At 52.4% G+C, this 243,793-nt stretch overlaps 8 protein-coding genes, 2 non-coding genes and 2 pseudogenes across 21 annotated transcripts in view; 7 read left to right on the top strand and 5 right to left on the bottom strand.

Moving 5' to 3' along the window:
- Positions 1-5,278: 5,278 nt before the first annotated feature.
- On the top strand, positions 5,279-39,304 carry Egln1 (egl-9 family hypoxia inducible factor 1). 3 transcript variants are annotated; one of them, XM_047520766.1, is made up of 5 exons: positions 5,285-6,282; positions 33,010-33,129; positions 34,852-34,988; positions 37,424-37,491; positions 38,768-39,304. In XM_047520766.1, exons 1-5 carry the CDS (start codon positions 5,428-5,430, stop codon positions 38,827-38,829), a joined length of 1,242 nt encoding a protein of 413 aa, XP_047376722.1. In that variant the 5' UTR covers positions 5,285-5,427; the 3' UTR covers positions 38,830-39,304. The 3 variants fall into 3 exon arrangements, with proteins under 3 accessions (XP_047376723.1, XP_047376724.1, XP_047376722.1); XM_047520767.1 differs by lacking the exon at positions 33,010-33,129 and having other exon boundaries at positions 5,279-6,282; XM_047520768.1 differs by lacking the exon at positions 37,424-37,491 and having other exon boundaries at positions 5,282-6,282.
- LOC124961784 (60S acidic ribosomal protein P0-like) lies at positions 25,984-30,939 on the top strand (annotated as a pseudogene).
- Positions 39,305-45,212: 5,908 nt separating the features above from the next.
- On the bottom strand, positions 45,213-55,150 carry Sprtn (SprT-like N-terminal domain). The gene is made up of 5 exons (XM_047520765.1): positions 54,609-55,150; positions 53,792-53,891; positions 49,886-50,014; positions 48,510-48,777; positions 45,213-47,711 (listed from the first exon to the last, which is right to left on the bottom strand). Exons 1-5 carry the CDS (start codon positions 54,827-54,829, stop codon positions 46,960-46,962), a joined length of 1,470 nt encoding a protein of 489 aa, XP_047376721.1. The 5' UTR covers positions 54,830-55,150; the 3' UTR covers positions 45,213-46,959.
- Positions 54,617-60,350, top strand: Exoc8 (exocyst complex component 8). The gene is given in 4 exon segments (XM_047520764.1): positions 54,617-55,709; positions 55,711-57,309; positions 57,311-57,359; positions 57,362-60,350. Coding segments are annotated over 4 exon segments (2,418 nt in total). The 5' UTR covers positions 54,617-55,076; the 3' UTR covers positions 57,499-60,350.
- Positions 60,351-61,592: 1,242 nt separating this feature from the next.
- On the bottom strand, positions 61,593-61,665 carry Trnaa-ugc (transfer RNA alanine (anticodon UGC)). Its single transcript has one exon. It is a non-coding gene; the product is annotated as a tRNA-Ala (tRNA).
- A 5,679-nt stretch (positions 61,666-67,344) lies between these two features.
- Positions 67,345-96,142, bottom strand: Gnpat (glyceronephosphate O-acyltransferase). Its single transcript, XM_047520511.1, is given in 17 exon segments — positions 67,345-67,561; positions 67,880-67,973; positions 68,049-68,148; positions 69,112-69,252; positions 70,206-70,285; positions 71,378-71,620; positions 73,972-74,195; positions 76,018-76,148; positions 76,267-76,418; positions 76,664-76,739; positions 77,108-77,235; positions 79,761-79,890; positions 82,120-82,296; positions 86,775-86,957; positions 95,788-95,820; positions 95,823-95,860; positions 95,863-96,142. Coding segments are annotated over 17 exon segments (2,208 nt in total). The 5' UTR covers positions 96,128-96,142; the 3' UTR covers positions 67,345-67,548.
- C12H1orf131 (chromosome 12 C1orf131 homolog) lies at positions 95,638-109,648 on the top strand. Its single transcript, XM_047520512.1, is given in 8 exon segments — positions 95,638-96,500; positions 98,101-98,405; positions 98,407-98,451; positions 106,931-106,987; positions 107,628-107,723; positions 107,844-107,930; positions 108,292-108,344; positions 109,166-109,648. Coding segments are annotated over 7 exon segments (714 nt in total). The 5' UTR covers positions 95,638-96,500; positions 98,101-98,165; the 3' UTR covers positions 109,302-109,648.
- A 1,830-nt stretch (positions 109,649-111,478) lies between these two features.
- Positions 111,479-151,504, bottom strand: Trim67 (tripartite motif containing 67). 2 transcript variants are annotated; one of them, XM_047520916.1, is made up of 10 exons: positions 149,606-151,504; positions 127,616-127,711; positions 125,953-126,075; positions 125,023-125,133; positions 123,849-124,008; positions 121,840-121,985; positions 120,083-120,221; positions 119,324-119,627; positions 117,487-117,649; positions 111,479-116,709 (listed from the first exon to the last, which is right to left on the bottom strand). In XM_047520916.1, exons 1-10 carry the CDS (start codon positions 150,614-150,616, stop codon positions 116,644-116,646), a joined length of 2,319 nt encoding a protein of 772 aa, XP_047376872.1. In that variant the 5' UTR covers positions 150,617-151,504; the 3' UTR covers positions 111,479-116,643. The 2 variants fall into 2 exon arrangements, with proteins under 2 accessions (XP_047376872.1, XP_047376873.1); XM_047520917.1 differs by having other exon boundaries at positions 123,855-124,008; positions 149,606-151,503.
- An 11,901-nt stretch (positions 151,505-163,405) lies between these two features.
- LOC124962029 (BLOC-1-related complex subunit 7-like) lies at positions 163,406-164,220 on the top strand (annotated as a pseudogene).
- A 53,247-nt stretch (positions 164,221-217,467) lies between these two features.
- Positions 217,468-229,488, top strand: Fam89a (family with sequence similarity 89 member A). Its single transcript, XM_047521197.1, has 2 exons — positions 217,468-217,775; positions 228,505-229,488. The coding sequence occupies exons 1-2, from the start codon at positions 217,506-217,508 to the stop codon at positions 228,754-228,756; spliced, it is 522 nt and encodes a 173-aa protein (XP_047377153.1). The 5' UTR covers positions 217,468-217,505; the 3' UTR covers positions 228,757-229,488.
- Positions 229,489-240,605: 11,117 nt separating this feature from the next.
- On the bottom strand, positions 240,606-240,679 carry Trnav-uac (transfer RNA valine (anticodon UAC)). The gene has a single exon. It is a non-coding gene; the product is annotated as a tRNA-Val (tRNA).
- Positions 240,680-243,089: 2,410 nt separating this feature from the next.
- Positions 243,090-243,793, top strand: part of Ttc13 (tetratricopeptide repeat domain 13) — a 56,068-nt gene continuing 55,364 nt past the window's right edge. For 5 of the 9 annotated variants that reach the window (XM_047520334.1, XM_047520333.1, XM_047520330.1 and 2 more), the window contains exon 1: positions 243,092-243,656. In XM_047520334.1, coding sequence (XP_047376290.1) covers positions 243,176-243,656 — 481 coding nt within the window. In that variant the 5' untranslated portion in view covers positions 243,092-243,175. Of the gene's footprint in view, positions 243,657-243,793 lie in introns of all 9 variants that reach the window. The other 4 variants (XM_047520328.1, XM_047520331.1, XM_047520327.1 and 1 more) reach the window with 3 other exon arrangements.

The following is a 243,793-nucleotide window of genomic DNA, read 5'->3' as shown; positions in this document are numbered from 1 at the left end:
GAACCATAAATCAGGAAGACATAAGGATAGTAAATATTTATGCCCCAAACAATGGTGCATCCCTGTAACATCAAACAAATCCTTCTCAATTTCAGGAATCACATAGACCACAACACAATAATTCTGGGTGACTTTAACACACCGCTGTCACCACTAGATAGATCTTCCAAACAAAAACCAAACAAAGACCATAGAACTCAATAACACAATCGATAACCTAGACTTAATAGACATATATAGAATATTCCATCCATCAATGAGCGGATTCACTTTCTTCTCAGCAGTACATGGAAACTTCTCGAAAATAGACCATATGTTATGCCACAAAGCAGCCCTTAGGAAATGCAAAAATAAAAAATAGAGATACTGCCTTGTGTTCTATCAGATCATAATGGACTGAGAGTAGAAATCATGACAAATAAAAAACAGAAATTACTCCAACACCTGGAGACTAAATAATATGCTATTGAATGAAACATGGATAACAGAAAACACCAGGGAGGAGATAAAAAAATTCTTAAAGGTCAATGAGAACGACAATACAACACATCAAAATCTCTGGGACACTATGAAAGTGGAACTAAGAGGAAAATTCATTGCATGGAGCACATTCAAGAAAAGAATGAAAAGTCAACAGCTAAATGACCTAACATTACAACTCAAAGCCCTAGAAAAAGAAGAACAGAATAACAGCAAAAGTAGTAGAAGACAGGAAATAATTAAAATCAGAGCTGAAATCAATGAAATTGAAACAAAAGAAACAATTCAAAAAATCGACAAAACAAAAAGTTGGTTCTTTGAGAAAGCAAACAAAATAGACAAACCCTTAGCCACACTAACAAAGAGAAGGAGAGAGAAAACTCAAATTACTAAAATTTGTGATGAAACAGGAAATATCACGACAGACACCACTGAGATACAGAACATAATGAGAAGCTACTTTGAAAATCTGTATTCCAACAATATAGAAATTACCGAAGACATTGACAAATTTCTAGAGACATATGCTCCTCCCAAAACTGAATCAGGAGGACATACACAATTTAAACAGATCAATATCAAGCAATGAAATAGAAGAAGCCATTAAAAACCTACCATCCAAGAAAAGCCCAGGACCAGACGGATTCTCAGCCGAGTTCTACAAGAACTTCAAAGAACTCATTCCAATACATCTCAAAGTATTCCAGGAAATAGAAAAGGAGGGTACCCTACCAAACTCATTCTATGAAGGTGATATCACCCTCATTCCCAAACCAGGCAAAGACACATCAAGGAAAGAAAATTTTAGACCAATATCCTTGATGAATATAGATGCAAAGATCCTTAACAAAATATTGGCAAACCGTATCCAAAACCATATTAAGAAAATTGTGCACCATGATCAAGTGGGGTTCATCCCTGGAATGCAAGGATGGTTTAACATCCATAAATCAATAAACATAATCCATCATGTCAATAGACTTAAGGATAAGAATCACGTTTATTTCAATTGACGCAGAAAAGGCGTTCAACAAAATACAACACCTCTTCATGCTCAAAACACTAGAAAAAATAGGGATAGTAGGAACATACCTGAACATTGTAAAGGCTATTTATGCTAAGCCCATGGTGAACATCATTCTTAATGGAGAACTGAAATCATTCCCTTTAGAAACAGGAACAAGACAGGGATGTCCTCTTTCACCACTTCTATTCAACATTGTCCTTGAAACTCTAGCTGAGCAATTAGACAGACCAAAGACATTAAAGGAATACGAGTAGGAAAAGAGGAACTTAAGCTGTCACTATTTGCTGATGACAAAATTCTATATTTAGAGGATCCAAAAAAACTCCTCCAGAAAACTTCTAGACCTCATCAATGAATTCAGCAAAATAGCGGGCTATAAAATCAACATGCATAAATCTAAAGCATTTTTATACGCAAGCGACAAAACAGCTGAAAGGGAAATGAGGAAAACAGCTCTATTTGCAATAGCCTCAAAAAAAAATACTTGGGAATCAATCTAACCAAAGAGGTAAAATATCTCTACAATGAAAACTACAAAACATTGAAGAAAGAAATTGAGGAAGACCTTAGAAGATGGAAAGATCTCCCATGTTCTTGGATAGGCAGAATTAATATTGTCAAAATGGCCATACTACCAAAAGTGCTATACAGATTCAATGCAATTCCAATTAGAATCACAATGATGTGCCTGACAGAAATAGAGCAAGCAATCATGAAATTCATCTGGAAGAATAAGAAACCCAGAATAGCTAAAGCAATCCTTAGCAGGAAGAATGAAACAGGGGGTATCGCAATACCAGAACTTCCACTATACTACAAAGCAATAGTAACAAAAATACGATGGTATTGGTACCAAAATAGGTAGATCAATGGTACAGAATAGAGGACACGAACATAAATCCAAATAAATACAATTTTCTCATACTAGACAAAGGTGCCAAAAATATGCAATGGAGAAAAGATAGCCTCTTCAACAAATGGTGCTGGGAAAACTGGAAATCCATATGCAACAGAATGAAAATAAACCCCTATCTCTCAACCTGCACAAAAATCAACTCACAATGGATCAAGGATCTTGAAATCAGATCAGAGACCCTGCATATTATAGAAGAAAAAGTAGGTCCAAATCTTCAACATGTCGGTTTAGGATCAGACTTCCTTAACAAGAGTCCCATAGCACAAGAAATAAAAGCAAGAATCAATAACTGGGACAGATTCAAACTAAATAGCTTTCTCTTAACAAAGGAAACTATAAGCAATGAGAAGAGAGAGCCTACAGAGTGGGAGAATATCTTTGCCACTCATACTTAAGATAGAGCACTAATTTCCAGAATATATAAAGAACTCAAAAAACTCTACAAGAAGAATACAAATAACCCAATTAACAAATGGGCTAAGGAAATGAACAGATGCTTCACAGAAGAAGATCTACAAGCAATCAACAAACATATGAAAAAATGTTCACCATCTTTAGTAATAAGAGAAATGCAAATCAAAACTACCCTAAGATTCCATCTCACCCCAATTAGAATGGCGATTATTAAGAATACAAGCAACAATAGGTGTTGGCAAGGATGTGGGGAAAAAGGTACACTCATACATTGCTGGTGGGGCTGCAAATTAGTGCAGCCCCTCTAGAAAGCAGTGTGGAGATTCCTTAGAAAACTTGGAATGGACCCACCATTTGACCCAGCTATCCCACTCCTCGGTCTATACCCAAAGGACTTAAAATCAGCATACTACAGAGATACAGGCACATCAATGTTCATAGCTGCTCAATTCATAATAGCCAGACTGTGGAACCAACCTAGATGCCCTTCGATTGATGAATGGATAAAGAAATTGTGGCATATATATATATATTCCATTGTATATATATATACAATGGAATATTACTCAGTTATAAAGAATAATAAAATTATGGCATTTGCAGGCAAATGGATGAAATTGGAGAATATCATGCTAAGTGAGATAAGCCAATCTCAAAAATCTAAAGGACAAATGATGTCACTGATAAGCGGATTATGACACATAATGGGAGGTGGGAGGGGGGCAAGAATGGAGGAAGGAGGGACTGTGTAGTGGGAAAAGAGGGGTGGGAGGGTTGGAGAGGAAGGAAAAAATAACAGAATGAATCAAACATCATTAACCTATGTAAATGTATGATTATGCAAATGGTATGCTGTTACTCCATGTACAAACATAAACAACATGTATCCCATTTGTTTACAATAAAAATAAATTTAAAAAAAAGCACCTTTTCAGTTTTAGATATTTCTGAGTTAGTTTCTTGGAATCTGTCAACTGTAAAGGGCAGTTAACAATTTTCTACGTCTCTAAGCTACCGTAATGGTCCCTCTCCTGGGGCGGTTTAAACTCTGGGTCATCACCACTTATTTATTTTTTGGGGAGGATGCCATTTTTTGAATGTCAGTCCCCTGCACTGGATCCTGTGACCGTGTGACAAGACGGATTCCCGAGTGTGGCCCCTCACGTGCACTCAATACACTTACTGAGAGAGGGATTGGTAATGCATTAAATGACACATGACTGAATCTCCTAACGCTCTGGGGAAGGTGGATACACATCTGAGCTAGACCCAGGTCTCAAGAGTCTTCAGAGCAGGCTGGATTTTTAGTTTGGTCTGGAACTTGAAGCTGTGCATTTAATTATTTCCTCAGTTTCCCAAAGGACCAGCAAATTGGAGTTATCGTCCTTTTTCCAGACTGGATCCTGAGGATGCCACTCATGCACATAGCAGAATTTAATAAGCCTTACATTATGTGCAGTGGAAGAAGAGTTCTTACACTTCAGGACCGAAGCTGGATTTTCTTTCCCCTTTTAGAAATTTGTTCTGCAAAGTGGTTGATCACCATTCCTCATACTCTTGTGTCTTGGGGTGGGGGTGCACACTGCAGCTCTTGGAAGTCAGTATTGTAAGGGCTGCGGTTGTGACTTGCAGTCCATTTAGACCACCTGCAAGACTAGCCTGGGGTTTCCCGCACTGGTCGCACTGGTGGGCGCTCAGTCAGCCTCTAAAAATCCGATTGACAGGCCGTTTTATTTTTAAGGCAGATGCAGGTGGAAAGCAGAAGCCCTGGTTCGTTTCTGGGAAGGTTTTTACCTTGTGCAAAACAAAGAACTGTACTCCATGAAATGCGAACAGTGGCAATGCCACAGGCCCCATAGCCCCCAGCCCGCCTCGCGAGTCCGCGCTGGAACCGAGCGCCCGAACGTGGACTCAGAAGCCAGCACGGTCACCTCGTCGAGCCCGGGGCCACGGTGCCTTCCTGGGGCTCCGACCCCGCAGATGTCACAGGGTTTAAGGAAGGCAAGAAGCGGGCAGCCGGGCCCCCACCGCCCCGCGGCCCCCGCGGCCGGCCCGCGCTCTTTGTTCCTGGCGCCCGGCAGCGCTGGGCGAGGCCGCGCGGGGTCCCGCGGGCGCAGGGGGCGGGCGGCCCGGCTCGGGAGGCGGCGACCCGGCGAGCGCCGCGCCGCCGCGGCTTCCGCTTCCTCCCGTGCCCCGCCCGGAGCGCGCCCCGCGGCCCCGCCGAGCCGCGCGCCCGCCCGGCAGGTGTCGCCGCCCGCCCGCGCGCAGGCCCGGCGCGTCCGGGCGGGGCGGCGGGGGCGGGGGCGCGCGAGCCCGCCCGCCGAGCGCGCCGCGTGTGCGCCCGCCCCGCCCGCAGGGCCGCGGGCCGTGGTGTACGTGCAGCGCGCGCGGAGCGAGTGGCGCCGCGGCCCGCGCCCTGCCCGCCCGCTCCCCGCGGCCGCCCCGGCCGCGCCCCGAGGCCGCGCCCGCCGCCCCGGCCGCCATGCGGCGCTGAGGCGGGCTGCGCGCGGCTCCGCGGTGGGCGGCGGTGCTCGGCGCCCTGACGGCCCCGCCGCCGCCCCGCGCCCGGCCCCGGGCCGACCCCGCCGCCATGGCCAGTGACAGCGGCGGGCCCGGCGGGCCGAGCGCGAGCGAGCGAGACCGGCAGTACTGCGAGCTGTGCGGGAAGATGGAGAACCTGCTGCGCTGCGGCCGCTGCCGCAGCTCCTTCTACTGCTGCAAGGAACACCAGCGCCAGGACTGGAAGAAGCACAAGCTCGTGTGCCAGGGCGGCGACCCCGCCGGCCCCGCCGCCGGCCCGCGCGCGCAGCCCGGCCCCGCGCCGCCCGCCGCCGCGCCTCCGCCCCGGGCCGGGGCCGCCTCCGGGACCCCCGGGGCGCGGACCGGGAAGGCGGCGGGGCAGCGCCGGGGCAGCGCCGAGGCCGCGCGCGCGCCGGCCCCCGGGGACGCGGCCCAGGCCCGGGGCCCCCGAGGCGCGGCCGAGCGCGGCCAGGAGGAGCCGCCCTCCCGGCGGTCGCCGTGTCCCGAGCGGGCCAGCCTGTGCCCGGCGGGTAGCTCGCCCGGAGAGGCGCTGAGCCCCGGAGGCGGCCTGCGGCCCAACGGGCAGACCAAGCCGCTGCCCGCGCTGAAGCTGGCGCTGGAGTACATCGTGCCGTGCATGAACAAGCACGGCATCTGCGTGGTGGACGACTTTCTGGGCAGGGAGACCGGGCAGCAGATCGGCGACGAGGTGCGCGCACTGCACGACACCGGCAAGTTCACGGACGGGCAGCTCGTCAGCCAGAAGAGCGACTCGTCTAAGGACATCCGGGGCGACAAGATCACCTGGATCGAGGGCAAGGAGCCGGGCTGCGAGACCATCGGGTTGCTCATGAGCAGCATGGACGACCTGATCCGCCACTGCAACGGCAAGCTGGGCAACTATAAGATCAACGGCCGGACGAAAGTAAGTGACTGGGCGGGCGCCGGGGAGGGACGGCCTGTCCGGCCCGCGAGCGCCGCGGCGCGGGCGCAGGGCCTGGACCCGGCCCGCGCCGGCCGAGTGGGCAGGGCGCCCTGCCCCACGGTGCGCCGCTGTCACGCCGCAGCCTTTCCCGCAGGCCCGGCCCTGCACGGCTCGCCACCCACCGCACTAGTGCGAGCTGGGCCGCGGACCTGAGAAAGGCACGGCTCAGGCCTGCGGTCGCCGGACTCTGTGTTCAGGAAGAGCTGCGCCGCCGCCCTCCCCCTGCGGCCCGGCTACGTCCCTGCTGTGTTCAAACCCTCTGCGAGCGGGGAAAGAGGTATTTCCGTTTTCGGGCAGTCAGCACAGGCAGGTCCCATCCCAGCATAGGTTTCCTCTGTTTGCTTTGTTGATATGATCCCTCTGTTGAAAACGAGCAGTTTTGTAGCTTCCTGGAACATCAACAACCGCAACCCCGCTTTGGAACGGGAGGCCCCTGAACCGTCCGGTTCCATTCGTGGGGTCCTTTTGTTTTCTCTTGGCTGTGCAGTGTCGCCAGCGGGTTCTTGGGCGTCTTCCTGGTGGGCCCCTCTCCCCTCCTGAAATGGGCAGGAGACCCCCGCAGCTCCTTTTCCTGTAGTCCATACCCAGTCTTCTTTGCGTCCAGCTCTGCTGGGCCACCCTGCTCTACCCTGCTGTCAGCTTGTCAGCTGTGTTTTGGGATTGTGCTGGGAAATTGTCACAGGTGTGTTTGTACACGTGAGCTCTTCTGTGTGTGTGTCACTGTCCGTTTTGACAGTCATCACGTGTCACTCTGAAGCTGCCCAAAGGCTGGGCACAGCATTGGGAAGTTTCCAGACGTGAGCTTTGTGGGGAACATAGGGCAGTGCTCATTCACGTCTGTGGGTTCTTGTGGGAAGGCACGTGTCCTGTTAGAAAAGAAGAGCAGCGGCTTAAAATGAGCTGGTAGGGAAAGGGTTAGGGTGAACCTGGGCCTTGCTCTTCACAAGGTTTTCATTTATACTAAGCACGGATACATTGTTGGGGTCAAATCTGAATGTGGAGCAGGAGAGGATCTGGCCTGGGACTGGGTGGTGGAGTCAGGGGAAGGGATGTCCTAGATCTTCCTTGATCTGCTTTCCTAGCCAAGCTGAGACCTCTTCTCCCGGACTGCCCTTCTCAGGGAAGGGGCAGCAGGTAGCCTGGCTTTTAGAGCAGTTGTTTCTGAGGGACAGTTCTTAGGAAACAGTCACCTTCTTCCCCGGGGGTCCTGGGGACTGAAGGAAACTGGTTCAAGTCTCTTGACCGACCCTGTTAAGGTGTGATGAGGGACTGACTGATGGACGAGGGAATTGGGCCGTCCCTGGATCTGATCTTGTGCTTTCGTTAGTTTCAGAATCTGTGAATGATCTTAGGAATTCCTTTCATTATCCTGCCTGGCTGAAAGAGTTTGGTACTCGTGTTTGAACATGTAATTTGAGTATTCCTAAAACAACAACAGCAGCAGCAACAAGATAAAAACCCCACAAGGGTGCTTGCTTGGGGAGTACAAAGGCAGTCAAAATACCACCAGACACTGAGTGACCCAAGTGTGCTGGGCCCCAGACAAGACTCCGCACAGCACGGCCACCGCAGTCCTAATCCTGCCGCGTGGGTGACCTTCAGGATTTACACTTGAGGAAGTTTCGGCTGGGACATGGCCAAGGCCTTGCACTTAGGAAAACCTGACTGACATGGAGCCCTGCTTTTCCTGCCCCGCTGGAGGCAGGTGGGACCTCAGGACCATGGTGTCCATTGCGTGGCGTATCACTGGAGGTAGAGTTTGGTGGACATTTCCTTGACAGTGGCAGACAGCACCGATGTTGTGTGCATGAATAAATTCCATGGTGGGCTCTGTAAATGTCCCCCAGGTGACAGTGTGGCTTCGAAGCCAGGAGTGTTGACTGCCTGAATCGTACTTGTTTAAGCACCGCTCTTCAGAGGCACCGGACACGGTCACGGTGTGTGGTTGTGGGGTGGGGGTCTTCAATAAAGAATTTTATCACCCTTCTTAAGTTGTGTGGTTCTGGCAGGTCCTCCTCCTACTTCCGTGTTCCCAGCCGCAGGGCAGTTCTGCATTCCCTGCTCCAGGTGAGGAAGCCGTTTGGAACCCTGCAGAACTCCAGATCTTGGTTCAGGCCTCCTGCGGAGCGTCTCGGTTCTGTGTTGCTGACACCGTGTGTGCCCCGTACTTGTGCATGGGGCAGGCCTGGCAGTCAGGTGGCTTCCCAGCCTCCCAAGGGCTTCTCTGGCCACTGTCTATCCAGCTACTGGGACCGCGGGACCACAGGGAAGGAGGAAGTAGTACAGGAGAGAAAGAAGCCACTGAAGTCACACCTCCGCTTTCCCCCTCCTCGGTCTTCTCTTTGGGGTTCCCTTTCCCCTAAGCTGCCTGTACACCTTCTCACATTCTTCCATCCAGCAGGACGTCTTGAAGTGACATCCACCAGGAAGGACCTTCAGCCTGCCGCTGGGTGCAGAGCAGTGTGCTGTGAGCTGTCAGAAGCCACAGGGGCCTTGAGAGGCCGTGGGAGAAGAGGAGCCCTGGGTCTTCCTGTGGCGTTTCTCTGAAGGGAGACATTTGCCCATTAAATTAAAACTTCTGGGTCGTATTCAGAACACGTTTGCAGTTCCAGTGAAAGCTTAAGTAAGGAGAGGGAGTAGTGAGGTATACTGAGAGAGTATCAGAGTGTCAGACTGTGCTACTAAGGTTTTTCATTGGTTCTGCACAGCGCTGGCAGATTATGGCTTTCAGAGCAGAGAATAGGGTAAGGGAAGTCCTGATGCTTTATTTTCACTACACAGAGATGTGGTGACAGTCCTCTCCTGTTAAAAACCAAACCGGTCCTGAGCGCCCCCGGGGAGATGCCTCGCAGGCTGGGGAGAAAGCCCTCCCCAGAATCCCGCCCTGCTGGCACCTGGGCTCAGGCCTCCATCCAGCCTCCAGAACTGTGGGGCCTGACCTGATGCTTGAGCCTGGGCGAACAGGAAGTGCCAGGCTGGAACCCAGCAAGACTTGCTTCCCTCTCTGCGTCTGCCCCTCCTCTGTCCTCGTGGAATCTTGGATGTACATAGTGAAGTAGCTTGTTGACAGTTACTAGCTGCATCTGAGTTCAAGATCACAGTCGTTTCTCCAGGGTGCAGACAGGCTGGAAATCCTGCACAGGCGTTGCGTCCAGCTGCTGGGGAGATGGACTCAGAGGTTTGCTAGGTGGCAGGGGAGCCAGATGCACCTGGGGGAAGCACTTGTCTCATGAGTTGGTTTACATGTAAACAAACACCTTTGATTCTAAATGAAGTTTATTTTAAATTAAAAGACTTTTTGCACATTTATACTTTTACCCACTAGCTAATAAGCTGAGTGCTTTTGGAGACACTGAGGCGGGCGGAGGACCGTCTCGATGTAGAGGGAGGATGCCCTTGTCAGATGTGGCGTGGGTGCTCTTCTGCTGCTGTGACCGCCCTTGGCCCGTTGTGTAATCTCCCCGAGCCTGAGTATTTCCATTTGTGAAGTGGTGTTTGATGACACCTGTCCTCTCAGCGTTGCTATGAGGAGGACACGTAGTCCAGTTTGGAAAGCACCTGCTAAGCTGTGCCCAACTGCTGGTAACTGCTACTCTCGTCCCTTGGATTTTTTCTGTGCCTCCGATCTTTTTAAGAGTTCTCTGCTTTCCCTGTCTCTCCCACTCTCAGAAACTGGAGGGAAAAAATAGGCTTAGAACCATTTTTTACCAGACCACTTCCCACACATGCACACTGTTTTTTAAAACAGGAAATAGGCCCCAGAGAGGTTGGGCGAGTTGTTTAAGGACGTGGAGCTGGTCAGGAGCACCGGCAGGCCTTGGATCCGCTCCTCTTGTGTCCCTCTGCCCCCGTGGAACTGCGTACCCGCCTGACGGGCTGGGTCTGTGTTCTCCAGGATGAGATGGACACTCGCCTCCCTTTCCTGCCTGCTCCACCTGGCCCTTCTGCGCTGGGGCATTCCCAGTGCTGCAATCCGACTCTCCTCCTGGATGGTCCCTGTCGCCTCTTTCCTCTGCTGTTGTCTCTGAGGCCAGCCTCCCTTTCCTTCCTTGGAGGAACTGCTTCCAGCAGTTTCTGATTGGTGCGTGCACTCCTGGCTCCTTCCTCCCCTTGCCTCGAAGGGCTCGCAGTCTGTCTTGGTTCTGCCATGTTTTCTGGTGCCTTGCTGGTATGCCTCCGGATGGATGTTACCACTTCGTTGTTTTTATTCAGTTTCTGCCCGACGGCTTTAGCGTGACACCAGCTCTCTGCCCCGCTTTTGTTCCAAGTTCTCGGCCGTCCCGTAGCTGTTTTTCTGTTTCTCTGCCAAGTGAGCGTCCCACCGCCTTCCCGCACAGTGGCTCTCGTGTACGGAGCCATCGCCACAGCTTGTCTCTGACTCCAGTTCCAGCAAGACGCTTCTGTCCTGCGAGGCAGACTTTGCCGGAGGCTCAGCCAGCGCTCTCCTTGGCTGCAGGGCGGCTCCTGGCATGTTTCCTGGTCACCCTGGGCTCCTCTGCCACCCTCGCAGCAACCTCCTATGTCACCATCACCTTTTCCCATGACCAGCTCCCAGCGGGTTTTATTCTGAGGTGCTGGGACAGCATCTGCAGGCTCCTTGTGCTCGCCGAAGTCACCGTAAAGATTTCCTGGTCTGGGATTCTCGTGGTCCTTATTCGCTGTCTTAGATCCCCTTTCTTTTCTTCTCTTTTTCGGTACTGGGGATTGAACCCAAGGGTGCTTTACCACTGAGCCACTTCCCCAGCCCTTTTTATTTTTATTTTGAGACAGGGTCTCACTAAGTTGCTTAGGGCCTTACTAAATTGCTGAGGCTGTCCTCAATCTCACAATCCTCTTGCCTCGGCCTCCCGAGTCTCTAGGATTATAGGCACGTGCCCCTGCGCCTGGCCTAGATCCCATGTCTTTACGGAGTGTGTGCTCTAGGCTCCTTGTTCTGTTTTGACAGTCTTTTCATTCAACAAGTGGTAAGTGGGTGCTGTCTGTGCAGAGACACTGCCCGAGGAGTCGGGGTGTCCGAAGAGCCTCAACAGTGTTTGTTCTCACAGAGCCGACACTCCCCTGGCGAGGGCAGGGCGGGACGGCAGTGGACAGGGACAGGAACACAGGATGTACTGGGTTGAACACCTTCAGACAGACGAGCAAGGTGAGGACAGAGCTGGGGACAAGGTCTCAGTGCAGACTCGTGGACGGGGCAGGGCTACTACTCGTTAGCAGAGGCACCCCAGGTGGACTGCGCCTGGCGTGTGGGAATGGCAAGGAGCGCTGTGGTTCTGGCGAGCCAGGAGCCGCGGACAGCGGAGCCCTGGGAAGGGAAGCCAGGGCTGCTGGTGTAGGGTTGGGACCCAGGTTTATTGTGGGTGACCAGGACCCATCAGAGTCTGTGAGTTGGGCATGCGCCATGTGCTGCTGCCCCAGCTACTTGGGGGACTGAGGCAGGAGGATGGCTTGAGCCAGGAGCTCAAGGCCAGCCTGGGCGGCACAGCGAGACCCCTCTCTTTAGAAGGAAAGTTCTCGGGCTGCTGTGAGGGCAGACGTGGGCAGGAGATGAGCAGGGACAGGAGAGAGACGCTCCTGTTGTGGCCCTGGCCTGGGCGAGGGGTGTCCAGCAGGCGCTGCGGGGTGGCAGGAAGGCTGAGCCCGGGCTTCTGTAAGGAGATCTCGAGACTTGCCGGGCCGATTGGAAGTCAGGTGAGAGAGGAAGGAAGAGCCAGGGAGGCTCTGGTTTTGGCTTCAGTGCTGGAGAGAGATGATTGCTTTTTTGTCTTGCCCTAACTCTTCCCCTGTCTTCTCTTGCCCCGTTTTCTAGTTTCCATTTAGAGCCGCTTGCCGGCACCTATTTCCAGCCAAAGCCACAGGAAGAAAGTTCTGTGCTCTCGGCTGGCCCTCCCTCGGGCAGCTGCGCTGGCTGCTGCTCTTGACCCCCAGTCTGCCCTCTCCTCCCCAGGGCCACACATGCCCTTGCCAGCTCCACCCTGGCTGTCTTCTCCAGCCGCCTGGTGTGGTCCATGTGCACATCTGTGCTCTCTCAGGAATAGCTGGCTCAAGATGGCTTGGAAATTCATGTAAAAAGAAATGCCCAGATTCTAGACCTGTAGAAACCCTGGAGGAGATTGGTTCAGCGTGCAGCAAGCATAGATTTAGATTCAAAGCCAAAATAAAGTCAGAAATGTAACGCTTCATTTAAATGTGCTATTGAAAATCAAACCCCTACAGAAACTCCAGAAGGGGTAGAATGACCACAACATATGGAGAACTGTCCCAGTGAATTCTGGCCACAAGTGACCCTGTGGTAGGAATGGGAGGGTCACCCAGGGCCCATACTGAGGACCTGGAGGACAGTGGCAGTGTGTGGGCGTCGATCCCCTGGATGTAGCCAGAACCTGGTGCAGGAGCCACAAAGTCCCGGCTTCCAGAGGCTGATAAAGTGAGAACAGAGAACCAGGGAATCTTAAGCATTCGGAAGCTTACTCTTGATGCCCAGGGAGGCTGGGTGTGGAAGTATGGCGCACATTGGGTCATTGCGAGTGAGACGTTTCAGACATGAGCTCCGGAACCCAGAAGCCTGTAATCCCACCTTAGTTCAACCAACTTCCATTTCCGGCTAGTTTTTGTATCATTAAACCCAAAGAGGCCGCGCAGCATCTAATCAGCAAGTCACAGGGACGCCGTGCAGGAGCCCAGCGCCGGCCGCCCGTCTGCCTTTCTCTCTGGGGGACACTCGCCTCTCCTCCCCGAGCACCAGGCCCTGAGCACCTGTCTCCTTTCTCTGGCCGCTTCACCTCCTTTGGGTTGCCTCTGGGCTTTGTTGGCAGTACTCCTCTGAAAAGGGCTCTTGTGTTGCTTTTTGGGTAGAAAATGCAGCCGGTTCCCCTCTGGCCAGGCCTCGTTGCCTGCGAGCCTGTTCCCACCCGCCCTTGCTGGGGCTCCTCTGCCGCCCTGGTCCCGGCCCTCGGTCACCTTTCCTCCTGCAGCTAGTCGGTACTTGCTGTTCCCTCCACGTCTAGTGGTGGCTTTCTCCTAAGGCTCGGTTCTTGGCTCTGCCCTCTGCCAGGAGCCAGAGGAGGGAGAACGTGAACCCTCTCTGTTTCCAGACTTCTTGGTAGCCCGTATCAGCTGCAGATTGCTGCGGGATGGATCCCCTGAGGTTTAGTGGCTCAAAGTGGCACCCACGTCCTGTGTCTTGGGCGCTGGGGTGGCCCTGGGTGCGGGCTGCTCTGCTCACAGCCCCACAGCCTGCACTCAGGCCCTGGGCCTGGGTGGAGGGGGCTGCTTCCCGGCCAGGGCCCCGTTCCTCGCAGTGTTCAGGCCCCAGGCTGCCTTCTGTTCCTCGCCACGTGGCCACCAGCGAGGCGGCTTCCTTCCACAGTATGGAGAGGCCCAGCCAGTGGGCGACTGCTGCGCCTGCCCCAGCCGTGAGGTGCCCTCCCGTCTCCTGTCCCTGGGCTTTGGCCCCTTCCCCTGTCCCCCGCTCTTCCTGGTTCAGGGAGGGAGCCTGAGGGCAAGTGTGGTTCTCCCTGGCGTCTGTGCCCCTTGAATGGTGCTGTCCTTTGCGGCTGGGTCTGTCCTCTGGCCCCAGCCTGCTTTCTCTCCCAGCTGATCTCAGGCACAGGTTCCTGAGTTAGTTGCCCATTTCCAGGGCAGATTCTCCTGACCCTGTCAGCACAGGTGTTCAGAGTAGTGCCCACGCCTGAGGTGTGGGAGGGCGGGAGGCCCTGGGAGGGAGGGTCTGCACTCAGGCCTGGCTCCTCGACTCGAGGGCTGGTGTGTCTTACCTTGTGCAGGGTTGAGCTGCAACCCTGCATCTTTCTGGGAGTCTTGCAGAGCCAGCATGATGTGGACCGTGGGCATCCTGTGTCTGAGGGATGAGAGCTGGACTCATCCCATCTGTGGACACCACAGATTACTCAGCAGTTGTTCACAGTGCCCGGTGTGCTGTGCAGAGGTCGCATGGCCCTCCGCCCTCTGGGGTCTCATGTCCAGGGAAGGCAGCGCTGGTCTGTGGTCTAGGTCTGCTGGGTGCCAACGGGAGGGGCAGGATCCTGGGGCAGCCCCTGGGCACCTGATGGTCCGGGGGCCAGGAGGGCTGTCCTGGAAGAGGTGGTTATTGAGACTGGACTGGAAGCCCCGGTGACGTCCCTGGAGTCTGCGTCTGGAGGAAGGCTGCTGCTCCAGGCGTGTCCTCCCGTCAGCAGGACAGCCTGCACCGTCTCCGTCTGCCCCTGTCCCTCACTGCCACTCACACTTCCTGCTGAAACCGTCCTCTCCCCTGCCTGGATGTTACAGAAGCCTCACTAGTTTTGTGTCTTCCCTTCCTGGTCCATCCTGTCCTTTGCTGCCTTTTCAAAAGAACATTGTGCGTCCTGCCACGAGCTGGCCGCAGGCCTGCGCATGGTCCCCCAGCTCTGTCTGCGTGGAAAGTGGGGCGGGGCTCTTGGCTCTGCTCCATGCCCATCCCTCTGAGCAGAACGGGGTGCTGTCCTGCTGTGGGTGTGGCCCTCAGGGCCAGGCAAGGCTTGGTGCCCAGGGGCGGCCTCCAGGGGAGCCAGGAGAGCTCCTTCCTCCAGTGGCCTTAACCACCTGCAGGGGGCCTCTCGGCCTCCCTGGTGGAGGCTCGTCACTTGGTGTCAGTGTTGTTGCACAATACAGTTGTTTCCTTGGCTTGTCCTCCCTCCTCCCCACGCCCTGGCCACATCCCTCCGCATGAGCTTCCCGCACTGCACAGACCCGGCTCAGGAGCCTGGGAGGCGTGTGGAGGGAGCTGCTGGCCAGTGCTGGCTGGGCAGTGGAGGGAGCCTCCTCACCGCCCCGCTGGCACGCCCGCAGCGCCCCTCCTCCTTCCCGCAGTCCACTGCCAGGCTGCCTGCCACTCAGACCTCTCACACCTCTGGGTCTCTCCCACCCCCAGCCCACCCGTGACCTCTTTCCTCTGGGTCTGGGTGTGCTTTGTGCCAGGAGGTCCTGCTGTGCTCCATTACCTCCGGTGACCTGCGGTGACCTGCCTCCGCTGTCCCCTGCGCCCCTCCCAGTTCTGCATCTGCAGGAGATGGTTCTGAAGCCAAGGTTTTGTCCTATTGTGGGCAAGTCCTTTCTGTGCTTACTCTGCTGTTTCTAGCCCCTAACTTTCCAGATAAAAATAGTTGGGGCCAGAGTGGCCTTGAACTATTTTTGACTCCGCACACTGGGAGAAAGGCCTCTGAAGGTGGAGTGAAGGTTTGTGCTGTTCCTCTCAGAGCCAGGGTTGGGTTGCGACGGCGAGGAGCCCTCCAGCATCCCTGAGTCCCCAGGGACAAGCCCAGGGGTCTCACTGCCTGGCCCGGTGCCTGAGAGTCCCCAGGAAACACATCACTTGGGCACAGCGCAGCATGGTGGACGTGAGGCCGAAGGTCGTGCAGGTCCACCCTCCTCTGACCTAGGGGAGGAGCTGTGCCTGGCACACAGACACAGGTGGCACCCGCCCACACAGACGACGGGCAAGGCAGAACCTTAAGCTTCTAAAATTACCCTGGTTCTGACTGGGCCTTAGATCTGTCAGTCAGGATTTCAGCAGGGTTTAAGGGTCACGTTTAACAAGAGGGCTTGGCTTAAGCAAGAAGAGAAATATTTCTCTCATAATCAGAAAACCTTCCGGTGTTAAGCATGTTTCTAGACCAGACCTCTCATGAGCTTGGGGAAGGCAGTGGCCAGGTGAGTGCAGGTGTCAGGAAGCAGTGTGTCCCTGTTGCCTCCACTGGTCTTGAAACCGGGGGTGCCGGGTATTGAACCCAGGAGTGCTTTCCCACAGAGCCACATCCCCAGCCATGCCTCGCCCACTTTAAAATTTTATCTAGAAACAGGATCTCACTGAGTTGCTTAGGGCCCCGTTGCTAAATTGCTGAGGCTGGCCTTGAACTTGATCCTCCTGCCTCAGCATCCCTACTGGGGATCACAGGCTGTGCCACTGTGTTGAGTGTTCACCTGTTTTCATCCACTGACAAGCCCCGCCTGCCAGTTTTGCTTGGTTTCGACACTTTAGAGGCGCATGTTCATTCCCCTGGTGTGGAGTTTCGAAGGCAGTAGCCTGGATTCATTCGTACCGTGCATAATTGATGCGTAAGAAATGGTTATTTTGGGTGGTTACAACCCAGGGTATTCTGGAGTACAGTTTCTTGAATAAAGACATTTTTGGCTAGAAATCCCACGTGATAATGGAACGGTGCCCCGGCCCAGCTGTCTGCCAAGCGTTCCAAGGCCCTTAAGCTAGTGTTTCATAGCCTGGCTTGGCTTGTGGGCCCCTAGGGATCTCCTGGAAGCCGCCACCTTCTCAACCTGGAATGAACACGCACGCGAAGTTTGAAGTTAGACTGTGACAATGGCGTTCAGAGAGCCCAGGCTAAACTGAAGGACCACGAGCGCGTCGTGTCAGGGCCGACAGGAGGTTTCTGTCTCAGAACTGTACCTGGAGTTTCCCCACCAGAGTGTCAGCCAAGTGACAGACCCAGAGCGAGGAGCAGCAGTCACACCTGTGACCAGGGCCGTGTGCGTGCAGAGCTCTGAAGGGTGTCCTGCCTGGTCCTGTTGGGGAAGGACGCGAAGGTGGCTGGTGTGTGCAGCGGGAAGCCAGGACCCGCCCTTTCCCTGGGACCAGCCCAGGGCTGGGACACTTTCTTTTCTCCCTGGTCCCTCTGGCTCCGTCCACTCCTCATCTGCCCCCCGCCCCCTGCAGGTGGGCTTCGCTTTTGCTTTTGCTTTTTAAGCATGAACGCCTCGGTAGTGGTTGTGGCCGGGCAGAGGTGAGGCTGGAATGCACGCAGGTCGCTTTGCCCCTGTTCACGGTGCTCCTGAATTGCCCGCTCGCGCCGTCCCTGTGCCCCAGGTGTGTGCGAGGCTCGCTCAGAGGAGCCCCGCAGCCGTCCCTGCTGTGGTGTGGGGAGGAAGGTGAGTGTGCCAGAGCCAGGGAGCCAGGCGAGGAGGGGGCTGCTTGGTGCCCTCTCCTGGCTCTCCCTGCACGGGGGCGGCCCTGTCCGTCCATCGTGAGCAGGAGTGGTGTGGACCCGGGTAACGGAAGAGCTGTCGTGGGCTGGGGCTGGGCTCAGCGGTAGGCGCTTGCCTGGCATGTGTGAGGCTCTGGGTTCCACACTCAGCACCACACGTAATAAATAAAAGATCCACTGACAACTAAAAAGAAAGAAAGAAAGAAAGAAAGAGATCCTGACTTGCTTTCCCTGAGCCGTCAGACTTGCTGCTCAGTGACTTCTGCACCCTTGGGGCTCCCCTTGGCAGAAAGAGTCTGAGGCAATAGGTATCTTATTTATATTCATGAATTTAATTATTTAAGCTGTATTTGCAAAAGCAGTCCCTTAGACGTTAATTAGTTTTAAAAGCTGGTCGTGTATGCAGATGAGCTAGAAGGAGTGAATGGAATCTCACACAAACAGGTTTGTTCTTATTTCTTAGTTCTCACCAAGGTAGGCCTAGATTTGATTGTTCTATAACTTGTATTACTTAGCATTTTTTTTAGCCATGTAGTCTATAATTTAATAGGACACTTTAAAAACAAAATCCTAAAAGCCATTTCTTTTTTCCTTAAGGTAGTGCAGGGTCTTGGGGCTCTGCCTGATTTTCAGTCAGCCTTTATGGCTTCTTTTCCCGTAGCCGTGACTTCTACCGGCTGTTGTCACCTCTGTGGAGTTGCTTGCATCTGTGGCCGGATTTGCCCTGCTGGACCTGTGCTGAGAGCAGACGTGCCTTTCAGGAAGCCTGCTGCTCTCCCAAGAAGTTGCCTGTAGGTTGCACACGTTTCTAAAGTTGACCGTTCTTAGCACTGTTAGCAGTGGAAATGTGAAACCTTAGGGTGGGATCTACTTCTGGTTATTAGGGGCCATGGCTTTTTTAACTTGATGCTGAATAAAATGGTTTTATCTACTTACAAAATGGTAGAGCTTTTTATTGGAAAACGAGGAGACAGTGGGAAGTGAAGCCAGACGACATGTGCTCACGGACATATTTTTCTTGAATATGTACCATGTAGGGTCTGCGTAGAAGAGTGAATGACGTGAATCACGTAACACTGAATAATGTAATCGAGCTTGCGCGGTTTTTGATCGAAACACTTGCTCTCTTTTGAGTTTGCGAACTGCATGTTTATTCTGACTGAAAATCTCGTGTGTCATGGAAAGAAGGTTGCTGCTGTGCTTGTGACTTTATATGCTTTCTGATGGTAAAAGTACTAGAATGCTCCAGAATGACACACTGACAGAATCGGGAGAAGCGGTTGACAAATTGGTGATTGTAGCCACTGGAGATTCCGACAGCTTTCTTGGTAATGGCTGGAACCAGGAGATGGGGGATCCTGGGAACGTAGACGCATCCAGTGCTGCCTCAGCTGGACCTCCCCGGTGTCTGCAGGACGTCCCTCCATGGCGGCACTCACGTGTCCCTGGCCAGCTGGTCAGGGTGCGCACTGACCTGCAGCACACGCTGGACCATGGGACGCGTCTCGAGAAACCTGGACCGAAATCGGGTGGAGTGTGGGTGTTCTTCAGCCAGGGGAGTTAAGTCAGCAAGCAGGAGTGGAGAGCAGGCCAGGTGGCCCTGGGCCGGAGACGTGCCCAGCATGGGGAGGAAAGAGAAGGAAAAGAAACCGTGAGAATTCCCATGTGGGAACCAACCCGCGGGTCAGAGGAGAAATGGCTCCAACTCGCGGGAGCAGGATCCCGAGTTTGGAAGTCAACGCCCACTCAGGAGATCCACTCCTGCGGACCAGAGCCAGGACCTCGCTCCCGGACAGCAAGCACTCTTCCACGGGCCCAAACCCCAGCCTTGGTTTCCTTTTCTAATAAAGAGGACAAGGCGGTTCAACGCAGGATGTGGTTCTTTTCAAAAAACAGTGGTGGACTGCTTATGGCAATAATAGGCCTTGAGCGTTTCATTATATACCACATAAAACCAATTCAGAATGGACCGTTGGCCTAGATGTATGAACCCTTAAAACTTCAAAAGAAAAGAGCAGGCCCTCCTAAAAAGGACGGGGGACATAGCTCAGAGAGAAAGTACCCATGGGCTCAGTCCCCAGTAAAAAAAGAAAAGAGGGGATCCTTGTGACGGAGAGAGAGATGAAGATCTCCTAGGACACAGAAAAGATGAGCCGCCGTGAGGGCGCCACAAAATGCCACCCCACGTCACACCGGGGAGGCCGAGACCAGAGAGGGAGGACGGGGGCGACCCAGGCTGTGGGCAGTGCCTGCGCTGCTGCTGGTGCACAGCTGGGCAGTCGGATGAGGGCCCGTTCACATGTGGGTCCCACGGGGCTGGCGAGGGACGTGGAAGCCCCCGCTCCGTGTCTCATGCCCTCCAGGCCCACCACCTGTGAGTTGGAAGGGGAGGGCCACGTTTTCCTGATGGACACCCGTTGCCTCTCCCGAGGGGCTTAGGAGCTTGTGCCCTCTGCCCGTAGGCCTCAATCGCTCAGCCTCCAGGAGGCTGCCCGGCAGGCAGATCGGAAACCGATGGAAGCTTCTGGAGACCTTGTGCCTACAGGAGGGTCTGCTTCCCCTCGCCCCTGTCCTCCTTGCTCCGTCTGTCTTTCAGCCCTTGACCAGGAGCGTGTGGGGTCCAGGCTGGGAATGGACGACTCGGCCAGGCTGGAGGGGTTCAAACCCCAGCCCTGCATTTGGGGGCTTGCGGTGCCGCGCGCGGGTCGTGGGCCCCACCTCTGGCTGGCTTGATGGGCAGCAGTGCCGTGCCTTGGCTGCCGAGGTCCCCGGAGCCCAGTGCCCGTGCTAAGTGCAGACCCAGGTTTCTGGTCTGTCACAGGAGCCGTTCCTTCACTGCGGGGTCTCGGCAGCAGAGGTGGTGCTGTCTGGCGCGCTGGGTGCTGGTGTGGGAGCCGTGCCCCTGCTCCCGTTCTCGCTCTCCAGCACACCCCTCTGCACCTTCGGGCACCAGCGCTGCTCGGTGGGTTCTCCACCCCGCCCTGCAGCGGCTCACCTTCCTGCTCTGTTAAGGTGTCCCCAGTCTGCCATCGAACGTCGTCTGTGTCTTCTTCCTGGCACTTGGAGTGTTCACGGCTTTTCAAGCGGGTCCTCCGTCATCTCCCTCTGCAGCCTGCTCCTTCCTGTGTCCCTCATTGGCTCCCGTCCTCTCCCGCGGCATGTTGGGAAGTCTCTAGCAGCCAGGTGGTGGAGCTGGGGGTTAGAGGGTGGCTGGCATCAGATTTTAGTTTCAGCAAGTTGGCTTGAGTGGAGTGTGGAGGGGCACGGTGGCCCTGGAGGAAGGGGCCAGTGAGCAGTTGGTCAAGAAGCACACACCTGGGTCAGGACCCATGCTGAGACGGAGGTGGTGGCTGGGGAGGTCCACGGGAGGTCTGTTGAGGACCTTTGAGTGGCTCTGCTGTTGGATGAGGGGAGGGGAAGGGTGTTAGGGACCACCGCTCGGGGGAACTGGTTGAGCAAGGGTGCTGTCCTTGAAGGACGGGCTGTCTGAAGAGGGCAGAGCAGTGGGGGGCCTCTGGGTTGCTCTTGGGCTGCTCTGCCTGTGCACCTGCAGGCAATGCTTGCTGGTAGGTCTGAGGCTCTGGAGGATGGCCCGGCCACGCAAGTCAGCAAGGCAGCCTGTGCTGTGCCCTGAGCAGAGGCTGGTGGAGAGGGCGCCCGGAGGAGGAGGAGGAGAGCCAGAGGACAGCAGTGAGGGAGAGGCAGGGAGATGGAGCTTCTCCAGGAGGGTCCCCATGCGGCAGAGGACCTTACTAGGGCGGTGTCTGGAGAAGGCGCTGACATGGTTTGGGATTCGGCAGGGATACTGCCCCCGGAGTTGCAGAAGCAGTGAGCCGTCGTGGCGGAAGGTGTGGGCTGGTGACAGGGACCCTGCACTGAGCGTCTGCCTGGAGCCTACGTTCCTGTGTCCGAGGGTCACTTGGAGATCGAGCCTGGGTCTGGCTAGATCCTGGTGCATGTCCAGCAAGCTCCTAAGCAGAGCGCTGCGCCACTCTGAGGACAGCCCCACCCCGCTTCTGAGTCTTGCATCCACACGGCAGCCCACCCACACGGGTGCCCAGGAGCGTCTCAGGTTTCAGAGGAAGCGCACCGGCACTGCCAGATCGGCGCACCCTTCCTGGTGATCCGGCTCTGTGAAGCAGGGTCTTTAGCACCTGCTCTGATGCGAGGCAAGTCCTGCTGTGGAGCAGGGCTGGGCTGCCAGCCTGCAGTCTGGCCTCCGGGTTTGGAAACCCGTGCACCAGGTTGCTTGGTCTCAAACGCTTCTGAGTGCTGAGGCCCTTACTGCTCAGTGAAGATGAGCCTAGGGTGCCGTGAAAACATTAGTGAGATGCTAAAGAAAGTTTGGGAACCAGTGACAGACTGTCCCCCGCAGAAGCTGCCGAGGGGCCGAGCAGCTCTGGAAGGTTGGACAGCAATAAGAGTGGAGCGAAGAAGGACTTGGGTCAGGCACGCAGGCAGGCGCGCGGTGCTGGAGAAGGGAGCGGCTGATGGAGGCGCAGGGGCACCGCAGCCTGGGGCAGGCAGGCGGGTGAGCGAGACCCTGCCTCTGACACGCCCTCAGGCCAGCAGCAGGGCGTGTTGGAAGCCATGCAGAGCCTGTGCCCACTGCAGACCCACCCGGAACTGCTGCTTCTGGTGCGCTGTGTGCACACCACCACGCGGGAGGGGACGCCATGCTGCTGCCCGTCTGTTCCAGCGCCTTTCGAACCTCTGTGGCAGCCATCCTGACTGGGTGCGAGGTGAGGAGGGTCATAGATCTGGGCACCGTTAGCCTTAGGCACATTTTAGCCTGTGGCCCAGGTGAACAGAAGCACCACCTGGTGAATCAGGCGGCGAACTGCAATAGCAGCAGGGACAGGGGAGTCGGAGCAGCTGAAAGGGCCACCTGGAGGGATGCCGAGAGGCCCTGAGGTCCCCGAGCTCGGAGCCTGCTTGGTTGCCACTGCACGGTTGTGACTTCCAGGGGTGCCAAGTGACCGGGTCAGGAGCCACGAAGATGGGACTCACGTCAGGCTGTTTGCAGCCTGAGGTGGAGGACAATCTGGCTGGCAGCAACGGCCCTGGATGCCAGGGGCGGAGCAGGGAGCCCCCGGCAGGGCCCCGTCTCCTGGAGCCCATGGAGAGGCCTCCACCCTGAAGCTGGAGTGGCCAGCCCTGGCTCCACCACCAGGGGGAGGAAAGCTTTCCTGTCAGGCTGCAGCTGTCGCGTGGGACCGTGTGATGGCTTGACGGTTTCACCCGAGGACAACTGCTAGGGCTGTGGATTCAGACCGCAGGGAATGGTGTGAGTCGACAGGGAACCACCTCCAGGGCGGCGCTGTGGAGGCCGGGTAAGGTGAGACCCTGAGTACCTGATTGCAGTGGGGACAGTAGGTGAAACACAGGCATGGACCCGGAGGTCAGGCGTGAGACTGGCTGGGGATCAGCAGTGTGGTCTCAGCCTGCGAGTGCAGGGTCCTTTCCTCAGCAGGCAGAAGAGCAAGCCGTGAGCACACACTGGCCTACCCCTCATGGCTCGTCAGGTCCTTGAGGTGGGCATCACCCCCGGCCACAGGGCAGGAAGTAGCTTTGGGCAAATACCGCAGTCACGCAGCCAGTTGTTGCTAGAACCGGATCAGGAACCAATCTCTCTGACTGGGTTGGCTTGTTCCTCGGAGCTGGGGACCTCCCGCCAGCCGGGCCAGAGTGTGCCACTGCGCCACCCCAGCCCTGGGCTGTGTGCTGTGTGCATCTCTAGAGAACCGAACGTTGTGTGGATCTTTGACCTCCGTAACAGTGTTCAAATCTCACCAAGCATGTCTGTGAGGCTTTTTTTAAAGGACCTGATTCTCAAGGGTTTATCTCCTGAGTCCTGTGCTCCGAGATGGTCCTGCCAGAATCGCAGTCACGGAGAAGCTGGCGTCCTCCTGTCCCTGAGGCCGTGTTCTGTGGGACTCCACCGGTTCCGCAGACGTGGGTCCACTCGCGCAGTCTGGGGTGCCAGCTGTGTTCCTCTTACTTCTGCGTCGACTGCCTGCTTGGTGTGGTGTCAAGGAAGCCATGTGGGACTGGACGCCCGGAGCCCCCCTGGGTGGGGGTCGGACCTCCTGGCCTCCGCCTGGGAACACGGTCCTGGGCTGGACAGGAAGCTCAGGCAATCCAGGTGCCTGGCTCCAGGGACAAAGACCATCCTGGAGGACCCGGTCGAGGTCTCACCCACGGGGTGTGGACAGAGTAGGCTGGGGACTTCCTGCCTCGAGGGGGCCAGGACGCGGGCAGCCAGTGTCCCTTCGTTCGGCTAAAGCAGCGTTTTTTTTTTTTTTTTTTTTGTGTGTGTGTTTTTTTTTGCGGTACTGGGGATCGAACTCAGGGCCTTGTGCTTGCAAAGCAAGCACTCTACCAGCTGAGCTATCTCCCCAGCCCCTAAAGCAGCGTTTGTCGAGCACTTCACTGGGCGTGCGCTTAGCCACAGAGACGTGCGGACACCGAGAACAGAGCCACAGCCGTTAGAGAACCCGCAGCCTGTTCACGGCCCGGCGACGGCCAGCCGAGTGGCTGCAGGTCGCCCGCTCGAGCCCTCCCCCTTCCCTCTGGAAGGAGGGACATGGGGCGGCCTTCCTCGCCAGCCAGCCTGGGGACAGAATGGGATAATGAGGAGCACACTGACCACAGTGCCTGGCACAGGGTGGGCACCCCGATCTGAGGACAAAGAAAGGCGTCGAGATTCACGGGGCACCTGGCTCTTCTTCCAAGTGATGCGTCCCCAAGGTGCAGGGCTCCTCAGGTCTGTGGCCATCAGCACAGCTGGGCGCACCAGCTCTGCCCGGCACTTCCTGCTGGTTCGCTCGCGCTGCGATCCTCACCTCACAGGCGAGGGGATCTGAGCACAGAGAGGTTAGAGAACTTGCCCCGAGTGACTCAGCCAGTGATGGCAGTAGGCCGAGCCGCGGAGCCGCGTTCCTATCTGTGCTCTTCCCGTCACCCGCGCTGCCTTCCGTGGAGGTGAGGGTTTTGTCAGCCAGGAAGCGCACCTGGGTTGTCCTGTTGGTCTGACTGGCCCCTCTGAGCGCAGCCTGTCGGGTGCGTCCTCTCCCAGCCTCCGCCTCCTGGGCCTCCTGCCTTCCTGCTGGCCTGGCCCGACCCGGCCGGCCCGCACCTATCGTTTTTAAATACTTAGTACCTTCCTCTAATGCAGCCCAGAAAAGCATACAGGCTTCAGATCTGGTCCGAGCACTGCAGACTCTGGCGAAGTGTTTAATATCCCTTCAAAGTCAATTTGAAGTTCTTAAACTTACTTTTCATAAACTAACGTGTTTCTGCCAACTGTTGGCAGAAGGTGTAAAACTCAGCTCTCTCTTTTTTTCTGCGGTGCTGGGGATGGAACCCAGGCCTTGTGCTTGCGAGGCAGGCGCTCTACCACTGAGCTGCCTCCCAGCCCTCAGCTCTTTTTAAATCGCATTAAAGATGTCCATGCCAGGTGTGGTGGCACACACCGATACCAGCCCCTCGGGAGGCAGAGGCAGGAGGGCCAAGAGTTTAAGGCCCACCTCAGCAACTTAATGAGACTGTCTCAAAATGAAGTCATAACATCGAAAAGGACTGGGGATGCAGTTCAGTGACAAAGCACCGCTGGCTCAGTCCCCAGCACAAGTCACACAAGTCCACGTCGCTCCGTCACGGTTCCATCTCCGGTCTCGGGTAGACCGCTGATCGAGTCAGTCAACAGATGCCTGAGTGCTGGTGTTTGGTACTAGGAATACAAAGATGAATAGGATCCAGTTCATGACCTATGACTCTGCCATCTGGTCTGGAAGTCCTGAAAATAAGTATCATCAGGGTGTCTGGACACGGACTTCACAACAGTCAGGCAGGTTTCTAAGAATGACATGAAAAAGAAAAGGACGTTCAGTTCATTCACAGTGATAAAAGTGGAATGGAGGTTCGTGTCATTTGAAACAGGATCCCCATTTTTAAAATGTCCTTCTCTTTAGACGTACACGGAGGAGTGTGGTTGGCGTGCCCTGCGTGCGAGGAGTGTGGCTTGCTCCAGCCAGGATCCCAGCTCGTGGTTGTCCGCGACGTGGCGCTCACGGTCGTGTTCCTGTGTGCACACAGGAAGGTTCTGACCCCTCAGTCCACGGTCCTCCGCTCCCTCTGCTCCCTCCCCTCCCTTCCCCGTGTCTAATCCACTGAACTTCTGGTCGTCCCTCCCATTATCTTCTAAGACCAGAGCTGGTCCTTCCGCTAATCATGCCCCAGGGCGGCTCCAGGGCTCGGGCACTTAAGCAGGGCCTGCAGAGACCTCTTGTCCAGCGGGGGCTCCGCTGCCTGCCTCCGGGTGCCCTGCCTGTGGTCAGTGAGAACTCCACAGCAGACCTGTGCTCGGCGGTCATGGCTGGCCCGGCCGTCCTGCCTCCAGGCCCTGCAGAGGAGCTGGCTCTGCTGCCGCCTGTGGGGGCCTCGGCTCCCTGCTGTTGGGATTCCCCTGCTCATGGGTCTGGCTTCCAGGTTTCTTGCCGAGGACTCTGTGGCTCCTTGTTACCCACGCGGGAAAGCTCGGTTGGTCCTGGCGTGGCAGGTGGGCCAGAAGGGCCTCCTCTGTCACCTGCTCTGTGTGGCTCGTGGCGCCCACGGGCGCTCCCCGAGCTGCTGCGGGGCCTCGGCCTGGCCTTCCTTCTGGAGCGTCCTGCCCGGCCCTCCTCTTGCTGGCTGGCTGGAGCTCAGCCTCCAGGGCCGCCTTCGGGCAGCCCTCCTGAGCCTGCTTCTGGTGGTGCGTGTCCACCCCGTGCTCCTGGAAGCAGCCGGCTGTCACGGTGGCTGGGCTGACCGTCCACGCTGAGCTCCTGCCCCATGTGGCTGCCCCTCCGCCTCCTCGTCATTTGTGGTCGTTGCCTTTCCTGGCCACCCCGTGTCTTGTGCCGTGCCCTGCGAGCACACACGCCTCAGCCTCACGTTCCCTCGGCCCCCACGCAAGCCCCAGTGTCCGGCGGCCACTCTCCCTCCTCATCTGGACGGGCTCCCTGCCCGGGCCCTGCTGCAGTGAGTTCCTTGTGGGCAGTTGCCTGTTTTTCCGTTCGTGATCACATCCCAGCACCTAGGGTGGTGCTGGATGCTGGTGCTCAGTCACACCCGCCGAACGCTCCAGCACCTACGAGAGGCGCTGCAGAGGGCGGGGTGGGCGTGGCCGGGAGCTCCACCACCAGCTGACCCCAGCCCTTTTCATTCCTTATTTTGAGATGGGGGTCTCGCCGGCTGGTCCAGGCTGGCCTCAAACGTGAGCTGCTTCTGCCTCGGCTCCGAGCCTCTGGGGTGACGTCTGCGGGCCGCTGCTCCTGCTGCCCTGGACATTGACAAGGCTTCGTTTTCACGCACACATGCCGGGCACGCCCCCACACCTGAGCTGCACCCCCGGCCTTTTTTCTTTGTTTTGAGACAGGGTCTCCCTGAGCTGTCCGGGTGGCCTCGTTGCTGGGAGCCACACCTGGCCAGTCCTGCGTTCTTCCTGGTGCTGTCCCACCCTCCCCGTGCCCGTGCCACGTACTCCAGCTTCCTCTCGCTGGTGTCCTGACCTCTGTTCCACGTCATCTCCACGAGTAGCTTGAGCGACCTTTGTGAAATCGAGATATGATTTCATCTTGTTACAGGACAGGTTTCAGGCCTCGTCCTGTACCTTGACCTAGGATTCCAGGTGGAGTCGCAGGCGTGGGGTCGCAGTGCCGAAGTGCCGACCACAGGCAGCAGCCCTGGAGGTGGACTCCTGGGTGAGTCCTGACACCTCGAGCTGCGGCCGAGGTGCTTCGCCTGTTTCCTTTGCAGTTTCCTGGGGCCCCGTGTGGCCCCGTAGTGTAGCACCTCCCTCTCTGCTTGGAGTCCGCCCCGTCTGGCAGACTTACGTATACCCTCCGGGACTCCTGAAGTCCTTCCTGGTGCCTTCGCACCTGGGCGTGACCTTGTCCCGCTGGCCTGGTGCCGGCCCACGTGTCCCCGGGACCGGCCCTTCCGAGCTGCCGCTGCCGTCTTCACTTGAAGCGGGCCCTGCTCCTCCGCACGTCACTCTGAGGGCGCACCGGCTGAGTCTGAGTGCTGTGGGCGGGTGAGGCCCCTCTGCTCCCACAGGGCCTGGCGAGCACCTTCTGTGGGGGGTTATTCAAGGCAGAGATGCTGCTCGGCCTTTGATCCGGCTCATCAGGTAGCATCCCCAGAACCAGCGGGGGACCCCCGTAGGAGCAGGGCCGGGGACCATGTCTGGGCAAAGCACTCTTGCTGATGCTGCAGTGGCTTCTGACCCCACCTGCCCATCAGGACTCCCTGGCTTGGGGACAGCGGGACACTGGTCTTGCTGGCACACTTGCACGTGCGTGCACTTCTGCACGAACCGTGGAGCGCGCATGGCTGCATTCTGCCTTCCTGCTGGAGAAGTACCCCGTACTGAAGCACTCGCAGGAGCCAGGGAGGAGGCTGTGCGTCTGCAGCCGGGAGCAAGAGCTCTGAACCTGGTGGAGGAGGGCGGGCGGGAGAGGCTGAGGGCGGGACCCTGGAGCAGGTGGCTGAGAACCAGGAAAAGGGCTTTCTTTTGCAAATGTAAGATGTAATCAAAACATTGAAAAGACAAACTTTTACTTATGGAATCAAGCAGTTTCTTAAAGAATAAAGCTTTGAGCCTGTGCTGACAGCAGTAGGCAGCTGTGGCCTGGCAGAGAGCCAGCGGGCAGGTGGGCAGGAGGAGCCCCCGGGAGCACGTGGGCAGGAAGTTCTGACTGCACCGCTGGTCGATCGGTGTCAGGAGAACACCAAGGTGTTCGTAAGGACAAACGTCAGTGCAGCGTTAGCGCAGGACTGAAGGGTTCACGTGTTCTGTCACTTACAGTGATTAAAAAGCAGTCAGCCATCAGTGGCCGCCTGTTCCTGTGGCCGGGAGGCCCCCAGCTCAGGGCGCGCTTCCCCTCAGCCGTTTCTCCTGGGAGTCCGCCCTGTGCCCTGTCACACCCCCACCACCGCCCTGGGTCCGCATGTCCAGCTGGGGCCCTTGGAGCTGCAGATTTGCGTCCCCAGCCACCCTCGGAGGAACCCGGCCTGCGAGGTCCGCTCGGCAGGTCCCCAGCTGGGCTCCTCACCCGACCCGCGTTCCCTGCAGACCTGCGCTCACACAGCCCCTCTGCGCCTCTTGGCTGCTGCAGGCTCCTTCTTACGCTCTGCCGGCTCGGGCCCCGCCCGCCTTTCCCAGGGTGGTCTCTGGTGTCTCCCCCATCCCCACGGCTCTGTTCCGACTGGTCTTTCCTGTGTCATTCTCCCCCACGTCCATCGTGGGCTGTGCTGTGTTTTTGCAGCACAGTTCTGACCACATCGCCCCCTGCCCCCAGAATGAGGGCTTCCCTGTGCATGTTGAACGAATGATGTGCTCCTTAAGAAGGCATTTAGGGCCGGTGCTGTAACCCCAGCAGCTAGGGAGGCTGAGGCAGGAGGATGGCAAGTTCGAGGCCAGCCTCGGCAACCTAGTGAGACCTTGTCTTAAAAATAAAAAGGGCCTTCTCTCGCCAGGCGTCCTTGTGAGAGTGACATCGACTTTAAACCCTGCATGGCTGTCCCTGACGCACCGCCGTGATGCCCAGGGAAGGCAGGGCGACCTGGAAGTCCAGCTGCTTCCTCAAGATCATCCAGCTTTTGGATGACTGTCCAGCTGCTGCATGTGGGAGCAGACAAGGTGGGCTCAAGCGGATGCAGCAAATCCGCAGGTCCTCGAGGGAAGGCTGCGGTGCCGACGGGCGAGAACACATTCCAGGGCATCTGGAACACAGCCCGGCTCCGGAGGAACTGTCGCCTCACGTCAGGGGGAACGTGGGCTTTGTGTTCACCGAGGGGGACCTCGCTGAGGTCAGGGACACGCTGCTGGCCAGCAAGGTCCCAGCTGCTGCCCGTGCTGGTGCCGTTGCCCCATGTGACGTCACTGTACCAGCCAGAACCCTGGCCTGCGGCCCCAGGAGACTTCCTTCTTCCAGGCTTTAGGCATCACCATTAAAATCTCCAGGGCACCTTGGGAATCCTGAGTGGCCTGCAGCTGATGAAGGGTGGGAGCCAGCGAGGCTGCCCTGCGGAACGTGCCCGCACCTCCCCTTCTCCTCTGGGCGGATCACTCAGCAGGCGTGTGGCGATGGCGGCTCCTGCAGCCCTGAAGTGCTCGGCCTCACGGGGCAGACCGCACGCGCGCTTCCTGAGGGCGTCCGCAGCGTGCTGGTGTTTGTCTGCAGACTGGTTATCCAGCTGCTGCGCCAGTGCCATTCTGTCATCCGCGGGTACCAGAGGGTCCTGGCCTTGTCCGTGGAGACGGAGCACGCCTTCCCACCTGCTGGGAAGTCCAGGCCCTCCTGGCTGATCCACCTGCACTTGTGGCTGCTGCTCCTGCTGCTGCTGCTGCTGCTGCGGCCCCAGCCAAGGGTGGAGCCAAGGAAGAGTCGGAAGACTCGGACGAGGATATGGGATTTGGTCTCTTCGACTGATCACCAAAAAGCAGTAACTCGTCAGCTTCATATGCAAAACAAAAAAATAAAGGCTTACTTCTTAAAAATAAGTAAATAAATAAAAATAAAAAGGGCTGGGGATGTAGCCCTGTGGTACAGAGCCCCTGGGTTCAGTCCACACAAAGATAAAACAGAGGCACTTTGGAGTCTGTCCACAACCCCCCGCACCCCAGCCTGTCCCTCCAGGGCTGTGCCAGCATCTGGGCACGTCACCGCACCTTCCCTGTCTTCGTGCCCCTAAGCCTTTGCTTTTGAACCCTCTTGGCAGTGGCCTCTGCCTATGCTGTGTGGGCCATCTCAGCTGGGACCTGCGCTGCCTCCTTCCTGGGCTGGGCCGTGACCAGAGCTCACTCACACCATGTCCTCCTCTCTCCACGGCAGATTTGAAGGACCCTGAGTTTATTTGTGGCGCACTCTGTTGTTTATAGCATTGTAGCTTATTTAGCAAATAAGGAATTTAGAACTTTTAAAAATCCATGCAGCCTGTCCTTCCCCCTGAGCCCACTTCATATGCTGCCTGACACCAAGAACAAGCACTTAACTTCCAGTGGTGTTTTTAATTGTGTATTTTACCAAATGAGATTCACCTACACTGAGTGAGTACAGAACCCCGTTTTAAAGTTGGAGGGCTCTTAGGGCGCCCCTCGCCTCCGTCAGCTCTCCTGATGACCTTCCGGTCCGGAGCCATTTCTGCAGCCCTCCTGCTCATGCTGGTGGGTGTGCTTCCCAGGTGGGGAGCCGTCCACAGCCCGGCCGCGGAGGGGGATGCAGCTTGGCACATCTTTAGCAGGGCTGGGCCCCTTCTGTGGCCAGGCCGGCTGCACTGCCGTCCACCCCAGCCGTGAGGTCCGCCCCGGCCATGCAGGCCTCGGAGGAGCTGGGGGGAAATCTTGCCCAGGTCCCTGTCCCACCTCTGCCCTTTCGACCTAGCAAATCTCTCTCTGGGCATCTCTGAACTGGGCTCCCAGGGTGGCCATGAGGACCAGGGAGGAAGGCCCGGCACTGGTGCCCAGGCGGTGTGTGTGAACAGGATCATCTGAACCTTTCCCCTCGTTCAGGGAAATGGCTTGATGACCAGAGGCCAGTCCACTTCGCTCTCTGTTTCTGTTTTTAAACAATTCACTCTGGAGAAGGGAAGAAAGCCCCAAACCAGAGCAGCAGCAGAACCAGGGACGTGTCCCCGCGGAGCTGCTGTTGGTGCTGTCAGCGCCGCGCAGGGCTGCACACCGCCTGCCTGCGTTCTCAGCGGGGAGCAGGTTCCTGGGCCTCTGCTCTTAAGAACACCCTCCACCCTGTGTTTCCGGGTAAAGGAGGAGAAAGGCAGCGTTCCTTTCGCATGTTTAAGTGGGTTTTCCCCACGGGAGGCTGGAGAAGTCCAGGCTGGTGTCTCTGGGGATACCGGGTGAGGAACGTGACCTCAGAACCGCACGGGGATCGTGTTGCTTCTTTTCAGGTTTCCAGGCATGTGGTGTTCCACTGTGTCCATTTTGTCCTTGACAGAGCCATGGACGGCTGCCTTTCCTAGCTGGCGTTGGAAGTTCGTTGAGTTGGCAGGTTACGTGCAGCCCAGTGGTGCCCCATCCCCTCTGCTGTTTCGTTCTCAGTGTCCCCAGAGCAGAGGACAGGGACCTTGGTGGTGGTGGCCACTCTGAGAAGCATGCATAGGGACAGGTGACCGGCTACGTCAGGGACTGGAGAACTTGATGTGCCTTAGAAATCTGAGACTTTCCTTGCTTCTTTTCGAAGTCTCACCTGGAGTTCAGGGTCGAGGTCGGCAGGACCTCCCCTGGCCTCTCCTGTTCCCTGGGGTGGCCCCAGTCCCCACCTGGCACTCCATGCTGGGCACAATCCTCATGTCTTCTGAGGTGTCGGGCTCCTCCTGGCTGCTGCTGAGCTGCTCCTGCTCACCTGGGCCGCCCACCCTCTCCTGCCCAGAGTCCTCCTGGCTGCTCTCCGCCTGGATCCTGTCGGGTCCCACGCTTTTGCCTTCAGAAGGTCCCTCTTGGCCTCTCACTCAGGGCTCGGCTTCCTTGGTGCCTCACCCCAAGGAACACGCGCCCTTGGTCTTGGTGCTCCCGGCCCTGCGTCTGCGGTGTTTGGCGTGTGGCTCCAGCGCTGGTGCGGACGGAGGGAGGGCTTTCCTTTCTTCCTTGGCGAGAGGCGCAGGGCGGGGGTCTGAATCGACTCTGAGAGGAGGTCACTGTACAGAAGGCCTGGGCTCCTGTTCCTGAGTCGCCAGGGCACCCAGACTGACCTCGCTGTCACACCAGTGCCCTCCGGTCATTGTCGTTGGAGATCCGCGCAAGCTTTGCTCTGGCGGCTGGTGATGCCGAGCAATGTGGCTCATTGCTCCCGCGCATTCTTGAGCCTGCTGGGTCCCCTGCCATCTCCAGTGCTGCCAGCCTCCAGTGCCCAGGAGGGGCTTGTCATGCCTGCGTCAGGGAGAGCAGAGGTGTGACGTGGGGTGACCAGCAAGTGCCGACAGGAGCAGCGGGTCAGGGGTCCAGGGAAGTGGGTTTTAAAGGCTCCTTGGAGATGCTACCACCAAGTCACTGTGTGGCCGGGCAGTCGAACGTCTTAAATGTCACAGTCGAGTCATTTAACGTTCGGAAGCTTTACACTGATCTGACTATAACACACCGAGGAAGGGCTTCAGGGGTGACCAGTAACCCTGAACGTCGTTTTGTCTTCCTGATGATTCCTGGGAGCCAAGAAACGGTCTTCCCATCTAAAGAGGGCCCGATGCACACCAATGGGTTCCCTCTCTTTTCAATAACTGACATTAGATGGGCAGATGGGCTGGACACCTGGAGTGACTGTCCGAATCGTGCCCACCCCAGCCGGTGCCCCCAGAGCGTTGGGGCGTTTGGGATGGTCCACCCACCTGATGAATGGGTGTTCTGAGGCAATTCAGGGAGGACTCCCCGAGGGGCAGGACAGCTTGCCTGGCCTTGATCCTGTACACAGGAGGTCCGGACGTGGGCGCTGAGCCCTCTCACCATGCCGCTCTGTCGGGACCGCCATGGGGCACGAGGGTTCTGTCCACCACAGCGCGGCTGTCCTGCGTTCTATGTCCGTGGTAGCCAGGCTTTCCTCTGCGCGGCGACAAAGTGTGACTTGAGCAGAAGTGTCTGCGCCTGAGGAGCGGTTTCACATCCCTTCTGTTCATCCACGGACTTTAAATCATTTCCTTATTGCAGGCCATGGTTGCTTGTTACCCTGGCAACGGGACTGGTTACGTTCGGCACGTTGATAACCCAAACGGAGATGGAAGATGTGTGACGTGCATATACTATCTGAATAAGGACTGGGACGCCAAGGTATGCAGCCCAACGGAGCATCTGCTCTCACCGGTATTGACATCCACACTTCCCCTGGGCGAGACTGTCCAACAGGTGGGACAACTGGGTCTCCCTTCAGTTTGTCCCGGTAGAGCGTGCTCTCGGGGCTGCAGTTGCTCCCATGACGTTCTGACGCTCCTGGGACAAGTTCAGGGTGGAGGGAAGTTTCCTGCTAAGCAGATCCTGCGGCGTATGTCAGCAGGCGTGGTCTCTGCCCAGGCCTTCAGAAGTGCATGTGGTAACTCATCTCAAGCCCAGGGCACCAAACAAGTGGGCCTGGCCTTAGGCAAAACCCCAAGATTGACGTTCTGGTTAGATTTTGTGAATAACCGGAAAGCTAGAGACGTGTTGATCAGCACCTACTTCTGGATCTTGGTAGGTGCTCAGGCTAATCTTTTAATCTCACATGACCTGGTTAAGGCCGTTCTGGTTTTAAATGATGCACAGGCAGGAAGCAGCCTGTGGTATTTTTGTAAGTGGAGCAGACCACACCTTGTGAGCAGGCGCTGAGGTGGAGAGGGTGCAGCCATGGTCCTGGGAGCTGGATCGAGCACCTTTGGAGGGCACATAGTGCAGCAGAGGGACTGGCACAGCGGGTGAAGGGGAGGTCCCGAGGAAGAGCAGAAGCGTCAGCCACCACTCTTAGGCATTCTTGCTGGGCACCTGCCACATGCCCTGCAACTTCGCTCAGAGGGAAGCGTCCTGGAAAGAGGAGGCATTCCCAGTCCCAGTCTGGAGCTTCTTTAGAGGCTCGCGAGACGCCTAGGGACTCAGCAACAGAGGACCCGAGGGAAGCAGGCCAGGGTCACAAGAGCTGGCACCTCGTCACCTGGGGACCAGCCAGGTGGGACGCATCCTCGCTGGGAGCACGTTCTCCCGGGGCGCTGCTGTGCTCAGCGTCGTGTGTCTGCACGGGTGGTGCAGTTCCCTCCTGCCGTGGAAGTTCCCCTGCCGGGGCTCAGGCCTTGGGGGTTTGCTCCCTGGGGGGTGCGTTTTGCTGGATGAAGCACAGGGGCAGGCCTGTCTGCCTTGCCCCCTGCTCTCTACCCGGGCCACACGGCTCCCAGAGCAGCTGGCGCTCAGTGAACACTGGGGTCAATAGAGGAGTCCACTTGATTGCTGACCAGCGTGGTGTGTTCAGGTGAATAAGAGTAGTCCCTTGGGTGGCCTTGAGGGCGGTCATCACGTGCCATCTGGCCTGGACGGGGAGCCAGTAGCCTGATTGTGGCAGTGAGCAGAGCCACCTCTGCCTGTGTGTGCATTTCCCTAGGGGGCTCTAAGTGTGTGACTGTTCCAGCAAGTGTCCTTGGACTTTGTAATAGTGTTTATGTGAGAGAGGGCGCCCTGGGTGGGTGGTGACCAGCCATCGGTGTCTTGACAGGTCTTCACGTTGAGGGTACGTTGAGCGGGTCGTGAGCACACGCCGTAGGACGAGCTCGCTGCCTCTACTCTCAGGAGTCCTTTCAGGGCTTTTGAATTCAGAGGCCTTTGTGGGTGTCGGCAGTCTGCACAGACTCCCCGACGGCGGCTTTTCTCACCGCGTCCCTGAGTACCCGGAAGCCGCGCTCACCTTTGCACCGTGCTGGTGGGGGCGTATCCACGAGTGGTCCGTTCCGCGCTCGGCCTGTGAGGTCGCCGTTCCCCTCCAGGCGCAGTCTGGAGCCCCTCTGCTGCTTCACTCACGTGTGGCTCTTTTCCTAGGTAAGTGGAGGCATACTTCGGATTTTCCCAGAAGGCAAAGCCCAGTTTGCTGACATTGAACCCAAATTTGATAGACTGCTGTTTTTCTGGTCTGACCGCCGCAACCCTCATGAAGTACAACCAGCATATGCTACAAGGTAGTATTCCATCACGAAAGCGCGCTCAGGGTGTGGTGGGCGGGAGGGGACGGCAGGGTGGACGCGGGACTTCCTGCAGAGTCCCTCTGGCTCCCAGGGCCTCCTTCACATCAGACATCTCGTGCGAGGTTCCTCCCGGTTGGCACTGCGCAGACCCTGTGCCGCTGCGAGGTTCCTCCCGGTTGGCACTGCGCAGACTCTGTGCCGGTGCGAGGTTCCTCCCGGTTGGCACTGCGCAGACTCTGTGCCGGTGCGAGGTTCCTCCCGGTTAGCACTGCGCAGACTCTGTGCCAGCTGCTCTCTGTGGGCAGGACAGGAAGCACAGGCCTCCCTGGCTGCTGCTGCATGTGCCTGCTAACTTCTCTCCGTGCCTTGATCTGAGAAAATTTCACTTGGGCATAGAAAGGTAGGGACGTAAAAGGCAGGTTTCCAAGGGAGGTAAAGAGACGAAAAAGAGGAACCATGTGGAGAAATGGACAGAATAGAAAAATCAGGTGACTGTGGGAGTGGGAGGAAAGGGGACGCAGGGCCAGGCGCGGGCGTGGCGGCTGTCGCAGTGCGAGCACTCCATGTTTGCACTGATCACATTTAGTGCATTCTTACGAACGTCTGTTCTTACCTTGTTTGCTTCACTCGGGATGTTCAGATGGTGAACAGAGAGGGTTCTGCAGACATTCTCGTCCGTATTTGTAGAAGACAGTCCTGTTTGCTGGACACCCCTCCTGCTGGCGCACTCCGGTTAAACTGCCGCCCCCAGCTGTGGCCCCGCGGGAGGTGGGCGTGGGGAGCTGCCCCTGGCAGTGCGGTAGCGAGCGGGTGGTGTGTGGCCGGGGGGCATCCTGTCTGAAGACCAATGAGGGCCAGGCTGTATGCCTGGCCTTGGCTGAACCCAGCCTCCACCCCGTCCTGACCCAGGATCTGCCAGTAGGCCTTCCTTTCTATGGAGTCTGAGTTTGGCTGGCTCGTGTCCCACCTGGATGAAGAAATGACAGGCATTTTGGGTGGTGAACAAATGCCAGGTGGCGTGGAGGACCCTGCCCAGGAGTAGCCAGGAGGGAGGGCCACAGGGAGCCGGGTGGAGGAGGCAGGCGGCCCGCTGCAGACCTGGGCCTGGGCGGGCAGCCCAGGAGAAGGCTCAGGACTCCCAAAGCCACTGCAGGGGAGATGGGCCAGAAGGCACCAGGACAGGTGGCAGTGCACAGAGTTTGCTGGTAGGCACGGGCTCCCGGGGAGGCGACCAGGTACCAGGACTCCAGCCATGAGGTGGTAGACAGCATCGCACACCTGAAGCCCTGCTGGTTATCAGGGCTGCCTGCGAGGCAGGAGTGCCAGCAGGAAGGAGGGAGAGGGAGCCCTGGCAGGGCACAGGGCTCAGCTTTCTCGCTGCTGTGGCCAGCACCACTGTAGAGGAGGAAAGTTCATTAGAGGGCTCAGGGTTCAGAGGTCGTAGTCCACAGAAGGCCGGCTCCATTCCTCAGGCTTGAGGTGAGGCAGAACGTCATGGCCTGAGTGTGGCAGAGGGAAGTAGCTTGCATCATGGCGATCAGGAAGCGGAGAGCCAGAGAGACCACCCTCCAGATACATGTGCCCACCTCCCCCAGCCACACCCTTCCACTTCAGTTACCACTCGGTTAATCAGGGATTGATTCACTGACTGGGTTGAGACTCTCACAACCAACTTCTCCTCTGAACCTTCTGCACTGTCTCACGCAAGCTTCTGGGGACACCACATCCAAACCATAGCACTGGGTCTCACCTGTGCCCTTGGCCACCGACAGACCTGTGCTCCGTAGCGAGCTGGAGGGGCTGGTGGCTCTGCTGTGCATGCATGCCTCTGACTGCGTGGCCGACACACTTGGCTGCTCTTCTTTTGGCCTGTGTTGCTCCCCGTGAACACTGGCCAGGAACCGCAGGTCATTTCAGCCCATGGCTGTGTCCTCCCGGGGAAGGGGACGTGCAGCATGTTTTGCTTCCTGGACACGTCCCGTTGTGTTCCCAGCAGGTGTGACTGTGCTTTGGGTGACTTGATAAGCCAGGTGCGTGTCATTCTGGTGTGAAATAAGTCCAGATAACTTCTTCAGAAAAATGGAGTTCAGCCAACTCCAGGCATCAGCTGCAATGTGATGAGACCCCAAAACTTGTCAGCACTGTGAGGACCCCAGCCACTGCCCTGGGTTGCCTGTTAGCGTGGCCATGCAGGCCCGCATCACCCCTCTGTCCTGTGGCGCCTGCTTCTGGCCACGGGGGGCTGAGAGAGGCAGGAACCCCCACTCTGCCGTCCCCAGCTCTGGGCTGCTGGTGAGGCACCATGTGGCGCGAGCGCCTTGTGCCATCCAGGCAGGCCCGGCAGTGGCGTGGCCAGTCTTGACCTCCCGTCGGGCCACATGCTGTCCTCCACTGTGACCATTCTTATCCTATTCTGAATTTTCTTTTAGGTACGCAATAACTGTTTGGTATTTTGATGCAGATGAGCGAGCAAGAGCTAAAGTAAAATATCTAACAGGTAACGTCATTTGGGCCCGGGAGCGCTGGTGCAGACACCTGTGGCCAGGGCCGTGTTGGGAAAGCCCAGGCGTGGCTTTGCTCCCTCGAGGAGCTTCCGGGGACACCACACCCAAACCACAGCACTGGTCTCAGCCGTGCCCTTGGCCACCGACAGACCCGTGCACTGCAGCGTCCCAGAGGGGCTGGTGGCTCTGCCGTGCATGCCGTCAGTTGAAGCCGACTCTGTGTGTGTGCTAGCATGTGTGCCTAGGCCTGCGTGCTCGCGTGCGTGCGGTGCTGGGGATTCGACTTAGGCCTTGCATGTGCCAGGGAGCGCTGACCCCGAGCTGCCCTAAGAAAGGATTCGAGCCATGCCCATGGCTCTTTCTGCGGTCCTAGGGATTGGGCCCAGGAGTGCTGGACACCGAGCCCCACCCCCACCCCACCCCTTTTTATCTTGTATAATTTGAATCCAGGTCTCAGTTGCCCAGGCTGGCTTCAAACTTGCAGTCCTCCTGCCTCAGCCTCCCAGTTGCTGGGATTACGGGCCTGTGCCAGCATGCCTGGCTGCACTGTTCCCTTACCCAACAGAACTGTCCAAACTTAGGAGACTGGGGCAGAGAGGCCTGAGGAAGTCACCCAGACACAAGCCGAGTTCTCTGCGACTGTCCTCTTCAGTGCCAGGCCCTGGGCTTCCTCTCATTCTCCACTTGGCAGGGAGTGAACATCTCTCCTTTTGACGCACACGCTCTGAAGAGCCCCAGAAAGTGAGCACAGAGGCGGTGGAGTGAGATGCCCATCTGAGGTCAGGCGCATGGGGCCGCTGCTCGAGGCTGGGTCAGCTCGCTGACTCCGCACTGCGCCCCTGGGGTGTTGCCGCCACCACAGGACCCCTGCTGAGTAGCAGGTCCTAGTGCCAGGCGGCCGTCTGGTCTCTGGCCCTCTCCACTGGTGGGCTCAGAGTGGACATCACGATCAGTGTCTTCATGGGCCATTGGTAACCCAACTTCAGCCTTTTATCAGAACGTAGAAATTCAACATTCACACACTTTGTGTATTTTTAAAGCCATTATTTGCTTCCTATTTTAAAGTAGTCTAAATGGCTTTCCAAGCTGGAGGAGAGTCATCCCTCTGTGTAGAGGGTGCTTCCACCCTCAGAGGTCTGCCACCAAGTGTGTGCTTGTCCCCACGGACCCCCGGGCAGAGCCAGGGCAGCTGAGGCGCTGGCCTAGGTCAGGCCTGGGTGGGAAGCAGCAGCAGGCGCCGCGAGCTAAGCGTGCCTCTTTTCCTTCTAGGTGAAAAAGGCGTGCGGGTGGAGCTCAACAAGCCCTCTGACTCTGTCGGCAAGGACGTCTAGGCGACCTTGACCAGCAGCACCCTCGTCGCCCCGTGACTCTGGCTGCTGTTAACTTGCGAAGACAAACGGAAGGGAAGGAACGTGGACACGCGGTGGGCGTCACACAAGGAACCAGCAGCTCTCTGTGCTTCGTGGAGCAGAAGGCTCTGCTGTGACTCTGACCTGCAAGAGCGGCGGAGCCGGCCGCTGCGGCGCCCAGAGGAGGCGCTCTCAAGGAAGACGGCTTTCCATCCGGACGAGAATAAGTGCCCTACGTGGAATTTTTCATTCTTATATTTTGCCAGATCTATCATCTAGCTGAGTTCATTTCATCTCTCTCTTTTTTATATCAAGTTTGAATTTGGGATAATTTTTGTATGACTAGGTACAATTTATCAAAACTGAAATGAGAAAAAATTACAGTATTATTCCTCAAAATAACATCAATCTATTTTTGTAAACCTCTCCGTACTATTAAATATTGCCCTAAAAGATCTCTCACGATGATTGTCCAGTGACTGAGAGTCGATTTCTTTTGGCTGGAAACAAGGGAAGGAGCACTTTAGTCGCAGCCGGAAGCCCAGACTGCCTTCTTGTCCCGTCTTACACTAATCTGAACTCTTACGGATCGCTGCTGTTGTGCTTTGACATTGTCGCTGTGAAACCTAACAGTAAGGCAGTTGCCACTGACTACCAAGTAACCTGCAGTCCATGTCTCACGAGAAAAAATGCACAGTAGGAAGGTTTATCTTTTCACTTGATTTTTTTCAGAAACAAAAGTGACTGGCACTAAAGGACGCGAGGTGTCCCGAGCTTCGGGTTCCTAAGATAAAGGGCTCTCTTCTGCTTTCAGGCGTGTCCTCTAGTCCTAACGGTGCAATCCCACTCCTCCCCGGGCTCTCCTCGAATTGACTGTCCTTCTAAGTTTACTGTTGTGTTTCTCCCTGGCACCAGGGTCCATCTGACCTGCAGGGGAGAACCCGGTTCTGCTGAAGAGCATCAAGCGGGTGAAGGATGCGTCCAGGTGGACAGGTGTGCTGCAGACTCTACCCACTGGCCGCTCTGCCGACTGAGGCGGTCCCCAAACATGACGCGGCCTTCTTCCCAGTACTGAAAGATGTACGCTTAGCTTAGAAAAACAAAGAACACAAGATCAGATATTTTTATGTTTCATGGATTTTCTTTTTTACTTTTTAGAGAAAGAGGGAATATTGCAAGATCACAAGGCCTCCCCAACCTCTTAAAGACTGAGTTGGGATGCGTGCCACCGGCGTCCCTGCCCTGGTCTTCAGCAAAGCCCACAGGATGGTGTCCCTGTTTTGCATGATTAGGTGTGAGACCGTGCCCCTTGGGTTTTCTATCTCTGTCCTTGATCTTCTTTGCCAAAATGTGAGTATACAGAAATATTTCTGTATATTTCAACTCTGACAATTTTAGCATCTGTATAGTTTGTATTCAATTAGAGACCTTTTCTATGGAAAGCTGAGTAATTTTTATTAAAAGATTGCTATTGTTCATGTAAAACATGAAAAAAAATGGAGAGAAACTGACAGTGTAAACTCGGAGGACTAGATGCCCAGAGCTGTGACCTCGGGCAGGGGGCTCGAGGGAAAAGGTGCTTTCCTCCCCAGGGCTCTGTTCTGTCCCGCCCTCCTCCACCCCAGACCCTCAGCGCGCCTCTCCAGCAAGGGCCCGCGCTGGCCTGGGCGCGAGTCTTGGCACCGGCCCCAGCTCATGGGCACTGTGGTGCAGCATTGGCAGGACTGTTCCGTGTTGGTGGAAGGCTTGCTGGATCCTCAAGATGTACAGCAACAGCCTTTTAATTTGGGAGCCCATCTGTCATTCAGATGTGTACCTCTGCAGGTGTAGAGTATCAGATTCTGCTGTCTGTGGGTTGTGCTTGCCAGACAGGTCTTAAATTGTATATTTTTTCGGAGAAGCTTATATACTTTCTTGGAGATACATTGTGAAAAGATCAAGAAATCAGGATAGCCATTTCTTTAATATCCATTTATAATCTATTCATTTCATGTTAGTGGGACTGTTAACTTGTCACCAAGCAGGACTCTATTTAAAACAAAATTTAAAAAATTCTTTGTGGCCTATATGTGTTCATTCTGGTTAAAGATAAAGCTTCATAATGCTGTTTTTATTCAACACATTAACCAGCTGTAAAACACAGACGTTTAGCAATAGCAGGCAAAGACTTCAGGATAGACTGAAATCATGTAATCTGGAAAGCAGTGTTGGTTATGAAAGAATGCTCCAGCTGCTTGTAAAGCTAATCTAATTAAAAAGACGTGTAAATGTTCTTGAAAAAGATCTCAGTTGTCACTCGCCGGTCTTTGTTTCTGAACCCGTTCCGCACGTTGCCCCTGTTCGCAGTGGGCCTTGGTCTGGCGGCATCTTCCTGGGCACAGCCCTCCAGCGGAGCACAGGACGCTCTGTAGACGGCAGCTGGGGAGAGAAGATGGCGGTGGGAACGGAGTCCAGCAGCCTTAGGAGCGCCCTCGCTCGGCCCCGGCCCGTCCTGTTGTGCTCGGCACTGTTGAGCATCTGTGTCTCACCTGGCTGCTGAGGAAGGGGTGTCAGGTGCCGCCTGCCGCCGTAGGGGAGCTGCTGAGTGTGTAGCAGAGTGTGACCCGTGTGACCACGTGCGGAAACGGGCTGTTGTCACGCAAGATCACCGTGTCTGCTCGTGTGTCTCTTCATCGCCTTGTTGGTGTGTCTGGCCCAGCTTGGGGCATGTGGAGAACGGTGCCAAGATATGTAGCTGGGTGGACTGGTGGAGAGGGCAGAGGAGTTATTAGCGACAAAGGCTGGCTCACTTAGGTGGTGTAGTAACGAGGCAGTGTGACCGACAGATCTGCTTAGTTCTGGCTCAGCCACTGAACTGTGTGCCCTTCTGATTCTTTTGTAATCTGAAAACAAGCAGACTTGAAGAGGTTTGTGAGACCTGAACGGAAGTGTGCAGAGTACCTACCTGCTGGCCCCCTCGGCCTGGGACGAGTGTCCCTCCCCTCCCCACAAACATCATGGCTGCACAGAGCAGGGGAAGAGCACCGGGTCGGCGGGCTCTGGAGGCTGTCAGCCTACCGGTGTTCCTTGTCAGTGACAGGCTTTGCAGGTCGACCGTAAACACTGGAGCGGAGCACGTGCTCTTACTTCCCGGGTGCTGTGGCCTGAGAAGGAGCCGGAGACTGCGCCGCCTGTATTCACACCTCGCATCTCACCACAGCTGCACCTGGCTTTCTGATGCTCATTTGTACCCAGCCTCCATCTGCGGCCCTCGGTCACAAATGCAGCCCAGATTGTTGTGCCCGTGACATCAAGTGTTTCACCTGCACACAGCACCGCTCACTACCCGTTGGCTGGCAAGCAGTGCAGAGGGCACGCGTGGGAGCCGGAAGGCTTTAGTGAGCAGAACCACAGGGTGTGGTGCAGGGGTGGGAGAGCCCAGGGGCTGTAGGTGGCCACAGCGCCCTCTATATAGAGTGGGTCAAGGCCACCAGAGGACAGGAGGGCCAGTCACTGCCCGAGGCCCTCCCCTCACAGGTTGGGACGGTGTCTGCTGGAGGCGCTGCCTTCCTCTTTGTTCTACCAAATACTGTACACTTTTGTCCTTAGAGCACAAACTGGGCACAGGACCTGGACGTGGCGGCTTTTGCGGCTGGGAGAGGTGGACAGCTGGGACTGGAAGCTGGTCACTCTGTAGGTTTGCTCTCAGGGTCGAGGAAAGCAGCGACCCTCACTCTTGGAAGAAGACGAGTTCTGGCGCTCGGGTGGTCCTCTGGACCCTCGCCCTGTCGTCTCAGGGACGACACTGTATCGCTGTCCTGGCCTTCCAGGTCTAGGCCTTGCTTGCCGGGGTGCTACCAGGACCCTGAGAGTGCAGGCCTCTTCGGCGCTCGTCCCCTGTGGACGCACTGGAGGAGGCTGGCCCTGCCGCCTGGGGTCGAGTCCATGGAGCCCGTGCTGGCGTGCTGCCCAGCGAGAGGGACAGGTGCCCTGCGGTTCTTATTTTCCTCCTGGAGGACAGCCGTCTTGGCACCGTCCTCTCCATGTCCCTGGGTTCTGGAGAGAGCGTGTGGTTGGCAACACCGCTGGCCATGTCTCCCTGGCCACGACACCGGATGGGAAACTTGTCCTCAAGTCCGAGGGCGCCGCCGTGCGGTCGTTCCCCGGGGGACACTGAGCCGCCCGAGGCCACGCTGGTTCCTGAGTTCGTGGAATGTGCTGTCCTCGGCCCCTGCATGGCTGGCTGGGGTGTTCTCCTAGGTCGTTCATCATCTCCCCTCTCTGCACTCCTGCTTTCTAGCAATGGGGCGGCAAGCTGGCCAGGTCCAACCTGCCGCTCCTGCTCGTCACTGTCCGCTCCTCTGTGGCGCCCGTTTTCCAGTGCTTGGGTGCCTGCTCCACGTCTGCTGACGGGTGGGAATTGTGGAGAGCTCTTTTGTTCTGCTTCTTAGCCTCTGCGCCCTTCCTTCCTGCGGGACACGCGTTCCACCCTGCAGGCCACTTGTCCTTGCTCGTTTGTGGACGGTGCTTGTGTTCACAGGCCTCTGGTTTTCCAGGGGAGTCTGGCTGCTTCCTCAGCCTGGACCACATTGCACAGAAGGGGTGGCCGCCCCTGCCTGCATCACCACTGTGGAACTCAGAAGAGAACCAGCCTGAGCGTCAGCAGAGAAGCGGCAGCGGCAGCCCAGGCTGGGCCCCCAGGCTGCTGTGGCTCTGTGCATTTCCTGAGCACACCTAACCGTTCACCAGGGCAAAGGGTGACCTTGGGACCTGAGAGAGACCTGGCCATTTCGTTCGTGAACACTGGGAACCGCCCAGGCAGCTGTTGCCCTGTTAGGTCTGAGGAAAGGGCAGTGTAGGCTCTATGTCCAGCACATCTTGGACTACACGGGTGGGCCAGAGGCAAGCGTCAGGCCTGGTCAGAGGAAGAGGACCGCAGCTCACTGCACTGTGCAGCGCCCTTGTTGGGAGCTCTGTGGTGTGCAGCAGTGTCCCGTTCTATCGGGGACCCCATTGCCTTCTTCGAGACTGTGATGCTGGAGTGCAGTGACGGGGAACGTCTGGAAGCGAGTGTGCAGAGGAAGTGCCTGTGGCCAGCCCTCGTGTGTCAACAGGCCTGCTCTCATCCTGTTCCCCTCACGGGACTTGGGGTCCTGGCCAGTTCCTTTCGCCCTGAGCTGGCAGTTACAGTCCACTTGCCTGCAGGTTTCTCAGGTCAGTTTCTCAGAAATGTAACCTGCACCACCTCCTGTTCAGTCTTGGCCCTGTTGGACTGCAGTGACACAATGCTTGTCCCCTAGGGAGCTCAGGACTTTCACTATCCACTTAGGGAGGAGCGAGGAGAAAGCAGGTCATCCGTGGTGAAGCGCAAGAAGTCCGCTCTCTCCACGGTGGACCCTCTCCTGCTACCTTCAGCTTCTAGAACTCTGCCGTGACCGCTGTATTCGGAGTTCAGTTCATCTGCTGGATATGCTGGTGCTCGATGACAACGACGTGTTAAGGACAAAGATGTTGACAACGGGAACGAAAAGAAACCAGGGCTCACGCCCCAGGTGCTCCACCAGCAGAGCCCCGGGTGACGCCCCAGGTGCTCCACCAGCAGAGCCCCGGGTGACGCCCCAGGTGCTCCACCAGCAGAGCCACGGCTGCGGGCGTCTCCTAGGAGATGCAGCAGTAACTGCTTTACTTGGGAACATTCTGATTTACTTAAAAATCTATACGCTTTGGAAAAAAAAATCCCCGAGCTTTGGGACAATGGGACAGATGAGGTTCTGTCAGTTTCCCGCCCACCCTGGAATTTTCAGTCAGGGTGTGCCTTGTCTACAAAAGCAGGCCGAAGTTTCTAGAGTTCATCTAGCTGGACGGTGTGGGACACTGACTTAAGAACACACAGTTTTTGTAGAACTAAAACCATGCCTGTCTCCCCGGTGAGGGCGGCAGCATGCAGAGGCCGAGCCAGAATGGCCAGCTCTACTAGTGAGGACGCCAGCTTGCTTTAGAAAGGGAAAAGCAGAGGAAACGAGGGACTCAGGTCTGGGGGAGCTGCCTCCAAAGGAGCAGCAGCTGCCGTTGCCTCAGGTTTCACACCACTCAGTACAGGCTCCACCTCAGACCAACGCCTCATGCTAGGGAGCTCAGCAGGACTCCCGACAGCCCAGCCCTGCCACCAACCTGGCATGAGCCGCCCTGTCCCTGTCCCCTTGCCTCTGCCTTTCCTCCACCCAGGCTTCTCAGCCTGCCCCTGGCTGAGGCACAGCCTTCCCAGGCCCAGCTGGTCACAGGACCAGAATACAGGACGGCATGAGGAGCAGTCCCTGCCCTGGTGCTGCTCCTTCTCCTGCCACTCTGCCCCGCCCTCCTACCCCACTGCGTCAAGCTTGCAGGCCCTTCCCACCCTGCTCCAATCAGCTGTGCTGACTCGGGTACCACCTGGGTACCATCTGCTCCGGACACGCCCCTGAAGTCCCGGGTCCACTCACTACTCCCAAGGTCTTCCCACCATGCCGGGCAGAAACTTGTCCCAGCGCTTACCAAAGGGTGTGAAAGCTCCTCTGCTTATCTTGGTCCCCATGGAGGCTGCAGGGCTCCTTTAAGACATGGACTCCCTTATTTAGCTCAGCCTCAGAACTTGAGTAATTTTGCTCAAAAAGTATTTTATCGTATATAACCTGTTAAACCGATATAAGCATAGCAGTGTCGATACACAGACTTTAACAGCATTCATAAATATTTATTAAATATCGCTTGACTTCATACCTTAAGAAACACCAACACTTGTGAACATTCAATGGGACAGGCCAGAAGAGTCGAGAATACTGAGCTGCTGGAGGAGCGCAAACCAGCAGTGTTCACCAGAGCCACAGATGCCTGCAGCCCGCAGGCCACCCGGTGTGCACACTGGACAGAAGCAGCAATGTGCACAGCAGACTATTCACAACGCCCCAGACCGAGACCACTACAGTGTGGGAACGGGCGGGAAACCCTCACACGTGCACAGGAACACGAGAGCAGGAAAAGGGCCCCTGCGCACAGCAACCAAAGCACCTCTTCATGGAGATGGAGATCTCTGGGGACCGCAGGGTGGTGGGTGTGACAGGGAACACGCACCATGGAAAGCAGCCTCCTGGGGACGGGAATGGTAAACTGGCGAGTGCTACGGAAACGTCACCCAGAGTGCGACCGAGGCTGGGGCAAAGTCAACCCGCAGAGGCACCCTGGACAAGCGCAGACCCACAGGGAGGTTGTCTCTGGGCCCAAGCAGGAACGAGGAAAAGGAAAAACAGGTGCACAAACGGCACCTTTTATCAACAGTTTCAAGTACCCTCAGGCCACGTGGGCCAGTTGCTTCCCACCGCTGACTTGTAACCATTCCCTTTACTGAATTTTGAGAAGCTAACTTGATATAAAATCTGTGCTATAAAATTAGAAGCTATTACAAGTAATATTCCAAAATAAATTAATAATATTCTTTACTAAAAACCTGCCACCTTTTAGTAAAGATGGAACAGATAAAAGATTCTTTAAAATATCAAAAATTTATTTCCTATTAAGATTTTTAAAAAAGATAAAGACTCCAAACATGAGTACCCTGCCATCACCAAACGCCGCACCTTTAGGTTATCTAGGTTTTGGCATGTCTAGCACTATAGAGATTAACATCGGTTCAGGGAATGAGTTTTAATTTCATTAATAAAGGAATATTCAACTTAACCAAATACCCGACAGGATTCCTGAGACATGTACTTTGAGAAGAGTATATAAATATTAAGAGATTTTAAAACCTTTAAGAGCAAGAAAGAACAAAAAATACCTAAAACTGCACAGGCACAACAAACTGGGCTGGTGTAGGTAAGGCGGAGTAAACCCAGCACCTTGAGACGTGAACCTTTTTTTCAAGATGGTGGTCTCAAATTCATGAGCTCAAAGCCACCCTTACACCTCAGCTTCCTGAGTAGCTGGGACTACAGGTACAGATTCAAATACCAACTCTCCTCTACTGGAGTGAACAGAACACTGCTGGCTGTGTGAGCCAGACTAACCACAGACTGAGTGTTGACCAGAGCCCCCCACGGCTGACCGTGGTTCCTGAAGTCATAGGCAGCTTGTGAGACTCCAACCCTTTACAGAGGCTTCTCAGCTTCTGGCTCCGAGGCCATCACCTTCTAGGCACCAGTCCAAGTGCTCATTGATCTGCGACTCCAGAACTTCATTCTGACAAACTGGACAGCTGACCAGCTGGCTCTGAGCACAGGAGCTGCTGGAACTCAGACCTGCCGCCGCAGGGTACAAGCTGCTCTTCAGATCACTGCCACCACTCTGCATTTGCTCTTTCTTGATAAAAAAGTTGTCAAGAACAGTCTTGTCTTCCAGCCTAGGCCGCTTGCTTGGCGACCTCTCTTTGGACCCACTCCCTCCCGGGGCTGCAGCTGCCGATGCCGATGCCTTCGATCTGGAGGAATTTCTCAGGGATATCTTAGAAGCCGGAACCCTTCTCTGAGAACCAGAAGAGACAGCATGCTTAGCAACACTGCCAATGGTCCCACTTGCTATTGGAGATCCACTCCCACTTCTGAAAGCCTTTTGATTGGCAACTGAGACTCTGGGAAAGTAGCTGCTTAGGACGCTTTGGTGACTGGTACTGACAACAGGTGAGACGAGATGAGATAATTTTTTACTTAAGCCATTTTGTTCAAATTTCACCTCAATGTTGGAATCAGATCTTAGGGCATCTGCTGAATGGCCTTGATTAAAAAGATCTTTGGTTTCGTTGATGGTGTGCGAGGTAATGGCTTTCTCAGGCACAGGTGAACCGCTCCTCTTTCCAAGAACATACCCTTTCCCACTGAAAGGGACCAACGGCTGAGCCTCACCTCTACTGGGTTTATCTGCAAAAGAAAAAAAGACTTTCCTCAACATTAATGCAGTAATCAACACTAAACTAATGGGCAAACCAACTTAGATCCATGTAGTAATTACCTACTAATGGGAAAAGAACAATCTTTGGAAGGTAGAACTCTGGTATTGAGAAAACAGAAAGGATAAAAAAACTGACACTTTTTTTTTATTTAAAGAACCCTATCATGCCACAGAACCACAACTGAGGAGCACTTAGCTTGATAAGAACTTGGTTTCCTCTCTGTGCAGCTCCAGAAGGGAAAGCCTGCTACCTTGGTGTGTTTCCTTCCACTCAGCAAATCCTCCCACCGCCTATGCTCCTGGGCCCTAATGCAACTAGCTGATAGCTTCCCGAGGGAGGGAGCCCAACTTCAGCAGGAGCCTTCAGAACAGGGCCCAACACACACCTCAGGTTCCTTTCCCATTCTGCCCAGTGATCACGCATGTCAGAAGTGACCTGACAGAATCCAACTGATGGGAGGGGAGTGATTAGGACTTATACTCCAAGCACTGTTCTTTGATTATTTTTACTTGACAATCTTTTTGCCTTCTGTTTCCTAACAGCTCAGTGCTGAGACAGGAAAGAGACTCTACCTCAAATATTGTCAGTGGAATCTATTTTACTTTACTCACTTAAATGCAGAGCAAAGTATATTTTCCTACCACCATTTCTTAGACAGCGCAAGTTTTCCTTAGTGCATGTGAAAATGTCTCGGTGAGGAAGGACCCCAGGCTTATCCTGCATGGCTGTGGCCTGCAGCACAGTGCAGGGAGCTTTCATAAGGTACCTGCACCCTCCGCTGCTGACGCTGGCTGCCTGCTGGGTTTGGCCTTCCCTCTGCCTTTTTTTGAGTAGTTCTCTGGCTCCTTGATCTTGATGTAGGTGCCTCCACAGGTTTTCTGGTGCTCGGCCCACCAGAAGTCGTGAGCAGAGGGGGCCCTGTTGGTGGCGCGTCTGACATAGCCGTAGTATGGCTGTCTGTGCTGGCAAGGCCCGTTGCAGCGCCACCAGTGCCGCCGATACTCATCCACCTCGTCGTGGAAGGTGTGGTACACCTGGGCAGAGAGGACCTGACACTCAGAAAGCAAGCTGACAATTTTAGGGGAATTCTTTATAGAAGCAGTGTTTTTTTTAAACTTTCCTTTTCCCAGAGATTTTTGAGAAGTTCTATTTTGGAAAAGACAAGCTACTATATTTAGTTTCTTTTGAAAAGTCCATTTTAGGGCTGGGGCTCTAGCTCAGTGGCAGCACACTTGGCTTAGCATGTGTGAGGTACTGGGTTCAATCCTTAGCACCATATAAAAATAAATAAATAAAATAAAGGAATACTGTCCATCTACGACTATAAAAAATTTTTTTAAAAAGTCCATTTTAATGGGAAACAGCAGTTAATTTAAAGCTTCCTGAACTGTGTAAAGATTACACTGACATTAGAAAAAAAGTTTTGGGAAAAAAAAAAAAACAAAAACACCTCTACAAATGCGAATGTTTAGAAACCATCCCCACACACTCACATATGTGCACAGAGAGAAGTAAAAACCACCCAGTGTGCAGAGGAAGAAAGCAGAAGGACGACCAGGAAGGCCTGACACACTACCACCACCTAGTGCTCAGTCTGGGCCAGTGGTTTCACATGTGCCTTCTCTTTTGAGCCTCTCTCCTCCTGAGGGTAGAACAGCGACGTGTTGCTATGGCCCCCACTGGCACGTGAGTAACATGAGGCAGAGAAGTTAGGCAGGCTCATGGATAACGATGGGGGAGCTAGGCACCTGAACCCAGGTCCCTGACCCCACCTCCCACAAGACTGTGCAGAGATGAGAATCAAAAGGGACACAGAAGTGGCAGCAGAACACAGGACGGACTTCCAAGGAGGGGCCTGTCACAAGGAACAAAGTCAAGATCCTCACAAGAGTCCAGAGTCCCATGGCCTCACAGACTGCCCAAACTGTTACCCATAGGAATTCAGAGGCCACAGCCAGCTCTGCGGTCACTCCATTATGTGGGCCTAGAAAACTCAATCAGCTACTACAGGCCTCCTGTCCACTGCTGAAAAGTCCTCAGCGATACGACTTACTTCTACCTAGTTCTCTCTGTTTAATTAAGTCCCAGGAGTTACTGAATAAAAAAACACTAAAAATCATAAGTGTGTATGACTTTGTGTACCGTTATATTGGCTCCAGTCAGGCTGTTGATACGATGCATATGTTTGCAAAACTCTGGACCATGTCCTTCCCGGTCTTTATCATTATTCGTGACAAATAAATAAGCATGTATCATTTCATGCAAGAGAGTCTGAAATGGAAAACAATTAATTTGTTAAGGCACCTCTGAAAATAGAATGCATTTTCTTCCTCATCCTGGGGTCTGAACTTCTTATGCAACGCTCACAAAACTTTCATACACATCCAAAGCTCTGTCTGTACACACTAAAATCCAGAAGGAAAGATCAATGAATTCAACTTCATAAAAACCTCTAAAATCCTCAGAGAAAAAACCACTATAAGTGAAATGATAAATTCAGACAACTCCATGTGCGAGACAGACCACAGGCAGTTAGTTCTGACCAGAGCTCCAGGTGTCGGCAGGGAAATGACCACAGTCCAGTTTTAAAGTGGGCAAAAAGGAGGTGCAACAGTGTGCACCTGTAATGCCAGCTACTAAGCAGGCTGAGCAGGAAGACTGCCTGGGCCAGGTGTTCAGGGGCAGCCTGGGCAACAGAGATTCCCTGTCTCTTACAAAGAAACAAAATGACCGCTCTTGGAGTTCACAGAAAAACAGGTGTAAATGACCCATAAACATTTGAAAAATGCTCAATCTCATTTATAAAAAGAGAAGTGCAAATTAATACTATATTAGAATGCTCTTTTTTGCTTCAAGATTGGTGAGATTCCTAATGAGTGACACTGTTAAAAGGGCTGAGGGAAAACAGACACTTCTGTATACTGCTGGCAGAAGTGCGAAACGGTTCAACCCACTGGGAGGGATCTGAGGGCACCCAGCAAAAGCACCAGCGCGCCTGTCCTTCACACCAGCGCGCCTGTCCTTCACACCAGCGCGCCTGTCCTTCACACCAGCGCGCCTGTCCTTCACACCAGCAATACCGAGACCTGCAGGAATGGCTCACGTGGGGCGTGTCCACACAGCACTGTGTGCAAAGGCAGATCAGACCTGACTTGGGAGCCTGGTTGAGTACACGTCCACCTGGTGGAGTTCTGTGCGGCAGGAGGAGAGTGGCGAAGATCCCCGAAAGGATCTGGGGAAGACTAGAGTGCAAAAAAAGACCAAGTACAGCAGGGTGCACACAGCATGCTTTTTAAAGAAACGTGACAAAAAAGGGAAATTAAAGACAGACCATTGTAAAACAGAACAATGAGAGAATAAGAAACTAATAATAGTAGGTGGACAGTTAAAGATAGAGAAGGACAGGCAGAGGACAAGATTTCAATGTAGGTAGCTTGTTTCAGTTTTACAATTTCAAATTACGTAAAATTTTAAGACAAACAATAAAACCTACTGCTCACTCCATACTGAGAGCAGTTTATGTGCAAAATTAAATGCATAAAGTTGCTGGAGCTTTTTGTTTAAAAGCATGAATTTTCCATAATCCTCAGTTTTTTATAAAAGATTTTCCAGGGCTGAGGATTTCTCTCAGTGGTAGAGCACTTGCCTTGCATGTGTGAGGCCTTGGGTTCAATCCCCAGCACAGCAACAAAGAAAAGAGAGAAAGAAAGAAGATGAAGAATTTCCACCAGAAGAACAAGACTTGCATTAATCAATTTTACCTTTTTTTTGGTGGGTATCTGGGATTGAACTCAGAGGCACTCAACCTCTGAACCACATCCCCAGCCCTATTTTGTATTTTATTTAGAGACAGTGTCTCACTGAGTTGCTTAGTACCTTGCTTTTGCTGAGGCTGGCTTTGAACTTGTGGATCCTCCTGCCTCAGCATCCTGAGCCACTGGGATTATAGGTGTGCACCACCACGACCTGCTGAATTTTAGTCTTTTTTTTTTTTTAATATTTTTTTTTAGTTGTTGATGGACCTTTATGTATTTATATGTGGTGTTGAGACTCGAACCTCACACATGCTAGGCAAGTGCTGTACCACTGAGCCACAACTCCAGCTAAATTTTAGTCTTATAAAACTATAAACAAAAAGAGAATCAAACATTTTCACGTGGTCATTATGAACATATCCCTTATACTTATCAACTGTACTTTTCAAGTAAATATCACTCTATTCAGAAGAGTTTACTCAAGAAAGATTGTGCTACATTTCAGAAGTTTCTCAATATTCTGAAATAACGATAAACACACACCTTCACAAAAGAGGAACAATTTCCAAGATGTCCAATTTAATTAAACATCTTCATCTTAACTTCTAGGTTGAGGCCAGGTTCAAGCTCTCGACAGCACACCTGCTTCTGTTACTGCTCAATCTGGTTAAAAGCCACTACTCTGGGTCCAGAACATGCCACACTTTCTGCCTTGCCTTGGTTCACATGATTCCCATTCCTCCTGTCAAGAGGAAGCTCCTCTTTTGTTTCCTCTCACCAAACGTCCAGCAGGTCCTTTAGGGCTCGACTGGCAGGAGTTATAGTAGCTATAGCAGGAGCTATAGTCTCTTGTTGATTTCAGGTGTACTTTTTCTATTTCTTCATGGAGTCACTAAGAGGGCTGGTTAATGTCTGCAACTATGAGAGTATTCTATTTATTTAGCTTTTGCCAATTTATGCCCTACATACTTCAAAGTTATGTTATTACTTTTAGAGTCACTATGTATTTTTGTCTAATGTTATTTTATTGTTATAAAATGCCACATAAGATTTACTTCCTTGAAGTCTTTAGTCTAATATAGTCACGGTAGCTTTTTCTTCTTTGGTACCAGGGTTGAACCAATAAACCACTGGACTACATCTTTAGCCCTATTTTTATTTTGAGACAGGGTCTCACTAAGTTGCTGAAGCTAGCCTTGAACTTGAGATTCTCCTGTCTCAGCCTCTCAAGCTGCAGGGATTACAGGCGTGCATCACCATGCCTGGCTAGCCATGGTAGCCTTATCATGTTAACTATTCAGATGACAAGCTTCTCCTTCCCTCCAAATTTAATGTGTGCATGTCCTTCCTGCAAGCATGTCACTTCTATTCTTCGACGTCATCCTGTGTCTGATGGGAGCCCTGAGACCACCTCACTCAGCATGACCACTGATAAAGCACTTAGGGCTACTTTCCATGTCAGGTGGGTGTGGTTCTTTATGCCTTTTCTTTATCACTGACCAAATATTTCTATTGTACCATTTAATATTTAGTAGTGATTTATATTTCTTTAAACTGTGGTTTAAAAAATGTAAAATTTACCATCTTAACCACTTTTATGTGTACGGTTCAGGAGTATTAAATCAAGTAGTCACTGTTGTGAAACCTGTCATCTTTTACTGTCCTTAAAAATTCCATCTGTCTCAAGGACGTTTTAATCTATTTCCCATCTCATGCAGACAACCTCTAGCACCCCTATGCTATTTTGTGCAGATTTCTCAAAAGACAACTGGGGGATGACAAATCACACTAGGTGCATCCTGAGAAATTTCAGGCATCTACTAAATCCAACCTAAAGTAAACTGGGAATTGCTTCTGGTCCAGTGTGCCACAAGGAGTGACTACAATATGAATGTGCCCCCAGGCCAGTAGTGCAGCCAGCTCAGCTAGATATCAACAGAGGGCGGCAGCATGATGGTCAAACAGGAGAACTGAAATCCAGCTCAACCGGAAGAACTGGGATCTTGTTTTTCTCTGCTTCTAAACATATAATTCAACTTCTTTGAATTCTAATTTTCTTACGTGTAAAAACGAAGATAACACACATTGAACATAAGTTGGGCTGTTGTAAAGATCAAATAGGATAATACACCTGACAACCTTAATTAACTATAAAGCACTATAAAAATGTTTCATAATTATTTGCCATAAAAATTTGGGTTTGCAGAGTAAAAAGTACCTTTTTCATAGCAGACTAAATCAATGGTAAATACTGTAAATTAAGGAACTAAGAAGCAGCTTATGTAAAGAATACCTCCACAAGATCCTTTCTTGGTCTCAGCTTTAAAAGAGGTTCACTGAGACGGATGGAACACATTCCACCCCTCCCTTCATAGCTGCAAATCCCAGCACACCTGGAAAGAATCACAACACATTACATTTACCAAATACACAAAGAAAGGGGAGGAGTTGAAAGGGCAAATCCTTACCCATTCTCAGGCACTTCACTAAGAGAACCCTGCTGCAGAGGGCTTTCTTAATTGCGCACCACCTTAGGAGCTGATGCTTGACTGACGGTCTCAGTGGACAGTGATGGCTGCCCTCACCCTAACACACAGCAATGCTCAAAGTGGGGAGAAGGCGGTGGGGGCGGGGTCCTGGGGACAAGGGGTCCATCCTGAGGATCCTTGGGACCTGCGCGCCCTGGGGATAAGGGGGGTTGTGCTGGGGTTAGGGCGTCCATCCCGAAGGCCCCTGGGACCCGCGCACCTGGGCGGGGGCGAGGAGGCAGACCTAGGGTCGAGGCGTCCATTCCGAAGGTCCCTGGGACCCGCGCGCCTGGGGGTGGGGGGCAGACCTGGGGTCAGGGGGTGGGGGACAGACCTGTGGTCAGGGCGTCCATCCCAAAGGTCCCTGGGACCCGCGAACCCTGGAGGGGGTCAGGGTTCCTGCGGTTGGGGCGTCCATCCCGAAGGCGCCTGGAAGGGGGGGGGGGTGGGCTGGGGTCCGGGCCTCCATCCCTAAGGCCCCTGAGTCCCCCCGGGGGCCTGGCGGCCCGACCCTGGCCTCCCCCGCGCGGCTGGGCGTCAACGACAGCCCCGAGGGCCGTTCGCGGCCGCGCGGGCACTCACAGCGTCATGCGCACGCTCCACTTGACCTCCACGGCCTCCAGCCGGCCCCAGAAGAAGCGGTCGTTGAACTGCACGAACAGGGCCTGCAGGTCCGGCGTGGGGTCCGCCAGCTCCCAGGACGCGTCCACCAGCGAGGGCTGCTCCCGCGCCGCTGCGCGCTGGGCGGCCCGCGCGTCCCACTCCTCCTGCAGCCGCAGCGCCACCACCAGGTCCTCGTCCATCGCGCTGCTCGCCTCCAGGACGCCGCTCGCTCGACGAAGCCGGCTCGGACGCGCGCGCGCCGGTCTCGCGAGAGCTCAAGGCAGGTCGCGGCGCGAGCGCGGACCCGCTCGGACGCCGGGGCCAAGACGCTGGGTTTGGCTGCCGAGGGCCGCACGCCGCCCCACGCACGCACGCTTGGGATCCCCGGGCTAGGCCCCAGGAAGGCTTCGGGAGGCGGGGTGCCGCCTGTATGCCGCCGGGGACCACATGCCCCCCGCCACGCCCAGCCCCCGAACTGTTCTCGGCCGCGTCTCACTTCCGCAGTGGCTAGCTCGCGCAGGCGCGCGCTCCGCCCTCGCCGGCGCCAGGCGCAATGTGCGACGCTCGGCCCCCGCGCAGGCGCAATGCAGGGCGCTCGACTCGGCGCAGGCGCCCTCTGCTCGCCCCCGCCCCTCTCTCGGCTGCAAGGCTCGGCCCAGCTCGGGTGGGGTCCGGCGGCGGCCAGTGGCAGAGACTGCGGGTGACCGGCGCGGGAGGGCAACGACCATGTCCGACAGCGGGGCTAGCCGCCTGCGGCGGCAGCTGGAGTCAGGGGGCTTCGAGGCGCGGCTGTACGTGAAGCAGCTGTCGCAGCAGTCAGACGGCGACCGCGACCTGCAGGAGCACCGGCAGCGCGTCCAGGCGCTGGCGGAGGAGACGGCGCAGAACCTGAAGCGCAACGTCTACCAGAACTACCGGCAGTTCATCGAGACGGCGCGCGAGATCTCCTACCTGGAGAGCGAGATGTACCAGCTCAGCCACCTGCTGACGGAGCAGAAGAGCAGCCTGGAGAGCATCCCGCTCGCGCTGCTGCCCGCCGCCGCCGCGGGCGCCGCCGCCGCCGAGGACCCGGCGGGCGCGGGGGTCCCGGGACCGCCGGCGCGGCCAGGCCGGCTTTCTGCCGGGGCCCGCGGGCGCCTCGCGCGAAGGCGCGGGCGAGGAGGGCAAGCAGCGCACGCTCACCACGCTCCTGGAGAAGGTGGAGGGCTGCAGGCACCTGCTGGAGGCGGGGCAGTACCTGGTGTACAACGGGGACCTGGTGGAGTACGAGGCGGACCACATGGCTCAGCTGCAGCGCGTGCACGGCTTCCTCATGAACGACTGTCTGCTGGTGGCCACCTGGCTGCCACAGCGGCGCGGCATGTACCGCTACAACGCGCTGTACCCGCTGGACGGCCTGGCCGTGGTCAACGTCAAGGACAACCCTCCCATGAAGGACATGTTCAAGCTACTCATGTTCCCCGAGAGCCGCATCTTTCAGGCAGAAAATGCCAAGATCAAACGGGAGTGGCTGGAAGTGCTGGAGGAAACCAAAAGGGCCCTCAGCGAGAAGAGGCGACGAGAGCAGGAGGAGGCGGCCGCCCCGAGAGCGCCGCCGCAGGTGACTTCCAAGGCCAGCAACCCGTTCGAGGAGGACGACGACGACGAACCCGCGCTTCCTGAGGTGGAGGAGGAGAAGGTGGACCTCTCAATGGAGTGGATCCAGGAGCTGCCCGAAGACCTGGATGTTTGTATTGCCCAGAGGGACTTTGAGGGCGCCGTGGACCTGCTGGACAAATTGAACCACTATCTGGAAGATAAGCCCAGCCCACCTCCTGTGAAGGAACTCAGGGCCAAGGTGGATGAGCGGGTGCGACAGCTCACCGAGGTGCTGGTATTTGAGCTCTCTCCAGATCGCTCCCTGAGGGGCGGCCCCAAGGCCACTCGCAGGGCAGTTTCTCAGCTGATCCGCCTTGGCCAGTGCACCAAAGCTTGTGAGCTGTTTCTGAGGAACAGGGCAGCGGCTGTGCACACTGCCATTCGCCAGCTTCGCATTGAAGGAGCCACTCTGCTGTATATTCACAAGCTGTGCCATGTCTTCTTTACCAGCCTTCTTGAGACGGCAAAGGAGTTCGAAACAGACTTTGCAGGAACTGACAGTGGCTGCTACTCTGCCTTTGTGGTCTGGGCAAGGTCGGCCATGGGCATGTTTGTAGATGCTTTTAGTAAGCAGGTGTTTGACAGTAAGGAGAGCCTCTCAACAGCTGCTGAGTGTGTGAAGGTGGCCAAGGAGCACTGCCAGCAGCTGGGGGACATTGGGCTGGACCTCACCTTCATTATCCATGCCCTGCTGGTGAGAGACATCCAGGGGGCCTTACACAGCTACAAGGAGATCATCATTGAAGCCACCAAGCATCGCAACTCCGAGGAGATGTGGAGGAGGATGAACCTCATGACCCCCGAGGCCCTGGGGAAGCTTAAGGAGGAGATGCGAAGCTGTGGGGTCAGTAACTTCGAGCAGTACACGGGCGATGACTGCTGGGTGAACCTGAGCTACACCGTGGTGGCCTTCACTAAGCAGACCATGGGCTTCCTGGAGGAGGCCCTGAAGCTGTACTTCCCGGAACTGCACATGGTCCTCCTGGAGAGCCTGGTGGAGGTCATTCTGGTCGCGGTTCAGCATGTGGATTACAGTCTGCGGCTGTGAGCAGGACCCAGAGAAGAAGGCATTCATCAGACAGAACGCGTCCTTCTGTACGAGACGGTGCTCCCAGTGGTGGAGAAGAGGTTTGAAGAAGGGGTGGGGAAACCCGCCAAGCAGCTCCAGGACCTGAGGAGCGCTTCCAGGCTCATCCGCGTGAATCCCGAGAGCACCACTTCCGTGGTCTGAGGCTGTTCTGCTGCGGGATGCTTCCGTGTGGCTTATGTGCCACTCATGTTTATGTTACGTGAACGTATTCCTATAGTCTCAGTGTAAAAACGAAAGGTACCTCTTAGGCCAAATCAAAAGAAGAAAGAAAATACACTAATTGAAGCCCAAATGACAAAAACACTAGAATTAATTAAAACATACCATGGTTTCCTTTTAAATTATGCTACTTCCTTAATGAATGTATGGTTATTGTAGACTTCAGCTTATCTTTTGAATCAAAACAGCGTACATTATGCAGCATGGAGAAATGACGTCTATAAAGACAGTTTAAGGATGTTGTAAAGGGTCCCAGTTCGCCAAAATGTCAGGTTTCTTAAAGGTACAGTGCCACATAAGACACCCTGCCTCAGGTACTTTCTCCCTTTAAGCTGTAATGAACAATTAGGGGGAAAGAGAGGAGTTGGGAAATTGTTTTTAGAGTAGATTTTAGTCAAAAGACTCCTTTCTTGGAACTAGCTCGTGTGTGGATGTCTGTCAGACACTTCATCTGTACAGGGTTCCAGAGCAGCTTCATAGCAACATTTGGACATTCCAAGGTTTTGTGATTTGAACAGCTGATTATTTGGAGTTGCTGATTAGCAGCTTCATGGCATTTTGTTCGGGAGCATTTACTTGGGAATCTAACAGACCATGATAAGGTTTTTTTCAAACACATTTGAATTGTGTGAATTTCCAGCTGAAGCTTTTTGTCTTTGTCATATTAAATAAAGTACTAATAAAAAACCAGCACACAGGAGCCTGCCAGCAGTCAGTGACTTGAGACTTCCCACTCCTTCAGCGTAGCTTGTAGAGTGGCTGAGTCTTCAGGCAATGGAAAAAGTTTCTGCTGAGATATTTATTTAGCCAGGTGCTAGTAGCACAAACCTATAATCCCAGTGACTTGGGAGGCTGAGACAGGAGGATTCCAAGTACAAGGCCAACCCGGGCAACTTAGTGAGACCTAGCTTAAAAAATAAAAAGTACTGGGTATGTGGGTCCACGGTAAAGTACCCCTGGGTTCAATCCCCTGTACCAAAAGAAAAAAAAAAACAGATTTGTTTTTGATTCTGTTTTGATATGCCCAAAACTCAGGGAAAAGAGATCCTGTGTAACTCTCAGAATGATCCATGCCACATTTTCTTGTTGTTTTTATTTTTCTGACATTTTTGTTTCCAAAGGCCCTGAGATTCACCCCTGCCCCACTCTCTGTCTATATAACCCAGAGATACTTAACCACTGAGCTACATCACCAGCCCATTTTACTTTTAGATAGGGCCTCACTAAGTTGCTGAGGCTGGCCTTGAACTTGGGATCCTGCCTCATCCTCCAAGACTGGGATTACAGGTGTGCACCACCACACCCAGCTAAAGGACCTCAGATTGTAATGGTTACTTCAGATTGTTTAGTGAAACAAACTAAAGAAAGGCTTCTGTGGTGTACTGGTCATATAACATTCCTCCTATTGCAGAGAAATTGTGTTTGCTGAGATTCATTTTTTTTTCCTCAGCTTCTAATTGTGATTTTTGTCTCAAAGTGATGTTTCTCATGCCTGTGACTTCCAAAGGTCATTCTTTTATCGGGATAAATAGTGGTATTGAGGCTGAAGATTAGTCAAACCTAACCACAATCTGAATAGTGGCTCAAGAGCTGTAACACTCCTTGACTTAATAGCTCAGAGGCCAAAACAGCATGGTTTTCTTTTTAGCTATCCATATTCAACAGACTGAAAAGTATCAGAGTTTTGGATTGTCTCACATTGGTGTTTTTCACATAACTTGGGATTTTCTAGATAATCAGTTGAATAGGCAGTTATAATGACTTTTCTTAAGATCACTGGAAATTTGAGAATTTTATAAAATTTTGTGTTTATTATTATTCTGTCATTTAGTTTCTGACATGTACAAAACATACTATGTAAATATGTGTCATTGGGTCTGTAGAATACTTTCGAAATGGAATTCTGTCTGGCAGTATGGATTGTGAATGTGCATTCTCCTATGTAAGTGGTTGCTTCTTCATAGAACTCTGCTTTTTAAAGCTGGAAGTACAGAATTTTCTTGTGTAAAAACCCGTGTGCTCCTTGATCAGCGTGGTAGCTGGAGGAGTATGTGTGAATCAGTTGGTGGGAAGTGGACTAAAGCCACCAGTCTGGGAATGCAGCTGTGGGCACACAGAACAGCGCAGGCTGTATTCTTCCAAGTGCAGCCAGAGCACCCCTGTTGGTTTCATTAGATTTCAAAATAAGTTCTAAAAATTGAACGCCTTTAGAGATTGTCTGGACACATGGCAGACATGAAATGCACTGCTGTGGACTACCTTCTCTGTGCTTGGAGCACACCTGTCACTGAGCTTGGGATCACAGACCGATTGAATTAATTAGTGTCGGGGAAAAAGACACCCTTGGAATTAAGTCTCTTTTGATTAAAGCCTCTTTTCATGTAGGTGTTAAAAACTCACTTATTTTTGTACAGAATACTACCTATACTTTAATTATCAGTAGATGCATCTTCAACTTGGCATCTTACCTAGGATTGGAAATTTGGGACTTATACATGTAGTATAAAATCAGTATGTGCATTTGTTTTTGATATACTGTGATATTAGAAAATCTTAAATGTTTTATGAAATAAAGCTTAAATGTTCCTACACTGGATAAAATTGATAATATAATGTTATATGTATTTTTCTTTAATCAGGACTTAATATGGTCTTTTTACTATTCTTTGTTGTTTTTTGTTTTATTTATGTGGGGAGGACTGAAAGCTGTTAGCTAATTTAAATAAACGTTCTGCTGTCAGAGTTTGAATAAATTGGATCTAAATGTTTTAGGATTCTCTGGAGTGAGAAGTTTCAGATGTACAAAATGTGAGTTCATTCTAAAACAGTTAAAGTTTTGGGACTGGGGATATAGCTCAGTGGGTAGAGTGCTTTTGCAAGCACGAGGCCCTGGGTTCAATCCCCAGCACCAAAAAAAAAAAAAAAAAGTTAAGTTTTTTGCTATCTGCACATTCCTAAATGAAGAAAGTATAGCATAGGCTGCAAGACCTAGGAACTAAATTATAAGGTTCTAACTGTAAGTAAAATGCAAGCTGGATGAAGTGGCACATACCTGTCATCCTAGCCACCTGGGGAGCTGAGATGCGAGGATGGCAAGTTCAAGGGCAGCCTCAGCAACTGTCTCAAATAAAAAGGGCTCAGGATGTAGCTCCATGGTACGGTGCTCCTGGGTTCAATTCCCAGTACCGGAAAAATAAAAAACAAGTAATGTGCAGGCAGTGAGGACACTCAGGTTGACTGATGGGAGGACAGAGAGGACAAAATAAGTGAAGCATGCTTCCTCTTCAGGGGCCTAAAGATTGGAAAAGGTTAAAAGCAGAATAATCAGGTGCTGAGCCTCTGCGGGGCTGAGTGCTGTGGCCAGAGAGAGCAGTGTCATTCTGAGCGGAAAGTCCTCATGGGTCCCAGCATCCCAGCTGATCCTTGGAGAATGAAGGGGAGGTGGACAAGCAAAGGAAAAGGTGGCAGGAGAGAAGCCCTCGGCAACACGAGTGTCCAGGAGGAAAGCTGCTCCACAGGACTACTGAGGTGTGGTGAGGACTCAGCCTGCCCCTCCAGAAACCCCATCCCAAGAGGGACCTTGGTGAGGGTTTCACAGGAGTTTTCCCTGAAATCGGGTCATGCTACACGTGCAGTTGTGCAGTTCAGCATCTTGCTTCCATTCACCTAACAATTCACGTTTGTTTTCTGGTACTGGGGATCAAACCCAGAGCCACTCACTACTGAGCTACCTCCCAGCCCTTTTGAGACAGGGCCCTGCCAAGTTGCCCAGGTTGGTCTTGAAGTTGCCATCCTCCTGGCTCAGCTGCCGAGTTGCTGGATCACAGGCATGTACCAACATGCCCGGCTACAATTAAGTAGTTTGGTGGAGAGGGAGGTACTGGGGCTCTTAAACCACTGAGCCACATCCCCAGCCCCTTTTCATGTTTTATTCAGAGATAGGGTCTCACTGAGTTACTTAGGACCTTGCTAAGTTGCTGAGGCTGGTTTTTATTTTATTTTATTTTTTTTCTTTTTGGCAGTGCTGGGGATTGAACCCAGGGCCTTGTGCTTGCAAGGCAAGCACTCTACCAATTGAGCTACATCCCCAGGCCTAATTCACTATTTTTAAGACAGTATCTCATATCAATACTATAGCTTTACCTTACTGGAGGGTTTTGTTTTCCTGTGACGGGCTGGGCTCCAACCACGGTGAATGGACAGGCTATGATTTTGCATTTTCCAGTTACTTTGGAACAGTCCACTGATCAGCTGTGCAGCATGAGGCCCTGCTGCAGCCAGGATCTCCCTCAGATGTCTGCTCCTTGCAGGTTCAGCTGAGCCTTGGCACAAAGCACTGCTCTTTCCCCTGCTTCCCTTCCTCCTCCCACCAGAGAATGGGATCATCCAGTGTGAGGCAGAAAGTGATTTAATGTCGCCTTCAACTCTGATCATCTTTTTTTTTTCTAAGTTATCTAACTCTGGCAGACGTGTGAATGTCAAACACGGTTTCCTAGAGGCCACGTGGGGCTGCCTGCTCTAGGTATGCGGCAGAGTTCAAACTGGAATTTCCTTTCCTGTTACTTGGACAGTTCTGATTTTTTCTGCTAAGGCTCCCCCTTTGGACACCATCTCTTTCCACTGGCTTACCATTTTAGTGAGGCCCATCTTCCAGATGTGGGGAAAACTGATATTTTGGGCCTTGAATGTTTAAAAATATTTTTCAGGGCAGGGGATGTAGCTCCAGTTGGTAGAGTGCTTGCCTCGCAAGCACAAGGCCCTGGGTTCAATCCCCAGCACTGCAAAAAATAGATAAATAAAAAATAAAGGTATTTTTCTACTCTTATGGTTGTCCCATAGTTTAGCTGGGTATAGAATTCTAGGTTGGAAATAACTTTCCTTTGAGATTTTGAAAAGCATTACTCCATTGTCTTCTAGTTTCTCAAGTTGTTCTCAAGTCAAAATCATTGTTTCTGTACACCATTTGCTTTCTTGAAAAGTGTTTAGCATCTCATCTGTGTAAGTTCTGAAGTTTCAGGTGGAGTGCTTTGCATTGGTCTTCAGTTCTCATGCTGGATCAACAGTAAACCTTTCAATAGGTGTGTAAACCCTTCAGTGCCAGGTATTCTGACATTGCTTCCTTTTTTGTGTGGCCTGGTCTTCAGTGGTTCTCAAACATATGACTTTTATTATTGGTCTCCAGTCTTCTGGAAGGAGAGGAGCAGCTACCTGGGTGGGTGTTATGGTCTGGATCCTAAGCAGTCCCTGAAAACCCATGTGGTGAAGGTCTGGTCCCTGGCCTGTGGTGTAGTGGCAGGTGGAGCCTTTGCAGGGAGGCCTGGTTAGGCTACGGGGGAGGAAGTTAGGCTACTGGGGATGTGCCCTTGAAGGAACTGTTGGGACCTCAGGCCCTCTTCTGCTTCCTGGCTACCACCTGGCAAGCAGCTTCCTCTGCCACACATTCCTACCATGGTGTACCGTGCCACCAAAGTCCAGAGACAATGGAGTCGAGCAACATGGACAGAAACTGCTGAAACCATGAGCCTAAATAAACCTCTCCCCCTTAAAAGTTATCCAGGTATTCTGTCATGATAACAGGAAACTAACACAGTGGGTGAAGGGCATCTCTTTCAGATGTTGCCATCAGCTGCTTCTTCCATGGACTCAGTACTAAAGTGGCATTTCAAACCAGCAGGGAAAACAATGATTCAACATTATGACAACTTGCTAATTATTTGTATGAAAATGGAAACCTGACATCAGGGGTTTTGGTGTTTTTTTTTTTTTTTTTTTTTTTTTTTTTTGCTTTGTACTAGGGATTGAACCCAAGGACATTTTTTATTTTTTTACTTTGAGACAGGACCTCACTACATTGCTGAGGCCGGCCTGGAACTTGTGATCCTCCTCCCTAGTTGCCTGAATAGGTGGGATTACAGGCATACACTACTGTGCCCCCTGTGAGTAGGTCTCGCAGAACACACGAGGCTACTACACACAGTATCCATCTCTGGATTGTCTCCCTTTTTACTCTGGGTGGGTGGTACTGTCTTTGACCTTCCATCTTTTCCAAGCTAGGCTGTGCAGTGGTACCCTCTCGAGATGCGGGTGTGTACTGCTCGGCAGCCCCCTGGTCTCCTGCAGGGACACACTGCAGGCCCTGTGCTGCTGAGCTGTTCGGCGGATTGGGCGCCTTCAGTGAGCTCTCAGGTTGGGATGTTTTCAATGTGACATTGTAGGTGGAGCTTCTATCCATGGCTGAGTTGGTTCAACTCCAGATGCTGCTTTCTGATGACCACACCGTATCGTGTATGAGTGGAAGATGATCTTGGAAAGCCAGGTGCTTTGGGCCTTTCTTTAACTTACTTCAAAGCAGTGGCAGCTCCAGAATGTACAGCCAGGAGAGGGGCTTGGGGTCAGTTCTGGGGTTGGCTGTGAGTATGTGCAGGCACACGTGTGGTGCTGGAAGCTGCTCATCTTTGGGAAGGGTTTTACTTGGAGTGTCTTGTGCTGGATGAAGACAGGCCTTCAGGCCATCTACTGGAGTTCAAAGTCCCATCTTCACTGTAAGTCCTGACCCCTCCCATGTGACTGCTTGCCTGCTTCCAATGCCAAAGCTCACCCAGGAGACAAATCTAGCTACTTGCACCCAAGACTCAAGGCTTCAACCAAACCCGACTTGTGTCACAAAGTGGCCTAAAAGGAAGCAAAGATCATCTTAGCCTTCAGGACGCACCTGGACAGCAAGTGTCATGGAAAAGAAAGGTAGCAGTACAATTTGGTGTCTGGGGATTTTTTCTACTGCACATCTACAGCAGGCACGGCCGGAGCCCGTCTTCCCACAGCCCTGGACTCCACGGGCCGCCCTGGAGGCGGCAGCTTCCTGCCACCTAGCACTGCACCAGGAAGTCATCGGCCAGGCACTTCTCTGCTGGCTCTGCTCTCTGCTGCCTCCACACAAAGGGTCTGCTCAGCTACCAGTGCCTGGCCTGGCAAAGGGCCCTCCAGTCTGAGCACGCGGACGCAGCCTGGTGGAATTTGGAAGGGAGCACGGACATGTTCTGAGCTTCCCAGTGGCTTCCCCTGACTTGGATCCAATCCAGCGTCTCACAGGAGTTGACCTGCTGCTATTGATGAAGACTGTCCCCAACTTTGCATGTTGAAGCTCAGACCAAGGTGCCTGTACAGGGAGGCAGTTAAGGGCAGATGTGGGCAGGAGGCTGGGGCCCTCATGGCGGCATTAGCAAGCTAATTAGAAACGGACATTCGAACACAGGGAGATGGCGACTACTCTAAGCTGAGGGGCCTCGGACGGACCTGCACTGCTGGCTCCTTGACTTTGGACTTCAGCCTGCACAACTGCAAGAAATGTCTGTGTAGAAGCCACCCAGTCCGTGAACCCCAGTTCCGGCAGCCTGAGCTGACAAAGCACCCACCTTTCTCTTTAATTTCCCTACTGGGGACTCATTCCAGCCATCTTATCTTTCAGGTCCTCCAGAACCTACCCCAGGACTATCCATCACTATGCTCTCTGCACATCCTACTCCACTCTCCCTTGGTCTGTCGCTCAAACCCACCCCAGTGAGCTGACTCCTGCTCAACACCTGGATTTACAGGTGGCTTCCAGAGCGGCTGACGGCAGCATTCAGCCGTGTTACTGCGAGCTTTGGCATGTGGTACCTCTTAGTTGCGTGCACTTTCAACTAATGCATTTTGTTCATGAAGGCTTTGGGCAGCAAAGGCTGCAGTAAGCTCGCTGCTTCACTCTCTACCTCTGTGAACGCTGTACTTGTTTGAGGCAACTTTAATCAGAGCACAGAGGTAAGGCGCAGGTGGAGTGTCCCTTAACAATAATGCTTGGAACCAGAAGCGTTTTGGATCTGGGCTACTCCTAACGAACGTCATGCAGACTGACCCCAGGCTCACCGAGAAGCTGCCGTTGTTTTGTATGTACCTGACACCCTCTGCCGGGGCAGTTTCACCGTGTTTTCAGTGTTGCCTGGTTTGGCTGCAGCTCCTCACACAAGGCCAGGTGTGGAATTCTCTCCCTGGTGTTGTGTTGGTGCTCAAGAAGCTTGAGATTCCTGGACTAAGGATGTCCACTCACACCCCTCCTCACGGTTTTGTTCCCCAAGCCAGAGCCTTGGTGGTGGTCTGGTACTTTACTCAGAAAGCAATGTAAAGTACACATTGGGGACTGAGGAGTGACTGTGACACAGAAGCTGAGCTTTGCTTTCCCAAACATGTTTCAAAAGACTGCTTTATTTTAAACACACACAGAGTTGGATGCAAACGCCTTTTGACCGTCTGTGGCGGGGAGATTTACACTGACTGCTTACACTGATCATTTCTTCCTCTCCATGGAGTCCACAGTCGTGAAGTCTTGTGGAGCATGAGGTGTGTCTTCCTTTACATCCCTGTTTGCAGTAGTCCTTTATGACAGTAATTAGGTGGCCAAGTTCTTCATATCCGTCTGGTGATTATTAAAGCCTTGCAGCTGTTGGTTTTCCTATTGGTGTCTTACAACCTAACACAAACAAAGAGCTCATGAAGCCATGCTGAAGTTGCCTGTCCTCCTCCTCCTGTTTCTTAAGCTACTTCCCAAGAGATGCCAGCACTGTGCAGAGCCGTGCAGGCCTATGGGCACCGTGGGCATGCCGGGCCCTCTGCGGAGGTGCGGCCAGTGCTGCAGGGTCGGGGCAGGGCCAGACCAGGGCGGGCACTGCAGTGCTCCAGGACCTGAAGTCCGGTGCATCCTGGTTCACACTACCCCACACCTACTCCCCCTAGCAACAAACTGGCCATCCCTCTTGCAGATGAGGGATTAGAAGTGCTTTGGTTCGACCCCCTCCTGACCACATTTGAAAATGAATTTCAAGGTGACCTATTCTGTGAACAGAAGGGGGCTGGCGCTTGTCACCGCCCTCTGAGAGGTCTCACAGCCCCTCCGCCCTCAGTCCTTTCCTCCACACACCCAGTCCTGGTTTGCCTGGCCGTAAGCAGATGCCACACAGGGCCTTCAATGCAACTCTGACCAATGTCCTGAGCTAGGCATAGGTACAAAAATGCCACTGGTAAGAACAGCCGCTCAATGACACAGTGCTTATTCACATAATCAACAGGTCATTATTCCTTAAATGCTGACACCCTGCTTTGTTTAAAAAAAAGTTTGTAGTCCATAGAGGGACAGCATGCCTTGTTTCCTTTCCATGGGTGCCGAGGCTCCAACCCAGTGCCTCACACAGCCTAGGCACGTGCTCTACCACTGAGCCACCGTCCACGGCTGCCCCACCCCCAATATCATCCCTGGTCCCTGTAAGAAGGGTTCTCCATTCACATCTAACTCTCAATGCTTACAGAACCAGAAACAGGGGCCTGCATTTCTGGGCTACACCGTGTCTCTTCTCTCTCTTGCGGTCCTGGGAATTGGAACCCAGGGCCTGACACATGCCAGGCAAGCGCTCTACGCTTGAGCTGTGCCCCATGCCTTTGTGAAGTCTCACTTGAGACAAGAATCTGCTCACTGCAGAGGCTGGCCATCAGCATGCGACTCTCCCGCCCCAGCCTCCCGATCCCTGGGAGATCCCTGGATCACAGGCACGTCTGCCACTGTGCCCAAGGTCTGTGCACGATTCCTTATTGTAAAAGGCACTGGGCTGGGATTTAGCCCAGGGGCATAAACAACTTTTCCGTATGCATGGGGAGGCAGGTCCTGGGTTCTGCTCCAGCAGGGGAACACTGACAAGCAGTGCGGGGAGTGGTGTGTCGTTATCAAACCGTACTTACTGAGCATGCGTCCTGTAATTTGTTGTGGCAGGTTCTTCACACTAAATATTTTTTCATTGTTTCTAAAGAAAGGAACAAGCTTTGTCACTGCATACATCAGGTGACGGCCTCCAAGCAGTGCTCCTCCGGCCAGTGCAGGGTCGTGGGAAGGCCTCTGCCCGTCCTCCCTCCTGGCTTCACATGACATACACGACCACCAGGCCTGGAGCTTCAGCACTGCCACCTTTGTTCCACAGGCGAACGTCTCCGTCTCCCACCATCCGTCCACACGCCACCCCCACGCCCTTCTCCAGAAAGCTTCCTTGCCACTGGTCTCCACCTGGAGGGTCTGGTCAAGTGCAGAGTGGCCTACCCCGCCTCCCTCCTTGGCCCCAGGGGCACTTTCACTCAACCACGAGGGTGCCCCGGGAACGCCTGCGGACTCCACTGCGAGCGGTGGGTGAGTGAAGGGCACTCCTACACCCTCCTGCACCTGGGTACTTGCTCGGTGACACTGTGACCTGGTCCCTTTAGCGCCCACGGGTCCGTGCACAGTACTTACATCTTCTTTTTCTCTACCACACCGAGTCTCACAAAAGCTGCTAAGGCGTTTTTCTGCACGTCGGAAGATAACACATCATAACACTGAGAGGCACCTGGGTGAAAGAGGAAGAGCTGGTGGACCCCTGCTCTCCAGTAATAAGAGCCCCCTCCCTGCAAGGGTGACTGACCTTGATCGAGAAGCTGACCTGTAAACTTCCTCACTGCAGCCAGGTATTGCTTCTCAGTAAAGCGCTCTTCTTCTTCACATAGGAGGTACTTGCAAATTATCTGATTTTAACAGGGACAATTAGGACCAGAGAGAAAAAGGGCCCAAGAGATATGGGAGGGTCTTTAGGGCATCTCTTCTAAGCTTCTGCTCATTTTGACAATTAGAATACAATGGTGTGAAATACTGATATTTATTAAACATCACTCTGCCATTTCAGAGGGCTGCAAATTAACTACTACCAGCTTTGCATTTCATGCTCCTGGAAAGAGAGGAGTCAGATGTTTATAATGTTGTCTTTCTCGCTAAATGCACCCAACAAAGGGCTAAGTCATAAAACACTGAATGATTTCTACTGTAGAAAAGAGATTAAGGGTAGAAGCAACACTGATCAGGTACCAAGTGTGAGGCTTTGTCCAAGGAGGCTGGCGATGTCATCTCAAGTGCCACAGCACCCCTGTGCCAGGAAGCAGGTTGGGTGCCTGCAGGCACTGCACACACAAAACCCAGCCCCAAGTCTTTTCTCTCAATAGGCATGGCCCCTGTGGTTTGCATTCCCAACTCCCTCTCTCCTCAGTCCTGAGGGGTCCTGCTGGGTGTACCACCCACCTCTGTATCCACTGAGCTCTGGCAAGCTCCTCGGATACTTGCACTTGAACTTTTCCTTCCCCTTCCAACATTAGCATGGAGTGACATACACGACTGACTCTACGTATCCTTCAGGTCTTGTATTCACTAAGTGCGTATTACATATCAAACACTTTGCAACACACTAAGAACAAGAGACACAAGCACAGCATGACAACAGTGTTTGGGTAAAACCGAGGTTACAGGAAGACTGTGCTAGGCCTCACGAAACTGTCATTCTCTTGGTTCTGTGATGGACGAGGCCTCCTCTAGCCACCTGGGAGGTGATATCATTCACTGGGGAAGATTCCAGCCCATCAGAGCAGAAATAAGTGCAGTGTGGAAAACTCTTGATTTGACATGGGGGCCATAGAGAAGAACTTGCCAAATTTACATACCTGGTAACATTCCACAAAAGGTTTAAAAAGTCCTACTAGAAATTCTAACACAGCATTTCCTTTCTCTGTAACAAGGATGTCCCTTAAAGTCATCTGAATGGTCTCACTTTTGCAAAGCAGGTAACAGCCTTCTTCAAAGTCCTGGAAGGGAAAAGGGAAAGCCAGAATGTACCCGGGAATTCAGGTTCATGGGCGCATGCTAATCTCCAAGCACAGCATGTGCCCTCAGTTGAGACACCAGCTAGTCACAGCCTTCCCAGGACTACCTGGATGCTCCACAGCAGCACAAGAAACATTCTGCTCATGTTCAAAATGCTGAACCCCAGACACAGCAGACAGAAAACCCTGGGTGATGGACTTTCTTTCTTTAATGTTTTTTTTTTTTAAGTTTTCAATGGACTCTTATTTTATTTATTTACATGCAGCACTGAGAATTGAACCCAGCACCCCAAACATGCCAGCAAGCGCTCTACCACTGAGCCACGACCCCAGCCCCTATGGACTTTCTTTCACTGTGCACAGCCACACTCCTTAGATCTGGCTAGCAAGTATGTACAAAAAGTCCTAAAGATGTGGCTCATGCTCAAAGCTCTCTGGCATTCCTGCCCTCATGCCCCACAGAATAAAACGAAGCCCGTTCACCTGAGCACGGCACACAAAAGCCTACACCACCTTCGTCTATTCTGCCACTGCCTCCCCAAGCTAACCAGTAGTCCAACTCGGGAGCTTGACCAGGCTCAGCTGTCCACACGGCCACGCAAGACCACCCACTGCTCCTCTCCTGGCTGAGGCACCTGCCTGCCAGACACACTGCAACCCACTGTCAGCAGAAAAGCCAGTGTCAACTTACAAACATCTACGAACAACTCATGCACAGGAGCAGCACTAGAGGCTCCAGGAGGGACCCTCCGAACAAAGACTCCCTCAGTCACTCATTCTCATCATCACCCGCTGCACAGCTCTGGAAAACACAGCAAGGCTGGAGCTGGGTCTGCTGAACTGAGCACCAGAATTTCTCGCTGTGCTGACTGAGAATGCACCTGCTGCTTCTAGAACTCATGCCGTGCCCGCCTGATCTCCTTCTGTGGACTCACCCTCAGTGTGCTTCCCGGAAGGAAGATGAACTCATCTGAAAACACGTCACGGAGGAAGCGGAAGCAGCTGTAGACATCCTCTGCAAATAAATTTGTTCCATAAGATCACCACACTGCTTTTTAAACTTTCAGGGAATACCAGGAAGTCTGTGAAGCCCCAAAATGCAGTCCTTCAAAGGTGCATTTTATTCATGTAACAGGACAAGAATTAAGTCCCCTACAGGAAGCCAGAATCAACCAGAACTTCACCTGCAGAGTAAACTAGTCTAGCATAATGTTAATGATTAGAACTAAATTACAAGCAAGCTTCTAATAAGTCAGTCTGGTAACAAGTCTGGTAACAAGGAAGACACCACATTCCTTAGAAGCCTGGGACACCGCTTTCCCCTATGCCAAGGTTCCCAGGGCAGGAGAGGAACTGACTTCCTAGCTCCCCTTCACATTCACATTCCTGCATCTTCACCATGCCTCTAGTACTCTTCCCTGTGAAGTTCCAAGAAAAAAAAATAGAAAATCACCAAAGGAGCCCTGACTCTGGGCCTACTGAGTGAGGCTCTGGTGGGGCTCCGCAGGCATCCTCAGGCGGACCTGGTGAACACCCTGGCCTGGACTACAAGCCCCTGTCAACCAGAAGTGTGCTCCTCTCACGGCCCCGTCCTCGGTGCAAGCAGCACGCTGCTGTGCGGGTGTTCTGCTGGAGGCTCCCATAGCTGCCCTTGCTGGGTGAAGGGCCTCACAGCAGGAACAGCTCAGACAGGAGGCGGGCAAGCGTGCTCACATGCACAGCATTCTCTGAGCGATTATGCAACTCTGTTGGCCTAACTCTCCTCTTATAAAAGGAGAGGTTTAGGTTGGGCAATTTCTAGGTCCTTCCAATCTTCCAATTCTGTTTCTTTTTTTTTTTTTTTTTTTTTGAGGGAGGGTCTTGCTACATTGCCCAGGTGGACCTTAGCCTCCTGAGCAGCTGGGACTACGGACGGGTACATGCCACCGTGCCCTCCAAGTCTAGGACTCTACGACAGACGGCCATGGGTTTAAGAAGCCACGCTAAGTTCCGAGGGTAGAGGCCGGGGGCCTGCAGGTGAGTGGCCTTGCTGTGCACTACTGCTCCCTGCATGGGACTGCAAGGCTGGGCCTCTTCTGAAGTTCAAGATCATGTTCCTGGAAGTTACCTTTCCTGAACCCAGGTGTCATCTGCAAGGCTACAGCTACTAAGGAAGGACGGACAAAAATGTTGAGCAACTGGTTCCTATAAGCCGAGCACATAAGCAGAGTGATGTGCTGGAAAATGAGTCCATCGACCACTTCTGAGTCTCCGGAGTCCACGTTCAGAATCACCTGGTCTCTAACAAGGCTGGCGAGGTTGGAATGCAGAAGAATGCTGGACTGGACAACTTCCTCAGCAGGTTCATTATCTGCACACAAAGATAAAATGTGTAGATGAGACAGGGTCTGTTGGAGTGGCCTGGCCTGAAAGGAGAGTAACTTCAAGTGGCAGACGCTAGGTTAGTTTCTTACCAGCTGAGGTCATGATACAAGGACATTTTGGAAGAAGCATTTTGTGTATCGAATCTTTCAAGACATGCACATAACATCATCTACCCAAGTCTGTCAGTCATTCTGAAATACACATCCATTCCCAACCTAAAAATTAGCACATTCTGTCTCTCTCAGGAACCAAGGGCATCCACACATTTGCAAGAGCAAGTTACATGACTGGAAAATCACACACATGGATTTAACAATACCAAGACAGAAAGGTCTGTGATTAGTGCCTGAGTACCTTAAAACATACTTCTCACACACACACACACACACCCACACCCCCACAGCAAGCTTGCTTAGATGCCCCCCACCCCAGGTGACAAGCATATCACTCTGCATGCAGACCAAACGGCAGCCACAGTCCTAGCACCAGGTCTCTGAGAGCACGGGACACTGCGATCTCTTTCCTGCATCTAGGACCATTAGAGAAGCAGAACCGTGATGGTTCCTGTAGCTCATCATCTGACACTACCTTGGCCTGGACATCGCCAAACAGTAGTCACAGAAGCAGAATGAAGAGATAGTGATATTTAACAAATACTCTCAGCAAGGGCAATCATTTTATTATACTATGAACCCCAGCCAAAGAGCTGGGTGTCAGGTTCTGCTGATGATGCAGGAGAGGGAAAAGGGAGGGGCGAGGCTTGTATTTAGGGACCAAACGCAAGGTCTCATAGTGAAGCCCATTCCTGGCTGGTGTGTGGCTGCCTGTCACCAGGCTTTGAACCCATTCGCTTCGGCAGCCTCAATCACACTCGATCAGCCTGCCCTCAGCATGCTCAGGATCATGACATCTATGAAAATATGGGAAAGGCTCTAGAGGGCTGGAGACGCAGCTCAGGGGCACAGTGCCTGCCTGGCACGGGAGAGGCCCTGGGCTCACTTCCCAGCATTTGAAAAAAGGGTTCCAGACATGAGGATGCTTAGGAATGTGGGATCACGTAAGTGAAAAAGAACAAAGGAACTGAATACACGCTCTACATCAGGAATCACAACTGCTCAGCCCACACTGTCACTTGTCCCATGAACCGAATGTGATAACCAGGTGGCGTGGGGTTGTTCAGCCACAGGTACTCTGATCCTAGCTTCAAAAAGCAAACCACCTTAAAAAGACGGGTGCCCATGTCTTCACGCTCCTGGGGCAGAGTTATGGGTTCAGCATTCTAGCTGGCCATCCGTGACACCTAATACTCACTACCTTGTGTCATAATTCACACGCCCCTCGACTCCTACCAGACCATCACAATGCTGAGAGAGACGTCACCTCCCTCTCTTCCCTCACTGGTGACAGGTACTGGACTGCCTGGCTCTTGTTAGGAATTCCTCCTGGATTCCTTCGCTGGGGCTTGGGTGGCCTCACTTCTCAGTTGGGACCTTAAGCCTGTGAGGCCTAAGCCCTCTAGCTGCCACCCGCAGCCCTTTCTTCTCCTTGCCCCACCCAGCAACATGGCTTCGGGTGGCCCTTGCCCTGACGCAGCCTCTCCGCCATGCACTTCCCATCCTGTGTGAGCAGCTCTACTCTCCGAGGAGCTCCTTTCCTGTTGAGACGGGTGCAAAGCCACTCCGTGCCATCTCCCCTCACCCTTGCTATTCTCGAAAATCCTCAGAGTGGGTCCGCAGCCTCACTGATCCCACTGCTTGCTCATGCACTTGATGTCAGCATGATGAATGAACACAGGTGCTTCACCAGAGGGCTACCTGAGTTTGAAGGCACTGCCTTTTCAACTGTCATCTGTATGATCTTAAATCCAAGAGACGGAAAACAACTCAAGCTCACTATTGTTGCATGCACCCCAGATTCCCAGCACAGCATTCAAACCTGGACGAGGTTTTCACAAAGCTGTTATATCTGAGAAATATATAAAGGCCAACAAGGCCAGTCCTTCAGTGTGTGCCACCCACAAGGCAAACGGGCTGCAAACACGAGGGCTCCAGAGGAGGAAGGACGGACTCCTGTCACTACTCTCCACTCTGCTGTGTGCAAGGGGATAGTGTTCTAGTCCTTGGGTGTTCAGGGTCTTGGGGGGAACATGACATGCAAATGTTTATGCTCAAGGGCCAACATGCTGGGATTCATGTTCTTGAGGGACGAAAACAGACAAGGGTCCTTCTTCTCCAACGGATGTTTAGCTCAGCATCTTATGTAGGTTTCCCACATCTAGAACTCATTCCCAAGTTAAGATGAAAAGGCAATTCTCCACACTCACATCCCACTACGTACCAGGCCACAGGAGGAACCCTCCAAATGCCTGAGCCAAGCCCTTCAGCCACAGAGTCTTTTCCACCAGAGCATCAAAGTCCATAGATGGCCGGTTCTGAAGTAGCACTGCAACTGCCAAGCTCCACGGGCTCAGAACTAGGTTCTCAATTTGCAGAAGCTGCATTTTGTAGGCAACTTCAGTGACAAAAGCGTGCATGTCCTCAGACTGTTTCTGCGGGATATATCTAAAAGGAAGGGCACAGAACACGTTGGGATTTTGCAATCTGCACTTGCGGGGTGGGAAGACCCTTCGGAAGGCTTCTCATGTTCCTCCCAACCAACTTCCTTAGGCCACCTCCAAGTGTAATCTGCACACGTCTCCAGGACATGCTCTTGAAACACGATAAGAAATACTCATTTTTGTTTTTGGTACTGGAGACTTAATCCAGAGGTGCTTAACCATTGAGCACATCTCCAGCCGTTTTTTATATTTTATTTTGAGACAGGGTCTTGATGAGTTGCTTAGGCCTTGCTAAGTTGCTGAGGCTGTCTTTAAACTTCCAAACCTCATGCCTCAGCCTCCTGAGCTGCTGAGATTACAGGCGTGTGCCACTGCACCTGGCAAGAAATACTCTTAATTCCCAATTCCAGGGGGAGACTTCTGCTTTTTAAATAGATCATACCACTTCTGTGAAAACCGACATCTCCCAGTAGAACAAATGACCATTTCTGCAGAATCCTAGCACCAGGAAAATCTCTACTGAACTGGACAGACTGCTCCATCAGAGAGCTTCAGGACCTGGCAAGGACCCTATCCTCATCTGGGAGCTCTGACATGTGGATCATTACACATGTACATGAGGCCTGAAAGTACTGTGCGGAGCAGGGACATGCAGGGCCTCACTGCAGTCACACAGGGGCTTGATGAAAACCTCATCAGGGCTGCTGAGCCAGGTGAGGTCTAGAGAGCCGGTGGCAGCAGGAAGTTCACGTGTGCATCTGAGAAGACAGCGGGGCTGCTGGAGAGGCTCTGCCCTGCTGGGGAACTCTGCCTCCTGCAAAGACGTGACAGACTTTCTTGGGAACGGGGACTCAGTCCCATGTGTGGCTGCCACACACTCCTTTCTGGGATCAAAACTGTATTCAGGACACATGCCATGACACTTCAGTGAGTTCAACGGTTCCTGCATGTGCATTTGTTCACAATGGCACTATTTCTTCCTAAGGTCAAGTGGTTCCCCTAGGAAGGCGATCATGTTTTGTACGTCTGACACAGGCAACTTGCAACTAATCAACTGCTAGCTGGTGAGAACAGATCGTCTTCACTAAAGTTTTCCAATGACAAAAACAAAATGATGGGAATGAGACTGATTAGACTACCATCATGCCTGTACCAATGTGGCATGATGAATCCTGTCACATGTAGAACTATAATGCACCAATAAAAATCATGCTGAATACGTTAGTAACAGGATCTGCATTAGTACGATACAGAGTGAAAAGCAGATATAGACATCACATTTTTAGTAGAAAATTAATTACGTGGAATGCCAGATTTTGGAGTCAAGAGGCGACAGCTGAAGCCATGAGGGTCTGCCAGGGGAGGGAGGAGAAGGACGTACTCAAGGCTGGCTGCTTCCTGGCAAGGGGGCTGATGAAGAGCCGGAGTCAGGTTCCCCAAGAAACATCAAGTGGAAGGTGAGATTTAGATCTGGGCACATGTCTTTCTGAAAATGTCTTATTCACCCTTAGGATACAAATTAAAGGGACTGAGAATAAAAGTCTAGATTTTGACTAATGTATGAGTTTGGGACTGTCTGAATTTTTTTTTAATTTATATAAATAAACATACATTACCTTTGAAAAAATTATGCTAATTAAATAAATAAAAAGGTTTTAATAAAAGAAGAAGAAAGAAAATGAAGCGGCACAGCTTCCCTGGCAACATGCTGTGTGCTCTGGGGTAAACCACAGCTCAGGCTTAGAGGTGGTCGACCCAGGGTGAGGACTCACACTGTTAGGTTTTAACCCCCATTTCTGCATCAGGTATCAAAACAGGCCTTGCACCTTGGAACCAAGTTATATGGGCTCCGACTCATCCTTCCAGCTGCCAGAGAGCGAAGCGATACAGGGTCTCCGAAGTACACGTGGATGCTTCCAAAGTTTTCAGAGAGGATCTTTCTGGCTTTCAACAACCCCTAGCAGTGTCACAACAGGGAAAGAAAACAAACAGGAGTGTACTTGTGAATTAGCAGGTGTACAAGTCAGGATATTCTCTACACTTGAGGAAAATCAAGTCTGGCCATCCTCACGTACAGTTGTAGATTCTTTTGGCTTTGGAACTCCTAGAAGTTCATACGCATAAAGAGTTTCTTCCAATATCTTATCATAACTGATGCTAATTGGGACAAGGTAGGTATCAAAAACTTCTCTTTTAAAAAACGGTTCCATCACAATATTCAGGAGACCTGTAAACATAGGGAAAAATGTTTTCTCATTCATGCTGGGGAGTAGAGCACAGAGGGCATATAAATAGGAAGATAGCAAAAGTGTACACATATCCTAAGCCCACAAATAGAAACAGTTACACTTATAAAGAAGTGGTTATCTTGTTAAAAAGTTTAAAAAGTGTCAAGTTCTGTTTAGCAGTGACCCTAAAGTCACACTTAAACCCTGGGGCCTATACTTTCTTTCTAATCTGTAAGTGACCTACCAAATTTAGGAGTCAGTGTCTTGGCAGAGCGGCTCCTGGTCCCTTCGAGGAAAAATTCAACAGGAGCATAACCATTCTTTAAAGAGAAAACAAACAAACAAACAAGACACAAAACCCATTGCCTACTCTCAAAATGACATGATTTTTCTTTGGTACTGGGGACAGAACCCAGGGCCTTGGCGCATGCTAGACACACGCTCCACCACTGAGCGACATCCCCAGCCCCATAGGTGCTTCTTTTGATCCCTTTCCCCATGCCCTCCCAACCCTCTAAACAAATGCTGTTCGCAGTGACACTTAAGCAAGAATCACAGACTGCTGAGGCTTGGAACATTCCTTGAGGGGAAAAAATAGCTAAGTGGTCTATTTAGAAAGCATAATTTGTAAAAGCAAACATGGAAAGAAATCAGAACTTGAAAAAACTTGGTACTCATATGCATTTACCCGTAACATGGTTTTTACATATTCAGAGAACACAGCCCAGTAGAGTCTGTTGCCACCAAAGGTACGTCGCATGAAAAAGGCACCCGACATCCTCAGCAGCTCCCCAACCACTCTCATTCCCAGGAAGTCTGAAAAACAAAGAAAGTTTTCTCAAGCCCTGAAGTCAGAGGCCATTAGATTTCACAAGAGACACGAACAATGACACTGAGATTGATTAACAAGAGGACGTCTCAGAACCACGGAGGAGAAGGGACCCTGCAGCCAGAAGCCACAGGAGGCTGGGTGCACTGTGCTAATACCAGCTGGCCAAGATGGGCAACAGCGGGGTGGCAGCAGCGTCACCCAGCGGGGTCCTTGGCCCTGCTCTGAACTAGGTGACAGGCCAACCTCTGTCCTCATATCTGGACAGCCAGGTCAACCTGTTTGCACCCCTGCCCAGCAGGAACAAATATCAAACCACGTTCAGGAGGACAGATTGAATAAAGCAAGTCTACAAAGAGAGGCAGGTCTACCAGCAGTTTTCAGACAGGTTTTCTCTTATTTTTCCTTAATTTTCAAGTATCTTCCTCATATCTCTCTATTCAGATGAAAATGCTCTGAAAGTGTTTGAGTCCCAGCAGTTTCCACCTTACAGTTTTCTACACTTATTACCAAAGGTGTACACTTAAATCCCAGCTTTCCTGGTGGCCTTAAAAAGAAGCCGAGAGAGAACATATCTGCCTTAGCAGTCCTACTTTTAAGAGTCAATCCTACAGAAATAAAAGTACTGCTATAAAGTTGTATTGCAACACTATAATAACAATCCTGTTAAATTATACACCTGTGATATTGAATATTATACAGTATCAAAAGCAACGAAGACAGGAGATGGACTCTTACCTTATGTCATACACAGAAATTAACTCAGTGGCTCAAAGACCTAAAGGCAAAGCCTAAAGTGTAAGACTCCCGAGGAAAACAGGGAAAGTCTTCGTGGCACAGAATTTAGCAATGATGTCTTGCACAGGACACCAAAAGCAAAGGGAACAGAAGAAAAATAAACTGGACTGTATCAAAATGCAAACATCTGTGTATCCAAGGATACAATCAAGATCAAAAGGTAACCCAGGAAACGGGAAGCACCACTTACAAATCACCCATCTGGTGAAGGTTTGCAGAAAATGTAAAGAACCTCTACAACTCAACAACCTAAATCAATTGAATTAAAAAATGTATGAACTTGAATAGACACTTTTCCAAAGAAGATACACAAATGGCCAAATGGCACAGGAAAGCATGCTCCGCCTCACTGCTCACTAGGAAACGCAGCGTCGCACCATTTCATGCCCACTGCAACAGGCATTACTGAAAACAATAACCCACAGAGCAACAAGGACAGGCAAGGACGGGAGAAACCTGAACCACCCTGTGGGGCAGCGCAGAAGCTCCTCAAGAGTCAGTGAGGTTACCAGGTGACCCAGCAGTTCTACTCCTTGGGATATGTCTAAAACAAATTGAGAGCAGGGTCTTTTTCTTTCTCTTTTTTTTCTTAATGTTTTGGTTCTGGGGATTGAACCCAGGGGTGCTTTGCCACTGGGCTACATCCCCAGCTTTTTTTTTTTTTTTTGGAGACAGGGTGGTCTGACTGAGGTGCTCAAGGCCCCACTAAGTTGCTGAGGTTGGCCACAAACTTGCACTCTTCCTGCCTCGGTCTCCCAAGTTGCTGGGGTTACAAGTGTGTGCCACTATACCCAATCTGTACGGTCTTCTTAAATTTCTTTCTTTCTTTCTTTCTTTTTTTTGTTGTGTGTGGGGGTACTAGAGGTTGAACCCAGGGGAATTCTATCACTGAACTGTACCCTAGCCCTTTTTATTTTGAAACAAGGTCTCATTAAGCTGCTAAGGCTCTTCACTGGCAACCCGCCTGCCATAGGTGCTTGGGTTGCAGGTGTGGCTACCCATGTCCACAGCAGTGTCATCTGCAATAGCCAGAAGGGAAAAGCAACCCAAGGGCCCACTGAGGGGTGAAGGGGTAAACGACTGCACCTACTCAGGGAACATTACTCAACCTTAAAAAGGAGGGGGATTCTGACCGCGCTACGTGGATGAGCCTTGAAGGCACATGCCAGCAAACTCACCAGCACAGCACTATGGGGGAGACCCTGATGCTTCCACCAATGGGCAGGTGCTGGGCTGGGGATGGAAGGATGGACAGGTGCTGCTTTGTGGGTACAGCTTCGATTCTGCAAGGACGGGAGGTGTGGTGGCTGCGGGACAGTGGTGCCCTTACCCCCACCGTATGGGTGCTGAACGTGGGCATGATGGTGAATTTCATGTTATGTGTATTTCTTCAAAAAAATACATTCTAAAAGTCAGACCTGTTCATTTACCTAGAGTATTACTAAATACAAAAGCCAAAAGGCAGAAACTACACGTGGGTACTACAGTCACATTTTCCAAACTGAAACCAAAGAACCCTGTGTGCATGTACGCCTGTCTGCATCTGCCCAGTACAGGAGGCAAAGACAGAAGGACCCACGCCAGGCTGTCGCACTCTGGGTCCTAGAAGAAGGCTGGGTTTAACATTGCCTTCAGTACGCCAGCAGGGGTAGAATCATCCTGTGAACATTTTAATCTATAAAGTTAAAAAAAAGTGTAGAAAATCAATACATACCCATTCCTGCGGCTATAACAGGCACAGGCAAGTCGTAGTTGTACAAAAGAAACGAGAGCATCAGAAAGTCAATGTAACTCCGGTGACTAGGCAGCAGGACAACAGGGTGCTCCTGGATAGCTCGTTGAAGCTTAAAAAAATGTTACATTTGGAATAATTTCAGTTGTCATGTTATTAAAATCATAGCTCAAATAAAAAAAACAGGAGGACAAGTCTCTGCTCAAAGGTAATGCTTACCATGTTTTCTGCCTTTGCTCCCTACATACAAACTTAACTTACTCTGACCAGATTATTATTTTAGAGTTCTAGTTAAACAATTCCACGCAATACAAGAATATTAAATATGTAAATTTTATGGATCAGAATGATGATGATCACTAGCATGTTTTAGTAGGGCATTTTATACACCAGTCATCTGACATGGATTATTTACTAACACGTATGTGTAAGTATGGTCCAAGCCTTTCTTCCCTATTTGTAACATGGGCATGCACCTTATGAATGGTGGGGCTGAGGAGGAAACCCATGTCAGTCTGCCTTAAAAAACCTACCTGAGTCAGCAGGATTGCAAGTTTGAGGTCGGCCTCAGCAACTTAGCAAGGCCCTAAGCAACTTAGTGAGACCCTGTATCAAAATAAAAAATAGGACTGGAGATGTGCTCAGCAGTTAGGCACCCCGAGTTCAATCCCTAGGACTGAAAAAAGAGTCAAGCTGAAATGTTGCCGTGGCCAGGGTGCTTACCACAGCAGACAACAAAGCTTCTCTGGGAAACAGCAAAAAGAATTTATAGGGTTTATTATTGTTTTTGTTGCATTTTGTTGCAGTACTGGGCTTTTAACTCATGGGTGTTCTGCCACTGAGCTTCACCTTCATGCCTTTTTATTTATTTTGAGATAGGGTCTCAGTTGCTGAGGCTAGCCTTGAACTTGCAATCCTCCTGCCTCGGTCTTTCGAGTTGCTGGGATTACAGGCGTGCCCACCTCACTCATCAAGATTTATAAATAACTGGGACAAAACAAGAGGAATGTTTCTCTATGTGTTGGACTGCGTGGAGAATGCACATGTCACACAGCTGGGAGATACATGATATCCCAGATACAGTCAAGTAACAGACTCCAACAGTGTCACTGGTGTCAATGTGCTGTACCTGTTTTTCTGAAATCTAAACACAATGAACCAAAGTGGATAATTTGTGATTGGTTAAGACACAGCTTGCCAATATGCCCTGGCCCCAAACCCTACACCAAACGTTGTTTGACAGACCCAGAGAGTAAGTCAGAAAAGAATCATGACAGATAGAAATACTTGACAGGAAAGTAGATGATCAAACAGAGGCAGAACATCAAAAGGCATGAGGAAGAAGCAAACGAAGGTTAAGAGCTTTCCTGGGAGAAAACAAGCACTAAAAGACAAATGATAGCAGGCTGGGTTGTGGCTCAGTGGTGGAGCACTTGCCTGGCACGTGTGAGGCCCTGGCTTCGATCCTCAGCACCACATATAAATAAATAAAAGATCTATTTACAACTCTAAAAAAATTTTTTTAAATAGAAAAAAAAAACAGATGAGTAAATGTAACATTCACCTGGAAAGCTCTTCCTTATAGGAAAAAGCAAGCTAACCAATAAGGGAAGAACCACTCGTCTTCAAAGTAATACTAATTAAGTAAAAACTAGTAGTGGTTGCAAAACTAGTGGGGAAAGCCTACCAAAAACAGGACATGTAACTAAGCTCAGTTCTCCTGAAGATACTTTTATGCACATGTGCAGTGGAGAAACTCGGGGGACACGGCCTGGCGAGGAACGCTATAGCTGTACCACGGAGAATGTTCCTGCCCAAAGTGCACCCCGTGCCCAGCATGGAGTTGCACGATTACATCTAACTCAAGGGAGGCTGAAATAACCAACCTGCTACTAGAAATAGCCTAATACTAGAGACACAAACAGACAAAGAAGCCATTCTAGATCCTAGGACTTGAAGGAGAGAGGGAGGAGGAGGCTGGATGTGGCATGCGCCCTAGGACTTCCAGGCTACGCAGGACATGAGCGAGACGAGTACCACGACAGCTGTGAGGTCCACATTCCTAGTGCCACGTCCAGGTTGATTCTTGTTGGTGACCACACCACAAGAGTGACTTTATTTACAGGAAAAACACACCAGTATTTGGCAAAAAGGATAAAGGAAATACTGGAGGGGAGTCTGGGTGAAATACAGACAAAATTCTTAGCATCACATTTCTGACTTCTGTGAACAAGGGGCACCTTGGTCTGTCAGTCGAACTTGACTACAAGCCCGGGAGAGGCAACCCGCCTGCACCTCGGGAGGCGCCAGAGTGCCAAGGGCTGGTTCTGCCGATACTCACTTTCTGGATGCCTTCTTCATTCACACACACCTTCGAGAAAATCTGTTTAAATATTTTGCTCAAGGCGAAGGCGAAAAACCGAATGACTCCCAAACGCAGCTTATGGCTCATTTCATCCAGGATCTCACAGGCTTCCTCGCGGAGGACATCAACAGACTGGAGGGACTCCCTAGAGAGCTGGAAGGACAGGGACGCAGAGGTAAGATAGAACTCTGTTCCAACCAGCATGGCTAGCTCCACATGGACCAGTATTACACAACTCCAAGAGGGTGTGTTTTCTTCTTGTTTTAAGTTGATTTGATGTATCTTCCAACACAGTAGATAAATGGTCTTATTTTTTCCCTTTTTGGAAGAAAATCACTTTAATTAACTCACGAAGAATAACATCAAAACAGCTGGTTTCAGGAGGGCACACAAACGTGTCAACTCGGGGAACTTATGAAGAGCTGGAGCGCCCTCTTCCACCACCGTTCAGAAACAAGGGTGCTATGAAGTGAGGTTCTACCTCTCACACTGCCACTTCCAGTGACATTTTAATGCTAAAGTAACTGGGCCATCAGAGCCAACTTTCCATTTCTTTGACCTGAACTTCCTGATTAGAAGACTCCATCTGCAGTTTCCATCTCAGCTCCTCACTGAAACTCTCATAGGGCTTAACGTCACCCTGGTTCTGGGCACACTTCAAAAATTGTTTTATCTCATAAAAGAAGGGCCACCAAGCTACTGCTGCTGGGCTGGCTGGTTCCCTGAGGCTCCTGGTAAGTGTGCCTGACGACAGAGCCACAGTCACGCCAGCTGCAGCAGCAGGCGAGCCGCTGCAGATGGTGGGGCTGCTGCTGGTATCGGCCTGGGCGCAGCCCTTAGCCCAGGGCCCAGGCTGGCTGGGGGGCCGCGTGCCCAGTGTGGCTCTGGCTTTCATGCCACATGCTAAGTGTGTAGCAGCTCTGTGTGCAGGGTGCAAAGCTGAATGGTCTCACGTAGGTAAGTTTAAAGGCCAGAAACTGGAAGAGGAATTGCATTCCAGAGAGAGGCCAGGCAGGAGATGATGCCTACAAGATGTCTGCCATTCACAGCCTCTGACCCCAGGAGAGGAAGGTCTGTGAAGCCACCAAAGTCACCCCACTGCACGGTGCCTCCCTCTCCTCTGCAGACTGACACTGGCTGTGTTTTACCACCATTTGGTGAAGAGGAGAAATGAATGTCTGGAATCCAAGGGCCTTAAAGCTTGACCCCTGGCTTAAGTTCTCCCCAGGAGTGCACATCAGACCTCGCCCTTCTTCTCTTTGTTATGGGGACTATTTGGAGCCAGTCCAGGTTCTTCTGAACCCAGGGAAGTTTGAATTCTGCAACTCTGTGGTACCAACAAGGCAGGGATATTTGGTACAGAGAAACCTGGCTGGTTTGGGAGGTCTGAACTGTGACTGGCCTAAGACTGCAAAGTGCTAATTCTTTCTCAGGTCCCCTGGAGAGGTTCTGGCTGACTTGGCTATTTACAGCTATGAAGTGACTTGTAATGCACTGTGGCCTGTGCGTCTGAAAGCACACCCTGATGGCAGCTCGAGGTGTCCTGCTGGTTGGCTGTTTATGGCCATTAACTTGATAAAGGAGAAACTGGTTTAATGTAATTGTTTTAAGAGTTCTTTTAGTTTGATTTTTTTGTGTTTGATTGGTTTTAAAGAACTTGGAAAAAAAATCTGATGGCGGGGGCTGGAACTGTAGCTCAGTGGTAGAGAGCTTGACCAGCATGTGTGAGGCACTGGGTTCCATCCTCAGCATCACACAAAAATAAACAAATAAAATAAAGGTATTGTGTCCATCTACAACTAAAAAACTTTTTAAAAATCTGATGGCTATAGCAATAGTCTTATTAAAAATTTATAAATCTTGCTATGTGTGATGGTGCATGGCAGTAAATGCAGCAACATGGGAGACTGAGGCAGGAATACAAGTTCAAGGCCAGTCTGGGCAACTCAGCAAGACACTGTCTCAAAAAAAAAAAAAAAGAAAAGGAAAGGGCTGGGAATGTGACTCAGTGGTAGAGCACCCTGAGTTAAATCCCCAGCAACGCCCCCCAACAAAATAATAACAAAAGATGTATCTACATGAGGTTCCCCATGTCTAGTAACAGTAAGGTCACAATGGAGCCAAGAGATGCCCACGCCTGTTGACACTGTAGCTGTCCTGATGTCCTAGCACAATGCACTGCTGCTGGTCTGTGGTGATGCTGAAGAACAGCGACTGAAGCCAGACATCCAAGAGCACGGCACCTCTAGTTAGTTCCCTACAGGGCGTGATTCTTAACGATAATGCCTCTGTCGCTGGTTTATGTACTTACTATGCTACACTTTCTATTGTTATTGTAGAGTGTATTTCTTCACTTGTTTGGAAAAAAAAAAAAAAAAAAAACTACTGTAAAATAGCACACGTGGGGCTGAGGTGAGGCTCAGGGTGAGCACTTGCCCAGAACCTGCAAGGCCCAGATTCCGTCCCAGCCCCACACACCAAGGAGGCGGCACGCTGCCTTGCTCCTCGCATTCCATCAGAGCTCCCAGCTAGGTCGCTTCCTGCGCTAGACTTGGTGTTCACCACGGGCCCAGAAGCAACACTCCACCACACACGTTTCCCATCGAGTCCAGCTGTGGAGGAGACTGTGCTGTCGAGGTCTGAGAGTACCCTGTACAACGCTCCTTACAAGAGTGGAACTGCCCAACAACACACCTCTCCAAACCAAGCATTGTCCTTAAGTGAGGCACAAAGGTGGCTAACTTTTTGCAGAAGTTCTCCTGGTGACTCTAAGAAGAGCCAATTCTGAGACACACTACCCACAAGGGTTTTTACTGATGAATAAGTCTGGCTTCATTTGTGAAATAGGCCTAGCCAGAGAAAACTGGTAGCTTCTCTGTTACGTAAGGACAATCAAAACAAAGGGATTAGGAGCACAGGTCAATGTCCAAGCCAAAAGAAATCAGACGGTGGCAATACCTTTCCCCAGGCCGTGACCCAGCTTAAAGTGAATGTAAAAGTCAAGAAGCAAGACCTCTACAGCTCGGGCTCCGGAACAGGAGCCAACTCGGGAAGCTGAAAGAGCCGCAGCCAAGGCCAGGAGGCTGGAAGGGAAGCGCAGGACGAGTGTGCCCCAACCTCCCACTCCGAGCACCACCCGAAAGGCAGGCGCCTCTGCGAGGCACTAGAGTGACCAGTGAGGCCAGGGAGAGGGTCGGCACAGTGGAGCCAGTGCTGTGTGGGGAGCCAGCGCAAGGCAGCGGTCAAGCGAGAACTCGTGTTTCTGAAGGTGCTCCCTTCCCTTCTCTACAGAACACGTTAGTTGCATGCGCTTCCTTGAGGACATTACAGAGGACCAGAATACGCAAGACAAGGACAGGGGCATGTGTACTTCCCAGAGGAGCCTGTTAGGAAAGAGTATGTTCTCCTCTGACTCGAAAGAAAATGGAGCCATGGAGCAGAGGAGGCACGAAAGGCCAGGCCTTCTGCACCATTCCTACAGCTACGGTCCTGAGGATCGGGTGGGACGGACACAGGCAAGCAATAGTGGCAAGGACATTAGTCTGTCACCACAGACTTGGGCCTCGTGAGTGCCTGGCAAGTGTCCCAACCTGTCTACAGAACACCTTCCTTCTGAGTCTTCAAATCACACATCCAAAGCAAACTTTGCTTTCTTCCCAATCCTGTTCTCTGGTCTAAGTTCCTTTCCCACTGAAGAGCTCTAGCATGTCCTTCATTCTTTCCTTCCTTCCCGTACCCACACAGCCACCAAAAAAGATCAACTTCACGTCTCAAACCTCTGAAGCCTGTCCATTCCTAATCCTGCAGCTGTACCCCAGTCCAGGCAGGGACGGTGGCACAGGGGGTCTATGGCAAGCGCATCAAGATGCACTTCCTGCTTTTGGTGTTAGAATAAGGGCACTCCAGAGCACATCTCACTCCATCTCGAGGGCTTTCTACGGCTTCACACTGCACACGGAACATCCAAATTTTCCATGAGGCTAACAAAGCCCTTCCCGACAGGCCCCCACTCACCACTCCAGGCTAAAAGCATGTCGTCACCCATCTTTGTTCCCTGCTCTGGACATACTGAGCTACTTTCCAGTCCTTGAATCTCCCTGGCAGCTCCCAAACTCTGCTACTCTCTGGAGTCACTCTGCAGCAGGCTCCCTCGCGCTGATGTTTCAATGAACTGGCCCAGACCCAGGCACCGATGTCCTTCAGAGCTCCCTGGTACTCCGCTTGGAGGTTGAAGCCATAACGCTCTGCTCCACCAGGAACTTCACTGGAGAAACCTGAATCATTTTTCAGTTCTCATTAAAAGTAAAATCACTTCCCTGACTCCACACCAAATTAGCAGTCCTATAGCATTTAGTTATAGGGCCTTGGCTCTTGAGTCACTGCTAGTGTGCCCTGCACTGGATGTCACTGTACTGTGTGACTGCCATTGTCCCTGCCAGCCCAGACACTGTGCGAGTGCGGGCAGCAGGGCTCCAGTGCCCAGGAAAGAGGCAAACATGCCACAGGGATGCCGGTGTTTGGTGAATACGCTGAATACAGCTAACCCTAAAAGAAAACTTTCAAAGTTAATTCAGAGAAACAAGACAGACCTGGTGAGAACGCACAAGTCTGGCTGTGGCTGGAGGACTCACCTGCTTAATGACATAATGAATCTCTTCAGAACTGAGAACACTGTGTTTAATATCGCTCGGCTTGCAAGGAGTAATTCCCTTATAGACAGGAGGTGTGTAGCACTTCATCGCAAACTTCAGGTCACTGACATGTCTCCTCTCCTCCAAAATATCTTCAAAATCATCCCAGTTTTTAAGCTCTTTCTGTGAATAAAGCAAATCAAAGAAAGTCGTGAGCACGTGTGAAATGAGTGGGACAGCTCAGGGACGACAATGGCAAGGCTCCACCTTTCCCAAGACCCCATTCTGGGCGTCTGGACGAGAGTCAAGTGTTCTGGGGTTAGGTTTTCAGACACTAAGAGAAAGAGGCGTAACCGTGATTAGGATCAATACACCAGTACTTCATTCTTAGCACATTTTTGGTTGCTATTTTTGTAAGACCAGTATCCCTTTGGGAAAATTAACAAAAACAGCAGAGACAAGATACTAAGTAAGCTCTAGAATAATCTGATCAGTTTTGCAAGGTTTCTTCTAACACACTGACAGGCTTTCGTGTGCCTTTACTTAGCTTTAAAAATTAAATCAAAATATGTTAAAAGACCACATTTGATATATGTGGGCTTATGTCAAATAAAACAAGGCCATACGGGTGCAAACAAAATGAAATCTCTTTCAAGAAGCAAGCTCTCACATAGGCTCCTACAGAGCACCTATGCCCGCTGTGGCCAGGGTCTGCCCAACTACCACATAAAAATGAGTAAATAAAATGAAGGTGTTGTGTCCATCTAGAACTAAAAAAAAATTTTAATTTATAACATACAAGCACAAAGAAAAAATATTAAAATCACCCATAGCGCCATGATCCAGAGACCACCTCTAAACACACAGATGGACACATTCTCTCCTTGCCACATACACACTGCGGACTTGCAATGTGTTTTTTTTTTTTTCACTTAATGTCATTAAATACTGCTCCATGTCATTTAAATTCCTTCCTTTCTTCTTTGGGGATCAAATCCAGAAGCCTGTGCACGCTGGGGAAGCACCTTATTACTAAGCTAGAGCCAAGGTCCATCTTCCATTATTTTCTTATCACACTGTTATTATTATTATTATTATGGTAATGGGAATTGAACACAGTGGTGCTTTATCCCTGAGCTACAGCCCCAGTCCTATTTATTTATTTAGACACAGGGCTTTGCTAAGTTGCTGAGGCTGGCCTCAAACTTGTGATCCTTCTGCCTCAGTCTCCCAAGTGGCTGAGATTACAGGTGTGTGCCACCATGCCCAGCAATGTTAGCACTTTTAATGTTAAAAAGTTATATAATCCTTCATTCTCTGCTATATACAGAGATGCACATTCTTAAACACAATGACCCTGTACATACTTCTTTCAATGCAATCCTTCAATCCTGGCCTCTTTCCAGCCCTCATTCTCCCAGCCTCCTCTACCATGTGATAGCATTTTCTAATGCTCCCTTCTCCCTGCCCACCTCAATCTTTCCTGAAATTTCCCTGCTTTGGTTTTTAACTCATGACTTTCTTGTCTCAGTAGAAAAATCCACCTGGTTTCTCTAATCCAGTGATTCTTGACGTGCGGGAAGTTTCCCCCTCAAAACTACAAACAGATGTTCTTTGCTCCCACTTCCCTCAGTAGGTCTCCTTCTCCAGTCCTCTATCCGTCCTCCAGCTGTGCTGGGCATGGTCACCTACTCCGTTGGCTTACAACACTAATCACACAGGCCTCCCAACCTTCTGCCAGCTTCTCCGACCTCTCCACTTACACACTTGGCTGCCACACTTCACATCTGGCCTTCCCGAAACAGAGCCCGCTTCTCTGCATGTCCTCCAACTCCCTCATGTTCCTGAGATCTCAGTCTGGCCCCTGGCGTCAGCAGCCTTTTGCTTCGCTCTAGATGGCTCCTCCCTCGCCCTTTCCATCCAGTCCTAACCTGCTCTGAGCAGGCACAGTGTCCACTTGGCACCCCACCACCCTGCCCCATTGGGCTCCAGTCCTTCCCTTCAACAGCCCCTCTGCTGAGCTCACCAAGTCCTCCACTCTGCCCCTGTGCTCGTCTCCAGAGAGTCCTGACCCAGTGACGCCTTGCCTAAAACACTTCAATGACCCACCCAACACCCCCACGCACGGCACTCACCACCTACTCCTGCGAGAGGGAACCGCACTGCCCGGCAAGCTTCCTTACACCTCTGCTGGAATGCCCGTTCCTCTGTCACCCTGCAAGGCAACCCTCCTCTGTGAGGTTCTCCCTGAGTTACACGTGGCACGACTGACACCTCCTCGTCTGGACTTCACCCACAATCCATGTCTATTAGAGTATGTAGCCCACACGCTGTGACCGCATGTCTGTGTCACTACTAGAGCACAATTATCTTGAAGATAAGATGGCCTACTTCTTTATCTTTCCAGCATCTGACCACGTTGCTGGAATTCTGGTGTAAGACTGCAGTCACTGTAGCATATCACACACTCCTGCTTATAATGCCAGACAACATTCTCAAATTTCCCATTTCCCTTTAATAAAGTAACATACAGCTATCTCAGCTCACTTAGGCTGTAACAAACTATCACCATGTTATTTGAGGGTCCAAAGGGATCTTGAAACTTTCTATTTAGTGGTCCTGGGAGTAAAAGGAAAAAAGGATCGGGATCAACGGAATATATGGAGGGCAGAGGGCTCACAACACCAAAAGCAGCAGAAATGGGCACTTTAAGAAAGCCTTCGAAAGAGGATCAGCAGCAACTGCTGCTTAGTTCTATTACTGCAGTCCTACCTCTTGCCCTACACCCCCAGCTCTTAGGACCCCTACCACTTCCCCTCTTCCAACAGTCTTGCTGGGGACATGCAATTCCCTCAACAAGTTCGCTACTTCAGAGCCTTCCTACCTCTGTTCAGGTTGTCACCTCTGCGGAAGAGCATCCATGCTTACATATTTAAGCACAACTGCAAGCATGGTTTGTGGTTTGTGTTGGGGACACAATGGTGATCAAAACACAGTCTCTCTTATGAGCAACCAGTGCACGATGGAACCAGCGACTAAGGGAGAGGCGTGAGTTTTCAAGATGGTGTCTCCAACATTTCATTCGACCTGTACCTGGTGCCTCCTGTACAAAACTGGGAGCTTCTCATCAAGGCAGGTAGAGTGTTCTATAGTTCTGACCTTACTATTAGCAGCAGGAACTTAGTCATCATAGAATGAATAAGACAGGTACTTCCTGAATCCTGTTGCTGATGGTTCCCTAACAGTCATGGGATAAAGCTCCAAACTCCCCAGCCTCACTCTAACCCAACATCAAACCCAGAGGTTTTTAACCCAAGTTGCACATTAAAAAAACTGGGGAAACTTTTAAAATACTGATGCCCAGGCCCCACCACTAGAGATGCTTGGTTAACTAGGTCTGTGAGCAGTGAGCCTGGGTATCAAAATTTTTGAAAGTACACCAAATGGCTCCTACCTACAGGTAGGGCTGAGTTAACTGCTTATCAACTGGCCTTCCCTCATGCGTGCTGGAGAAGTATTTCCTATCAATAAGTAAACATATTTGCATGGCCACTCGTCCAGGAATATAAAACAAAGGGGAGCTAAGTAAGAGGTGAGGCTGAACACTGCCCGTCTCAGTCTGCAGGGCAGGCTCTCCCTCCCGGTTAACGGCTGAATAATCCCCTCCTGGAGCCTCACTTTTGGCTGCTCTGGAGCAGTCATTCACTCAGAAGAAGGTCACTGAGTGCCCGCAGCAGCGTACCAGGCACTGTTCTACGTGCCTTCAGCTACACGCTTCCCAGTGCGTAGCACAAACAATGCAAGCAAGCGACCAAGAGACGAGCACTAATGCCCTTAAGGAAAGACAAACAACAAGTAAAGGTCAGTTAGCATAGAGAAACCACCAGCAGTGCGTTGGTCGGTGCTCGGCCATCTGACAAATGCCATGGGAGAGCCCTGACTTACAGCCCTTGCCATTGTGAGCTACCAGCTTGACCTCAACAGGGGAAGATGTACAGTAGCACGTGTTCCGGGAGCTCCTCCTTCCAGCAAGACACACACACAACCTCCAGAACACAGCAAGATTCAGAAAGATAACTAGGAAATGCTAAGTTTTGAGTATTGCCATTGTTTTAAATAGACTTTAGTTGTAAATGTATATAATTTACTTATTTAAAAATATTTTTTAGTTGTCAATGAAACTTTATTTATATGTGGTGCCAAGAATTGAACCGAGTGCCTCACACATGCCAGGCAAGCGCTCTACCACTGAGCCCCAGCCCATATTCTTTTGTTTTTAATAATGACTGCATTTTAACATACAACATTCATGCACACTCGGAAAATATTTAACTGGCATCTGTGGCAAGCCAGTATAAAGGAAATAGAGACCTGATGAGGAAGTGACTGGAGAGCTACTTTAGGCTGCATAGTTGCTGAAGGCCTCTCTGAGGAAATGACACCTGAGTTGGAATACCAATACCAAAAAGTCAGCAACACAACGTTGTAGAAACAGCACAAGCACGAGGCGGCCAATGCACGCGGCCAATGCATGAGCACTCTGAGCAGAGAGCATGCTTCTGGTTAAGTCTGAGAAACAGAAGACCAGGCGGCTGCATACTGGTAGGCAAGATTGGGGAAGTTAGAGCAGTAGCCATTGCCAGACCACACGGAGTCGTATGGGACACGCAAGGTGATCATGTCAGAGTCCCAGGACTTTTTCATTTTTCATCCCAGAATCTCACTGAAAGACCACAGACCCCTGCCTTTGAATACAACCCACTTGCTGATGACCGCCAGATGGTATATTAGTGCAGACCTACCTCTTCTGCTCTGGAACCATATTTCCAGCTCTACTTGGATGTCTCTCAAGTGATTATGTTGTTTTTTTGTTTCTGGTACATAACATGATAATCAACAAGCTAAATATCTCTTATCTCAAGCTGAACACATTCCAAACTGAATACTGCCTGTCAAAATATTTTTTTGTCTCCTGTATGTCCTATCAAGAGGCATCATCAGCTGCTCTGTTGCCAAGTCACAGAAACCCAACAGTCAATGTCAGATCACTCACCTCCCCTTAGCCAACTGGTTCCAAGGGCTAAAAATTTACTGTCCTAAGTATCACAGAAATTCACAACCTTCCTCCAACCTCAGCGCACTGCCCTACTCCAGGCCTCCTCACTCCTCTGGATTCTTGCAATAGTGTCCTGATCATCTCTATGCTTATGCATCAGATTCCCTCCCAATCCCAATTCCCTTCCTACACTCTCTCCTTAAGTAAAGGAGTTTACCCACAGATAGTTGTGCCAGAAACCAGTAGTCTTCTTAGACTGTGTTGAGTATAAATGGCCTCCCAAAAAGCCAAGACTGTTATTCCTAAGTATGCAGACATGATACCCATGCTTGTCAGGAAATGTCCTTTGCCTGCTTCTTCTGTTCCCTTTGTCCCTAGCCTTGCCTAACTGGTTGGCTCCCCACACATGCAAGGCAATCAGTGCCTAGGACGGTCTTCCTCTCCCTCATCCACCACCCACACTTCAAAACTCAGTTCAGGTGTCACTTTTTCTAGGAAGCCTTGCAGAGTCCCCAACAACCAGATGTCCCTCCTTTTTACTATCAAAAATATGCTGCGCCCTTCAATCTTTGTCCTTAGCCCACTTAATTATAAATATTTGTTTACTTTTATGACTTCCCATGACCTTAAAGGCAAGGGTTGGATCTGTAAATATACATCTTAGACGTTGAGAATAATGACTATGATATTGTAGGTAATTCTAATGTTTGCTTTAATCTTAAATACCTCTAAAGTACCACTTTCAGATAAACAGAAAGTATTGCACAATAAAAGTGGAGCTGAGGAAATGAGGACAGTCTGAAGGAGTAAGAAATTCAGGTTATGGAAGTAAGGCTATGCAATCCCAAGGAGTAGCCAGAATTACTCATAAGAGGGCTGGTGTCCAGCATTCAGAAGTAGAGACTGTTCACAGGCCTTGGTCTTTCATGTGAAAAAGTCAATAAGTCCTCGGGTGAAAAAAATCACTGATGAAGGAGGAAGTAAGAAGACAACAGCCAGGCCCCATAGGAACCCTGGCCGGACTGACTGAGCCCCATCTCCAGGATCCCTCATTCCGACTAATCACTCCCTGCCTCTGGGGCCCTCACATCGACTGATTGCTCCCTGCCGCCAGGACCCCCAGACCAACTGACTGTGCCCTATCACCGGGACCCCAGACCGACTGATTGCACCCGGCCTCCAGGAACCCACAACCACACCAAACACACCCCACCTCCAGGACCCCTGCCTGACCAACCGCATCCCGCATCCAGGACCTCCTGCTGACCACGGCCACACCCTGAGCTGCAGCTCCCCATTTGCCAACACATTTCAAAGCCAGAGCGGCCATCTTGGATAATTCTGGAAGCCATAGCTCTGATCTTTAGATGGGGCAAATCCCATCCTGAGACACCTGCTGGATACTTGAAGCTCATTGTCAGGTACCTCTCATGCATCAGGCTACTGAACTCTGGGAAGTTTCATTACTATATGACTGTTATACTGTAGATTTTCTTTTTTCTCCTTATTGAAAAAATTTAAGTTTTTATTTCTTTACTTTTCTTGCTCTCTTTCCTTTTGTTTACCTGTTCCCTCAGAGTCTCTTTCTCCCTTTTTTGCATGCTAACATCCAATTTCTTTTGATTACACTCTCACCCTTTCTATTATCTAGAACTTCTGTATATTCTTTTCTTATCCCATTAACAGCCACATTCTACATCCCTCTGCATCCTCTTTGTCTTCCATTTGAAACTGCAGACCTTATTGCAAATCTGTTTGTTTTACTGACAATAATATTTGAACTCATTCTGTTTATTATGACAATTTTGTTATTGTACTCATAGGGGCTATTTGGTCTAGGATTGCATATGTCTGAATTGGGCACTGCTAATATTGATCTCCTCTTAAAGAAAGGGTTTTGGAAACCTATAGGGCCACTATAAGACTATAGGGGGAAATCTGCAATACCCCAGATCTGCACTGCTAGAGGGGAAGATACATGAACAACATGAAAAAACAAGGGAAGAAGATGATCCAAACAAATCTAGATTCTATATTAATAGAATCCAATGACCATATGGTAGAAGAAATGTCAGAAAAGGACTTCAGATTATACATAATTAAGATGATTCGTGAAGCAAAGGATGAGATAAGAGAGCAAATGCAGGCAATGAATGATAATACCAATAAGCTGAAAGAGCACCTGCAAGAAGCAAAAGATCATTTCAACAAAGAGATAGAGATTAGAAGCAAAGGATGAGATAAGAGAGCAAATGCAGGCAATGAATGATAATACCAATAAGCTGAAAGAGCACCTGCAGGAAGCAAAAGATCATTTCAACAAAGAAATAGAGATTCTAAAAAAAAAAAAAACCAAAGGGAAATCCTTGAAATGAAGGAAACAATAAACCAAATAAAAAACTCAATGGAAAGCATCACCAAAAGACTAGACCACTTGGAAGACAGAACCTCAGAAAATGAAGACAAAATATTTAATCTTGAAAATAAAGTCGCCCAAACAGAGAAGATGGTAAGAAATCAGGAACAGAATCTCCAAGAACTATGGGATATCATGAAAAGACCAAATTTAAGATGTATTGGGATTGAGGAAGGCACAGAGATACAAACCAAAGGAATGAACAACCTATTCAATGAAATAATATCAGAAAATTTCCCAAACCTGAAGAATGAAATGGAAAATCAAATACAACAGGCTTACAGAACACTAAATGCACAAAATCACAACAGGTCCACACTAAGGTACATTATAATGAAAATGCCTAACATTCAAAATAAAGGTAGGATTTTGAAGGCTGCGAGAGAAAAGCATCAGATTACATACAGGGGGAGACCAATACAGATAGCAGCCGACTTCTCAACCCAGACTCTAAATCCTAGGAGGAGGAAGTAAAACACCAACTCCTCTCTTTAACACAAGGAAAATTCCAGTCAATTTGTGAACCAGTTTAAGGCAAAAAAAAAAAAACCCCAAAACTTCCTGTATGTTGGATTTGCACAACCCTGTTCCCCACATGCCTGTTCTGTAGTACCAGAGTCAGAAAGCAAAGATGAAATATTTCCACCAAAGAACAGTGGGCTGACAAGGTCAGTGAGGACAGAGGTTAAGGTGATTAAGCTTGAGGGAAATAGGCAGGTAACAGCAATCATAAACCAACAGCTCCTCACAAAGCACGCAGGAACTTTTACACATTACAAAGAAGACTGTCCCAATCTGAAGATGGTCACATTTCTTAGAAAACTGGGGATTTTGTTTATGTTGCTTTTTTGTGTCTTCCTTGTGCCGACCTTCCTGCACAAAATTAACACTACAACTGTACCTAAATCAGAAAGTGACACTAACTGCCAGGACATGGAATTATGTCTTCAAAATGCAGTATTTTCTTTCTCCTAAAGTAGATAAAAATTAATTAGTAACTAAAGTAACAAAAACCCGATCAGATGCCCCAGGATTGTGCAATCCCAACTGCTAAAGGGCTCCCACCCTGCAGTTGCTTTATGAAAATTGTGAGTACCCAACATTCTGGTGGAAACAAAAAACAAACAAAAAGCCCACCAGTCAAAAGCCAGATCAAAAACCAGAAGAGGAAGAGGGGGTAGCCAAGTAGAAGAGCCGCTCGGCGACAGGCTGGGTGGCAAAGGCTGTCCTCCAAAGTGGCCTGGAACAAGCGCAAGGACAAGACCAGACACACCAGGCGGCTGGGTTCCAGGGAGCCCCGCCAGCAGGGCGGCTGGCGGCCCGCGGCCAGGCCGGGGCCAGGGCCGGGCCGGGTCTGGGCCCGCGGCGGGAGCGGCGGGCCCGGGCCGCGGGGAACCGCCCGGCGCGCGCGCAGTCCGAGGCGCGCGGCCGACGCCGTTGCCGTGGGAACCGCGCCGGCACCCGCGCCGCGGCGGCGGGCCTCGGCAGCTCGGGCCGGGCCGGGCGGAGCCCTGCCGCGGGCCGCGATCTCGGGCGCCTACCGCGTGGAGGAGCACGACAGCGCCGGAACTGGAGACGAGCCGACCGAGAAGTAGGAGCTGGAGGAGCCGGAGCGTCCATGGCGCGGCTGCCGTCCCGGGCGGGCTGGGCTCCTGCTACGCGGCGGTGGTGCAGCCGCTGGGGGCGGTTCTTCCGCGCGGGGCGGCCCGACCTCGCCCAGGCCGGCGGCACCCTCTGCGGCCGCCGCACGGGACCCCGGGCGCCGCCATCTTGCCCAGGACGGAAGCCTGGCGGAGGCCCCGCGGCGCACCGCGCAGCCGCTGGCGCCGGAAGCGGGAAGCGGAAGCGCGACTGCCGGCCGGGGACCCGCGCGCACACCATGGCGCCGGCGTCGGGCTCCGCTGCGCCCGCTGGGCTCCGAGTCGCGCCTGGACGCCCTGCTGCAGACCTCTACGACCTGTGTGGAGGTGCAGCTCGCGCGGGGCGCGTCGGTGCTCGGTTGCCCCTTGTCCGGGGAGCGCTGGCTGCCCGCGAGCCTCGCTCTGGGGGCGAACCTCAGCAGGGCCTTCCCGTGTTCACCAGGTGACCGACCCTTCGCTCTCCTGGCTTCTCTTACGGGGTTAAAATGAAAATAAAAATCCTCATTATTGAAGATTGGCCACTGCCTGGCACTTCGGGGAAGACCTGCAGGGCTGACATCCTTGGGGTGGCTGGCGCAGATGTCCACCAGGGACAGCTCCGAGTTCAAGCAAAGGTCTGTTTGACAGAGTCTGCCAGGGAAACACTTCTCAACTACATAGTCGTGTCCAGTGGAGGAGTTTAAAAACAACCGGTCTGGCCCTGTGACTGTTACTTGACATCTTTGCTGTGGTTTCCTTACGGGGTGGGCCTACTGGCAAGGTCATGCCTAAGTGGGCACGTGCTGATTTTCACAATGGAGTTACTTTGACCTAAGGACCTAACATTCCGGCTTTTTGTCTTATAATGATGAGGGGCCATCATGGTTCTTCTGACCTTCTTCAAGCTGAACAGGGGCAGCGAAGAAGGGTTTAGGCCCAAACTTCAGGGAGGGGGCTATATTGGCTGATAATGGGCTGGTTTACAGTCTGATTAGTGAGTGCCTTTGCTCGATCTAGTAAATTTTCCAGGGAGATGACTGCTGCTGTTCCCACCAGAGACAGAGAGAGACAGAGACAGAGACAGAGAGAGAGTGTTTTCAGGGCTACCATAGTAGAGCCCTGAGAACCCACCGCCAGTAGTGGGAAGGCGGTGGAGAGTCGGATTCCGTGGTGGCCCATGCTCGGCACGAGGCAGAAACACCCTATTGTGACATTGGCCAGGGATGAGGGGGCATGGTTAAGGTGGCTCAAGGCAGCTCAGATCCCCGTGAGGGGAGAGCCAGCAGGCAATGACCTTCAGGCCCCCTCCTAGTTTCGGCACCAAAATGTTAGAGTACTGATGCAAGTATCCAGAGAGACAACCACTCTGAGTTCAAGCAAAGGTTTATTGACAGAGAGTCTGCCAGGCTGCTCCTCTGCAAGGTGCAGAACCTCCTGGAAACACTTCTTAACTACGTAGTCATGTTCAGTGGAGAATTAAACAATAACGAGTCTAACCCTGGGACTGTTACTTGACATCTTTGCTGTGGTTCCAGGAGTTAGGGACTCTCGGGGTGGGCCTCCCGGGAGGTCATGCCTGGGTGGGCAGGTGCTGATTTTCACAGTGGAGTTACTTTGGCCTAAGGACCTAATAGACATGGTGTACCGCCTTTTGGTACCAAAAGCCTGTCTTAAAAAGTTTATGGTGATTAAGGCAAAGACTGCTTTGTTCTTGCTATGGAGCAGTTGCTACTCACCCTCATAGCCTAAAAGCCTGGCAAGTTCATGTGTGACTTGCTTTTCACGCACACCATTTCATTCTACAGCCTAGTGGTTGCTGATCCTGTCGATGCATCACTGATCCCATTGTTAGGAATGGAGACACGCACAGGAGGGTACAGACCTTGCTGAAGGTTACCCAACTGGTTATTTGCAGAGCCCAATAGAAAAGAAAAGCACTGACCACAGTGTGGACACAGTAGCACCACGTCTGAGCCAGTTGAGATTCCCAGTACTGGGCACTATCACGGTACTGGTGCTTGGAGTAAAGACCAGAGTCCTTGTTTAAATATGGCCACCAAGGACATGAGGGCTTCATTTTGGATTCTATAAATTATGAGAGTGTGCCGTGAAGAAAAATAGTTGATTCAGGGTGCGCTTCCGGTGCTTGACAGTTGGGGCAGATGCACAGTGCTTTCATGTGCTTGATGTTAGTGATGCTAGAGAATGTTTGCTTCCTTTTGTGTTTGAACCCAGGAGAGACAGAAGATGAAGCAGAACAGAAGAGGGTTCGAAAGAAGAGAGAAGGCAAGAAGGGAGACATGGGGGCTACAGCAGCCAGGCCAGTGGGGCCCCTGTCCCTGCCTACTCCACTTGAAAGAGACCAGAGGAAGAGTGCTTCCAGCTTTTTCAAGGAACTCAGAGAAGAGATGCATGGTACTTCTGATGTCACCCCCCAGGGCCCTCCCACAGGACCAAGAAGTCCCTGCTGCTGCTGCTGGCTGCTGCCTGCTGCAGTATCACCCTTCCCCCAGATAGAAGTGGTCAAATTCCACAGCAGGAAAAAAAAAAAGAAAACTGCAACCAGATCAAGATGAGCATGCAGAGGTGAGATGTTGATGGTTTTTATGTATATGGGAGACCCCCTGTATGGTGGCATTAAGTCACTGTCTTTATAGATTGTGTGGGGGCTCCCAAGGCCACCCCCACGTAGTTATTTGCTCATTCATAGGATTCAGAATAACATTTTATCTGCCATGTAGACATATAGACTGACCGTAGTTATCAAACTCTCACCCTCCAGAGTTAAGCAGGTGTTCATTGTAAACTTCATGGCAGGTGTAAAGCACTTAGCAAACTTGGGGCTTAAGTTATGCAGAATAATTCTGAGAAGCAGAATATTCTGGTTACTTAGTGCTCAGGAACTGGCCAGCAGCTAGTCAAGAGAACAGAACTGACTTGGGAATTGTGGGATTTGATAAGCCCAGACATGCTCAGTGAACTCCTTCCATTCATAAGCACTCTGCTTGTTAGTGATCAGAGAAAAACTCAATTGTTCATCTCTCTGATATTCCTACTGTCAGCCTCTGTTCTAGGCCTGAATATAGCAGCAAAAGAACAGCAGTCTTTGCTCTTGAGGAACTTACATTCTGGTGGAAGAGCAGGTTGATTACTGAACAGCAGTTTCTTTCAACCTGAACCTCTAAAGCTGACCCAAAATTCAGTCCATGAACGAGATGTGGTTACCCTCCAAATGTTTTTTCCCCCACAAAGATATGTCCTACTAACTTTTGTCTATCAGAAGAGGAAATGAGGATTTCCTCTGTAACAGATGACCACAAAAATTAGTGACTTAAACAAAACTAATTGTCTTGTAGTTCTGGAAGACAATGAAGTCCAAAATCAAGATGTTGGCAGGACTTTGCTTCTTCTGAGGGCTCTCAGGGAGAGCCCTTCCTGTATCTTTGGCCGGAGGTGGTTCTGGGCATCTCTTGACCTGGAGCTGCGTAACTGCAGTCTACCTCATCTTTTCATGACTGGCAGACTCACATTTCCCTCTGACTCCACAAGGACACCTGTCGTTGGGTTTAGGGGTCATCCTAAAATGCAGGATGACCTCATCTTGAGATCCTTGTGCTCCGAAGCTCCTTTTTCCAGATGTCTCATGGACATATCTTGGGGGACGGGGAGCACAGTCCCACCCACCACTGAGACAGTCTGGCTTGCTTTGTTCTTTTGGATGCAGCACATTCTTATACAACTAGCGTGATAGAGCCAGTGTTTGCTGTGTCTTCACTCTGAAAACAACAAAGGCAAGCGCTCACTGTCAGCTTACTGACATCTCTCCCTTGAGGATTGTCAGAACACTCCCATTATCTCTACCTTTACTTTAGAATTCTAGATCGGCTTCCCAACTCTGATGCTCCAGAGACTGGGTACTGTGGTCTATTAGGGTTGGGCCAAGAAATGGCCCTTTGCAGCCGAAACCTTCAAGCTGGTCCTCTGTTACCCAGAGCACCCTTCAGATATTAGTATTACGTGGGCATGCTCTGCTGTGAGAGAACTGGGGGGCCCTCCTCTGCTGTGCAGTTCTGGGCTGCAGAGTTCAGCCAGGATAAAGTGTCTCGGTTCTCCCAGCCCCTCCACATTTCCAGTGTCTTAGGCTTCCCTTTCCTCCTAGACTCACCCGTGCTCTCCTTTCTGGAATGGAAAGTTTTCTTCATAAAAAGGGTGAAAAGGTTGGCACTGAGTGAACATACCAGTCCCTGTCTCTTAATAGACTGTCCGTCAGTCTCTCACATGGTCCTTTCTTCCTGTTCCGAGTGAGCCCTTTTCATTGTGGTTGAATTTTCCAGGGAAACTTGACTCTGTTCAGTTTGAATTTACTGAGTCTAATGAAATTTTCCATTTGTCCTTGATGTTCTCTCCTTCTTTTCAAAAATATTTGCATCCTTTGAAAATATGAGTTGTGTCTGGTTAAGGAAACTGAATGTGGACAAACAGTGAAAACATGTAAAGATTTAGAATCTTGTCATTGCTGCATGAATGTGACTTGGTTGCTGTGGTATGTCTTGGGTTGGGGCTCGTGAGGTGCAGAAGCTGTGCTGGGAGCCTGTGAAGTAGGGGAAAGTGTGGTTGCCCTAGGGACGGGTAAATGGCAGCTCCCATGGGGAATGAATGAATAAGTGATCTTGTACACCACTGCCCTTGTTCTCTGAAAGCACGTACACCATCGGAGCACAAGTCCAGACAGACGTGAGGTTGGCAGGAATCCTCTAGAGAACAGCCAAGGTATCAGACGTTCATCTTCAGCAAGAACTTGAGGAAGGGGAAGTGGTTGGGAGCTGCACAGCGCTCCAGCTGCCTGGCCTGCCTGAACCCAGGCCTGAGGCCTGAGCCGCACGTTACCTTGTAACCAGCTGTCCTCAGCTTGTCTGGGAACTGGGCACTGTTGTGTTGCATTTTACCTGTTGTCCCAGATACCTGCAGGTGAACATCCTGGTCCTGTGCTATTTCTAACAAACAGGAAAGATCACTTACCCATTTGTTCATTTATTTCCACAAATTGATTGCCTGGTATTTGCCAGTCCCTGGGGCAGTGAACAGGTGTAGTTCTTTGTCCTCATGGAATGTAATGTGCTGTCTACTGGGAAGGCAAGCAGAACCTCAGATAAATTAACATACCTCGAAAGAACTGCAAATGCTCTGAAGGATACATAGGGTCCCGGGTGCAACAGCTGGAACCTCCTAGGTAGAGCGATCAGAGAAAACTGAGGAGGGATGTCGGGGCTGCCAGCGAGGGAGCAGCCTCGCCCTCACCCCAGGGTGCAGAAGGTCCCGATAGGTCACAGAGCTGGATGGCCAGCACCAGGTCCCGAAGGCAGTGGTGGGCCTCTAACTCCAAAGTCCCTGGGAAGCCACTGAAGAATTTTAAGGGAGGGCAGGAGGTGGTCTGGTGTATCTTTTAAGAACTGAGTTGTCGGCAAGCAGCAGCAAGTAGCCCCAGGTGCTGAGTGAGGGTGTGCTGCGGCCGACCCAGCTTGAAACAGGATGGCCTGCACTAGGGACTTGTGGGGTGTGTGAGGGAATCCACTGTTCAATAGGTGCAGAGGATCCTGAGAGGATCGAAACTCTTTAGGGCCAGCAATGAGTCAGGTGTAGCTGGAAACTGGCGGGTTCTGCCTTGCCTGGGGCTGTGTGTCAGTGCCGCGTCTCTGTCTTCAGTGTTGCTCCATCCCAGCAAGCCCAGTCCTGCCCTGCCCTGCTTTAGGAACCCTGGGCACCTTCATTGCCTAGAGGAAGTGGGATCACAGGGGCTCCTGCCTCCTGGGACCTGGACCAGTGCACACTGCTGCTGCCCACTGTGTGCTGGGAGTGATTGTTCATGTCCATTGCTCACGCATCGACACTGTGCCCATGGCACCTAGGGCCTGTCTTCGTCTCACAGGGAGGCTACTTGCCTGCAGTTAAGAACTGCCCTGCAGCACGGTCTGCACTGAAAACACCCAGAGCTCTGCACACCACAGCTGGGTGGTTTTGGCCTCAGCCTGCATATCTCATCTATTTAGGATGATGAACAGTTACACGCTCCTGAGAGAAAAAAGAGGTCACATCTCACTGGTTTTGGGACCATATCCAAATGTTTTGTTTTGTTTCTTATGCAATGTTTTTAGCAGAAAAACCTGAAGAGGCATTTTAAAAATCACTTTTGTTTATCCCATTTGGTGTGAGTATTCATAAATACTGCTACAGAAATATTTATGGTACTGAAAATATTTCTGTACTGGAAATGGTACGTTATTTTCATTATATTTACGTACAGTCTTTCCAGTGCATAAAGATGTCTGAATTTCACAGCTGGAACCAGACCCTGGACATTCCAGAGAAAGGATTGTGAATCTGGGGTTGAGTGTCACAGGCATGTTCCAACTGCAGGCCTTCTGTTTTCAAGGTCGTTACGTAGTGCTACACAGGAGATGGCGTGTGGGTGAGATCAGGGCTTTATCTCTTGAGTAACTCAAGTGCATGGAGTCAGAACACTCAGCAAACATGAGGACCCGTCCCCGCATCATGGTCAGACAGCAGAGCCATGCCTTCTGCTTACTGCCCTCCTGCTTCTCTACAGAATCTGGCTCTGCATGGCACCCAGCACCTCCCTCACTTCCTGTTCTCAGGCGCGTCCGACAGCAGGTAGGAGTTAGGAAGAAAGTGATCTAGTTGAAGCAGCGTACACTTATTCCCAGGATTGCCTGTTTTGAGGATGTTTATTTACCTAGCCACTCTCTGATTAGAGACAGGTTGGACATTGTTAACCAGTGGACTTTTTTTTCCCCCCCACTAAATGATGCATGGCTCTTGAGTGTCCATGGGGAAGAAGCATAGGACCCTCTGCTCACCTTTCTTTGGTCAGAGAAAGCCATGTGGGCTGCCTGTCAAGTAGGCAGCAAAATGCTCTCCTGAGTCTCTGGAGATAGAGCAGGGCCTGTACCGCCTGAGGCAGCGGTGCCTCCTGCCCTGAGGACAGTGTTTCTCGAGGCAGGGGACATCAAGGGCAGAGTATTGAGGTGATTCTAGAGTGGTAAGAAAATAAAAGACAGGAATAGGGCCCTGCTGATGGGCACAGCATCGTGAAGTAAGTAGCCAAGACATTTTTTTCTCAGGAAAATGTTTGCATTTGTTATGTACTAGGATCTGGACCTCAGATCCTTTCTCAGAAATACGTTGCCAGCTGCAGAACTTTCTGGTGGAATGGAGATACAAGGCATCTGTGTCCGGGCCAGATCTGTTCACGGCCTCACCCTGCCCTTGAGAGCCTCACAGTGCTGGTTTGTCCACAGCCAGGTTGACTGACCTGAGGAGCAGGGACCGGGTGCCTTGGGACTCTGCTGGGTAGCAGGGACTGTCAGAGGCTGGCACTGCCCTTTCCCCTCATGCCACTGACCTCCAGGACACAGGAATTTCAGCCTCACAGTAGCTGTCGCACAGGCGGCTGAGAGTTTTATTTTGGTGGCGAAGTTCTTTCTAGATTGCTTCATTCCTGTTCCATGCTCATGGTGACAATCAGCCAAGAATGTCGGTGACATAAAGCATTGCTGGATAGGCAGCACGCATGAAGGAATGTGGCTCCAATGTAGCTGGTCAGTCTCTGGAGCTCTTGAACAGTATGTAAGACATTGTTTTGGTTTGGTTTTTGTTTGTTAAATTTGTGTTTGAGGGTTGGGATATGGTCCCAAAACCAGTGAGATGAGACCTCTTTTTTCTCTCAGGAGTGTGTAACTGTTTATCATCCTAAATAGATGAGATATGCAGGCTGATGGCAAAAGACACACCAACTCAGGTAGAGGTGTGGATTTTTGTTTTTGTTTTTGTTTTTCAGTCACAGAATAGTCAGTAAGACTTTCTGGGTAGATAAAATGGAAGTACCCACACTCCTCCCTGCTCTGCCAAGGGCCTGGAAAAAGACATCTGATGCCCTTATCCAAGAGGAAGTAGGTGGCTGGGGGATAGAGTGGTCTGGAAGCTGTTGGTAGCACAGAGCAAGGCCACGTGCCTGGACCCGGACAGTCATCTCCACTGCGCTGTTGGTACTGGGTCCATCCAGAGTCACCTGGATGTTGCTGATTGTCGTCAGCAGGTGTATTGCTGACAAGAGCATCAGCTGAGTCGCCCTGTCCCTGGATGCTGGGCCTCACATTTATCCCACTTTCCTGTTTCGCCATGACGCCTGCCCCCCTCCTGTGACCTCAAGGTAAATGCAGGGTCATGGTCATCTCAGCAGTTGAGCATAGTAGGTGGAGACCGTCATCCCCAGCACTCACTGATGGGCCCACGCAGTGAGATTCAGAGGGCGGGTGGCACAAGCTGAAGTAGGATGCATAGATCTGCTGTTGCTGTGGCACCTCCCAGCAGTGCAGGGTCAGAGCGTGGACCACATCCTGCAGAGCCCAAACAGCAGGACACCCCCAGGCAAGAAGCCCCTGGCCTCCAGGCTGACCAGCTCCTCCACCACTGTCCTCAAAAGAGACATGCCTTTTTTGGAGACTGCACAGCCTCCAAACTTCTACAACCCACTTTCTGTTGGACAGACTTTGGGACTGGGTTCAAGTGGGGGCTGCTGCTGTTGGCACATGGAGGATGCCTTTGACAGTAGGTTCCTTAAAAACTCAAGCTTTGGTCAGTTCCATGGCATGTGACTATGGCCAGGGATGTGTCTGGATTCTGTGGTGTATACCAACTAGGGATGTGTTGGGGTGGACTCTGGCATGTGACCAGGGCCAAGGTTATGTCAGGGTGAGTTTCATAGTGTGTGGCGGGATTTCAGTGTCGAGAGACAGGACACCGAGGCACCCCGAAGGAAGCAGTTTATTAGGGCATCCAGCGAGAAGCAGTGTTTATTAGGGGCATCCTGCAGGAAGCAGTGTTTATGAGGGCATCCTGCAGGAAGCAGTGTTTATTAGGGGCATCCTGCAGGAAGCGGGGTTTATGAGGGCATCCTGCAGGAAGCAGTGTTTATTAAGGCATCCTGCTGGAAGCAGTGTTTATGAGGGCATCCTGCAGGAAGCAGTGTTTATGAGGACATCCTGCAGGAAGCAGTGTTTATTAGGGCATCCTGCAGGAAGCAGTGTTTATTAGGGCATCTTGCAGGAAGCAGTGTTTATTAAGGCATCCTGCTGGAAGCAGTGTTTATGAGGGCATCCTGCAGGAAGCAGTGTTTATTAGGGGCATCCTGCAGGAAGCGGTGTTTATGAGGACATCCTGCAGGAAGCAGTGTTTATTAGGGCATCCTGCAGGAAGCAGTGTTTATTAGGGCATCCTGCAGGAAGCGGTATTTATTAGGACATCCTGCAGGAAGCGGTGTTTGTTAGGGCATCCTGCAGGAAGCAGTGTTTATTAGGGGCATCCTGCAGGAAGCAGTGTTTATTAGGGGCATCCTGCAGGAAGCAGTGTTTATTAGGGGCATCCTGCAGGAAGCGGTGTTTATTAGGGGCATCCTGCAGGAAGCAGTGTTTATTAGGGCATCCTGCAGGAAGCGGTATTTATTAGGACATCCTGCAGGAAGCGGTGTTTGTTAGGGCATCCTGCAGGAAGCGGTGTTTATTAGGGCATCCTGCGGGAAGCGGTGTTTATTAGGGGCATCCTGCGGGAAGCGGTGTTTGTTAGGGCATCCTGCAGGAAGCGGTGTTTATGAGGACATCCTGCAGGAAGCGGTGTTTATTAGGGCATCCTGCAGGAAGCAGTGTTTATGAGGGCATCCTGCAGGAAGCAGTGTTTATTAGAGCTGTCACTGCCCCAGCAGATTCCCATCCAAAGGCTGAGCCTGAGCACAGCGGAGCTTACATGTTAGCTCCTTTGTCTTCCCTTTATGGGAATCGACATTTTGATTAGGTGTCCTGTGTGGAATTACAAGCGAGTTGCAGCATGGTTCCGACAGAGTTGCGCATGTGCACCTAGTGTGCCGTTGCCTCCGCTTTGTTGTGGGAGCGCATGCGCACACATGGCTGCTGGTGCATCATGCACTCTGTCTGGGAGAGCTCTTACCCAGTGTGACCATGGCCAGGCATGTATTGGGGTGAGAAGTCATGCATTTCGAAGGCATGTGCAGTATCACTACCTCCCATTAAGACAAAAAACAAACCACCACAATGACTAGAAATCTGGTATTTCTGAAAGAAATGTTCAAACCAAGCAAGTTTTGTTGGACATCATGTCAATGTCTCCAAGGGAAGAAAAAGAGGAAAGGATTAATTAAAGGTGGCATTTGGCACCTTCTAAACTCGACTCTGATGTGGTCCATTTCTGACCCCGTTACCCAGCAGAACTTTCTATCTGGTCCAAGAGATACATGTGTTGGTCTCTCTCAACAGCTTTGCTGTTTTCCTTAGTTTTCTCATTCCTTTCTTAAGCCTTGAAGACCTTAAAAAATATTTCATTCCTGTTCCATCTGTTAGCGTTAATTGGGATTTGGAGTGACATGCTTATATCATTGTTTGATATTTAGACATCCTAACCGGTTTCGAGGCTTCTTTTTTTCCTCCTTTTAAATTTTTATTATTTTTATTTATTTATTTTTTTGGTTCTGGGGATTTGAGCTAGGGACTCGTGCATGCTGGGCAAGCTATCACTGAGCTATTTTCCCTAGCCCAGAATTTCTTTCGTTAAAGGCTGAGTATTACTCCACTGAATGGATATACCACATTTTTTAGCCATTCATCTGTTGATGGCCTTTCGAATTGCCTTCCTGTTTTAGCTGCTGTGAACGTAGGTGTGCAGATCCTGGCAGAACTTTGCCTTTGGTAGGATGTGAAGCTGCCCGTTGTTGGTCTTTCTGTTTTTAGGGTCTGAGGAACTGCCGCAGTTCTCCACAGCAGCCATACCATTTTACTATCCTGCCAGTGGAACACAGGGTTCAGATTCCCCCATGTACCTGCCACATTTGTTATTTTCTTTTATCACGATGGTAGCCAATCTAATGGGTGTGAGGTAGGTAGCCTGGTGGAGGCTTTGAAAACTGTTGGTGATCCATACTGTCGTGATACAGTACTTATGCAGTAACAGATGATTTTAGTAAGAATATTTTTCTTTGCAGAGTAAAACTAGTGTCCTTGAAAAAAATGTGGATGTTCAAGAATTTAACTTGGAAAAGGTATGTACTTTAAAGTTGTTTGGTTATTAGTAATTGATTTTGCTTATTTTAAGTTCATTATACTTATGTAAATTTATCATACATTTGAAATTGCTAATAAATTAACACTTTTATTTATGGTGGCACAAAATGAGTATTTTGCATGTCTAATGGTTAGGGAACTGGTCCCGCAGATCCCACTAGTCCACTCGATTGCATGCTGTGTGCTTGCAAGACACCAGATGGTCTTAGGACAGGGACCGTGACCGCGGTAAGCTAAAAACCAGGGACATGTGCTTGTTGGGATCTGAACAGATTTTTTAAATGCCTGAGGAAAGGAGGGAAGAAGCCATGCAGCGTCCCCGAGTGGGTGTGGCAGCTGCTGTAGTTGGTGGCCTTGTGTCTCAGCTCATCTGTGAGCAGCCTGAAGTATCGCAGGGCTCCGCCTCTGTCCTACCTCTCACTTGTGTGTGAAGATGACTCTTTCTTCAGTGGTCAAATGTGAGATGACAGTGACCGCAAGGAGAGCCTCCTGGAGCTCCTTTGCCACACCGGCAGGACCACAGTACTGTACCTCTGCTGTCGGAGCTGCAGGAAGCAGTGGGGAGGTTTCTCCTAGGAGCTTCACGCATGCACTGGTTGGATTCTGTTTCCTCCGCAGGCTCGTTTGGAAGTGCACCGGTTCGGGATCATGGGCTATGGGAAGGGAAAGGAAAGAGTTCTGGAACAGGAGCGTGCCATCATGCTGGGTGCTGAGGTGAGGGGCCATCTTCCATTGGCAGTAGGGTGCAGAAATAGTGTCCCTAGGAGTGCAGGGGACACTAGGACATTTTGCAAAATAAAAGCTGATGACACATGTCTTGTTCTTTGATTTCAGCCTCCCAAAAATAGTTATGTGAATTACAAGGTTTTACAGGAACAAATCAAAGAAAAGAAGGCAGCGAAGGAAGAAGCGAAGAGAGCGGTAGGTGTGATGTGGTCTGCCTTAACGCTGCAAAACAACAGAAAGGTGGGGGCCACAGCCGGCCAGAAGTAGTCAGACACCACAGACGAAGGTCGGTTCCCTCCAGTCTGTGCCAGCCAAGGGACTGGCTGCCCTTGATCATCTGGTGGGTTATATGTCATGAAGCATGTAAGGCCCTTTGCAGAGCCTTAAGAGAAGGTGGATGCTCAGGTCTTTCCAAGGGCTTCAGATTGAGACTTTGAAACAGTCATGGTTAATACGCCCACTTGAAAAAATTAAAAATAATTGGTATCTTGGTGGCTTTGGGTCACAAACCTCTTGCCCATTTTGATCCACATCTTATCTTAAATTCTGAAATCAGGCACAGGATGCAGATATTTTCAAGAAAAAGAAGAAGAAGGTGCAGGAAGATAGGTGAGTGTGTCAGTGGGGCAGGGCCTGCGGCGCAGTGAGCTTTGACAGTGACTGCAGTGACTGCAGCGCCTGCAGCGGGCGCCGCCCCAGCCTTCAGGTTGCTTCTCTGGCACTGTCCGGAGGGAAAGGAGGGTTTCAGTAAGTTTTCTGGGACCAAGGCGCTGCCTTGGGACTGAACCTGGAGCCCTTTGCAGCTTCCACTTTTCAAAGACCAGACACTTCTGGGACCAGCGAGGCAGCTGGGGGGAGCAGCACAGCGGTCCACGTGCCCAGGTCTGGGCCACAGCCTGCATGGGAGCCCACGTGGGGGCTCTGACCGCCCCTGCGTCCTTCTTTCACTCTCCCAGGTCGTTTCCCAGTGGACTTTATGTCTCAGCCTTTCCCTGGACACCTAGTGTGCTGGAACATGCCGTAAAATGGTCTTTTGTTCTGCCACAGCTGTCCATTGCGTGCCTACTGTGCACCAGGACACGGGGTCAGGCACGGGTGTTGGTCCCCAGGCGTGACCACACTGAAGGGGTCCCTGTCCCCCAGGACTTGCGCTCTAGGCGGGGAAGGCCCCAGACACACATGCTGTTAGGCAAGGTGCCGTCACGTGCTGGCCAGTCCTATGAGGGGCTGCAGCAGCAGCAGGGCGAGAGAAACTCAGAAGCTGGGCAGTCACTGGAGAGTGGCGGCATCCATGTGCAGAACTGAGCAAAGGGAGTGTCAGCCTAGAAAGGCCCTGAGGAGGGGCTGCAGCGGGTGGGTCTGCAGGGAGACTAGCCAGCAGTGCTTCCTGCACCTGACTGCATTGGTGCCTTTTCTCACCTTGAATGTAGAAAATCCAAAAAGAAGTCAGCTCCCACTCTTTTGTCAAGTGGACGAATTGGACAGGTTGGAAAATTCAGAAATGGGACATTGATTCTGAGCCCAGTTGATATCAAGAGAATAAACTCTTCCAGAGTGGCTAAATGAAGAACTTCGTCAGCTCACAAGAGGAGTAGGAACAAGCGCCCTGCTGGCCACGCCCTGCCAGCACTGGCTGACTGCTGACTGAGGGGTGGGTGCAGCAGCGCCCCTCCACTTCCTGCCACGTGCTTGGTGTGCTTGCTTGCGACACGATTTTTCATAATCACTCTTTGCTCTGAAACCTAGTAATTAACGATAATTGCCTTTTAACATTTTTAATGACTTTACCTAAGAAAGAACTCAGAATGTGATGCCTTGTCAGTTTTGTGGAAAGTTTTAGTTTTTCAGCCTACTTTGTATATAAATTCTACTTTGTAACAAGTTATATAATAAAATAGTTGTTGTAGTTTGTATTGACTGCTAAATAACAAAAGATGGTTTTAACATATCTTAGTGCTCACACACCAGTGGATATTGTTTTGCAGAAACTAGAACTTATATGCCACACACATTTTAATAATGTCGCCCTTACTGAGGGTGTCAACAGCTTCTCAAAGCTTGTGGCACATTAAAGAAGATGCTGGTAACAATCATGACTTTTTAATTGCCAAAAAAATTCAGATCCCAGCCTAGCAAGTAATAAAGTTTTGGTCAAAAACCCTAGGGGTAGGGGCCAGGGTTGTGGCTCAGTGGTAGAGCATTTGCCTAGCACATGTGAGGCACTGGTTTCGATCCTCAGCATCACATATAAATAAATACATACCTACATACATAAGAAGGTGTTGTGTCTGTCTACAACTAAAAATTTAAAAAAAAAAAACCCTGGGGATGTCAGTGACTGACTCCCGTGGCTTTCAGTGGCTCTGAGGGCATTGCCATGGGGGGAACTCAGACTGAGCGGAGCCTGCAGAGGTGCAGAAGATGGTGAACATTACAGATTAGAAATGGGGCACTGTCTTTCCAGCAGAGAACCCCGGGAAAGGGGGGTCCACCTCCAGTGAGCCGTGGCAGCAATCAAGCTGGACTAGAATCCCCACCTCGTCCATTTGGAAAAGCATGCGAATTCCAAGTATAAATTACCATACCCCCTTTGGTTTCCACGTTTTAATTCACTGCATAGGTATTTGAAGAGCAGTTTTGGGGCCGGTGGGCATTCTGGAAGCACTTTGAGGTGTAGGGGCAGAAATGATAAACACGCGCAAAGCAACCTGGGACCAGACTTAGGCCGGTGCTCTTTATTGCCTGTTGACAAGGCACCTTCAAGGTCAGCAGCAGAGAGAAGTGACCATGGAGGTCATGATTGAGGTCTCCTGTGACTGACTGGGTGCCCAGAGCAAGCGTGCCCTTGCTGCGTCCACGAGCCGTCACCTCCTTGGTGAGGGCTTCCTGGTGCTGCACATTCAGTGTGCCAGCTATGCAGGACCCTTGTGTGGCAGGTGGCTGGCTCAAAGGAGGTGGAGAGCCTGGACAGGTGGTCTCAGGATAAGCTGAGCCTACCAGGAAGGGTCTGCAGAACTCAGCTCCAGAGCTGTGGAAATGCCTGACCATTTGTACCTCACAAGGTGCGAGGAGGCATTTGGTTATGGAACCAGCCTGAGAGGAAAGATGCAGCCGCCTCACCCTTGCTACACTGTATCTTGGTGCTCAGCGCTGCCCACCCCTCTGCACCCAAGCTGGAGACCTGCACTCACACCTTCATCCTGTACCTGGGGGACTCCTTGACCAGCTGACTTCTCCGACACTCTGGTGGCCTGCACTCGCTGCCCTCGAGCAAGTGTGCCGGCCCCTAAAAGTGCCTCCACCATGACCTTTCTGACCACCAGTTGCAAGTCGGAGGTCATGCCAGGAGTGATAAACAGCGTCTCCGCCCTCCAGGGTGCATGGCCAGCATGTGGTGACACGGACATATGCAGGGGGGCATAAGCAGCCCTGGATGAGATCGAGCCCAGCTGAGGTCTGAACAGGCCTCCTGTGGGGGAGCCCCCTGGGTGAAGGGCTCCCACCTGTGCTAGGAGCCGTATAGACAATGAGCAGGACCGGGGGTAACTGGGACCTGGGAGGATGCACGGCCCAGGGTGCATGGGGAAGAACAGCCGGGAGCAGCGTGTGTCCAGAGGAGAGGACTTGTCCCTCGACTGCCAGGAGCTGAGAGCAGTTGGCCCCTACAAGGATCGCCCCCTTCCCAGGGTGACCACGGTCAGTGGACTATGGTGGCTGGTGCAAAGCGCAGGCTTCACTGCAGCCTAGAACTCTGGAGCAGAGCCAGCCAAGACCCTGGTGGTCTGGCTGCCTCCCTCGGCCTGAGCCTGCCTTCTTCCCTGGACTGCTCATAGCTCCAGCCTTGTTACCTCTGGCAAAGATGAATACTGTGACCTGTGACGACAAGAATGCCTGGGCCCACAAAGCAGAATCCCCTGACCTGGTCTGTCCTGTAGGAGGGCAGAAGCTGCCTCTGGCTGTAGACCACATCTGTCTTCTTGTTGGCAGTGTCAAAAGAATTTATTTCAAATCTGCTTAAGACTGTGGTAAAACTCAAGTTTTCCAAAAGGTAATACAGAAAGTTCAACCAACCCCCAAAGACCAGAAAACACAGTGTTTGCAATTCAAAAAATACAAACGCTTGTGGATACCAATACAAAAACTAGAAAAAAGTACTTTTCCTGCCAATGCCCACCCCTCCGTGTTTTCAGGAACGTGAACAGCCACAGGACCAAGAGCTGCCACCAAACACCAACCACTGGGGACAAAGTGATGTGAAGTGGAGGAGCAGGGAGGGGGGGTCAAAGACAGGTGGGAAAATGGAAGTTCTGTCAACAGCCAAACAAGACATACAGCTTTTTGCTTCTTGTTAAATTCCTTTCCCAAAGTTAAACAAACACCTCTCATGCGCAACAGACAGTGTGACGGCAGCGATTCTACATCATGCATTTATGGTTCTGCTTCGCCGGCTCCCTCCTCAGTGCTGGGCAAGCGGGGCTCAGAGTCCAGGCATGGGTAGGGTGCTGGGAAGGCAGGCCTGCGCTGGCCTCACGCATCCCCTTCCACAGCCACCAGCAGCCCCCTTTCCACCCTGAAGTTTGCTTCTGGCCTCTCCTCAGGGCCTGGCCTGGCACCCAGTGCCCACCTTGCTGCCACAAGTTCCTGGGCCTTCCCCAGCACTAGGTTGGCAGCCATGCCCTCCATGAGCTGCGCCCCTTGACGGAAGAGTATCACGTTCAGATGAGACTTTCCTGGAGTCAACATCATTCATTGAAAAGTTGGCCACCTCCCTGTCCCCCACTTAATAATGCAGCTTGGGCCAGTGCAGTCATAGCCACCTGCGGGGGTCTGAACACTACTGTGTCCAGTCAGCCCTTCACCTCTTAACCCAACAGCCTACCGGGTCCTGGTTCAGCTGCATCTCATCACATCCCCACTGAGATTCCAGACCCATTCTGCAGAGTGCTGGGGACAGGAGACATGGCTGGGGCCCCCTTCAAACAAGACCTGGAGGCCTCCTGCCCATGTGCCATGTCCCTTCCCTGTGCCTCCCCTGCAGCACTACCCAGAGGCTGCTGCCAGGGACCCTGCTCACCACCGTGAGCAGAGAACCACTAACTGATCTGGTCACGGGAAACCTGTCCCACATGCCTCCTACCCTCTCCAGGTCAGGTGGCTGCATGACCAATACTTAACCCGTCTCCAGGAGGCCTAGCTGGAAGACGCTGTAGCCGGAGGATGCCAGAAAACCTCCACCCAGGTTTGTTGGGTCCATCGCGTGTGAGCCTTTAGCCGAGGCTGCAGAAGTGGGAGCGCACGCTCCTTAGAAAGTGCTCTTCCATCATCCTCAACACGGCAGGGGAGGCGGGCAGGCAGGGAACCGAGGCACAGAAGACAAGAGATTTGCCCCACCCATGCCACAAACTAGTATCCAAGTCGGGCCAAGAGAGATGAGCATCTGAGGTCTGCAGTTTGTGTCCGACCCATGAATCCTGCCTGGCCCATCTCTGCAGCCCGCTGACCTAAGCTGCCAGGAGGACCTGCTGAGGAAGACCATTGGTAACAGCAGTTGCAGGCCCAGCTGCGAAAGAAAAGGTCTGAGATTTCCCAGGATCTGCACAGACTCGAACATCTATTAGATTTTTTTTTAAAGCCACAGACCCATTAAGAAGGCCCTGTTGCTTACGGTAACATGTGACCAAGGAAAAAGGAAGAGCTTTTCTTCTAGACTTGAAGGTGGGGCTGGCGAGCATCTAGGGTGAGCAAAACTGAGACCAGCTAGGTTGGCTGCTGTCTGTGGCTCTCCACTCCCCACCAGCCCCACGGAAGACCAATGGTGATTCCCAGTCAGCAGGTTTGAGATGTAGGCATTCTGTGACATAGCATAGCCTAGTCGTTCTCAGCTTGGGACAGTCCCCAGGGGACACTTGGCAGCATCTCTAGGGAGTCGAGGTTGTCAGCTACCTGGAGCTTGCTGCTGGCATCTAGTGGGAGACCCCAGGGATGCTGCTCAGCATGCCACAGCAGGAAGCCCTGCCCCCAAATGTCCAGAGTGAGACGCCCTGGCATCGCCCCACAGCCTGGTGATGGTGATGTGTTCAGCAGCCCTGTGTGGAGACCCTAGAGGCTTTCATCACCCTCCTGACCTGGCTGCTGGTGGCCATGGAGTCAGCCCTGTGTGTGAGCCCTCACCACCTTCACCGAAGCCTCCTGTGCAGGAGGTGCAAGCCTTGACTTGCAATTAGAATTAAGGCTTCAATGCACATGTCCCTGTAGGAAGCACAACAGGGCCTGAGGGCCTGATGGGACGGGGGACCACAGTGAGAGTGGGGATGGCCTGCCCCGCCTCTAGGGGAGCCCCATGGTGTTTCCGAGGCTTATTCTGGAAAGCATGACCCTCCCCAACTTTGGGGGGCCATAGGGCACCTAAGGGTATTATTGCAACTACAAAGTCCACGCAGGCTGGAGATGCAGCCTGAAAATACAGTTATACAGTGCTTAGGGCAGGAAGGAAGGCCGGGGGAGAAAGGTGGGGTGGTGGATACGGTCTTCCCCTGCCTTGAAGCAGGAGCCAGCATGCTCTATGTAAGCAGAGGTGCCGATGGCCACCTCTGGGAGGAAAGGCCTACGGACCGGACTGCCTTCTTCCACATCTTAGTCTGCTTGACAGGTCAGCTGCCAGCCAAGCCTCGTCTTGATGTCATTCACATATGGGAATGTCACCACATTGCAAAATGGTAGAGAATTCAATGGAAGATGAGAATCCTACCACCCGTCCTTTCCCCCGAATGCCAGGCCTTCCCATCTTGATGAGTCCATAAGTTCCTTCTTCATTTCTCTGATCCCTCAAAAAAAAGTGTGGGCAGCCTCCCTTCTCTTCTGGGTCCATTCTAGTCCCTGAAAGGTGCTTTGTGCTGTAGACAGGAGAGTTGGCTGCAAGGGCTGCCTGGCACCAGCTGTATTGCTTCTGGGCTCCCAGGCAAGTAAAAGGGAGGCTCCCCAGCCCTCACATCACTGGGGACAGAGGTCCTGGCTGCTTCCGTGATTTCAGGAAATTTCTTCTTAAAGAGGCCACCCGGAGGCCTGGGGTATAGCTCAGTAGCAGTGCTCTTGACTAGCACGCTCCAGGCCCTGGGTTTGATCCCGCGCAGGAGAGGGGCAGGCCCCCTGCAGGTGTGGACATGCCATTCTGCAGTCCCACATCTCCCCTGACCTGGCTGCAGGCTCCCCTGAGGTGTTAGGCCCAGGAAGGCTGCGCTTCTCTGCATTCTTCAGTCTCTAGGCATCTGCCCCAAGCTCGGTGCCGGGACCACCAGTGTTGTCTACAGCTACAGCCAGAGCTGAAGGAAAGTGGAGGCTGATGAGGCAGCTGAGCAGCCATGGACCTGGAGCCCGGGTCTTGTTGCATTGCTTGAGGGCTCTGGATGGGGCTCTGGGACGGGAGAAGCAGAGGCAGGAAGCGCTCCAGGAAAAGGGAGTGAGGCGGCCGAGCCTCCACAAAGAAGGGCTGCAGGCCACGTGGAGGCTGAAACAGCACCAAGCAGCTCCTGAGGGCGCCACGCGCAGGGCCTCACCAGCCACATCACAGAGGCCCATGAGCAAGAGCTTTGAGGTAGGACTGTCGGATCCGCACAGCCCGGCAATGGGTGCTCAGGAAGCAGGTGCAGGGTCTGCACACGAAGGCAGACAGGAAAGCACAGTTGGTGCCGGTGTGTGGACGAGTGTCATGAAAATCCAACCCAGCAAGTGGATAGGTCACTCCTCAACGTCAAAACAAAATGCTTGACAAAATAAATTCTTTAAAAAGGAGAGAGCAAGGTGACCACCAGCTGGGGACTGGAGACGGCAGGAGAGAGGAAAGAAGGGGTACAGATTCTGTGGGTACAGGACCCTGGAGCACGCCCTGGCTCATGGCTCCTGTGGGAGGAGCAAGGTGCAGGCTTAGCCCCCTGTCCCGGCCTTCTTGGAGGCCGCTGCACAGCAGAGCCACCCCTGCCTGCCATCGGGCCCCTTCCTGTCTCGGTGACTCTTCAGTGATGGCGGTGGGTTGGATCTCGAAGCAAAGGGTAGATGACCAGGAGGCCTTACCAGGCCTCCAGTTTCTGTGCTTACCAGTCTGAGTGGCCAGCTCAGAAGAGCAGTTTGGACACATTTCCAGTTACTTCTTGAGAAGCCAATTCCAAAAAAAGAGCCACCACAAGGTGAAGACAGGTCAGTCATTAAAATTCTAGAACCAAGAACTGAGTGAATGAAATCCAGCAGACTGTTGCTCACGTTTGTGTGTGTGCCAGGTGTGTGGTCGGTGTGGGTGTGAGAAAGAGAGCACACAGCCTGTCGCTCAGTAGAGGCCAGGGAAACCTTTCCAAAGTCCTCAGCAGTTCAGTGAGACAGGCAGAAATCAAGCGTTAAGGATCGGTGTCCCTGTCGGTCAGTCCCGAATCAGGTCTGTAAAACTCTAGAACCAAATGCTAAACTGCTCCCAAGAGGTGAGCACCTGCCAGAGCTGGACTCGGGCAGGAGCAGAGGCAGCACCGAGGCCCAGGGTGACATGGTGGCTCCCTGGCTCCTCTCAGAACACCAGTCTCAAAGTCAGCCTTCCTCCTTCCCTTCAGAACAAGGCCAGTGCTGCAAGCAGATGGCAGGAAACATACACATGGACCCTGAAGGCCTCCCTCCTCGGGGAAGTTCTGGGCGGAGAATCCAGCTGAGCGGATGAAGGGGAAGCACAGCCTGTCTACCACTGACGGTGGCCACGGTGTGGCCCGCAGACCAATCCCATCCCCTGAAGAAGCCATCTCCAGACGTCCCGGCTGCTGGCTGCACCCAGGGCTTGCTCATTGTGCGCGCCAGGCTGTGTTGGCTTGGTGGGGATGGCATGGCACTTGGTCTGCAGATGTCTCGGCACAGCTGCTGGATGGGAGCTGCCAGGCTAGTTGCCTGACAGCTTTGGCCGCCCCAGGTTGGTTGGCACTTCCAGTCCCGTGTGCAAGGTGACCTGGAAAGGAAGAGATAGCTGAATGGCTGCCACTGATGCCGAGTGCTGCCCCAGCCCAGGGCCGCAGGCTGCCCTCTGTTGCTGGAAGATGGCATGAGCCATCTGGTGGCTCTGCCTGGTGGACTTCGTTGTGTGTTGGCTACTCAACTTTGCCGGGTGAGGCTCCCCTTGGCTTGGCCTCTTTCCTCAGTAGGAGCCACGTGCTGGCGGACCAAGCTCCCGTGTTGTCAGCTGTGGTGACGCCTGCTGACGGGTGTTCAGCTCTCGTGGCTGTGCACTCGTGCCCACTACCTTCCCATTGCCTGCCCTCCGCCCCTGACTCCTGTGACTGTGCTGTCCCCCCACCCCTGTAGACTAAGAGCCCACCTTCAGCTCACCTCAAGTCCCTTCTTAAACTGCCGTGAACCCCGCTACAGGCACAAGGCAGATCCACCCCCTGCCCAGCCAGAGGACTCTGCTGGAGGCTAAGGATGGCGCACCACAGCCTCCCATAAAGTTCTCTCCCCGCCCTTCCCCTGCCGCTGGTGGCGCCTCTATTCCAGGCCTCCCCACCCCAGCACCTGCTCAGCCCCTGAGCTCCGCTCCTCCACAGACTGCCGCCACCAGAGTCCCTGCTCTTTCCAAGTGAACACCTTGCCGTGGATCCTGCATGAAGACCACCTCCAGGCAGGCCACCTGGCCAGGCACTGCAGTCCACTTGGCTCAAGCGTGTGGCAGTGGCGGTGGGCGGGCACAGGGAGTGGCCCAGCCAACTGTGGCCAGGAGGGGCTGAGGTACCTGCACATTGCGGTTGAGGCTGAGGGCCGGCATGAAGACTCCCTCCATGTGGCTGAAGGCCGTGGGCCCCTGCTGCTGCCCATTGATGAAGAAGGTCAGGGTGTGCTTATTCAGGTCCAGCAGCACACCCACCGTGGCCCCCTTGCACACGCCACCTTCTGTCCTGAGAAGAGAAGTCCCAGGAAGACCCATCACCTCGCCAGCCCAGGGTGTGGATGGCAACTAGGAGAAGTGCTGAAAGCAGGCTGGGAACAGCCCGACCTCGAACTCGCCCGGGCAGGGTGCATCCTGCTGGCGTGTGGGCCTTCTCTTGCAGTGCTCGCACCCAAAGACCAGCCACACGACAGACTACCCTGGGGCCCATCTGCTCAACCCTTCTTTCCAACAGTGTCTGACACCTGCATCCCAGGGAAGGGGTTCCATCTGAAACTGGAGGTGGGGTGGGTACAGAAGTCACCTGCACCTGCCAAGGAAAAGAATTCACTTGGTCTAGCCTAGTGAGGCTCCTAGGCCTGATGGACATGCAGACACCCAGCCTCAGCTGTCCTCCCCAGAACCACCCTGGGGACCCTTGAGGAGCAGCATGTGGCAAGGGCGGGCAACAAATAGGGAGTCAAGCCCTTTGGTCCCCATACTGCGGTGGCAGTGACAGCCAGGGACAATGTCAGCAGCCCTGGGCCTCCCAGTGTCCATGGGCTGCACTCTGAGCTAGAGAGAAGCAGCGCGCACCCTCTGGGTGGGGAGGGATGTTAAAAGAGGATTGCTCCTAGGCCCTGGCTGACCTCGCTTGTCCTCAGGGGCTGAGCTGTGCCCCTGTCAGCTACAGGCAGCCTGGACAGGGACCTGAGCAGTGAGAAGGGTTCCAGACAGGACGCCTCCTGGTTCCTGGAGGGCTGGGCTTAGCGCTGTGGCCCTAGCTCACACCCAGAAGGTGGGCATCACAACTGGGCTGTTGGTGCTGTTCGCACGCTGCCCCCCAGTGGCAGTGGCGGGGATTCCCAGGGATTCTGAGGGCGGCAGCAGGCTTCCTCTGGGACGGTGCTCTCCTCCCCTGCTCCATGCCCAAGGCCGTGGATGATTCCCCCATGCTGTCCTCTAGTCCCACTACGGAGGCACCAGAGGCTGCCAAGGGTAGTGAAAGGCCCATTGGGCAGGGTGCGCCTGAGCCACCCTGAGCAGCAGCTGGGCTCCTCGGTGTGGGCCCGGTGGCTGGGCCAGTGTCTGACCTTCCCGAGCCATCTCAGTCTGCGAAATGGCCATGGTAACTACCTCGTAGGGCTGAAGGAGGTCGTCACTCCTAGCAAACTCTCCCGGGGCCGGTTTGGCTTAAGCAAGCACCAATGGGCTGGTGAGTTTGGATCTGGCCCCAGTGTGGGCCAGGGGCGGAGGGTGGGGCACACACAGAGGGACAGAGCTCCCAGAGTTTGAGGCCAAGGGCACTACCAGTGAGAGGCAGTGGGCAGGCATCCTGGAGGCCTCGGGTCCATTCTGGGACAGACCAGGCCTGGCTTCCTACTGCAGAGAAGGTGCCTGGGAGCTGTTAGCAGGTGCTGGGGGGCCCAGAGCACAGTGGGAGCTGGGGCCCAGGGAGTCTGAGGTTCCTCACAGGTCGGGGCAGTAACAGGGTCACTGGCGGCAGCAGGCCAGCAATGGCAATGACATGCTCCCTCTGCAATGCCCCACAGGAACACAAGCTTGACTGGATGGTCGTAAAGTGGGGCAGAACCAGAAAGAAAGCCACAGCTAGGTACCCATCGCATGGCTGCCTGCTGGGCAGCAGGAGTCCTGGTACAGGACCCCATCCCCAACCTGTGTGCTGGGCAGCCGGGCCTCGCACCTGTTGGTGTGGGAGTTGCAGTGCATGAACCAGCTGCGGTGGTTGTCCACGTACATGGCCCAGGCCCTGTCATCCTTGCCCAGCATCATGTCCTTGGCCACGGTGGCCCTGGCGACCCCAAAAGCGGGGTCTGGGTGGTTGTCATAGCGGTCCACGTGCAGCTCCCAGTAGTGCACGCCCTTGGAGAACGCAGCCGTGCCCAGAACCACCCGGTCATCATAGCTGCTGCAGGTGGCCGTCTGGTTGTCATTGGATAAAATGATGTCCCGGTGCCCAGAGTTGGGGTCAAATGTGAACCAAGCCACTGGAAAGGAAGGAGGCAGGAGAAGCAGGGTCAGGCCATGGAATGCCCTGGCAGGCTCTACTGTGCTTAGAGACAGACGCACCGATCCACGGCCACACCCAGTGGTCTCTGCGTGGGAAGCACGCACACTCACACTCCCTGCTCTGAGTTCTCCCAGTCCGTCCTTCAGCCTTGCTAAGAACAGACAGCAGGCCTTCTAGTCCCAACCGAGGGCGCTTCCGGGAGTCCTGGTTTCCAGCACCCTTCCCAACACTCAGATGCTGTTAGGTGTGAAGGAGGAGGCCAGCAGCTCACGGGTGAGGCATCAAGACCCAGAGAGGCAAAGCAATGGGCCCAGGTCACAAAGCTCCGTCCTGCTTTGCAGCCCATCCATGGCACCCTCCTGCTCACCAAACCCCCGGTCATGAGTTGTGGCCCACCGGCAGGATGCGAAACCACCCCAGCCCAGTGCTCACCATCCGAGGTCTGCAGGACCACGGTCTTACTGTAGGGCCCGACGCCAGCAGCGCTGAACGCCTTCACTCTGGCATTGTAGGTGCTGTTGAAGTGCAGCCCATCGATGGTGCACAGGGTCTCCTTGCCCACGTACACTTCCTGGGAGAGGGAGACCACTCTTCACCCTCTGCGTTTAGAAGAGCCCTCACAGACAGTGCCTGGGCACACATGGCTTTTGCCCCAACAAAAGTTACTCCTTTTGCTTATTTGGGCAGCACTAGGAATTGAACCCAGGGTGCTCTACCACCGAGCTGCACCCCAGCCTTTTTTATTTTTTTATTTTGAAATAGGGTCTTAAGTTGCCCAGGTTGGCCTTGAACTTGTGATCCTCCTGTCCCAGCCTCCTGAGTTGCTGGGATGACAGGTGTGGCTACCCTGCCCAGACCCAACAGAAGTTCTTAAATAAGGGATATTATAACCACTTGTAGCCCGGTCCCAGAAGTCTTCCTCCTCCTGGCCTCCTGGCCCCTGTGCCTGCAGGCTGCCAGGCATGTGGGGGTTCTGGGGAAGCAGGTCTGCAGGTCTGCAGCCAGCTAGGATACTGCCCAAGGATGCCTGCCTCTGCTGAAGTGACCCTGTCAGAAGATTCTGGAGCCCTGAGGGACACTGGCTCCCACATCCCCTCCTGCCCCAGGTCTTCCCAGAGGATGAGACACTTCTGAGTCAAACCCAAGCGTCTTTTTCTAGGGCTTCCTTTCTTCCCCATTCACTTCCGAGTTACAATGGTCCTATTGACCTGCCGGCCACACAGCCTTCTGGGTCTCCTGTCACTGTGTGCTGCTTGGTGTGTCCATGGCTCCTTCCCTGCTTTCCTTTCTGGGGGCTCCCTATTCACTTGCTATTCCAAATTCTTGACAGTAACCTCTGGGCCAGTTGTGAAGGTCTCTTAAGTTTCACACAACTTGGGGACTTCGTGATTTTGTTTTTTATTGTACACACAAGGAGACCCGGGGAAGGTCAGGAGCTGGCCCGGGATTGCAGCTAGTCTACTGAGGGGCCACAATTCAATGCAGGCCTGCTCACTGGGTAGCTTCCTGGGGAGGATCGCAGGAGACCCAGTGCTTGCCGACCGGTGGGCTCAGCGGGCAAGGAGGCAGAGGCAGAGGTGAGGGCAGTACCCCCCACTCACGTGCCCCTGGGCCTGGCCACGTGGAGCTCGGGGGACAGTCCTGCAGGGGTCTGACCCAGGGTTGGCAGCGTGCAGGGGAGGAGATGCACTCAGACTCACTAAGAACCCTTGCTGTCCCCACGTCAGTCCACCGAGGGGCCATGAGGGCAGTATGTCACCCCAAACCAACAGTCATTTTTGAAGTGTTTCTACATACCCGGCACCTTGCCAGGTACTTGAGGCATAGGAAAAGCCTCCTCCTCTGCAGAATGTGACCCTGAGGCCAGCCTGTCCCCTGAATGTCAGCCAGACGGACCAGACGGGGTGTGATAAAGCCTGCCCTGCAGAGGCCGGAGTTGCCACGTGAGGTGGTGAGGCCGGGGAGGGTGGGCAAGGAGGTGTGTGCGGGCAGAGCTGCCTGAATGGCGCCCGCCTCGTGCCAGGTCAGGCCCTGCAGGGAAGTCACCCCGTACTCCTGCGACACACACTGCCGCCTGCAGCAGGGAAGCCAGCCAGCTCCTTGTCCTATGTCCTCTTCTCAGGGTGGCATCGGCCATCCACTCACAGCCTGCACGTCAGGAAGCCCCCACGCCCAGCAGCAGGCCTCACCCGGAACTGCCCCCCGTCCCCGTCGTCCAGCTCCAGGACGTAGCCGTCCACAGGGCTGTGGGTGAAGGGCGGTGTCCTCCAAGCCAGGGTGACACTGTTGTTCCGAGTGCAGCATGTCTCCAGTTGCAGCAGGGGGACGGGTGGCACTGTGACAGGGACCATGGGTTAGCTCAGTGCCCCTGCCTCAGGCCCAGCCCACCCCAGGGAACAATTAGCCGAATTCCCTCCCTGGCCACCTGGGCCACGCCCAGGGCCCAGGAGGGCTGGGGACCGGGACGTGCAGGTCTTGTGTCCTTCCTAACCCACAGCATGTCCTGATCTCAGGGCTGGGGTTGTGGCCCACCCTCAAGTCTGTCACCCGCCCACCGAGAACGGTGACAGTGACGCTCAGGCTTGTGAGGAGCACTAGAGGTAGCTCGGCAGAGTCCACCTTGCACAGGCCTGGCGAGCTCTCTGGCAGGGCTCAGCACCAGGCAAGAGTCAGCCTTACGCCAGGGCTGGGAAGAGGGACTCTACGGTTTACCTTCAGTGTCCCCAGAGGCTCTGTGTTCAAGGACTGGTCCCCAGTGCTGTGCCGCTGGGAGGCGGGAGCCCTTGGGAGGTGGGGCGGGGGCCCCCTTCTCTGGGGCCGTGCCCTCGGAGGGGACCCAGCCCCTTCCTCTGCCTCTCCTTCACTTCCTGGTCGTGAGACAAGAGGTGTTGCTCGGCTTCACCGTGATCTGATGCCTCACCACGTGTCACTGTCCATCGACTAGGGACTAAAGCCTCCCAGGCTGTGAGCCGAGGGGACCTTGGCTCCAGGCAGATTGCCTCAGGCGTTGACACGGTCCTGGAGCACTGACCAGCACAGCGGGGCCTGGGCGGGAGGAGCTCCCTAGGGGTTGGGACCGCCTCGGAAGGAGGGTGCACAGCTCGTTAAACCACGAGGGGGAGGACTGTCGTGTGTTCTGGCTCTTTGGGCTCAAGAGATTTTAGAAATTGATAGAATCCCCTCTGACCTTTTTAGAAAGGGAAAATGGCAAGATTGGTATTTCAGTTGTAAGAATGGGGTCACCATTTTCCAGATGTTGGCTGAAGGTCCAGCTGGTTGAAATCAGTTGACGACAGGGTGCTTCTAGTGCCCGAGCACAACCTGACTCCCGCCCGTGGTGGGTTGTAAGAGTCCCCTCCCGTCCCCTCGGCTCGGGCTCTGCACCCTGTGGCTCCCCGCTGCAGGAGCAACTGGGGGAGCGACCAAGCCTCCTCACTGCGCCCACGTCTGGGGTCCCTCCCCCGCCGTCTGCTCCTTGGCACTGCATCTCATTCACGCCCAGGCAGGTGGCTTTTCCCAACCTCCTGTCGTGTCCTGGGGGTGCAAAGTGGGAGGGAGCCTGGGGTGTCGAGAGCCCTGCTTTTCCACACTCTGAAGGTCGGGACCCTCGGGTCCTCTCCCGAGCACCTTAGGGCAGGACTCTGTTCTGGCTGTCCCTTGCTGCCTTTGCAACTGGCCAAGTTGTGTGGGCACGACCCTGACCACATACCCCCTGGGCTACTGCCATGCTCTGCCTGCTCCTCTGGAGCCAGGAAACTCACTCCCGCCTCCCAGCCTCGGTGCCTGCTCTCTGCTCCTCCCCTGGGCTGCCCCCTCCCCTGGAGAAGCAGCCCACCCCCTGCTGCCCCTGCTCTGCCTCCTGTTGGCACTGGCTGCCACGACCAGGCATCAGGCATGGCGCCTCTCCTGTCCATGCGCCGTCCCCTCCCTTCTCTAGAACAGAAGCTCCGTCTTTGGAGGGAGTTTGCTGGCACAGCCTGGCGCAGGGTGGACACTCCGTGGGTCATTGTGAGTGAACACAAAGGGGACACTCAGACGGAGGACTGCCCGCCCAGCTCCAGTCAGGCCTGCCACTCGGGTCCCTGCCCTTCCACCCTGGTGTGGCCGAGTGCATCAGGGCTCCCAGCACCCAGCTGCCCCTCAGACCGGTGCCTCTTTGGAAGAAGCACAGGCTGAACGAGGGCCAACCGTGGCTCACCCCTACATTTCATCTGAATGAAGTCCAGCTGGTGGATGGCCTGCAGCAGCGGCTCGCTATCCAAGGTCAGGTCAAACTCTGCAGACACTTTCGGCTCCAGGGCACCTTTGACCCACTGCTCCTGGGACACCTGGACGCGCTTGATCAGGGCGTCGGAGATCTAAAGGGAGCACAGGATGAGGGTAGCGTTTGCAGGGGAGAGCACAGGGAGGGAGCCGAGGGTTTGGTCTCTGTGGGCCCAGGGAATGGAAGGGCTGTGCTGGGCACATGTCCTCAAGCCAGGGCCGGATGAAGCCACCCCTGCCGCACAGCAGTCATGGGTAGACTCACTGTCATGTCTGACTCGCGGTTCAGCAGCACGATTATGTCAAACGCACAGAAGCACTAGCTATTCAGAGAAATTGGGTCAAACCCTTTCGTGAAGTAAAGACACTTTGCAAAAAATATGCAGAACCATGCTTGATCACACCTGCCATGCCAGCTCTCATGGCATGTGAAACTCTAGTCAAGTGAAACTTCAGCCAAGTGAAACTCTAGTCTCTGTCCCAGGGCCCGAGGAGAGCATGCCAGGGCCTCTGTGCTCAGAAGCCACTCCCCAGTGCATCTCCTCTTGTGGCTCCAAGGCTTTTGCACCAAACCAGCGGCATCGTGCCTACAGCTCTTCCCTGGCTGGGAAGTTCTGCTCATCAGACACTTGCACACCTCCCGCAGAGTCAGGCCCCTGCACACCTCCTGGGGAGTTACCAAGAGGGTCTGCCATTTTCCCCAGACAGAGGCTGAATCACTGCTGTGTCCCCGAGAGACATGCACAACCCAAGAGGGCCAAACTGAGGGCAGGCAGCCGGTCACTGACCAGGCCTGCAGGAGCAGCCTGAGGGAAGGCTGCGTGGCTCCTCCCTGTGCAGTCCGTCCGCTTCATCTGCAGACTGCCTTTCCCCCGTGTGGGGGAGATGTTGAAGTGCGGCCTTTGGCCCTGGAGATGATGCTCGCTCACCTCTTGTTTTATGGGTGCTGCAAAACTGGGGTGGGAGTGGCCGAGGGCTGCATCGAGGGGGTGCTGGACCCCTGCACTCCAAGCACTGTGTCAGAGTCTGCACAGTGCCGAGCTGTGGCAGGACAGTGCCCGACACCGGGGCTGGAGGACACCCTGGCCGTCCTGGCGTGGCAGGCTCACCTGTAGGAACCCAGAGGGGTCGTTCTCCTTGGTCACCTCCAGGCAGTACTCCATCAGCCCCGTGGACTGGCGCAGCTTCAGCGTGCAGTGGTTGATCTGGTCCCAAACCATCTGCAACAGGCACTCCTCTTAGCAAAGCAACTGTCTTCCAGAGGAAGAGCAGCCAGGCCCCGAGGGTCAGCCAGATAGCGCGGGTGCCTGGGGAGGGCCTCCTGGCCTGGCCAGCCTCCTGCCCACTCCTCCACTCTGCTCCTGGCTACAGGGGAATAGATGAGACCTATTCCCTCAGCAGACTTTGGAACTCTGGAGCAATGTGGGGAAAGGGCAGGGCTTGAGTTCTGCCTGCTGCTGGTGGCCACCCCTGGCCACGCTCCCACTGACCAGCAGGCAGGGGTGGCTCGAGGGATGGCTACATCACCTGGACACATGGCTTCCTCCGACACTCCCTCCTCCTCTCCTTGAAAGTGACACTTCCTGCTCTGTTAGGAAACGTCCCCAAGGCCACCTGCAGTGCCCTGGTGACAGCCCCTCCTTAGTTCAGAGCGCCCTGGGCACCAGCCCGACGGGGTGCAGTGTGGAGGCAGGGTGCTGGCCATCCCGGGCAGAGAAGGCCGTATGCATCACTGCTGACTGTCGGCGTGAGACATCAGAGGGAACTGAAGAAGGGGACGGGCCAGGGACAAGCGGAGCAGGGCCCTGCCATTGCGAGGGCCACTCCCACTCTGAGAAGAGGGCAGGAGTCCCCGAGACAGCAGGTTGCCCCAGGAGGTGGGAGGTGGCGGCTGGACAAGCGGGCTGCCCCTGCTCTGCAGGGAGCACGGGTAGTGACTGTTCCCTGAACGCCACCCTCCTCGCCACATCCTGCCTTCCCAGGCCGCTCGACCAGGGTCCGCCCAGGGCCCCTGCCTGCCCGGCCTGCCCGCTGCCTACCTTCAACTTGTGCTCTCGCTCCTTGGTCACCTTGGTGAGAAGCTTGGCCTTCTGCCGCGTCAGCGCCTCCACCAGGGCATCGCACTGGGCCACCAGGCAGGCCTCATAGTCCAGCCCGTTCTCCTGGGGAGCAGAGAGCTTGAGGGAGGGCCGCTGCACACGGGGAGCGAGCTCAGAAGCACCTGGGAGAAGCCCCGCACCGCGAGCGCCCAGGTGACCCAGGGCGGGGCCGGGAGTCCTCAGCAGACCTGCCCCCGAAAGTTCTCCGGCACCCTGGGAGGTGCTCTCCCGAGACTCTGGGCAAGGGCAGAGGCAGGGCGCGGGCCCCGCCTGGCACAGTGCCACAGCTGGAGGGTGCGGCCCAGGTGGCGGAGCAGCCTGCCAAGGGCCACAGCGGCACCGGCCTGCGCGCTGGGGAACTCTTCTTAGCTCGATTTTTCTTACTTTCTAAAATTTCTATGCCACAGACTTTTGCTTTTTATAACCAGAAAAAGGTGAAGCAAACAAAAAAATACTGCTTTCGCTCCAGGTCTGTCTCTCAGCTCCAGGGAAGAATCCTCTGAACCACTAGGGTCGGCGTGGGTTCACACCTCTGCTTCGGTACCCCCCAAATCATGGTGAAGTCCTAAGCCCAGGACCTTGGAATGTGACCGTGTAGGGACGGGGCCTTTGAAGAGCAACTGAGATATAATGAGGTCATCAGGGCAGATCGCTATCCAATCTGACGGAGTCCTTATAAGAGAAGGAGACTAGGACGCAGACGCACAGAGAGCACAGGGACTCAGGAGCAGACCGCATCTGCAAGCCAAGGAGAGGCCTCAGAAGGGACCAGCCTGTTCATGGCTGGCACTTGCAGCCTTCCAGACCGAGAGTAAATTTCCTCTGTGCAAGCCACCCTGTTCTGTGGTAAGAGTCTAGAAAGACTAACACACCTGTGTCTGTGAAATGCTGGGGACTCCTGACTTCAGGCGCCCCATGGCTGTCGCGGGAGGTCAGCTTATGAGGGATGGGTTTTGCTGCAGTTGGATCTTAAGAGCCTGCAAAGGTCCTGCAGTGGGACTGGCAGGTGGTGGAGCTTTGCAGGGAGGCCTGGTTAGGCTACGGGGGAGGAAGTTAGGCTACTGGGGATGTGCCCTTGAAGGAACTGTTGGGACCTCAGCCCCTCTTCTGCTTCCTGGCCACCACTTGGCAAACAGCTTCCTCTGCCACACATTCCCACCATGGTGTACCGTGCCACCAAAGTCCAGAGACAATGGAGTAGAGCAACATGGACAGAAACTGCTGAAACCATGAGCCTAAATAAACCTCTCTTCTGTATATGCCAACTGTCTCAGGCATTTTGTCACAGTAACAGAAGACTCACTAAGAGTTCTCATGGGCTAAGACTCTAAGGACCTTCAGCCTCTTCTGCAGTCAGCTCTGCAGATGCTTTACAGGTTCCTCCCCTGTGTGCACAGACCTGTGGGGCACTCTCTCCCTCCACAGAGGGATCCCTGAAGCAATACTGGCTGATCTTAGGACGCTTGTCAGGTTTGTTGGGCACAGCGTAGGTGCTCAGTGAACACTTGGGATGTGGGGATTTATGTTTTGGTGCAGGGATTACATGGGCCTGTCTGGCACAAAGCACCACTGTCCTTGCTAAGTACACCCGGACCACGCTTACCTGGATCTGCTGCAGGATGTTCTTGAGCTGGACCAGAAACTCCTTCGCCTCTTTGGCCTTATCTGAAACCCCATTTAAGGCCTGAGATAGCTGGGCCTGGAAAAGACACGACATGGTCAAAGGGGACGTCAAGAGCACACAGCTGCACCTCGGCATGGAAGCCCGCATTCGTGCAGGGTGCAAGGCTGTCCTATCTATGAGGGGACCATGACTGAGGCACGGCCCCAGAGCACACGGCTTTGCCCTCTGACCCTGGCCTGGAAGAGGCAAGGACTGCTGCCCTAGCTAGGGAATCCAGCAGGCCGGCCCCTGGTGTCTGCAGCTCAGGGCAAGAGGACAGGGGAGCCCGAGGCCTGGCCCAGGGCCTGCTCCTCTGTGGCAGGTCCGTCTCTCATCAGTAGATGCTGTGAGCATCCTGGATCCCAAGTCGAACCCACTCACCCCATTCCTGCAGTCACCTTTCAACCTGGGGGCACACCCAGAGGAGAAGCAGAGAGCACGTGGCTCTAGAGGTGAGCTGGTCCTAAGGCACCCTCTAGAAGCTTCTAGTGTCTGTCCTTTTGGAAGTGACCAGCAGAGCCCCAGAGGGGACTTCTGAACCCAGGACCAGCTGCTGCAAAACAGGATATGTGGGAAGTGGGCTGTGCCCTGCCCTAGTGACTCCATGGTGTGCAGAACAGCAGCTCTCAGGCTGTGCCCGCCCTGAGACTCCATGGTGTGCAGAACAGCAGCTCTCAGGCTGTGCCTGCCCTGGTGACTCCATGGTGTGCAGAACAGCAGCTCTCAGGCTGAGCCTGCCCTAGTGACTCCATGGTGTGTAGGACAGCAGCTCTCAGGCTGTGCCTGCCCAGTGACTCCATGGTGTAGAACAGCAGCTCTCAGGCTGTGCCCGCCCTGAGACTCCATGGTGTGCAGGACAGCAGCTCCCAGGCTGTGCCTGCCCTGAGTGGCTTCATGGTGAACAGGACAGTAGCTCTCAGGCTGTGCCTGCCCTAGTGACTCCATGGTATGTAGAACAGCAGTTCTCAGGCTGTGCCTGCCCTAGTGACTCCATTGTGTGCAGAACAGCAGCTCTCAGGCTGTACGTGTCCTGAGTGACTCCATGGTGTACAACAGCAGCTCTCAGGCTGTGCCTGCCCTGGTGACTCCATGGTGTGCAGAACAGCAGCTCTCAGGCTGTGCGTGTCCTGAGTGACTCCATGGTGTGCACAACAGCAGTTCTCAGGCTGTGCCTGCCCTAGTGGCTCCATGGTGTGCAGAACAGCAGCTCTCAGGCTGTGCCTGCCCTAGTGGCTCCATGGTGTGCAGAACAGCAGCTCTCAGGCTGTGCCTGCCCTGAGTGACTCCATGGTGTAGAACAGCAGCTCTCAGGCTGTGCCTGCCCTGGTGACTCCATGGTGTAGAACAGCAGCTCTCAGGCTGTGCCTGCCCTAGTGGCTCCATGGTGTGCAGAACAGCAGCTCTCAGGCTGTGCCTGCCCTGGTGACTCCATGGTGTAGAACAGCAGCTCTCAGGCTGTGCCTGCCCTAGTGGCTCCATGGTGTGCAGAACAGCAGCTCTCAGGCTGTGCCTGCCCTGAGTGGCTCCATGGTGTACAGAACAGCAGCTCTCAGGCTATGCCTGCCCTGAGTGACTCCATGGTGTACACAACAGCAGTTCTCAGGTTGTGCCTGCCCTGAGACTCCATGGTGTGCAGGACAGCAGCTCCCAGGCTGTGCCTGCCCTGAGTGACTTCATGGTGAACAGGACAGTAGCTCTCAGGCTGTGCCTGCCCTAGTGACTCCATGGTATGTAGAACAGCAGTTCTCAGGTTGTACCTGCCCTGGGTGACTCCATTTGTACAGCATAGTTTGCTCTGAGTCACTCTATATTGAGCACAGGTTTCAAGGTAGAAGGACTCTACACTTCCTTTGAATAAACACCATCTGCCTGACACCACCATAAGGCACAAATTGACAGGTAATTTACATGTGCCAACTTAGCAAACTAAATCAGAAGCACCTGGACATATGGACTTTCCAAATCTTATCAGGAACACCAGCCATGGGAGCTTATCAACCTCACCAGACAGAAGCCTGCTCATGTAAGGCCCATAAAAGGAGAAGCCTCCTGATGCTGGTCATGGTGGTCCCTGGATCCTGTCACCTGGTCACTTCTCACAGCCTGCCCAGGAAAATCACCGCAGCAGTCGATCTACCCTTCTGTTCCAGGGCTTCAGCCGAAAGGGTTTTCTCCTGGCCCCCTCCAAGGTGACACCCCGATCTGATACTTCAAACTCATGCTCTGAAACGGAAACTGTTACCCACCAGGATCCTCTGCCTGGGCAACTCTGTGGGAAAGGTCCGTTAAATCCGCCTCTGACCGCCCACAAGGACTCTTTGGCTCTGTGTGCATATCTGCCTCCTCCTGTGCTCCTGGCCCAGCGACCTACCCCTGTGGCCACCTTATCCTGTCTCGGTCTTTCTGTTCCTTACACATAAGTCTGGTGTGTGCCTTGAGCGTTACGGACACTAGAAGTCGAGGTTGGGATGGAAGGAAAGGACTTGTGATGGCCCGGCTGCTGTCCGGTGCCCACAGGCTTCAGTGAATCACAACTGCTCGTGTGGCGTAGCTGTGAGCCCGCTGTGACTCGGCCAACGCTAACACCGTGGGGACAGGCGGGTTCCATCTGCCATGGCCGGCTTGCTCTCCACACATGGCCACACTGTCCAGTTTGACTCTCCAACCTGGCTATGGACCAGTGGATGACCCGGCTTTTAACAGAGTCACATTTCTCAAATTTAAAGACTGAGAACGGAGCAGGACAGGACTGGAGAGGCCAGGGTCCCCCGCCCACACCCTCCTGTTCTTCAGGTGTCCCTCACCTGTGGCGATCCCATAGGCAGCCCTGCTCCCTCTCTGTCTCTTGACATTCATCGCACACACCTGGAGGCTTGCCTTCTGTCTGTCTCTCCCTGGGACGCCAGCCACCCAGACAGGAACTTCCCGGTTGTCCCAGCCACATTCTAGCACTGGCCACGCAGCACGATGTCCCTAGCTGTGGCATTAACAGAGTCCATGAATGGGACTCTTTAGACCGCAGCAGTGGTGCTCAGAGCGGAGTCCCCGGACGTGTCAGCACCACTGGGACCTCAGTAGAAGTACCACTTTGGCTCCTCCCCAGCTGCTGATTAGAAACCAGGGGGAGCCTCGGAGTCTGGGTTGAACCAGCGCTCCAAGGGCACCTGGTGCAGTTTGAGACTCGCTGCCCTGGACAAGCGTAGCCTCAGCTAGAAATCTCTGAGGAAGAGCTGGGAGCAGGCACAAAGGCGTGCGTGGAAGACAAGGCAGGCTCTGCAGCTCCAGAAGCACCTGGTCCAGGTGAGGTCCAGGTGAGGTCCAGGTAACTGCCGCATACTGCTCCAGAGAGCCAGGAGCCCCTCGGAGAAGCTCCTACTCCACCGCTGTACCCCTGGGCCCCCTCAGGCTCCTCCCTTGGTGGCTCACCCTGGGGTACCACCTCTGTGTTAGCTTCCAGGCAGCAAAGCAGCAGAACATGGGCGATGGCAGGAGTGCCCCATGTCCACTCTCCACTGACGGCCATGGGCCACATGTGGCTCCTGAGCAGCTGAAGGGTGGCTGATGTGGCCAAGGAGCTGGGTTTCATGTATTGTTTAGTTTAATGTTTAAGGGGCACAGGTCTTGACTCCTGTCCTTGGAGGGTCCAGGGCCCGGGTACTTGAACTTGGAGGGAGGCTCACAGGCCCGCGGGCATCTTCCAAAGTGATCAGTTGTCTGCATCCGGAGAGGAACAGCAAGGCCCTCCCGAAGGCACCGCGGAGGGCATGGGCCCACCAGGGCAGGGCCGTCCCTGTCCTCAGCCATCACGGAGCCTTGCCGGGCAGTGTAAATAAGGACGCCTGTGCCTCACCGTTCTGGAGGCCAGGTCCCAGATCAGGGTGCCAGCACGCTGGGCTCCTAGAGAGGGTCCACACATTCCCTCTCCTAGCGAGCATGCAGACACCTGGCCCCTTCCTCTCCCTGGGCCTCCACTCTCCCAACCTCATCCAAGACCAATGGCCTCCCAAGGTCCCACCATCTCCACATCAAGGATTAGGGCTTTGGTGGGCATACTCGGGGTCACTCACTCTCGGGCCTTACGGCCTCGTCACGGGCCCCTCCCCCTCACCTCTACAGGATCAGTGGAGCAACTGTCTTTTGTCTTTGCACAAATGGGAGTTTGGGGAAAAACCCTGGTTGAAGAAAGAGCAGAATGATGGCTAACTAGAGGCGTGAGCTGAGAGGAGGTGCAGCGGGCCCCCCCCCACCGCCGGCTGGAGCGAGGTCAGACTCCCGCGGCCTGGCACCAGGCGGGCGCCAGCATGGCTCTGCCCCAGCCCAGCCCGCCTCCCCGCAGCCCCACTTCCCAGCACCTGCTGACCTGCTTCCCACCTGGCAAGGAGACAGGACCAAGAGGTCTGAAGGAGACCATGACCTTGGCCAGTGCCTGGCTGGAAACAGAGCCATCTTGTCGCTCAGTGGCCGGCAGACCCGACACCTGCTTCCCCTCTGCTGCCTCCACATGACCAGAGAAGTCCCCCAAGCACAAAGCCCCCCAGGGCCTGCCTGTGCTCAGTCGGTGAGGGCCTGTGCCCCAGTTTGCAGGCCTTGGGGGGGCCCAGGTGGGCAGTGTGAGGGCTGGGGACTCTCGGGGGTGTCCCCACGGGAACGGGTCTGTCCCTCTCTCCACCCAGTCCTTTATGTGTGAGACAATGGCAGGTCACTTCTCCTGGCCTGGGAGAGTGTGGAGGCCGTCACGCCAGGTCCCCAGGGGCACGTGGCCTGGGTGGCTCCTCCCTTGGGCACAGGAGCCCTGCACATGCTCCACCATTTCAGCCTTTGAGGCACCCGCTCCGTTCTTCCACAGGGACGTCAGTGTTGGCAGGGGACCTGAAAGCTGTTCCTCTCTGGTTGGGAAGAGGACCCTGAGTCCGAAGAGTGAGGGGGCTTGGCTTGCCCCAGTGGGCAGACCGGAACTAACTCTGGGAAAGAAGGGAAAGGCCCAGGCAGAAGATGCCCTCTGCTCCCTGGTAGAGGGGTCAACCTGAATAACACGGGGTAGTTTGGAGTTTCTTGGTCCTCCCAGGTTAGAACCGCATCCCCAGGAATCTGGGGTGGGACAATTTCCTCATGGTCCAGCCAACACCTGCCTGCCCCCCGGGGCGTCTCCACCAGCAGCACCCCCCACCCGGAGCAGTCTGGATTCCTTCCAGGCTGTGCTAGGGGCAAGGGCCTGGGCCAGTGTACTTCAGAGCCTGGCTCGAGAGCCTGGGCGGTGCCTATCTCTATTCTGCCCTCCTAAGGTAGGACAGGTGACGGGGACTTTGGCCCCATAGTCTCTCACCGTTACACTTCGCATCACGGTCAAGCCTTCCCTGGTTCCTTCGGAACTGTCCGATCAGGTCCGTCATCTCTGGAGCTGTCTAAACCACCCCCTGGGAACCACCTCTTTTCAGTTCACACGGCTCGAGATGATCCTCAGGTGCTTGCCAGAGTCTGCGCGGAGACTTGCTTTCAAACTCAGTCCCTGATTGACGATTTAGGATACCAAAGGAAGAACAGGATGTAGACACAAGGACCTTGGAAATGCTGTAGGGACCTTTCATCTCCCATACGGGAAACTGCGCATCTAGTGACATGTAGGGGACCTTTCATCTCACATAGGGGAAGCTGTGCATGCGCCCTGCCCGTGAGCCATGGGTACACAGGTGTGCAGCCGTTCATCTTCCTTCCCACCTAGAGGGTGCTGTGAACTTGTCCAAGGTCACATAGCTAATGAGCTGTCTTTTTGTTTCTTTCTTGGTACTGGGGATTGAACCTAGGAACACCACCCCTGAGCTCCATCTCCAGCCTTTATTATTTTCATTTTGAGACAGGGTCTCCCTAAGTTGCTGAGGCTGGCCTTGAACTTGCAATCGTTCAAGAGACTCAGCCTCCTGGGTCTCTGGGATCACAGATGTGTGACCTGTGAAAGTCATTCTCACATGCGTGTGAAAGGGCTAGAAATGTGAAGACCATCATCCACAGACATGAAAGGCACGGGACTAAGACCCACGAGACACTGACCAGGGGCAGGACTGTCGTCGACACCACCCACTAATGTTTAGGGGAGCTGTGTCAGTCCATCAGGAGGCCCTCCCCGTGGCACCGACAGCCCCCTGCTAGACCCCTGAGCCTGGAGCAGGGCTGGCTGGGCCCAGTCCCCACATGCCCAGCTGCTGGCAAGGACTGCAGCCGAGAGCTCAGGCCAGGGCACAGTCCCACACCCCAAAAGCCGCTCTGCTCATGTCACTTCTTATGACAGCGACCTCTGGCCTACAGAGGCTCCAGGCCTTCAGCTCTGCATCCCAGGCTGCCCGCGTTGCTGCCTTGGGGACGCCACCCTTCCTTCAGACGGAGGCCCCAGACCACCCTGCCCTTCCCGCTGCTGGCCTGGGCGCTGCCTCCAGCACCTCCAGTCGGCCCTGCCAGAGCTGCTGCACCCACCCACCTGGGAAGAGCGGCCCAGGCGCGGCTCCCTTCCCAAGGAGAGCCTGCCACTGGAAGGCCCAGAAAGGCCGGGCTTCAGGCCGCACCTGCAGCAGCCCGGGCGTGGCCGGCTCCTCGCCACGGCTCAGTCCTGAGCATCTCCAGTGCCACGTGGAGCCCCGCACGAGGACTGCACCCACACATGCCCGAGCTGGTTGTGCTCTAGTTGTGTCTGAGCTTCCCCCACCCTGGGCACAGTCACAGTGGCAGGTGGACAGTCCTCACCCTGCTCCGGGGCAGAGCCCTGCCTGGCCTCAGGCACCAGCAGCTCCTGCACACCCTGCAGACTGACCCACTTTTCACCTCTACTTCTAGGTTAACTGCCGCCCCTGCGCCGGCCCAAGTGCAGCCACACAGGAGGGCACTTCCAAGACCCTCCCGGCCTCTGGCTGCAGACGTGCAGCTTCTCCACTCTCCCTGCAGAGGCCTAGCGGACCCCTGCCCGCTGAGAGAGCAGCTCTGCTTTCTTGTCTTCTCTGAACTGCTGGCCCTAGGCTCAGAGTCAATGACCAAAATAAACAGAGCAGCCTAAATCGAGGCTCAGACTCAGGCCCTCGAGCCTCTGGTGCCCTTCCAGGGGAAGCAGACGAAGCAACAGGCCTGAAGAGGAAGAAGCAGGAAGCCACAGCATCACTGGAGGACCAGGTGGCACACGGAGGCCTTGGGAGCAGGCAAGAATAGGGCCAAATGGGATCCTGAGGGGCCTTGGAACAGACCTCCCCAGGAGCTCCCGGTTCCCGAGCCCGCAGGCTGCCTCTCCCGGGAGCTCCAGGATCCAGTCCCACCGAGTCTGACGTGGAGCCTGGGCTGCAGTAGGACTGGTGCTAAGGGACAGCGGGGCTAGGCCCTGTGTAGAAGCCGCTCAGGGGAAATCAGTTCAGCGGTCGCCTTGCAGGAGCAATGTCAGGCAGCAGGCCTTGGCACGGTAGGTTGGGTCTCAGAATCAGAGGGGTCTCTGGCAGGACAGGTGGACAGTCGGGTGTCCCTGAGCCAAAACGGCTCAGGAGATCAGCTCCTGTGTGCTGTCTCCCTGAGGGTGTGCCAGAGGGCCAGTAAGGGGTTTGGGTCAGGCTACGGGGACAGCTCTGTCCCGGCTGGCAATGCAGAAGGTCATCTCTGTGAAGACACCTCTGGCCTCCACTGCCCCACCCAGGCTGGGCAGAGAAGATTCCCTGAGCAGATCCACCCTGCCAGGAACAGCCAGGGCCATTCTGTGGGTGGGTCCCCGTGGCATTTGAGCATCCTGCCACTGCTGCAGTAAGAGGCCTAAAGTGACACCAATTCATGACCCCACATCTGGGGCCAGAAGTCTGAAATGAGTCTGAGGAGCTGCAGTCAAGGAGTGTCTGAGCCGGAGAACAGTGGGGCAAGCGAGAAAAACCCACCTGCCTACCTAGACACAGGGAGTCCATCAGAGGAACAATGCTTTCCGCCTAAGCACTCAGAACCCACGGGAGCTTCGAGAGCCAGGTTCGAATCCTGAACAGGAGGCCACTTTGCAAAACCCAGACTCAGTTCTCCCACTAGACCCTCACACTTCTGTGACCCCAAAGGTGTGGAGGTTTCTCCCCACCAGCAAGCAGGCCGTCAGTGCCGAGGTGGACCCTGGCTGTTCTGTTCCCACCCTCCCCCTGGAGGCGCTGTCAGACCCGCAGGTCGGGAGCTCCATTCCCAAGGACCCCCCACCTCGGTGCCGACCCCAAGCCCCAGGTTGCTTTACCCCAGCTTCTGACCCGCCCCCTGTAAATCGGGGTCCCCACCTGGGTTTGATGAATTTGCTCCAGGGCGCACGGATTCAGGCAGACGCCGACTCTGTGTTCACGGTTTAGTACAAAGGTCACTCCAAAGGCCGCAGATGAAGAGGTGTCCAGGGAGGGCTGAGAGGAGGCGGGGCTTCCGTGGCCTCCCCAGGCCGCCCTCCAGGACCTCCCAGTGTTCAGCGTCCTTGGGGTTTTGTGGGTGGCGTGGAGCATGTGAGTGGGCAGAGGGTCTGCTGTGAGGCTGACGGGCTGGGCGGGGAGCCCAGCAGGGTGTGTGCAGACTGGGTTCTCCTCCCTGCCAGGGTGGGGCAGGGCCCTTCCCAAATGGGTCCACTCTGGGGCAGGCAGGTCAGAGGCTTCTCGGTGGCCAGCCCAAGGCAGAGGGGCAGGGAGGTCAGAATTTCTGTGGCCTTCCTTAGGAGGAAAATTCTAGTTTCTAAAGACTGCTCTCGGGAGGGAAAGAGCCAAGAAAGAAGGGCAGAGGCGGGGACTTTGCTTTCTGAGTCCTGAAGCGCTCAACCTGTTTCTGTTCACTCAGGAAGAACCTGGGCTCAGGATTATGAACCACCCTCTGGTGGCTCTCCTGCAAGGAGTGTCTGAGCCCGGTCAGCGGGCCCCGGGGCAGGGATGGCGAGGGCCCTTCTCTCCCTGCCCACTCCACTTCTCAGCTTCGCACTCTGAGTCCCCGAATGCTTGCTGCTCAGGCATCCCCAGCTGCAGAGGGGAGTGGGCTGCAAGGGGGCAGTGGGATACGTAAGCACTGAAGGACTTCCTCGCTAGGACCTAAGGCATGGGAAAAACCAGGAGAGGCAGGGCTGATGGACGCCGCTACCAGGACCTGGCCTCTAATGGTCACAGAGGCCCAGGGCACCTGGTAGCTTCTCACTGTGACAATGGGGTCAGTAGGTGCCCAACAACCCTCAAGAGCTCCCCTGGCAGAGGGAAACCTAGAGTAACTGGGAAATCCAGGCTTCCCTGGGACATGGCTCATCAGGTTCTGTGGAAGTTCACAGGAAGGGTACAGCTAGTACCCACAGCCCACCCTCTGGGCCTCTGCCTGCTGCTCCCCTGCCAGAGGTGCCCCTCTTGCCTTGCAGGGCTTTCAGGTGTCCTGACCCCACCCAGCACCCCTCCCCCCGCTGTCTTGCCCAGGTGAGAGCTGACCCTTGGGGGCCCACACCTACGGCACCTGCCATCTTCCCGTGCTGACCGTTCCCCCGCTCCCTATGTGGTCTTGGAGAGGGAGACAACATGTCAGGGAAGTTTCTGAAATGAACCAAGGATCAGGATCCTCTTCAGCTTTGTGCCTGGTGTGCAGCGTGTATCAGGACGATTGTGCAACGGCTCTGACACTCCGGGTAGCACTGCAGAAGTCCTCACTTGATGTGGGGAAAGGTACATCACACGTTCTCGGTGGGACCACGGATTAGTGCAACCACACTGGAAAGCAGTGTGGGGACTCCTCGAAAGACTAGGAATGGAACAGCATGTGACCAGCTGTCCCACTCTACAGTATGGATCCAAAAGACTTAAAATCTGCATGCCATAGGAGTACAGCCACGTCACTGTTTGTAGCAGCACAACTCATAATAGCCAAGCTATGGAAACAACCCAGGTGCAGCCAACAGATGAAGGGACAAAGAAAATGTGGTAGGTGTGCGTGTGGGTGTCACGGAGAATGACTTATGGCATTTCCCGTAAAGGAACGGACCTGAGACCATCATGCTGAGTGAAGTTAGCCAGACCCAGAAAGTCAACGAATGTCTTCTCTGACATGCAGAAGCCAATCCAAAATAAGGGGGGAGCTAAATTAAAAAAAAAAAAAAAAAAGCAAAGAGAGAGAGAGAAGGGAAAACAGGAGGGGAGAGGGAATTTCATCAAAATAAGGCAAAGATCTCGAGAGTAGACAGGGGAGTGAGCGGGAAGATGAAGGGTGGAGGAGGGGGAGGGATCTGACGGAACTTCTGCATCTGCAGCCTGGAAGTGGCAGTGTCCCAGCTTCAGGTGTGGCCACAGGACACTAGTTAAAAAATAAACTGTAAAGGGATTGAAGAGGGGAGGGCGGAGAGAAGGGGGCAGCGGGGTGGGCTGGGGGTGGGGCCGGTTGAGCTCCACACCTTTGTGATAATGTCAGGGCATGTCCTGGTGTTGCCTGAAACTGAAGAGAGAGGAGAGAGAGAGAGAGGGAGAGAGAGAGAGACAGACGTATATATATGGGGCGGGGGGAAGGACGGCCTCGCTGGCCACAGTCTCCGAAGCCCCAGGAGCCCAGCAGGCTGGACACTGCGCGGTGGCCTCAGGCCACCACTTCCCAGCTTGCTCAGAAGCGCAGGGTCTGTGCTCTCGCCATTTTGCATTATGGCAGAAGAAATGGCTTTTAAGCAAAATCGACCTAGAAAAGGCCCAGAAGCCAGAGGAGAGGCTCCAAGGAGACGCAGGCTGTGGACAGGACCCTTGGCTTCCCTCCGCCCGGCCCACCGCTGCAGGAGTGAGACCGCCGCAAAGCCTCTGCCTCCGCAGCTCAGGGGCTCAGGAAGAAGCTCCCAGGAGACGGTCTGAAGCAGACCCACAGACTGGCCTGGGGGAGGGCACTGCAGGACTGCCCGAGTCTTTCCTCGTTCTTCTCAGCCAGAGGAAACACGTGCTGACGCTGCCCAGGCAAGGCTCAGGAGGCAGAGGCCCGAGTGAGCTGGGAGGACAGGGCCGGGCCAGCCTGGGCTGGCCACGCTCTGAGAAGTCGCCCGACACACAGAAGCTTCCAGAAACCAAGCAGACTTGTGGCTTACGCTAAATGCCCGTTGTAGGTCATCAGCAGTACCCCTGTGTCCCCGGACATCCTGGTCTGACTGCAGAAGGAAAGGAGCTCCCACCAAACCCTGGCTCTCCAAGCTCCTCCCAGAACAGCACATCTGGCCTGCATGGTCCCCGGCCCACGCAAGTCCCAGGGACAGGTGAGCGGTGCCACAGCCCACAGCAAACTCAGCGCAGCACCAGCGTGGTGCCCACTGGGCTAGAGCTGTTCATGAGGCAATCGTGACTGATGAGAATCTGTCTTCGAGTCTCTCTCTGTGGTCCAACTTAAAATAAAAAGCATGTGTCTCCTGGATACCTGCTTCCTCCAGCTACCCGAACCTTGGCGCCTGACTTGGGTCCCCTCTCCGCCACGCCCTCGGGGTCCAGCCGCACTGAGGGTGGGCCAGCAGTGCCTGGCACCTCTGTCAGGGCGCTGGTGTTGTGCGTGGATTCTTGCGCATCAGCAGAGAGGAGAGCCCCTCGCCCACCTGAACGGCCAGAGCTGAGGGCCAGCCCAGAAGCACCATCCTCCTCGACTCTGTGAGCCCGGCCACTGGCTCCAGGGCTCTCTTCGTATCCAGGTTCCTCACTCACTTTGCGCGCCTCCCCATCCCCTAACTTCGCAGAGCGAAATGTGTTCTTTGGCCAGGGTGAACATTTATGAGACTCGCCGAAAGGAGGGTAGCCTCACGATTCCTGCGCTCCACTGACCCTCAGGGAGAGGCGAGTCCTGCCTCTCGGCTTCCAGATCCCTGAGTCCCATCGACATCTCCTGTTGCCTCCAGCGAGCTCAGAGGACAGTAGTCCGAGCTCCCTCGTTTGTTGTAGATGCAGCCTCAGGTCCCGTTTCTCTGTGGTGTCAGCCCCTGGCCCTCAAACAACAGATAATGAGCTGTGGCAGGTTTCAGGTGTGGAAGTCCTCTGCGAGGACCAACCTCATCTTTGGTGACTGCAGATGCTCCAGTGGAGGGAACCGACTTGAGAGGTAAGAGCTGCACCTTCCAATTGGGCTGCCTGAGGTGGGGTCATCCGTGAGACCCAGGCAGTGAGGCAGGTGGCCATCCTGTGCTCACTGGAGTCTCTGTTGTGGGGGCGGTGGGAGCAGCAGCGTGTCCCCACGACATGTTCAGCAGCACATGGTCTTGTGACAGTGACAGGGGCACTGCTCAGAAATAGGAGACCCTCCATGCGCTTTCCAGAGGGTTCTGCTGGCTTCACTCAAGCAGATGACTTTGGCTTGTTGATTCATCTATTTATTTCAAAAGGAGTTTAAGGCAGCTTGTAAGATTCTAGAAAATTTAAAACAGTAAAAATTAAAAGAAAAAAAAACACCTCGCCCTGGGAGCAGAGCGAAGCCCCCTCAGAGTTGAGGGGAAAAGAAGGAAGCCTTTGTCCCTGGTGAGAAGTGGAGGCTGGGAGTGTCCTGAGAGAAGCACCCAGGTGGGGAGAGGGAGGGACGAGGGCGTGGGGAGGTCAGGAGGCAAGACACGCCCCGGAGAGAGTCGTGAACTTGAAGAGAGGTCCACAGAATTTACCCAGACTGCAATACAAAGAGACAAAAAGAACAGTCCAAGAACTATGGGCGGTACTGAGCAGCGAACACAGGTGTCATCGGGATCCCAAAAGGATGAGCGCCATGACAGAACCATGACCTGGAGAGACGTGATCTGAGAGTAGACAACGGGTCTGCAGGAATACAAGTCTGAGAAGCGGTGGCTCTCCAGCAGGACACGAACGCACGAGTGTCTGTCCACCTCTGCGGCTCGCTCCTAGCTGGAGCCCGTTGATGCCTGGCCTGCTGCAGTAGTCTCAGGTGAGTCTTCCTGTCCCCCACCTCCATTCCTGAACAACGGCCAGAGGGACCTTGCAAGAATCACACCTGGCTCCCAGCCTAACGCCCCCAGGGGCTCCCCTGGCGTCCCCATAGGAGCCGCAGAGTCCACCCTGCCCTGTGCCTGCCAGCCCCGTGTCCCCCGCCCTGCCTGGCTCCGCCGCGCTGGCCATGTCTGCCCTCAGGCCTGCCAGGCCTCTTCCCACCTCTGGTTCTGGGCTCCGGCTTCCCCTTCCAGCAGGACGGGTCCCTTCTCCTCTGTCTTCAGGGCCTGGAATCCCACCTCTGCCCAAAAGAGTTCCCGCCTTCTCCCCTGCTGAGGTGTCTGTGTCTCTACCTCTGTCTCAGCACCTGCCACCACAGAAGGCGCCCAGCTTGCTCAGGCGGGGTTGTTAGTTTCCTTCTCCTGTGAGCAGACGACTCCTTCTGCAGCCCAGGCACTTAGGCCTGTCCCTGCAAGATCACAGGCGCTCCGGCTTCTCTGTGAACCCAGGAAGTACTTAGGTGGATTAAAGAGCAACTGCTCTGAACAAGGACATGATGGCAAGAGCCATCGTCCACGTGGACCATCACAGCAGGGGCCAGAGGTCATGCCTGGCCAGAAGGAAGCAGAGCTTAGCTGTAGGCAGCTCACCCGGGCCGCCAGCCTGTGGCAGCCGTGGCCCCAGGGGCTTCATCTCAGGAGGCTGCTCTTCCCGTTATTCCTGTTTCCTTGCTTTCCGGTTTCGTAGCTACCACCTAAAACCAAACCATGAGCTGGTCTGGCACACTGGGCAAGCAGGGGGTCTGCCTGCCTGCGCTCCTGACCTGGCTCTTGAGCCACCTGCTGTCCGCACAGCTTCTCCAGGCGTGGTCCACCTGTTCCTGCAGCCAGTGACCGGGGTCTGCCAGGTCTGCCAGGCAGACCTCCAGCGCTCCTGGCCCCCGACCCACTGGCCCCGCCCCGCCCTGCGCTCCTGTCCTCTGACCCTCTTCCACGCTGCATGGGAAATGAGAAGATGGCGCTATTTCATCTCTTCACCCTGCCGGCCCTGACCCTGGTCCTGTTGGCTCTAAGAGGGTGCTTGGCCCCCACCCCACCCTCTTCTAATGTCCTTGCCTGCTGCCCATTCCTGTCTCCACCTTTTGGAGAGGACAGACAATGGACACACCCTGTCCCTCATGAGCTAACCTTTGTTTCTTCCACACGTGGCCACTCCTCAGGGGTGCCACATGGATCTGCTTTCTAGCTCAGACACACACATAGCATCCTGTTGCATGTTTAGTTGTTCAGACTGCACCCTGAGGCATGGCGGAAGGCTGACTTTCAAGATCTTTCCACGGCCTGCTGTGCAAGTCCAGCGAGCCCTTCACCTCAGGTTTTCTCATCTGCAAAGCGACTGGGCTGCCCATTACAACCTTGCCAGCAAACAGCTGACGCTACAGAACAGGAGGGCCCTCGCCGAGCGGTAAGAGCTTCACAGGAGGAAATTCCCCCAGGGAGTGTGAATTTGCTACAGCCTCTCCCAGTCTGTCTGGGTGCCCCAGGCTGTGACCCCTAACCTCCGCATCACCCTGGAAGTCCCCTCAAAAGTGGATAAAGCACTCCCCACTGCATTCTAGAGCAACAGGCACAAACTAACAGGAAACCCAAGCACAAACAGCAAAGCAGCAAAGAATCTGTGTCGAGTCTGCTGCCGAGAACGGCACTCTCAGCAACAGGGTCCTGGTCTGGAGGTGCCACCACCGGCTCTGCAGTGTCCCCAAAGGCTAGTTTATGTTAAGGCCTGGTCCCCAGCTGGTGGTGCTGTGGGAGGTGGTGTGACATTAGGAGGTGGGCCTGGTTGGAGGAAGCAGGTCACTGGAGACGGTGCCTCTAAAGGGTATGTGGGACCCCAGCCCCTTTCTCCCTCGTTTCCTGTCTGCCACAAGGTGAGCAGCACAGTGCCGCCATGACGTGCTGCTTTGCCAAAGGCCCAAAGCGATGAGGCCAAGTGACCATGGACTGAAACCTCCGACACCATGAAACGAAGATACCGGTTCCTGCTTCAAGATGATTCTCTCTGTTGCTTTGTCACAGTGTTGAAACCTGACTAACACAGGGGTCAGCAAATGTTTTTCTCTGAAGGGCCAGAGAGTAAATATTTTTGGCTCTACAGACCACCCACCTCTGAGGCACCTACTCGGCTCTTCCAGAAGCAACTGTGGCCAAAAGTAGTCGTAGGCAATAGAAAGCGCGGCTGTGTTCCAATAAACCTTTTTTATAAACACAGGTGGTGGGCCGGTTTGCTGGAGTTTTCCTTAGACTGCCTCAGAGACCGGGAGATCCCTCCCATCGCAAACACTCCGTGGTTGACACTCATCAGGAATGTCCACGTGCATGGAGTCTGTCCACTGCAGGCTAAAGACGTGCCACAGCCCCAGCCACGTGGAGAGCCAGGTTTACACTGCTAACATATTCAGAGCTGGTGACCAGAGAGACGCCCTTCACAACCTTTGAGGTCAAATTCAGCTCCGAGTTCTCCACCTCTGCCAGAGGTCTTTGAAGACAAGAGGAAAGCCGTGAGTCCCGGCCTCTCCTCACTGTTTCCCAGCTGTGTGAGGCTCCAAGGGCGAGACTTACACGCTCTTCCCAGTGGTTGTTCCTGCAGTGCTGACCTTGGGACTGGGTCCAAGCATGGGTGTCCAGGACCACCGTGGACACACCTCCAGGGCTGGGCAGTCAGGTACATGGAGCCCAGCCCTTCTTTTCCCAGAACTGACTTCCCAGACGTCAGTGAAAGACTTGGCCTCCCACCACCCCGGACTCTGCCTCAGGGTGCACGGGCCCCAGGCTTCCCACCACCCCGGACTCTGCCTCAGGGTGCACGGGCCCCAGGCCGCCATGGCAGTGACAGGCTGGAGCCCCAGAGGTCTGGAAGTTACTGGCCAACTTCTTTCCTCCTCTAGCTCTATTTTTTCAGTCACCCAACCCCACTCCCAAAGACCACAGGTGGACTCTGGAGGCCTGACTCCAAGAGCAGACATGGGGCAGCAGAGCTGTGCGTTTTAGATCAGTCTCCAGGGGAAGCAGGACCCTAACTGGTTAGAAATACGGACGTCTAGATACTTTGATCCCTTCTTAAAAGTAGTTGTAATAAAAATGTCATGAACGTTGCAAACACTGAATCATTAAAAGTCAGACAGCCTGTGTTAGTGCTTTACCCTATTTGTCCCTGTCCATGTGAATTTTTTACAACTGATATAATCTTGCTGTTGGGAGAAATAATATTACTTTTTTAAAAAAAAATGTTTCAGACTTTTAAAAAAATAGTTTATTCTTCCCAACTGCATTTTTATGTTTTTTAAAATTTACTTATTTTTATGTGGTGCTGAGGATGGAACCCAGTGCCCCACATGTGCTAGGCAAGCACTCTACCACTGAGCCACAACCCCAGCCAACAAAAGAACTTTGGCAGGAGGCAATCTGGAGACATTACTCAGATGCCTGAAAGACGGGTGCCCTTCCAAAATAGACAGGTAGATCAATGGTACAGAATAGAGGACATGGACACAAACCCAAATAAATACAATTTTCTCATACTAGACAAAGGTGCCAAAAATATGCAATGGAGAAAAGATAGCCTCTTCAACAAATGGTGCTGGGAAAACTGGAAATCCATATGCAACAGAATGAAAAGAAACCCCTATCTCTCAACCTGCACAAAAATCAACTCACAATGGATCAAGGATCTTGAAATCAGACCAGAGACCTTGCATCTTATAGAAGAAAAAGTAGGTCCAAATCTTCAACTTGTTGGCTTAGGATCAGACTTCCTTAACAGGACTCCCATAGCACAAGAAATAAAAGCAAGAATCAATAACTGGGATAGATTCAAACTAAATAGCTTTCTCTCAGCAAAGGAAACTATCAGCAATGCGAAGAGAGAGCCTACAGAGTGGGAGAATATCTTTGCCACTCATACTTCAGATAGAGCACTAATTTCCAGAATATATAAAGAACTCAAAAAACTCTACATGAGGAATACAAATAACCCGATCAAAAAATGGGCTAAGGATATGAACAGACGCTTCACAGAAGATCTACAAGCAATCAACAAACATATGAAAAAATGTTCACCATCTTTAGTAATAAGAGAAATGCAAATCAAAACTACACTAAGATTCCATCTCACCCCAATTAGAATGGCAATTATCAAGAATACAAGCAACAATAGGTGTTGGAGAGGATGTGGGGAAAAAGGTACACTCATACATTGCTGTTGGGGATGCAAATTAGTGCAGCCACTCTAGAAAGCAAGTGGAGATTCCTTAGAAAACTTGGAATGGACCCACCATTTGACCCAGCTATCCCACTCCTTGGCTACCCAAAGGACTTAAAATCAGCATACTACAGAGATACAGCCACATCAATGTTCATAGCTGATCAATTCACAATAGCCAGACTGTGGGACCAACCTAGATGCCCTTCAATTGATGAATGGATAAAGAAACTGTTGTATATATATACAATGGAATATTACTCAGCTATAAAGAACAATAAAATTATGGCATTTGCAGGCAAATGGATGAAATTGGAGAATATCATGCTAAGTGAGATAAGCCAATCTCAAAAATCCAAAAGGCTAATGATCTCACTGATAAGTGGATGATGGCACATAATGGGGGGTGGGAGGGGGACTGTAAATGGAGGAAGGAAGGACTGTATAGTGGGAAAAGAGAGGTGGGAGGGGTGGGGGGGAGGAAAAAAATAGTAGAATGAATCAAACATCATTACCCTAATGTATGACTATGCAAATGGTATGCTGTTACTCCACGTACAAACACAAACAACATGTATCCCATTTGTTTACAATAAAAATAAATTTTAAAAAAATTTAAAAAAAGATGGGTGCCCTTTGATGTAGCATTTGCACACCTGCTAATCTAACCCAAGGCAACAGGAATGTAAGGCATAGACAGGGTAGCAGAGAAATGTCCAGCACAGCTGAAGACTGAAAACCTCAGCACAGCACCAAGATATTGATTAACAAACATCCTTCAATAGAAGGGCACACAGCCATGCAAACCATGCACTTCTATTGACGGTAAAGATGTTTATATTGCAGTTTTGAAGGAAAACGGCAGCGTCAAAGCAATGTACTATCGTATTCTAGAAGGAAAAAGATCTACCACATTAGAAGCATTCTCTCTAAAATTAGAATTTGCAGATGACAGTTACATCCACATTCCTCCCTCTGTAATTGTGGATTTTAGGAAAGAGCGTTACAGGGCAACACAGGGTTACACACATTAAAGGGAGTTTCCCATGACCTTGGTGCAGCTGGGATTAGGCTCAGCCTTGCCGTGGGCATGGGGTCATTCTGACGTGGAGGTCTCTCCTGGAGGCTTGAAGCCTGCGGTACTTCTTTTACGGGACAGGATGGCAGAGGTGGGAAATCACGCGCCCCGGGCACAGCCTGCGGCTGGGGAGAAGTCCCTCTCTCCCGAGGTCTTGGGGCTGTGCTGCCCCCCACCCCTGTGCACCACTTCTGGGGTCCCTGTGAGGCTTTCAATGTCTTCTGTTCCCAGGGCTCCCAGGAAATGTGGGGCAAGGCTCAGCCTGCGTCCCCACCTTAACTCAGGGTCACCCACCCCACCAGCAGAGTCCCCCCAAAGCGGGACGTTCAGACGTGATGGAGGTCTGTGACATGCCAGGCCACAGTGACCGTGCCCCTGGCTTCAGGAGAAGTGGACTCTGCCTTCAGTGGACAAAAATGGCAACGGTGCCTGGGAAGCAGCAGTCTTCTCGCCAGGTCAGAAGCTCCGGAACCGTCACCCTCCTCCCGGAGAACCTCGTAAGAATGTGTCTAGCCGTGACCTAAGGTCTCCACGCTGTTTAAAAGGCAATTACCAGCCTCGCTTTAGAGCAGAGTAGGGAGTCGCATCCGTGTCTCCTCACTTAGGAATCGCTCATCAGAGAGGAAGTCGGGCAAGGCCGTGGGGGAGGCTGCTCCAGGCTCCCGAGCCCTGGGCAAGGGCTGCAGCAGGGTTTCGGCCACAACACTGAGAACCCAAAGGCGGTAAGTCTCGGGAGAACTGGGGCTGCCCCGTGGGAGTCTGAGGAGGAGAGTTGGGGCACAGCTCTCAGTAGCCACCCTCGCGGCTGGGGTGGCCCACCCCAACGCTCCCCAAGAGCTCCCTCCCGTTCATCCCCCTCCAGTTGCCGGGTGTCACAGCAGGCACTCACCAACCTCCCTTTCTCTGGGGAGGAGAGCAGACCCCCTGCACTCATTCATGAACACGAGTTCCCCAGAACTACCTCAGCGTCCCGCTGGATTCAGGAGGACTTGGCGGTCCCTGAAACAGCTGCGCTAGACAGGAAGTTCAGAGGCTGGAACCTGCACATCGCATTCCCACTGTGACCCGGTCCCTCCCCGGCTGACCCTGGTGCTGCCGCTGCTCCTCCCGGCCCAAGGTCGGTGGGGAATGTTACACACTGACATCAACGGGGCTGACCACTGATTTTCCTGCACAGCTTTGGATCCTAGAAGCACCGCTCCTCATCCAACTCCCGCGTGTGGGATGCTGAGTCTCTCACAACTGCAAAATCTCACATCCACCTTCCTCATTCCCACTCCTCACTACTCTCAGCACTTCGGTGGCAACACCCCAAACTGGTCTTGGCTCGCTTGGCCGTGAAAACGTGACAGCTTGTGAAACCAGAACGTGAGATCCAGAACCCACGCTTCTTGCCTTGGCAATGGCTCACAGCCTCTTACAATGATTTCTTGATTTGTGACATGGTGTTGATTCACTTAAAAGATGAAACAACGAAGGCAGTCTCACTTCCTGCAAAGCACATGTAACAGACGGTCACATGAACAGAAACGAACCAAGGCAGGTGTCGCCGTTCAGCTCGCAGCTACCTGGGGCTCACCACAAGCCACCCCAAACTCTTCAGCTCACGTTTTCCCCAGGTAACCAAGTCAGTGAGGTCAAAACAGCACGCAGGCTGCTGCCCTGCAGCTTCCTGCAAGCCCGCTGATTTTAAGTGTTAGGACTACAAAAATAATCACACTTAGTGGGTCGGGTAGCATGCTAGAGGCTAAGCACAGAGAACTCTGCTTAATTCGCCCCACAAGGATCCCAGTTAGATAGAACTTTCAATAGGTTTTAGATTAAAATCACCTAAACTCACTCAGCTAGTAAATCGCAGTCTCTAGATGGATCCAGGGCTGTGCAGCCTCAGAGCAGGGTTTCTTGCCAGCAGCACTATAGACATTTGAGGCTGTGTAATTGTCTGGGGACTTCGCACTGTAGCTATCAGCAGCCTCCTGGCCTCTGCTCACTCCTTGCTAATGGAACCCCCGAGGTTAAATATCCACAAATGGTCAGGCGGGGTGGGGTAGCTACACAGAGGTGCCACCGAGAACCACTGATCTAGGACCAGGGACGGGATCCGTTCCTTCTCCAGACCGTCATGCTCTTCCTCCCCAGGGGATCTCTCACGCATTCCCTATTTGTTTTTTCTAATTTTTTAATTTTAAAATGTTAAATGACAATAACAACACAGGTTCATTGTAGCAGATGAAACTATAGTAACTGTGTATATTTCATATACATAGAAACAAATCTGTGCAGGAACAGTTGTCTCTTCTTTTCCTCACTTCTGTGTTGCCCTTTCTGCCTCTTCACAGTTGGGTGACAAGGTAGCCTTGGAAAATTGCCCTCTTTTCCAATCTAAATCCATACCATATTTCCTGTTGGGTGGTATGGAGACCTCCTGCCTCCTCAGGAATGAGAGTCTGCTGGAAAGAGCTCATGGATGGCAGGTATCGGGAGCACAGGGGCACTGGAGAACCTTGGACAAGGGACTCTAACCTGCCAGGCCCAGCTTAGGACCTCTGGAGGCAGTGAGCCCAGTTTGCCCATTTGGGCCTTTGGATGGGAAATTAGGAATTAGAACTGACTCCAGCCTCGCCCTGGGGGCCTGATGAAGGGCCTAAGGAGATTTGGATAGTTTCTTTCTCCCAGTGTAAGATAGGAGACAAGCTGGGCACAGTAGTGCTTGCCTGTAATCCCAGAGACTTGGGAGGTGGAGGCAGGAGGACTGCAAGTTCAAAGCCAGCCTCAGCAACTTAGCAAGGCCCTAAGCAACTTATCAAGACCCTGTCTCAAAATAAAAATTTTAAAAAGGGTTGGGGATGTAGCTCAGTGGTGAAATGGGTTCAATCCCCAGTGCCAAAACAAAACAAAACAAAACCACAAAAGAATTGTCAGCCAAAAGTTTCTGGGAGTGACACTCAGTTTCCTCCTGCCAGGCGAGTCCCAGGGGAAGGAGGCTGTGGGCAGTGTGCCCGTCCTCTTATAAGAGATTGCCTGTGACTCCACCACTGTCCCACTGCCCCTGATACAGTCCCAGGCTAGAGAAGGCTCTGGGGAAAACACTCCCTTCCTGAAAGGGCACACACCCACGTGCTCCCACAAGGCCCGTGAGGGATCTTCCCTCTAGGGCGAAAGGCAGAACCAGGACAGAATGTGCTGGAGAACAGCTGAGGGTAGGAAATTTTCTGCTCTGGAAGACAGGGTGTCCTGCTGAACAAGAAATCCCTTCAGGGCGGGCTGGGGTGCCAACTCCCACCTCCAGAGCAGATTCTTAGCAGGAAGGCTCCAGACAGATTTCTGCAGCCAGGTGGTAATGCACACTTTAAAATTATATTTATTTTTCCCTGGAGGGAAGATCCTGTTTGCCTCAGTTGGGAGGGGCCTCCAGTGTAACTTATCAGGCTTTGGGAGAGAGAGTCCTACTTCTGCATTTTGGGTGCGCCTGTGGACAATCACAGCCTCGGGTGGGAGGGGACTTAGTGAGCCATTTTCCCATATCTTTCCAACTGCAACACCCAGCTCAGGGGACCTGATTCATAAGCACGGGTCAATCACTGACTACTGGAATGAATGAATGAACGAACGAACGAACGAAGTGATCCCGCTCAGCACTATGGCCAGCCCTCTGCCAACTTTCCACAAGGAGCCAAGCACCCTCCCGCGCTGCGCCTGGACAGCGCTGCGGACGCTCACCTTGTGCTGCTTCCACGTGGCGCCCAGCGGCTTCACCTCGTGCTTGCCGTGCCGGCCCTCCTCCAGACACAGGTAGCACACGGGGCTCCGGCAGCTCACGCAGTACATGCTGTAGTTCTCCATCTCATGCTCCGGGCACGTGGGGAACTTCCGGGCCGCGCTGGCCCCAGCGCCCCCTGGGCTCTTGCAGCCGCTGCCCGCACTGGGGGTTGCGGCGGCGCTGGGCGGAGTCGCAGCCGCCTCGGCTGGCGCGGGTGGCGGCGGCGGCTGCACCAGGCGATGCTTGGCGAAGGGGCCGCGGGACGGGTGGCACTTGAGCTGGCAGGCGGCGCAGTAGAGCACGTCGCACTGCTCGCAGAGCGCGGCCGCCGGCTCCGGCGGGGTGCGGTCGCACAGCTGGCAGACGGCCACCGCCGCGGCTGCAGACGCCCCCGGCGCGGCCCCGCGGCCCTGCTGGTACCGCTGCACGATGGCTTCCAGCAGTCGGTTCCGCTGGAAGCCTCGCAGGCCGCGGTGGTCCAGGGAGGCGCTGCGGTGGCACTGCGGGCACGTGATGGAACTGGAGGAGGACGACAGCGAGGAGCAGGCGGCGCCTCGGGCAGCCGCGGCGGAGGAGCCGGGGGGCGCCGGCACCATGGGTAGTACGCGGACCCCGTTGGGGGACTTGAGGCTCGGGGTGTAGGAGCCATAGCCGCTGTCCGTCTCGCTGTACAAGCTCAGCTTGTCTGCGTGGTCTCCGCCACCTGCTGCCCCGCCGCCCAGGCCGCCTGCAGCGTTAGCGCTCGCGCCGCCGCCGCAGGCCGCGCCGGCTGCAGTTTCTTGATCTGGAGGGGGCGCGGCGGCGGCGCCACCCCGAGAAAGCAGGAGCGGTGGGGACAGGTGCTGCTCGCCGTCCGGGGTCTGCACGGCAATGGTGCGAGCGCACGGGAGGCAGACATTATGGGAACAGGGCAGGATGATGGGCTCGCGGAACAGGGAACCGCACACCGGGCACTTCAGCTCCTCCTCCATCGCCGTGCCAGCAGCCCGAGCTGCTCGCGGCGCGGGAGGAATGGCCGAAGCTTCGGAAACGGGCGGAGGGGGACGAGCGTGGTCAGCGCCGGCGAGATGGAAGGCCTGGGCATCACACGGGTATGCCTCCTTCGCAAACTGGGGCACGCCCCTCTCTCTGTCCTGCGGCCACCGCCCTAAGACGCCTGGGGGCTACGGAAGAGAAGGGGTCCTCACCTCCTGCCCACGAGGCTCTTGCACCAGCGCCTTCGGCCTGCCGCCAGAGTCCAGAGGCGGCCGGCTGCCCTCGCCGTGGCCTGCGAGGTGCTCCAGGAGATGAATCAGCAGCGCCTCCGCCGGCTGCTGTGCCTCCTCTCCACCCTGGACCAGCAGTCGGCTGCTGTTGGCCAGCTCCGTTTCAGCGCCTCGGCTCCGCGGGGCTGCTGCCCCGAGTTCTTCTGCCCCCGCCCCGCCCCTATCGGGCGCGAGCGCAGGCCGCTCTGCCAGGGCTGTTCAGCACTACGAGGCGGCGGACAGAGCCGGCAAGCGGACCGCGACCCGGGGTCCCAGCTCCCGCGTGCGCCGGGCCACCTCGGCAGCCCCTCAGCTGCGGACGGGCCAGCTGTGCCCGGGGCTGCCTCTCCGCGGCCGGCGTTGACCCAAGTGCCTGGCTCGCGGCAGCTGCTCCTGCGGCGCCCCTGACCTTGGCCGCGCGACGCTGCAGCGGCGGGCGGGGGGCGAGCGCCCGCTGGCTCGGGAATCCCCTCCCTGCCCCGCGCCTCCCGCGCCGGCCGCGCCGAGCGCCGAGGAGTTGTAATTTCAGAGCCGGAGTAACGGGGCGGAGGGGGAGGCGTCGGCTCAGCGAATGAGGGCGCACGTCTCGCTGCCGCGAGTCAAGGGGCAATCTGAGGATTTCGCGGGGAGGATCATTGTTAATGACAATCGTTATTTGCATGGAGACGGCATCGGGAATTAGCGCGACGCCCTGCCCCGCCCCGCCCCGCCCCGCCGTCCGGGCCCCGGTCCACTCCGCCCGCCCCGCTCGCCATGATAAAAGGGTGAAAACCGAGCCCGAAAAGGCCAGCCGCTTAGCAATGGACGGGCGACACGGCTTGGTAGTCGCTTCCTACATTAGGATCAAGAAAAAAAAAACAGCCAGTCACAAAATGTCGGACAGCCTGGAGCCAAAGGGTGAGGTTTTATGTAGGAATCGAAGCACAAGCCATTTTGTCTCCTCGCGTCGACCGAGAGCGCTCGTCCGCGGGTGGTTCGCGGTCTGCGCCCGGGCGAGGACGAGTGGGCTTTGCAGGACCGGCTTCCTGGTCCCGCCGGCGCGCGTGCGAGCCGTCCCGGGTCGGCGTTATGAATGGAGGTCTCCGCGCCCTGGGGCACCGGCTCCCGCCCGCCGCCGAGCGAGGTGGTGCGGGCGCGCCCGGGAAGGGCTGGCGCGGCGGGCTCTGCCCACCGAAGTCCAAGCGGGCATGAAACCCAGGCAAATTCGGAAACCGTTTGTTTGAAACCGTAGTGCCCGCTGACGCCGCGCCTCTCTGCCTGGGGTTCTCCGGTGCTCCAAACAAAGACCGAGGCGGCGCCGACCGAGAGGAGCGGGCCTGAGCATCTGCCAGTGCGCGGCGAGCGCGGCGCCGGCTGCCCTTGCCTGGCGGGGAGCCGCGGGGACGCGGACGGCCCACCGGGAGGGGCGCAGCGCTGCGCCCTAAAGGGACTCAGAACCTCGGAAGTCAGGACTCCCAGGGGACACGGCGCCCCGCCCCACCGGCTTGCTCAAGCTTTCCTTGTCTGGGATCCTGACCGGCAGGAGTGATAGGCGCGCTTGAGAACCCAGGGATCATCGTGGAGGCAGATGCCGCGGTTTCTGTGCGTCTTCAGTTCGACTTGCCCCTGCTGAGCAGCTTGCTTCTGTCTCAAGGTGGAGGAGCAGGCCGACCTGATGCCAGAAGGAGACCACACTGGGCTAAGCGACCGGGCTCAGCGAGCACCAGACATCAGTATCCCCAAGTGGGAGGTAGTGACAACCCCGTCCTAATCTGCCCTCTGGGATTGGAGCCTGATCTGCCTGCAGTGCTTCGATAAGCCCCGGAGAAAGTGGTCACCGAACCCAGGGTCACCAGAGTGCAACTATAGGCACCTCAAAGCGCCCTCTTTGGTGACTCTAGCTGGACTTCACTCATCCCAGCCCAGCTCTCTGGTGACTACACAGGAAGCCATGCCCCCTACAGTTCCACGGTGAACAGGCTGGTCCCTGACCACCAGCTATACCTGACGCCTGCTCTGCTTTGTCACTTTGCTGCCCAGGAGCTCTGCTTGGGTTTGGGATGGGTGGCCTCCTGAAGGGTATCCTGTGTAAGCCCCTCCTTCACTCAGGCTGACCATGGTTTTGTCTCCCAGGAGGAGGATGCTTATCTAACACATCATATTCCTACACCAGTGCCCTCGGTCTGTGTGCCCCACTTCCACACCTGAACCAGCTCTGTTCTGCGCCTGGCTAGGGCTTTGCCCCCTTGAAGAACTGGCATGCTACCACAGCATTCTCCATGTGTAACTGTGGTTACTAACAATCATCAACATCACTTATTACAGATCCGTTTTCTGTCCCAACTGCCGTGAACCCTAAGTGCAGAGAGAGGTCATTAGGTTTCTCTGAACTTTGGTTTTCTCCTATTATAAAATGCAGGATGGAACTTTGAGTTTTCTTCTGGTTCCAGAGTCTGTGCAGGAGGAGGCAGCAGCCCTTGCCTGGCTGAGTTCCTCAGCCCACTGGAGGGAGGCCACAGGGAAAGGGGCGTGTCGAGTTAGTTCCTGTTAAGAATGGAACACCTGGGCTGGGCTGTAGCTCAGAGGTAGAGGTCTTCTTACTTTGCACATGTGAGGCACTGGGTTCGATCCTCAGCACCAAATAAAAATAAAAATATAAGGCATGGTGTCCAACTACAAATAAAAATATTTTTAAAAAAAGAATGAAACATCCCATAGGGTGCGGTGGTGCAGGCCTGTAATCCCAGCGGTTCAGGAGGCTGAGGCAGGAGGATCATGAGTTCAAAGCCAGCCTCAGCAATGGCGAGGTGCTAAGTAACTCAGTGAGACCCTGTCTCTAAAAATAAAATAAGGGGATGTGGCTCAGTGTTTGAGTGCCCCTGAGTTCAATAGTTCAATCCCTGGTACTCCCCTCACCAAAAAAAAAAAAAAAAAAAAAAGAAAGAAAGAAAAGAAACATCCCTCCTTGACTGTACCTGTCATCCCAGCTCCTCTGGAGGCTGAGGCAGGAGGCTCTCAAGTTCAAGGCCAGCCTGGGCAACTCAGAGTGACCCTGTCTCAAAAAAGAATGAAGCATCTCCGTTTTTAAAAAAGTGGATTTCATAAAGACATGTGATGCAGGAGCCACATGACATTTTTCCAGATCGCAGGCACACCACCAAAGCCAGGCTGAGCCTGCCAGGCAGGTGGCCATACTGCATGTGACACCTTCTCTTCATAATCCTACTTCCACCTCACGCCTGGTCCCCAGTGTCAGGGTGTGTGTGTTCTTAAGTCACCTTGCGCTGAAGTCCACCCAGCCTTCTCTCTGCCTTTGCCCTGGTGGTTACTTGGTGAACTGATGGGGCTCCTTGCTGTCACCCAGAGTCGTGGAAAGTGCATCGGTGGCCACACTCCAACCTGCTGCTGTCAGCAGGGACACTGCTGGGAGTCACCTCAGCTAACGTCCTCCAGCCTGGCTTTTACCCTAAGTGTCCCGGAAACCCTCAAGAGACAGACTCAAGTTACTTCTCCAAAACAAGCACAGCTCCATTAAATAATTCAACTCCAGCTGACACAGCAGCCAGAAATAAAAGTCAATCTGTGTAGCCTTCCGGATCCTCGAACTTCAGGCTTAGGTAGAATGGAGCATAAGGCTTATCAGCTAAAAGAGATGCTGCGATCTTGAATATGAGAACCTCCAAAACAAATTTTAAATGAAAGTTTATGGTATTTTTTTAGTCAAGTATTTTGGACATATTTATGGTGTCATTTGGGGGTTTGGGTTTCTTGTTTGCCAAAGTGCAGGAAGATTTGGGGACATTACTGGAATCTGCTGCCCAGGAACCATGGACCCAGGGTAGTGTGATGGGAAGCCAGCGACTGCCCCCGGGTGGCAGGAGCACAGGGGTCTTGCTCTCGGATGGGGCTGCGCAGCAGGGAAAGTGGAGTGAGAGAGCACAGTGGTCAGAGAGCACAGCCGCCTCCCAGGGTCTCTGGCCTTGCGTCCCTGAGACCAGCAGGCACCCCTCCATCCTTAAGATGATTTCCTTTCCTTATTCTCCCCGCTCTAAAACTCGCTGGGGTGGGCTTGGCCCATCTGCCTATTGAGACAGTTAGGGGCCGTGGTGAAGCTGGACACTTTGTAGCCTCTGGAGGTCGTGGTGCCGACCCTGCCCAGGACTCTGCCCGCTTTTGCCCCTTCTGTTCTTGGACCCTGCTTTCTGCCCACAGCTGGGCCTTTTCAACTCTTAAGCTTCGCCTCTCCTTTTGCTCTCCCCCAACCACCAGGACTAATGGGCCATTGGCTTCCCTCTGCTGGGCTCCCTGCTGCCCCGCCCATGGCCATGGAACTGGCTCAGCCAACCTGCTGTCTTCACCCCACACTCTGCGACAGGAGAGGCATGTGGCAGTGTCTGAGTGCAGCAGCCCCCAATGCGGAAGCAGCACCCCAAGGTGTGCGAACCCAGGGAGCCACACAACTGATGGCCAGGGGTTGCGGACCCTCGCCTGGAAGTGCTGTCTGACTCTCGGGCCTCTGTTTGGCCATCTGCCCTGAAGGCCGATGGGCCTCTGCAGCAGGGGCGCACCCCCACCTCCTGGCAGGCCATCTTCAGCATGACCATCGCTAAGGACCGGCCACGCCGAGCCCCCAACTCCCTAGCCAAAAGCACTGGGGTGGGCAGTCACTGCCCCTGAATGTAGAGTCTGCCGTCTCCTAACCCGGCCACGTTTGGCTGACTGCCTGCAGATCTCTCGGGTGTGGGCAGGAAACCATAACCTTCTTGGTTTCTGCTGGAGGTGGCAGGGAGAGTGGGTTTGGGAGCTGGACCACGTGGGGGGAACCCAGGCCCTCTTGCTCACTAGTGGGAAGGCTGTGGCAAGATGCCTGACCTGTCAGAGACTTGGGTTCCTCAGCCATGGAATAAAACTCCAAAAGCGCACCTCTCCATGAGACGAGACCATTGGACAACATCAGGGGCACAGCATCCAGGGCAGTGGATGCAGGCTGCTCCACAGACACCAGAGGCGTTGCTCTGAGTTCTCGAACCCACACTCAGCCTTCAACATGGAGAGCCACAGGCTGGTTCTCAACAGACCCTTGTGAAGGAGAACCCCCGTGGACGGTGGGCTGGCGGGTCAGACACTGGGCACAGCGGGAGGGACGCCTGCCTTGAGCGAGTGAGAGTGTGGATGGAGGAACCCAGGGAACCCATCTGTCAGGAAGCCGGCGCCGTACCGGGGAAACCCTGCCTGGCTCAGAGGCGCTCAGGTGCTCTCACGGTCAGATAGGACAGCAGAAGCCACGAACCTGACCAGCAGAAAGGAAGAGAGGCATTTAATATGTGCACCATCTACAGATTAGGGCTAAGAGCATTGATTTTTAAAGCTTTTAGTGAGAGAAACTTGAGAAATTATGACCAGCTAGGACTGGCTGGGGCTCAGTGGTGGAGACACGGGGTGCGATTCTCAGCACCACATAAAAAATAAATTAAATAAAGGCTCATCGACAACCAAAAAAAAAAAAAGAAAGAAAGAAATTATAACCAACTAATAACTGCGTACCTTTTATTTGTAAGTCACAGCATCACATTTTATATATTAATCAAGAGTCTCAATATCTTGTTACTTCCAATAAGTTCTCAAGATCTTTCTCTTTCAACTGAGCACCCATTGCAAAGAAATGATGGCCAAGGTCATAGTGCAATCAGAGATTTCCTGCTCCTGCCTGCAGAGGAGCCTGGGGTCTGCGTCAATAGCCAGTCTCTGCAGCAAAGAAGTGTCGTGGCTCAACCGTGGGCCCTACCCTCTGGGCTGTGGCGGACCCCAGCAGCCACAGCCAACTTCTTCTTTCTGGGTTCTTGAAAAATCCACAACCTAGAAACAGTGATTGCGAACAGGTGAGATTTACTCACGAATAGAAACAGGACCCTGCAGAGGACGGGGGACTTGAGAGCAGGACCCTGCCGAGCGTGCGAGTCTAGGGCTTTGCACAGCACTTGGGTCACTGCTGTTGGTCCAGATCCGTGCTAAGCAGGTTTGGAGAAGCACCGAGGCTCTCGGCTAACCCTGGAATCTGAACTTCATTCCGGCCTCCTCCCTTCCTCTCCTGGCCCCTTGCTGCAGTCCCAGCTTCCCAGGAGGTTCAGGTTGGTGGGTCTCGGATGCTCTGGGTTCAGGGCTGCCGGGCTGGGTAAAGTGGGTGTGGCAGCTGCCCAGGTGGGATGCCGAGGGGTGACAGGCAGGCGTGCCCTGGCTCGCTCATGCTCCGGCCTGCCTGGGCCGCCGCTCCACCACTACTTCTCCAGGGGCATAGGTGGGCTGGCAGCACAGCTTGGTGGTCAGGGGACATGTCAATAGCAGAACTGGGATAAAGAAGACAGGTGAGTCTTGGTTTATGACCCCCAAATACAGATTTTGAAGTTATGGCAAAGATAATATTTTAAGAAGCAATTGATTTCCAAATAAACTGAGTTTTGAGTATGTAAAGATTCTGAGCTTGAAATAACTCAGTAAACATAATGCATGTCATAAACAACGTTTTAGAAGACAATAAGATCAGTTGGAAGCAAAAACCAAACAAATGAAACCTCTTGGAAAAAGAGAAGAGAGAGACAGAAGGACCAGAGTTGAGATACCAGTGTGCCTCTGGGAAGGGCTCGGGCCCTGCCCTCACCCTGGTCCCTGGGAAGGGACACAGGATGGCAGACCCCACACAGGTTGGGGTCCCCACTAAGGAGCTGAGAGGCTCAGGACTTTCCTCCTGGGTGCAGCCTGTGAAGCCATCAGCTCTGTGAAGGACCCGGATGGCTCAGAGGTGGCAGGCTGACATGGTGCACGCAGGGTCCTGGCAGGGGCCACGCAGCCCAGCAGGGTCCCTCCGCTCCCCACACGTGCACCAGAGCCCAGGATGTTGTCTTGTGTGGCTCAGACATAGCCCAGGAATTTGGCCTACAGTGGCCTTTTGTTGGAATCTACAGGAGTCACAGGACCAGAAGTCAGCTCTCCCAGCAGATGCCCGCGGGTGACAGGAGCCAGTCCTGCCCCCTCCCTCAGACACACTCTCTCAGAAAACACTCCAAACGGGATTTCCCACAGGGCAGAGCAGAGCGAGGGGAGGGATTCCCTGGACCACAGCTGAACCATCGTGAACTCCCATCATGCAGCAGATGGCAGCTAAGTTCTCTTACAGAGTCGTAAGAAGTTGTGTTCCCTCATCAGTGGGGTGGGATCTTGCCTGGTTCATAGCTGCCACTATTTACCTAGCACAGTGGCAGTTGGAATCAGGAGGAGAGGAAGGGGTGGAGCTCAGGAGGGGCTGTTCAGGTTTGCCTGGCCTTGAGGTGGAGGAGCTGAGGTGGGACCCAGGCCTCTGGCTTCACATCATGTCTTCAAAGATGTTTGTGTGTCTGCTATAAGGGACGCAAGGACAGGAGGTGGACAGGATTCCCATCTCCACAGAACTCGCAGATCGAGTGAGGAGGCAACAACTTAAGAGGGTAATGGACACCGTCCGAGGCATTCTTGCACCTTGAAATATACATATTTGTGGTTCAAGTTGGTGATTCACATCTAGTGAAAGCCCAAAGCCCTTTACAGAATTTTACTGATCTCACAGGGTGCCCACGGTCTCATTTCTGCCTGTGGCCATCTGCTGCGGCCAAAGCCTGGCCTGCACCCATGCCCTTGGACATGGTACGCAGTTCCTCCTGAGTCTCGCCAGTGCCCACGCCCGGATTTCTCCGACTCTGGGCCTCCAGCCGCAATTGGGCATGAGCCCTCATGCCTGCACCCTCTAGTCTGGCTGAGTGTCTGCTCCTGGCCACCCACCTCTGAATTTCTGTCCAGCCCAGAGGGCCCTGCTTCCCACCCTCACTCCCTCCTTCCTCGTGTGAACGAGCAACCCAGCCTGCCAGAGAGAGTGTGGAGGAATGCGAGAGGATCTAAGCGTGAAGCAAAGCAAAGGACACAACAGGCGTGCAACTGCAGTGGAGGAAGAGACGGACAGGATCTGACAAGTGAAGGGCACCTGTGGACCACGGCAGCCACCCAGGGAACCAAGGAGGCAGGCAGATTGCAAGTCAGAGGCCAGCCTCAACCACTAAGTGATACACTATCTCAAAATAAAATGTTTTAAAGTGTTGGGGACATAGCTCCATCGTGTGCAAAGCCCTGGGTTCAACACTCCGTTACCTCCTGTATCAAAATTGAGAGATGTAACTTAAGGAGGAATCAGTGATCCCAGGGAAATGCACAGCACCAAATGCCTTTGTAGGAAAAGAAGAAACATATTAGACAAGTAGCAAATCAAGCCAGATCCAAGCTTCCGCCTTAAGAAACTAGAAATAAAAGAGGATTTTGTAACCAAAGTAAGCAGAAGGAAGCCAAGAGTGAAAATGAGAGCAGATACTCGTGAAATAGAAAACAAAGGAATAGAGAGGAAATCGATAAGAAAAGCGTTCTGTAAGACTGGTAGAATTGACAAAATGCTAGCCAGACTTATCAGCAAAGGGAGAGGACACAAAGACCTTCATCAGGAATCAGAGAGCATTGCTGCACATCCCTGGTCACCAAGTACAAAGAGAATTTTGAGAACAATTTTGAGACAAATGGATAAATTCCCTTAAAATACATAGACTATCAAAGATAACTCAAGAGGTAGATAACTTGAGCAGTTCTTATCTATTAAGTAAAAGGAATGCATAGTTAAACACTTTCCCAGAAAGACATTCCAGGCCAATGGCTGAGCGAAAGTATAATCTTCCATACATTTGTCCTGAGACCGTAAGAGGAGCAACACTGTCCAACTCAGTCTCACGGGGCCAGCATTACCCTGGTGCCAACACAAAAGGAAGGCTTGACAAGGAGAGAAAGTCAAGACCCACCTCCCTCAGGAGCAGAGAGCAAGAATCCCTAACAAAACTCCAACAATTCAAATCCGTGCATGTGTGAAAGGGAAGGTACTTCGTCATCAGGTGGGGTTTCCCAAAAACGCAAACCTCCTCTACGTCAGAAAATCAATCACGTGGTTCACCCTGTTGATACTCTTAAAGGACAACAATAACACCTTCATCTTAATCAATGAAGAAGCAGCATTTGCTAAGAAGTTAAAGTCCACTTGTGATTAAAACTCTCAGCCCTCTACGAAGAGCAGAGGTCGCCAGGCTGCAACGCACTTAGTGCTGATCTTCCCTAAAGGTCCAGAACAAGACCAGAAATTCCTTTTACCACTTCTAGCCAATCTTTCTCTTGTGGGCCTAGTTAGTAAAATAAACCAGAAAAATAAAGACATTCAAATTGGGAAAAGTGATGCTTTATTTGAATGTAACGGGATCGATGTAGAAAACCTATTGAAAAACTACAAGAACTAGTAAGTAAGTTTAGCAAAGGCCAAGATACAAAAATTAATCACACCATTGCCAGATGTGGTGGCACACACCTGTCATCCCAGACCTCAGGAGGCTAAGGCAGGAGGATGGCAAGTTCCAGGCCAGCCTAGGCAACTTAGTGAGATTCTATCTCAAAGGAAAAATGAGAAAATTTTTAAAAAGAGACAAGAGCCAGGCCTGGTGGCACATGCCTGTAATCCCAGAGGCTTGAGAGGCTGAGGCAGGAGGATCACAAGTTCAAAGCCAGCCTCGGCAATGGCAAGGTGCTAAGCCACTCAGTGAGACCCTGTCTCTAAACAAAATACAAAATAGGGCTGGGGATGTGGCTCAGTGGTCAAGTGCCCAGTACTAAAAGAAATAGAAAAAGATAATGTCTTTCTGCAAACAATGAAAAATTGTGTATAAAAATCTATATGCCATTATAGAACTATCAACAAATCAAGTATTTGGGGGAAATGTTTACAAAATATGTGCAAAACCTAAATACAGAAAACTAAAACAGTCCTGACAAAAAATAAAGAATAACTAAACAAATAGAAAGATGTTCTGTATTCACAGACTGGAAAACTCAAATTTCCCCAAATCAGTCTAGAAGTTCAATAAAATCCCAATCAAAATCCCTGCAGGTGTTTAATGAACTGATTCTAAAGTTTATCTGGAAAAGCAAAGGACCTGGAAGAGCCAAAAGAATTCTGAATTCCAAGACATGCTGTAAGCCCACAGAAACCAAGACCAAGGTCACAGCTTGAAACAGATACAGAAGTGATCCATCACTTCCCTTGGTTCAGAGGCCATGCAATGGAGAAAGGTTCTCTTGCTCTCCACCAGGTTGTCCTGGGACAATGGGATATTTGAAGGCAAGAACCAAGCCTTCACTGTGGGGTAGCTCAGTGGCAAGGGGCGTGTGCAGCTCTGGTCTGAGATGCAAGAGGGCAGGGATGGTGACGTGTAGGTGAGCTGCCTGTGGCTGCCTGTGGCTGCCCGTGGCCACCTGAGCCCGCGCAGTGTGCTCTGCCTGGTGGGCCCTGTGACATAGTGGGTAAGGGGTCTAAGACCCTAGTCCAGAGGGAGCAGCCCAGAGTTGCTGGCGTCTGCACTACAGGAAACACCAGGGGCGTTCACCATGCACCCTCCAGAAACGGCGAGAGTCTTCGAGGGACGCAGAAGGGTCCTCCCCGTCTCTCGGGTCAGGCGCCAGGCAGAGGGCCTCCCCTTCCACACTGCCTCCTTGCTATGGAGACAGACCAAAGGTCGGCTTCCCATTCCAGGAGAGGGGTGGGTTCTTGTTGGGTAGATGGTATACAGAGTCGACTGACTGACTGCGTGAATGACCTGTGACTCCTTATTCTAAAGGACACTCGATACGATACCTCTTCCTTATTTCCTGAGGGTCCAGACATAAGGTTTCAAATAGGCTCAGCGACTGTGTGTGGGAGCTTACAGCAGGCCAGTCCAGAGCCAGGCGCTGGAGACCCCGGGCAACGCAGCGCTCCTCCAGACCCTGGCCGGCCTTCACAGCAGCAGCTCCGTGAAGCACGTGCCGGTAACGCCAGGGCCTCTTCCAGGCCAGGCCCCGGCCAGCATGGGCACCCCAGAGCCCAGGGCACCTGGAGCCGCATCCCTCCCAGCTCAACCCAGATCACCTGCAGGCTCCAAGTACCTCAGTGTGCCTTTCAGGGGCTGCGGCTGAATCAGGGACATGAAGGCTTCCAGAGCCACCAAGTGGGCCACCTCCGCAGGAAGGCGCTCCACACCACGAGGGGAGCAGGTGCCGGGGACCTGGAGCAGAGCACCTCCAGCACTCGGGGCCACAGCCCTTGAGAGGTGCTGCCTGGGGAGGGCACTCTCTACTTCATCGGAGGCCAGAGGAGCTGCCCCACTGGGCTGGGGAAGCAGAGAGGACGCTGTCCAGTCAGCTGCTGCTGCGGTGCTTCTTGGGTGGGTCCCTGCTCTTCCACCACACTCCCCGCCCCGCGTCCCCAGCCGCACAGTTCAGGAAGGGAGGTCATTGGCCCTGGCAGGGCCGAGGGTGGGCCACACTGCAGGGGACCATTCAGTCCTGGATGGGAGAGTGACCAGAAGTGAGGCCCTCAAGGTGGATGCCCCTGCCTCACTCCCCGAGACGAGAACAGGTGCACAAATCATGGCCGAGACCGAAGCGGAGAGAGAGGGACAGAGATGACAGGGCAGAGACGACAGACAGACAGAGACCAAGCCAGGGGGAGAGGAGACAGCCAGCGGAGACAGAGCAGGAAAGGGGGCGGGAAGCAGGACGGGACAGGCGGGGCGGCCCCTGGGAGCGGAGCTCTGTCACGCTGCATCATCGTCAGAGGCCAGATCTGGAGGTAAAACTGGCGAACACTCAAAGAAAATAACTCGGCAGCCTGGGGCTGACCTGATTACAGAGCGCCTATCTGCTGCCGCTCTATTTATAGCCGGGTCCGGCCGACAGGGACAGGAGGCGGCCAGCCAGGCTGCGGGTCCTCTGTGCCCCGAGCACGTGGGAGGCCACTTCCACAGGAGGCCCGGCCACACGGGCGCAGGCCACAGCACACTGTGGGCGCCTCGCAGGCAGCGCCAGAGAACTTGGCCACACGCAGCCTCTGGGCCCTCCTGGCTGCTGGCCACGCGGTTCCAGGTCACTTAGCAGCTGCCCCTTTCAGAGATCCTTGTGAGCGACTGCCTCCTGTTCCACTGATTCTGCCACCTGACCAAACCTACAGGGAAAGAGGGGCTTTAAAGAGAAAGGCCGAGCACACGCCGTGGGGCGTCCAGGACCACACAGAGCCCCCGGCAGAGACAGACCCGGGCGGACAGGCGGCGGCGGCAGGCTGCCTTTCTGTTTGGAGGGAGGATCTTTAGCCTGACTTTCAGTCCTGTGAACGGCATCCTTCCACCTGAAGGCGGCTCAGGGGCTGTTAAAGGGAAAAAGCGTGTAGACAGCCCAGGTAAGGTGCAGCTGGATGCTTTTATCACACTACTTCAAAAGTATGTGTGCAAGACAAAATCTGAGTCCTTGACCCTTAAGTTTCTTATATAACAAACTAAGACAAATTGTAATGTCGACACTAATGTGTCAACCTAATCGTGCCATGGTCCCAACTGGTCAAACACCAATCTCGGTGCCTGTGAGGACACTTCTTAGAGAGCAGCACTTAGCTCTTTTGGCCCCGGCGACTCGCCATCGTACGCGCGGAGGCATTCGCAAGTTGATATGATGGCGACTGGGACCCCGGATTCGCAAGCACGATTTGGTCAGTCAGTCAAGGGGCTTCTCACCGAGAAGGTGAACACCTGTGGTACCGACGTGATCACGCTCACCAAGCAAGTGCTGAAGGGGTCCCGCAGCTCCGAGCTGCTAGGTCAGGCAGCTCGAAACATGGTACTACAGGAAGATGCCATCTTGCACTCCGAAGATAGTTTAAGGAAAATGGCAATAATAACAACCCACCTTTAGTACCAGCAAGAAGCTATTCAGAAAAATGTTGAACAGTCATCAGATCTACAGGACCAGTTGAATCATCTGTTAAAATAGAATGTCATAAAGAGGGGAACAGCACTTCTTTGCCTGATGTTGAGGATTATCTTATACAACTGTTGGGCTGTGGGTTTGATTTTCCATTTCATCTCCAAGTTGTATTAGAAAAAATTTTGTGTTGATGTATGGTTTCTCCTGAAAAGAAGCTAGGTGGCAGAAAACTTCTATTGTGAACCATGAGAATAATTAATATTTTTTTTAGATCATTTAGGATACATTTTCATTTAATAAATATTGATGGGTAATGGGTAATGATAGGTAAAACCTATTATTTTCTTTTTTAATAACTTGGAGGAGATACTTATTTTATTGTAGCAAATTCCTAAATGAAAATTAGGCAGATGGTAATCATATCTGGCCAGCTGTAGCCTCTTTCCTTGACCTGCATTCCTAGGGTTGCTTTGTTGTTGTGAATCTTGATTAAATGACCTTGGTTCATTTTGTAATTTTGCTAATTATCAGCAAGTTCACTTGTGTGACGTTACTGCCAAATGTGAAGGGAGATGAATTACTGTGAATGATAGTGGCATAGGATTGTACCATGATGAAAACCTTAATATTTGTAGATATTTACCTATGTTCATTAGTTTCATCTTGTTAAATTACATTACCATTAGCTATAGTCAAGCCTGAATACTTTGTTTGAAGTTAATTTGGAACTATCCTATTCTAAGGAATTGAGAGAAAGCAGACATGAGAAAGTGTTTTCACTAATAGAAAAAGCAAAGTCAATCCAATTTAATTCATATTGTATTAATACCGTTAAACAGATCAGATTACATGTCTTTCATTATATATATATGTATGTATACACTGAGTTAAATTAACTTGTGAAGAATCTGAAAAGGCAATCATGCATTTATTCTATAAACTTTTATTAATAATTATATTATTAAATGTAAACAGGCTCTACTTACTTTTAAAAAATAATACAAAACTAAGTCCAACTATTATAAGAAGTGGTAAAATACTTAAGACAAAAAAAATTGAAATGGAAAAAAAAAAAAAAAAGAGAGAGCAGCACTTAGATCCGTGGACTAGGACTAAAGCTGGTAGCCTCTGCAGTGTGGTGGGCCTCATCCCATCAGTTGAAGGCCTTCAGAGGAAAAACCACTGAGCTCCTCCCCGTGTTAGGGAATTCTGCCGTGGATAGCCTTGCCACCTCAACTGCCACTCCCACCTTCCTGGGGTGCCAGCCTGCCAGCCTGCCCCGTGGATTTGGGACTTTCCAGTCTCCACAATCATGTGAACCAATTCTGCAAAATCAGTTCATTCTCTCTCTTGTGTCTGTACATATATATTTGATTGAAATGAACATCTCTAATGTAATCAAACAGAAACTGTTAGTTCCGTGGAGTGGCTGATACTAGGCTTCACAGGGGAAAGTTGACTTCTCAGGACTGTTTTGATATTTTATCTGTTTCTGCATTTTATTTTAAAAACTCAAATGCCGAGTTCATTTGTATAAACACATTGTACAAAACAATATAAATAACTTTAAGTTTTTTTGTAAGTCCTGGAAAATTATAATTTACACTTAATTAAAATTTTACTAATAATTCAGTTGAGAATTCTATAAAGCGACATTGTTCACTGGAGAATAAGATTAGCATTGGGACATGACTTAAATCCAGATTAAACATCGTCTGACTTAAAGTTTTGTGGGAACTGGGAAGGTGAGCATCCTTCCCTGGGAAGGGCCTAGCTGGTGGTACAGGCACCGGACGCCGTGTGGCCTGGTTCCGCCTGCTTCTGTGGGGTGTGGCTGCCTCAGCCCTTCGCCCTGCATCGAGCTGCCACGTGCCCTTCGTTTTGCAGCCTGCCACGACACACAGGCTTCACCAAGGCTCTGAGAATCCCCCCAGCCTCACCCACTGGCTGGCCTACCAGAACTCCAGAACGTACTTCCATAAACTATTATCATCAAAATGAAACACAACATGTTTAAAACGCTCATGTTCCTTTGCACATAAAGAGCTCTTAAATATTAGTGAAGAAAGATAAATAATTTTATCAGTGGAGAAAGGACAGGATTAGGTAAGTCTCAGAGGATGAAGTAAAAGTGTCCTACAAACACGTGAAGACTCTTGTTTAACTATGACAAGCCAGACGTACCTGTCTTTATTCCAAGCTGCTACTCAGGAAAAACCAAAATAAACCCTGTAGCTTCGTTTGCTCTTAATTGACATAAAGACCACTGATTTGCGAGGCCCCGCCGCTGGGCCACACCGTGGCGCCTGCTGGCTTTGCTGAAGCTCACACCTCTGATGTGTGGGGTTCGGGAGACTGAAGGCCACTTTTGCTGAGAACACTGACCTGTCACTTGGGCCTACTGATGCCCCATGGAGACGGGACCAGGATGAAAAGCTTTGGCCGGTTTTCATCACTGAATCTGAATCCTCTGTTGCTTTGACCTCTGGGCCAGATTCTACCCAGCTCTGCCTGTGACCTGTTGGACATTTGAGAAATGTTTTGTCTAAAACTGTGACACAGGGTTCCCCTGACCTAGACGTGCCTCGGCTCCGCCCCCCTGGAAGCTGACCTTGACATGCCAGCCACCGTGACTGCCAAAGAAACACATGACGGCAGTGGAGAGAGGCGGCCCCTGAGTACCCAGAAAGGCACGAAGCCTCCTGCCCCTCATCAGCGGCTTCTCTCCCGCGTGGCTCCTGTCCTGTGGCACAGCCCTTGGTCCCCAAGTGGAGGTGCGGATCTGCGAGCAGAGCTCCCTCTTCTCCATCCTTCACCCCTGAAGGAAGCCCTCTCCTCCGCAGCACTTGCCTCTCAGACTTCCGCTCTCCATGGAATGAGCCCCCACACCAGGGCCCAGAAACAGCCGCCCCTTCTGAGGCTGCAGAAAAGAATCACAACGTGTAACTCCTCGACGTGAGAGGAAAGACAGCAGAGGAGTAGTACAGACGCCATCTTGCAAGCCAGAAAGCAGACGGACAGACGGCCCTTGACTTAGCCATCATAGCAGAACTAAGGCCACAGGAGCTGGAGGTGGGATGGACACAGAAGCCAGGAAGCAGTAAACCAGCTCACCTGTCACCCAAAGGCATAGGGCTTACAGCCTCCAAGTATTTCCAAAGGTCGGCATCCCAGCCGAGGACAAAAACAGCATGTGTCAAGGGGACTTCTGTGGGTGGCTTCATCTCAGAACCCTCTCTCCTCCATGGATCACGTAGCAAAGCAGCTACCCCAGCAGAAACCTGGGTGTTGGGTCACTCCTACCTCCTGAGTGTGGGTCACAGGTGCACCTGAACACAGGTATCAGCAAAGAGCACCTGCTGGGTGTCAGATGCCTACCCCTCTGGTCTCTCATGTTCAGATGTTAACTCATGCGGAGGCTCAAGGGTTTCTCTCTGGGGAAATTAAGGAGCCCAGGAGAAAGAATTACTGCTAATTGCCTTCAGAGAGTCTCCTGACAAGGCATTTCCAATCTGATCACCCTGCAAGGATGCTAAAAGGTCTTAAATTCCCATCCATGCAACTTCCAGACAATTGCACAGTCCTGCTTTTAAATGTGAATGCACAAGGATCATCAGACACCTGAAATGCCTGCATCATGAAAGACAAGGCGCCGGCTGGCTCTCCACCACAAGCCCAGGGTGCGCGTGACAGTGGGGTGCTGCCTGGGAAGGCTGGGGACCTCGTCTCCAAACTCGAAGCCCACACGCTATGATCCGAGGATGCAGACAAGATGGAGTGAAGCCAGTTTCCAGATGCAGCTGCGCTCCCTGCTCCCCTGGCAGGCGGGGTCTGCTGAAGCTTGCAGACCTCTGCGACCCGGGAGCAGGCCGCCCCTCTGAACCATGGGCTGTGCCCTCCAGCAAGGCAGCAGCTCACCATCAACTTCCTTTCTGGGTTTTGTGTCCTGAATTTAAAAAATGAAACCCACACACCAGGATGACATTTATGAAGAACAGAAACAGACCTCTTGCAATGCAAAAGGGAACTCGACAGCGCGTTTTCCCAGCTGGAGGGTGCTAGCCTAGGGGTTTACACTGCACTTGGGTCGCTGCCACTGGTCCACACTTATGCCAGGAGGGTGTGGAAACGTGCTAACGCTATTGGTCAACTCTGGAGTCCGACTTCCATTTTCTCCCTGCAGGTCAGGAGGTGGGAGGTTGAGGTCGTGGGGGGGTCTATTCCTGCAGGTTCTAGGCTGCAGCACTGCATGGAGCAGGCTTCCACAGCAGGCGTCCCTACTGTGCCCAGGCCTGGCCATGCAGGGTGACATGGGGGTGCCTTGGCTCACAGCACCTTAGGACCCCCACACCTGCATGCAGCCCAGGCGGCCACAGGTCATGCTTGCCCCCTGCGCTCCGACCTGCCTGGGCTGCACTCTGGGCCACCACCACTCTGCTGTGGCTGCTGGGCAGGGACTGTGGGCTGGCTGTGTGGTCTGGCAGCTGGAGCAGTGTCAAAGGCAGTTTCAAATACTGTAAAGGCCTGAAGAAACTGCCACATGCTACTGGATGATGTTTTTCACGGAATCAAGTTAGAAATAAGGAGGGTGGGGGTGTTCAGAAAATGGGAAGCCAGGAGGAGGGAAAGGAAAGCACTTGCCAGGATTTCCTAGTGTGGAGAATCACAGGGCAGCTGTGTGCAGCAGGCCTAGTGAGAACCAGGCCAAATCAGTGCAAGAGGTCAGGGGGCTCCAAAAAGAGGGCTTGGGGGTGGGAATGGAGGTTGGCCATCATCCTACTTAAACATATTGGAGAAGTTTTTTAAAAGTTCTGTCAAAGATCTTGAAGATGAAAGGTGCATAAAAAATAAAATAAGAGGCAACTATTAACTCCAGGAAAAATAAACAACAAGCAAATATGTCATAGTATGCAACATAGCTTCACTGGATATGATACATGAATCTAATAATAAATTCTATAATGATTAAACAAAAAGTTATCCAATTAAATTCGGAAGATGGAAGAAATGCATGGTGAGGGTTGGGGCTGGGAGAGAAATATACGGGATTCAATTCTACCTCTTCTGTGGTGGAAAGAAAACCAACTGAAAATAAGTAACACTTAAAACACAGGAATTTCTATTGCAAACATCTATTTGGAAATGAAGATAAACTAGAAGGCTAGAATAAGGCATTCAACAGCATATGCTGGGAGCTTGTGTTCATTGTGAGGTTTGTCGTAATGCTGGAATTGCTGTCTTAGATTGGTATGCATTATTGACCTTGCCTGGCCCACACCCTTGGGGTGCTCTATGGCCAGTGGATGTTGTGGAAGGAACAGCATGTGCCTTCGGAGTCAGCTCACAAAACGCACAATGGCGTCTGCGTTGATCCCTGTCTGGGCTCTCTTGCTCTGGAAGAAGTCAGCTACCATGCGGAGGGGACAGGCCCTGGAGCAGCCTGGGAGGAGTCTGCTGCAGGAGGAACAGGCAGGGCAGGGCAGCCTTGTGAACAGTCGTGTGGGAAGAGGGCCTGCAGCCCCAGCCGAGCCTTCAGAGGGACACACCCTGACCAACATTCCGTCTGCGACCTCATGCCCACGTCGGAGCCAGGAAGCCATCTGAGCTGCTCCTGAACCCCAGAGCCACAGAACAGTGACGTAACTAACTCTTCAAAAAAAATAAAACTTTTCAGAAAACATGTTAAAAGCGTATTGTTTCATGTTTGGGTGAGGTTTTGCACAGTGATGGGTGGGGTCTGGGGGCAGCAGCAGGCTGGAGAAGCTGAAGACAACCCTGCAGAAGTGGCTGACAAGGAACATTCCGGAACAACCACAGTGCATGACAGGCAACAGGACAGGTGGTCCCAGCGTGGACCTGTGAGATGTGGAAGCCCCCCTGCAAGGCCCCCAGACGGTCGAGCAGGGGCTGGATGGTGGTGGAAGGCTGGATGTCACTACCAGGACACAGGACGCTGCGGTGCCCCATGCTGGCAGTGACGTGCCCCTGGCGGGGGGAGGAGAGGCCGATGTGTGGAACCCCAGGGAGGAAGCCCTGCGAGGGTGCCCAGCAGCTGGGCTTGCCGCTTCCTGGTCCTCCGTAAACTCTCCATCTTTTTGCAGTAAGCGTATTGTTTTATAATCAGAGCACATTCTGAAAGTTAACTGTAGAAGCTGCTCAGGTTAAGGTGAAAGCTCACCCCCCGGTTTTATCTTTTAAAGTCAGCCGCCTGAGCTCATTCGAGCAGCGGGAATCTGTCCCTGACGTCCCCGGTAGCTGGACACTGCAGACTTCTTGGATGAGCCTGGCCGCCCGCAGCAGAGGCTTCTCTGAGCAGCCGTGGAAGTTCAGCACAGAGACGCCCGGAGGGGCCGCACAGACCTGGACCACCTGGGGCCTCGGGGCCTTTCTCTCACTCCCCGCTCTGCTCACCTCAGCTTGGATTCTGTTCCTTCACTCCCCAAGGCAGGACCCGAGTGTCCTCCCAAACCCAGGACTGGGAGCGAAGGGAGCCCCCAGCAGCCCAGCTGGGCAGGGGCCCCCACGGAGGAGCCGTACATCCTCCCACCGCTGTGGTCAAGGCCAGGGTCTGTCACCAGGTTGAAGGAGCCATGGCAGACAAGGGACGACACAGTGACTTCAGAGAAGCAAGAGAGCTTAGGAAGGCGACCTGCCATTCATGTCAGTGTTCAGCTTTTGGAGACTTAGCTTCTCACCTTTAGAATGGGAAGACTATTCCTGCCTATCTTACAAGACCACTGGGGTTTAAATGAGATGTCATGTGCAGGCGACTGCTGTGTTCAAATGCAAGTCTTTGTTATTGGTTAGATGTGCATTTCCCCTCTACAGTGAAACAACCCCTGGATGGCTCCTTCCAGACCTTTCAATAACTACAGTTTCTTTTTTGTGTACATCGTGCGACGTGCCCATCACAAAAGCTCTCTGCAGTCACAACAGGTGCTCAACAGAGAGGGTGCTGTCTGGGGTGTGTCCCTGCCCAGGTCAGGTGGCCCTCAGGAGCGGGTCTGTGAGGGAGAGGGCCTCTGCAGGGGCAGCGGATGGAGGAGCCCAGCACGTGCTCTGTGTTACACAGGCCTGGCGCCCACAGCAGCTGCTGCTGATTTCCCCGGCCACCTCTGTACGAGCTGGTAGCTTCAGAGGAGGACTCTCCAGAGCTGTGGCTTCTGCCTGAGGCTTCTGCTCTCCTTCTCTCCCCAGGGTTTTCTCCCTACCTTTCTCTGCCTGCATGCAAGGCCAGGAGGGTGCCAAGGACACAGTGTGCCCAGGTGCAAACTTGGGCCAAAGCAGGCGACATTCAGGGTGACTCCCCATCCCACAGAAGGACCACTCGGAGGTGTTTCTGAAGTCTCCTCCAAGGGATTCTGGGGGACTGAGTCCCATGCCCTCATTGAATTCCCCCTCCCTCGCCTCAGACCCCGAACAACTTCATTGTATCCTGGGATCACCTCTCCAATAAGCCACTTGTCCCAGAGTCTGGCTCAGGGTCTTGCTTTGTCCTGGAGTCTGGCTTTGGAAACCCAGGGAGGCTCACCGGCTCAGGCAGAGATGGCACCAGGACCCCGGACACTGAACGCCCTTGTGAGCTGGAACCACAAGCCACAACGAGGGCCAAGCACCGCGCACAGGCCTGCCTCTGCACACACGAGTAAGCAAGGGCACTTGCTGCACTGCAGAGGGAGCTCAGGTCTCAGGTGACCCACTGTGCAGTCTGCCTTGCACACCCCAGCAGTGCCTCGCACGGCCTCATGCCCAGAGTCTGAGGTCCAGGTGTGATGGTCCAGACTCATGCAGAAAGTCCCCACCTCACGGTGGTTCAGCGTTACAGTGGTGCAAAAGCACAGCCATGTGCTTAGTCAGCTTTTTGTCTGTGATCCAAAGACCTGGCAAGAATATCTGAAGGGAGGAATGGTTTGATTCGTCTCACAGTTTCAAGGTTCAGTCCATGGTCAGCTGACTCCATAGCTGAGGGCCCAAAATGAGGCAGAACATCATGGCAAGGGGTGTGGTAGAGGAAAGCGGTCGGGACGTGGTGGTCAGGAAGCAGAGAGCCCCACTCACCAGGGCATGTGCCCGGCAACCCACCTCCTCCACCACACCCCACCTTTCTGAGTTACTCCCCAGTTAATCCGTATCAGTGGATTAATCCACTGATGAGGTCACAACTCTCATAGTCTAATCATTTCACCTCCAAACCACCTGCCTTGTCTCACAATGAGTTTTTGGGGCACCTCATATCTAAACCATAACATTTTGCCCCTGGCCTCCAAAAGCTCATGCCCATCTCACGATGCAAAATACATTGAGTCCATTTTCAAGAGTCCCCGTAGTCTCAGTAGTTCCAGCATTATCCCAAATCCCAAGTATGGCGACAGAGCTGCCATTCTGCTGCCACCATTATTCTGCCTCCCCCACACCACTTTACAACCCAGATTGTTAGCCCCCAAACCACCTAGCCAGTAATTGGTCCAGATGGTTAGCCCAGGAACCTCCTCGCCAGTAATTGGTCCAGATGGTTAGCCCAGGAACCTCCTCGCCAGCCACTGGTCTATTGTTATTAGCCCTTGAAATTTGACTACTTAAGAATGGCTCCACCGCCATTCTCTCTCTCTCTCTCCCTCACTCTCCCTCTTGCGTGTGCTCTCTTGCTCTCTCGCCTCCTCACACTCACTCTCTCGCCTCCTCACACTCACTCTCTCGCTCTTATTTTCTCACTCTCTCTCTCTCACCCTGTGGGCTGACACTCTGCCTGTCTGCTGAATAAAATCTCTTGCATGAGTTCCCGTATCCGGAGTGGTACCTGGCTGCTTTCATCAAATCCAAAGTCTCTTCTGAGATTCGAGGCAAACTCATGGATGTTTTCCCTGTAAAGATCAAAAGTTGGGGCTGGGTCGTGGCTCAGTGGTAAAGCACTTGCCTAGCATGTGTGAGGCACTGGGTTCAATTCTCAGCACCACATACTTAAAAATATGAATAAAACAAAGGTCTACCAACATCTAAAAAATAAACAAATAAGTAAATAATTGTTTAAAAAGATCAAAAGCAAGTCACATACATCCAATAGAAAATGGTAGAGAGTAAACGTTTCCATTCCACAAGGGAGAGACAGGGGTATGGAAAGAAGGCTTGCTACCAAAGCAAGTCCAAAATCCAGCTTGACAAACAAGTCCTGTGGCTCCACGTCCAGCATCCGAGGTCCAGGGCATCATGAGGTTTTGAGACTCAGCCTTATGGCCTTGCTGGTTGCAGCTCACATGATCTCTCTCTTGGCTTGTCTCTGGTCAATTCCTGCAACTTTCCTTGGGAGATGTTCCACATTACTGGCATCTCTTAATCTTGGGGGGTCTCCACTGCTGCTTTGCTTCCTTCTCGTGCTTCATGCTTCACCCTCTCAGGGGAGCCCACAGGGATGCCAACCCTGCTGCACTTTGACTGGCCTTCCAGGCCTTCCTTTGGAATCTTGATAGATGCCTCCATGACCCCCTAACTTCAGCATCATGCATGTCTGCAGAACCAGAACCACCTGGTTAATGCCAAGGTCTGCCACCATCTTGACTGAGCAGTAGCCAAGCCTCCAGGAACCATGGCACCACGGCTGCATCAGCCTCTGAGTACTTTGTCAACTGAGCCTGGTGAAAAACCTTCCTAGGTACCTCTGTGCAAGCAGGGTGCCCTCATGGTCTCTTCTCAAAAGAATTTTAACTTTTACATCCTTGGGCCTAAGATGGGTGTGGTCTTGCAAATTCCTGAGACGCCCTCAAGCCATCTTTCCTATCATCTCTGGGGAAAGTACTTAACGTTTCTCTAGTGGCTGCAATATCTTTAACAGCCACAGCTTCCTTAGCTCCAGTTTTACTTGCATTTTTATGGCCAAACTGCAAGTTTTTCAAATATTTATGCTTTGCTTTCTATTCCTGATTATCACAGTAAACATGGCTAAAAGTCACTAGCAATATCCACGCCACTGCCCAAATGCTGTGCTGCCTTGCAATTCCCTCCACTGTATGACTTAGTATATTGCTTTTAAATTCAGCTTCACATAAAGCCCCAGGACATGGGCCAAATGTAGACAACTTCTTTGTCAGAATCTAACGTGAATGACCTCTGGCCCAATTTCCTCCTTCCCTTCTGTAAACCCATAGGCCCAGTCTTTACCGTCTGCAGCTGTACTTGCATTCTGGTCTTCTGAGCCCCCACCAGAATTGTCTGTTAAACTCCACTTGCAACATTCTCAAGATTTTCTGGCCTGCATCTCCAAACTTTACAAAATTCCTCCCACAACCCCCAAAACTTCTTAACCGTATGGTCAGGTTAGTCACAGCAATGACCCACTCCAGGTACCAATTGTTTTAGTCACCTTTTTGTCATTGTGACCAAAAGTCCTGACAGGAACAACTTAGAGGAGAAGAAGTTTATTTTGGCTCATGAATTCAGAGCTTGAATTGATGGTCAGTTGACCCCATAGCTCTGGGCCTGAAGTGAGGCAGAACATCATGGCAGAAGGGCAAGGTGAGAGGAGAGGAGAGGAGGAGGAGAGCAGTCAGAACATAGCAACGGAAACAGACAGCCCTACTCTCCAGGTCCCAAAGTCACATCCCCCAGTGACCTGCTTCCTCCAGCCACGTCCTACCTGCCTACAGTTAGCACCCGGTTAACCCTCATCAGTGGATAACCCACTGATCAGGTCGCACCTCTCACAACGTGGTCATCACATCTCTGAACATTCTTGCATTGTCCAATACACGAGCTTTTGGGGACACCACATATTCAGACCATAACAACATAGAACCACTGTAACTTTTGATAAATTATGTGAGCTAACAATACTTTATTTTAAAGAAAGGCTTATGTTAGATGACCTTTACCCACCCATAGGCTGGTGCAAGTGTTCTGAGCAAGTTTAAGGTCGGTAAAGCTGTTATGATGTTTGGGAGGTTAGGTGTCTTAAATTCATTTTGATTTACTGTATTTCCAACTCCCAGGGGTTTAGCCCCATCGCCAGTTAAGCAGCATCCAATTTCACCCTTCCCCTCGGAGCTGACAAACCTCTGGGGCACAGGCTCACTGGCCAATTCGAATGGCACTGGTTGATAAGCCAGCACATTCCTCAGAAAGAGAGGCGTGTGCGGCCAGCTGCCATCTCCCGGGATACTGCGTGGAAGACCGAAGACTGAAGACAGCCCCCAGCTCAAAGAGCTGTGCTTTGACACAGAACTGGAGCAGAAGTAGATGATTACCGGGGACATTTCTGTTCACCCAAAGGAGTGAAAATGTCCTTCTCTTTCCTGGAGCCACTTCTGGCTAAAGAGCAAGATTTTCTAGAATCAGGACAGCCCCTCCTGCCTGGGACACGGAGGTGCTCATCCTGACACGCTCCTCCCTGTCTCCCCAGCCGCCATCGGAGCGTCAGTCTGCTCCACGTTAGAACCTCTTGAGTTCAGACACGGGGCAGCCGGAGCTGGTTCATAGCCGGAGTGGGCACACAGCTGAAGTGCCAACTCTGCAAGTGTGAGCCGTGCACCCCTCTGGGCTTGGGATCTACCAGGTCTCTTAGGGCACATACAGGAACCCTCTCCTGGGGAGCAGGTGGCTCCTACCATCACTCATGTTTCTCTCAAACGATGCCCCTTCTTCCAAATCCCCAAGGTGAGACGGTGAAGCCACGTGAATGTCTTTTGGACTGCCACGCAGAGTAGGAACTTGTTGCAAAGAGAGGTGTCTTCACTTGAGAACAAAGTAATGGGAACAACGACTGAGTGCAGAGATAGGTAGCGCAGTGGATCCTGACTCAGTCCAGCAGCCAGCCAGCGGGCCGCTCACCATGCTCACGCGTTCCTGCTCTAGAGGAATGCCACAGCTTGCCAGCTGAAATGAGCAGCCACTTGGAACCATCTGCCTTCACGGACTGGACGGTTTTGAGGCAAATGCCACCCTTCCTGACCTGGTTCCCAGCAGCTGTGTGTGGTGGTTGATGTGCTCCTCCGTGGGACACAGTTGGGAATGACTTCCGTCGTCCTGTCACCTGGTTGTTGTTTGGACAGTGGGACTCAGAATCACCGTCTATCGTCCAGCACAGGCTGTGCAGATGCAGGCCAGGATTTCTCGTCTGATGCCCTGGAAAAGCTGCCACCTGTGCGAGCCTGGAAGACCTCCAGGGGAGGGGAGGCCTGGGGCAGCAGGGACACCGGTCGACCTGCCTATTGGTAGGAAGTGCCCCATCTAAGGGGCAGTTGGAGAAGCTGTGAGCAATTTGGATGTGGAATGGCCTGGGTCCCTCTTCTGTGAGGGCCCGTGGATGTCGAGTTTGTTTTGCTCTTTACCTTTGGAGACCCCTGAATTAAGTAGGAACAAATAGTACATTTGAAGAGTCAGGGTGTGCAGGGTACATGCACGCACGCACACACACACACACACACATACACACAGCCAGTGATTTTCCGCTGCCTTTCCAAAGGAAACTGGGTTTTAAAAGGTTGCATCTGACTGAGCATCAATCAAAATGCCACAGAGCAGCTGGACCAACTCAGCCGGGCACAATACTGGCCAGCGAGGTCCCATCTTCTACAGGGATCTGATGGGAATTTCTGCCTGAATGGGCAGTGATGCAGGGGTCACCATCCCCCTGGAAGGAGCCGCTTAGGGAACACGCACAGCAGCTCCATCTGCAGGGGCCAGCAGAGCCTGCCGCAACCAGCAAGCCCTGGGGTGGGGAGGGGTGGGGTGTGGACTTTTCTCTTTAAAAAAAATGAAGTGCACCTTTAGGGTGTCTTTGGAGGCTGGAGGTGCAGTCCACTGCGCAGCACAAGAGTCCACTAACACTGCCATCCGAAACTGCCTTTCCTCCTAGATCTGGGTCAGATGACACAGACAGGAGGGACTTTTTGTTTGTTGGCTCCTTACAGTGCTGAGGATGGAACCCGGGCCTCCTGCAGGCTGGGCAGGCGCTCTGACACAGCTGCACCTCAGGCCACATTGGGAGGGCTCAGGAGGAGAGAAGAAAGGAAATCACGTGATGCTTTGGTGCTGCCAGGTAGGCAGCAGCAGGGGCTAAACAGGGAGCAGGCACCACTAGAGCACAGGCCGCCTGGCTTCTCCCAGCAGAGCAGCACCCTCATTCCAGAGTGCCCAGAACCTTCTGAGGTAGCACATTTAACTGCCTTTGTTTTAAAGTGACCAGACAACTGGGGGCTTTAGAAACCCTCAGCTGTAAACCCATGCACTGTGATCTAAATTTGGTTTCTTTCTAAGAAACACACCAAGAGAGAGTGATTTCCCTCGGATACCTTCCTTCATTTTGTAGCTAGCCTGGAATCCTTGAGCAACGGATGCTGGTGTCTGTCTAAATCACGCTTGGATTTCACAGTCCAACAGTGACACCTGCCACTGACTGAACGGCTCCTGAGGGCTGTGGCTGCATCTCCTCGGATAATTTTCACAACCGCAAATTAAGCTTCGCTAGCCCCATTTTTCAGAGGGCAAGAGCAAGGCAATGACAGCTCCCGCGCGGCCTCCTGCCGCCTGCACCGCCCTGCTTGGCGCCTGCTGCGGCTCTCCCCGGGCCGGCCCGCGGCAGCTTCCGGCGTCACGCAGTCCTGCAGTCGCTCGGCCTTGAGGAAGATTCCTTCCTCTTCCCCAGTGAAGACCGACCGGCGCGTCGCCGCGCCCAGGACCGGGGGGCGCCAGTGGGCGCCCGCTCTGCGCTCCGTGCTGCGCGACTTCGGACCCCGCGCCCAGGCCCGTCTGGCGCTCGAGCCACAGAGGGCCAGCTAGAGCCACAGTGGGACCCCGCGAGGGCGCCTGGAGTTCGGAGGACGGTGGTCCAGAGCGTGCACTGGCCGGCGGGCGGGGCTCGTCTCTCCCGGCCCGGCCCGCGCCGAACGCCTGCCCCGCAGCGCCGGGACAATGGGCGGCCACGTAGTGCCTGGAAATCGGTTGCTCCCCAGGAATACAGTTCCCAAAGGGGGGCTTTAGAAAATCCGAGAGGGAGGAAGAATGCGAGGCCAGCACAGCCCGCGGCTTCCCGCATCGGGGCAATGCCCGGCAGCGAGCGCGGGAGATCGGCCGCCCTGCGCACCCCACCGCTCTCCCCTTCCTGGCTGGCAGGTTTGCGCCGCCGAGCCTCCGCGTCCGCGCAAGAGTCCTGGAGGGCGACCCGCGCGCCTTCGCCCACGCTGCGTCAGACTCCTAGAGGCGCTGTGAGGGGAGGCCACGCGAGGGGCGTGGGCCCAGCCCCCGGGACACTGGAGGCTGGGCGCCTTGCTACCGAGACTTCTGGAGCCATTGCCCACACCTGCTTCCTCAGCCTCCTGCTAGCGCCAGTGAAACCCGCTGCACCAGAGCAGGAACTGCATTTGGTCTTTGTTCACAGGTCCTTGGCACGGACCTCCTAAGACCCTTGGACTTCGCTGACAGGCGTGTCTCTTCTGTTTAGTAACGAATTCCTTCTGATTAATCACATTCGAGATTGTGCTAATACGTGATTTGGGTGGGTGCCCAGATTGTTTCAGGATGGATCTGCTCACCAGAAAGACCCAGTGAATGGAGGGGTGAGACTTCTGATCTTCAGGAAGGGGAAGAGCTGGGGATCCTGAAAGACTCGCGGAGCAGCTATCCATCAGCACAGGCCACAGGCCTGCCCACCCGGCATGGGGGCCGCACCCAGGCCTGGCCAACAGCGTCTCTTCCATCTGACTGATCCTTTCAAATGAACCCATCAAAGTGCTTTCCTGAGCTGTTTTGGATTTCCCAGTCCAGCGAGAAAACTTTAAGTCAGAAATACAGGAGTCCGGGACATGCACTGGCTCCTGAGGATAGAGGGTGGGCAGAGCCCCAGTGCTCTGGGTCTGTACAAGCTCAGGTAGTGTTGGAATGAAGGAGTTGTAGGACTCATGCAGAAGCAGGGATGCTCACTGGGTCTGCACCAGCTCAGGGAGTATTGGACTGAATGAGTTGTAGGACCCCTAGAGAAGCAGGGATGCTCGCTGGGTCTGCACCGGCTCAGGGAGTGTTGGACTGAATGTGTTGTAGGACTCTTGGAGAAGGGTCAGGTAGTTTTGGAATGAACGAGTTATGGGACTCCTGGAGAAGCAGTGGTGCTCACGGTGTCTGCACCACCTCAGGTAGTGTTGGATGAAGGAGATGTAGGACTTCTAGGGAAACAGTGGTTCTAGTTGGGTCTTCAATAGCTCAGGTACTGTTGGACTGAATGAGTTTTAGGACTCCTGGAGAAGAAGGGATGATCGCTGGGTGTGCACTAGCTCAGGTAGGGTTAAACTCAATGAGTCATAGGACTCTTGAATTAGCAGTGGTGCTCGCTGGTCTGCACAAGCTCAATATTGTTGGACTGAATGAGTTGTAGGACTCCTGGAGAAGCGGGGATACTTGCTGGGTCAGCACCAGCTTTGGTAGTGTTTGGTAGTTGTAGGACTCCTGGAGAAACAGGAGTGCTTGTGGGGTCTGCACCAGCTCACACAGTGTTGGACTGAACGAGTTGTAGGACTCCTGGAGAAACAAGGATGCAGCTCTGGTAGTGTTGGATTGAATGTGTTGTAGGACTTCTGGAGAAGCAATGGTGCTTGCTGGGTCTGCACCATCTGTGGTAGTGTAGCACTGAATGAGTTTTAGGACTCCTGGCAAAGCAGCGATACTTGTTGAGTCTGCACCAGCTCAGGTAGTATTGGTATGAATAAGTTGTAGGACTCCTGGAGAAGCAAGGATGTGAGCTTGGTCTGCACCAGCTCAGGTAGCATTGGACTGAATGAGTTGTAGGACTCCTAGAGAGTCAGAGGGGTTGGATGAGTCTGCTGCAGCTCAGGTAGTTTTGGAATGAATGAGTTATAGGACTCCTGGAGAGGCAGTGGTCCTCACTGGGTTGCACCACCTCGTTTAGTGTTGAATGAAGTAGTTGTAAGACTCCTGAAAAAGCAGGAATTCCCAATGAATCTCCTCCAGCACAGGTAGTGTAAACTGAATGAGTTGTTGGACTCCTGTAGAAGCACGGATGCTTGCTGGGTCTGCACTAGCTCAGGTAGTGTTGGACTGAATGAGTAGTAGAACTTCTAGGGAACAGTGGTTCTAGTTGGGTCTTCGATAGCTCAGGAAGTGTGGGACTCAATAAGTTTTAGAAGAAAACTCCTAAAACATCCTGGAGAAGAAGGGATGATCACTGGGTGTGCACTAGCTCAGGTAGTATTAAATTCAACGAGTTGTAGGATTCTTGAATTAGCAGTGGTGCTCGCTGGTCTGCACAAGCTCAATATTGTTGGACTGAATGAGTTGTAGGACTCCTAGAGAAGCAGGGAGGCTACTGGGTCTGCACCAGCTCAGGTAGGGTTGGACTGCATGAATTGTAGGACCCCTGGAGAAGCGGGGATACTTGCCGGGTCAGCACCAGCTTTGGTAGTGTTGGACTGAATGAGTTTAGGACTCCTGGAAAAGCAGAGATGTCACTGGGTCTGCACCAGCTCCTGTAGCGTTGACTGAATGAGTGTAAGACTCCGGGAGAAGCAGTGGTGCTCGCTGGGTATACACCAGCTCTGCTACTCTTGAACTGAATAGGATGTAGAATTTCTGGAGAAGCATGGATGCTCCCTGGGTCTGCACCAGCTCAGGTAGTGTTGGACTGAATGAGAAGTAGGATTCCTGCAAAAGTGGAGTGCTTGCTGTGTCTGCACCCGCTCAGGTAGTGTTGGACTGAAGGAATTGTAGGACTTCTGGAAAAGCAAAAATTGCCAGTTGGTCTACAGCAGCCAGGTAGTGTTGAGACTGAATGAGTTGTAGAACTGGAGAAGAAGTGGTGCTCGCTGGTATGGACTAGCTCAGGTATTGTTGGCCTGAGTGAGCTGTAGGAATCCTGGAAAAGCAGGAGTGCTTCCTGGGTCTGCACCAGCTCTGGCAGAGTTGGACTGAATGAATGTAGCACTCCTGGAGAAGCAGGCATGCTCGCTGGGTCTGCACTAGCTCAAGTATTGTTGGGCTGAATGTGTTTCAGGACTCCTTGACAAGCAGTGCTGTTCCCTGGGTCTGCACTATCTCAAGTTGTTTTGGACCAAAAAGTTGTAGGACTCCTGGGGAAGCAGTGGTGCTCACCAGCTCAGGTAGTGTTGGACTGAATATGTTGTAAAATTCTTGGAGAATCAGTGGTTTCACTGTGTCTACACCTCTCAGGAAGTGTTGGACTGAACGGGTTGTAGGACTCCTGGAGAAGCAGGGATTCTCCCAGGGTCTGCACCACCTGAGGTAGTGTTGGACTGAATGAGTTGTTGTACTCCAGGAGGAACATTGGTGCTCCCTAGGTCTGCACAACCTCAGATAGTGTTGGACTGAACAATTTGTAGGACTCCTCGAGAAGCAGTGATACTTCCTGGGTCTGCACCATCTCAGGTAGTGTTGGACTGAATGTGTTCTAGGAACCCTAGAGAAGCAGGAATACATCCTGGGGCTGGAGTAGCTCAAGTCATGTTGGACTGAATGAGTTGTAGGACTCCTGGAGAACCAGTGCTGCTCACTTGGTCTGCAGCAGCTCAGGTAGTTTTGGACTGAATGAGTTGTAGGACTTTTGCAGAAGCAGGGATGCTCGCTGGGTCTGCACCAGCTTTGGTAGTGTTGAACTGAATTAGTTGTAGGTGCCTGGGGAAGCAGAGATACTCACTGGGTCTGCATGAACTCAGAGTTGGCTTGAATGAGTTGTAGGACTCCTGGAGAAATAGGGATTCTCACTGGTTCTTCACCAGCTCTGATATTGTTGGACTGAATGAGTTGTAGGACTCCTGGAGAAGCACGATGCTCACTGGGTCTTCATGAGCTCAGGGAATGTTGGACTGTTTGAGTTGTAGGACTGCTGGAGACACAGCGATGCTCACTGAGTCTGCACTAACTCACGTTGTGTTGGACTGAATGAGTTGTAAGACTCCTAGAGAAACAGTCATTCTTGCTGGGTCTGCTCCAGCCTAGGTTGTATTGCACTGAATGAGGTGTAGGACTCGTGGAGAAGCAGTGGTTCTCGCTTGATCTGCACCACCCCAGGTAGTATTGGACTGAATGAGATGTAGGACCCCTGGAGAAGCAGAGATGCTCACTGGGTCTGCACCAACTCAGGTAGTGTTGAAGTGAATGAGGTTTAGGACTCCTGGAGATGCAGTGGTGCTCACAGGGTCTGCACCAACTCTGGTAGCGTTGAACTGAATGAGTTGCAGGACCCCTAGAGAAGCAAGGATGCTTGCTGTGTGTAGGGAACATTCCTTAAGCTTATCCGACAGCAGTCGCTGACACCATGGTCTCAGTAAGCCAAACAGTCTGGACAGAGAAACTGAGGTAATGATAAAGACTCGCCATGGAGTGAAGGTCTTTGCAGCTGCTGAGGCTGAGTTAAGAGCTGAGGGGAGGCCTCACTTATCAAGCATCCCAGCAGCTCTGATATGAGCTCGCCTGCGCTGCCTAGCCCCATGCTGTGTGCAGGAGCTTACCATCCCCCCAGTCCTTGGTCTCAGACTTGTTCCTAGGCAGAGTTGCTTAGGCATGCTTGGTTTGTTCACGTTATCTCGATGTATTGTTCACCTATAGGCTGATTCTGTTATGCTTTAACAAGCATGTTAACCTGATTGGATAATGTGTCTATATATGTCCTGTACAATTCTAAGTAAAATTAGATCTGTGCCTTCAGAGCCCGGTCTCTGATGTCTGAGTGCAGTAGGTGGACATCGACGTCCTCACCCTCAGCGGACCCCATCTCCGAACATCTACAAATGGCGCCCTTGCCGACATTCCTCAGGTCAGGTAAGTGACCCTCTGTAATGGGTAATTTACCTCCTTCAGCCAAGTAGCCTCAAGTGAATGCTTTCAAAGGATTATTACGGAGCAGGTGAGTTAAAGTGTCTGAAAAAGAATTATTAGTATGTTGGGAAAAGGTTCAAAAAATAGTTCCTTGGGTTTCTGCATCTCAGGTCTGGGAGCCTGAAGTTTTGGGGGAAAGTTTTATATGTTGCTAGGAAGGAAGAAGTGAGAGAAGGTTTAGTCCCACCAACACCGTTTTATCCTACAATAAATTTATGCCTGTTTAAAGGGAGTTCCGACAGAGAATGTAGGTCCAGAAATCTTACTCTCTCGGATTATAGAAGAAAGTAAAACAAAACCTATAGTTCAGCTTGGGGAAGATGGCAGAAGAAACGCAGCAGAGATAGTAAAAGATAGCCCCCTCCAGCTTCTCCTCTGTTCTCCGCAAGTAACTGGGAGAACAGGACATGCCTCAGCAATCAATCTGCAGAGAAAACCTGTCTGGTCACATTCCTCATGGCACCCCCCACCCTAAATAACCCCAACCAGCCCAACAACCTATGTTGTGTCACAGTAAGGAGTATGATACAGCAGCCCCATTCCTCAAAAGTAGTGGGAGATAATGTTTCATGATTTTCTGCATCCAAACCTGACCTAATTACCTAGCAGGAAAAAAGGGTTAAAAGGCCCTAGGCAATTTCCCCCGCCCGGCCTTGCTGAAGCCTGCATTGGAATGTAGACTGCAGGAGACTCAGAGAGGGACCAACCTGACACTGAAGTAAAAATAAATGTGTTCGTTTTATACTTCTCCTGGGCGGTGACACAGAACTAACTCCCTGTCTCTCTCCCACTCCTTCCCTCTCACCCCTTCTCTCTGCCTTCCTCTTTCTCACTCTCTCATTACCATTTTTTCTTCTAGGATTCTTGTTTTGTTTTGTTTTTCTTAAGTGCTATATTTTGAGCTATAATTCTGATCCTACATACCTAGGTTAAGGATTTGTTGATCAGTTTTTTTTTTTTTTTCTCAACTCTAGAGTTATTTTTGAAGATCTGTTACATTGCAATGGAGATAAACGTTGCAAGGCCTTTGCTTTTGTGTTATGTGTATATGGTATTGTCTAATGTCGTGTTGTCTATGTATGTACCTGATAACAAAATTGACATGAATAATAAGCACACATAAAATTAAAATTTTAAAAATGAATCCAAATACTTTTAATTCATGTGATTTAAAAGGTTCAATTTAAATTTGGTGAACAAAAAAAAGTAAAATGTCTTTAAAATTAACTCACAAGTCTCTAGGTAGTCAAACTAATAAAATGTTGATGTTTATAAATGTCTAATATCAACTGTTTCTAGGACTTTTCTTCAACAGGAAAGAGACAGCAAATATTGTTCAGTACACTTGCCTACTATCTTTTTTTTACAGAAGAGTAAGTGAATTAAATTTGACATGTATGGCATTACTCAAATGTGTTTGTTAGAGGCATCTGATTAATTTACAAAGTTAAAATGCTAACTCCTTAAAAAATCATTTTGTGTCATCACAAAGGTAACTAAGAGTTAAGTCCTAACAGGTATAATTCCATATATAAAGGATTCCAAAAATTTCAACTGTGTTTCAATTAGAGTACTGCACATAACATAAAGTATTTCATATTATTAAAATGTAGTAATATATATAAATTCAAAAATTTTGTATAAGGGTCATTTCAAAATGTGAACAAAAGGGGTCAACCAAAAGAAAAGAAAAAAGATTCTACATATGGAAATATATTTAGTGACGAACAAAATGTTTCTGGGTAAGAAAGTACTGTTGTGATGAAATACATGAGGTTTTAAGTAAGTGGTAAGAAAGTTTGTGTGTAAGTAAAGGGCAAATTTCAACAAGTTTGCATGTAATTAAGTTGGTTATTGTATGTGAGACAATCAGTTAAAGCTATTTTTTTCCCTTATGTCAAATGTCAATGGACTGATAGAAACCAAAGTTTAATCTATATGTTAAAATGACAAGGATTCCTTTAAAAATACTAATTTACTCTTAACATTGTGTCTGTTAAGTTTTATTCTTAGATCAATTAGTCTTAAAAATTGGGGTTTATAAAATTATGGTTAAACAACAAATGTTAAAGTATTGTACTATGTTGGAGTCTAAGTTTTCTTTTAAAAACTAAACTTGGTTAATATAAAACATTACTATTACTCTTCTTTGTATACTAAATGTGTTCATATTTTCCAGGTATACAAGTCTTTTAAGCAGAAAATTTGAAAAAAGTGTTTTTATCAAGCTGCCGTTCTCCAAAGTAAACTGTAATGGTAATTCTAAACTTATAAAACATTATATTTTATTGGAGATTTATTTATATCATTTAATGTTTTATAACAGGACCTGTTATCAATAAGGTATATATATATTATATATATATAATTTTATATTACTTTTTACATGAGGTAAAAATCTAAAATGTATTTTTAAAGAAAGCTGAGAGCCTGATCTATTTAAAGGTTAATATCGTAAAACATAAAAACATTTTGCCACTTTTCTACACAAAAGAAAAGTTAAAAGCTCTCTTGGCCTTTCTTTAATTTGTATTTTAGATATGATGTTATATTATATTAACTAATGTTTATATAGACCCTAAAGGCGATGTATACACACTTTATAACATTTAAGAGAGAGTATGGAGAGCAATATTGGGGGTCTCGAAAGCCCTCATGACCGTAGCATGCCTGGTGCTGTGGCGGTGCCTTACATGAGGAGGCTCTATAACAGTTTTAAATTGTCAAATATTAATGGAAGGATTAACTGGAGAAATAGATAACCATTTGCCTAAAGACAAACTTCTTCAAACTTTAAACACTTTACCTATTGATACTCAACAAGTTTTTCTTCAGTCCAAACACTTACCAGAGGCCACACTAATTTTTACTGATGTGAATAGAACTTGTTGGGGGATATTAATCATATCACCTACAAAAAAAAGGAATCGTTAAAGGAAAACTTTAATGGATCACCACAATTAGGAGAGTTATTAGCAATAATTAAGTCTTTTGAGGTTTGCCCGGGATCTTTTAATCTCTTTTCTGACAGCGCTTATGCAACTCAAGTAGCAAAAGATCCCGTACTCTACTTTTAGACCTTCATTGTGCCCATTAGATCAAGCAATGGACACATTAAAGCTTCTAATAGAAAAACAAACTAATCCTTGGTTTATTCAGCATATACGATCTCATACTAACTTACCAGGACCTCTAACTAAAGGCAATGAAATTACTGATAAATTGATAATGTACATAGATTCTTCTCCAATTCAACAAGCAAAAGAGCTACATGCTAGATTTCACGTGTCTGCTCAGTCTCTACATTGTTTGTATCCACATCTAACTATTTCCTCATGCAAACATTTGATCTGGACATGTGCTAAATGTGCACCCTGTTGCCTTTAGGACCTCTTTGATCTCAAGGTGTAAATCTTAGAGGTCCACAACCAAATAAGTTATGGCAAATGGACGTCACTCATGTACCTTCTTTTGGAAAATTAAAATCTGTTCATGTAATTATAGATATGTATTCAAGTTACACTTATGCTACTGCTTTAGTGGTGAAAAAACAAAACATGCCATTCAGGCATTAAAGCAAGCATTCTTGATAATGGGAATACCTTGTTCCTTAAAGACAGGTGATGGGCCATGTTTTGTTAGTTCTGAATTCAAACAATTTTGTACATCATGGAACATTTGTCATCTTACTGGTATTCCTCATAACCCGCGAGGACAGGTAATCATAGAACGTGCAAATCATTCTTTAAAAGCTCAGTTACAAAAGGAAAGGGGGAACTCATCCTCCCCTGGAGAAATATTAATATCTTCCCTATTTACCTTAAATTTTTAAACTTTTGATTTGCATGGAATATCTCCTGCCTATAAACACTGGGGATCACTTCTTTTTTTTTTTTTTTTGCCGTGCTGGGGATTGAACCCAGGGCCTTGTGTTTGCCAGGTAAGCACTCTACCAACTGAGCTACATCCTCAGCCCTGGGGATCACTTCTATCATCCCCATCACCATTACCATTGGTTAGATGGAAGGATCCGTTGGCAAATGAATGGAATGGTCCTCATCTTCTTCTAACCCAAGGTCGAGGTTTTGCTTGTGTCTTTCCAGAATCAGCGACATCGCCCATCTGGGTACCGGCAAGAAATGTCAAACCAGTCACAACAGCAAAAGCAGATGACACCCTGACAAGACAGATGGCGCAATTGAAGATTGAGGGTGAAGATGCTTGATCCACACCAAAATGGATATGAGGATCACGCCACGCTCCACAAGACATCATGCCATAACATGGGGAGATATGAAGAATCTGATGCATCAAGCGGAGCAGATGTTGCTGGAGGCCAATCCAGGGCCTGGGACATTATTCCTATTAATGTGTGCTATTATCACTGCAAATTCCAATGCTCATGCCTCTGTCCTATCATCTTCTATTTTAACCAGTTGTATTCATTATAATATTTGGGTTCATGTGGCGGAAATTGTTAATCCCTCTGAAACTTGTCTGTAGGGGCATATAAAGGGGTCATGAAATTAGCCTGTGCCATGGTAAAAAACATTAACTATACCTCTAGGGCTATTGCAATGCTCAACGAGGAACAAAGGCAGCATCATCAAGCTCTTCTTGATAAGAGAACTGCCATTGATCATTTGTTGCTGTTACACCATAAGGGCTGCAGGGAGCGTAGGAATATGTGTTGTTTCGACTTAACTGATAATGGTAATTCTATTTCCAAAGATATTGTTATATTCAAAAGATATTGTTAATAACATTTGTCGGGGCTGGGGAGATAGCTCAGTTGGTAGAGTGCTTGCCTTGCAAGCACAAGGCCCTGGGTTCTGTCTCCAGCACCACAAAATAAATAAATAAATAAATAAATAAAAATAACATTCCTCAAGAATCTGGAGATATAGGCCCGCTAGATTGGCTGACTTCTTGGTTACCAGACTTGTCTTGGTTAAAGCAACTTTTTGTAACTGTGCTCATATTTTATTTGTAATGCTTTTATGCATATATGGGTTTCATTGTATATTCAATCTTCTTTCTAAGCAACTAGCTTACCATGCCAAATCACAACAATTATTTGTAAAGACACTGCTTGCTTCAATTAGTAAAGAAGGGAGAAATGTAGGGAGCATTCCTCAAGCTTATCCGACAGCAGTTGCTGACACCATGGTCTAAGTAAGCCTAACAGTCTGGACAGAGAAACTGAGCTAATGGTGAAGACTCGCCATGGAATGAAGGTCTTTGCAGCTGCTGAGGCTGAGTTAAGAGCTGAGGGGAGGCCTCGCTTATCAAGCATCCCAGCAGCTCTGATATGAGCTCGCCTGCGCTGCCTAGCCCCATGCTGTGTGCAGGAGCTTACCATCCCCCAGTCCTTGGTCTCAGACTTGTTCCTAGGCAGAGTTGCTTAGGCATGCTTGGTTTGTTCACGTTATCTCGATGTATAGTTCACCTATAGGCTGATTCTGTTATGCTTTAACAAGCATGTTAACCTGATTGGATAATGTGTCTATATATGTCCTGTACAATCCTAAGTAAAATTAGATCTGTGCCTTCAGAGCCCGGTCTCTGATGTCTGAGTGCACTAAGTAGGCAAAAGTACGACCTCACCCTCAGCAGACCCCCGTCTCTGAACATTGACAGCTGGGTCTGCAGCAGCTCAGGTACTGTTGGACTGAATGTGTGGTAGGACTCCTGCAGAAGCAGTGGTGCTCCTGGGTCTGCTCAGGCTCAAGTAGTGGTGAACTGAATGAGTTGTAGGTCTTCTGGGGAAGCAGTGGTGCATGCTGGGTCTGCACTTGCCAAGGTAGTGTTTCAATGAATGAGTTGTAGGACTCCTGAGAACCAGGGATGCTCCCTGGGTCTGCACCATCTAACGTAGTGTTGGACTGAATGAGTTGTGGGACTCCTGGAGAAGAAGGGATGCTTGCTGGGTCTCCACTAGCTCAGGTAATGTTCAACAAAATGAGTTGTGGGACTCCTGAAGAAGAAGGGATGCTTGCTGGGTCTCCACTAGCTCAGGTAATGTTCAACAAAATGAGTTGTAGGACTCCTGAAGAAGAAGGGATGCTTGCTGGGTCTCCACTAGGCTCAGGTAATGTTCAACAAAATGAGTTGTGGGACTCCTGAAGAAGAAGGGATGCTTGCTGGGTCTCCACTAGCTCAGGTAATGTTCAACAAAATGAGTTGTAGGACTCCTGAAGAAGAAGGGATGCTTGCTGGGTCTCCACTAGGCTCAGGTAATGTTCAACAAAATGAGTTGTGGGACTCCTGAAGAAGAAGGGATGCTTTCTGGGTCTCCACTAGCTCAGGTAATGTTCAACAAAATGAGTTGTAGGACTCCTGAAGAAGAAGGGATGCTTGCTGGGTCTCCACTAGCTCAGGTAATGTTCAACAAAATGAGTTGTAGGACTCCTGAAGAAGAAGGGATGCTTGCTGGGTCTCCACTAGGCTCAGGTAATGTTCAACAAAATGAGTTGTAGGACTCCTGAAGAAGAAGGGATGCTTGCTGGGTCTCCACTAGCTCAGGTAATGTTAAACAAAATGAGTTGTGGGACTCCTGGAGAAGAAGGGATGCTTGCTGGGTCTCCACTAGCTCAGGTAATGTTAAACAAAATGAGTTGTGGGACTCCTGGAGAAGAAGGGATGCTTGCTGGGTCTCCACTAGCTCAGGTAATGTTCAACAAAATGAGTTGTGGGACTCCTGGAGAAGAAGGGATGCTTGCTGGGTCTCCACTAGGCTCAGGTAATGTTAAACAAAATGAGTTGTAGGACTCCTGAAGAAGAAGGGATGCTTGCTGGGTCTCCACTAGCTCAGGTAATGTTAAACAAAATGAGTTGTGGGACTCCTGGAGAAGCAGTGGTGCTCACAGGGTCTGCACCAGCTCAGGAAGTGTTGGATGAACAAGTTGTAGGACTCCTAGAGAAGCAGTGGTGCTCTAGGTCTGCCCAACCTCAGGTAGTGTTGGACTGCATAAATTATAGGATTTCTGGAAAGCAGGGATGCTTGCTGGGTCAGCACCAGCTCTCGTACTGTTGGACTGAATGAGTTGTAGGACTCCTGGAAGATCTGTGGTGTTCGATGGGTCTGCACCAGCTCTTGTAGTGTTGGACTGAATGGGTTGTAGGACTACTGGAGAAACAGGGAGGCTCACTGGGCCTGCATCAGGTCAGGTAGTGTTGGATTGTATGAATTTCAGGACTCCTGGAAATGCAGTGTTGCTTGCTGGGTCTACACCAGCTCAGTTAGTGTTGGACTGAATGAGTTGCATATCTCCTGGAGAAGCAGGAATGCTCATAGGTCTGCTCCAGCTAGGTATTGTTTTACTGAATAAATTGTGGGACTCCTGGAGAATAGGGATGCTTGCTGGGTCTGTACCAGTACAGATAATGTTGGACTAAAAAATTGTAGGACTCGGGGACAAGCAGTGGTGTTCTAGGTCTGCACCAGCTCAGGTAGTGTGGGACTGAATGAGTTGTAGGACTCCTGGAGAAGCAGTGGTGCCCGCTGGGTCTGCGATAAGTCAGGTAGTGTTGGATTGAATGAGTTGTAGGACTCCTGGAGAGGCAGAGGCTCGCTGGGTGTGCATTACCTCAGGTAGTGTTGGACTGAGTGTGTTGTAGGAGTACTGTGGAAGCAGTGGTGCTCACTGGGTCTGCACTATCTCAGGTATTGTTGGACTGAATGGAATGTAGTACTCCTTGAGAGGCAGTAGTGCTCGCTGGGTCTGCGCCAGCTCAGGTAGTGTTGGACTGAATGAGTTGTAGGACTCCCAGAAAAGCAGTGGTGCTCGCTGGATCTCAACAGATCAGGTAGTGTTGGACTGAATGAGCTATAGGACTCCTGGAGAAGCAGTGGTGCTCACTGCTCAGCACCAACTCTGGTAATGTTTGACTGCACCAGCTCAGGTAGTGTTGGATTGAGTGTTGTAGAACTCATGGAGAAGCAGAAATGCTCACTGTGTATGCACAGCCTCAGGTAGTGTTAGACAGAACGAGTTGTAGGACTACTGGAGAAGCAGTGGTGCCCGCTGGGTCTGCAATATCTCAGGTAGTATTGTACTAAAGAATTGTAGCACTCCTGGAGAAGCAGGGATGCTCGCTGTGTCTGCAACTGCTCAGGTAGTGTTGGACTGAATGAGTTGTAGGTCTCCTGGAGAAGCAGGGATGCTCACTAACTCTACAGTAGCTCAGGTAGTGTTGAACTGAATGAGTTGTAAGATGCCAGGAGAAACAGTGGTGCTCTGGATCTGCACAGGCTCAGGAAGTGTTGGACTGAATGATTTGTAGGACTCCTAGAGAAGAAGGAATGCTTGCTGGGTCTGCACCTGCTCACGTAGTGTAGGACTGAATGAATATTGGCCTCCTGGAGAAGCAGTGATGCTCTCTGGGACTGCACCTTTTCATGTAGTGTTGGACTGAATGACTTGTAGTACCCCTGGAAAAGCAGTGGTGCTCGTTGGATCTCCACCGGCTCTGGTACTATTGGACTATATGAGTTGTAGGACTCCAGCACAAGCAGAGATGCTCACTGGGTCTGCATCAGCTCTGGTAATGTTGGACTGAACGAGTTGTATGACTTCTGGAGAAGCAGTAGTGCTCACTGAGTCAGGACCAGCTCTGGTAGTGTTACACTGAAAGAGTTGTAGGACTCTTGGAGAAGCAGGGATGCTCACTGGGTCTGAACCAGCTAAGGTAGTGATAAAATGAAAGAATTGTAGGACTCCTGGAAGAGCAGGGAAGGTCACTGGGTCTGCACCAGCTCAGGTAGTGTTGGACTGAATAAGTTGTAGGACTCCTGGAGAAGCAATGGTGCCCACTGGTTCTGCTCCAGCTTATGTACAGTTGGGCTGAATGAGTCATAGGACTTTTGGAGAATCAGAGGTTCTCCCTGGGTCTGCACCAGATCATTTAGTATTGGACTGAATGAGTTGTATGACTTCTGGTGAAGCAGTAGTGCTCAATGAGTCAGCACCAGCTCTGGTATGTTTGACTGAATGAGTTGTAGGACTCCTGGAGGAGCAGGGAAGTTCGCTGGGTCTGCACCAGCTAAGGTAGTGTTGGAATGAATGACTTCTTTGGCTTCTGGAGAAGCAGGGATGTTCTCTGGGTCAGCACCAGCTCAGGTAGTGTTGGACTGAACGAGTTGTAGGACTCCTGGAGAAGCAGTGGTTCTCGCTGGGTCTGCACCAGGTCATGTAGTGTTGGACTGAATTTGTTGTAGGATTTCTTAGAATCAGGGGTGCTCACAGGGTCTGCAACAGCTCAGGTAGTGTTGGAGTAAAAGTGTTGCAGGACTCATGAAAAAGCAGTGGTGCTTGCAGTGTCTGCAGCAGCTCTGGTAGTGTTGGACTAAATGTGTTGTAGTTCTCCCAAAGAAGCAGTTGTGCTCACTGGGTCTGCACTATCTCAGATAGTGTTGTCCTGAATGTGTTGTAGGACTCCTGAAGAAGCAGGGATGCTTGCTGGGTCTGCACCAGCTCAGGTAGTGTTGGAATGAATGAGTTGTAGGTCTCCTGGAAAAGCAGTGGTTCTCACTGGTTTACGTAGTGTTGGACTGAACGAGTTTTAGGACTTTTGGAGAAGAATTGTTGCTCGCTGGGTCAGTACCAGCTCTGATAATGTTGGACATAATGAGTTGTTGGACTCCTGCAGAAGCAGTGGTTCTCTCTGGGTCTGTGCCAGCTCATGTAGTGTTGGACTGAATGAATTGTAGGATTCCTGTAGAATCAGGGGTGCTCGCTGGGTCTGCAACAGCTCAGGAAATGTTGGACTGAACAAGTTGGATGACTTCTAGAGAAGCAGCAGTGCTCACTGAGTCACGACCAGCTCTGTTAGTGTTAGACTGAACAAGTTGTAGGTCTTCTGGAGAAGCAGTGGTGCCCTTGGTCAGCACCAGCTCATGTAGTGTTGGACTGAATGAATTGTACTACTACAGGAGAATCAGTGGTGCTCTCTGAGTCTGCACCAGCTCAGGTAGAATTGGGCAGAATGAGTTGTAAGGCTCCTGGAGAGGCAGTGGTTACCCCTGGGTCTTCATCAGCTCTGGTACTGTTGAACTGAATGTGTTGTAGGACTCCTGGAGAAGCAGTGGTGCTCACTGGGTCTGCACCAGCTCAGTTAGTGTTGGATTGAGTCGTAGGACTCTTGGAGAAGCGGTGATTTTCACTGGATGTCCACTAACTCAGGTAGTGTTGGACTGAATGTGTTGTAGGACTTCTGTGGAAGCATTGGTGATCCCTGGGTCTGCACTATCTCAGGTACTGTTGGACTGAATGTGTTGTAGGACTCCTGGAGAAGCAGTTGTGCTTGCTGGGTATGCATTAGATCAAGTAGTCTTTTAACAAATGTGTTGTTGGACTCCTGGAGAAGCAGGGATGCTCGCTGTGCCTTGAGCAGCCCACGTAGTGTTGGAACGAATGAGATGTAGGACACTGGGAGAAGAGGTGGTTTTGTGGGTCTGCATGAGCTCCGATAGTGTTGGAGTAAATGAATTGTAGGACTCCTAAAGATGCTTGGGTACTTGCTGGGAATGCACCAGCTCACGTAGTGTTGGACTGAATGAGTTGTAGCACTCCTGGAGAAGCAGTGGTGCTCAGTGGGTCAGCAACAGCTCTGGTACTGATTGACTGAAGGAGTTGTAGGACTCCTGGAGAAGCAGGGATGCTCCTTGGGCTGCACCAGCACTGGTAGTTCTGACTGAGTTGTTAATCTCCTGAAGAAGTAGTGGTGTTCGCTGGGTCTGCAGTAGCTCTGGTAGTGTTAAACTGCATGAGTTGTAAAACTTCTGGAGAAGCAATGGTACTTGCTGTGTCTGCATCAGCCTATGTAGTATTGGACTGAATGGGTTGGAGGACTCCTGGAAAAGCAGTGCTTACCCCTGGGTATGCATCAGCTCAGGTAGTGTTGGACTGAAATCGTTGTAGGACTCCTGGAGAAACAGGGATGCTCGCTGGGTCAGTACCAGCTCTGATAGTGTTGGAATGAATGAGTCGTTGGACTCCTGGAAAAGCCGTGGTGCTCACTGAGTCTGCAAAAGTTCAGGTAGTGTTGGACTGAATGAGTTGTAGGACTCCTGGAGAAGCAGGGATGCTCGCTGGGTCTGCACTAAATAAGGTGTGATTTACTGAATGATTTGTAGGACTCCGGGGAAGCAGGGATGCTCGTTGGGTGTGCACCAGCTGTGGTAGTGCTAAACCGAAGGAGTTGTAGGATACCTGTAGAATCAGGGGTGCTTGCTGGGTCCACAACAGCTCAGGTACTATTGGACTGAACAAGTTGGACGACTTATGGAGAAGCAGTAGTGCTCACTGGGTCAGGACCAGCTCTGATAGTGTTTGACTGGAAGAGTTGTAGGACTCTTGGAGAAGCAGGGATGCTCACTGGGTCTGCACCAGCTAAGGTATTCATGGACTGAAAGCATAGTAGGACTCCTGGAGAAGCACGGAAGCTTGCTGGGTCTGCACAAGCTCAGGTAGTGTTGTCCTGAATGTGTTGTAGGACTCCTGGAGAAGCAGTGGTGCCCTTGGTCAGCACCAGCTCAGGTAGTGTTGGACTGAATGTATTGTACTACTACAGGAGAAGCAGTGTTTATTGCTGAGTCTGCACCAGCTCAGATAGTATTGGACTGAATGAGTTGTAGGACTCCTGGAGAAGCAGTGGTAAGCCATGGAGCTGGATCAGCTCAGGTAGTATTGGACTGAAAAAGTTGTAAAACTCATGAAGAAACAGGGGTGTTCACTGTGTCTGCACCAGATCAGGAACTGTTGGACTGAATGAGTTGTAGGACTCCTGGAGAAGCAGTGTACTCTGGGTCTGCACCAGCTCTGGTAGTGTTGAACTAAATGTGTTGTAGTTCTCCTGAAGAAGCAGTTCTGCACTATCTCAGGTAGTGTTGTCCTGAATGCGTTGTAGGACTCCCGGAGAAGCAGGGATGTTCACTGGGTCTGCACCAGCTCAGGTAGTGTTAGACTGAATGAGTAGTAGGACTCCTGGAGAAGCAGGGATACTCGCTGGGTCTGCACCAGCTCCAGTAGCGTTGGACTGAATGAGTTGTAAGATTCATGGAAAAGCAGGGATGCTCACTGGGTCTGCCTCACCTTAGGTAGTATTGGACTGAATGAATTGTACTAATACAGGAGAAGCTGTGGTGCTCGTTGACTCTGCACCAGCTCAGGTAGTATTGGACTGAAAGAGTTGTAGGACTCCTGGAGAAGCAGTGGTGCTCGTTGGGTCTGTACCAGATCAGGTAGTGTTGGACTGAATTAGTTTCAGGACTCCTGGAGAAGTGGTGATGCTTGCTGGATGTGCACTAGCTGAGGTAGTTTGAACTGAATGTGTTGCAGGACTTCTGTGGAAACACTGTTGATCGCTGTGTCTGCACTATCTCAGGTACTGTTGGACTGAATGTGTTGTCGGACTCCTGGAGAAGCAGTGGTGCTCACTGAGTCAGCAACAGCTCAGGTAGTTATGGACTGAATGAGTTTTAGGACACCTGGAGAAGCAGTGATGCTGGCTGGGTCTGCACCAATTCTGGTAGTGTTGGACTGAATGAGTTGTAGTACTCCTAGAAAAGCAGGGATCCTTGTTGGGTCTTCACCAGCACAGGCAGTGTTGGACTGAATGAGTCATAAGACTCCTAGAGAATAAGCAGTGCTGGCTGGGTTCGCACCAGCCCAGGTAGTGTGTGACTGAATGAGTTGTAGGACACGTAGAGAAGCAGGGATGCTCTCTAGGTCTGCAGCAGCTCAGTAGTATTGGTCTGAATAAGTTGTAAGACTACTGGAGAAGTAGTGGTGCTCATTGGTTCTGCACCATTTTAGGTACTGTTAGACTGAATGAGTTAGAAAACTCATGGAGAAGCAGGGATGCTCACTGGGTCTGGGTCAACTCTGGTATTGTTGGGCTGAATGAGTTGTAGGATTCCTGGAGAAGCAGCGGTGCTCACAGTGTCTGCATCAGCCCACGTAGTCTTGGACTAAATGAGTTGTAGAACTCCTGGAGAAGCAGGGTACTTGATGGGTCTGTGCCAGCTCTATTAGTGTTGGACTGAGTTGTTGGACTTCTGGAGAAGCAGTGGTGCTTGCTGGATTCCCACCAGCCCAGATAGTGTTGGACTGAATGAGTTGTAGGACCCGTGCAGAAGCAGTGGTACTCACTGGGTCAGCACCACCTCAGGTACTTTGTACTGAATGAGATGTAGGATTCCGGGAGAACCTGTTGTACTCAATGGGTCTGCACCAGCTCAGGTAGTTTTGGACTGATGGGGTTCTAGGTCTCGTGGAAATGTAGTGATGCTCTTGGTCTGCACAAGGTCAGGTAGTGTTGGAATGAATGAGTTGTAGGACTTTTAGAGAATCAGAGGGGCTTGCTGAGTCTGCTCCAGCTCAGGTAGTTTTGGAATGAACGAGTTATAGGACTCCTGGGGAAGCAGTGGTGCTTGCTGGGTCTGTACCACCTCTGGTAGTGTTGGATGAAGGAGATGTAGGACACCTGGAAGATCAGGAATTCTCAGTGGGTCTCCAATAGTACAGGTAGTGTTTGACTGAACGAGTTGTAGGACCCCTAGAGAAGCAGGGATGCTTGCTGGGTCTGCAGCAGCTCAGGTAATGTTAGACTGAATGTGTTGTAGGACTCCTGGAGAAGGAGTGGTGCTTGCTGGGTCTGCAGTCTCTCAAGTAGTGTTGGACTGAATTTGTTTTAGGACTCCTGGAGAAGCAGGGATTCGCCCTGGGTCTGCGTTATCTCAGGTAGTGTTGGACTGAATGAGTTGTAGAACTCCTGGAGAAGAAGGGATGCTTGTTGAGTGTGCCATAGCTCAGGTAGTGTAAAACTAATCAAGTCATAGGACTCCTGGATTAGCAGTGGTGCTCGCTGGTCTGCACAAGCTCAATATTATTGGACTGAATGAGTTGTGGGACTCCTGGAGAATCAGTGGTGCTCTACATCTGCACAATCTCAGGGAGTGTTAGACTGAATGAGTTGTAGGACTCTTGGAGAAGCAGAGAAGCTTGCTGGGTCTGCACCAGCTTAGGTAGTGTTGGACTGAATGAGTTGTAGGACTCCTGTGGAAGCACTGCTGCTCCTTGGATCTGTATTATTGGAATAGATGTGTTGTAGGACACCTGGAAAAACAGTGGTGCTCTCTGGTCAGGTAGGTTGTTACTGAATGAGTTGTAGGACTCCTGGAGAAGCAGGGATGCTCACTAGGTCTGCAGCAGGTCAGATGTTGTTGGACCGAATGAGTTGTAAAACTCCTGGAGAAGTAGTGGTGTTCTAGGACTGCACTAGCCCAGGGAGTGTTAGACTGAATGAGTGTAGGACTCCTGGAGAAGCAGGGATGTTTGCTGGGTCTGCACCAACTCATGTAGCAATGGAGTGAGAGAGTTGTAGGTATCCTGAATAAACAGTGGTGCTCGCTGTGTATGCACTAGATCAGGTGTGTTTTACTGAATGAGTTGTAGGACTACTGGAGAAGAAGGGATGCTTGCTGGGTCTGCACCAGCTTGGGTAGTGTTAAACTGAATGAGTTGTAGGACACCTGGAGAGGCAGTGGTCCTCTGGGTTTGCACCAGCACAGGTAGTTTTGGGCTGAACAAGTTGTAGGTCTCTTGGAGAAGCATAGATACTTGCTGGGTGTGTAACAGCTCACATAGTGTGGACTGAATGAGTTGTAGGACTCCTGGAGAAGCAGTGGTTAACCCTGGGTCTTCATCAGATCAGATAGTGTTTGACTGAACGAGTTGTAGGACTCCTGGAGAAGAAGTGGTGCTCACTGTGTCAGCACCAGCTCTGGTAGTGTTTGACTGAATGAGTTGTAGGACTCCTAGAGAAGCAGGGATGCTTGCTGGGTCTGAACCAGCTCTGGTAGTGTTACACTGAACGAGTTGTAGGACTCATGGGGAAGCAGGAATTCTCACTGGATCTGCACCATCTCAGGAAGTGTTGGACTGAAAAAGTTGTAGGACCTCTGGAAAAGCAGGAATGCTCACTGAGTCTGCACCAGCTCAGGTAGTGTTGGACTGAATGAGTTATATTACTATTGGAGAACCAGTGGTGCTCACTGTGTTGGCAGCAGCTCTGGTAGCATTTGACTGAATGAGTTGTAGGACTCCTGGAAGAGCAGTGGTGCTCACTGGTTCTGCACCAGCTAAGGTAGTGTTGCACTGAAAGAGTTATAGGATTCTTGGAGGATCAGTGGTGCTCTGGGTCTGCACTAGCTCAGGTAGTGTTGGACTGAATCAGTTGAAGGACTCCTGGAGAAGCAGGGATATTGCTGGGTCTGCACCAGCTCATGTAGTATTGGCCTGAATGCATTGTCTCTTGGAGAAGCAGAGATGCTCCTTGGTTCTGCGCCAACTCAGCAAGTGTTGAACTGAATGAGTTGTAGGACTCCTGGAGTAGCGGTGGTGCTTGCTGCTTCTGCACCAGCTAGGGTAGTGTTGGTCTGAATGAGTTCTGGGACTCCTGGAGCAGCAGTGTTGCCCCCTGGGTCTGCACCATCTCAGGTAGTTTTAGACTGAATGAATTTTATTACTGCTGGAAAAGCACTGGTGCTTGCTGAGTCTGCACCAGCCCAGGTAGTGTTAGATTGAATGAGTTGTAGGACTCCTGGAGTAGCAGGGATGCAAATTGGGTCTTTGCCAGCTCAGTCAGTGTTGGACTGAATGAGTTGCAGGATTCCTGGAGTATCAGTGGTGCTCACTGGTTCTGCACCAGCTATGGTAGTGGACTGAATGAGTTGTAGGAGTCCTAAAGAAGCATAGATGCTTGCTGGGTCTGCACCAGCTCAGGTAGAGTTTGAATGAATGAGTTGTAGAACTCCTATGGAAGCAGTGGTGCTCCCAGGGTCTGCACTATCTCAGGAACTGTTGGACTTATGTGTTGTATGACTCCTGGAGAAACAGTGGTTCTCAATGGTCTGCACTAGGTCAGGTAGCCTTTTACAGAATGAGTTGTAGGACACTTGGAGAATCATTGGGGCTTGCTGGGTCTGCACCAAATCAGGTAGTGTTGGATTGAAGGAGTTGTAGGACTCCTGAAGAAGCAGGGATGCTCCCTGGGTCTGCACCATCTCTGGTAATATTGGACTGAATATTGGTAATGTTGGACTGAGTTGTAGGACCCTGGAGAAGCAGTAGGGCTCGCTTGGTCTACACCAACTCTGGTAGTGGTGAACTGAATGAGTTGTAGGACTCCTGCAGAAGCCAGGATGCTCTCTGGGTCTGCACCAGCTCAGGTAGTGTTGAACTGAATGAGTTTTATTACTACTGGGGAAGTAGTGGTCCTTGCTGAGTCTAAACCAGCACAGGTTGTTTAGGACTGAATGTGTCGTAGGATTCCTGGAGAAGCAGTGTTGCTCAGTGAGTCTATTCTAGCTCAGGTAGTGATGGAATGGATGGGTTGTGGACTCCTGGAGAAGCAGAGATGCTTGCTGGGTCTGTACCAGTTCATGTAATGTTGGACTGAATGAGTTGTAGGACTCCTGGAGAAGAAGTGGTTGTCACTGGCTCTGCAATAGCTCAGGGAGTTTTGGCATGAATGAGTTGTGGACTCCTGGAGAAGCAATGGTGCTCTGACTCTGCACCAGCTCAGGTAGTGATGGACTGAATGAGTTATAGTACTCCTGGAGTAGCAGTGGTGCTCACTGGGTCTGCTTTAGATCATGTAGTCTTTTACTGAATAAGTTGTAGGACACTTGGAGAATCATTGGGGCTCACTAGATCTGCACGAGGTCAGGTAGTATTGGATTGAATGAGTTGTAGGACTCCTGGAGAAGCACTGGTGGTCACTGGGTTGGCAACAGCTCAGATAGTGTTTGACTGAAAGAGTTGTAGGACTCCTGGAGAAGCAGGGATGCTTGCTGGGTCTGCATAAGCTCTGGTAGTACTGGACTGAATGAGTTGTATTACTACTGGAGAAGCAGTGGTCATTGCTGAGTGTGCACCTGGTCAGGTAGTTTTGGACTGAATGTGTTGTCAGACTTCTGGAGAAGCAGTTTTCCTTGCTGGGTTTACACTAGCTCAGGTAGTGTTGAACTGAATGAGTTCTAGGACTCTGAGAGAAACAGAGATGCTTGCTGGGTCTAGCCCAGTTAACATATTGTTGGACTGAATGAGTTGTAGTACTCCTGGAGAAGCCAGGAAGCTCGTGGGTCCTTCACCAGCTCACAAAGTGTTGGACTGAATAAGTTTTAGGATTCCTGGAGATGCAGTGGTGCTCTGGGTCTGCACCAGCTCAGTTAGTGTTGGACAGAATGAGTTGTATTAGTACTGGAGAAGCACTGGTAATCTCTGAGTCTGCAACAGCTCAGGTAGTTTTCGGATGAATATGTTGTAGGACTCCTGGAAAATCAGTGTTGCTCACTGAATCTACACTACCTCAGGTTGTGTTGGACTTAATGAATTGCAAACCTCCTGGAGAAGCAGAGACGCTTGCTGGGTCTGTACCAGCTCACATAACGTTGGACTGAAAGAGTTGTAGGACTCCTGGACAAGCAGTGGTACTCGCTGGGTGTGCACCAGCTTAGATAGTGTTGGACTGAATGAGTAGGACTCCTGGAGAAGCAGTGGTGATCACCGTGTCTGCAACAGCTCTTGAAGTGTTGGAGTGAATGTGTTACAAAACCCCTAGGAAAGGAGTGGTGCTCACTGGGTCTGCACTAACTCAGGTAGTGTTGAACTCAGTGAGTTGTAGGACTCTTGGAGAAGCAGTGGTGCTCTGGGTCTGGACTAGCTCAAGTAGTGTTGAACTGAATGAGTTGTAGGACTCCTGGAGAAGTACTGGTGGTCACTGGGTCTGCACCATATCACGTAGTGATGGACTGAACAAGGTGTAGGACTCCTGGAGTAGTGATGCTCACTATGTTGGCACAATCTCTGGTAGTGTTGGACTGAATGAATTGTTGGATTCCTAAAGAAGCTGTGGAGTTCACTGGGTCCACACCAGCTCAGTTAGTGTTGGACTGAATGAGATGTAGGACTTCTGGAGAAGCAGGGTTTATCGCTGGGTCTGTACCAGCTCTGGTAGTTTTGGACTGAATGATTTGTAGGACTCCTGGAGAATGAGTGGTGCTCGCTGGGTCTCCACCAGCTCTTGTAGTGTTTAAGTGAAGATGTTGTGGACTCCTGGAGACGTAGCGGTGCTCACTGGATCTCCACTAACTCAGGTAGTGTTGGACTCAATGAGTTGTAGGACTCCTGGAGAACCTTAGATGCTTGGTGGGTCTGCACCTACTCACGTAGCATTGGACTGAATGAGTTATAGGACACGTGGAAAAGCAGTGGTGCTCTGGGTCTGCACTAGCTCGGGTAGTGTTGGACTGAATGTGTTGTGGGACTCCTGGAGAAGCAGGGATACTCGCTGAGTCTGTACCAGCTCTGGTAATTTTGGACTGAATGAGTTGTAGGACTCCTGGAGAATCAGTGGTGCTCGCTAGGTCTGCAATAGCTCTGTTAGTGTTGGACTGAAGGAGTTGTAGTTCACCTGGAGAAGCAGTGGTGCTCGCTGGGTCTGTACCAGCTCAGGTAGTTTTGGATTGTATGAGTTGTAGGACTCCTGGAGAAAGAGGGATGCTCACTGGGTCTGCACTAGCTCAGGTAATGTTGGATCGAATGAGTTGTAAAACCCCTGGAGAAGTAGTGGTGCTTGCTGGGTCTGTACTATCTCAGGTACTGTTAAACTGAATGATTTGTAGGATTCCTGGAGAAGGCAGGACGCTTGCTGGTTCTGCACCAGCTTAGCTTGTGTTGGAATAAGTTGTAGGACTACTAGAGAAGCAGTGATGCTTGCTGGCTCAGCACCAGCTCATGTAGTATTATCTGAATGAGTTGTAGGACTCATGGAGAAGCTTTGGTGCTCACTGGGTCTGCACCATCTCCTGTACTGTTGGACTGAATGAGATGTAGAACTCCTGGAGAAGGACTTTGGCTTACTGGGTCATCACTGACTATTTTAGTGCTGGACTGAATGAGTTGTTGGACTCCTGGAGAAGCCATGGTCCTCGCTGGGTCAGCACCAGCTCATTTACTGTTGGCGTAAGTAAGTTGTAGAACTCCTGGAGAAGCAGGGATGCTTGCTGGTATGAACCAGTCATGTAATGTTTTCCTGAAATAGTTGTAGGACTCTGGAAGAAACAGGGATGCTCGTTGGTTCTGCACCAGCTCAGGTAGTGTTGGACTGAATGAGTAGGACTCCTGGAGAAGCAGTAGTGATCGCTGTGTCTGCAACAGCTCTTGAAGTGTTGGAGTGAATGTGTTGTAAAACTCCTAGGAAAGGAGTGGTGCTCGCTGGGTCTGCACTAACTCAGGTAGTGTTGGACTCAGTGAGTTGTAGGACTCTTGGATAACCATAGATTGTTGTTGGGTCTTCACCTGCTCATGTAGTGTTTGACTGAATGAGTTGTAGGACTCCTGGAGAAGCAGGGATGCTCGCTGTGTCTGTTCCAGCTCAGATAGCATTGGACTCAATGATTTGTAGGACTACTGGAGAATCAGTGGTGCTCCCTGGGTCTGCACTAGCTCAGGTAGTGTTGGACTGAATGTGTTGTGGGACTCCTGGAAAAGCAGGGATACTTGTTGAGTCTGTACCAGCTCTGGTAGATTTGGAATGAATGAATTGTAGGTCACCTGGAGAATCTGCGGTGCTTGCTGGGTCTGCAATAGCTCTGTTAGTGTTGGACTGAAGGAGTTGTAGTTCACCTGGGGAAGTGGTGCTCACTAGGTTGACAACAGCTCAGGTAGTGTTGGACTGAAGGAGTTGTAAGACTCCTGAAGAAGCAAAGATGCTCCCTGGGTCTGAACCACCTCTGGTAGTATTGGACTGAAGGAGTTGTAGGACCCTGGAGAAGCAGTAGGGCTCACTGGGTCTACACCAGTTGTGGTAGTGGTGAACTGAATGAATTGTAGGACTCCTGCAGAAGCCGGGAGGCTCTCTGGGTCTGCACCAGCTCAGGTAGTGTTGGACTGAATAAATTGTAAAATTCCTGGGTAAGAAGGAATATTCACTGGGTCTGCACCAGCTCACTGAGTGATGGACTGAACAAGATGTAGGACTCCTGGAGAAGCAGTGATGCTAACTATGTTTGCACAAGCTTTGATAGTGCTGGACTGAATGAGTTGTTTGACTCCTTACAAAGCCGTGTATTCACTGGGTCCACACCAACTCAGTTAGTGTTGGACTGAATGAGTTGTAGGACTTCTGAAGAAGCAGGGTTTATCGCTGGGTCTGTACCAGCTCTGGTAGATGTGGACTGAATGAGTTGTAAGACTCCTGTAGAAGCAGCGATGCTCGCTGGGTCTGCTCCAGCTCCGGTAGAGTTGTACTGAATGTGTTGTAGGACTCCTGGAGAAGCCGGATGCTCGCCTGTCCTGAAAAGCTCCGGTAGTGTTGGACTGAATAAGTTGTAGGACTCCTGGAGAAGCAGTGGTGCTTGCTGGGTCTGTACCAGCCCAGGTAGTGTTGGAATTAATGAGCTGTATTACTACTGGAGAAGCAGTGGTCCTCGCTGAGTCTGCACCAGCTCAGGTAGTTTTGGATTGAATGTAGGACTCCTGGAGAAGCAAGCAGTGTTGCTCGCTGGTTCTACACTGGGTCACATAGTGTTGGACTGAATGAGTTGTAGGCTTCTGGAGAAGCAGAGATGCTTGCTGGGTCTGCATCTGCTCAAGGACTGTTGGACTGAATGAGTTGTATGACTCCTGGAGAAGAATGGATGCTCACTGGGTCTGCACCTTCTCAGGTAGTGTTTGACTTAATGAGTTGTATGACTCCTTGAGAAGCAGTGGTGCTCGCTGGGTCTGTACCAGCTCAGGTAGTGTTGGACTGAATGAGTTGTAGGACTGTTGGAGAAGCAGAAAACTTGTTGTCAAGCTTGGTGCACGCCTCTAATCCAGAGGCCCATAAGGCTGAGGCATGAAGATTCCAAGTTCATTGCCAGCCTCAGCAACTTGGTGAGACCCTAAGCAACTTAGCAAGATTCTTTATAAAAGTAAAAATAAAAAATTTTGAGGTTGTTGCTCATTGGTAAAGTGCCCCTGGGTCAATCTCTAGCACCAACCAAAAGAAAACCATACCTGTTTTTGGTGTTAGAACACAACCATACCCACACAGTTCCAATAAGCCCTCTTCTCTTCTTTGCCTGAGTTGATTTCTACAACTTTCAACAAAAGAAACTTAATTAATAAGACTTTATTGAAATAAAAGTCTTACCCAAAAGCCATGTTCCCTCTTTCTGGACTCTGGACCTGGGCGTAAGTGAGGGCCACGTCAGCTCTGCCAGGGGTTTGTGAGGTGAGGTCTTCTGAGTCTCAGAACTTACCAGCCCTCTCAGACCCCCAGAGCTGAGGCCCATGGCAGTCGCCCACAGCTGTTGGTGGTACAGCTCAGCAGGCGGTCCAGGTCCAGGTTCAGGTGGGAGATGTGCCCAGAGAGGGTACCCAGGTGGTCAGGCTGCTGCTCCTGTGAAGTGTCCAGGGTTACCAAACTTTGAGCCCAAAGCCCGGGTCCTTTTTCCCTCTGGGAATTATGGAACCAATAACAAGGCTGAGCACCCAGTGATCAGTGAGGGAGACGTTTATTCCTGGCCAAGAACAGAAGAGGGAGACAACTCACAACTCAGCATCTCCCCTGGGCAGACACAGGGCAAAGGAAGGAGGACAGCGAGGCTGACTGAGGGTGGACTCAGGTTGTCACTGTCACGCTGGCAACATCACAGGTCCAGCTGGCTTCAGCCTGGCCACTGAGGAGGCCCTTTGGATCTTGGGGCATCCTGTTGTCATAAACAAGCAAGTTTAGGGGTGGCAGAAGCTTAGCTAGGCCACTGGGCCGAACAGGGCCAGGGCGCATGACGCCAGCTGCTGGCCAGCTAGGGGAGTGGTGTCTGGCCCCAGGCCTCCCCTCGCCTGGGCAGTGCCTGTGAGGTTCTGGCGGTCTCCCTCTAACCCTGGCAGTGTGCGGGGGACACAGGCGCCAGCTTCCCTGGAGTTCTTGGTGGTGACGGGCAGTGGTGTCTCTTGGGCCTGCTCTCCAGGTTGTGTGCTTGGACCCAGAAGACTTCTCGGAGCCCGACCACCCACGGAGGTTAGGGTGGCTGGGTACCCCTGTGCCTGTGTGGTGCAGAGGGCTCAGCTTGCCTCTGTGCAGTGGGGAGCAGGCTTCCCGTGATTGTGAAGAGCTGCTTTTCAGCTGGTCCCTGCACACCCACGGCCTCCAGGGCACATCCAGCCTCTCCAGGAGGACTGACCGGCAGGCCCAGCTGTTGTCTTTGTTCTCAGGCACAATGGCTGGCAACACCCTTCCCTTCCAGGTCCCCTTCCCATGTCCTGTGGGTTTGCCTTTGACGAGTTTCACCTTTGCACACCCGTCCCTGGAGCTTGGGGCCAGCCCTTGACTGGTTATAGGACAGATTATCTGAGGAACAGAGACTCCCCCATGATCTCTGAGAATCAGAAGACCAGAAAAGGCCCACTGACCTGGGTCCAGACAGAAGAAGGTTTGATCTCAGAAGTCAGATAAGGGTGTTGACCCAGATCAGGAGAGAGAGCACCCAGAAGAGCTGGTAATGCAGGTGGGGAGAGTGCTCACACAGTGGGAAGGGGACCCTGGACAAGGGTCCTGGGGCCGCCCATCTGCTCTGTGCTCCTTCGCAGCCCCCTGAGGGGTCCAGGTACTGTCTCCTGCCTGCCCTTGAAAGCAGCTTTGTCCTGGCTGAAGCCCCTGTTTATTGTGACCGCAGGATTGAGGCAGCCATTTCCGGCGGCACACGCCTGCGCAGCTCATGCCAAGCACCATGTCCAGCCCTGGGGACAGTCACAGAGGTGTGAAGAGTGGCCTCCTGGGTGTCAGTTCATGAGGGCTGCGGTAGCAGTGCAGAGCCAGGGGCTTACGCGAGACAGGCGCGTCGCCTCCCAGTCCTGGAGAATGCCAGTGGAGACCTGGGGGTCACAGGCGGTGCCCGCCATGGCCTCTGTTGTTTTCACCTGGTTTTCTGTCTTAGGGACACCAGTCAGACTGGATTAGGGCCCACCCTAATGATCTCATTCTACTTTTTTTTCAACACTTTTTTAGTTATTGATAGATCTCTATTTTATTGATTGATTGATTTCTGTGCAGTACTGAGAATTGAACCCAGTGCCTGACGCATGCTAGGCAAGCGCTCTGCCACTGAGCCGCAGCCCAGCCCTCACTTTACTTGATCACTTTTTAATCAAGCTAACCCCAAGTTCAGGCACATTCTGAGGACCTGGGGGAGCTTCAACAGGAATTTTGGGGGGCTACAATTCAGCCTCTAACTTTGGGGGCAATTGTACTATTCTTTTGACATTGGCCCTTTCTAATTTGAAAAGCTCCCTCCGGTGCTGAGAACCCGCCGGACCATGTCTGCATATTTCGGTGGAGGCTCTTGGATCTGCTCGAAGGGACCTGGCTCTCTGAAGTTCTGGGCTGTGGGAAACTGTTGCTGGTCAGTCATGAGATGCATCTTCTCATCTGACCCTTCTTTAATGGCCTTGTGATGCTTCATACGCTAATGCGCATAGGGATGGACAGAGGATGAAAGCTCCCTGAGCACCTAAGACTTCCGCTGATGCACGGGCATGGAGGAGGCCACTTCCGTGCTCGGGAATGGCCACTATGGGTCTGAACGGACGCCTGTCTTCGGGCAGCACACCCCCGTGCCAGGCTGTGGGTTTTTCTCCCTTGATGAGACTGATCCGCTGAGGCCCAGGCCTTGGGAACAGGTCGTGTAGGCAGCAGCATTTTGATCATCAGGAGCGACAACTTTTGTCTGGTGTACTCCATGAGGAAAGAAATCCCCAGTCTCATGAGGACAAGAGATGCGACCCGGCTCTGCAGGTGGCGGGGGGTCATTCCTTGGTCCCTGGTGGAGGAAGCGTGACCACAGGCTTCGCCCCGATGGCAGAGCTGGCGACCTGATGCGCTGCCCCAGGCTTCTCTTCTCACTGCACGTCCAGCTGGCTCCAGCTCCTACAGCCAAGCTGGCCTCCACCTCCACCTCCACCTGCTACCTCGCTTCTGAGCTTGACCTCGGAGATGTCTGAGCGGGATGCTTTTGCACTGAAAGTCCTCAGAACCTGAATCGGCATGACCTTATTTCAAAGCCAGTTGCCTGCTCTGCCTGCGCAGCCCATGGTGGGTCAGCGGGCAGCCTTACCCTCTGGCTGCCAGCCCGGGGCTTCTTTCTTCTCCCCTTTCCTCAGCCCTCCTTCAGTTGTGGTTCCTGCAGATTCTACCTCCCGAGTCCACCCCCGAGTCCACTCCATCACGCGCCAGTTTCTTCATCGCTCTGTCCTGGACTCTGCCTTCCATGGCTCCTCTTTGGGGTGCCACAATAACAACCTAGAGGAGGAAACTTTATTAGGGACTTGCAGTTTTTCAGAGGCTTCAGTCCACGGACAGCTGACTCAGTAGCTCTGAGCCCAAGGTGAAGCAGCACATCATGGCGGAAGGGCCTGGCAGAGGAGAGCAGCTCAGCTGACTGTGGGGTCTGGGAGCAGAGAGAAGGGAGGGGAAGGGGCCGCAGGGCGGATGCACCCTTCCAGGCCCCCAGAGCCCACCTCCTCCAGCCACGCCCCACCTGCCTCAGTCGCCACAGTCAGTCCATTCAAACTAGGAGGTGCTGATTAGGTCACGCCTCCCAGTCTGGTCACTGCGCCTCTGAACTCCACTGCACTGACACAGGCGCTTCTGGGAGACACCACATCCGAACCATAACAAGTACACAGGCAAAAGCTTGAGAAGAACCTCATCGTCAGACCTCCAGGCCCTCACCAGGCACTTTAAAAGACAAAACAAGGATCAGAAAAAAGTTGATGGTCTGTGACGATTTCTGGAAACTCTGGTCCATGGGCCAAATCTTGTCCTTTGTCTGATTTTGCAAATGAAATTCTCTAGGCACACAGTCACTCTGGTTCACTTCCACTGAGCGTGGCGACTTTCATGACTTCTGAGCTAAGTAGTTGCAACAGACACGTGATCTTCAAGTCTAAGATGTGTAGTGTCTGCTCCCTTTCAGAAGTCAGCCACCCTGGCGTGTGGATAGAATAGCTACATGCTCCCCAGTCATTAGCTCTCAAGGTGGGAAACTCTTGGCAAACATACTTGTAAAAAGGACTTCAAAAACCAATCCAGGGGTCTGGGGATGTGACTCAGTGGTAGAGCACTTGCTTCACATGTATGAGGTGCTGGGTTTGATCCTCAGCACCGCATAAAAATAAATAAATAAAATAAAGGTATTGAGCATCCCTACAATTTAAAATATTTAAAAAAACACCAATCCAGGGCTGGCGATATAGCTAAGTGGTGCGGCATCCACTGAGCATGTTCGAGGCCCTGGTTCAATGCTACCCTCCATGCGTGGACTTGTCCTGCTTAGCTAAGAAACTAAAGGGGGAGGACTGGAATGTGGCCGTCAAACAGTGTTCCAACAGGAAACCGAGCACCAGGTTTCTTGCTTTACCCTACACTCACAAGGAGATGTTTCTCTAAATTTGCAAAATTGCAAACAATTCAGATGCTATTGATTTTCTTTAAACCTCAGTATTATTGAAAACCCCTCCTTTGGAGTCAGCAGGCTGGTCAGGAGGTGGGATCCACATCTCTCCTCAAACTTTCCCAACATCCAAGCAAGGAACATCCCACAGACCTTCAACCAGGGCATCTCTTTTGTCCTCTGATCCCACAGTTCCAACCTGATGGGAGGGGCTTACTCTGCAAGTGGGATGCCAGGTCAGGTTCTTCTGGGGGTCTCTTCCCTAAACTCCTAAAGACTCCCCCATTCCTATAAGATCACATGATCCCCAGGATCCCACACTGCCCTGTGACACCGAAACTGAGTGAGAGCTAGGCCCAGCCTCGAAGCCTCAGAAGAACTCTCTCGCTGGCCATTCCAAATCAGCGCTCCTGCCCTCCTGGCAAGAGAGGCCGCGGGCAGAGAGACCCCATTCAGGACCAGGCGTTCCCTTGGTGGTCTGTAGTCCCACACCTCAGTACCTAGGTGGAGTCACGCTGGCCTCCCGAGGCTGAGTCGGCAGTCGTAGGCTGGTGTTCTGCTTCTCCAGCATTTCCTGTTTCACCGAAGTTTTCTTTTAAAAAGAAGCAGTTTGGGACTGTAGCTCAGCGGTAGAGCCAGGTGTCCGACAAAGGCCCCGGGTCTGAGTAGGCTCAGGACACTTTCTCTGTGACTGAGTACTCTCTCCTCTTCTGCCCCAGGCTCTGGTTTGCAACCTCCGTCTCTTTGGCAGTGACCTCTGTGCTCTGCCTCAACTCAGGAAGTGTCTCCAGATGGGCACAAGCCAGGCAAGTGTGAGATGCCCCTTGTTGGTGCCTGTTCTCAGGGGTCACTTGCTTGGGAACGGTTTCCTATGTTTTGTCCAGTTTTCCGGTGTGGACTGTGAAGAGGGTTCTGGTACTAGGGCACCGGTTAAAAGCTGATAGAGTGCAGGACTAACACATAGTGCTCTTTGCAGCTCAAAACAGTTGGCGGAGTTGTGGAGCAAAATCCAAGTGCTGGTATTCAACCAGTAACCATGAGTGCCTACCATGGGCCAGGTTTATCTGGCCCTGGGGATACAGCAGAGAGCCAGCCATCTGAGTTCCCGCTTCCTGGGACTTAGGCTTGCCACCTTCAGAGTGGAAGTAGGTCGAGGCCTAGAGGGGACCGTGTAAAGACTGGAGAGAAGCCCTGCCTGTCCCAAAACGTCCTGCTGCCATCACCTGCCCCTCTCCTCCACCCGCTTTAGCTTTCTCCAGGGTCTGCCATGCTCACACTGCTGGATGCTGAGGACGTCTGTCCAGTGGTGAGTAATGTCCAAGCCCTGGCACAAAGTACCTTGCACCTAGCTAAGATGGACACGTGTAAGAACAGTTTAAAAACTGCTCCCCTGGGCCACTGTATGCTTAGGAGCCTCAGTCTGCAGGACTGACTGATGCCAGAGCAGCCTGGCGACTGTCCTGCCTGGCCCAGGCACTGAGCTGGCCCATGGAATCCACAGGCAGATGTGAATGCGGAGCAGGGGCTTCATCCCGAGACAATGAGCCCTCGACAGGAGGTACCTGTCCAAATTCCTAGTTTTCCCCCTGGAAGGCTGTTCCTCCTCTGTGGGACAACCAGCACAGGAACCCTGTTGCTCAAAACAGGGCCCTGACTCACCTTGGTTTCTCTCTCCCTGGTGCCAGGTCAGGTGCCATTGTTCCCTGTCCTTGCCGTCTCCCAGGTTCAGTCCTCCTTGCCGCCTGCTCTGTGAGACGCTCCACAAGAAGGCCTCATTGACCTGAAGCAGTGCGAGTGCCCGGCAGAGCCCACACATCACAGGTGTGAGCATGATGGTAGACCCCCTCCTCTACCTGGGTTGAGGACCTGGTCTGTTCTGAACTGCCGTGGTGGTCCAGATGGACTCAGTGACAGCTGGCCACATGCCTCCAATCCCTTGACCACAGCTCTGATGAAGCGGCTTTCTGAAACACCAGACGCAAAAATTTAGAAAGACGGTGGACTAGAGGGAGGCTGCGTTCCTTGTCACTCCGTAACTGCGGTTTCAGGCAGAGGATAGCTGTTTCTCAGTGAAGCAGTCTTTGCTGCTTATCGATCACCTACCGTTTAGCCCATTTGTCCCCTGCGATCACCTGCCGTCTCCCAGCATATCCACTACTTTTTGAGTGCAGATGGCTCACTGACTGGTGCCTATCATCCACCATTTGCCTGCCTCTTGCCTGCCCATCGCCTGCCTTTCGCCTATTGCCCAAGGTCCACCTGCCGATCATACACCAGTAGCCAGCAGACTGACCACAGACCACCAGTGGATTGCCAGCTGCCTGCTGTTACCTGGAAGTTCACTGTCACAGTACCTGCAAGTTTGGTTACATGTGACTGCTGCCATTTTGAGACAACAGCCAGGACCTGGCCAGACTGACTGAGCCCCATTTCCAGGACCTCTCAACCAGAGTGACCACACCCCGCCTCCAGGACCTTCAGCCAAACACACCCACACCCCGAGCTGCAGCTCCCCATTTGTCAACACATTTGGAAGCCAGAGTGGCCATCTTGGATTATCCTGGAAGTGGAAGCTGCCATCTTTAGGTGGGGCAAATCCCATCCTGAGACACCTGCTGGAAACTGGAAGCTCAGTGTCAGGTACCTCTCATGCAGCAGGCTACTGAAGACTACGAGCTTTGAATACTATATGAGTGTTACAGTGTAGATTTCTTTTTCTTTCTTTTTCTCCTTTTTGAAAAATTTTAAGTTTTTATTTCTTTACATTCTTGCTCTATTTTCCTTTGTTTACATGTTTCCTCAGAGTCTCTTTCTCACTTTTCTCATGCTAACAACCAACTTTTTTGATTATACTTTCACTCTTTCTTCCATCTAGAACTTCTATTTACTCTTTTCCTATCCCACTAACAGTTACATCCTACACCTCTCCCCATCCTCTTTGTCCCCCATTAGAAACTGCAGACCTTATTGCCAATCTATTTGTTATACTGTAGATAATAATTGAACTCATTCTGTTTATTATGACAATATTGTTAACATCTTCATAGAGTTTATTTGGTTTAGAGCTGCATATTGTCTGTACTGGGTGCTTCTAATATTAATCTCCCCCTTAAAGAAGAGGTTTTGGAAATATATAGGGTCACTATAAGCCTATAGGGGGGAAACTACAATACCCCAGATCTGCACTGCTAGAGGGGAAGATACATGAACAACATGAAAAAAAAGGAAATAAATGATCCAAACAAACCTAGATTCTATATTAACAGAATGCAGTCACAACATGGTAGAAGAAATGTCAGAAAAGGAGTTCAGAATATACATAATTAAAATGATTCATGAAGCAAAGGATGAGATAAGAGAGCAAATGCAGGCAATGAATGATCACTCCAATAAGCAGTTGAAAGAGCAACTGCAGGAAGCAAAAGATCATTTCAACAAAATGACAGAGATTCTCAAAAAAAAGACAAACAGAAATCCTTGAAATGAAGGAAACAATAAACCAAATAAAAAACTCAATAGAAAGCATCACCAACAGACTAGATCACTTGGAAGATAGAACCTCAGACAATGAAGACAAAATATTTAATCTTGAAAAATAAAGTTGACCAAACAGAGAGATGATAAGAAATCATGAACAAAACCTCCAAAACTATGGGACATCATGAAAAGATCAAATTTAAGAATTATTGGGATTGAGGAAGGCACAGAGATACAAAACAAAGTAATGAACAACCTATTCAATGAAATAATATCAGAAAATTTCCCAAACCTGAAGAATGAAATGGAAAGTCAAATACAAGAGGCTTACAGAACACCAAATGCACAAAATTACAACAGATCCACACCAAGGCACATTAAAATGAAAATGCCTAAGATACAAAATAAAGATAGGATTTTGAAGGCCGCGAGAGAAAAGCATCAGATTACATATAGGGGGAGACCAATACGGATATCAGCAGATTTCTCAGCCCAGACCCTAAAAGCTAGAAGAGCCTGGAGCAACATATTTCAAGCTCTGAAAGAACATGGTTGCCAACCAAAAATTCTATACCCAGTGCTATAGAACATTCTCAGCAAAATATTCCATGAGGAGAAAATGAAAAAGAACAATGTAGGTCAGCAAAGGGAGGAACTACCTTAAAGGAAAAACCAATCAAAGGAGAAACCAAGTCAAGTAAAAAACCAAAAATAAGCCCAAATGACTGTGAATGTGAATCATATCTCAATAATAACCCTGAATATTAATGGCCTAAATTCATCAATCAAAAGACATAGACTGTTAGATTGGATTTAAAAGAAAGACCCAACAATATGCTGCCTTCAAGAGACTCATTTCATAGATAAGGACATCCACAGACTAAAGGTGAAAGGATGGGAGAAAACCTACCATGCGCGTGGGGGTTTCCATCCTTATTTCAGATAAAGTGGACTTCAAGCCAAAGTTAATCAGAAGGGATAAAGAAGGACATTTCATACTGCTTAAGGGAACCATAAATCAGGAAGACATGATCAAAATATTTAGGCCCCAACATTGGTGAAACACCAGGCATGTGATGGGTGGTACTCATACTAGTAACTCGCTGGGTGCTGAAGTAGTGACTGCTGATCCACGGCTCCTGGGGACCAGTTCCTGAGTTGGGCTCTGTGAGTTCTGGCCGCAACCTTTTGTCATCCATCAGTGGGCAGCTTGCTTTGCCTGAGTTTCTGTGTAGACACTTTCTTTAATTCTCCACTGATTTGGTAACACTGAGCTCAGCCTGAAAGAAGCTTTGCCAACACGACTTTGCTCTCCACATCGCAGCCTTGGGGTCCTGAGGAGCACTAGCTGGCACTCGGCACTGTGCTTGGGGGCCACTTTGAACAGCAAAATCACCCCCAAAAAAGCACAAAAATGGGGAAAACATGGCTCCAAGTAGGCTAAGGGCACTTGTCCCACCTGAGAGCAGGAACGAGGGGGCAGGGCACCTCCAGGTCTGCCCCAGCAGGAGAGGCAACAACCTGAAGTGCTCCCGACTCTACACTCCCACAGCCCCGCAGCAGCACCACAAGGCTGATCTCAAGGTTAACCTGACTTTTGTCAAGTAGGAAAGTTCACAAACACAGAGTCTCTCCCATGCAGAAGCTGTGAGTACCCAGGATGCACTGCACACCTCCATCCTGAGTCCCTGCCTGGTGTGCAGAGCCTTCCCGGGCTGGGCTTCATCTGCCCGCTCAGTCACAGGACGGATGCTGTGTGTACCAGAGTAGACGCTGAATAAAAACAGGCGTAAAAAATGATAAGTGAGAAAACTGATGAGTGATGGTAGGTCTTAGGGTCTCTAGATGACCAGAGGAGTTACTTTAAAAGTAATTTTTGATTAGTAATACATTTGCCCAAATGAGTGCTGAAGTTCATTTAACTTGCTAATTGAGTGTGGACATCCAACAGCCCGCCAGCGAAGTCAGGTGGGGGTAGGCTGGGCAGCTCAGTCCTGTGGAGGCAGCCCGGCTCATCTGCAGAGCTGAAGGAGGCTGCAGCTCACTGTCCCTCTGCTGCAGGAGACTGCCAGCTGTGACCCAGCCTGGCCTGGTGCCTGGACTCCGTCCACAGCCCAATTCCCTCTTCCACAGACTCCTGGCCATGCATGCCAAGAGCTTCCAGTGTCCCTGCAGTCTGTTCAGGGAGTCGCATCCCATTGTGTGAGGTTCACGGTAGCAGCGGGTAATGCAGAGTGGGTGTCCATGGTCCTCAGTCTCCACGAAGCCTGGACAAGCCTCACTGGACAAGGCTCACTGTCCCAGCCCAGGCCCTTTTTGAAACTCTGGCCGTTGTGAAGGCGAGTTGTTAGGTGACAGTTGCAACTGGACCCGCATCGGCTGGATGGCTTTTATTCCATGTGATCATCCCAGTAACCACAGGGGCCATTCTCTCAGCTCTCATTCCCTCGGGTGAAGGAGGAGACCAGGAATGGCCTCTGAGGACAATTCTCAGCAGACGGCCAGCATGGAGTAATCGAGTACTGGAGCACTCGAAGTCCTGAAAGTCGTCACTCTCTTTCCTCCTCTGCCTGCAGAGCTTGACTCCTGGATCCCCCCACCCAGGATCAAACCCAGGGCTTCGCAGTGCTAGCCAAGCGCTTACCACTGAGCCACACTCCCAGCCCAGGCTCCCCAGCTGCTCCCCCCTCTCTCCAACACAAAAGTGCCTCCTCTCCCCTGCATCCATTCTGCACAGCTGCTGGGTCCATCCTCTTAGCACAGGTCCCTCGTTCCTGCACTGACGGTTGCTCTGCCTCTGCCTTCCCAGGCCTGAGAGACCTGGTCTGGGGGCCTGAGCTGGACTTCAGGGCTCGCAAGATCCACCCAGTCTCTGCAGGCTCCTGGATTCTTACCTCAGGGTGCACGTCCACTACCCATGTCCACTGTGCCACAAAGGTCAGCCCCTGTCCTGTCTCTCGCTCCTGAAAGGCCCAGGGGAGTCCAACTCCCTCTCCAAGGCCTTTCTCCACAGTTGTCCCCTTATGAATTCCTGGAGTCCATAGTATTTCTATTATCCACTAATGCTTTCTACTGATTTAAAAGCCCTCGTATATCTGAACCATAAGTCCCTGATGATCTAGGACTTATTTTAGGACAGTGCTACCCAGTAAAAATATAATGTGAGCCACGAATGCAAGTGCCATATGTAATTGCATTTTTTGGTAGCCACATTAAAAAATAAAAAGGTAAAATTAAAAATATATTATTGTCAGACCCTGCGGTATTTGCCTGTAATCCTAGTGACTTGGGAGGCTAAGCCAGGAGAATTGCAAGTTTGAGGCCAGTCTCAGCAACTTAACAAGGCCTTTCTCAAAACGAAAAATAAAAGGGACTGGAGTTGTAGCTCAATAGTAGAGCATCCCCAACAATGCAAAAATATATACATACATAAATACACACACACCCGTATATGTATGTAAAGTTTTTAATTTAATTAGCATCTCCAAGATATTGTTTGAACAACATAAACAGGCATTAACGAGACAGTTTACATTCTTGATTTCATAGCAAGTCTTCTGAATCCACCACGTATCACAGCTCCGCAGGTCTTAACCTGGACCACGACCACAGCTGGAGGCTCGGCAGCCCTCCTCGGCTGGGGGCTGTCCTGTAGACGCTGAGTCTTCCGACTCTCAGCCCTCCGCGTCTCGCGGCCGAGTGCTGCCTGGCGTAGCTGAAGAATGCCGGCACTGAGCAGGGTGTGGCACAGGCTCTGTCCTGGGCTCTGGCCGGCACCCTGTTCTTGGTGATGTTGCTGGAGCAGTGGTCAAGACACCCACCCCTGCGTGGTGTGGTCAGGGCTGTGCTGTGCATCTACACCCAGCTCATCACGTGGTTTTCAAACCCCAATTAACAAAACACCTGTGGAGTCAGAGAGACCTCACCTGCAGCGGCCCCCGAGCCCCGGCCACAGTGTGAGTGTGGCCAGGTGTTTCCTTCTCTGGACTTTGGTTTCATCTTCTTCACGTGGGTGACCAGACAGGCATTTTACAGGGAACGTTTTAGAAGTGATAGAAATACAGGAAATCACACCTTCGGTTTGCTGCAGTTTTGTCCCACGGATCTCATCCCAGGTCCTGCACCAAGTGGAAGATGACTGCCACGGACCAGAGGATAGGTCTGCGGCTGGTGGCACTTGACGTCCTAGCTCCCAAGAGCATGCTGAAGAGAGCTTCCCCTGTGTTTCCCAGACCCTTGTGCTCTGACAGCCCCCTAGGTAACAGTGGCAGGGGCTTGCCTGGCCGGTGCAAGGCCTTGGGTTTGATCCCCAGCACTGCAAAATAAATAAATGAATAAATAAAAGCAGGTGCTGACTGCCGGTCCCCTTGGATGTTGAAATACTTACTGTGCCGTTGCATAATTGCTTTAGGTTTATACAAATAGTTTTAACCAGTGCCTCAAAAATCCCATAGAAATTCCTATTCATTTGGGGTGTGATTTGTTGACCTCGGTGTCAGTATATTCGCCTCATTGAGTACACTCCAGGATTGGGAGGCTGCCGCCACCGTCTCCTTGGTGCTGTTCCTCCTGTCTGGACACCAGGATCTCATGCTGCTGTCCATGCTGGCCCTAACCCTTCTTCCTCTGCTTCTCCATTCTCTGAGGGATGGGCTTTAAGATGCTCTGAAGTAACTTCGTACACCCACACCTCCTCCCAGCTGGCTCCAGTGATTTCTGCTAGGTGCTGCAAGGACAGAAGGTGAGAGAGGAAATGAAAGGAATTCAGGCCAGGGTGTGACTGGCAGGTCAAAATGCTTCCCATCCTTCCCCTCCCTCACTCCCACACAGGCAAACTGGCAACTCTGGACGCCCAGGGCTCAAGCAGGTGAATGAAGGAACACCAGACATTTGGAAAGGCAAGTAGGTAATTACTGGAAGGCAGGCTCAGGGAGGAGGTGGGACATTCTGGCCAAGGGTGGGGTGGGAATCCTGAGTGCCCTCAAATCTCTCTGTCTGGGATGGGGCTGCTCATCCCGGCTTCTCCGTCCCCAGGGTCCTGCAGGGACCTCGCAGACCTTGCTTCTGGCTGGGCTCTGAGGGTGGTAGCTTAGAGGGGAGAAAGTTCTCCAAGACTAGAGAGTGCTTTTATGTTGGGTGTCCGAAGCTCTCAGAACACTTTGTAATTACGCTCCTACTGAATGCAGTTAGGACAATTAAGTCCCTTTATAATTAGGCCCCATAATCACGGGCATTAAAGTCAGACTCTGATGCTGCCTCGGTTTTCCTTCAGGAGTTGGGCGGGAGCTTCCTCACCTTCCCTGCCTCTCATCTGCACATAGCTGCCTGTCATTCTTACTCTCCCTGGAAGGGGGCAGAGCCTCCCTTTTCTCTCCTTCTTTGAGGTGAGTCGCTGATCATTTTTGCCCGAGTCGACAGTTTGTGAGCGTTAATCTCTTTCCCATTTCCTCACATTTCAATTAGAATTACTCTCCTGTTCATGGCAAGACTGAAAGAATGTTTGCTGGTGTCCTGAAATTCCCAAAGTGGCCCGGCGCTCCTCCTGGCTGCTGTGGTGCGGGGACACTGCCATCTATCAGAGGGTCAGCTAGCCCGCCTCGGACGTACCCCTGCTTGCTCCCCCGACGTCCTGCCCGCATGCCCCCACCAGCGGCCTCCTGGGGTCGGACCTGGACTGGGCCCAGGTAGTTACTAGCAGCTTTGCGGGCTGATCCCGCAAAAGGTGCGGGGCGGGGTCCAGGCTGCAGGCCAGAGGGGACGCTGGGCGGGGTGCGCAGAGGCCCCGGGGGTTGGATTGGGGGTGGGCAGACGGTGGGGCCGCCGCGGGACACTAGTCGGGCTGCGGGGCGGTGCCGGGGAGTGGGAGGGAGTGGGAAGGGGTGGGAGCGGAGAAAGGGGAGGGCGAGGGGCGGGGACCGGGCGGAGGCGGGGGCGGGTCCCTCGGGCGCCCTGGCCTCGGCCGGGCGGCGGCGCGTGGCCAGCCGCGGCGGGATGAGCGGGGCCGGTGCTGCGGACGCGGCGCGGGGGCTGCGGGTGGACGGGCTGCCGCCGCTGCCCAAGAGCCTGCGCGGGCTGCTGCGCTCGGCGGCGGGCGGCGCGGCGGGCGGCTGGCGGCACCTGGAGCGGCTGTACGCGCAGAAGTCGCGCATCCAGGACGAGCTGAGCCGCGGGGGCGCGGGCGGGCGCGGGGCGCGGGCGGCGGGGCCGCGCGCCAAGCCCCCCAACCTGGACGCCGCCCTGGCGCTGCTACGCAAGGAGATGGTAAGGGTCGGCGGAGCGCGGGCGCCCTCGGCCCGGCTGTCGGGGAGACCGCCCGGAAGTCCGCGCCCCCTCCGCCCCCGGCGGATCGCTCCCGGGGAGGCCGTTCTCGCAGGGCGGCCTTCGACGCGGCGTCCGCCGGCCCCCGTGGCTGGGGAACCGGCGACCGGGCGCGGCGCGGGGCTCGCCCGAGGGTTGGGGGCCGCGCGGTCGGGGAAGGCTCTGGAAGGAGGAGGTGGGGCGGCCCGGGCCCTCCCCCGGCCGCGCGTCCCTAATCCGATTTAGCCGGCGGCCGGGGCCGCAGACGACCGGGCGGGCGGAGGCGGGACGCAGCGCGGAGCAACGGAGGTGGTGGTGGGTGGTCCTGCCGTCCGGGCGAGAGCCCAGGGGCTTCCTTGGGTTGTGCCCCATTTAGTTTTTCTCAGTCCTGCAAAGTGCAGTAGGTGTTCGTGGGCCAGGGTGACCCGGAAAGCAGAGCACGGTCAGAGATTTGGGGCAGCGAGCCTCACCTAAGCTCTTCCTCCCGGGCGCAGGCCAGTCGGATCCGGACAAAAAACTCTGTCTAATCCTCTGCTGGCCCTGGGTAGTCCCTCTGTCTGTCCCTCCCGTAGTCCAGGTGCTCCCTCTCCTGAGCCAGGTAAGTACTTCATTAGGGAAGCCTAATATAGGAAAGATACTTTCTTTTCCAAAGTCTGAATTTGCCAAGAAGTTGTTAGAGGAATCCTTTAAGTAAGCATCTGATGTGTTTAACATACTGCTCAGGAAAATTGAATTGAAGCATGTCTGTTCTGAAAGGGCTTGACTGAATTCAGAAAGCAACCTTAGCACATTGTAATCAACTAGATATTGTCCCACTCTGCAGCTGGCACTGGAGTGATTTCTGATTCTCTCTAAAAAGATTCCCTAGGCATTTTACTGAACACTTGGGTTCCACACCAATCACTTTCATTTATTAACAAACAATAAGTGACACTAAGTGACATTAAGTGACTGCATTTTAATCAGACACAGGGCACCTCGTGCGTTTACAGCCTGAACTGGAACATAGCGTAGCCCCTGTGTTAAATAGGAAGACCCACCCTGGGTGTTTACGTTCCTTTCTTGAATGGGAGGCAGGAAAGGCTCAGGGCCACTCCTCTTGGAAGCTCTGGTTTGTGAACATGCTCCCAGAGGAGTCTTGCTGTGGTGGCTTGGGAACCCACAGGCCATTCTGGAAAGTACTTTCCAGGTTCTTCCTGGTGTGGCTGAAGTACAGCTCAACCTCATAATTACGCCTTGGACCAGAGCTCCTCTCTAAGGGACAGCCCTCTCTAGTCTGTCTGATATTTAGCTGTAATTAGATTAGGTATTTCAAGAACTGTCAGAAGGTCTTTAAAAGTACTAACTTGGTGCTTTTAAAGAGATCGACTGAGCTGGGGTAGTGGGGTTCCAACGAGCAACTCTCGCTGAGGCTCCCCCTGGGGAGGTCTTGCCAAACAAGAAAGGGAGTTGGCTCCTGAATCATCAGTGGAATGTCTGTGTGGATCCACTTAATTTGAAGGCGTGAGTGCAAAGCTGGGACGGAGGACATAACTCGATACCTTGGGAGAATGTGACACATGCCTGAGGGAAAAGTCCCCTGCAGGCACCGGAAGGAGATGGGAGGGCTTCTTTTCAGGAGCATCGAAGCCCTGGAGGTGTGGAGGGCCTGGCCACAGGGGAAGGGAGCACTTGTGCGCTGCATGGGAGGACAGAGTGCTCAGAAGCAGGAGGACGCCCTCCTGGCTGTACTTGGAGGGTGCACAGGTGTGCACAGGAGAGCTGTGGAAACCACTGTCTGGAAGCAGAAGCTGCAGGAATTGCAGATAAAGTGTGAGGGTCTGGGAAGGTGATGAACAGGAGTCAAAGATGACACACTGTTTAATGGAAAGTGAGTTAAGCAAAACAGTTAAAAATTAGTCGCAGCCTGGACAGATGTCGTTAATATTTTGGGATAGCTCCTGTGTTGGTAGAATATAAATGCTTTCTGTACATTGTTTTACTCCTTAACAATGGATACGGAGAATAAAAATTCCCAAAATAACAAGGCCTGGGCAAAAGAAAAGGGAGTAAAAGTGAAGACCGTGCATTGACAGCGTTCATCTCCCAAGACGCATGTTTTCCAGATGCCGCTGCAGGAAGAGAGGAGGTGTTTTATCATCCTCAGAAGCAGTCTCTGGGAGGCCTTAATGCCTCCAGAGTGAACCCTTTCTAGGCGCTGTCCGCAGACCTTGACCACAAAGGCCCACATTCCCACGTGTCCAAGCAAACGGACGTGTGTTCACTAGACCACTCCTCAAAATAACCTGTGCAAACCCAGTCCCTTTCTCTGTTCGGGGGCTCTCTTTCTACCAGAAAGCTGAGTTTCAGGACGCTATTTCGTTCCTGCACCCTGTTCCTGTGTGTGACTTCGCTCTGAATAAAGAGCTGACCCACGGAGTTTGCACTTGTCCGGTCTCTCTCTTTTTGTGCCAACTCCTAATCCTTATGAATTCTCCATGGAATTGGTGCTCAAAGTCTGTTTTGTATTAAGAAAACATCAGGTGCTTGGAGTTCAACTCCCATAAGGTCACAGGTCCCTTTAGGTCTGCAGGGCTCCAAAGCCCTGTTTAATTGTGGCACTGTGCCGTCCACACACACACTAAATCACCTTGTGCACTCCAGTGTGCTTTGGGGGCACCTATTGCAGACATTTTCCCTGGTCACACACATTGTAATATCTTCAGCGATGGCAGAAGGAGGAGCTGTTTGAACCTGGAGAGTGGCTCACTGCCAGGCGCCGGTCAGTGGCTGCTCTGGGGAAAGGTGGCAGGCCATTTCACCAGTGTGTCAGGTGTGTTAAAGATTCAGGGTGTGGAGCTGGAGGTGCCGGGGGAGATCTGGCCCGCGATCCTTGAAGAGCTGGTTGCAACCGAGCCAGCAAAGGAAGTCTCAGAGGAGAGGCAGGGACTCCATGGGCTGCTCAGAGCTGTGGTTTCTGCTCCAAGTTCCAACACTCCCTATTCCAACTGCCCTGCGTCTGTGAAATTCTGTATCACGAGGTCCCCCGATCCTCTCAGAAGGACACATGTGGAAAGTTTCCAGGGTCAAATGGTTACTGCTTTGTAACAGCAATAACTGAAAAGGTCCTTTTGAAGACGTTTGCTGTTACTTTTCACTAGAGAATGTTTTAGTGCACATTTAACATGTCACTGGGTCAATGTTTATAAAGTACTCTGGGGGATTTGAGGACACGTTAAAAAGCCTCTGACCCCTGGTGGTGTGGGCATCTTCACAGCAATGCGATGCCTTATTCTAGACTGGTCTTCCTTTTTCGTGACTGAAGACTGTGATAATGGAAGTGCAACCTGAGCTAGCTTTTGCAAAAGGCGAGTCTTGTCAAGGGCTGGGTGTGTTCAGAGGCAGACCGGATCCAGTGCCCACTCAGGTGTTCTCTCTGCCTCCCCCGATGCTTTGATTTCTCCCCCTCTGTGGAACCTGACCCCTGACAACTTCCATGCTCAGTTTGGGCCAGAGTTTCTAATTCCAGTTTGTAAATACTGCAGAGGATGCCAGGGAGCCTGGACAACCCGGGCCAGCTAATAGCGACCAGGACAGGATTGAATCTTCTTAAGGTGAAACCCTGTGGACAGGACTGGGGACTGCTTGTTCCCAAAAGACAGTCTCCAGGTGAGGTCATAGGTACTACAGGCTGAGGATTTGAGGCTCCAAAGGAGTGAGTTTCTCCATGCCACTTTTAACTCTCATCTGCAACTTTTCCTACCTGGGGAGCTCCGAGATGGGCCATTCCTGAGCCCACAGGTGACTCACAACAGCACAGCCTTTATCTTTCCCCCTTCATCTGTCACATGTCAGTGTCAGTGCCCCAAATGAGCAAGGGCCCAGCCCGATCTGGTCCTGGCAGGTGTTGCTGTAACTCTCTGAGGTCAGGTGGGCAAGGGTATTTAGGGAAGGCTGGAGAAGGGGACCTTGGTCTTCCTAGGCCACTCCGCCGTGCAGCAGGACCAACACGAACTCTTGACACCCAGCTCCCTTTGAGAAGCCTTTCTCGTGGTCCTGTGGGGACACTGCGCACAGAGACCGCAGACCTCGTGAGCAAGCAGCCAGCCCTGAGGCTGGATGTCGGCCTCTTACCAGTGCCACCCTCCAGCAAGAGACCCACCTCCCATCTGCATGTTCACGCTTCACACTGTGAGCGCCGTCCCCTCGTCACCGTTCTGTGAGAATTGTGTCCTGTCTCTGTGGACGCCATCGGCTCTAGGTCAGTGGAAGACCCCGCAGACAAGGGTAGGGGTGCAACCAGCTTTGGATTCGGCCTGACCCGGGGCTCAGTCACCTGGTTTCTCTTCTGTCTCTGAATTACCATGGCTCTTGTGAGTCTGGTCCCAACCTCGATGGATGAAATGTCCACAGGACGTGAAGCTGACCAGGGGAGCAGGCTGCACCAGGGGAACCAGGGGCATTTCTACCCGGGGTGGGTGGCCAGCCAGTCGTCCTTCGCTGCCACATCCTCCTCTCTACTTCCTTTTCTAAACAATACACATCCTTCATCAGAATCAGGCTACCACCTGTGAGCTCTCCGCTGTCTCCCGTCATAGTCCAGTCCAGCTGGTACAAACTGGACACCTTGATTAGATTTCAGACATGTCCACATCTTTTTCTAAAATAGATTTGCAAGCCATCTGTGTATGCTTTCTCATTCATCACATTTTAAAAAGGTAACAGTAAAGAGTCTCTCATTGTAAGTTAATACACATAGAAAATCTAGAAAATTCAGAAAAGCCACAAAGAAAAATTGGAGTGATCCTAGCAGTTTGCTCAAGTCCTGCTGACCTTGGGGCCTCCAGCTGCAGGTCTTCCTGCAAGTGGACCAAGCGGGGTCCTGCAGACCTGGGGTGGTTCCTGCTCTGCTGCTGACTAGCCTCAGCCAGTGCCTGTGCTGCGGTCAGTGTCCATCTTAGAATCAGCACCTGCCTCACAAGACGGGAATGAGGAAGACATATTCCTGTACAACTCACTTTTTTCTCTCTAGCAAACCCTAAAACAAACTAGATAGCTGCTTCAAAGATATGTCATATTTTTAAGACTCTGGGTAGATATGGCCAATCAGTCCTCCAGAAAGGGTTTGCAGTACGTAGTCCTGCTAGCTGTGTGCGTCCACTCTGCATTTTATTCTTATTATCAGGAGTTTTTAATTTCATTTACATTATTCTTTTGGTACTAGGGATTGAACTCAGGGGAACTTAACCACTGAGCCACATCCCCAACCCCTTTTCATATTTTATTAGAGGCAGGGTCTCGCTGAGTTGCTTAGGGCCTCGCTAAGTTGCTGAGGCTGGCTTTGAACTTGCAGTCCTCCTGCCTCAGCCTCCTGAGCCAGTGGAATTACAGGTGTGCACCACCACGTCTGGCTGGGAGTTTTTGAAATCAAGAGAAGCGTGCTTTTTGGGAAAAAGGCTAAGCAGTGCAGATGCTGTGATAGGGACAAGCAAGGCTTGTCCATCCAGGGCCACGCCCCAGGAGTCCTGACAGTTGGCACAGGCTCCTCTGGTGGCCTGCTGGGCTGGACGTGCTCCTAGTTGCACCCCCAGGCGGATCTCCCCTCCCTCCAGTGGTGTCTTGATGTGGACCTGGCGTTTGCTGCTCGGGTCAAGGCGTCATGGAGAGGGCGAACCGCGTGGCCCCCAGACCCGCTATCGCCACACTTGCCGCTGCTCCACTGCCTCTGTGAGTAAGGCTGGCCCTCCGTGTGCTGGCCCGATTCAGCTCTGCCATGCAAGGAAGAAGTCTCTTAACACATGAATGAGTTGCTCCAGCTTTTATTTTTACTCTTTTCTAAAAGACACCTCAAAGTTTTCCATGACTTTTTATTTTTTAATCAACGAATATTTCCTTTTCCAGGTGTGGTAGTACACACCCGTGATCCCAGTGACTCGGAGAGGAGGCAGCAGGATCACAAGTTTGGGGCCAGACTGGGCAACTTGGCAAGACCCTAACTCAAAATTAAAAATTAAAAAAGACTGAGGATATAGCACAGTGACAGTGTCCCCCATCTGGGTTCAACCCCTGTCACTGAAAAACAAAGAGAAGAGAAAAACACCCCTTTTAGAGGGCCTCTCCTCTGGGCCTTCCTCCTAGCGGGGAAGAGCCCTGCCCCCTGCAGCCCTGGAAGTGTTCAGAGAACTTGTGGGGACTCACAGTGGGAGCCACCATCCTGCCTGAGGCACGTTCCCGCTGGAGCCTGTTGCTTCAGCGCAGGAGGCAGGAGGTGCAGCTCAGGATTGCATGGCCCTGCTGGTGGGAATTCTGGGGCTGGGGAGCCATCTGCGAGCAGGGCAGGGGGTGAAGGGAACCCCACATGGAAGCGGAGAGAATGGCCAGGAAGGAAGCAGGAAGCCTGAACAGAAAAAAAGGAAGGACGCTAGCAGCTTATAGCAGTGGACACTAGTCAATTGTCCTCATCTTGGAGTCTGGAATTCAGGATAGCATGTTGCCAGGTCTGAGAAGTCTGTATTTTTCTTTAATGAGCCTCCGAATCTTCAAAGAGTGGGCTTTCGGCAGAGAGCTGTGGATGACAGCAGCTGCCGCCCCGCTGGTAGCCAGGGCTGCCCCTGGTGTTGGGCTGGATTTTGTGGGCGTCCTTGCTCCTGGGCCGCTTGCCCGTTTCCTGTAGTTTGCTCCTCGGGATGGCCCTCTCCCTTTCCGTGTCCCGGGCCTCCACTGGCGGGAGCTTGGCTTGGCATCTTTGGCTCTTCAGGCTGGAGGTGTTTCTTTGATTCCGTGGGAACAGTGTGGGCACTCAGCCGCCTGAGGCCTCTGCAGGAGCATCTTGGGTGCACTGGGCACAGAGGGCTGCCTCTCCAGCTGTGCCTCTGTGGCTTCCTGGGAGTTGTGGCCGAAGTCCCCGCACAGCTGTGCTAGGACAGGACAGGCCAGGCCACGTCTGCGGCCACAAGTTCTGAGCTCTCCACGGCCTGGCCTTTGCACTGAGGCACCAGGTGCCCTGCTGCGAAGCTCCCCGCTGGTGGCCGAGGTCACCCCGAGGGAATCAGGGCGCTTCTTTAGAGCAGCTTGTCCTGTGGCAGGGGAGGAGACGGTCTGCAGCCTACAGTGAGAACCTGCAGTGCCCAGCGAGGGAGGGGGTGAGGTCACTGCTGCTGGGCCAGGAGTCCCAGCCGTCCCCAGGCAGAGCGGAGCCCAGGGGCAGGCTGGGCGAGGGGGTTCAGCCTGCCAGGTGCGTGTGGTGTGACCCTGAAGGGACGCTGCTAGCGAGCTCCACCCCCACAGAAGGTGGAGTGAACGTGTCCAGCCGTCTCCAGCGGGTGTCCTGGAGGAAGTCAGCGCTGTTCCCCTGGCTGATTCCGAGGCTTTCTGCCAAGTCAGGGAGTCTGGGTGGCTGGAGATGTGTGCAGGGGGCGTGTCCCTGTTGAGCTGCCTGAGTGCCTGCGTGCGTCCGTCGGTGCCCAGGTGTGTGTAGGACTGTACTGAGCTCCTGGCGGCTCCCACCTCCCTTCTAGGCCAGCGCCCACCCAGTGACAGGCACAGAGAGGTCCTGGCACCGCTCAGGGACGCCCCTGCAAAGCCTGGAACCACGCACGTAAGGAGGCTTGGGGTCGCAGAGGAGGACGTCAGAGTCCTAGATGTCCAGAGGGTGTCGCGCCCGGCGCCAGGCTCTGCCTCTCCCGGGCGACACTGGTGTCCTGGAGGGAGGAAGTCGGCCTGCTGCTGCTCTTGGGTGTGTCTGGTCAGCCCCTGAGGTGGGAGTAGAGTCCCGCACCCCCACCCTGCTGGGTCAGAGCGACTCAGGGGAGGTGAGCCTCGCCCTGGTCTTTTGGGGGACGGGAGTGTGGTTAAGTCAGTGTTCTCACTGTAGTTGGGGTCGTGCTGACCCAGAGGAGAGCAGTGCACTTGGGCTGCTGAGTCTGGGTCTGTGGCGGGGGGCCCGTGTTCAGTTCTGGTTCTCTAGAGGAATCTTGGAAAGCAGGAGCCAGCTTAGAAGGAGGACTCAGTGGTCAGCAGACCAGAGCACCCTGAGAGTAGAGGCAAGACCGAGGTACTTGGCTTGGAGATGAGCTGGTTTGTTGGGGTGTGAGGGTGTGGACTGAAACTGGCTTCCAGGATTTAAAGGGAGGTCAGGAGAGTGACAGGGTCACACCCAGCATCAGGGCGATGGAGAGCCTCGACTGGCTGGGAGTCTGCCCTTGGAGTCAGAGGCAGAAGGTCCGGGTCCTTTCCGAGTGGATACTGAGGACACTGACCGTCCCTGCCCAAGGTGGCTCCTGGCGCTTCTGGGTGCCGGGGCTGCTTTCCCACCCCGGCTGCCGTCCCAGCTCCGTCCTGGTGAGAGCCTGCGCACCAGCAGGGGAGTCCCCTGCTCCCCCTCGCAGCGGGCACTTTGTGCAGTGCCAGCAGTGGGGCAGGCTGGCTTCGGAGAGGGGTGGGCAGCCTTCACTCTGTGCCCTTCTGCTCTTCCGGCCTGAAATGCCACCCTTGGAGGAGGGTAAATACCAGTGGTTCAGGAAGACAGAGGCCTTTGTGTGGAGAGGCTGGTGCTTCGCTGGGAGGGCCCGTCACCGGTGAAGCTCAAGGCCCGTGCCCGCTCCTCCTGAGGTGTGCGCACACCCAGCCCCAGTCAGGAGGCCGACTGCCGTTGCTCCCGTGGAGGCTCCTGAGGGCAGGCTGCCCTGGACTGAGCCCTCCTGCGAGGGGTGACGACCCCGTCTAAGGGTTTCCTGTTACAGGCCTACTGAGGATGTGGACTTCAGCAGAGCCACTGAGAAAGTCAGAGCCGCCCGAGGGAGGCTTCTTTCGGGTGCTAGAGCAGCAGCAGGACCGCCTGTCTGCAGCCCCTCCTTGGGTGCTGGGCGAGCGCAGCCTTGTTTCCTTTTTTTTTTGTACTGGGGGTTGAACCCGTGGACCTTGGGCATGCCAGCAGGCATGTGCTCTAACACTGAGCCACATCCTCCGTCCTTCCTATTTTGTTCAAGATAGGGTCTTACTAAATTGCCCAGGCTGGCCTCAAACTTGCAGTCCTCCTGCCTCAGCCTCCCAAGGAGCTGGGATGGGTGTGTGCCCCCATACCCCACTGCAGTCTAAGTCTGGTCTGTTTAGAAGCCAGCCAGTGTTTGCCTGGTGGGTGGGAGTGGTTGAAGGGTGTAAAGAGTGACCTTCGACCTGATGTCAAGCCTCACCCCAGGAAGAGCAGTCTTTCACCAGGCTCCAGCTTCCTTTGTGGAAGTCAGGTCTTTACCTGGAGAATCTCGTGCTGGGAGCCATAGAAATGGACTCTCCCCAGGCCATCTGCCTGTTGTGGGCTCGTGCCATGCACAGTCAGGGCCTTAGCACGCAGGCTGCCGTCCCTTAACATGGACTGGACTTCACGCAGAGCTCCCGGCAGGCTCCGGGAGAAAGTGTTGCTCCATGGCCCCCTGGCCTGCCAGTGGACAGAGGCAGGGCTCCCACTTGCCACTCCTCAGGGCTGTCCCCAGGTGTGCTCAGCACCGCCCGTGGGCTTCCAGGGGTCCCGGCTGCCGAATGGAGGTGTGTGTCCGACGGGATCCCTGTGGTTCCTGAGCACACTGGGAGCAAGGTGTGCTGGGCTCCCTGACTCTTCAAGCGATGAACGCTGTCTTGGGTGGATGGAAATGGTGCCTTTCCTCGTCCACCTGTGCTCTTCCCTGTGGTCTGGGAGGAGGAACTTGGAGATAAAGAAGCACGTGACTTTCACAAGCGGCCCCCACTTTCTCACCACTCGTTTTTGTGAAAGCTGTTTCTAGGAGAAGCTGTCGAAGCTGCATCCTGCTGCGCTGCTTCTTTTTTAAAAACATTGTGTTGTTCTTTGTAGACATACGTGACGGAGGAGTATTGTGATGTACATACGTGGAGCCTGACGCGTTCCAGTTAGCTCCCACTCTGTACCTGGTGTGGCGTTGCCCTGTGGTGTGTTCGTCTGTGCACTCGGGAGAGTTGTGTCCGATTCATTCCACTGTCTTTCCTGTGCCCTTCCCGCTCCTCTTCATTCCCCTTCATCTAATCCAACGAGCTTCTGTTATTCGCTTCCTGCCCCTAATTGTGTGTTAGCATCCGCGTATCAGAGAGAACCTTTGGCCTTTGGTTTGCTTGGGGGATTGGCTTATTTGACTAAGCATCATAGTTTCCAACTCCATCCATTTACCAGCCAAAGTTATAAAGTCGTTCTTTTTTATGGGTGAGTCATATTCCATTGTTACTGGGCTTCACGCTTAGTCCTTGCCTTGGGGAGAGATCCCAGGACCATTGTCTGGAGCAGAGGGCGTCTGGCCTCCGAGGTGGAGCTGGTGGAGGTGGCTGTGCACCAGCCCAGGAGCTGTGACTGCGGCACTCAGACCCTAACAAGGCGGCACAGAAGGCGAACGGGAGTGTCCCTTGAGTCTGGGGGTCAGGGGGAAAGGATGACCGTGGCTTATGTGTCTGGAGCCACCAGCTGGAGTGCCACAGCACACTCGCAGGCTGGGCTCACTCCCGGCAGGGCACTCCTTCCCAGACCACCGAGCCGGGTGAGGTGTAGGCCGACCTAGCGAAGGTGTTCAGACTGGAAGTCCCCGGCATCCGCGTGGTGCAGCTCTGTGGGCTGCCTGGGAGGAATGTGCTGGCCTGGGCAGGCTCTGGCCGGGTGTCGCTCTGCAGTGGAATGCCAGTGCTGACCTCTCTTTTTGCCTCCCCACCCGCCCTCAAGGTCGGCCTCCGCCAGCTGGACATGTCTCTGCTCTGCCAGCTGTACAGCCTCTACGAGTCCATCCAGGAGTGTAAGGGAGCGTGCCAGGTGGCCTCCAGCCCTGGCTGCACGCATGTGCGGGAGAACGGCTTCTTCCATGAGGAAGAGGAGGGTTTCCAGGATCAGAGCCCCCCCTGCGAAGGCCCTCCTGGGAACCTGCCCCTGTCTGTCCCCCGCCTCTCCAGCAGCAACTGGATTCTGGAGTCCATCTAGGGCTTCGGGTGTGGGGACTTCAAACTGGACCTGCTGTCAGCATCGGCTTCTCTTCCTGCAAGAACACGTTGAGCCTGTCCATCGGGGACTGTCCTCAGACACGTGGGAGCCTGACAGGGACTTCATGCTGCACAGTGGTGGTTTGCTCAGGTGACCCTGGGTGCTCAGAACGTCCTCGGCAGCCGTGCCATGTGCTGACATCACTGCCAGTCTGTGGGACAAAAGACCGCTGTAGGATCCCCAGCCGCTCCGTGCACAGGTCACGTGCCCCTCCTGGGGAGGGTCTAGCGTCAGATGAAGCCGTTGCTCCTCCTCAGCCTGGGCTGCGCTCTGCTTGCTGTGTGACAAGCTTCTCAGCCTCATTGCTCGGCTTTCCTTACTTTTAGGCCACATCACTGACTGTCCAGGTGACTCGTGGAAGCTTCTGCTGAGAAGGTGAGCGTTCCTGCCACAGCCGTCACAGCTGTCTCGCAGCCGACCAGGAACCTTGCCGTTTTGTCCCCCAGGTGTAGGAGGAAGGACCATATACCAAGATACGCTGAGTGGAAAAAAATAAACCTGGGCAGGCCAGTGTTGGCATCAGTCCCCGACGGTGACCGTGTCTGTTTTAAGTGAACGTAAAGTAGTATGTGGGAAAGCAAACGCCCCCCCTCCAAGCAGTGGTTACCTGGAGCCTTAATATATTTATTAAAATACTTTATAAGAACTACGCTATTAAATGCAAGGATAAAATATGCAATTCTCTGTGTTGTGTGTTACTTTGTTCTGGATGCAGAATCCGCTTTCGTGACCTGAATGGTAGTCCAAACAGGTATGAAAGAAAATCAGTGTGTTTCTTGCCATTCAGTGCATTTGGAACCCGCTTCTGTCCTCTTTTGATCTTGAGTGGCCCTCTTATTGTAGGGGCTGCTGTCTGCAGCAAGGTCTAGGCATTGTCTGTCCCTGCCCTGGCTCCTTCCTTCCGGTGTGACGAGTGCTCACCAGGGCCTCCTTCAGGTCGGCACTGGGAAGTACGGCCGACTTGGGAGCTAAGTGCACCCTGCTCAGTTCCTCTGTGACAGTAGTTACAGTAAGGGTGCCAGTAAGCTGCCTTCAGCCGGTGACAAGACAGCTGCAGGGACAGGAAATTGGAAGCAGCAGGTCAGGTCCCCTGCAGGATCTTATTTCTTTGAGACTGGCCCTTCTTCACCATGGGTTGAACCTTAGGTCAGCCTGACCACGTTAAGGGTCAACTGGGGAACTTCAGTGAGACTGTGCGCACTTGGGCAGCACCCGGGAGCACCCGCAGTTCCTTGGCGGGTGGCCCTGAGCATCTGTGTCTCTGGGGGGTCGAGCTCCTCTGCCACCTCTGGAGGGAGCCTGGGCCTGTCCCAGGGAGGGCTGCGCTCCAGTGCAGAGGCACAACCCACATTGTTCCTTCATCCTAAGTAGACTGGGATTGCTTACATGCCTCCTTTGTTTCTGAAATTACTTAATGCTGCTTTATAAAAAGTCTCACAAAGCAATAAAATGCAGTTTTTAAGAATATGGGCTTAGAAGTCAGGACAAGAGGGCCATGAGGGCAGGGCAGGTGAGGTGAAACCAGTGACGTTGGCGCCAGCTGGGAGAAAGACGCGCCCTGTTTGCACAAGGCAGTAAGGCGGAGTCTGAACTTGAATTCGAGTCACAGCCCTGGATGGAGGGAGCTGCTCAGCTCTGGAGCAGGTGCTTGCTTGATGTTTCCTGCCCAGTGTGTCCATGCCCTGTGGCTTCTGGGAAACACAGGAGAGGTTGCAACAGCATTCTTGAGTGTCACAAGGGAATCTTAAGAGTTGCACCCAGTCTGCCTCTTGACTGGCCCCGGAAGTCCTGGCAGCTCCAGGACAGTAGGGTGCTGTGTGCAGGCAGCCTGTCCAGGAGCTCCTTGTATTGCCCTGACCTCTGCCTTCCTGCCCTCAATGAGGTCATAGATAAAGGCTCTTTCCACAGGTCCTCCCAAACCTGGGAGGGGGTGTCACTGTGGGGGAGCCCCATTAGCCAGATGGTTTCGTGGCAGGTTGGAAAATAGTCCCCAAAGATACCTAGTGCAAGGAGTCTCAGGAACTCGTAGATGGGACCTTATCTGGTGAGAGGGCCTTTGCAGGATGATCATGTCAAGGTTGTTGATCAACCCAGGTGGGTGCCATCAAAGGTGCTTCACGAGAAGTAGAGGGACACCTGGCACGTGCTGGGGGCAGCGGTGTGGGGAAGGGGGAGACCGAGTGCTGCAGTGGCTAGCCTGGGGTGCGGGGCGACAGCAGCGTGGGGCTCTCCCCTGAGCCTCCAGAAGAGGCTTGGCTCTGCTGACACGGCCGCTGGGCCGGTGAACTGGCTGTCCTTCTCGCTTCCAGGGTGGAGGATCACGGGTGGCTGGAAGACACGCAGTGTGGCCACTTGCTGCAGCAGCCACAGCCACCTCACCAGGAGTCCTGGGCAGCAGCTCCCCCTATGCCCCGCCCCGTAGGTGGTGCACCCTGCTGACCTGACCCTGTCCTCAGGAACATGTCCTGATGGGCTCCTAAGAGTCGACTTTAATGGACAGGCATCTTCTAAGGTCACTACGGGGATTAAATCATAATCGTTGAGTCCTCTGAGTAATGCCCTATGTACCATTATTACCTGGAAATAATAAGTGGAACCCTGTTTCGGGCATCCAGGTTTTGCTTTGGTGAACTTTTCCCTCTGTTGCCCCTTCAGGAGCCAGAAAATGTTTTAGATTTAGTCTTGAATTAAAAACGTTCTTCAGAATCTGTTCCCAATTTTATAGTGAAAGATTATGGTTAAATATCAGGAAGGCATGTTGTGACTCTCAAGGGCCTCAGCTGTTCCTGTAGGAAAAGTACTGTAGGATCCTAACCCAGGACCAGTATTTAGATACGGTTCTAGTCATAGGAATTCCCTATTTATCTAAAACCCTTTTGGCTAGACACAGTGGCATACCCCTGTAATCCTAGGCACTCAGGAGGCTGAGTAAGGAATATCACAAGTTTGAGGCCAGCCTCAGCAAATAGCGAGACCCTGTCTCAAAAAATAAAAAGGGCTGGGGGTGAAGATCTGTGTAAAGCCCTGGGTTCAACCCCCAGCACAAAAAAAAGAGAAAGAAATCTTTTATTCTTTATTCCCTGTACTATACTTGAAGAACAGTAAATGTTCTTTCTCAGTAAAGACAGACCCCCAAGGAACCACCACAAGACTACAAAGAGGCCAACACCAGCGACCCTCTAATAGCCTAGGCACAGACTAGGACTGTCCAACCCTGTCACTCCTCTTGTGACCTTGAGCAGCCCTTAGGCATTCTAAGACTGGTTTTAAAACTGTCTTTAGATTTCCTGATTCATGCCTCAGTAATGTAATAGCTGAAATATTCTTTCTTTGGCTCAAACATACACCATGTTGTTTTCTTCCCAGTGTGGTTCAAAGGGCTCTGAACACTGCTGTAAGAGACCTTTAACAAAAGGCCTCTGTCCAACGCCATGTGCCTCATTAGCGCATAGTGTGCCCCCACATCCACGTTTTCTCCTCTAGTCTTCGCTGTGCCGAAACTCGAGAGCAAGCTGTGGTCTCTCTGCAAGTGCAGGTCAGCTTGTCTGTGACTGCAGACGAGGCGGGACTTCCGGGTGCCTGGAGTGCGCCTGCTTTTTAATAAGGCAGGATATCTAAAAGTGACTTGATTTTGTATCTTCAAGTAGGTTTTCATGTATTTTTCACAGTTGTTAGATCACATCTCAATTCTGGGGGGCGTGGTAGCAGAGGTTTGGAAAAGAGACATCAGACTAAGGCACCAAATACCATCACCACTGATAATTTCCCAAAGTAACCAGCGGGCGATCATACCTGGCCTCTGGGTAGTATATAAAATGAATTTCAAAAATAAACCAGGGAAAGTGAGTGACCATGAACCCCAGGGCTGGACATGTGTTCACTATACTATTTATTCAACTCTTCTGAAATTTTTCATTAAAAATGCTGAAAAACATGGTTGTTGGGATGAGCCCTCAGGCTTGGTATGGGACAGTGGCAGTCTGTCTCACAGGCCACTTCCTGGCCCTGGGCAAACAGCCTGACTTCTCAGTCTTGCCCTTCCTTTCCTCAAAGAACACCACCATTGACAGGCGGAGTTGAGTCAGGTGGACTGGTGGGTCTCCTTTGCTACGGAGGTCGAAGCAGCCTCTACCTCACTCGCCACAGCTTTTGGCTAATTACTGCTCACCAGTATCGAGGAGTCCCAATATATATATATATTTTTTGTTCTTTTAAAGATAAACAAATTCCTCTGTGGTGATCAAGAAAGATGGGGTATGTTGAGTGTGGATTTGTAAGTAGTTGATGTTTAATCTTCATTTATCCAAATTACCAAAGGCTTGGAAACCTACCATCAACATATCACATTTTTTGCTGGTCTTTTGTTTTGTTTTGTTTTGTTTTTTGCAGGGGGTGCTGGGGATGGAACCCAGGACCTTGTATACACTAAGCATGTACTCTACCACTGAGCTAGAACCCCAACCTTTCTTTTTTCCTGCAGTGTTGGCAGTTGAACCCAGGGCCTCACATATACTAGGCAAGCCCTCTACCCAGCCTTGAGCTGCATCCCCAGTCCTATTTTAAAAAGTAATTTAGTTACTAAATTGAAAACCAAAAAAAAAAAAAAAAAAAACAACTCAGTTGAAAGACTTTATTAAGAGAAAAATGTTTCTACTGTCATAAGAACACAAAATATCACCATTTTAAGCCAGTAACTTGACATTTGAATTGAGAGGACACCCCAGGACACCCAGGACGACACCTCTGGTGTAGACCACAGTGCCGTCTCGGGGCTGCGCTCCAGGCTGGCTCCGCCCACAGCGCTGCCTTTTCTCAGCCCCGGTCCCGGACCTTGGCTTCCCTGCTCGTCAGAACTGCTGGCTTCTGTCGTGTCTTCACAGGTGATCAGGGAGGCAGCTCTGGAGGGCCACCCTGCTGACAGCCGCCAGGGCCACAGCCGCCGGGCAGCCTACTGCAGGACCTTGCACTCTTGCAGTGGGAGGCACAACAGGAGCCTTGAGAGGTGCAGGTGCGAGGCGACGCCTTGTAGGACAGGGGCTTTCTCGTGGTCACAGGAGAAAACAGGGAGCCTGTTCCCCAACTCTGAGTCACACTGCAGTGACGAGCAGAAATGCTCAGGAAGCAGGAGACGAAACGCCAGCACTGGGACAGTCCTGGGAACACAGCTGCTGCAGGTGTGGACGGGCGCCAGCGAGCAGGAGTGCAGTCTGCACAGGTGTGGCTCACGGAAAGCGGGCGCCGGGCATTCTGGGGGAGAGCAGACCTGCAGCGGGCAGAGCATGGGGAGGAGCATCAGCCACAGTGCAGAGGGCCTGCCATGGCCCAGAGGACACCAAAGACCTGGCACTCCTCGGTCGGCAGGAAGAGGTGACCAGAGACCTGGGGTTCCCGGCCTGAAGGCCCTCGGGCAGGAGGCTGAGAGGCGGGAGGGGGACACTGCTAGAGGAAAGCCATTTAGCGGGCAGAGGGCAGAAGACATGGAGTTCAGTTTCGGGCCTGCTGACCTTAGGGAATGGAGGAAGGACCATCTGGCCATTATGTAGGAGCAACAGACAGTGCCCAGGAACCTGGCAAGAGCAAGAGCTGGCAGGGGTGAGCTGGAAGGAACGTGCACAGAGGTGCACACAGGAGAGACAGGAAGAGGGCTGAGGACCTGACGGACAGGAAAGGGAGGTTTGTTTTAGAAGGACCAAGATGCTGAAAGGCAGCCAGCAACTGGCTTCCCTGTGAATTTTGAGACCACGGACTTCAGGAGACTCTGGGAGAAAGAACCTTCTTGTATTTATGTATTTATTTTTGGTCCTGGGAATCGAATCCAGAAGCACTTTACCACTTAGCCACATCCCCAGCTCTTTTTCATTTTTGAGACAGGGTCTCTGAATTTTTGAGGCTGGCCTCAAACTTACAGTCTTCTGTCTCAGGCTCTGGAGTCAAGGGGTTCCTGGCGCCTGAGAAAGTACGTTTTATAGAGGAGAGCCGTGAGCAGGGGCAGGAAGCAGGCTCCGGCCGACTGCTGTACCCAGGTCGCGGGCAGAGGAACAGATCCCCCACGGAGGAGAAGGGCAGCTGAAGCTGCAGCAACCTGAAGGAAGAGGGTGAGCGAGGCGGGACAAATGGACACAGCACAGCCTCGACTTCCAGAGGTGCAGCATGGACATGGCCTGTTCCCCAGGACGCCACCTCCTAGCGTGGAGGGAGGGAACTACCACTGCCAGACAAGCACCCAGGCAGAGCGTGAAGGCCGAAGGCACTCTGGGTGCAGAGCTCAGGCTCTGCACAGCTCAGTCCTCAGCCAAGGGAGGCCGGCGTGCATGGGACTGCATGGCAGGGGTCAGGTCGTCCAGTGAGAGGTCCTGGAGGTCACCACGGAGACAGAGGAGTAGCCTGTGCAGAAGCAGATGGTGAGCTCACCCAGAGAGCCTCCGCGAGGCAGCACACTAGAGGGCAGGAGGCTGGGAGATGTCCAGGGCCCAACAGCACTGCTCGGCAGCGGCCTGCGGGCTCCAGGTGCGAGGGAACAGCGGCGAAGCAGGCCAGAAGTAGCGGAAAGTTGAGAAAGAAAGCAGAGAGCAGGAGGGAGGAGGAGACTGGCTGGAAAGGGTAGGGAGAGCCGCAGCAGGCACTGCCGCCTGAGCTCTAGGCAGGCCCTGCTCCCCCAGGGCAGGACCCGAGGTAACGCACGCAGAGGTGCTGCTGTGGGGGGACAAATGGGACCCAGTGAAGCCCGGAGGCAACGGGCTGGAGACGCGAGGTGCCACCGAGGCGCAGTGGCCTGGGCTGAGGCCGGGTCTCAACAGTGAGCCGGAGCTCCCATACCTCAGAAGTCCTGGGGCTTGTAGATGGCGCAGTCGCTGCCCACGCCCCACTCCAGCCTCTGGAAGAGGCACACCGTGGTGCTCTCCAGCAGCAAGCCACTCAGGACGGCCAGCAGGGACAGCTTTCGGCTGATGCTCAGAGCCACTGGAAAGAAGAGGCGCCAACAAGCTCTCAGGGGCTTCAGGGACACTGGGGTGTGACCTCTGAGGGCGGGAGCCGTGGGGCAAGGATGTGCTGAGGGTGTGTGTGCGTTTTTATTCTCTACTTGTTTCCCTCTCTGGCATTTCCATCTGCAAACCTGGGTTTACCAAACCCAGCATTCGAGCCGAGAGGCAGTCCCTTCAACATTCAGGGAAAAATAAAAAGCAGGCTCTGGGGTTCCAAAGAGAGTCACAGAAGAGAACCACAGTCCCAGGGTCACATCTGCGAGAGGACAGCGTGATGGTGATGGCCTCAGGGAACAGGTAACATGGCGAGTGAAGAATGCACACCAGGCACACCAGGAGCGGGAGCTGCCTGATTACCTCTGGCCACGCCACTCAGCCCTCACAGTTCTGTGAACTCATTCCCAACAGAGAAGGACAGGGAGAGGCAGAGGACACACGCCGGTCAGTGCACAGCCTGAGCGCTGGCTGCTGCGGCCCAGGACCACGGCGCCAAGCTTCCTCGTGGGTGGGAGGCGGAGGAGGCACGCACCGCTTACCTCTGACGGCCTGGAAGTTTGACGTGAGCACGAACACTTTAATGAGCTTGAGGCACAGGGGGGTGTAGTCGTGCTCCCAGATGACGGCTGGGATCAGCAGGAGCTTCCCGTAGCTTGACAGCAGCAGTGCTTTAAGCAACAGCATAAAGTGGGGCTTTCTCTTTGCTGTCCTGGGTCCTTCTGCCCACAGGAAAGTAAAAATGCCAATAAAAAAGGCAGTTTGTTCTGGGAGGAAAGGGGAAATGAAAACACGTATGTCTCCATCCAAACCACATCCACTAACACAAGCAAACCTCGACTCCAAAACACACCTTGTCCCCTGATTCACACGGGATGTCTCAACAATTCCAGAGGCTGTTTCCCCTCGTCTTAAAGCAAGCAAGACTGGCCTTCGTGTCTAACTTGTCTGGCACGAGCTGACAAGTGCATGTCGACACTTTGCCCACACCTGTCATTGTCCCCTGAAGAACAGTAACCCCATGAGGACTGTGATGGCCGCGTCTGCGAAGGCTGCCACAGCAGGACCTGTTTCAGCAAGCTGGGGCGCAGGACCTCCAGAGGGGGTCAAGGGCCAAGGCAGGCTGCCGGTCTGAGGCTTGGCACTGCCCAGGGAGGCACGGCTGGGCAGCACTCTTCTGGTCCGCTCTTCCACTGGTCATGACATGACTTGGAATATTCTGTACCTCAAAGACTTCCCTTACTCATTTTAATAATATTTCTGAGTGTAATTCCTTATACTCCAGAAAATATTCTTGGAAAGACAGAGTCCAGATTAGTAGCTGCCCTGGCATCCCAGGGTCAGGGGACTATGCCATCTGTTCAGTCCCTACCCAACAGGGATTCGACTGTGCTGCTGTTGTGGGAAGGACTCAACCTTCTGCGTAGCCACCTACGTTCTGAGTGGTCTGTCCTTCATTCTGTTTTCCCCATCATCTCCAGAATCAGGCTTTCCTGGAACACGTGTCCTATTAAAGTCGTGTTATGGTTTAGTATGTGGTGTTGCCCAAAAGCTCATGGGTAAAAAAAGCAAGCTTGAGGGTGAAATGATTGGGTTACGAGAGCCTTAAGCCAATCAGTGAATCGATCCCAAGAAGGACTAACTTGGTGGTAACTGAAAGCAGGTAGGGTGTGTTTGGTGGAGGTGGGTCCCTCGGGTTGTGCCTTGGGGTTTATGTTTTGTCCTTGTTGAGCTGTGCTCTCTCCACCTCCTGGTGCCATGTACCCAGCTGCTCTCCTTCACCTAAGGAGTGGAGCTGGCTGTCTATGGACGTCGACCTCTGAAATAGTAAGCCCCAAGATAAACTTCTCCTCTAATTATTCTTGTCATGTCTCTTGGTCACAGTAATGGAAAAGCTGACTAAAATATAAATTGGTACTGAGAAGTGGGGTCGAAGGCTCCAGGGTGCTGAGAAGGCAGATGCACAGAGTCTACGGTCAGGAAAGTCTGGATTAGAGACAGGCACTTGGGAATTCCAAGCAGGAAGATGAGAACACCAGAGGAGTGATGATGGCAGAGAGGACACGAGGTCCAGAAATGTGACATTGGAACAGACTGGAGACCTCATACTACTAAAATAAGGTTTCCTTATAGCTGAGGGATTTATTTATTATTATTATTTCAAAAATTCTGTTTTGATATGGGGTCTCACCACGTGGCCCAGGCTGCCTGGATTTCCTGGGCTCAGCTGCAGGAGTAGCTGGGACTACAGTTGATACCACTATACCCAGCTTAAATTGAAGGACTTAGCAGCAGAGTCATAGAAACTGGTATTAAAATGGTTACAGAAATTAACAACATAATTCCGACACTACAAGGGCAAGTCACAAATCCAAATGCTGAAGAAAGGAACTTTCCAAACTTGAGTGTGTTTGGGGGGCAGCCAATCCCCCTAAGCAACAAGACAGTCAGGTTGCAAGCTGTCCTGTTAAACAGACGCACTAGTATAAAGCGATTGGTAAATGCATTGGGTAATGTCAGGTAATTATCAGTCTGTTTTTTTATACAGATGAGGTTTACATTATCTTCAAATTAGATAATCAGAAATTTAAAATCATAACTTTTGTTAATGTTTCAAAACATTTTATGAACTTTTTAATTTAAATATGACTATTTCTATGCATGTTTGTTAACAAATAAAAAAGAAAGTAGGTGATTTATGAACTCACCTAGCAGGTTAATGGTGGAGCTGAACATTTACTCTCAAGTGCTGCATTAACTATCTCCTCTTGCCACTGATGAAGACCATGTGTCTTAGTTTTGTTTTTTGCTATCAGGATCGAACCTAGAGAAGCTTAACCACTGAGCCACATTCCCAGCCCTTTTTTTTTATTTTAAGACAGGGTCTCACTAAGTTGCTTAGGGCCTTGCTAAGTTACTGAGCTGGGCTACCTTTGAATTTGTGATCCTGCTGCCTCAGCCTCTTTCTTGAGCACTGGAGTAACAGGTGTGCACCACTGTGTCCAGCATGCATCTTAGTTTTTTTTTTTTAGTTGCAGATGGACTCAATAACTATTTGTTTTTATGGGGTGCTGAGGGTCAAACTCAGTGCCTCCCGTGTGAGAGGCAAGCGCTCCACTGCTCAGCCCCAGCCCCAGCCTGCATCTTAGTTTTCATCAGAACAGTTAAGAACTAAGAAACCCAAGAGTGGAAAGGTGGGTGTCCCCTTACCTAAAGAGGCAATGGCAAACATCCTATAGAAGTCCCACTCCTTGGCATATCTGATCAAGTCATCAGGAGCGGTGTTCTGGGTTGAATCTTGAAGCTGCCACCACCTCAGGTATGCTTCGCAAAGCAAGCAAAACATGCAGAGTTTCCCATGGATCTAAAGGTCAAAGACACTGCCACTTAATCAGGTAAAGAACTCAGTTGTACCGGGTATCAATAGGCACAGCTGTAATTTTGAAGACTGTCCCCTATAGTTCATTTCAAATTTAGAACTGCCCAATTAAGTGGCCATTCTGAAAATCAGTGGTTCTTTTGTGATATACCGCCAGCCTTTTTTTTTTTAAACAGGGCCTTGATAATCTGAGGCTAGACTCAAATTTGCAATCCTCCTGCCTCAGACTCCCAAGTAACTAGGATTATAGGTGTGTGCCACTGTGCTCAGCAAATCAGAGGTTCTTAATCAGCAATGGCCATTGGAATCACAGAGAGATTTTTCAAATTACAAATGTCAAGGCCACAGTCCTAAGTCAAAATCTTTGGTACTAAAACCTAGACATGTACATTCTGTAGCAATTCCTAGGGGACCCCTAACATGTACATAATAAGAATCATTGCTTTAAAGAGCTCACCATTTGTTACATTTTTGACAAGAAATATATGTGACCCACATATAGATGCAGATAGCAATAAGAGAATAAATTTAATCTGAAGGGTCCATGACAGCACATGAGAAACTGCTGGTCTGAATATGAACTTCAAATGCCTCTGGGCTGGAAGAACACATATCAATGTATCGAAAGAAAACAGTTAAAAGGTAAAATAAGCTGGAAGTGCCTAAGGTTTGAAATTCTGGCTAAATGGGAACAACTAAGCAATAAGAACCACCCCCCATTTTTCTCCTATCAATCAAGCCTCCTCCCCTACTCTGTACAGGAGGAAAGAATGCATGCAAACCAGCATGATCCATCCCGACCCAGCTGGCTCTGAGACTCTCAGGGGGCACATAGCTGCCATGAACCCCCTGGGGAGCACTGACCACATGGTGGTGCCTGGACTTGGCCCTGGGAGACCTCAGCTTGGAAAGTCTCACCTCCCACTGGCCAACCAGGTGATCCTAGATGTACAGCCAAGGCTGAGAATCAATGCCCTGGTGAATTAGCTGTGGGGTGGGGTGGGGATAAATGAACTGCACTGCTAGTATCCACCTTAGTCCAAATTTAGGGTTGCTGAATCAAGCAAATAAAAATATAGGCCACCCAGTTAAATTTAGGTTTCACGTACACAACAAATAATTTGTGCAAGTATGTTCCATGCAATATTTGGGACACACTTACACTAAAAATTTTTCATTTGTTTCTCTGCTTTCCAAGGTACTGGGTGTCCTGTATTTTACCTGTCAACCCTACTCAAACTATTAAAGTGTTTATCATGCAAAATACTAGTTTATGTTTTGAAACATACTTAATAAAGTTGGACTTCTCTAACAATGTAATGCTGTTATTTATCTCATACATTTCCTTAGCAGCAGAGTGTAAAATGGAACAAATTATGCAAATTGTTTTTTTTCATAGTTTTCTTTTAATGTCTATTTCTTTTTTTTTTTTTTTGCGGTGCTGGGGATTGAACCCAGGGCCTTGTGCTTGTAAGGCAAGCACTCTACCAACTGAGCTATATCCCCAGCCCACTGTCTATTTCTTTTAGGTGTGATTCTCGCTATGTTTGGCTGTATTCTGTTCAGAATTGGTGAGTCTGTTTCAATAGGTAACCCACTGAAGGGCCACCACAACTAGTTGTTGGCATCTTGCCAGTGACCAAAGCTCACACACTGTGCATCCACATCTGTTACTTCTAGAAAGTTCCAGGCATGTTGAGAAAAGACCCAGTCTCCAGTCAGACTTTATCTTTTTTACAATATTCTCTTCAAAATTGTTTAGTCTTTTAAAATACACAAGCATCACCAAGTAACATTAAAAAGCTGCCACAACTCACGTTTATTTTGGTATTGAAAAGAATATGCCTGTAGGCCTGGGCTTTGCACAAAATAGCATTGATCAAGATGATAACAGGATCATACTCGATATATTTGTCTACAGGTTTTTGGCAGGATTTCTGAAATAACACAAGATTATGTTAGAACAAGCAAATTTATACATTCTGAAATCTTGATGGACTTCAAAATGACAGTTTATTTTAGACTTGTACACCAATAAGGTAATATCCATATTTAGGAATACTTCCATTCAGATAAAAATGTTCATCTATGTAAGATGTGGCTTCAGAAGTGACTACAAGCTTCTAGAAATACTAGAAATATGAATTTTAACCTCATATCTGGGAAGCTAAAAGAGATTCGATTTAAAGGCTAATCCCCTGAAGATTCTATTTTCAGTTCTACTTTTGATCTACAGGAATTGTTAAAAGTCAACCCTACAATGTCCTTCACTGATCAACTGTTGTCATTGGCCTGAGGGCCCCAGTGTTGCAGTCCCTGAAACATGACTTGGAGAAAGGTGTCCAGCCACTGTCCTACTCCAGGCTGCCCAGCCCAGGTCCCTGCATACCACCAACACCCTCCGCCGTCCGTAGTGTAGCAGAGAGACCGTGTTCCTCCCACATTTCTCACAGTGTTGCTGGAGAATACCCAGGCTTCCTTGTGCCTGCTGGCTCAGGAGTCTTGGCCAGGGTCCTGTTCTTTCCTCAGCTTCTGAGAAGACAGGTGTGTGGCCTGGGCCTAAGTCACCAAATCATCACTCCCCAGGCTTCCAAAGCATGTGCGGGGACATGGCCTTCCCGGAAGGTCCACCTGACACAATGTAGTCGTGTTCAATACCAGCAGAACACGGACTTGTGAAGTAGTGCTAGTTACAAAGCTGTGTCAGTGCCACAGTTCACTGCAAAAAGACTGGTGGCTACAAAATGAGACATTTTCAAACTCCGGCTACATGAAATAGAAATGAAAGAAGCAACCAGTATACAAACACACTGGGACAGCCTTTTAGTCATACTAAAACACTAGAAGAATATTAACTCTGTGCTTCAACACAAAATTGGATTTAATTCCAATTTGATGAGTTTGTCCACTTCATTCACGTCATTACAAGAAATAGGCTTGTTTGTTCAATCACCAAGTCAATCAGCAAGGGAGATGTGCCGCTCCCTCAAACTTAAATCCACATAATGAAACAGAGGCATGAGAAATTATTTAATGGATGAATGAATGAAAGATTTTGTGGGGCTGGGGACTGAACTCAGGACCTAGCACATGCTGGAGAGGGGCCATAACACTGAGGTGCAATCCTCATTTTATTTGAAAGAGAGTTTTGCTAAGTTGTCCAGGCTGGCCTGGAATTTGTATTGCTCCTGCCACTGCCATCCCCGAGGAGCTGGGATTACAGGTGCTTTGCCACCTTGCCTGGCAGGAGTTCATATTTCTTAAGCTCTATACCTGAGCAAAGAGTAAGGCAGTATTAAACAGAAGTCAAAGTTGAAAACCCCAGATTCATAACAAAGGCTACTTCATAGACCCCTCCCTGTGCTATTCCCGTGGAGCGCACGTCCCCCCCTTCAAGGTGAATGCTACCGTATTTCTAACTGGGTCCTCGCCCCTGTCCTTCAAAAGTTCTCTGACCCCATCTTCGGTCAGTATCACAGGTGCAATGCTGGGGCTCTGCACCACCGTCAGAAGCAGGCAAGCGAACCCGCAGGAGAGGCACAGAGCTCTTGCTCCTTCTGCATTCCTTCCTCCAGGCAAGAGTCGTGCCGAGTGGCTGCAGTGCGCATCAGGAGCTCTCCTTCTCAGTCGCTTTGAGGACCGGACACCTCCAAGACGCTAGACAATCGCCTGGAGCCACTGTCTGCAGCCTCCAGGACCTCGGAGTTGACAAGGGGAAGGCAAGCGTGCCACCACGCGACATGGGACGCGACCCCAGGAAAGGCGGCTCCCGGTTCCGCCCGCCTTCGTGGCCGTCCGCCTCCCGCCAGCGCGGCGGCCAGCGCTCCAGCCCAGAGCGCACTGGCCGGTCCCCAGTGGCGCCCCAGCGCCCCTCGAGAGGAACACCTCGGGGCCCCGCAGCCCAGCCCCGCCCCGCCGCCCGGCCGCGCTCACACAGATGGTGATCTTCAGCACGCCGTGGCGGTAGTCCCGGTACAGCTCCCACGCCTCCTGGTTGCACTCGATGCAGCGGTACCGGCAGGGGCCTGAGACGGCGCCCCCCGCGCCCTTGGCCGGCCGCGGCCCGCTGCGCCCGCCTGTTCCCATAGCCACGGGCGCCCTTCCGGTCTCGGGCGGAAGTCGCCTCACCGCCCCGGAAGTCCGCGGTGTCCGTGCGCATGCGCGGGCCCGGGGCGCGCGCCCGCGACTACCACTCCCGGCGAGCGAGGTCGCGGCGCCGCGCCCACCCGCCCGCCGCGCCGCGCCTGCGCTGTGCGCGAAGATGGCACCTGCCGGCCGCGGCGGCGGCTGCCGGGGCGGCGCGGGGGCTCGGGCGCCGCTGCTGCTGCTGCTGGCGGCGCTGGGCTGCGCGCGGGCCACCGAGCACTACTCGCCGCTGTCGCTGCTCAAGCAGGAGCTGCAGCACCGGCAGCAGCAGGACGCCCCGGCGGGCGGTGGCTGCCCGCAGTCCGGGGACTGGGCGGACCAGTACACGGCCGAGTGCGGTGAGTGGGCCGCGCCTCCCCGGGGCGGCGACGCCCCCTGGGCTGCGGGGGTGGAGGTGGCTTCGCTGGGAAAGAAGGTGGGCGGCGAGGGGGAGGGCCGGGAGAAGGCGGGCGGCGGGGTGCGGAGAAAGTGGGCG

This window comes from Sciurus carolinensis, chromosome 12, assembly GCF_902686445.1.
Source record: "Sciurus carolinensis chromosome 12, mSciCar1.2, whole genome shotgun sequence".
Taxonomy (NCBI): Eukaryota; Metazoa; Chordata; class Mammalia; order Rodentia; family Sciuridae; genus Sciurus; species Sciurus carolinensis.
Note: the sequence above shows the minus strand (reverse complement) of the source record. Positions and strands in the feature narration are given on the sequence as shown.

What these genes read in the sequence shown, in the direction of transcription:
- Egln1 (XM_047520766.1), top strand. Translation starts at nt 5,428, where the DNA reads ATGGCCAGTGACAGCGGCGGGCCCGGCGGGCCGAGCGCGAGCGAGCGA. An exon ending in AGATCAACGGCCGGACGAAA is followed by an intron (nt 6,283 to 33,009) that starts GTAAGTGACTGG and finishes TCCTTATTGCAG; the next exon opens with GCCATGGTTGCTTGTTACCC. An exon ending in ATAAGGACTGGGACGCCAAG is followed by an intron (nt 33,130 to 34,851) that starts GTATGCAGCCCA and finishes CTCTTTTCCTAG; the next exon opens with GTAAGTGGAGGCATACTTCG.
- Sprtn (XM_047520765.1), bottom strand. Translation starts at nt 54,829, where the DNA reads ATGGACGAGGACCTGGTGGTGGCGCTGCGGCTGCAGGAGGAGTGGGAC. An exon ending in TGACTGGAGCCAATATAACG is followed by an intron (nt 48,778 to 49,885) that starts GTACACAAAGTC and finishes CTCTCTGCCCAG; the next exon opens with GTGTACCACACCTTCCACGA. An exon ending in GTCAGCAGCGGAGGGTGCAG is followed by an intron (nt 47,712 to 48,509) that starts GTACCTTATGAA and finishes TTTCTTTTGCAG; the next exon opens with ATAAACCCAGTAGAGGTGAG.
- Trim67 (XM_047520916.1), bottom strand. Translation starts at nt 150,616, where the DNA reads ATGGAGGAGGAGCTGAAGTGCCCGGTGTGCGGTTCCCTGTTCCGCGAG. An exon ending in GGTCCTGCAGACCTCGGATG is followed by an intron (nt 119,628 to 120,082) that starts GTGAGCACTGGG and finishes CTTCCTTTCCAG; the next exon opens with TGGCTTGGTTCACATTTGAC. An exon ending in TGCAACTCCCACACCAACAG is followed by an intron (nt 117,650 to 119,323) that starts GTGCGAGGCCCG and finishes TTCTCTTCTCAG; the next exon opens with GACAGAAGGTGGCGTGTGCA.
- Fam89a (XM_047521197.1), top strand. Translation starts at nt 217,506, where the DNA reads ATGAGCGGGGCCGGTGCTGCGGACGCGGCGCGGGGGCTGCGGGTGGAC. An exon ending in CGCTGCTACGCAAGGAGATG is followed by an intron (nt 217,776 to 228,504) that starts GTAAGGGTCGGC and finishes CCCGCCCTCAAG; the next exon opens with GTCGGCCTCCGCCAGCTGGA.